Genomic DNA, 288,358 nt, shown 5'->3' on the forward strand with positions numbered 1-288,358 from the left:
GTATCTGCAATTGTGAAATTCGTAAAATCGAGTTTAAATTTATTCAACCTGTAAATGCATGAAAATGTAATACAATAGTCCGGAATATTCTTTGGTATATTTTAGTGAATACTGAGAAACAAATCATACTGTGTAATAAAAGCAGAGGAAATGTGCGGTATTATTTGAAATCCGAGTGAAATGATTTTACGAGAAATTGTTCAGTTCAAAGAAGAAGAATTTGTTTCCGTAAAACCGCCAGTAATGCACCTGCGCAGAAAGATGCGCGTGCTTCTACGTCTATAAAAACTGTTCCCATCGCATACTGCGGCAGGGCCAGAAACGAGGAAGACTCTCCGGTAATCAGCGAACCATTTTTCTGTCGTCAAACGGATCAAGCTTTTTGTGAGACTTGGATCGATCACAAAAAGCGGGATTCGCTTTTCGCATAGGAATTGGCCTGTTAAGGAGCCAGCTTAACCACGTAGAAAGTTTGAAAATTGTAAGTAAATGTAGTGATTTCTTTTTTGATTTCCCGTAGCGGACGATACTGTTGACCGGTTAGTCTTGTGCGCCTTCTTTTATCACCGTTTAAATATAACTCTGTCAATGATGAAAGTCGTCACTCCTTCTGTTCTCGTTCGAGTGATAATAAGACCTTAACCTTTATTATTTTATTTCTATCATTTCTATGCTCCACATACTAGAATTAATCAATGAATTTTATAACAATCATGGCTGCCAGCCGGTTTTCGTACCCTTTTATACTGTATACAGCTTACATTCGTCGATATAACTGTTCAACCAAAATAATAGCACAACTTTATTATTCTCGTTGAACTTTGCATAACGAATGTTATCGTAAAATTCAATTTTTCGTCATGTTGATTACAAGAACTGATGAATCTACCATTTAGCACTATAATTGTCAAATTATTCGAAATTTCGTTTCACGATGCGTGAATTGTCATTTTGTTACAAACTAGTTCACTTTAATGCCACGATTAATTTTATAGAAATTTTATATGAACTTTTATATGAAATTATGAATAGAAATTGTTTAAAAATATGCTCAAGTATTTTGAATACTTATCATTTTCGTTTCAATTAATAGTATTATCAAAGTTTTTTTTATTACGGATTATCACTTTGATCATGAGATTCGATTAAATATTTAACCACTTTATAACAACATTGTATCGTTATATGCAATTACAAATTTTACTGTAAATTATACAATATATTATTTGTATTCTTACCTGAAGGTGAAAAACGTTTTTATCTGTAGGTTACAAAAATGGAGGAAATACATCAACCACAACAAGTTGGGCCTAATGCAATGGCCGTTGTAAGCGGAGTTCTTAATCATCCAAATAATGTGAACCGGCGTAACAGAGTTCGAATGTCGTTGCACAGTTTAATGGTGGAAAAGCTTCCATTAAGCGAGGCTGCTCAATTGGAGATGAAATCGTTGTGCAGTAAAACGCCAGTTTCTATTCTTCAGGAATTGCTTTCTCGTAGGGACACAACACCAAAGTATGAGCTAATACAAGTAGAGGGTGCTATCCATGAGCCTATTTTTCGTTACCGTGTCACCGTTGCCGATATTGTTGGTTTGTATCTAATTTTGATAACACATTATTATTTTATTTTCTATTTTTAACTCTACAAACATGAAATTTTCTTGAACTGCAAAATATTCCAGAGGAATCTTTCTAAATGATTTACAAGTTTTTTTTTAAATACTTAAGTTTAATGCCATTCATGCAATGAATGATAAGTATTGATTGATTGAAGCAGATCCAATTGTTTCAGCAATGGGGACTGGAAAATCAAAAAAGGAGGCCAAACATGCAGCTGCACGAGCTGTGTTGGATAAATTATGTAGATTAAATAGCGAGTCACCAGATTCTCCACTTCCAAATAATATATCAGAGTAAGTCCTATGATTAAACGTACACACATATATATATGTATATATTAGATGATTGCAAAAGTTCATTATTATTACAATTATTTAATCTACAAGTGTAATCGACAAGTTTTCTTCAAAAAAGCTATTGAGCTCTCTGAGCTTGAGGGTAACGAACTTTTGCAATTAATAAATATCTTTATATATAAAGTAGAAAAGTACGTCTGTATGATCTGATCGATACGATTCGGTCTGACGATCGCGTGCCGATTACCGAGCAAAACCACCAGATGGCACTACGGACACAAGGGTATTATTTAAAAAAAAAACAGAAATCGCTAACATAGAGAAAATAACTCGGAAAATTACCCACTGGTACTAGACACCTCATGAGCAGCTAGTATATATATATTTTTTCATATATATTTTAATAGATCGATAATACAGTTTATTTATTTCAACAGTTCTGAGAATCTACAAGAGTTATCTGAATACGGAGAAGAAAAAATAATCACGAATCCAATTGGTGCACTGCAAGAAATGTGTATGTCACGTCACTGGCCTCCTCCGAAATATACAATGGAGAACGAAGAGGGTTTGCCGCACGAAAGACAGTTCACGATTGTTTGTTCTATTTTAAAGTATCGTGAAGTTGGTCAAGGGAAAAGTAAAAAAGTTGCGAAGAGGCATGCAGCTCATAAAATGTGGCGAGCACTGCATGATGCGAACTCTGAAAATCCTAATCTAGATGAGGATGAGGTAAGAGAATCATTTTTACTCATCTACGAAAGGGGGGATTCTCGTGTAAGTGGTCCAAAAAAGCGATCGTTTTCTTTTTTATTGTATGTTCTAGAATTATAAAAACCTTAAAAAATTCCAAAATTTACTTTTTCACCGTTTACACGAGAATCTTCCCTTGAAAATGCACTTTCATATCGACGTAAATTATTTCATACTTCAAGTAAACAAAAGTAATTGATTTTGTGCTTTTTTAATTGTGCATCTTTTTCTGTTCGGTATTTGAACATTTAAGAGAAATCTACGTACGAAAACGAATATTATTATTTATATGCTTTTGTGTACTTGTACGTGTTCAGTTTTAGTGTATGTGTGTGTATGTATATTCCAGTGAAGTGGAAGTGATTTGGCACTGCAAGCAGTACATACTAAGGTATAAGCTACCTTTCTGATCACTTTTAATCTATAACGGATAATTTTTTGATGATATATATTGTGCAATATATATATATATATATAAATATATACATGTATATGTAATTGTTTTGTATACCAAAATATACTTGTACAACACATGTTTAACAATCAACACGCTTGGATCATTTCCACTTCATTTTACTCATAATATAAGCATATGATTAAAAACTTAAATATACTAATTGTCCGTTATAGGTTTTACAAAGAAATGCAAATGTGAATGCCCGTTATGCAGATCTGAAAGTTAGCAAAATTTCAACATTAACAACTATTCATAGCCTTAAAGTTTCACAATTTCATAAAAGTCTGAAGTCATCGACCGGTGTTAAACTATTTGAACTACAGGTGTGTAATGGAATTGTACTTTATTAGAAACACCGAGTGACGGTCTTCTTTCTCACGATATTACATTCGTCTTGTTACGCTTCTCTGTTACAGAATACCTGCTTAAACGATGGCGATGTAAATTTGGTACAATTTTTGCAAGAGATAGCTTCGGAGCAGCAATTTGAAGTCACTTATGTTGATATTGAAGAGAAGTCTATCAGTGGTGAGTAATTCCCAATATTGTATTAAACAGATACACTTATTTTTCTGTAAGCACAAGATCCACAAGCACATCGTTTTCATCCGTCGGTACATCGTCCAGTATTTGTTCATTAAACGCCACTGCAATTAAGTGTGGTTTTCTGTGTTGTCTCAAATACGCATTCAAGAATGAGTCGTAATAACCCATTCCGTGTCCTAAACGTTTTCCTAGTACACATAAAAAAATACAAATTAATTTTTCAACAGAACAATCATTTATTTTTTAACTTACCATCGATGGTAAATGCAACACCAGGCAGAATTATTAAATCCAAACCACCTGTAAAGAAAATACATGTTACTTTTATGGTCCGAAAACATTATTCAATGTGTTTTAGTTTTACTCACCCCTTTCTAACGCGCTCTCTTTAGTTTCGTCAAAATTTGGTTGCTTGATATTCCACTTAGTTACTGGTAAATTTTCATACTCCTCCATTGAAAGCAGTTTGACCATCTCCATTTTTAATCCTTTGTACGTAGGCACAAATACTTCTCTTTTTGTTTCGAAAAGATATTTCACAATGGGCAATGTATTAATTTCCTGTGGCGTACTTAAGAACAACGAGACCTTTTTACTCTGTTGAAATTGGGGTGTAGCGCATAGCTGTAATATGTAGAAATATTTTTCTTAGTGTAGATTCAGTTTATTCTGGATGCAGTAATCTGTAACATAACCTTTCTCCTGCTTACTGGAACACATCAGTTATGTTTCCATATACTTACCTTCTCAAATAATTTTTTCGATTGTCTATCCTTTTCCTCGGAACTAAGTTGACCAAGAACTAGTTTCATTTGTTTACGCAAATCACTTTTGACAGATTTTACTGCAGACATGATTGCTCTGAGTCCTTCCTAGCAAAACAGTAGAATTCCGTATGTCTTATATATACTTACCATATGTAAGAGGGCACAAACATGTTTACTTTTTGGAATTGCAATAAAACAAGGCATGTGACCTGTGTTGCTGTTATCATAACTTGATACATTTTATCTCCAAGTATATGTAATCATAGATGCAAACAGCCTCCAGCCATTTTCAATAATTTCATCAACTTTTTCAATTTATCTTTATTTATAATATACACTTTTATAATATATACCGTTTTAATAACTAACAGTATTCTCTACACATTTTATTAATTAATTAGTTAGTCAATCTTTCCAATGTTTAAGGCGACTCGTTTCAATCAATCCATGTAATTGATTCATGAGTTACCCCTTATTTACAAAAATGTTTAAACTAAAATATTTTTATATCGAGGTGACATTTTTCCTGTTTTAAACAGAATTGCATTCGATGTCTGCAAATATCTTCCGTGATTTGAAATAGGTGTAGAATTGGAAAGGGAAATTCAAAAAATTTGTTAGTTCATTCTGTATAATTCTTGTATAATATCTTATATATAATATATCTTGTATAATAATCATATTGTATAATTTTCAAAGACTATTGTATTCAAGAGCTCTATTCTAGTGAGTGACTGTACACATTTACTTTCATTTGCAAAAGCCAGGTTGACCTCCGGAGGCACTTCCACTTGAACAGGAACGCGGATTGATAGAAATGAGACAGCCTGTACAAAAAGACTATATCCATTCCTTTAAACAGAAACTTAAAAGATCGCTTTATTTAATATTACAGGTAAATGCCAGTGCCTTGTGCAACTGTCTACACTACCAGTAGCAGTTTGCTATGGTTGTGGTTTTACTAGTAAAGATGCTCAAGCTAGTGCTGCTCAAAACGCTTTGGAATATCTGAAAATCATGACCAAAAAGTGAGCCAGCGCTTTGCTCCTGCCAGCTGTCACGATCAACTGCAAATCCCACAATAATATGCTGTCCAAGAATCAAAACAACAACACAGACACGAAAATTTTATCATTGACTAACCAAGTGCCGGACAAGGGTAAAAGTGGTCAGAAGCTCGATCACGTAGGGAACAAAGCTAGATTGTCCAAGCTATCTGTTCGAACAGTGAACACTGTAATAGGGAACAAAGAATCAACATTGAACACGATCGCTAGCCCACCAGGCGTTCCTGCGACTCGGATAAATCAGTCTTTAAAAAAGAACAGTGGAAACAACGAGAACATGAAATCATCCGATCAACAATTACCAAAGAACTCGTCGATCGTGACTACGAATCAATCCAGCTCGAAGTTCGGTAGTGTAAGAGGTGTGACAACGACTTGTGTCAGTGGTAACGTATCGTCTCACGAGAATCCATCGAAATCCAAAGATTACTCCACGAAGAAGTTTCCCGGCGAGATCGACTCGAAAATGAAGAATTACCAGATGCAACCGGATTACAAAGACTCGATCAACAATCAAGATTACAAATCGAGGAACAACACGGCGATGAACAATCTACCGTCATCGAGATTCGTGAATCAGGTGCCTGGATTGCACAGGGGTGAGAATCACGGTACTACCAGCAGCCATCATTCCAGGCCAACCTCTCAGAACGACAACACGGCGTTCGCCGTCGCCAGGAAAGCTTTGGAGCAGCAGAATCCAGCTTCGAAGATGGCTCCGATCAATTTTCCACCGTTGCGTGCACCGCAGAGTATCGTGAACGTTCGCCATCCGTTCGTGACGGAGGCAAGGACGAAGCACAACGAGGTGGGGCCGAACTCGAAGTCGAAATTGAACATGAGTCCTCTGCAGAGTGGGGTGAAAGACCTGGAGCATAGCCGGCAAACGTTCCACGGTTATGGCACCTCGCAGATCGCTGGAATACCGAACGTTCAGAGTTTGAGTACGGCAAACATGTCTCCTTATCCAAGACCGGACAGCTTTCCTCAGCCGACGGTTGCTAGCGTGCTGTTCCCTGACACGTCGCAGTTCCCACAATCACCGCCGTTCAGCACGACGCAGATTGGACAGCTAAATCAGTATCAAACCTACGATCCTGGAAGCTTCGCGACCACGCCGGTTAACGTGAACCCGGTGATACCACAGTTCTCCGCGGAGAACTCGATCCCTTATCCGCAGTACGACAATCCTCCTCAATTCGTTCAACCGAATCATTATCCGACCGCGGATATGGCTAATAGCCAGTACCAATATCAAGCAGCGGGCGTCGGACAACTGCAGGACTCGCCGTTGTTCATACAAAGCCTACAGAGCCCGATCGCCGTCACTGACCAGTACGCTGCTCCGAATTACGCGAGAACAGTTAGAACTGAGTTGATACCGCGATTGAGGAGGCCGCCGAGATTCAACAAGTAGAAACGATCGTTTCCGTTGCTCGGTTATTCTCTATCGTTTCTGTACACCGCCGAACAACTACGGTAACTCTGCGGTTGAACTACGGAAAGCGTGAGCGTGAGAGTATGAGATTGAGTGAACCGTTTTGACGATCGCGAAAGATTTGGTAGAAGTTATTTCAATTTTTGATCCATTTTGAAATAAATTTTAACCAATCTGTGCACGGTTCGTGGACACGTAGACACGTCGGCTACGGTTTATTGACGAAGTTGCTCGAATGTCTTGTAAGGATTATTTGCGAGAATGATTGAAGATGGTTTTATACAGTGTACACAGGCTCGCACGCACGCACACGTATATGTATGTGTACAGGCGAAGAGAAACGCGCATCGGAAACGAGAAGAATCATTCTTCGGAATGTTCAACCCCTTGTTCGATGTGACACGGCAGGGCACAGCGAGTTGAGCTCGGACACTAATTTTACGACTGTAATTTACCTACATTGTGGAAGCTTGAGGAATAAAAAAAGAGAACGATAACCGCAGAACAACAATATAACATAAAGAAGACAAACAAACAAAAAAAAGCGAAAAAAGATGAGAAAAGAGAAAGAATAAAAAAGAGGTGGGTGCATCCAGTTTGTTAGATTGTATATAAATTATGACTGCTGCTGCGAGGATAGTATCATTTCTATAAATATTGCGAAATGATTTTTTCGAATCGGTGAAGCAGAGCCCACAGTCATATTACCGTGTTGAACGAAGAAGAAAAATTTAAAAAATAGTATGAAAGAAAGAGAAAGAATTTCGCGAGATAATTAAGAGAAAAAAACAAACAAAATGAGAGAGTGAGAGAGAGAGCGAGAGAGCGAGAGAGCGAGAGGAAAGCAACTGGATTATAATTATTAATACGATAAGAAACTAGATTTAATGAATGGTATTCTACAAGCTATACTTTGCATAGAATTAGTGGAGGTTTTCCAATATTTGCATATTACTTAGCTTACCGCTATGTTTTTAATGTGCTTCGCTATCTAATATATGGACGGATAACGATGTTCATTGTAACGCGAGAAGGTGGATGATGTGTTTTGTGATATAGTAAACAAGAGAAACGAAGTCGAAGGGAGTAACCTTACCGGGGTTCATTTGAACATCGTTACTCCGCCAAGCGTGTGCACAGTGCAAGACACATAGCTTTCGGCGGTCCGAGTATAATAATAATATCGATCGCGATAAAGGTAACGATATAATCTTTCAGTGGTGTATGTTTTTCCTTTAGTATGGTAGCTCATAAACTCATAAGCATCATATTACTAATAACGAGTAAGGTTAATCGTTAAGGATTCCTCATTAAGTACACATCTCGTATAGCCAAGTGTATACTCGTGTGTATTGAATTTTGAATTGCCTAAGTGCGTCGACCTCACCGGATGAGACATTTATACTAAATGAAAAAAGATCACATCGCGTGGACGTTAGGTAGAGTTTCATAGAGTGTGCGGGCGATAATACGGAGGGAAGTGAACGCGCGTTCTCTATCGACGAGGTTCACTTCTCGCATCGTCTCGCGGAATGCGTTATCCCTTAGCACTCGATGTTAATTATTTTATATCAAGTAAATTATTGAACATTTGCATCAAATTAAACAGATCGTATAGAATGGAAATATTCTAGGACAGAAGGAATGTTTAGTTTTTTTGTTAAAATAGTTCCGAGTGTAAGGGGTTAAATATTCGCACGAGAAACGTGGATCGCCGCTGTTCTGAACGGAAACCGTGGATCATTGGAGAAGTAAGGAGCAAGATAGCGCGAACGAATCGTTGCGATACTGATCGATAGACAGCCGGTCTTTATGCAAAATAAAAATCCTCTACGTTTAATAGGTTGCAAATAATATATAACAGTATATATACATTCTTCTAATTTCTTTAAAAATGCATAAAATCCGCTGTCTGCCGATCAACGAGCGCGGTGACTCTTCAGCAATTTGTCACAGTAGTCTCCTGGATCAAATTATAGATTCGCGCGAAGAACAAAGTTAAGTTGCCGAAGCCCTGAAATATACATTATATCAGAAGATGGAACCTTCAATTTTTGGATAGTAATAAGAAAAGAAAGAAAAGAGAAAAAGAAATTAGCTACAGTTAGTAGCTAAAGTTTTATGTTTCTGCATGAAGATGATCTACAATTTAGAGATCGTTGCTTTTAATATTTGTTTAATTTTTTAAGTTTCCGATCCATTGTCGTTTAGAATTGGGGGAAGAATACCTGATGCCGAACTGGTAATAACATGTTTCGTCCAGGAACGATCTTTTCGTTATCGAAGACGGATCTCATCCGACTAGTTTACACATTTTTACAGTACCTTGTTTGCCTGTCTTGAAATCCATGTTTGACTAATGGCTAATTATACAACTGCCGTTATCTTTCATCAGGGACCACTTTAAGCTTCCAACATTCCCTTCTACAAAATCTGCCTTTCCTACACGTTTATAGCAGGTAAAATTCAGGAAAAAAAGTAAATTTTACAGTAGGCGAAACTATTTTTGCTTTACACGGAGATTTGTTCAAACTTTGTTTATATTTAGACACCAATTAAAGCAGTTAACAAAAAAAAACTATTACCCTCAAACCTTAGAAATTGAAGTACCTAAGAAAGGCGAAGGTGAAAACTCAATTTTCCTAAAAAATGGACTTAGACAGCGGTCCCTGAACTAGCTAACTTGCCAAAGGGTTTCTATTGTGACAAAAACGGATCGCGTTATTATTTGCTGCAACGTGTAGTACAGTGAGCACGTGTCGGCGAGCGATAACCGATCGTAAGATGCAAATATATTTCACGTGTGAAATGGTGTATTCATATTGCGTGAATCGCTGTGCCAGATAACGATGCAATAACGAAGAAAACCGGCGATGATACCCTGGCAAGCGTTTGACTTATGTCGATAGTACAAAAAAATTCTTTTTCTGTAAAGTAGATCGAATCGTCAGCCAAGGTATTATGGGAACGCGAACGAATGGTTAAGGCTGCGTTTATAGTTCCTGACTCGCGTGCTTTTCGTCTCGCGTGCTTTTGGTCTCGCGAGACAGCGGGTCAGAAATTTCGAGCGGGGTCGACGGGCCCACTGTGCCCCCCGCTGTGCGTGGCACAAAAAAAGGTCTCCGAAGATATCCTACCGCCTTAAAGGAAAGCTATCGGTAGTTTACCTAAACGAACCGTGAAGCCGTAGAGACCTTTTTTCGTGCCTCGCACAGTGGGCCCGTCGACCCGCTCGAAATTTATGACCCGCTTGTCTCGCGAGACCAAAAGCACGCGAGACGAAAAGCACGCGAGACAGGAACTATAAACGCAGCCTAAGGCTGCGTTTATAGTTCCTGACTCGCGTGCTTTTCGTCTCGCGTGCTTTTGGTCTCGCGAGACAGCGGGTCAGAAATTTCGAGCGGGGTCGACGGGCCCACTGTGCCCCCCGCTGTGCGTGGCACAAAAAAAGGTCTCCGAAGATATCCTACCGCCTTAAAGGAAAGCTATCGGTAGTTTACCTAAACGAACCGTGAAGCCGTAGAGACCTTTTTTCGTGCCTCGCACAGTGGGCCCGTCGACCCCGCTCGAAATTTATGACCCGCTGTCTCGCGAGACCAAAAGCACGCGAGACGAAAAGCACGCGAGTCAGGAACTATAAACGCAGCCTAATGCGGCACGATCGGCGCGCGACGCGCATGGTACTCGACAAATAATGCGAACAGATGGGAGATTTGTAGAATTTCTGGCTCGTCCTTCGAAATCTGTAAATTCTTTTGAGTCTTAAACTTCATTCAATGTGTATGTTATATAATTTAACAACATCTCTTTAAACCGAGATGTGAAATTCAATTTTGGTTTTGTTAATGTATAGTTACTGGTTTTGTTGATGTATATATATATTTATTTTCTCCTTTTTTAGGAGATTATGAGCTATAAAAAAAGTTCTAATCGCTGAAATTATTATTGAAATAATATCGATCATTTCTGACGAGTTTCTTACGCGTTGCCGATCGATCGTGCGGGTCGTACAGGATAGATCGTTGTCGGTGAGAACCATGCGCCTCGAAATTATCGAGGTGAACGAGAGAAACATAACTATAGCCGAGGCGACGCGACATCTCCGAGAGTCGCGACATGATTTTCCGGTTCGGAGCATACTTCATACATACTTTTGGAAAATAGGCATTACTTACATGCAAAGTATAGAATGTGTATGTGTGTAACAGGAGTACATTGGTAGGCTGATAAACCGCAACCCAGTTGTTTCTTTAAGAATAGAAAGCGAGCGAGAACGATAGCGAGAGAACGAGAGAGAGAGAGAAAGAAAAAAACATAATAAATTGTAAAAGAAAAAGCGAGAGAACTATAAAGATAGGAGAGAACGACGCGAGAGAACGATTCCGAGAGCGAATCGTTCGTTAAGCGAAAACCGATACGTGTTCGGTTCGAACCTAATTATTGGGTTGGCAAGAAAGTAATTTCGGTATTTTAATGCGAAATAGAACCCAATTCTTTTTATTCAAGCAATGAACTTTAACGAATAAGATATACTTTCCCTTTTGTTCGATGATCTTTTGCGTGGCAGAGTTAATAAGAAAATATTTTATTGATTTAAGTTCATCGATTGAATAAAGAAATTCGGTCTCTTATTTCACCTTAAAATACCGAAATTACTTTCTTGCCAATACAATACATGGACAAAAGTGAGACATGTTCGCTCGCTTTCGCGGGTCGAATGATCACTTTTCTCGTGTGACCAATTATTTATTTCGTTAAGGGTTTCCCCACCGTGGGATCACGAAAAGTAACGGCGTTCCTTCATCCTTCCCTTCTTGACCGTGTCCCCTTCTTTCATTCGACGTTTCTCTGTCACATTTTCTTTTCCTCGTTCGTTCGTTCTTGACTGTAGAGCGCTGCTTCGCATGGCGAGAATCCGACTAGTTCATCTTCCGAGAGACGCGAGGTGGGAGGTGATCCTTTAAATTAGAAATATAGAGGCAAGTCCTTTGGAACTAAACTGCTCCGTTAGAGGATCTACTCGACTCGTCGATCGAAAAAATTGATCGATCCAATTTCGGTTTCCTTGGGAATACAACGAAGAACGATGAACGCTTCAAAATCCACTACAGAGAGAGGGAGAGAGAAGGAAGTTAATGAATTTTTCTCGTCTATGGGAATCTTCCTTTGATTTTAGATTCGCTAGGGTTTCCTCCGCTAGTTATATAAAACACGAGCGATCTTAGAAGATGTATTGAAATCTTGAAGAAACGTTCTTCGGTCTTAGTCTTTTCAGGGGGTCGACATTTTTTCTCTGCTTGTTGTCGCGGAAAGACATAGAATAGTATTTTCAGTGGACGATCGATGTGTCTCGATTAATTACAGAAAAAAAGGGAAAGAAATTGAAATTTTTTAAGTATATAAATGTGTCTTGTAGATGGGAATACCGAAATGATTACGCGAAACGAAAGAGTCTCCCTTGATCTTTCTGATACGATCGATTTTTTAGATACGAGCGAGAACGAGGTAGAGAGAACAGCCTTAGAAGAAACGAGAAAGGAAACGTGGAATGTATAAGAGAAAAGAAAATGTAGAAAGCTCTACTGAAACAAAAAAAAAATAAGACTTAATTATCGTAGACGATACTTGTCAATTTCCCGGTTCCCTTCTCGATCTATCCCTCGAAATATTTAGATCGTCTATCGATTACTCGAGAACACCAAGCGAAACCCGAAGATTTTACAAGGAAATGTAGATAATTTGTTCGTTCCTTGCCGTAAGCGGAGAGAAGAAAAGATAAGATGATGATGATGCAGAAAAAAGAAAATAAAAATGGAGGAAACAGTTTTATAAGATGTATAAATATAAAACGGTCCCGGCAACAGGCCCGGGCCTTGTAATTTGTAATTTTTATATGTGGAGGGGGATGCATTATTATTATTACTGGTAGTATTTTTTCCGTTTCTTTTCGTTTTTCATCTCTCGTGGAGAGATACTTCGCCCCTTTTATCCTCCCCTTCCGTACCCCCACTTTTTCACCTTTTTCTGACCCCTATACCCTCTTAGCCTCCCCTTCGAAGTTTCTTTTCGTTCGTAAGTTAGAACACATTAATGCATCTTGCGTTTGTAAAGTGATATTTGGTCGGTTTGTAGAAGAATCGACAACGGTGTACTGGCACACACGACACGGACATGGCATACAGATAACGACTTAAAAAAAAAAGAAGAAAAAAGCAGTATAGCGCGTCCCGTCTCTGTAAAACGAGGGGCGTAAAATATCTATAATCAAGGTTGTTTTATGTATGATTGTGCGTGTAACATTGTTAATAAACTAACGATGCTTATGAAATTTCTTTCGACGCTTCGTTCCCCGTTACCCCGCAGAATTTTTCATTAATTCTCAGAATCAACATGAATCCTATCAAAATGTTACTATAAAGTAGTCAGGGTGCATCGTAAAGCAGCCAGCCACTCAAGAATCGAGCATTTCCGTGTCGAATCACAGTTCCGAGTGGTTTTAATGCTCGTTGCTCGATAAGGGAGGTGTAACTCTGTATATGTATGTATAGTAAGTGCCGCAGTCGGAAACTCTTGTTCACAGAACCAGTATTCATCGAATCGCATAACACCCGAAATATCAGCAGTCAATGAATCACATGAAGGCTGAGATGGTATGTAACATAATAATAAACATAATAATCTTTCTCCTTTAAAGTTCTCCATACATAAAGGCCAGCTGGCGTAAGATTCCCTAGTTTTGTTAATAACTTTTTAATAAAGCGTTAAACAACCTATGTTTAGGCTCATAGAATATACCAGTGTTGGGCATTAATCGATTAAAATTTTAATCATGATTGATTGATTAATGTATACGATTAAAAAAAGAAATCGTCGAATAATCGGCGATTGATTCAATCGATTGATGAAATTAATCGTCAATCGTTGATTAAAAAAAGGAATCATCGAAAAAAAACATAAAAGCACGTAAACAGAATTTGTATTATAGACCAAATGACAATACACCTAAACTAAAATTCAATCGATTAATGAAGTTAATCGTCAATCGTTGATTAAAAAAAGGAATCATCGAAAAAAAACATAAAAGCACGTAAACAGAATTTGTATTATAGACCAAATGACAATACACCTAAACTCAGTTTACATTTTTTTCAGTATTCATACAGTTCTGATTACGTATTTAATTTCGAAATTTCAGCAATAATCATTAATCAATTATCCGATTGACGATTAATAATCGTTAATCGCAATTAACGACTAAACTGGAAATTTAATCGTTAACCGCGATTAACGATTAATAAGTATTTAATCGTTAACCGCAATTTTTTAACGACTAAACTAGGAGATTAATTGTTAATTGCGATTAACGATTGAAGTAGAGTCGTCAATCGTTGATTAATTTTTTGCCCAACACTGGAATATACTGACAAAGTTTGGCACTTTAAAACCTTGATTACCCTGTATAAAGGTAGTTTATATTTGTTGTTATTTATCGTATTAAAAAAATGACTCGAAAATCAGATTCTACGACCCAAGAAACCCCTAAATATGTCCTGCTCATAAAAAATAACGTAAACATAACAACGCTATGAATTTTTTTCTCGCGTTTTCACGGTTTCGAACCACTGCGGCACGTGGCTCTCTCGATTATTGTTATCGGCTCGTCTCTCTCTCTCTCTCTCTCTCTCTCTCTCTCTCTCTCTCCATATAGATATAACTAACAAAACGATCCAATTTTCATGCTGTGCAAACTGAATCGGCGCCTACGTGTCGATAATCAACGTCGCCACGCGAATAATCGGGCGCGTCTTGCTAACCGATAACGAGTAAACCCGAAAATCTAATTGCATTTCGCCGTCTCGTCGACGACGCCGACGTGGAAACGTTACATCGATTCATTATAGCCGGTGAAAATGATTGCCGGTTGTTCACGTGTGTATTAGCGGCACGCCTTACGTGTTCCCATAACGACAAGCTCGGCCTGGACTTGACAGTAACGACAGTGACTCGACAATAAATTTATGCAGTTAAATTGCTACCCTCGGCTACGTGCACTCGGATGAAAAACGCCGTTAAAGGGGTTCTACTGCACGATCGCACGATAGTCTTCTTTGACCGAGGTTTAACAACTATTACCTGACCCGCTGTTATGCGAAAAATAATCACTTTCGCGGAAAATCCCGCCGCGCGCGAATCTGCACTTATTTCCGTCTCGCTTTCTACAACAACGAAAGAAAATTCGTGTTGCATACGAAATAAGTAGACTGCGGGATCTTCATGGAAAATAATGTTATTGCTTCCCTTAATGATCTTAAGATCATTAGATCTAGAGGGGAAATCGAATATTGACATCTTCCATTTTCTAAATACTTCAACAATTTTGAATTTCATCTACTCAATTCGGAGGCTAGAAATAAGTAACAAATACATCTTCAATTTTTCAAATGTTTCATCTACTCAATTCGCAGGCTAGAAATAAGTAACAAATACAGCTCTTGTGGCTCGCAATAAGATTATTGCTTTATCACAGAAACGAGCGATTGATTCGGACACTGGGAGAAAATTCGGGGAAAGATCAATGAAAACTATTTTCCTCGCGGATCGCGCGACTCGGGGACGGTGAAGGGGGAACTCGAGGGACAAAGCGGACACCGCGGGGGTTTCGGAAAATTCGCTACCCGCAAATTTTCCGGAAAAACGCGAGGGGGTAGGATCGACAGTGTCGCCGTCTTGCCGGCAACAGTTGCGCGCGCACTTCGAGTCACGTTTCTATCAGTGGAAACGCTCAGTTGCCGCCGCGCGGCCGCGTGATCCGCAGTTTTTGAAGTTCTCCTTCCGAAAAAAAGTTCGTTGCTCCCCGCAGTGGTGTTCCTACCCTGATCGTGCAAGATTAACGAGCACCCTCTAATTAAACTCGGAACAACCGAGCGTTCGAACGTTGTCCGTCGAAAACTATTCGCGGAAAGTTGGAACGAAAAATAAAAATATCTCATGCAGCACTCGTTCCGCTAAAATATCGCGTGTTCCAAGAGACAATGACTCTTGTTTCGACGCTGAATGCTGTGCTGTTTTGTTGCAATGCATCCGGGAAGAGAACGGTGATCGCGCGACAGTGGATTGACTAGTAGTATCATGCGGACTTCATTCAAGTAGGAACATTCTTCTTAATAATTTATCGCAATTACTTAGCCACCCTCGTTTCTCGCACAATCGTACGCCGTGAAATTTATGGTTCCGCTGTGAATTACTGTCGAGTATCCGAGAGACGTCTTTGCTCGTTTGTATCTTTGCAAGGGGTTGGTGTGTTTGTATTTGGAATTAGTCGGAGAGGACCGAAAATTTAGTGGTTTTCCAGTCACTGTAAAAAATACCTTTAGACTGCTTCAACCCTTAACCGAACAGGTGAAATCATTCACAATCGCTACTTTCTCTGCACTCGGAGCTATTTTAACTGGAAAATAAAACATTTCTTCAGAAATTAATATTTCTTAGAATAGTTCTATTCTATATGATTTTTTTCTGTTGGTAGATATGAAATCGATATGTTACCTCATACAATACTTAATCCTTTGCACTCGGAACTATTTGAACTCGAAAATTAAACATTTATTCCGACCCAGAATCTTTCCATCCTGTATGATTTTTCGAATTTGGTGGATATGAAATGCATACAATATCTCATACAATACTGAAATGTTCGGCAATTGATTAGATACCAACATATTCAATAACGTAAACAATACTTTGAACAATGATACAGCAACTTTCAGTGGCGCCAAAATCACCACTCGAGTGACAAGGATTAAAAAAATCTTCCGAAAAACTGTACATAAATGAAACTTCGACGCATTCAAAGAATTCTTACGAAACCTGAGGATTCAACAAAAAGATAGGTCGTGAGTTAATTCAGCATCGGTCCCACGTGATCTTTTATTCAGTGTCAGCCAGATTTCATAAAAAAAGCCTTTCGAGAAGGAGGACATCGTGATTTATTGCTTTCGTAACTTGTCCGAACGACTCTCTGCTCTTGCATAACGCGGACGTCCACGGTTGTTAATAACAAAAAAGCGGATTTGCGTGAGTGTTCAGTCGGAGTGTAGTCTCTGTTCGCGAAGACGTGTTCGAAGGGTTCCTGAAGCGGGGCACGTTTCTAAGAAGTGAAAGAAAAGAGGAGACCGGGTAATGGTCGAAGCAGGGTGACCTTTAGGCGATCGAGGCGTCGTTAATAAATTTTTCATCGTTATCGCTTGTTTGAAAGCTAGCCCTGACGCTGCAGCGAGGTTAACTCGTGTAAACACAACGATACGTTTACGATCGCCTCGAATGAGCAGCTTCCCGACCACGTTAGGTCTTCGGCAATAAACAGTGATGGGAGTCGGATGCATGTGCAACGTGTGCATCGGGAACTGCAGGGGGTTGCTTGATTTCAGACGTTGCTCTTGTTCTCGTTGTGATTCACTCGCCTCGATTTCTTCAGAACTTGAATTTGAACAGAAGTGTCGCCTGACTCTTTTTTCTATCCTACTTTAGAAGCTCCTACTGACCCTCACGATCTATCGTATGCGGACGAACGACGTAAGATGAACGTCCTGATGCAACATGTTGAATTTTCGTCTTTTCACAATTCTACGATACATATTCTGAATAAAAACGGTATTACTTAATATCTGATTCAATCAATTTTTGCTTTTTATTTATATAAATCTTTATTTTATTCACAGTGGCTCACGAAAGTATTCGAACGCCCTTTAAAACAGAATAACTTTTTTATAATTGTAACAAACGACCTGATTTTTTATAATCAATTAGAAGCACTGGTTTATGAAATGATATGCAAAAAAGATTTTCCAAAAAATTATAATTTACAAAGTTACCCATATTAGTGGGAGTCACTGTATACTGATCGATGTTCCAAATGGTTGATTCATTCGATTAGAAAACATGGAATTTTTATGTCCATTTAACGAATTGAATTGTTCGAATATTTGCCGAGTGTGTTTTCCACAAAAACCCGAGTTTTCGTGGAACGAAAATACACGGGGATCGAAAAACGGGTTTAAAAGTTTTCGGAGAAATGTACGTGAGATTGAATAGGTTAATTGATTAGCGTCAGCTGTCACATGGAAATCGAATATCGCCTCGTGAACCAGTCCCTGCTATTCAAGGGAGCAACAGTTGTCCCAGACTGTCACCAGGAGTTATCGGTTAGCGAGCGCGTTTAATTTTGCCGGGATTTTCGCGCGTGTTTTGCTCGCGACTTCAACTCGAGGGGCGAGCGGCGATTCGGACACGTTAGAGCAATTGATTTGCTACATGACATGGAAAGGAATTTTTTCAAAAATTCCAATTGGTCAAAATTGTACAGAAAATACTAAAACTTGCATTTTATTTTTTTATCAATTTATAGGCATTGCGAAAAGAAATTTTTCAAAAAACTGCAATTCCTCAAAATTTTATAGAAAATTTAAAGAATACGTTCTCAAACACGGACCCTAACTGCTATAATCAAAAAGAAGAAAGTCATGGAACAACAAGTATTTCATCGACTAAAATCGTATTGGTCACAACTCACAAATAAGAATTACAAGTAACCGAACATTTTTTCTCTTGTTAAATATGTATCGTCTTTTCAAGAGTGATCGAATATTAATGGAGAGTCCCGTAACTATCAAAGAAACTCGCATCCGAGATTTGGGGCACATTTTTCTCGAAGCTGCTACCAAAATATCTCGGGACTAATGCACCGATTTAGCTGAAAATTCATGATGGTTATTTCCAGTACGATTTAGTGCTTTCACAGAATCATTTTACGCCTGTCATAAATTTTCTTTTAGAAATAAAACTGGATTCTCATTGGAGTGCTGAAAATCGTCTGAAGCTATATTTGTTCATACAAAAAGATGTATTATACCTTCAGTCGTTTCTAGACATAATTGATTATCTATGCAGATGAGTTAATTAACAGTACATTACGTGTCGTCGGACAAGTCAAAGCGAAAAGGATGAGCGCGTAAATGTGTATTTGATAGTGATCGTTACGAAAGCGCTGGAGTGTCTGTGGCAACGTAAACTCTAATTAATGCGGACAATTTGATAGAAAATCGTGTTCATAAATCAGAAACGAAGCCGTGGCACAGCCTATTATACTTCTGCTTTGTTAGTAAAAACAAATTTCGAACGCTAAAGCTTTAATTCAGATTCTACACCATTCAGTCGGTAGGATTTCGTACGGCTTGATTGGGGAATTGTTTCTCAGTCGCGCAGTGTTCCAAACTTCCTTCTAAATGCAGATTTCTCGGCGAAGTGGAAGTCGGTTTTGTTCAAAAGACTTTGAACTTTCTCATAAAAATGGTAGTTTTAATTTCGGTCTCGTCGTGGGTCGCTAAAGAACCGGAATCGAAAAAGCAAATTCATTTTATAAGCGTTCAGATCCGAATCAAGATTTTTCTACCGATCGTTATTACAGTTTTCTTTCGAGCTTGAATTCATCTGGAAATTATACCAAAGAACAATTCGCGGACAAAGAGCAGAGCTTTTCACATCCGCGGGGTGCGAGGACAGAGCAAATTAAAAGAAGAAGAAAGTTCCGAATGAAATTGTGAACGAAAAGCAACGTGTGAAAGCAATCGGCGTGGTCGTGGTACAAAGGTTGTGAAACATCGTCTCGGTTTCTTCGTGAATGCGGGGTGCGTGTCGGTAGAGGCGAAATTGAATGACGTCGATCGGAAACTAATTGAATTCGTCCAATTAATTGGGTCACGATAAAACGTGTAAGTTATCGTTACCGTGGGTTTTCGAGCGTCTTGCATCACGCAGCTTGTCTACGGTGAGTACCAAATTCCATTATTCAAAATTTAATCCGTTGTAATTGCCGCGGATACTTTATGCAAATACCTCTTACGCGAACGAAAGGGAAAGCCGTAGTTCGGCAAACAAATTGATTTGATGCAATAATTTGCAATAATTACTTTAGTACGTCGAGCACAAACTAAACCGTGCAGCCAGTTTTATTGCGCTTCGTATTTTGCCATGTTGTCCGAAGTTTCAACAGAACAATCCGCATTGGTGGTACACCGTTTTATTATCAAACTTTTTCGCCCCTGACAACACCAGGAAAAATTCAGCTCGAGTTGCAAATATTTTTTTATGTTCTCCAATTTCCCAAAATGGTAGGATTGTCGAGCACAAATTCCGGTATACATAGAATTGATAAATTTTAGAAGGTATGTAGTTCTTTTTTATGCTGCAAAGAGGGATTATTCTTTCTGTCGACGCGGATCTAAATGTATTGGGTTGGCGAGAAAGTAATTTCGGTATTTCGAAGTGAAATAAAACCCAATTTGTTTAGACGTTTTATGAGCGCGGAATTATGAAGGTATCTGAAAGATGGCGAAAGATTATCGAACAAAATGGCAAATATTTTATTAATTAAGGTTCATTGCTTGAATAAAAAAATTTGGTTTTATTTCACCTGAAATTACCGAAATTACTTTCTTGGCAATCCAATAATTGATACTTTTTAATTACTATTCCCGAGTACTCGTTGCGAACACATGGAACAGTAGTCGCGCTCGTGTCTCACTTTTTATTAGGTTGGAGGGAAAGTTTTTATAAATTCATTCAAATGTTTTCTTTAAAATGCGACAGAACATTATGTGTTCCCGCGTCTCTCGTTTTCCATTTCCGAGAGAACGGAGAGCTCGATTTTTGCAGACGTTCCTCGCGCAGAAGATATCGGAAATCATCTGGATCTCCAATATTACTCACATCGTCTCGTTTAAAATTGTGTTCATCTATCCTGTTGCCAAGAGTGGTGCGAATATTAATAAGATTCACTGCAGGCTCGTTCAGCTCAAGTGGAAGAACCGAAACGTTTTTCCAATCGAAAACTACAGATAATAAACGTAATAAATCTTTCAAAATAGTAGTACATTAGCAGGGGCCAAAAATAACAATTATTCGTAAATTTTCTACGATAAAAATCATTAATAACAAGTTAATTATATAATTGAAAGATAATCTACACAATATTATAAAGAATAAAATTCGAAGTACAAAAAGATTAAAAAATATCGATTTTTATAATTTTTGGTTTGCAAGTAACATTTATTAGTGTCCAAAAAATTGGATCCCCTCCGATAAGTGTTATCGATGAAGAAAAACTGTTTCGATTGCTCAAAGCAGTTATCGATGAGAGGAATTTATTTCGATCGCTCATAACAGTTATCAATGAGAGAAGTTCATTTCGGTCACTCATAAGTTATTAATGAGAAAGATGTATTTCGATCGCGCTCATAACTACATAGACTGCGGATCTTTATGCATTCATAGGAAAATTGAGTAGACGAAATTGAAAATTGTAGGAATATTTTGAAAATTGAAGATGTTAATATATGATTTCTATAATCAAAAAGAACGAGCCTTTTCTGCTCTAAAAGTAACGCTAGATGATTTGCGATGTAATTTGTCAGGAGAAAATTTGAAAAAACTCATTTTTGTCACATTAAATTTTGATGTAGCAATTAATTTTATGAATAAAAAATTTATGAAGTAATCGATTGTTTACCATTGGGAAGTTGTACTAGTATATAATAACTATTACAAATTTCCTTCATCAATAACTGTTATGAGCGATCGAAATGAACTTCTCTCATCGATAACTGTTATAAGAGATCAAAATAAGATCGAAATAAAATTCTCGTATCGATAACTGTTATCAGCAATCAAAATAAAATTCTTCCATCGATAACTGTTATGAGTGATCGAAATAAATTTCTCTCATTGATAACTGTTATACGTAGACTGCGGATCTTAGTGCAAAATAAAAAATGTTCGCATTGATTGCAGGACACAGGAGCCAAATAAAAATTACGTATCCTTCTTTTAATTATCCTACTAAGCTGAAACTAATACATTGATGTCCTTAAATATTTCCAACACATCCACTGCTTTAAATTGTACGTGCCCATTTTTTTCATAAATGCGTAAAATCCGCAGTCTAGTTATAAGTGATCGAAATGAATTTCTCTCAACGATAACATTTACCAAGAATAGATAAAATGTTCTGTTACTTATAATCCTTATTTGTGACCAATACGATTTTAGTCGATGAAATACTTGTTATTCCATGGCTTTCTTTCTTTTTGGTTATAACAGTTAGGGTCCCCGATACTTAGTTCTCGAGCATTCAATCGAGGCTATCGAAAATAGTAGATTCGAGTAGACACGCGGAAGAGCAAACATAAATCGTCGGATCAAAAGCTTCGTAATAAAAAGAAAATCCGTGATATCGCCTAATGACGACTGATTTTGGAGTTCTCGGATTAATACAGTCTCAAGGCTGGTAACAACGAACATGACTTGGAAATATAGTGGCAGTGGTATCCACACTCCACACCCACATCCTCGTAAATCGACCCGTAACCATGTATTCGGTTTTATGATCGATGCCTCGCTTCCTCACCTCGGCCGCGTATGTTTACGCGTACGAGCGTCGAGGTGTTCCCTAATATGCTGAAAGGGAGTAGCCATAATGCGCACGGAGAGCTTGCAATTGCGTCGGGAAAATATGCGACATCGAATACCATAAATCCCTGTTGCATTCTTACCAGCGCGCCGCTGCGCTGTGGCCAGGCCGTTAAAAACCGCAAGCAAACATTCGCCAGCGAAGTTTTTCAATTATTCATTCACCTGTTACTGGGCTGGTCAATGCACTCTGCCACTCGTTTAATTAGTTTTCCCTTTATTTATTTCTGCTTGCTGATGTTGCAAGTTCTGCGCCCACTGGAAGAGAAAAAGGGACGAGCACAATTATTAACACGTTCCGTTTTTCCTCGACAATTGCACAAACTTGCGTGCTTTGTTCTATGCTGCATTTTTGCACGTGGATTTTCGTACGTGTTCATTTCTCTTCCGATCTGAAATATTTCTATTTTCTATGATTTTCTTAATTTGATCGATACAAAACATTAAATACAAATATTAAATACGTTTAGTAATTTATCGAAATATAAATTAAATAATGCACAAAGGGTTAAACGAATTCCGAAAATTAAATTGTATATATGTATAATAATTAGACTGCGAATGTTTATGCAATTTGAAATTTTTGTAGACGAATTTTAAGAGAAACTCGAATCAAATAACATCTTATTTTTCGTAGTGCTAGCCTTTTTAGATCCGAAATAAATTAAAATTACTAGTACCAGTATTTTTTGGAAATTTTCAAAAGCCATAGTCTCATATAGATCCGCAGTCTAGTAATAATTGACGATGTCCACCCAATATACATATTTAGTTATCGTTCCGCGGAGGAAATAGTCGAGGCATCGATTTTTCACTCGGCCGAAACAAAGAAAACATCGTGGAAAGTTTATGGTTTTTGGTCGAGGGGGGTCAATGAATTGAAAATAGGTTGTGCAGATCGCAGACAAGAGTTACGTCTATATCGTTCGCGGATCTGAACTTTGTTGCATGTGCCTTTCTTATCATCAGACTTCAGCTTTCTTTTTTGCTTATTCATGTACAAGGTATCTCGCAATAAGACTGAAATTAGTGTAGCCAATGTATGCGATAAACTCGTACAAAGTTTATCCTTAATTACCGCGAATCAAATACGCGAACAATTTCATTACATGATTGCGCAACAGCGGAGAACGAACAATTTCCGATTCCGAAAGGACTTCCGCGCGGATTTGTTAAATAAACTGACTCGTCGTGCTTTTTATTCCTTTTTCAACACCGCGCCGCACAGTGGGGTATTTGCTCGATTTCAGCGGTCAAGATTCAATTTTAAAAATTTGTCATAAATTGTAAAATTTTTGTGGCTCGAGTTAGTTGAATATGTAAGGAACAATCTCCCATCATTTGTTTTCCCATTCATGTATCCATTAAGCTCTGAAATTTGTCGGAAGTTTGAATTTCTGTTAACCCGCTTTCATTTCTCAACGAATTCACCTATCAGTAATTTTTACCTTATTTACATACACATACAGATTTTTGTTTTATAGAAGTTTTTTTAGCTAAGTATAGGGTATACTTTTAAGAGAAATTCCCTTTTGTACTATATACATTTTTGTAGTTAATAATATTTAAAGATAACCAACGATTCAGTCACCTTTTTCATGATTCTAAGACTTTGGTAATGAAATTGTTATACTTCCGGGTGAGTACCGGTGTTCATTTCTATGCCATTGTATTCTTTGAAGTTTTCTGATTAAGATGCAAGAAAAATTGGCTCTGACTACGACTGACTCCGTGTTTTATAGTTGATTTACGAAAAAATGGTCATCGTGGGCGCGCGAAAATCGCAGCATCTCTCACATCCTGCATGTTCCCATTCGCTATATATATCTTCGTATTAACTTAAGTAAATACTAAATAATAATAATAAACACACAATATACACTAAAATAAGGAAACATTATACACATGAAATTTAAATAATATACAGGGAGGGGCAATGACTATGTCCACTTTGAATATTGCCGTTATTTGTAATAATATGAAAAAATGCTATCAACAAAATTTGCACGGTATAGAGGGGAACATGTTGTGACATAAACATTTTCTGCGTGGGTAGAGGCATTGAGGAGATTTCAAGGTCACCTTGATCTTTTTTAACGGAAATACCTACTTTTTGTATCATGAATCGATACACTATCGAATTCTGAGTAAAAATTTATTGACCTCCATATGTCTTAAATCTAATAGTTAACGAGATATTATCGAAACAATTTTTTTTCTTCTTTGGATAATATATCTCGTAAACTATTCGGTTTAGGACATACGAAGGTCAACACTTTTATACTCAAAATTTGATGCTCTATCGATCTATGGTTTAAAAAAAGGACATTCTGTTTAAAAAAATCAAGGTGATCTTGAAATCTCCTCTATGCCTCCATCCACGCAGAAAATGTTTGTGCCACAACATATCCCCCTCTGAACCGTGCAAATTTTGTTCATAACATTTTTCCATACTATTATAAATAACGGAGATTATTCTCTGTAATAACTATTTTAAAAAGATATTTTAATTGTAAATGATTACACTTTTTGGTAGTGTACATAAAATAGACGAATAACGTTAAAATATTGATTATAATCCGCAGTACTTGATTGAAAAATAGCTACAAACTTTACAATCTGATACGCTCCTCTTTATGGACAAATTTTGCATTCAATACATCCGTTTCAGTAAAAACGGCATACAACAGTACAAAAAGTAGAAGTCTCAAGCTTTAAAATGGTTGTTTTTTCGTCAAATTTGGATAAATTTTAGCAATGTTACAGCAGTTTCAATATCGAGCGAATTTTGAACTAGCTGTGGCCGCTGAAATCGGGCAAATACCCCACTGTGCGCCGTTTCAATTTTGGTCGATCAAATCGACTGACATGATACGGTTTTTGTTCTCGGATCCTTTCCGCGCGTTATCAAAACCCGAATTCGCATAAACGTCCGCAGGCTGTCGCCAAACCATTCGGTAGAATGGCGCAATAATGAAAGTGATACGATACACGTGTTCCAGTCGGTGTGCTCGCAGTAAGAGCTAATGGAAATGAGGTTTGATTAAATCCTTGATTAAATTCTTGATTAAGAATTCGGTCTGAGGTTTCATCGGGATGTTACGTCGACTCGAAGACCGCGATTAACCACTGTCAAAAGAGTGAATCTGATTCTGGCGAAGAGGGAGGGCGATGACTCAACGCAAACTCGAACTCGGTTGAAATCTAATTACGAGGCTGATCAAAGATTTGAGTAGAGGTTAACCAAGATTCGACCGTACGCCACGAAGGCAATCGGGGTCTAATTGAAGTCTGACCGCGTCACGTGCCATGTACAAACAGCTTCCGGTAGATTTCCGACTTAAAAAGAACTGCGTACTATCAGGTTGTCCCAAAAGTTCGTTTCGTTCTCGATTAATGTGCTCGGTGCAAATTCAGAGTAATTTTTAAGAAAACCACACACACGCGTTTAAGAAAGGGGAAGCTTAAGGAATAATAAAACATTAACGAACAGAAGATTGTGCTGTTTGTGTATGCCGATGTTATCTAACAATATGGAATGTGCACGTAGCGAAACAAACTTTTAGGACATACTTACAAATATTCGGAAATTGCACAAGTTCCGGTTCGAGAACAAAACAAACGCGAAATTTTTCTTCTTTTCGTGCTAAATCGACATTTCCCGGTAATTGCGCCGTTCTAATTTTCCTTTTTTTCGAGGGACGTGTACTCCAGCTGACGTGCAGCCAGCGAATGGTCTGCTCGTGGTAGACAAGTCAACACTGTCTCGACTAGACATCGAGTGTTTGCATCTTGACGAAACCACATCTCGAACTCCTCCTCGGTATCGATTTCCACTATTTCTCATGCTATTTTAAGCTATCGCTGGCCGAGTGTGAGAAACACCCTTCAATTAGTTTCTAATCAAATTTCCGAGGTTGTTTCCAAATCGCAACAACGGCAAACTAATGAAACCGAGATCGTGTTCGAGTAAAAAAATGAAGTGGAAAGGAGACAAACGAACCGGAAGGAGAGCTTTCCATTTTCCCTCGACCCGCATCTTCGTATTTTCCGGCGAGAAAAGAATACCACACGGTCTCTCCACGATGAATTCCGTTGCTAGGCAGCGTATTTTCCCATAGATAAAAGTGCATCGAACCATATGGATAGTTTTAGCGTGTCCTACGTGGATTCGTGGCGCGCGGGCATCGCAGTTGCAACTTGCAACCGATGCAACCCGTACGTGCGTCACGGTGCACCGAGAAAGAGAGCGAGCGAGAGAGAGAGAGAGTCAGGTACACTAGGCACTCGCATGGTTAATGGCCATGTTGAGAGCATTATCGGGTGACTTTCGTTGACCTATGTCTTCGTTCCTTCACGTGTGTGTTCAAAATAAACGCGATTCCCGGGTATATCGACCTAATTCCCAGTTTCAAACTGGTCCCGATACGAACAATTTGCCAACAAACGATGCGTTGCGGTAGACACCGTCAGTCGATCGTCCTTTCCTAATTGGACACTCGAATCGATGAAGAATCTCAATGGCTGGCACAAGCAGAACCGCAACGCTTGCTGCGAAAGCACTGCTCCTTTACCAGGCATATTACTATTCAGATTAAACAGCTCGCTGATTAGATTTGTTAATGATTAATTGAATCAAATATCGAGCAGAGAAACTAACTTCGGTCACAATTATTTCGAATAATGTTTGTCTTGCAGAGAGATCGTCGTTGAACCAATACGAAAAATGGAAGTACAGGACAGGACCATAATTCTTGTCGATCGTTCAGGTGTTTCTTAACAAATCGGGTGCGTCTGTTAACGGCGCAGCATTTTTTATTAGATACACACTATTCAGATCAAACAGCTCGCCGATTAGATTTGTTACTGATTAATTGGGTCAGATGTCAGACTAAGAAACTGACTTTTTTTGTTCGCAATTATTTCGAAAAATGTTTGTCTTGCAGAAAGATCGTCGTTGAACCAATACGAAAAATGGAAGTACAGGACAGGACCATAATTCTTGTCGATCGTTCAGGTGTTTCTTAACAACTCGGGTGCGTCTGTTAACGGCACAGCATTTCTTGTTAGATGCACACCGGTGCGGTGCGCGTCTGGTGTCGGTTCGATCGATCTGCTTCGAGATATGCAGTTTTCCCATCGGAGTTTGAAGTTGGTGTTCGGTCGTTCTGGGAATACGCTCTTCGTAGCTGGTGTTCACTTTCGCGATAACAAATGATTACTTTATTATATCACCTGTTTCTTAAACTTCTTCTTATTTTGACCTATAAAAATTCTCTGAACGGATTGTCCGGGAATGAACAAACTTCTTGTCTCGGCGTAGTTCATTCAAGTTCCAGAGGTTCCTCCACCGCCTGGCACTTCTTCGGCCAACTAAACGAGCCGATAAATCGAACGCTTGCGAAAACAGCTTTAGGGATCGTTTAATTCGGATCGATGCCGGAGTTCATGAGGCGTTGCCGAATTTGCTTACCGAAAGTGCAGAGAGCTTTCTTCACGGTACGCTGAACGCGTAATCAATACACCACCCTGGTTGCCGATAAGATTGTGGCGTGTGCAGTCGCCATGTGTATCGAATCAGGCCGAGAAGCGAACCGAAAGCTATCGTTGTGGGCGTTCTCTTTTCGCGTTTACCTACTTGGCCGTGGCATGGCAGAATCATCCGCCTGTGTGATCTCTCGCCGAGTAAAATCGGAGCCGTGATAACACGTCGAAACGCGACGCTATACACTTCCTTTATTTGCTCTCGCCTCGGTCATCTAGACGCCTTTCAAACCCGCCGAATAAAAATAAACCGTTTTGCGAAGCAGAGCCTCTCCAGTCCCGCTTGTCGCCAACGCGTTTCTCGCTTCTCGCCGAAATGATTTATTTCCAGACTGCGGATTTTATGAATTTATTACAAAAATTAGTAGGTGTAATTTAAGAGAGCGAAAACATTCGGAAAATTTCAACACACTATTACATTATTTTCAACCTATTAACACCTTTCTTCCGACCTAGAATAATTCCCCATTCTACTATACTATTCTTTTCATTTAAATTGATGTAATAACCTCAAACAGTACCGAAATGTGTAGTCATTGTTTAGATACCAAAATATTTAATAATGTAAACAATATTTTGAATGATGGTACAGCAATTCTTAGTGGTGACTCTGACAATAAAACCTATCATTTAAGATTCTTCAGTAAACAATTCAATTTTTGATTATTAAAAACTATGTACATGTTACACAGGGGGCATAAGAATTTTAGAAAGGCTTAGGTGGGGCATGGCACAAAAGAAGGTTGGGAAACACTGCTCTAGAGAAGCAAGTCCAAAAGAAGGAATAATATTTTTCGTTTTCAAGTAAATTCAGTTTGACAATTCAGCTTCTGCTGGTGACCTACTGGATCTATTTATGTATGTAAACACCGAATCTTCAAACTCGTAGAATCACCCCCTCCACGGTGGTACTATCAATACTGGGACACTCGGTGTAAATACAGTAATCTTTCGACTTACGCGGTTAATTCGTTGCAGCGCTTTCCGCGTAAATCGGAATCAAAATAAAAATGTTCTGCCTGAATTTCAACAAACTGCAGCGAAATAGAAATGTATAACCGGCGCGTTTCTTTCGTCTCAGTGGGGCGCGTATGAGATTTTAAAGGGTAAACTTCGCGCGAACTTCGGCCGAGTTTATTAAAGTTCGCTGCGCGGACAGAACAACGCAACGGCAACAATAGGGGGGTCGGGTCGGGGACAAACGCGAATTCGAATTCTACGCCCTCAAATTTAGCCGACCGAGCAATAATCTGAAACCTTTCATCGTTCTTTGGGTTTAAGCTCTCGGTTCGCAGCTGCGGCGAATGTTTATTCCTCTGGTTTTCGCTCTTGGGAACTTATTTACGGTTTTGCTGGCTGGCTATAATACGATAGAATGTACGCGAAATTTGCCATAGGTCGCAGATCTTTGTGCGTTTTCTGCTATTACATGATTGCATAAGTTCGTGTCCGATTTGAAAATCAAATTCAATGGTTAAATTTTAAAGAGTACAGCTTTATTAATCAATTGTATAGTCACCATTCTTCTCTACAATTACAAAAGAAAGGTGACCATATATAATTTTTCTTTTTACACTCCGCGGTGCAGTACAGTTTTGCGACATCTATGAAAATCGTCTGATATTTACTTCCGCGAGAACGAATTCCCAAACGAAGATTTCATCTTCGAAAACGATTTTGAATCGAGTCCCACGTTGGAGAACCTCAATCGGTTACTACACGCACGAGCGGAATCATAAAATGTCGAGTGGCGCAGCTAAAATTCCCGACCCAATAAATAAGTTACAAGTACAAACGGAAATATGCACACTCCCTGGCAAAAGCGAGATGAAAGCATACCGGAACCATATCGGGAGCAGCGTGCACTAAAACAGAGTTTCAATATCGGGAATAGAAGTAAAGCAGCGACAGTAAAATCGCAGTAGTCGAAGCGTACCGAAAACCTCGATAAAATAGAAAAACCAACATTTCCTTCGGTGTAATGTCTACTTTGTACGTAATCCCCCAAAAAGCGTAATGGAAGGAATAAACATAGAGTTTCCGCAAATTGGCACACCACGATGCGATCTCGTTTGAACGTCCGCAGTATAACATTCGACGAACCGTGCCAGCGAGTCTCGAAAACAGTGCGGGGGTTTTCGGATCGTCCTTTTGTCCTCTTTCATTTTGCATACTGCGTTCTCGAACGTCAAAAATTTATGTAGCGTTGCGGGATTCGAACGGCTTGTTTATCGAAAGCCTGGCCGCCGATTTCGCCGGCTCGAAACGAAAGAAAACCGTTCGACGACGGTTTCACCGCGGAACGATGATTTATCTAGTACGAAAAATCGGTTACGAAGTTTCTGTAGTGGCCACTCCGGGAGATTCTGCACGACGATACGAGACATCGTAGTAAATATCTCCGTTCTCCGGAAGAATGTCGGTCGGCCCGGAAGATACAGTCGAAGAGATAGCAAGAACTCGGTTTCACTCCAGTCGAAAATGTTAGGTGTACAAATTAATTCGTGGCTTACTTTTACATTCAACATTTTCGGTGAAGATGCTGGCGTGATAATTGTAATTTAATTGCCTCTTCAAGAAGCTCCGTCGGACGACGGAAAACGCGATTTTGAATTAGCCAGGCTCTGAAGACTTGAATTAAACGAATTTCGTCCCCGTGGAACGTTTCATTCGAATATTTACGCGAATTACCTGCTTCCTAATTTCGGCTTCAGTTGGCACAAGAACTTCATGGTCGCGCGCGCGACAGCCACATGGGTAGATTTTAGGTTTCGATGCACAAAGGGATGCGCTAAGGGAATTTTGAAATGGAGCGTGTTTATTCTGAGCGAATTTTCGGAGGGTGGTGCACGTAGGATTTAGTGAGAACAGTATTCGAAGCGAATGAACCTTTAAATAATTGAATCGAGGACTTTCATCTATCTTCTATCTAGGGTAAACTGTACAATGATTGGCACCTTAAGCCAAAATCTTAGTGAAAATCTTTTTATCTTTTTTTTGTAATGTTTAAACGAACTTCACTTGCTATTATTATAAGCTAATAGACATTTTTCTACAAAATCAAACAGTTTTTAGAGTCATAAATCTTTTATTAAGATTTAAGTAAGACAAATAGTACATTCATTGGCACATTTGGTACAGTTATTGGCACAACACGATAATCTTTTTAATATTGGACTATACGATTCAAACTTTTTTCGGAAGCTAGAGCACTTAGTTCACTACAGGATGTGAAAAGAAATTTTTTCGAAAATTGCAATTGGTCGGAATTGTAGAGAAAATACTAAAAGATCCATTTTACACCTTTTTTACGTGGGCCTATATTGAAAATTTAAAAAATACGTTTTGTAGATCTGTTTCAATTAAACATATCCTGAAAATTTCGTAAAAATCGATCGACGTTGCAATGAGCTACAAGCGTTTAGAGATGGTAACAATTGCAGATTTTCGGCCTATAACAGCAGTAAATCTAAGACTTCTTACATCTTTCAATAACTGTCATTTTTCCCCGCATCAACCGATTTCGATGAAACTTTCACAATGCATATAACCCACACAGATCTACAAAAAAAAAATTTCAAAATTTCGATATAGGCCCGCATAAAAAAGTTGTAAAATGCAACATTTAGTATTTCCTCCACAATTCCGGTCAAATGCAATTTTTGAAAAAATTTCTTTTCACATCCTGTAGTAAACTAATTGCTCTAGCTTTCCAAAAAAGTTCAAATCGCATAGTCCAATATTTGAAAAGTTACGGTGTTTTTAAGAGTGTCCGAATATTAGTGGGAGTCATTGTATCTCGAAAACGAAGCGTCAAACAAAAAAATGTTATTCCTTTTTTTCGACTTATTTATACATGCAGTATCACCCCCTGCTCGGTGTACCACCCGTCCGGCCACACCCTGTATCATATAAAATAGAAAAATATGTGTGTATGTATGTATGATCCCATCGATCTAACCAAACGTTGTTTGAGCGCGGTGGTTGTAGATAATCGGCCGGTTCCAGTGCGGCCGAGTTCGTTTTACAAAATAACGATTATCTTGTTTATTCTGCATGAAAATGGAAATAGAAAACTGTGTTACATCGGTAAGAGATCGTTGGAATCTGCAGGAAATCTCCGCGCGATTTTTACACGCTCGTTCGAACGGTTTACCTCGTTTAAACGGTCTAATTTGCAACGGGGGGTTAACCTCGTACATTCGTCAGAAATGCATAATGTATAACGTACCGCTAACCAAACGGGTAACAGCTACCGAAACCGACACGAATATCCGCGACCCTTTAATTAACGTAACGATTGCCGTCGCGCAGTAAAATGCGGGAGCCGATCGTCCATGAAAATAATTTTGCACGAGCATGGACCGCGTTTAATTGAATTTTATTCTCATCGATCAACTGCACGCACGGCTCATCTTCGGAAATGAAAGTTCACTTCATCAATCCTTCCTGCGACGGCGAATAAACCGCTGATCGAGTCAAATACTGTTTTCTCTCGTTAAAACGTCGTATTTTTATCCCTCTCTCGCGGTGCGTCTTTGTCTCGGACGTCAACCAATACGCCGAACAACGGAAAATAGTGTCCACTACTCGATAATTGGGAAACCTGAGTTTACTAACCCTTATGGAGCACTAAGAGTGATTATTTTATTTTACATTGCTTCTATTTAAGACATTTACGACAAGAATGAGTAGGTGTAATTAAAAATGTCAAAATACCTGTTAAGAAAGAAAATATACTCTTGACTCCAGTTCGTTGAAAGTCAGGTAGAAAATTCGGTTTTGCATAAAGATCCGTTGTCTAGTAATCACTAGACTGCACTAATTACTGCAACTTGACTTTCGCTGGAATAAATTCTATTTGAAGCTTAGGGATAACTGCGACAACCATGATCGAAAATCCATAGAATCCTTCATGAATTCCCACCGTGTTATACCTTGCTATCTGATTCACACGACCAGAAAATATATTTTCCGAAATTCGAATCAATTTGAACGGTGTGAATGAAAACTTCGTACGAATTGAATTTCGTCGGAGCTATAATTTCACGCGTTGATCATCCCAGTGAAGAGAGGGAAGCGAGTGAAATCCATACGGTAATTCCAACAAACTGAAATTCCCGAGGCGAATCGAGAGTAGTTCAACTACTTTTCGGACGCAACAAAAACACGCTCGTTTCCATGTACATAGTTTCGTGCGGGGAAAATAAACGTCGAAACCTGAAGAAACTTTCGATTCAAATACGTCGAGTAGTGTAGGATGAAGCCGGTAATAAAATGTAATCCGGGTATTACGTCTGAGAAGCAACAACTGACAAATCGCCGGTTGTGTTACGAATTATTCGGTGGTTAAATACGTATTGTAGTGACACGTTAGGGATAGGACATCCCCACTATTTATTTTCTTTCCGCAGCAAGCTTTCTGGCTGTGACATCACACGCTCAGATTGTAATGCAAAAGGTTTCATCACATCTGCGGAATGGCCGCCGTACTCACCGGATCTCAACTCTATGAACTCCAGCGTTTGGTCGATTTTGGAGGCCAGGGCCTGTGCTCAGCCCCATAAAAGTTTCGAGTCGCTGAAAAAATCTCTGCGCCGGGTGTGGGACCGAATGACGCCAGAAGAGCTGCGGCCCACAGCCGAAAATGTCAAAACACGTTTGAGCCTCTGAATCGGCTCAAAGGGTGGCCACTTCGAAACTTCTTAAATATATGAATACTAAAGCTATGTTATGGTTATTATCATTTGGTTTTTCAAAATTCGTCGATTTAACAGAATTATAATAAGAAATGTTTAACTCCTTTATTTCTTGTCACCCTGTATATCTCCTCTATCTTTTTTTTTCTCCTGAACGCACAGTTTTTCTTTTTAATTTGTTTTTTCATATTGGACTGTTATCCAGTTCTGAGCTATGTTTAAAGTTTCAAGTCTCTAGCTCATCGGGAAGTGGTTTAAAATTCGATTCCAAGATTTAACACATACAACAACAACAACGACAACTCGGCAAGCTAATATACATATATCTGTGATTGCCAGGAAAAACGCCGCATGTCACAATTTCAAAAAATTTCAGTTTATGCATTAATTGAGGTTTATAGTATAGGATTTACGTCTTTGTCAGAAAAAAAGTCATGAAAATAAATTCGAAAGGCTTAAGAAGTGACCAAAACTTGAAACTGCCATATCTCGAAAGTGAAATTATGTGACATACGGCGTTCTTTCCGACAATCACAGATATAAACTGTGGTAAAAACTGTTTCAAATAATGAGATGGCAATTTTGGCTGGCGTCCCAGAGTCACTCGAGAGTTAATCGAGGTGCTACTGTGTTTGAAAATTCTTCTAACGTGTTTACTGTTTCACGTTACACCTGCTTATTTTTCTGATAAAACCGCTGTCGTTGCCGTAAATTGTTCCGACGGCGAATGGAGTTTCTTTACGCGGCGATTCGGAGTGACGAAAGTCGTTCGGAGCGTGTTTGCCGTTTCGGAAACACGGTATAAATTTCGCTGGACAACTGGTTGATTGGGCATTTGACTTTTCCGCAGGTGTAGCTGGCCACTCGGCACAGGTAAATTGATTTCGCCGGGGGGGGGGGGGGGTGCCGCCGCCGCGCCGGTGATGGTTTCATTGGCCGGCATGCTTACTTTTCGCCCGATTCGATTTACGACACGCGGTTCCGTTCCGGCCGGAATATACGCGGAGATTGAAAACGTCCGGGAAATGAATGAATGCTCGTATTCGGCTAACCGAAAGCAACAGTGAAATATGCCGGCGAGAGTCTCACTTCTGGCCTGATATCATGTTCGCTCGGAACAATGGGCAATCTTTCACGAAACCATTGTCCCAGCAACACGAGATCGCACATCCCCTTTAAACGGCACACGGTTTATTCAAACACGTGAAAAATTGTCGAACATCGAACGACCGGATCTTCCTCCTTTTTTTTCTTCTTTTTTTTCACGTCGGACTGTCAACGCGTTCCACGCTCGTAAATTGGAAAAAAATTCGGTGTAATCGTCGCTCGACACGAAAAATGAACACGAAATTGGCTTATTTTGTATGTATGGAAAAATTTTCACTCCTTCTCTGAATTCCACTTACAATTTTTCTCTTTGCAATGCATTATCGTTTATTCCGTAGCTGAGTCGCTGTAAGCTCCAACTGAGAAATATGTATCTCGAGCGCGAAAGGTTCAACCTGTAATAAGGGATATACATATACATATACGTATATAAGAATGTTCGTTTAGGATTTTTGAAACCATCCAACCAGTTTGTCCGTGGATACGGTGTTCAGTCTAAAAATACAGAAGAAATTTTCAGCCACCTCCGTCGCGTGTTTTTCCAACAAACACCGGCGGAAAATGCAATGGCCGAGATGCAGTTTATCGTTGGGGCATGTTTATTGAAACTAAATCCTGCATTGCGAATCACTTTTCCTGCAATATTACGCGAGGCGAGCTTTGCGCGGCACGTCAGTTATAATTTTTTTGCGCTCGCGTTTTGTAAAAAGTGTCCAACAGAATCGTATCGTTCCGTAAATTACGGTAATATTTTTAGTGCGCGTTTCTGTATTTCATTTTCATGTTCTTCACTTATTTTAAATATCGCGTACGTACGGCTAATGGAATCAACAATAGAATAAAGCTAATGAACAACGACGACGAGAATTGTGGCAGTTCTTGAGTTAATTGGATCCAGGTGAACATCCAGCAGATGACAGATCTAATAACGCACCGCATCCTTCCAAATTTACATCTCTATAATTACTCTTCGAGGTTTCCTCGTACCTGTTGCGACATTTTGCTGCGTCTACTACGGGAACGTGCAGCCTCTAAAATCATTATCACAACTGGAGTTCGGATCTTCATGCACTCATAGCGTACAAACATTTAAAAATCTATCTAATGAACAATTTTAATCTCTTCTCCTCGACACTTGCGTAAATATACATTCCGCAGTTTTAATGTCGCAGGCAAAAATTTGATTCCCCGAAGATCAGCGTGTCGCAATGAATATTCGCAGTCTACGGAACTTGAATCGAACGTAATGAATGTGCTAGCAGACGAGTCGAGTAGCTCTGGTGCTCGCGAAACATATACCGAGGTTGTTCACGATGCGATAAATCGGTGAATTACTTCGTTGACGCCGTTCCGCCGCAGCTGAAATAATAACACGACCAGGTGGCTCGTTTTATCCGACCGATTGGAAAACATTGGTTAGAGAATCGACGCTCCCTCGTGATCGACATGCCGACACGATCAATACGTATTCTCGCGAATATCAATCGTCTCGATACTCGTTTCCTCGGGTCCAATTAACATTTGTAGCACCGTCAATCGATTTCACACTGGGACATCGAAACGACGAGATTTATCGTTTTACCGATAACTGACGCGGAAACAATTATTTTTTGGAAATTGGAAGATCATGAAGAATGCAGAGATAATCGGTTCGGATGTACCAAATAAATATGATCGGAACTGCATCGTGTTGGGTCCCGTTTTACTCCGAAGAATATTACAAACACGTTGCTAAAAGTTCCGCAAAAAATCACCGAAAAAGTATTCTTAAATTTTTCACAATATCGTGCACATCTCTGTCACATACAATCGAGACATTACCGCGCTTACAGCCACAACATGGCTGAACCGCCGCCACAGTGGGCCAAACCGACGAAATCTGTGTCAAAATCAAAGAACTTTCGATAGAAATGAGAGAAAGCGATGAAATTTTTTTAAAATAAAAGCTGAAACTTTGCAGAATATGGGATAATTATGGTGATTGTGGTACGAACGTTTTTTAACCTTGAAAGAATTCGTTAAACTTGTACAATTTCAAGAAAATTGTGATTTTTCAATACCACGCGCGGAAAATTTTTTTTTTTAACATGCGACATATCATCTCCCGTAGAATTTTTCACGCTGATTTCAAATCTGATCTCAAAATTTGTCTACGACCTCAGGATATTGCAAAATCGATTTCTTGAAATTCTACATGTTTAACGAATTTTCTCAACGTTAAGAAACGTTCTTACCATAATCTCCCTATTTTTCCCATATTCTGCCAAGTTTCAGCTTTAATTTAAGAAAAATTTCATCGCTCTACTTCATTTCTATCGAAAGTTCTTTGATTTTGTCTCCGATTTGGACAAAAGGTCTCACTGTGCGCCGCTTTGAGGGAACGCCCAAGGGTCAATTAACTTTGCCCACAGACTCCTGCTTGTAAATTGACCAGGGTGTCGACGATTATGACTACAAGCGACGAAGCCTGTACGCTTTCCACAATATGGTCGTGATAGTTCGCTGATAATTACCCAGACATCGCCGGTGCCTCGTGGATGACGCGATGGGAACTGATTGGAGATGACCATTACCTGGGGACAAATATTTGTCAACGATGTAATATATGTAGTAGGTCTCGAGTGGGTCGTAGTTCACCGACGTGACACAAGCTACTTCGTAAACCCGAATCAATTTACGTTTTGGAACCGTACGGGTGTTCGTGACCGGATGGCCTTCATCCTAATCCGGATGCTGGTTTTAATTATATTCTGTCCTTTAGCAAACTCCTTGGTGACCACTTTGCTGATATGAATCTAATCCTGTAGACTGCACCCGACGCATTAATTGTTCCCTCTTTACACAAAGACTTTAATGCTTTGATTGCAAATTGCGTCAGGCGCTTCTGCAATATGAATTTTAATTGGCCAGTCGATGCCGAACTTGTTGCTGTTGTTGGACTTGTGTTTACCCATGCTTGTTAGGAGAGTTTATTATTACTAGACTAAGGATCTTTATGCAATTATCTCTCCAAATTTTCCCTTTTATAATTACTGAATTATTAGAATTGTTTAAGAAATTATTCTAGCAACGTCCAGGTCTACCTTTATCAATTAAAAACTGTATCGGTTCAAGATACCGGATGTGTCCTTGGTTCTTGCAGATGGTGACGGTGCAAGCGAACATTTGTGGTTCGCATCGTCATCATGCATATGCAAGGAACAATGTGTGGGCAGCTGCGTTCGAACAGATAGAATTGTTCACGTATTCCGAGCGTCGCGCGTCATTGTTCGACGGGTTTCGTGCCGGGCTATCTTCAATTTAGCAAGGAAAATGCACGATTGTTTCTTGCTTCGATGCTCAAGCAACGTCGGAACTATACATATTATCGATCCATTTTGACGCGGGCAACTGATTGCTCGTCGAATCCGAAGGTCGCCTGTACGAAAATATATTTTTCAAAGAAACACAGCTTTCGCTACGGGATCAAAAATGATTAAATTTATTTATACTACAGCCTCGGATTGGGCGGCATTTTCGCATTTCCGTTTTCCACGGAAGCTCGGCGACCGACGGAGCGTTTCCGGGAGATTAGGTCGGCGCATCACGCGCGTGGTTTGTTGCTTGGCGCTTGTCGATCCGCATCGTAGATCGTGTCAAAAAGATTCCCGATAATGCGATAACCGCGGTGTTCCGCGAAATACGTCACACGTAATGGCCGTCGTCATAGATGCCGAATAATCGTCGCATCGATTCATTAAACGGCTGGCACGAATGCGAAAGCGGGCAAAGAACTAGGATCGAAGCAGTGGCAGATGATGCAAGGCCGATTTAATGAATGCGTGTTGACCGTAATCGTCGGCATTTCATCTTTCAGACCATCTCTCGCCGCTGATGTCCACCAATGATTTCAATTTACGTCAAAATCAACACCGAGCCTACGGCCGCGTGCGAACTGTCGATACGACGGCGCGGCGTGTCAAACGACGCGCTCTCCGACAGCGGTTCTGTTATTGGCGAAACAAATCTGCTTATCTCGCAAAACCCACCGGCAGATGATTAACTCTCAACTACTTCCGAAAACATTACTTACATAAATCTGCTTCATAGATCGTGGATTGGACCCGTGTCTCTGAATGGTCGGAAACTTGCATACTTAAATAAAACTCCCAACTTCCGAGTACGAAGTTCTTTGTACGATGAAATGTGAGAAGTTGCGGCCGCTGATGACGTCAAAGATGCCGAAGAAACTAAAGCGTTTAAACGCGCGTGAAAAAAAAAGAACTGTGAAAAGACTGGGAATTTCAATTTTCTGGAAAAAAAGAGAATTGGCAGTTTATGAAGAACGTAAGAACCTTGAAGGAAGCGAAGTGACTAAAGTACTGAAAGAGTTGAAAGAGATGAAAAAGCTACGGGAACTGAAAAGAACCGTGACCAACTGAAGAAGCTAAAGAGACACTGGAAGAATCGAGCAAACTGTGCCAAACGAAACGGACAATGAGGTCGTAGGAAAATTAAACAACTGTGAGAGAGTTAAGACGTATCTTTGTCGAGTCGATTTCCTTTCTCGATTTAATATCACAAACAAATTGTTTCGATTGAACTGTTTCAAATGAGAAAATTTGAAGTTTCTGCTTCTGGAGTGAAACGAGCGGGTGACGCGAGAATCCGAAATTATGTACAACGAAACTTTCGAAAAAGTTCAAACAAAGTGCCGCGCAATCTTGGAATAATGCAATTTACTGCGGGTTTAAATCATGTAAAATTGCCCACTAAAATAGAGTAGATTTACCTCGCCCATTAAAAACTTCGCGAGATAACGAATGACAGGAAAGTTGTAAACTTTCGTGAATAAAATGTACAAAAATCGAGTGGCAACCTGTTGGCGACGAATCGTGAAATCGCCAACCGTGAATCGATATAGTTGCCATAAATTTGAACGGGTGGTTACTTATTTCGCAATTACATGCTCCGACGATTCTGCACGTCTTCTTGCATTGCTGAATTCACCGGAGCGTCGCGACTTTGATTACACACCGCAATAACGAATTGCAAATGCATGTTAATTGGCTTTGTGTAATTAGAAGAAAACCCCTACGGAGTTTTTCTCGGTTGATTCAGTTCGTTCGCGTCGCATGAAAACTGGAATGTCCTAGATATTCCAGTCGATCCTCGAGGACTATACATTTCAAACGGCTTGTAAACGAACGTTCGATCCTCTTTATACAACCCGAATGAATATTTAGAACTTCCGTTTACGTTTTTACCATGCGATCTTTCAAACAGCTTTATATACGTATGTATACCAAGTTTCGAATGCCGGTTTATCATTCCGATCGCTTCCTTCGAGTTGTACAAGTTTCAAACGGAAAAAACTTCATTATAAGTTCGGGAGGGATTGATAAATGAAATCACGCGTGAACCCAAGCCGAAATTTCCACTGATTTATGGAAAATTTACGCGCGAAATTTCGACCGCGAAGTAATTTATCATAGCCCCTTCCTGATGGCCGAAAACTGGAACTGACCCAGATTTTAATGGGGACCACGGAAATCGGTTTCTACAATGTTGATTCATTGTTGCAGCCGTGACCGGTCCCAGAACGCCGGCAGTAAATTTTTTCAAAATGCCTGAGAGCTTTATGACCGCCCTGTACGATTATCGCTGGGATTTACTGTTTCCACTTTGCTGTTCGAATTTACTTGCATTACAATTTTATTTCAACGATTTCAATCAAATTCTCAATAACATAGATTTAAAATTTGTATTCTTGTAATCTTTCTACTGTTTCACATCACCCCGACTAGTTTCTGTAAATACACTTTCCAGAGTCCATTGATTAATTAACGTTAGGCAGAAGGTTGCTGGAGGTTGTCAGAGAGCAGACAATAATAGTGTGCTATTTGTAGTAACTATCGACTTGACGAATTGTTTTGCTTTTACACTCAATTTTCGAATAAATATAGATTTCAGCATCCGGTTCCCGAAGATCGCGACGCCGACGAAGCTCCGCAAGCTCCCCATTGAATTAGCTTTTTGGCGCAGCTGTTGCTGTTAAATCTATTTTGGCGTTATACACTTCAGTCGTTTATCGGGGAGATTGGAGCCGCCGATTTTTTTTCGTTCACTATTTTCTTCCTCGTTGCGTTTCCCGCTGCTTGGTACAGTATGCATTTCCAATTTGCGACGAGACCTGCGCGAGCTTCGTGTTCTCGTAACGTCCTTTTCAAATCAATTTGAAAATATTATTTTAGACAAACAAGTCGAAATGAATATGGGGTAATATTTAAATCCACATTCAAATTCAACTTTCAGCAACCCAGTTTAAAGCGAAATTCTACTTTCAATCATTGTATTTAAATGTATTGCGAAATATGAACCGTTAGATAGTGCTTGTTATTTCAACATTATGTGGAATTCATTTAGTGTTAATATCCTCTTCCTTCAAATATGTCTCAAAACAAGAACTACATCACTTAGACCACTTGAATAATTATGAGCACATGTGTGATGCAGCAACAGGTCACTGGCTGAAGTGGCGCGACAAATCTATAGGTACATGTAGTGCGAATGTTAATTATATTTTCCATCTTCATATAGCAAAGTTGATAGCGCACGGATTGAGCGGTAAATCATTTGAGATCCGAAAAAAGATGTGGCGGAAAAGACGCGAGAAAAAGAACGTTTGACGCAGGTGTCGTGTCTGTTGGTCGGCCGTTGATGAATGACTCGGATTGGTATTGGAAAGTTTGTGGTGTCGTCGGTGGGTTAACTTATCCGACGATGCGCTGGCTCGGAGCCAAACGCCGGCGTGTTAAGCCGCAACTGCTTCTACAGAAACTATTTCTCGCTAAATCGAAGATCACCCGATGTTCCTGGAACCGTTGTAAGAAACGTTTGGCAATCCGTCTTCCGGATTGGCCGCGCGTGCTACCTTTACCAATAGAGAGAACGGCATTCGCGCTAATCGAACGCTAATATTTACGAGGACCATCCGTGGGGGAACGATTCCCATCTCATCTCTATCTGCGGTCCGCTTCTTCGCGAGATCATCGTTCCACTGCATCTTGCCTATTTCCGCAGGGTATACTTCAGATATAATAAAGCGACTCCCGCTAATATTCGGACACTGTTAAAAAGACGATAACTTTTTAATATTGAACAGTTGGAAAGTTAGAACAATTGGTTTGCTGCACAACGGTATTGAAATATTTGAAGGAGATTGCAAATTGTCGGAATAATCTCAAAAAAATACTCTTAAAAAAAGTCTAAATACTCTTAAGAACACTCTTAAAAATATATAAAAGAACGTTTCAAAAGCTACGCTTATATTAAAATGCACTAAAAAGGAGAAAATCATATTTTAGGCATTAGTGACTATAAATAAAAGCGTGGAGCGCTAAACTATATTGACGTAATCTTCGTGGGCGCTCCACGCTTTTATTTATAGTCACTAAAATGCCTAGAGAAAATATTTTCTCCTTTTTAGTGCATTTTAATTTAAGCGTGATTTTTAAAAAGTTTCTTTTTATATATTTTTCTATTTTCTACTTTTTAGTCTTTCTTAAATGGAACGCAAGATATGGAAATACGCGAGATAGAATGAGTGGATGACTTCGAGAGACGACGCGACGTCTCTTGATGGAGTCTGAATGGAACTGCGTGAACGGAAAACCACACTCAGCGACTCAGCTCCTTCGTTGCGAAGTGGGTCAGCGGAGTGGGAACGCGTAGTGGAGTGGGGAGCGCTGCCGCGCGAAGTGGGGATCGCTGAACGCGATGACGTACTACCAACCGCCGTACGGCGAGGTGTGACGGTTAATATTAATTTTTTTTTCTCCTAGACGCATAGTTTTTTTAAAAATTTGTTTTTAATATTGCATTGTCATCCAGTTCTGAGCTATGTTTAAAGTTTCAAGTCTCTAGCTTATCGAGAAGTGATTTAAAATTCGATTACAAGATTTGACGCATACAACGACAACGACAAACATCGACAACTCGGCAAGCTAATATAACCGTGGTAAAAAAAGGACGATGACTTTTTAATATTGGACAGTTAGAATGTTAGAACAATTGGTTTGCTGCACAACGCGATTAAAATATTTGAAGAAAATTGCAAATTGTTGGAATTGCAGAGAAAATACCAGAAGTTGTATCTCGCAACTTTGTGGGCTTATATGGGAAATTTAGATCTATATCGATTAAACATATTCTGAAAATTTCACCAAAATCGGTCGACGTTGCAATGAGTCTTGAATGTTATTCTGATAGAATAATGATGTGGAAGCACATTTGATTAATGCAGGATTTCAATCTCGGGCTCCGATGTGTTTATTTCTGTGAACGATATGATCGAACTATATAATAAATAACTTCACATTTTATGGAGCAAGCTTGTCTAATGTTGCGAATGATACGATAACGCTGATTGATCGAGTACCAAGAGGGAATCAACAGGTTAACACATTCGCTGTAAATGACGCCGTTTCGTGTTATCGATGACTTAAGGATGCATGGTCGGTGTCAATTGCAGTTGTTAGATGCTCGACGATCGACAAGTGTGTAAAATACTTTAATCTATTCATTGATCATTTATATTGCTTCTTTGAAAAATCAATTTCTTTATCTCGAGCAGCGCGTTTCGCACGTGAATGTAATCGCATGACAAACTTCTCGATAGTATAAGATTTAAGGAATTTAAGTTTACGAAAGCCACGTAGAAAAAGTTCGATAAGAGGATCCCTTCGGTAGGATGTTCTTAAAAATGAATTACGTTGCGCAAGCTCCACGTTCCGAGCGCGATTTATTTCTAGATACCCTATATATTTCTTTAAATTCTATCACCCACCACAGAAAGAAACCTCGTTCCAATTTTTCTCATCGCCGCGCCGAGAAGATATTTTTGCGCGTCCTTTTGTGTTCCATCCTTCGCTTCTGCGACAGTGGTTCGGTCGATCATTGGAATTCTTGTGTAAATAGTATGCTGATCGCACACGAACTTCTTCTTCTCCCTCTCGTTCCATTTATAATTAGCTGGACGGCGCGGCGTTCGATGAAAAATTTACGGAACAGCAAAAAGAACGTGGAAATACGTAAATAATGTTTCCTATATTGAATTTCTCTCATTTCGATCATTTTTTGTTATTATCATTATAACACATTGGACAAAGTTTTTTAGCTGTACGTCATGTAATATTCCTGTGATGAATTTCTAAAATGAAAATAACCTACTTTCGTGATTCCATGGGCAGAGATGTTTTTACCAAATAATTATTTTTCCCTGAATAAATGTCTGCCTGGCGAGTTTGTTCAATAAAAATTAGGGACGCATGATTCCGTGCAATTTTCGTTCAGCATGAAATCGGGATGTTAATTTAAATTGCATTCCTATCTTACGAGGAAAATATTGGAGAATTATGGAAAACGGCACAGTGGAGAGTAAGTATTATCGAAACGCGATATCGGTTACTTTCATGTTGTTCCCGGAGCCCTGAAAATATAATAGTCCGCGTTATCATAGCAATCTCTGCGACGGGTTCCGATAAAAAATGCAAATTCGACGATAAGCCGAATGCAAACGGTTCGTTGGGAGTCCTAAGACTGGATTAATAAATTCGCAAGCGAGTCCTCTTCGTATTTGTTATCTTGTACACGTCATTCTTCTGCTTCTGTGCTGCCAAACTGATCAAACATTCATACGTGAATAGTTAATGAATTTCATAGGATCTCGACGGAAAGAATCAAGATATTCTAGCGCGGATGCGATCCCCAGAATTAGCCTCTGATTTTTATGCAAAATTCGAAAGTCTGCTTTCGTTGCAAGATACAGGAGTTATGTATGTGCGACTTAAGGTGAAGTGCCCTATGCCTGGACAGCATGTTTTTCTATTTTAAATTTTATCACTTTAAATAAACAAAAATAATTTTTTAAGAGTTTTAACATTCAGTTCGGAGTTTGTAAAGTAATTTAAAATCAAAAAATCATTGTTTAGGTTAATATCTTAATTGTATTAACAAGAATAATTCAAACCTATAGTTGGACATATTAAATCCAATCTAAGCTAGTACCTGGACAGAAGTAAACCCTACACCGGGACAAATTGAATTTATGTATAATCTGTGCAACAGACACTATAGTGCCTCCAAGCACTATGGCCGCCACGGGGAGCGAGAGGCGCGACCGGGAAGAGTGGGGGTATTCCTTGAGAATGCCTCCGATCAAGCAAAAATTTGCCCATGCCTGATCTATAACATCGAACTTTATTAATCCTTTAATATGATGCACATATGAATATATTATTATTGTGTATTACATTCTGCCCTTAATTTGTTGTGTAATTATCTTTTCTCTTTCGTGTAAATTATTATTGATTTCTTGTTCTTGTTCTTTTTTAATTTTGTATCTCTCTTTTTCCTGCTTTTTTGACAAATGTTCTTCTTCTATAATTTTTGTTCTTGCTCCTTTTTTCAAGATCTTTCGTCTGTCTTCGACAGTACAGTTGGTGGTCCTTTGTTAGCATCCACCGAACTTAAATCTTAAACTGGCCCACTGTATTGAGAGCTTGTACTTGTACTAATATAATTATTTAATCTCTTAATTACTGATTTTACTATGAAAATTCAGTTGTCCAGATTTAGGTATCACTTTTGGACTGTCCAGACTTAGGGCACTTCACCTTACATTAATTTATGTATTTAGCTCCGACCAAAAGTATTGGAAATAGCGTATGAAAAGTGTTAACATTTATCGAGGTTGATTTTATCTCTATTGTTTGCATCTCTGCTGTTTGCTTTCTCTCCGAAATAGAAGTTTGTAGAACGTTCGGAACACTTGTGCGATATAATTATAAGTGTGTACACAAGTCTGTATGTCGTATAATAACTTAATACATACATGTAACGCCGCCGCCGTGATGTAACGGGAACATATTTTCCCAGCTGTGAACATGATTGGCGGAACGAAGCCGAAATACGTAGCGCGTACAATTAAATTTGAACGGTATAAAATTGTCAAAATGGAACGAGGTTGAAAGAACGATTCAGAAACAATTTTATAATATTTTTTTGCCTGTTGGAATGTTTAATGAAATTCCGTGTTTCAAAGGACAAATTTACCGTTTCGTTTCGACTGTAGATTTTTACGATTGTGTTTTTTCAATTGTGGAAGAACTGAACAGCTCCGGAGAAGGAATATTGTGTGAAACGAGTGTCGCTTCGAAACACAAGCACATCAATTTCACCGTGTCGATGTAATACTTGAATTATGCAGAGCAAGTCACGCAATTGGTGTTCGTGTTAAAAAAAGAAATGGCAGAACGACCATGGCTGTGACCTTGTCATGCCCACATGCGCAAGATGCGTGCACAGTGCCATTGTTTGCTCGGTTTTTTAAAACGACCTTTGCTGAATAATTCGCAAAAGGACAATAAGAGCTCGTTAAAATCGATTGTGTAAAAGGAGAGGTGGAGTTTCGGTGTTACCATGTACACCGCGTACATATTGTATAAATATTTTCGGTTACACGCATTAACACTTTTACACTTCTTTGTTGCAGATCGTGACTCGAAAGCATTAAACCCCCCACTATATTTTCAAGAATGGTTAATATGGACATGCAAATTGAGGTGAGCAAACGTTTCAAGTAAATACTTATTCATCGATTTGCATATTTTTCTGGAATCTCAATTTTACTGCTGTATTAAATCCCTTTAATGTCGGTTGTAATACTAAAAAATTAGATACAATTTCTGTTTATCTGCGAACATATTTTCTGAATTTTAATGTCGTTTATACGTACATGAAAGCCCGATAAAAAATATATTCTTACCTCCTTTTGTGAATAATAATAATCACACAGTAAAGCTTCCCCGACACGATGTAAAAGATATATTTTAAATATATAATTCCCAATCTTCTTAATTTGTTCGTAGATTACGCGAACTACAAGATGTTTATTATTAATCACTTAATTTTTCCGCCGTGAAATTTCCGTTTTAATCGATTCCCCAATGGGTGCTTTTCTCATGTACATAATTTCGCAGATGTACCAAATGTTCAAGTACTCCCAGATTGTTTAACGTTTAATCAATTAAATATGGAATTCCCGAATGCGTCGGCGTGTTCTGTTTTCGGCGCAAATATTTGCAGAATGCTTTCGCGAATCGGTACGCTCCGCGTACCGCTGTTCCGCGTGCAACGTTTCCGCTCTATTTGCGATAATTACGGAAAAACGAACCGGAAACACGCGATGATACTTTTCTCGTGCTTCGGCTCGCTTTATTTAGATCATTAATGCGGTCCCGGGCAATTACGGGCCGGTGTTAATTTCCCCTGTGCAATTCTAGCCGTTCTTTTATCTTGACGAGCTTCAGACAGCATTTTGTTGACGCTTTCTCCACCGCGAACCTATTTCATAGATTTTTTAATGACAGTGTTGTGCACGGTAGAAGATCCATTTTCTTCTAAATAAAACTTAGGAGTTAAAAATAGAAGATAGTGATGTTCTTAAAGTTGTTCAACATCGTCAACATTGTTTCGACGTACGAATAGTTTGTAGATCCACTATACTTTCTTTCTCAAAAATTCGAGCCTTGCTAAACGGTTTGTATAAATAGCGAAGTGTGAAACGTGAAATAAAAATATCTGGCGCGACATTGATGGAAATAGAAACGAACAAGACAATAATAGAGCAACGCAGTAACCATTTAACGGCAAGATGAGAATTTCCGTGTGCGACATTATTGGTCTGTTAAATCGTGCAAGCTAATTAACACAATTCGCAAAGACATTGAGTTCGGAATACATTGTTATTGTAGAAACGATTAGAGGTCGGAGTTTAGCGTTTCAGCTAAGCAGGTCGCGGTAAAAATCCGCTTTGGAAATCGTAAACGTCGTAATTCCATAACGTACGAGCGCTGATTCGCTTAATGATATTTATCAGGAAATCATTGCAGAAATGTTCGCGTCGCAGTGGCGAAATAAAAACGCTTCGTTTGGGTACGTCGAAACGCGAATGCAATGCCAAATCTGATAAAAACGCGATTTCCATTCGCGAAGTTAACAGATTGCAACTGAAATGTCGGATTCCAACAACATTGATTACTAGACAGTTGGTAAATTCGTAAATCCATTTACAGGTCCATTTGTAAATCCATTTAAAAATGAGGTCTGTGAAATTTGTATTTCCCATAAAGCGTTCACAGCGATCGTGCAAAATAATCTGGATCCCCGGATGAAGCTGGATCTTTTCCGACAGAAATTTTGATGCTCCGGCAGAAGTTTCAGACGTGAAAGGCGGCGATATGAATTAACTCAATCGTTACTCAACTCGGCTGGCTTAATCATTATTCAGAGAGACCGAGAGAAATGCCAAGCGACTAGTGGTTCGGATTTAAATACCTCAGATGGCGAATTAAAAGCTTCCGCACCGCGATGGAGGGCAATGTTAACAAGCAGATTCGTCTTCATTCATGATTCTTAGCTCGAGAGTAACATCGCAATGAATAGAGTGCTCTACTATCAATCTCGAGCTGTCGTGCCACTTATGATTCGCGGCGTATCACCGTGATTCCTCCTAGCAACCATCTTTCGTTCAAATATACATATATGTACATCGCTTCAGTGTGCCAGAAATTACAGGGTGACAAGAAATAACGGAGTTAAACATTTCTTATTATAATTCTGTCGAATCGACGAATTTTGAAAAACCAAATGATAATAACCATAACATAGCTTTAGTATTCATATATTTAAGAAGTTTCGAAGTGGCCACCCTTTGAGCCGATTCAGAGGCTCAAACGTGTTTTGACATTTTCGGCTATGGGCCGCAGCTATTCTGACGTCATTCGGTCCCACACCCGGCGCAGAGATTTTTTCAGCGACTCGAAACTTTTAGGGGGCTGAGCACAGGCCCTGGCCTCCAAAATCGACCAAACGCTGGAGTTCATAGAGTTGAGATCCGGTGAGTACGGCGGTCATTCCACAGATGTGATGAAACCTGGAAAATGGGATTTGCTACGGTTTTCGTGGATCAAGGGGTCAAGATCAACCAAGAAGTGTATCGACGGGACATTCTCGAAACCGTCGTACTTCTGTGGGCCCAACAGCACCTCGGCGATCCAGAATAGACGTTACAGCAGGATTCCGCGCCGGCCCACAGGGCGAAAACGACTCAGGAGTGGTGCAAAGCCCATTTTCCAGGTTTCATCACATCTGTGGAATGGCTGCCGTACTCACCGAATCTCAATCCGATGAACTACGGCGTATGGTCGATTTTGGAGGCCAGGGCCTGTGCTCGGCCCCATAAAAATTTGGAATCTCTGTACCAGGAGTGGGACCGAATGACGCCAGAAGAGCTGCGGCCCATTGCCGAAAATTTCAAGACACGTTTGAGCCTCTGTATCGGCGCAAAGGGTGGCCATTTCGAAACTTCTTAAATACATGAATACTAAAGGTCCATGTTATGGTTGTTATTATTTGGTTTTTCAAAATTCGTCAATTTGACAGAATTATAATATAGTTATTTCTTGTCACACTGTATTCATTGAAAATATCGTACATTTTTCAATGAAGATCCTTTAAAAAAGTTTAAAATTTTTGACATTTCATTCGAATGTTTGAACATAATCTCTACGATCACGGTCATTTAGAATCGAATCGTGGAATACGCGGTGGTCGATTAAATGAACAGGTGGATTATTTGAATTTCTCCCCGAAACGGAGCATTTAACAAATCATTTTCCTTCCCGATCATGGTCGCGTGTTGTTCGCTGGACAAAGGTCGGCCCTGGCTGCGAGATGATCCACGTTCATCATCGACGCAATTAATGAGATTCCCCGATCCTCCGTGTTGTTCCATTAATTACGGCGTGGGCAAAATATGGTCGGGCCGCGCCGTGTTCTGAATACTATCAGAAGTATCATTATGGTGGAGTGCGTGTGCGATACGAGAATAATTGCGTGTCGATCTAGAGGGCCGGATGGTCGGGAGAATTGGCCAAATCTTTGCTAATTGGAAATTGGAAACACGATGTATACTCGAATAGTCGATGATTTTCAATCTTGCCATGGCACCAATGAGGTGAGAACTCTATAAGCGAAAAGTCTAGCAGGGAGAGATGAATCCTTACAAATTAGAATTTTTATTTTCATAGAAAAGGAATAAATTCGACGTGAAAAGGACTTGAATTCACGCTTCAAGCTTTCCCCACTGCTCAACGTTTTTCAAGGGCTCTCGCTTTTCGCAAATACACAGCGAAGTATGCTAAACGAACATAACTATTTGACAACCTGCTTCGTTATGCCTGAGCTAAAACTTTTTATGAAGGTTCAATTTTTGTAGTCGGGGACCGCGCGCGAGACTGTGGCGACATGGAATTTTATTTCGTATGTTAATATCCTCGGCAGCTTAAACTTCAGGTAGATAAACGAGGTTATTCATGAATTGAATGTTTTTATTTTTGAAAAATGGTAAATTCGATTTTTCTTCGTGCCACTTTGAACTCGCGTACCGTGGAGCGTAGGGAGAGACCTGTTGAATATTCGAACGGATGATTAACTTAAGAATGCAGATGTATCGGAACGGGGCAATTGTTATTTAATTATTATTCGCGCGAATGAATAATGCCAGTTGCCACGACAGGAATCCTATATGAATTGCCAGCAGCATCTCGCCTCTGGGAAATACCGGTGTATGTGTTTTCCCTTTATTGCGCTGGCCAACCATTTTCGCGGCATTTCCTCTATTTCAAACGACTCGTAATCTAACATTAGCATCTGCAGCTTGCGTTCCGGAAGCATTGTTAACGAGCCTCACAAGATAACATTGCTCCTGTCAATACATTGTGAATTTCTTTCATCGCGTTACTTCTATTATTCATTTATTTATTTAGTTTATTTTAGCGACCGCATGGTTTACACTTGATTATAACTAGACCGCGGATCTTTTTGCAAAATAAAAATGTTCTACGTGAATTACAACAAACTGGAGTGAAATGGAAATTTATTTCTTACTTCTTTACATGGATAGGCTGAATACACTGAAAATAATGTAAGGTGGAGTGCGTTAATTGGTTATTTTTATGATAGTATGAACGAAATTTCTCCAGCTTGTATTTATAGATGTCGCCCAAGAATGAAGGTGTTTTCTTCGCTTAAATCAACCAATGCCAAACAGTCACGTGCGAGGTACACGTACAACTTTGAGGCTACCCTGAACGTGTAATAGTTTACAATAGTTTAATTTTACATACCAGACTGAATTTTGCAAGAACTAGTGCGCACTTACCCCACTCCACCTTAACAGTATTTTTAAATTCTTCGAATGGTTTTACTGTTTTAAATCACACCCACCCATCTTTGCCATTCATGCATAAAATCCGGGTTGCATTAAAGAATAATTAAAATGAGAAAATTAGAAATTGTCTGTCGTGGTTAGTTAACAACGATTCCATAGATTTTTGAGAATGTACACGTGCTGGAATTGCCAGAACGACGACGCTCACCTCGGGCGATAATAAAGTCGCCATTATCACCGATGAAACTGCCCGTTGTAATCCGGTATACTGGCAACAACGAATAAACGAAATTGGTCGTCAATAACGTTTTATTAATATCGAACGAGCGGCAACGGTAACACCGCTCGCGTCTACGTATCGCAAGGAGGATGATCGAGATCGGCCGCAACGAATAACTGCGCCCCCCATAGTCATTTATGGAAACGGCAACGACTGCTGAAAATCCAACGAACGTATACGTATATACATATATACGCGTCATCGATTTCTTTCGCGTGCTTCATTGCCGCGGAAATAAAACGTTTTATAACCTTGGCGAAACACCGTTTACGGACATATCTGGACTCGATTAGGGGTGACGAAACGAGCAGCGAAGGGAAAAAGCGGTGGAGCGCGATGAAAGTCAATTTTTGCACGTGTCGTCCACGATAAAAATATAATACAGTCTGTATGCAATATAAAAGAGAAAATATTTCAGCAGTGTTCTAGAAACACGTGGAAATCGTGAAAAATTCGCAAAACGCTACTACCGCCCATACAATTTATTAATATCCGACGGGAGAAGAAATGTCGAGAATTGCAAATTTTATGACTTGGCTGGTCAATTCTTTTAAATACACGAATTTATAGAAATGCATGAAGTTTCATGTGATATTTTCATCGAAGGAACATTGAAGAAATTGTACGAGAGTTGCTTCCGGAAATTTGAAACGTTCTCGAAGTAGAATACATGAGAACCACGGATCGCATGTGACAGAAAATCGACGTTTCCTTCCCACTAACCCAATAATAGAACAATAAAAACCTTCTCATTGATTTTTATTAGATTGTTGCACACGACGTGACCGATTTCACGATTGGTCGGTACACGGAATTTGCTCAAGCACACACATTTTATCAAATAAAGCTCGCTCGAAGCGTATTATACCATCATTTGAGAAAGGTCATTTCACTCGAAGTAAAATATTACATTTATGAATGAATCGAAGTTAATAGTAACTGGAATTGCATAATGATCGTGCTCCAAACAAGCGATGTAGCAATCAACAATACACATTTGAAACAGGGTACGTTTCGCGGGGAAATCGGCACGTTTAAATTAGTCAACGATATTAAATGTCCCGCGTAGCTTGTGTGCGACAGTGCTTGTGAAACTAGACATTACCAAGATGAACGATTCTATGGTAAATGGATAGGACGTGTAGAGCCGGCTGTTCAGCTACCAACAGAGCAATTGGGTTCGGAGAGCCATTCCGCTGTGCTATGTATACAAATCATCCAAAATTTATGATTCTGGCAATACTACTGATCTGTCAACGTGCACTTATAATTTCCTGCACATTCTGAAATCGTTCAATCTTACGCTACAACGACATCCCCAACCCTCGTAACATATTTTTACATCGACGCACTGAAACACGTTGAAAATTCTAAACTGCTCGCCCACTGGAACAATCATTTCCATGGGAAAGGCGTTGTTTCTTAAAATTTATTAATTTTACATCCTCCTACACGAATGAAGCATTTAAATTGCAAAATCCGAAAATTTTACTTACAAACACCAATTTTCAAGAAAGAAAACTAGTTAAAGGAGGTCTAACGAAACAATGATTTCCACGAGGAAGATGTCGTTTCCTAAAATTGATTAATTTTACATCCTCCTACACGAATGAAGCATTTAAATTTCAAAATCCGAAAATTTGACTTATAGGCACCAATTTTCAAGAAAGGAAATTAGTGAAAGAAGGTCTGATGAAACAACGATTTCCATAGAAAAGATGCCATTCTTTTAAATGCATTAATTTCACATCCTTCAACAGGAATGATGCATTGAAATTGCAAGATCCCAAAGTTTGACTTACAGACACCAATTTTCAAGAATGAAAATTAGTTAAAGAAGTTTAACAGACTACACGAACGCACAAACTACGAGTCTGGCAGCACGTTGTTCGCCTCACAGCAATTAGATTCGCCTGAATACTTCTTCGCACGGAGTCCGGGTGTCAGTATAATCCACATTCGAAACTCTTGATAGAGAAACTTGGAAAAAATCGTTGAATCCTGTACGTTCATAGATTCGCATCCTCCCGCTTGCTGCCGGGAACAAGAGTAGCAACATTTCCGCTGCGAATTCTCGTGAAAGGAAACTTTCTTAGGTTCCAGGTATGTAGTTCCGAACTTGTACGTGTCTACCTACTCGTAAACCTTCGTCTTCGTTCAATTCCTCTTCGTCTCGCAGCTCGCACGCGTTTCCGCGAGAGATCTGACGGGAGAGTTTATCCTTGAACTCTACTCCAATAACCGATTGCCCGACTCATACACCCGAAGAAGCGTACTGTGAAATTGGCGAGAAAGTTGGATGCGGTCCTGAAGTCCGCGTCTCTTGTTTTTCAAAAGGAAATCTGCCACTTCGTTGGCTCATAAAATTTTACACGCGCAACGAACAGGACGCCGCGCCGGTGCGCGTCGACTTCATGGCTCGGGAAATGGGAAAATTTGTTAAACAATGGGACGCACGCTGGGAAAAATTGAACACATAAATTGAGAAGTAGGTCCTCCTATAGTCGGCAATACGCTGCAATTTTTATGCGTTTATGCGAAGAGACTCTCAGCGTTTAAAGGGACCTTCGAAATGTACTTTAAAAATGTTAAAAATGAATGTTTTTAGATTTTTTCTCTTGCTGTTTGCTCAGTCATTTTTAAGGGATGAATGAAACTCTTCTATCTTTTAACCCTTAGTTTACAGTATTCAATATATTGGTATCTAATCAATAGACTACGGATTTTTATGCAAAATAAAAATGTTTTGATGATTTCATCCCTCAACGACTTCGTTACATTAAAAGCAACAATACAATATTCTTGAATGTTTCAAATCTTTCGCGATTTAATAAAGTTAATTTAATAGATTTAATAAGGTTAACAACTTCTCAAAAAATGCATTTTCCAGACACGTCGGAAGTTATAGCCAAGTTTGAAATTGTCTCGCGGAAACGAACTCCCGTCAAAGACCTCGCTGTTTCTCTTTCGCGAGGAAAGGTGTTTGTCGAGGAAAATTGATCCCGTCGTGGGAAACGACGCGGTTTGGAATCTGCCTTCCGTTTCCACGACGTCCCCGACCAATTTGCGAAACAGGCTGTCACAGGATTGTTTATATTCGTAGCGAAAACATGGTTTTGCGCAGACGGCGGCGTTCGACTTTGAAGATTGTCTCGTTGCGACACGATCTCGGATTTCCGATCGTACGTGGTAGGATTTGCGATATTCGATGTCAACAGAATTGCGTCATACTTGTTACAGCGCGGTAGATTACCCTCCGCGGTTTTTAGTAAAACGCGCGATTTGTCATTTAAACGATAATCACCTCGGGAGGATCGCGATAAAAAAGAATCGCAGCGAGCTTCCAACGAAGAAGGATGCGTTGCCATAAACTCTGATATACTTAACCGATTCTTCATGATAATATAAGTTTCTCGAAGCGGCTTGCACACCGTGGCTACGATGCGAACGCAAGAATCGTCAAATTTTTATAGGAATACGCTGAGTTTCCTCTCGCGCGAATTTGTAAATGCAAGGTATCGAATTTGGCAGTTTCGGTACTTCTACGTGCTCGTCATCGCTAACTTAAATCGCATCTCGCCGCCTTGAGGAGTGCTCAATGATTACCGGAAGTTTTTCGCGGGAAAGTTGCCGGACTGACAAAAAACTTTGGGAAGTTGAACGACGGAACTTTCAATTTCTGTTTGACGTTAACGGGATGCTGCCTCGTGGTGCGAATTTCCGGCGGAAAAAGGAACGTCGTGCGGAAAATTCTCTACATATATTGAAATAACCTAGTTCCTCGGATCCATATTGCGAATTACCAACTGCATCTTCATATTATTTCTGTTCTTAGAGATGTTCTACGGTTTGCAAGCATTTTATAGCAGACTTGTTAATCCTTGAAACAAGGTTTGAAAGCATTTTTAACTTTCAGAGACACACTTGCCCCATTTTCGGAGCAAGTGCGCAGTAGTTGACACTTTGTACAATATCCCATCAAAATGATAATTGTCAAGCAAAATTGGAAGCCTACATAACACTAATTGATCAGTAATAACTGTGGCAAGAGTTTGATACCAAGAGCGTTAAGTTCTTACATACCAGACTGAAAACACATCATCAGTTTCAAGTCCAACTTTGCAAAAACTAGGGCGCACTTACCCCACACTCCACCTTATTATTAATTATTTCTTATAGAAACAAACTGTGTCACGATTGGACTCATTTTAATCAGGAAAGTGTCCCGAGTATGCTGTGTGAAGGATCCATTAAAAATAATTAGAAACAATGAAGTTTTACTGAAAGGCAATGTCCGGCGATAACGGTAATACATTTTTCGCAGATATCGTGCGCATCCCTTTCACATACATCGAGACACTACTGTATTGGCGATGCAGTATTGAAAATGGCCGAGTTACTTCACAGAAAAGAGTCAGAGTAATCCTTGACCTCCATGCCGATCAACACAGGAACAAAAGAGTTCAAGCCGATCGGAGCAGATGAAAAATTGGAGCTTGGAAAGTTCAGTGCTATTGATGGGGGTGGGAAAAGCGAAACAGCTGAAAGGCATTTACTAGAGCAAGGCACACGAAAGGCTATGCGGGTATTGTTAGTAAATATCTCAGATGCTTCCTGTTGGATCGAGGTGGCGCGGAGCGATGGAATTTACCTTGCTCCCGCGGTAATGGAATTTTTCCGCCAAGCTATTGATAATACTTTCATTAAGCAGTAATCGGAAAAGATCGCGAGACTGTCTGAAATTCAAAGTCCACAATCTAGAACCTGTATTAATCTTTCAATTCCGACTTGAATTACTTTAAGGTGTTCTTTCATTACCTGCAGACGCTCTTTGATTTTCTTGAGAGACTTTGTTATCAGCCTGAGACGTGCAGAGTGGTCCGCCTAAATATCTTCTTCATATTTTATGACATGATAAATGTTTTTATAGTTATAGAATCAAACAAGGCTCGTCCTCGTGTAAATGACGTCATAAAATTCTGTTTTCTGACACTGCAGAAAAATCGACCTTCCCTTTCATATTATAATTAAGGATTATAATTAGGGAAAATAACGCGGCGTGTACTTTTTTCAGTACAACGAGCTAAAATACAGCGAGAACAATATCCCCTCAGCTTCATTATTTAACCGTCCACACACGAGAAGTCTGCTCAAAAGAGTTTTGTTCACCAGAAGATTAATAAGCCGCGGCGACGACACGCAAAACGTCAAAAGCACGAATTTTTCTTCCTCAGCTGCGGGTTTAATTCTCCTCCAACTTGCCGGCATTCACAGTTTTAAACAAATGAAGCGCCGTGAGATGGAACCGCTAAGAGATCGTTAAGTCGACTAAAGATTCCTTCATCCCAGAGCGGCAATCTCGAGATTAATTTTCCGATCAATGAACCGTAGGAGAATGCTCGAATCTTTCGCGAAGCGGAAAAAAAAAGATCGGAGCATTCGTTTTTGCAATAATCCATCACCGAGCGAGGATCGATGATGTAACGCCGGTCTATCGACGTGTCGCGGTACCTGGCCTCGAGTGATTTTTCACTTTTTTCCTCGATTCCTCGTTGCCTGCTCCGGTTTATCGCCTTTTGTGTAAGCTTTTTTCGATGCTCGGTAATGATCTTCCGCGAACGATGTCCGAGGACTTGATAGTTTTTAATCGGCGTCTGATATCACGACGTTCGTATCACGTTGTGGCATTGTTCGCGTGTAAACTGCGCTTTCGATCGCGCTGTCCGCCCCGACAAAGCGGAATAAACTGCTCATGATAATGCAACGAGGTCGACTAACTTTCTCGAAAGTAATTCTCGCAAGTAGACTGCGGATCTTTATGCATTTATGGCTCCTGAAAATTTTCAAAAAATGGTAGAATACCATATTCGACGGAGGTTTGTATTTTCTTTAAATTCGTCCGCAAAAAAATTCGTTTTGACATTTCTAACATGTCCTTCGATTTCTCAAACACATCTGATTCGCTGGATTTCGTTATTTCTGTCAAAGAATCTCTAAGAATACTGGCAAACTTTTCCTCTGTTAGTGGTACAACTTGAAAAATGATTTTAATATTTGTAGAACTCTCTGTGCGGTAGTTTACCCGAGACAGTAGAATTTCACGATTCAGCGGTTTAATCTTTGGAAACAAAAGAGAGTGAAGCATCAAAGTTCTTTGATCCGTCTCTTTGTGCCGCTGTGAAAATTGAGCTTCCCACATTGATAATCGCCTCGCTTGTCCGTCCAAGACCGTATGGAATTTCCTTACGAACCACCGGGAAGCTTTGTAGCGAACGCTTTGCGCGAGAGAGTTGTTTTAATTAAAAATGCTGAGACTGGTTTCGGTGCAGTGGTTTCAGAAGAAATCGCGATGCCGCCGAGCGGATGTTTAATTCGTGCACGAAAATTATAGAGATTCTGCTAACGTAAATTAAAATGTTACAGTACTGTAGACAACAAGTTTAATTATTCTGTACATGTATATTGTATATCCAGCAAGAATGTAAATACTAATCATGAATACCAATTCATACACGAAGTCGTATGTTTATGCAATTTGACATTTTTCTAAAGGAATTTTCAGAGAGAAACATGAATCAAATAGAATCTTATTTTCCGAGGGGATAGCCTGTTTAGATCCGAGATAAATTAAGATCGTACTAAATTCTGTCGTATTTTATATTCTAGCATTTATTTGAACATTTTCGAAAGCCATAATTCTGGAATGTTAGCACTAAATGGAGTGGAAATTTCTGTGTGTAAGAGGCACACAATCTATGAAAATTAATTCTCAACCCCGTTCAACTGTTAAAAGTTATAATTGATACGGCAGTTGCTATGTTTCGTGTGAAACGTCAGCAAGGAAAGCGCAGCTAGTTACCAAGGTAACAAACCTCCCTCTCTGTCTCTCTCTCTCTCTCGAAGATAACGTTGCTAGAGTTTCTCACGAGACACCATTAATTCTAATCACTCAGTGAGCCGATTGGTCGATATCGATTGGTCGGTAATCTTACTCGATAGGAGCAATGGCGGATTTACGTTAATCTCCAGGGGAGATCTTCATCCCCATAAACGACAGGAGCTCGTCTCCGCGACTTCTTCGTCAAGGTTCTTTGATCCTGCGACGGTGCATAGTTCGCGGAGGGTTGTTTGTCATGTAAATCGCTGGCGTAAATGATATTCAATTACTGTGGCGGTGGGATCTTCGTGCGAGCGCGTGCTGTTACCATCAATATTAATAAACCACGGCTGCGACAGTCGTGACCAGCATATAAAACAACCGGCGCACTTCTGAATCCTTCTCTGTTTGCTATTCACGGGGAACCTTGTCGAGAGTCAGCAACAAGCGTCGAGCCAACTGTCTGCAAGTAATAATCGAATTAGAGATTTCCATTCACTCATATTTTTCTTCGCTCGCCCGTTTTTGTCGATCGTTTCGGAGTTTTGCGCGCAATTAGGCGGATTGATCTCTGCTGCTATCTTGAGTCGAGGTCGTCCAGAGAGGACCAGCCAGTTGTCGTAAACAACGTTGCTACTTTCATTAACGTATTAACGTAGCAACGATTTTGCTAGACAATTACACAAACTCACAGTCGGGGACAATATTAAGTGGACGCTTTTAAGGATATTCTGGAGGTACATAAAAACGCAACAAAAGTTTTGAAAATTTGACAAGATATAATTCTTACTAAATTAATGCAATTACCAAAGTTTGGGTTCGATTTACTGCACCGTTTAACAATTATAGCAACTTAAAGTTTAGAAGAAGTTTAAGAATTATAGCAACTTAAAGTTAAAGAAGAATTAGTTTAGTTAATGACATCTAAAAAATATTTTGAAAAATTGTAATTTAATTGACGATGAACGTTTCGGTCGCAAAGAAGGACAGCGTGGTCTCTCTTTCCACGCGCTATCCTTCTCCACGTTCGGCTCGGCCTTTGAAGCTCAAAAAAATAGCTAAGATAAACGCATACAGACACCCCGAGGCTCATGCGTTTATGGTGACAATACTGTATATGTAGAATGGCATTATTCTAGGTCGGAAGAAATCTTTAGTTTTGTAGTTAAAATAGCTCCGAGTTTAGTAATTGATTAGTAGACAGCGGATCTTTACGCAAAATACACATTTTCTACCTGAATTGCAACAAACTGGAGTGAAATAGAAATTGATCTTCTTTCTTATAACTAGACAGCGGATCTTTATGCAAAATAAAAAAAATGTTCTTCTTTCCATTATTCTATTAACCTGAAACTAATACATTGATGTCCTTAAATAGTTTTAGCATGTTCACAGCTTTAAATTGCACGTGGCCATTTTCCTTACAAATGCATCGAATCCGCTGTCTATCGATTAGATACCAACATGTATTTAATCGTGCAAACAATGTCGGAGCATGCTGAAGTGTGTTGAAAATGTGTTAGCACGAATAACAGCGCGACAAGAGTACACTTGACTCCGACCTTTAGCGACAACCACGTGGTTGTTCTCCTCAGAAATTTTCCTCGACGTTGAACAACAAAGAGACCTGTCCTGAACTTCTCCGCCCATCAATCCAGCATCTCTTTATTCGGCATAATTGCATTAATTGTCAAAACAGGCCGCGCGTCGCGGCCACACGCGTCGAGGCGGGCTCGGTGGATTACTTAATTGGACAACAAGCAGAACGGGTAACTAGAATTTACGTGGTCCGGTGTTGTTGTAGCTCACCGCCCCAAACAATATAATTTAATACACGCCGCGTTATTATATTACTTCGCGTCAGGTGAGAACTTCCGGCGCACAAATATTTCTCATTTAAACGTTTCTTATTGCTCGACAGCCGCCGCGGCGCTGCGGCTTTACACTAATTTACGGTTGTGAGACTATTTTCTTGTAACTTGCACTGCGGAGACACGAATTCTTTTATGATGAACAACAATGAATAACTCCGGCTGTAATTTATGCGTAGAATTATGCATTCTAAATCATCCTGTTACGTCTGCGTTGCAAAAATTCTGCGACGTAATTAACCAGGCTCGCTAAAGTTGACGTTTCTTAACATTCCAAGGTTGATCGTCTCCCGTTGAAGACGTTTTCACGAAAACGTCAACGAGCAAACACTATTCATGAACGGTTCATTTCATTCAGAATTTCCCGTCGTAATAACAGCTGAAGAAAATTGTGCAACGGAGAAGTGTCAGGGCAACAGCCAACACTCTTTGTCGTTAAAAACATCGGCTAGATATAGTTTCTATTAGGCGATGGCGGGAACGATGTTGTTTCAAGTTGCCTCTTCATCTCAATCTATTTTTCATGTCTCTCGCCGGTGTCAATACCGTTAAAAGCAATCGTCCAACAGTGAGACGTAGATAATGCACTTGTATACAGGGTGTCTCGACAAAATCTATACAAAAATTGATGAAATTTATTTTGTTCAGTTAAAGCTGATTTAATCGTCTGCGGAGCAAGTCTTTCTCAGGCTTGATTAAATAACGTATCCATCACTTGCTGTTCCAGTAGCGAGCACCGCGAAACCACTTTATTAACTGTTTTCTTTCATAACAGACTATTATGGGCAAAATTGTTGCGCAGCATTATCAATATTTACTAAAACCAGCACATGTAGAAATAATCGAAAATGCTCGTATACGAGAACGAACAGTGACACACTCCTCGACTGGCCAGTTTGTTTTCATAGCACTTCTGCAGTCAAAGCAAACACTATCGAACATCAACGGCGCGTTCTTTCGGTCTTCATGTGTGATTCCAATTACTTATCAAAGCTTATCAATAAACTGCGAGTCCTTGACAAAATAATGTTTTAATTTCACGAGTTTCTTCGATATATTGTTAATTATAGGACGCACTGCGAAGAAGAACTGCGAAGCTTTGCAAACCGAAAAGCTTTCGATTTCGATGTGCGGCCGCGTGTACCGATGCAGATCTCTGTATTTGCACAAGCGCGGAAAATTGCAACAGGTTATACGTGACATCTGTTGCTCCTAGGTTCGATCATTTGATCGCCGAAATACTGCAACTGGCATGGCGTTGCGATCGAATGACGGATATTCGATTACACTGAAAAGAAGAGATAACCGATGTTTGCATCGGACTGGGAAACTGAATCTCTACGCGATTGCTATCAATGTTTACCGAAGTATTGTGCTAAGGCAGAAGCAATCCAATCTAAAAAATGTCAATTGGGTAAGAATTCTTTCGAATTCTTTAAAAAATATGAAATATCAGGTAAAAATCAAAAAAATATAAAATTCGACAGACTTTTGTACAATTTTTTTTACTTGCTTTGGATCTACAAAGGCTTAAAAGCCTTAAAGCAAGCCTCAAAGGCCTCAAAGACCTAAAAGCTTAAAAACCAATGGAATCAATGCGATTTCTACACGAAAAAACGAAATTACTTTCCGAAAGGCTTACAATCCGTCGAGTGGCTCCAAAGTTCGAGTACTGAGAGCTCCGGTAAATAATTGCAATAAGATAAGAAGGATTATTGTAGTCCTTCGAGCGTTCGGAGTACATATCGAGTAACTAGTTCAGCACTAATCCGCGTAATGAAATTTCGCAAGAACGCGTCCGTTAATTCAGTTCACGGTCCACGAGTAAATTCCTTTCGTTACAGTAACGAATTCCACTCTTTTCCGGGAGACTAGCAGAATTGCATTCGCTACCCCTCGTCTGTAGGATAAAGGAGCGGGCGTGGACCACCTTTACAAAATAACATTCGTTTTAAGGGGAATAATAACCAGCCTGCGGTTCCCTTGATGGAACGCTGCTCTGGCTCTGTCTCGAGAAATATTTTATTGTCTAACTATATGTCGGAACGAAGTGGAGGAAAAGAGAAATGGCAACTTCTCCTCGCAACAAATCGTCCTCAAGACACTCGAAATTCTTATTTAAATGTAGCACGTACACACGCGAGATTTAATTTTTTCCTACTCCTCAGCGTGTCTCTCTGGGAAAATTAAAATGAAAATTAAATTATAAATATTATTTATCAAGTCCCCTGCGAGCTTCGCGCCTCTGTGTACACGCGAGAACGTCTAAATGTTTTCACTATTTATGCACCTGCGTAAAAAGTGTTCAAGAAAAAGCCAGCCGGAGGAAGTGGAATAATAAGCTTGTTGATTGAATTGAAGTGACAGGCAAACGTGTTCTATGTTCGATTACATGATCGTTGCTCATTTTTATAGCTGACTTATTAGACAGCGGATCTTTATGCAAGATAAAAATCGTCTACCCGAATCGCAACAAATGTATCTTCTTTCTTATAATATCCAGCAGGTTGAAAATAATATAACGGCATTTTCTTATAAATTCTTCAAATGTTTTTACTGTTTGAAATTACACCTACTCAGCTTTGTCATAAATCCATAGGAGAACCGGAGTGAAACAGAATTTTATTTTCCTCCGTAATATCTGTAGTTGTCAGGAAGAACGCCGCATGTCACATACTTTCACTTTCGAGATATTGCCATTTAATGTTTTCATCACTAATGCTTCGACATAGGACATCGGTTAAATCGCATTATGTATTCGAGCCTTTCGAATTTATTTTCATGACTTTCTTCCGATAAAAACATAAATGCTATACTATAAATCTCAATTAATGCGTAAACTGAAATTTTTCGAAAATGTGACATGCGACGTTTTTCCTGGCGACCACAGAATTAATGCATAAACTCGAATTTCCTGAAATTGTGATACGCGGCGTTTTCCCTGACAACCACGGATATGTTTCTATGTTCTTATGTTTCAGTATCTCTAAATTCTTCTAATATTTTTACCGTTTTAAATTGCACCAACTCATTTTAATTCTGGATATTGATGCAAGAAGAAAAGATAGAGCAGATATTAATAGAGATTGATAAGATTCTCATTTTATTTTTACGACCAGGACTTTTTGTAGGCGACGTAATTCCAATTACAATAATTAGCATATCGTGTCCCTGTCGAAGGGTTTGAGCGATTCGGCAGGTGGCCGACGTCCGGAGCAACAAGCAACCGGTGACGTATTATGTACGTCGTGTATAAACGGTTCGATGTAGTACAGTTTCACTTGGAACGGAGAATGCAACGGTGCTGCGATGAATTTCGCATATGCACACATCGCGCCGTATGTAAATGACGTGTGTCACACAAGCCAATGCCGGTATCGATATCGTATTCCTGCTGAATGGAGCCCTCGAATCGATGTTGTCGTTCTCACGTAAAAACTTGCTAAATGGAAGTACTTCAAATTCGGACGCACAGTTGTTTCAATTCGAGTGGGCATACACTTTTGACCGATTGAACAATAATCTCGACAATTTGTTGTATGTTTAAAATCATTTTATATATGTACGACGAAATGTTCTCCGTTCAAGCACTTTCCAGTGGAAAATCCTTGCCATTAGTCGGACAAACACTCGCTGAGCGTTCAAACAAAATTGCTATTAAAAATTGAGTTACAAAATTGAACGACACTCGATAAACCATAATCCAATTACGTAATATTGTTATTTTTAAATCATCGGAATTCTGCTGAAATTATGATTCAATCTAATTAGCGAGATAATATCATTGTTAAATATAACTGGGAAAATTTGGTCGGGATTGTTATCGAACACAATTAACTTCGAATATATAATACATAAATGTTGAATGTAATCAGTAAAATGAAAATTCAATTGCTATGAATAGCCAGAGCGGATTTGATAGATATCAAAGAAAATTGAGTAATATAGTGTTAAATTTTGTAATGATTTTTTGAGGATATTTTATGAATTTTCCAGCTATCGGAACAGTTGAAACATATTGTTGGAAATTCGGCTAGGCGTGTTTCCTCGGTTCACCGTGTGCATAGTCGGCGTTCGCAACTAGTTCCATCGAGATATCAATTCCCGTCGCTCACGTGGGTGCACCAGGAGCTAGACATTTCACAATTATTCGTCACGGGATCTGCGATTCCACTTATCCGGCGATTTGCCGGCATCTAATCGCGCGTCCAATTTGTACGTGTCGGTGATTTGAATCCATCGAGGTTGCCACGACCGTCTGCAACGCATGTATCCACTGAAACTTCTGAACAGTGCTGAGAAACGTTAGGCTATCCGTCGTTCACGGAAGACATATATTTTCATTCCTTTTTGCACAGAAAGTAATCCGGAGAAATTTAAATTCCCATGAAAGATCCGCTGCTCGATATAATTAAACGTTCCGCTTTCAACGCTTCGCTTTATTCGATAAGGAACCGTCGTAAAAAGAAAATTCCCAGTCTACCAATAATGGAATCTAATGAAAATCGGAAATTCTGCTTCAGTAGAGAATCTTTAATATCTTTATAATATCTTTAATAATACGGTGCATTTAATTTCCTCTGATTTATTGGATGTTTTAAAGTACACCCCCCAGTAGCACAAAATATTGTACAAACATTTGTATGGTATTAAAAGGAGATCCAATCTGTCTTTAATATTCAAATATGAATATGTACAATATTTATTTTATATTAAATATGTATTTCATATTACGAGAAAAATAGGTTTTCCAAATGTAAAATGAATTTTTATTTAATATTGGGAATAGAATATTTTTTGCTAATGTACAGGTAATATTTATTTTATATCATGAGAAAAATATTTCTTTCTCAATATAAAAGGAATCTTTGTTTAATATTAGACACAGAATATTTTTTCCCTAATTTTCAAGAAATATTCTATATTTATCTTAAAAAAATACTTGTTCCATAATATGGGAAAAATACATTTCATATTATGAATAAAGTATTGGTTTCTTTATTTAATATTAAACGTAAAATATTTACTTTGAATGTTTACTTTGAATATTATGTTGTGCATGCCACTTATTCGATATAAATTTACATTATAAGGATATTATTTAATTATTTAGGTTTTCTTATGTATATACATATATTCAGCAATTTACAGGGCAGTCGCAAACTACCATTCATATGGTATTAAAAAGAATTACAATCTGTTTTCAATATTTAAATATCAATATATAATATCGAAGAAGAAAATGATACAGAGAAAAGTAAAATAAATGTTTAAAAAGTATGGACTAAGTATTCATAGAATATAACAGAAATATTTATTATACATTTCTTAAATATTGATTGTATATTTTCTGAATATTATATTTTAAATATTTCTCTCATATTTTTGATGAATATTTAGTTTACATTTCTTTAACATTTATTTCATGTTTCCTGTATCTGAAAATAATATCTCATCTAATATTTTTTCATATTAATAAGTGTGACTGAAAAAATATTATTTTAATATCTGAAAAAAATGTTTAAACAATATTTTGTGCTACTACGGACCTACTCATTTTTGTCGTAAACGCATCAAATCCGTTGTCTAGACATAATAAACGCTAACGGAGCAATTTGTCTTGAAAATTGGTACTTCTTCTCACTATTTGGTACACGTTCCCAATACTTTCGTATTTCCCGAACCTATTGGTGCGACATACTCAGTACAATAAACACATCTGGAGCACATATGGCGGGCAAGTGTGACAATAATTCCGGAGACGGTCTCAAGGTAAAACGCGAAGCTTGTGCAATTTTCTACAGTGCCTCGCAACGAGTGTCACGTCCGATACGCCCTATAAACGCGTCTCCAATTTTTAAATAATAAATGTTATCCTTGTAAAGCTAACTCGTTTAAATCTGTCAATGAAAAAGCAAGTTTTCTATGATTTTCAGCTTGGAGAAATTTCAGGACTGAAAAGCAAATGAATTTTCACATCGACGACTACTTTCGCAATTTGTATGAATTCATTTCATGCCAGGCTCATTGGCAATGGACATGAGAACCATAACCACAGTAGACTAGGTTAGTCTCCTACTGGATAACGTTATTAGGTGATTATATTGTTAGAAGAAATCAGCTCCAATGGAATTTAAGTGCGCATCAATGCCGTAGTATATTTGCAGGGAAACCCGGAAACCGATTAATTACTGCATCGGCAACGCAACGATAAATTAATTAACCTTTCACGAGTTTCGCCTAATTACTAGATAACAATTTGGCTGTTCGGTTACTATTTCCAGGTGATGATTACCGAACGCGGGTTTATACCGTAACGATACACTACGGTATTACTCTCAATAAAGAATTTTAAAAGATTTCGTCGTTTATAATTTGTTTCTTTATTTTGACTATTATTTGGTTGGCGACGTTTCTAATATTTTTGTTTCCCTTCTGCTTTTATTTTCAGTTCTTTGCGCGCGCCTTAGGTTCGCGGAACATTTAAGTGACGTGTCCATAAGCCGAGGGATTATTTATGTGACGGTAATTTATTGATACTACTCTATTTGTACCATAAAAAACTACTTGCATATTTCCATCTTTTAAAATATTCGATATCTCGCGAAAACTCTCGCATCCGTTTACATCACTCACTCGAACGAAATAATAAAAAACGTGGTAAAATCAATAGAGAGCGATGTAAATCGATACGGAAAATCGGATATCTAACATTACGTTTATCCACGTTAAACATAATCGTTCGAGGGACATTCGACCCGTCGATATATTTCCGTTTGCGCAATCATAAATGTTTGATCTCTCCTGTGTATGCATACTATTGCATACGCTCAGTAAAAAAGTGGAACCTCTGACATCTGTGCTGACAGTCATTGCTGCAACTCATTGATCAAAACATTTCGATCATCTCTCTCGCCGTTTATAATATTCAACGAAGCTGCTGTTGTGAATAAAAATACAGTAGATCATTTGTCACTATTGTCATTTGCACAATTATCTGTTTTTGTTTATTCGTATTCGTTTTCTTGCGGGACTTCCATTACGCAAACCGGTATGTAACACAAATATATTGTTAGTTTTAGTATCGCCGCAAGTAAAAAGTTCGATCTATTTCGCGTTGCGAGATATAACGGTTGTAACGATTGCAATTTATTCGATTTTATTTGCCACTGTTGGAATTGTCTTCGATCAGAACGAACTCTTTGTTCAACTTGATAAGAAGCAGGGAATTTTAACGAGTTTCGAGATTAATCCCGATCATGACGTTTTCAATTCAATGTAAGCAATTGTTTTATAAGAAACTTCATTGATCATTTTTTTCTCATAGATGCCGTCGAATACGACAGTAGGCAGCACCCTTTTCGACGAGGACTATCGTCGAATAGTGATCGGCAGGGAGCAGGAGTGCCTAGAGTTGCAGATCAACTCAACTGCTCCACCAGGTAGGATTTATCTTCTGTACTAATCTAACCATTTGCACTCGGAACTATATTTTCACTCAAAAATTAAACATTTTTTCCGACCTAGAATATTTTCATTCTGTATGATTTTTTAAATATGGTGGATATGAAAAATTGACATACTACGAGTACTACGAATACTTGAATTTCGAAATAATTTACTGCTAGAAAAATATTCCATTTTGTCGATCGTAACGAATTAATAGAAATTAGTTTATGTTATTGGCGCACAGGTTCGATCCAAAATTAAGACAAAGCAATTTTGCAATTTAAAAAATTTGGATTGATCAGACGCAAAATTCTCTTGAAGATGATCCATACTTGGATTGAAACGTCGAGAAAAATTTTTTTAATTGCAAAATTGCTTTGTCTTAATTATGAATCGAACTTGTACGCCAATAACATAAACTTTATCTTTAATCTGATAAATAATAATATAGATTGTCCATCACTCATGAGGCAAATAAATTCCGATGTACCTGAACAAGTTTTGAGAAATCGAAGCTTAGAAATTCGAAGTTTCTGAAATCGAAGCTTTGAAATTCGAAGCTCCGGAACTTCGATTCTCATCACCTTCGAAGTTCCTAAAATTGAAGCTTCGAAATTCGAAGTTCCTGAAATCGAAGCTTCAAAATTCGGAGTTCCTGAAATCGAAGCTTTGAAATTCGGAATTCCTGAAATCGAAGCTTTGAAATTCGTGAAATCGAAGCTTCGAAATTAGAAGCTTCAAAATCCTCCACCTTCGGAGGAAAGTAACAGCTCTAATTTAAGGAGCAAGATGAATGACATCGTCGCATTAAAGCGCGTCGTTCACTAACGAATAATTACGCGGACTTCATGCATTTATTACAAAAATGTCTTCCGACCATATTTCCGTCTTACCTAACTTATTAAAAGGGGAGATTCATTTCCATAAAACTGCGCAGTCCTACAACCATAATAAGATCGCGATAAATCGCAATTCATCGGAGGTGTCAGCTACAAAATGCCGGTGCTCCATTAACTTATAAAATTTATTATGCTCATTGAAACCGCTCTACATGCTGCTGCTAGGGATTGCAATCCCGCGATGCGGGATTCCGCGTCATTAGTCCAGTCAACGAAAAATCGTAGAGGAAAATGGAAGGAACACAATTTTCAACTTTCGGAATTTTTTGGACTAGTTAGGAGGTAAACATACTAAAAGTCCCCACTCCTAGGAGGTGAGCGGGTGCAGGGGGCACGTAGAAGATCCCTTTTTCGGTTTTCCGCTTATATCTCGGAAACTATGTGTCCCCTGCACCCCGTTCACCTCCTAGGAGTGGGGACTTTTAGTATGTTTACCTCCTAACTAGTCCAAACAAAGTCCCAAAATAAAAAATTGTGTTCCTTCCATTTTCCTCTACGATTTTTCGTCGACTGGACTAATGACGCGGGATTGCAATCCCTAGCTGCTGTATATAAAAACTATACACTTTTATGTACAAACATAGATGTAGTTGAAAATTGGCACGGGATAGGATCGCAGATGGTCCAACCATCGAAACACATAAATTCTCATTCTATTATCCGGTTCTGCGTTATCGCCGTGTATATTCGACGAGAATCGCGTCGATTTGGTGCCGGTTCCGTTTTTTCGGTGATTCTTTTCGTTCGGTCTGTTATCGACGTGTTTGGGTTTTACCACGACATCTTCATTTCCGTTTCTTCGACTCGGATGTTTTGGTGTCCTTCTTCGAACAGGATTTACAGCCCGGTAGCAGTCTCGTTAACTTTCGGAGAACGAAAACAACGACGCCGAGCACCGCCGCAACGCAGACGAAGAGAAACGCGTAAACATCGAGGAGGTTTTGTTGCCACCAGGTGAGATGAATGGCAGGCGATTGCAGGACGTTCCCGTGTCTGGCAACGTACTCGATCCAATAAACCGCCTCGTCCAATGGTTTCATCGGACGGTCCTTGAACAGCGTCGAGATCCTCTTCATGTTCGTTCTGGAACATCAAGATATCAATCATCAGATTTTTCAAACATGTTTCCCTATTTCTTTTCGAAGGGAAATACATCCAGCACAGAGTGCTATTCCACGCCTATAATTCAAACACGTTGCAGTGATCGGGACATGTGTTTGCTAGGTCATCCCCCAAATAAACTATCCATGCCGATGCCCAGTGCCAAAGTCACAGAGCAAACAAGATTTAAGAGAACCGAATGCAAATGCATCTGGCGCTTGATCAATTGAAAGCATTGTTAAAGGATAGAAAGCTCGACTTGTTTCTGACTAAGATTAACAGTCCGGAATAAGGAGGTCAGAAGCGACCACAAAATGTATAATTTCTATGTGATACAATATATTCTTGCGAGAACATGCCAAAAATTTTAATCCTCGGAGATCAGTCGTTCGAAAATTGTGAGTGTTCAAACTTGAGCGATTTCGGCGATTTTGACAGGTAAGGGCGCTGCCATATCGACTACGTTTGCGAATCTACGTTATCGACATCGAGTCGCTACATATCAACACAGCAACACTCTTACCTATCGAAAACACTAAAAATCGCTCGACTTTAAACACTCGTAACTTTTGAACCACCGATCTCCCAGGGTCGAAACTTCGAAGCAAAAATTTCTGGTTGCAGAACAGCTTAACCCTTCATTTGGTTGGTTCCTCACGTACCGATACTCATCGTCGTTCAACACTTTGTCGATCGCATAAGACAGTGTCTCGACAGTAACGTTGCTCGGCGATCCAAGAGACACTGCGATTTTCATAGAGGCAGCGCTCTTCAGATTAGTGTGTTGATCGCCGAAAATTGGAACACCGATCAATGGAACGCCGAAGTAGACTGCTTCTTGGAAACCCATGAGACCACCGTGCGTTATGAATGCCTTCACGTTCTTGTGTTCTGAAATTCAAACAATTGTTTTTCCTTCAAACTGTTCTTCGATTACGTACTTTGCGTTTTTACATTTCGCCAAACTGTTGTTCGATTACGTACTCAAGACGGTCACTTGAGAGAACCAAGGCTGAACCATCACGTTCGCAGGTAATCCTGGCGGCAGTTCTTCTTTCTTCGCGATCTTCATCAACACGCGCACTGGCGCGATCTTCTTGAAAACGGTGTAGAAAGCGTCGAGGAGAGGTTTCGGGAAAGTCTCGATCCTCACCATCGATCCGAACGTGACGTATATGCAACCGTGCGTGCTTTCGTCCAGCCATTTCTTCACTTCCTAGAAGGTCGCAACGAGAACGATTGGTTAGCAGCGAATTATGAACAATTATGAAAGTGGTCCGAATCAAAAGGGCCTAGCAGTCTAAGATTGGTCCAGCAGCCCCAACCACAATTTTTATTGATATTGTGCGGAAAACAATGGTTTTAGGTTGAAAGATAACCCCCTGAAATTTTAAGTCGCTAACCCTTCGTATAAGGATGATATATGAGGGTAAACAAGAAACAACAATGCGTTGACGATTCAGACCGCGATGAAAACAATGGTTAAATTGGACGAATTACACTTTGTGTGTATGTGTGTGTGAATTGCTTCCCCATCCACCGTACTCTCCAGATTTGGCCCCCAGCGACTACTGGCTTTTTGCAGACATGATAAAGATGCTTCAGGGAAAGAAATTAGGCTCAAATGAAGAAGTGATTGCCGAAACTGAGGCTTACTTTGAGAGCAAAGACAAATCGTTTTACATAAAGGGCATCGAAAAGTTAGAGGAGCGTTGGAATGGATGCATCACTCTTGAAGGACAGTATGTTGATGAATAAAGTGGGATTTCTAAAAAAAAATTTGTTTTTCTTAGTTAGACCGGAGACTTTATGAGTGATGTGTTATAGATTAATGTTAAAAATGTTATAATTTTTCTTTGAGAGCGTCCGAATATTGATGAGAGTTGTTTTACCGATGAGCGTCCGACAATCTTGGGAAGTGCGGTGTTTGAACTTTCTCGACGAGATGAGCATCTACTTACCGGGGAAAGGGGATTTCCATTCTCGGTAACGTGTAGACCACCGACTTCAACAATGTTAGGGTTGGTCGGTTTAATCCCGTTCAAGCTGTGATGCGAGTTGACAAGATAGAGGGCTATATCCTTGTGAAGCTCACGGACGGGAATATCGATGCCGAAGTAGTCCTTCACGTGTTTCGACATTATATCCATACGGGAGTTTAATTGGTACGCGAAGAACTTCGACAACAGGGTATTCAACAGCCTATCCGAGAAGCTCATCGGTTGGGCGAAGGCGCTGAACATGTTCGGCATAAAAGCGGTGTTTTGCGGATTTCCGGTGACATCCTCGAGCCAGTCCAAGAAAGACGAGGTCATTATGACGGCCATAGGAACCTTAAGATGGCGGCTGAAGGCTAGGTAGCAGGGCGATATGAACACCTGGAAAAACACATGTAAATGTACATCGACATACAAAATCATTTGTTCTATACATTGTGAAGAAATGTGTGGATGTAACGTTGAACAAGTCGAGTGTCATTACTAGACTGCGGATGTTCATACAATTTTCAATTTTTGTAGGCATGTTTTAAGCAGGGACCAAAAATAACAGTTATTCTAAAATTTTTTACGATAAAAATCATTCATAAAAAGTTAATTATTATTGAAATTTAAGATAATCTACACAATCTACATATAAAGAAGAAAATTCGAAGAACAGAATGATTAAAAAATATCGATTTTTATACTTTTTGGTTACAAGTAACATTTATTAATGTCCAAAAAATTGGATCCTCTTGGATAACTGTCATCGATGAAGAAAAAAACTGTTTCGATTGTTCAAAGCAGTTCTCGATAAGAGAAGTTTAAAATTTCGGTTACTTATAATCCTTATTTGTAACCAATACGATTTTAGTCGATGAAATACTTGTTATTCCATGACTTTCTTTCTTTTTGACTATAACAGTTTCAAGCCTTTGTAGATCTGAATTATATCAAAATCGTACTAAATTCTGTAAAATTTTATTTTCTAGAATTATCTGAAAATTTTTGGAAGCCATAAATGCATGAAGATCCGCAGTCAAGTCGTTAGAATAAGCTACAACTATGTCAGCAGATAAACGCCGCGGAAAAATGATCTACATAATATCCGCGGAGATAAATATTTATGCAGTATCACGCCGCTGATAGTGTATTGAGTGTTTGAATTCGAGAAATCACTCATTGTCACGCCGATTCTGTGCAGAAGGAATCATATTGTGTACATACATAGTTGGAATAACAAATATTCCTACGCGACAGAAATACCTATTATCGCACGATGCAAAATATTAATGTTAGTAATAGAAAGAAAGAAATATTTGAATGTTCCAATGTTTCATGTCGGTAAAATTGTTCGACCCAAGATATTTTAATTTTTAATGAAAGAGATTAGTAGTAATAGCGTCTTGCAGATATTGTCATAATTCTAAGAAGCGAACTCTATTCACACCAGAGTTACATAAAAATGATTCACTTAACGCGGGTAAAGACGTTCAAGTCATTTTCCTCGGTTTGTTTTGCGGCTGTCGTATGTAGACGTGTAATCAATTGCACGTTCAATTGGCATTATCTCTTGTGCGACGTTCTTGGGATTCAGAGCAAAGTTATCGTTCCATACAGTCAGTGTTGGGCAATAAATAAATTTATTTAAATAACAAGTTATTTATTAGTTGAGCAAGTCTAAATGAATTATTTGAAATTATAACGTTTGTTGTTATGTACAAATACAATTTCAATTATTATTTGTATTGACAAATAATAAATTAAATTGTATTTTTTTAGAGGCAGCTGGGTCTCTGATGGGCCTGACCACTGGCAGTATTCCTGAAAAGGTTGCTGTAGCAGACAAAAAACGCGGAAGTGTTCATTGAACATACAAAATACAAGAAATAAGAGAAGACCAAAAATTATTTATTTGATTACCACCTCAATCCAAATAATAAATAATCTTTTATTTGCAAATAAGAAATAATAATTTATTTAAATAAAAAGTTTAGTTATTATTTGCAATTAAGATCACACGTTTATTTATTACTTAAAATAAAATGTGCCCAACACTGCATACAGTCCACTGAAACATGGAAGCATGTAGTTTTTAAAATCATTTCTGTTCTCCGTATTTTGATCAAAAAGATTTAATTTCACTCTTTAAAATTAGTTTCTAAAGGAAATGATTGTTCTACGATCCAATGAAATTCTACAGTCCATGTAACTCCGCTAACAGCAGAATTTTCAGTGTCTGCTGTCAGAGTACTTCAATCTTATCGGTATTTACACTATCCTTAAACTATCGGCTAAAAGTGTCTACTGTTTGCTTTCCCAATGACAATCAAGAGTTGTACATCATACAGTAATAAATCACCTGTTACAAATGAAAAACTCCAAGCTTCGTTTATCTCGTTCTGATGCAATAATCCTTACGGAAACATCGATTCGCTAATTGAATCACCGTCCAAATAACAGAGACGATAAGCTATCGTTAAATTGATAATAAAAATTTGATTAACCGATGACACGACTGTATAATTACTTGTCTGATTATATTAATCTTAAGAGTAGCAAGCAAATAATCCTGTAATTACACTTTCGTAATTACAAATTTCAGGTCAAACATCAAATTCGAAGAACCCACTTTGGTAGATTCATGACATAAAATTATGCATGCACTGTACACATTACACGATGCTGTGCAATGTTACAAATGAAAAGATACTGTCCGAAGTTTCGTTCCATTCGTATTGTATATTTGAAAACCGGTGTGCGTGCCACCGTATAAATAATCACTGCAAGAGTTTTAGCTTATGAAGATTTACAACAAGGAACACGAGATTCAATACGAAAGACAAAATTTCATTGTGCTTCATGGCTTTTTAGATTGTTCACCATAAAATAAATTCAATATGTTTATCGATCGTAATTTCGATAATCGAAGTGCGACGATATCGGCGCACAGGTTCGATCAATGATAAAACACAAGCAATTTTGTAAATTAATAAAACACTGAACGTTTCGATCCTGATGTGGATCATTTTCAAGAGTATAGTACGTTAGAACCTATGCGTCGATATCATCACACACTTTGGCTCACCATAAAGGTGGATGTTCCACAAAATCTGCAGCCTAATAAAACGGCAAAGCAAGTTTCCCACGAAAGCAGATCAAAATAGAGATACGTAATTCTTAAATTACCTCGGTAATGACGAGGTCGTACGGCGGGTCATTAGGAGGATTCTTGATGACGCGCTGTATGTTCTCGTGGGCGAGAAGATCGCAAACTTTCACGCCAGCCTTGTCAACCATCACGTCGAAATTCATCTGGTTGAACTGATTGGCAGTTTTCGCGTCCAGATTGTTCTGCACCGCTTCTAGCGAGCCTTCTAAGCTAATTTCCTTGTAATTCGGCGGCGGTGTCTTCATGGGGAAGTGCGTGATCACGTCCACTTGGTGACCTCGCTCGGCCAAGGCCACCATGAGACGTTCGGCCATCATCCAGTGGCTGCGTCCATTCAGCGGGAACACGCCAAGTATTCTCAGACCGCTGCCAAGGTGACAGCATGTCAACGCGACCAGTACAGTTAGCAAACAGAGTCTCATCTTGAAGATGACTGACGACTGGAAATCACGCAAGATCGAGTTGTCACTTCTTTCAGTCTTTCCAGCAGAATTGTCGTATTGTGACGACTCCTCAGCCGGTGATCACTGCTGGCACTGACTACGTTGACTTCGCTAACTATGGTCGTGGCTCACACGCGCCTACAAATCGACAATTAGATGTCACTACTGATAGCCGCTCCGCATGGATCGCCTGCGAATAGAAAGACTCTGTATTGCGTGGTGGGTGACTGGCCCACGTGGATCCGAAATCTATAAATATTCTTTTTTAATGTGCTCGCTGCGAACCAGCGGCAGAAATCGCAAATGCTATGTTCTGTTATAAGGCAGTTTCGTTTTCGATCAATTCGAACATCGATTCTGTTGAAAAATAGTTTTAACGCAGCTATTTTTATCGATTGGAAGAAACTGTTTACCTGAAGCGAAGAATAATCGGTGAATCCACTTTTTATGAAATGATGGAGTGCACATACTACAAGAGCGGCGCGTTTCACAACGTAGAGCCTATCGAAGACACGGGACGACTGATCTCCAGTGAACCAGACTGTGACTGTGCAGTCCGGTTGCCTGGTAGTAGGAACCGTCAAACAAAACGATCGCGAATTCAGATCTCCAAACGTTCGGCTGAATCACCAATGAAATGGTATACCGAATCTGATCGACGAATCAAGATTGTAAAAGATCGATCACATGTTTCATTTCCGAATCTTGGGCAGTAAGATAAATCGTATTTTCTTCGAAAACCACGGTATCTGTCTGCATTTTTTGATGAACAATTATAGTCAAAATTTTTGTTATATATTTTTGAAAGTTTGTAAGGCGATACAAATTTTTTTGTGGGGCACGTGGAATTTTGAACTGAAGTTCTGAGACAATTTACGAATTGTGATTAATCAATTTCGCAAGATCCCAAAATGTGTATGAGAGAGGAGAAGAATCGGTGAACAAAATATATAGATAAAACAATAATTTTGGGAACAGAATGTCTGATAACAATAAAAATTAATCAATCATTTGTTTTCAATACACAAATGAAAGAAGAAAGTATATACAAGTTTTAGACTGTGCAGAAAAGTAGAAGCAGGTGCTATTAGGTGAGGGATATCCTCGTGATTATCTAGAACCGGTTTCTTTTACCTGATCTACGATGGTCTGGAAGTTTCATCATAGTTGTTTTCGGCACCTCAAGTATTCCTCTTCCATAGCTCGACATAACACATACAACGACATTGTTCATTCATTCTATTTTAGACGAATAAGTTCCAATTGATTTTGTAGCTTCAAAATGTTCATATACTATTAAATTTTGTCGTAATAATATCAAATCTGCAGTCTGATCACTAGATTGCGCGGATCTTTATGCATTTATAGGAAAATTGAGAAGATGAAATTGAAAATTGTCGAAAAATTTAAAAAATTGACGATGTCAATATATTATTTCTGCTTTATTAAAATCATTAAGGGAAGGGATAACATTGAATTTAGTTTCTATTTCTTTCAATCGATGCAGACAATTTTTACTTTGCATAAAGACCCGCAGTTTTCTGATCACAATTAATAAAATGACATTCAGGGAATATGAGTTTCATCGACACCATTTTTCACTCTAGATTCTAGATGATAGAGATACTTAATAAAATATTATAGTAACTATCACGATGTCTCTTCCGTCACGTAATTCAAAATTGCCGCCCAATTGGATTGCGATCCACCATTGATCGATATCGACCACCAATCAGTCGACTAGTTGTCCTATAGGACACAGTCTTTCTTTTGTTTGTCCAACACATGGTTCAGTTACAATTTTGCCACCATGGAACAAAGTCCGGTTATCCGTATAACTCACTAATATTCGTCTAAATGTTCTTTTTGTCACAGCAAGTATGTGGTTTTATATTTTTCTTGTTTCCTGAATGGAATTACACGGCTGCGTTACAAGTTTGTTCAAAATATATTATACATATATTATTATTTTTCAGACGCAAAAAAAATGTCTCTTTGAGAATGATCCACATAAGGATTGAAATGTTGAGAAACATGTTTAAATAATTTCAAATTTGCTAGTTTCTATAAATGATCGAACCTTGCGTCGAAATCATAAAATTTATTATATTCTATAGATCGTTTCGTTGACGGAACAACACTGTTTGCCGTCTTCTGGAATTTGAAGTTTACTTGCGAATCATTAACATCGCGTTGTCATGTTGACACTGCTATTCAGATTTCTCGCTAAAAGGAAGAAAATCGCGCGTCGAGGATAAAATGCGCACCTCTGATCGTCCACTGATGAAATTGAGTGACTCCGCATATTTTACCTGCTGACAGCATGTCGTCAGCGTGTGCGTAATTAAGTTGCTTGAAGAAACGATTATTTGGTGATTGCCATCGGGCGCATGATGCTCTAATGATTTGCGGAATTCCAGGTCGCTAATCAATAATATCAGTGCTGCTCGATGCAACGTTTTTCACTCCGAGATTTATTCATCGACCCCTTTCCTTTATAGGAAAATTGAGAAGATGAAATTCAAAATTGTCGAAAAATTAAAAAAATTGACGACGTCGATATATGATTTCTCCACTATGAAAATCATTTAGGAAAGGAATAACATTGAATTTAATTTCTATTTCTTCCAATCGATGCAGACAATTTTTATTTTTTTTTTTTTGCATAAAGATCTACAGTCTGATCACTATACTGTGCGTCTCTTCATGCATTTATTACAAAAATTTCTTCCAACCATATTTCCGTCTTACCTAACTTATTAAAAGAGGAGATTCATTTCCATAAAACTGCGCAGTCCTACAACCATAATAAGATCGTGATAGGTCGCAATTCATTGGAGGTGTCAGCTGCAAAATGCCATTGCTCCATTAACTTATAAAATTTATTATGCGCATTGAAACCGCTCTACATGCTGCTGTATAAAAAAACTATACACTTTTATGTACAAACATAGATGTAGTTGAAAATTGGCACGGGATAGGATCGCAGATGGTCCAACCATCGAAACACATAAATTCTCATTCTATTATCCGGTTCTGCGTTATCGCCGTGTATATTCGACGAGAATCGCGTCGATCTGGTGCCGGTTCCGTTTTTTTCGGTGATTCTTTACGTTCGGTCTGTTATCGACGTGTTTGGGTTGTACCACGATATCTTCATTTCCGTTTCTTCGACTCGGATGTTTTGGTGTCCTTCTTCGAACAGGATTTACAGCCCGGTAGCAGTCTCGTTAACTTTCGGAGAACGAAAACAACGACGCCGAGCACCGCCGCAACGCAGACGAAGAGAAACGCGTAAACATCGAGGAGGTTTTGTTGCCACCAGGTGAGATGAATGGCAGGCGATTGCAGGACGTTTCCGTGTCTGGCAACGTACTCGATCCAATAAACCGCCTCGTCCAATGGTTTCATCGGACGGTCCTTGAACAGCGTCGAGATCCTCTTCATGTTCGTTCTGGAACATCAAGATATCAATCATCAGATTTTTCAAACATGTTTCCCTATTTCTTTTCGGAGGGAAATACATCCAGCACAGAGTGCTATTCCACGCCTATAATTCAAACACGTTGCAGTGATCGGGACATGTGTTTGCTAGGTCATCCCCCAAATAAACTATCCATGCCGATGCCCAGTGCCAAAGTCACAGAGAAAACAAAATTTTAGAGAACCGAATGCAAATGCATCTGGCGCTTGATCAATTGAAAGCATTGTTAAAGGAAAGAAAGCTCGACTTGTTTCTGACTAAGATTAACGGGTACAGTCCGGAATAAGGAGGTCAGATGCGACCTACAAATTTATGCATAATTTCTATGTGATACAATATGTACTTGCGAGAACATGCCAAAAATTTTAATCCTAGGAGATCAGTCGTTCGAAAATTGTGAGTGTTTAAACTTGAGCGATTTCGGCGATTTTGACAGGTAAGGGCGCTGCCATATCGACTACGTTTGCGAATCTACGTTATCGACATCAAGTCGCTACATATCAACACAGCGACACTCTTTTCTGTCGAAAACACTGAAAGTCGCTCGACTTTAAACGCTCGAAACTTTTGAACCACCGATCTCCTAGGGTCGAAACTTCGAAGCAAAAATTTCTGGTTGCAGAACAGCTTAACCCTTCATTTGGTTGGTTCCTCACGTACCGATACTCATCGTCGTTCAACACTTTGTCGATCGCATAAGACAGTGTCTCGACAGTAACGTTGCTCGACGATCCAAGAGACACTGCGATTTTCATAGAGGCAGCGCTCTTCAGATTAGTGTGTTGATCGGCGAAAATTGGGATACCGATCAATGGAACGCCGAAGTAGACTGCTTCTTGGAAACCCATGAGACCACCGTGCGTTATGAATGCCTTCACGTTCTTGTGTTCTGAAATTCAAACAATTGTTTTTCCTTCAAACTGTTCTTCGATTACGTACTTTGCGTTTTTACATTTTGCCAAACTGTTGTTCGATTACGTACTCAAGACGGTCACTTGAGAGAACCAAGGCTGAACCATCACGTTCGCCGGCAATCCTGGCGGCAGTTCTTCTTTCTTCGCGATCTTCATCAACACGCGCACTGGCGCGATCTTCTTGAAAACGGTGTAGAAAGCGTCCAGGAGAGGTTTCGGGAAAGTCTCGATCCTCACCATCGATCCGAACGTGACGTATATGCAACCGTGCGTGCTTTCGTCCAGCCACTTCTTCACTTCCTAGAAAGTCGCAACGAGAACGATTAGTTAGCAGCGAATTATGAACAATTATGAAAGTGGTCCGAATCAAAAGGGCCTAGCAGTCTAAGATTGGTCCAGCAGCCCCAACCACAATTTTTATTGATATTGTGCGGAAAACAATGGTTTTAGGTTGAAAGATAACCCCCTGAAATTTTAAGTCGCTAACCCTTCGTATAAGGATGATATATGAGGGTAAACAAGAAACAACAATGCGTTGACGATTCAGACCGCGATGAAAACAATGGTTAAATTGGACGAATTACACTTTGTGTATGTGTGTGTGAATTGCTTCCCCATCCACCGTACTCTCCAGATTTGGCCCCCAGCGACTACTGGCTTTTTGCAGACATGATAAAGATGCTTCAGGGAAAGAAATTAGGCTCAAATGAAGAAGTGATTGCCGAAACTGAGGCTTACTTTGAGAGCAAAGACAAATCGTTTTACATAAAGGGCATCGAAAAGTTAGAGGAGCGTTGGAATGGATGCATCACTCTTGAAGGACAGTATGTTGATGAATAAAGTGGAATTTCTAAAAAAAATTTCTTTTTCTTAGTTAGACCGGAGACTTTATGAGTGATGTGTTATAGACCAATGTTAAAAATGTTATAATTTTTCTTTGAGAGCGTCCGAATATTGATGAGAGTTGTTTTACCGATGAGCGTCCGACAATCTTAGGAAGTGCGGTGTTTGAACTTTCTGGACGAGATGAGCATCTACTTACCGGGGAAAGGGGATTTCCATTCTCGGTAACGTGTAGACCACCGACTTCAACAATGTTAGGGTTGGTCGGTTTAATCCCGTTCAAGCTGTGATGCGAGTTGACAAGATAGAGGGCTATATCCTTGTGAAGCTCACGGACGGGAATATCGATGCCGAAGTTGTCCTTCACGTGTTTCGACATTATATCCATACGGGAGTTTAAATGGTACGCGAAGAACTTCGACAACAGGGTATTCAACAGCCTATCCGAGAAGCTCATCGGTTGGGCGAAGGCGCTGAACATGTTCGGTATAAAAGCGGTGTTTTGCGGATTTCCGGTGACATCCTCGAGCCAGTCCAAGAAAGACGAGGTCATTATGACGGCCATAGGAACCTTAAGATGGCGGCTGAAGGCTAGGTAGCAGGGCGATAAGAACACCTGGAAAAACACATGTAAATGTACATCGATGTACAAAATTGTTATTCCATGACTTTCTTTCTTTTTGACTATAACAGTTTCAAGCCTTTGTAGATCTGAATTATATCAAAATCGTACTAAATTCTGTAAAATTTTATTTTCTAGCATTTTCTGAAAATTTTTGGAAGCCATAAATGCATGAAGATCCGCAGTCTAGTCGTTAGAATAAGCTACAACTATGTCAGCAGATAAACGCCGCGGAAAAATGATCTACATAATATCCGCGGAGATAAATATTTATGCAGTGTCACGCCGCTGATTGTGTATTGAGTGTTTGGATTCGAGAAATCACTCATTGTCACACCGATTCTGTGCAGAAGGAATCATATTGTGTACATACATAGTTGGAATAACAAATATTCCTACGCGACAGAAATACCTATTATCGCACGATGCAAAATATTAATGTTAGTAATAGAAAGAAAGAAATATTTCAATGTTCCAATGTTTCATGTCGGTAAAATTGTTCGACCCAAGATATTTTAATTTTTAATGAAAGAGATTAGTAGTAATAGCGTCTTGCAGATATTGTCATAATTCTAAGAAGCGAACTGTATTCACACCAGAGTTACATAGAAATGATTCACTCGGTTTGTTTTGCGGCTGTCGTATGTGGACGTGTAATCAATTGCACGTTCAATTGGCATTATCTCTTGTGCGAAGTTCTTGGGATTCAGAGCAAAGTTATCGTTCCATACAGTCAGTGTTGGGCAATAAATAAATTTATTTAAATAACAAGTTATTTATTAGTTGAGCAAGTCTAAATGAATTATTTGAAATAATAACGTTTGTTGTTATGTACAAATACAATTTCAATTATTATTTGTATTGACAAATAATCAATTAAATTGTACTTTTTTAGAGGCAGCTAGGCCTGATGGGCCTGAGCACTGGCGGTATACCTGAAAAGGTTGTTATATCAGACAAAAAATGCGCAAGTGTTCATTGTACATACAAAACACAAGAAATAAGAGAAGACCAAAAATTATTTATTTGATTACCACCTCAATCCAAATAATAAATAATCTTTTATTTGCAAATAAGAAATAATAATTTATTTAAATAAAAAGTTTAGTTATTATTTGCAATTAAGATTACACGTTTATTTATTATTTAAAATAAAATGTGCCCAACACTGCATACAGTCCACTGAAACATGGAAGCATGTAGTTTTTAAAATCATTTCTGTTCTCCGTATTTTGATCAAAAAGATTTAATTTCACCCTTTAAAATTAGTTTCTGAAGGAAATGATTGTTCTACGATCCAATGAAATTCTACAGTCCATGTAACTCCGCTAACAGCAGAATTTTTAGTGTCTGGTGTCAGAGTACTTTAATCTTATCGGTACTTACACTAACCTTATGCTATCGGCTAAAAGTTTCTGCTGTTTGCTTTCCCAATGCCAATCAAAAGTTATACATCATAAAGTATTAAATAACTTGTTACAAATGAAAAACTCCAAGCTTCGTTTATCTCATTCTGATGCAATAATCCTTACGGAAACATCGATTCGCTAATTGCATCACCGTCCAAATAACAGAGACGATAAGCTATAGTTAAATTGATAATAAAAATTGGATAAACCGATCACACGACTGTATAGGTACTTGTCTGATTATGTTAATCTTAAGAGTAACAAGCAAATAATCCTGTAATTACACTTTCGTAATTACAAATTTCAGATCAAATTCGAAGAACCCACTTTGGTAGATTCATGACATAAAATTATGCATGCATTGTACACATTACACGCGATGTCATACGATGCTGTGCAATGTTACAAATGAAAAGATGCTGTCCGAAGTTTCGTTTCATTCGTATTGTATATTTGAAAACCGGTGTGCGTGCGACCGCATAAATAATCACTGGAAAGCAGATTTGGCTTATGAAGATTTTCAACAAGGAACACGAGATTCAATACAAAAGACAAAATTTCATTGTGCTTCATGGCTTTTTAGATTGTTCACCATAAAATAAATTCAATATGTTTATCGATCGTAATTTTGATAATCGAAGTGCGATGATATCGGCGCACAGGTTCGATCAATGATAAAACATAAGCAATTTTGCAAATTAATTAAACACTCAACATTTCGATCCTGATGTGAATCATTTTCAAGAGTATAGTACGCTAGGACCTATGCGCCGATATCATCACACACTTTGGTTCACCATAAAGGTGGATGTTCTACAAAATCTGCAGCCTAACAAAATGGCAACGCAAGTTTCCCACGAAAGCAGATCAAAATAGAGATACGTAATTCTTAAATTACCTCGGTAATGACGAGGTCGTACGGCGGGTCATTAGGAGGATTCTTGATGACGCGCTGTATGTTCTCGTGGGCGAGAAGATTGCAAACTTTCACGCCAGTGAGGTTGACCATAAAGTCGAAATTCATCTCGTTGAGTTGATTGGCAGTTTTCGCGTCCAGATTGTTCTGCACCGCTTCTAGCGAGCCTTCTAAGCTAATTTCCTTGTAATTCGGCGGCGGTGTCTTCATGGGGAAGTGCGTGATCACGTCCACTTGGTGACCTCGCTCGGCCAAGGCCACCATGAGACGTTCGGCCATCATCCAGTGGCTGCGTCCATTCATCGGGAACACGCCAAGTATTCTCAGACCGCTGCCAAGGTGACAGTATGTCAACGCGACTAGTACAGTCAGAAAACAGAGTCTCATCTTGAAGAAGACTGACGACTGGGAATCACGCAAGATCGAGTTGTCGCTTCTTTCAGTCTTTCCAGCAGAATTGTCGTCTTGCGACGACTCTTCAGCCGGTGATCACTGCTGGCACTGACTACGTTGACTTCGCTAACTATGCTCGTGGCCCACACGCGCCTACAAATCGACAATTAGATGTCACTACTGTTAGCCGCTCCGCATGGATCGCCTGCGAATAGAAAGACTCTGTATTGCGTGGTGGGTGACTGACCCACGTGGATCCGAAATCTATAAATATTCTTTTTAAATGTGCTCGCTGCGAACCAGCGGCAGAAATCGCAAATGCTATGTTCTGTTATAAGGCAGTTTCGTTTTCGATCAATTCGAACATCGATTCTGTCGAAAAATAGTTTTAACGCAGCTATTTTTATCGATTGGAAGAAACTGTTTACCTGAAGCGAAGAATAATCGATGAATCCACTTTTTATGAAATGATGGAGTGCACATACTACAAGAGCGGCGCGTTTCACAACGTAGAGCCTATCGAAGACACAGGACGACTGATCTCCAGTGAACCAGACTGTGACTGTGCTGTCCGGTTGCCTGGTAGTAGGAACCGTCAAACAAAACGATCGCGAAATCAGATCTCCAAACGTTCGGCTGAATCACCAATGAAATGGTATACCGAATCTGATCGACGAATCAAAATTGTAAAAGATCGATCACATGTTTCATTTCCGAATCTCGGGCAGTAAGATAAATCGTATTTTCTTCGAAATGTATGTAACACGAAAACCACGGTAGCTGTCTGCATTTTCTGATGAACAATATATTATAGTCAAAATTTTCGTTAAATATTTTTGAAAGATTGTAAGGCGATACAAATTTTTTTGAGGAGCACGTGGAAGTTTGAATTGAAGTTCCGAGACAATTTACGAATTGTGATTAATCAATTTTGCAAGATCCCAAAATGTGTATGAGAGAGGAGTAGAATCGGTGAACATAATATATAGATAAAACAATAATTTTGGGAACAGAATGTCTGATAACAATAAAAATTAATCAAACATTTGTTTTCAATACATAATTGAAAGAAGAAAGTTTATACAAGTTTTAGACTGCAGAAAAGTAGAAGCAGGTGCTATTAGGTGAGGGATATCCTCGTAACCATCTAGAACCGGTTTCTTTTACCTGATCTACGATGGTCTGGAAGTTTCGTCATAGTTGTTTTCGGCACCTCAAGTATTCCCGTTTGATAGCTCGACATAACTCATACACCCACATTGTTCATTCATTCTATATTAGACGCATAAGTTCCAATTGATTTTGTAGCATCGATCTTCATGCATTGATAGGAAAATTGAGAAGATGAAATTCAAAATTGTCGTAAAATTAAAAAAATTGACGACGTCGATATATAATTTCTCCTTTATTAAAATCATTAAGAGAAGGTCTAACATTGAATTTAGTTTCTATTTCTTCCAATCGATGCAGACAATTTTTAGTTTGCATAAAGACCCGCAGTTTTCTGATCACAATTAATAAAGTGACATTCAGGGAATATGAGTTTCATTGACACCATTATTCACTCTAGATTCTAGATGATAGAGATACTTAATAAAATATTATAGTTACTATCACGACTGATAGCAGAGCATGATACGATGCTAATCGTGTAAAGTACCAGCGTAATACAGGGGTGAAAAATGAAGATCTTCTCGATCATGCCAGTCATCCAAGTACTACAGTCAAATAAAATGTTGTCGTTCGGGGACCACCTATCACATATCGATTATAAAACGCTGATAATAAACACGTGATTCTATAGATCATTTCGTTGACGGAACAACACTGTTTGCCGTCTTCTGGAATTCGAGGTTTAATTGCGAATCATTAACATCGCGTTGTCATGTTGACAGTGCTATTCAAACTTCTGGCAAAAAGGAACAAAATCGCGCGTAGGGGATGATATTTTACCTGCGTAAAATGTGCGTAATTAAGTTGCTTGAAGAAACGATTACCTGGTGATTGCCATCGGGCGCATGATGCTCTAATGATTTGCGGAATTCCAGGTCGCTAATCAATAATATCAGTGCTGCTCGATGACACGTTTTTCACTCCGAGATTTATTCATCGACCCCTTTCCATTTCTATCGAATGGTACGAATTCGGTCAAAACATTCCGTTGATTGCATTTTGAAGAGGGGTCATTCTATGCCGAATCGATCACTTTTTGACGTCACCATCGACGATTTGTTACTGAATAAAATATGTTGCAGTCCATGTGAAATTGGGGGGCTTTCTGAAATTGCTAATTAGACCTGACAGTTTCATGAAACTATGGCTGACATCTGACGTTCACTTTGGTTGCCTTTTCATCGAATTATCGAGATTGAAAAAATTATTTTATAATAGCCCGATTCTTTCTGAATGAAACGAAAGTAAATATAGCTCAATCGGACCAGCAATTCCCGAGATAAAAATTCGTAAGTGTGGCCCGTTTTCACCAAAAATTGGAAACTTCGAAGGCCTGTGATTTTAAACAAATTTAAAACAAATTCTAAACCGCCAAAGTGATTACTTAAACCCCTCCTAATTTTACGTGGATCACAACATATTTCACTCGGAACAAAATGGTCGATGATGACGTGAAAAAGTGATCGATTTGGCATGGAATATGACCCAGAGGCTATTTTTCTTTTTGATCGGGGACCAATTTATTCGTGATCGCTGTCATTTTAAATAGAACTCCGCAGCCAGCTAATCAGAAGCAAACATAAACGGTTCAATTCCCCGTACTTCGCCAGTTTAATTGGACTTTTACGTCTCTTGACGGCTGTTACCTTCGGAATCGTACGAGGAGCATTTCACGATGCCTGCGATCGGCCAATCAAGAACGTATCCGAATGGCTCGTTTTACAAGCGAATGGGAGGCAACAAACCGACAGTGTCCGGCGGGTCTCCCTTTCTTTTTATTCTGCTTCTCTACGATTCCGTAGTTTGCCAGCTGAGAAACGGCGCCGTTTCATTCGTCGACGTCTCGTAAATCAGAAAAACAGCGAAGTCCGTATCGCCGCGGTTTTTTTATCCGGTGGAAATGAATTTTTCCGAAGTCTCGCGTCGACGTTGATTTTCACGTGACCCTCATCCATGTTCGGCGAAAACCATGGCGGTGACAGACTCGACTCGCCGCGACACGTGTCAGCCAAATATCAAACACGATTCAATGATCTGTCGGATCCAGAAGACTCGGAATTTTCATTCGAAAGTATTCCTGCGAGTTTGTTGATATTAAGCCCGACTGAGTATCTGATAATGGAGATATATGTATACAACTATCTGTTAAGTCTTTATGATTTGAGTAAATTTGCACCTGTCCGTAATGACACTTTCGATAAAATGTTCCTGTCTTACTTCTTCATGTACGATCCTTCTTTCTATATGATGTTCCACAGTTCCACCTAACTTTAGCACTAGAAAAATTATTTCAATAATTTAAAATATATCTATTTCCATCTTTTTATAGTATTCGGTGCCACATGAAGGTCATAATATCATAGTATTTTGGATTCACCTTCACATATTGGCTATTACATCACGGCAATAAAAAAATACCTCGATTGCATCGACATTTCGCAAAATATTATCTTTAGAAAAATTGTTTGCTCATCACGGTGTTTAGGCGGGTCGGTGGCTCAGGTGGTAGAGTGTCTGATTCGTAGCAGAAAGGCCAGGGTTCGTCGATTCCCGGGTGTGTGGCATAAATTTCCAAGGTGTTTTTTTCTCCTGCTACGGGCTCGGTACCTACTGTCGGGGTCATAGGGCAACCAATGGTAACAATTTCCCCTTTATCCAGGGAATCGGTGAACTGTTGGAAGCCTAAAGTTGGCCATCCCGCCTCATAAAGGGTACCCGCCGCTGCTCTATCTCCCCTGTTTGGGGGATTGATCTTTTATCTAGCGATTTTGACTAATAAAAAACCCCGACTTTGCGTTATCAAGAAATCAGAAGTGGAATCTCGGACCCTTGCAATTCTCGCGTACGTATACTTGGTCTAGCGCAGATTTGGGCAAAATGTAATTTCAATTACAATTACAATTACTTACCAATTACTGTAATTTGTAATTGCAGAAATACATGTAATTGTAATTTGAATTGCAATTACTTTCGCTCAACCAGTAATCGTAATTGCGGACCACAATTACAATTACAGTGATTCGTCAAGCAATTGCAATTACCAATTACAAATTACGTGTAATTGTAATTGCATTTCTGCAATTTCAAATTACAGTAATTGGTACGTAATTGTAATTGTAATTGGAATTACATTTTGCCCAACTCTGCGGCACGGGCACCGTGGTGCTGGAATGGAATAGTGGAAGGGGGAAAAGGATGAGAGTAATTGAGGCTCGATTCAGCCTCAACTGGCGACACTGTCTATTTCTAGAAAAAACGAATCAGTTTATGAAACTTTCTTCTGGTGGTACACTTCTTGTGGTGGTACGCTTATCGCGCCGATCGCAAATCGCACGATGCGTATCACGATATAGATCGCCAGGCCAACAACAGTTAAGACAAACAGGTAAACGTCCAACAACTGCACTTGATACCACGTCAGGTTCATCGCAGGTGATTTGAGTGCATCTCCGCCGTTCCTGGCGATGTATTCGACCCAGTAGATTGCGGTGTCCAACGCGCTTAGGGGACGGTCTAGAAATCTCGCGGACACCTTCTTCATAGTTTCACTGAAAAGTAAAAGGTCTAACTTGATCATACAGTTCAATTATTTTAATAAACGAGAAGAAGAAAATTTAGATCGAAGATATTCTGTGATAAACAACGTCTTGGTAAATTTAAGTCGGGGAGAAACCAGCGAATAGGAAGTCAGACATTACCGATATTTCGGATCATGCAAGACAGCGTTCAAAGCGTCGTCCATTTTCTTCTCCGTAAGGGTATTAAGGTCTAATCCTATCGCAATATTACACCGGACGTAGGTGTTGATATTGATAAATTGATCAGCGAACAATGGTATACCGATCAGAGGTACACCATAGTGAATCGACTCCTGGGTGCCCATAAGTCCTCCGTGAGTGATGAATGCCTTTACGTTCGGGTGCTCTATAACAATAGAATTCCACGTTATTTCACAGCTTCCTGGTATGGCTTGATTATATATTTTTGCATTTCCTTCGGTTAAATTGATGAACAATATTTTACACGACTATCCTCCAGATGGTTTCCACGCGAGAGAAATTCACATCAGAATGGTTTCTTTGTGTCGGAGTAAGGAAAGTAAGCTATTTCCATATGCATAGAATGTGTCAAAGGTGCTTGTATCGAATATATGGAAAAACTTCTAAAATGGCCCCGTGGAAACGTGACGGGGACAAGGATCTGTCGTCATACTTTATATTGTACAATTTTCTGTCAAAGGATGGTATACATTGACTCCCACTAATATTCGCAACTTTTCGGACAAATGGTTTGCTGCACAACGCGAAGAAAATTTTTGAAAGCATCGCAAGTTATCGGAATTGCAGAGAAAATACTAAAAGTAGTATTTTGCAAAAAAGTTGAAATCGTATAGTCGAATATTAAAAGATGACAAGAAATAACGGAGTTAATCATTTCTTATCATAATTCTGTCAAATTGACGAATTTTGAAAAACCAAATAATAACAACCATAACATGGACCTTTAGTATTCATGTATTTAAGAAGTTTCGAAATGGCCACCCTTTGCGCCGATACAGAGGCTCAAACGTGTCTTGAAATTTTCGGCAATGGGCAATGGGCCGTTATGGTTGTTATCATTTGGTTTTTCAAAATTCGTCGCGATTTGACAGAATTATAATAAGAAATGTTTAACTCCGTTATTTCTTGTCACCCTGTATTATTAAATATCATCGCTAACAAGAACTCACTCAGGACTTTGACTTGCGGAATCCACGGCGACGTGTGAACGTTCTTTGGCAGTCCAGGTGGCAGTTCGCTGGGATTTGCTATTTTCATTAAGACCCGGACAGGTGCAATCTTTCCCAGAGACTTGTAAAATATGTCGAGATAGTTCATGGGGAATGACTCGATTTTCACCATCGAACCGAACGAGAAGTAGATGAATCCTTCTGTGCTCTCGTTCATCCATTTCTCCAGGCTCTGGAAAGAGTCGCTCTCTTTAGTACCGAGATCAAAAGGTTGCGTTAATAACGATATTACACCGTGCTGTTCCTTTCGTATAATTTCGTTTGGTTCACTCGATTTTATACACGATACTACATTTCCAGATCCCTTCTTTGTATCAACTCGCCATTAGTTCTTCAAGAATAAAAGAACTTCGAAACTAAAAAGAAGGTTCAGAGCATGTTAATAATAATATTAAATATCATCTAAATCTAAATTCAGAGTCAACTTTCAATCACTATACAGGGTGTTTCGTCTAAAACAGGACACCTAAATATCTCCTCTATCTCTGAAAATGCAACAAATGTTTCTAACGTAATCTAAATGGTTTCAAAACACGAATCAGATGGAAGAATCGTTTTTTATAAATTTTAATTTTTTAATCGTTTTTTCAAGGTCTTAAGCACTGGGTGGGTGTGTGTGGTGTCAGGCTGGCCCTTTCCGCCCCCCCTGTTTTCTCTCTTATCTCTACAGCGTCAAAATGTCAACAAACGCTGCACCTAAACAGGTCTACGTTGCAGCGGAGTGTCCAGGAATGCGAAAAATTCAATACAGTATTCGCGATAGTTTTTTGCAAATATCTCGAAAATTAAAAGCTACCCCCCTATATTGGAAAAGGAAAAAGTTGTTCAAAATGTCCATATCTATAACATATACAAATTTGATCAAAATCGGAGAGGATGGTACTTTTGTAAATAATTACCATCTAAATTCTCAAATTCAATGAAATGAAAATAAAATAGTTACTTCAGGCAATTCGACACCCTCTTCCTGGACGTGTAATCCTCCAACTTCGACGAGTGCGGGGTTCATGTCCTTAACTCCGTTCATGCCTATGAAAGAGTTGACGAGGATCATCGAGATGTTCCTTTCGAGGGATCTAACGTCTGGGATGTTGTCGCCGAGGTATTTCCTCGCGATCTCGGTTTGCTCGGATGAGTGGTGCAGGAAGTTCCACTTATGGTAGATGGTGTGCAAGACATTATATGTTCGTTGCCAGAAGTCCATTTGCGGGGGGAAGGAGATCAGATTGTTGGCTGAGTATGCCAGGTTCTCCGGGGCGCTGATCATGCCGTAGTGCCATGGATAGAGGATCGCAGAGGCTACACCTATCATTGGTTTCTTCAACAGGTGACCGATTGCGAAGTAACAATGGGCGCCGAACACCTGGAACAGATTGTAAATGTATCGTTAACTTTGAAAATAAAATATTTTATTTGATGCAGTAATTTTTGAAAATAAAATAATTTATTTGAGGCAGTAATTTTGTTGAACATAATATTTTATATGAAGAATATTGAACATATTTGTATTTCGTTCTTTATTTTCAATTTCAATTTTAAATATTATTGCTGAAAATAATACGGCTTGAATTCGATACATTTAACGATAAGATAGATTATAACAATGCAAAATTTCATTTCGTGTTTCAGATTGTTAAAATAGAAATATTAGGTTGGGGAAAAAGAAATCCGTCATTTCTCCGCTTGACATAACGTAAAAATAATGGATTTCTTTTTCCCCAACCTGATATTTTATTTTCAGGATCAATTTGTTGAAATAGAAATATTTTATTTTGAGGTTCAGATTGTTAAAATAGAGATATTTTATTTTCGAAATTGTATATCTTATTTAAAATACTAGTTTCTTCAAGCAAAACAAAATCTAAAATATTAAATAGTATTCGAAATACATATTTGCTTCGCCAAATACTGCCAAATACAGCATACAGTAGCGGACAAAAGTTTAAGACCGCTATAAAGAAGACGATAACCTTTTTAATATTGTACTATACGATTTGAACTTTTGTGGAAAGCTAGAGCAATTAGTTTACTAAAGGATGCGAAAAGATTTTTTTTCAAAAATTGCAATTGATCGGAATTGTTGAAAAAATATTAAAAGTTGAATTTGTAGATCTGTGTCAATTAAATATATTCTGAAAATTTTGTCAAAAATCGGTCGATGTTGCAATGAGCTACAAATGTTTAATGATGGTAAAGATGCAGATTTTCACGATTTATTGCCGAAAATAGTGAAAATCTGCAATTTTTACCATCTTTAAACGTTTGTAGTTCGATGGAATAAATATGCACATTGTCCGAGAAATTAAACAATGCTGTTACGTGAAGTTTCGACGAAAGAATTCAGAAAACGAAACACGGAATTAATACGAAAAGTCATCTCCGTTGCATGTCAATACGAATCGCGTCTTTGAATTTCGAGGAGATCGAACGTGACTCATCGCTAACAGCGATGTCATAACAGATGATTAATTTCCACTCTGAATTTTCATGTTCGTACGTTGTATGTATCCACGCAAGCTTCGCATTGACGCGATCACGTAATACGTTCACGATTATCAGCTGCGGACAGCCAGACATGGGTGAGAAACAAACTCTTTTAATCGCACGATCTCGCCGAGTGATTTAAAGTGAAAATATTTTAAACACGGAGGATGAGATTTATTGCAATTGTAATGGACAGCGTGTTATGTTTAATCTCTCACTTAATCGATCAGGAACATGCGAACGTTGTAACCACGAGAAGAAACTCGTGCTGTGCTTGTTGTGCATCGTTTTCCGCGCTTCTGGCGCAATTTCTCGCCTCGTACGCAAACTGGCTTTCAGCCATGTCTGTACAGCACTATGCGACGGAACAGATTAAGAAAATTGCATTTAATGGCGCGAAAACGTTAAACGACGTTCAAGTTTCTTGGCTTTACCGACGTCATTTACAAGTCGGTAAGTTCTTTACGGCAGTCGGCGAACTCCTTTGGCAGATGCACGTGGAATACCAGAAACAGTTGGCAACTGCGTCTACACGTCTCTTCCGCCAGTCGGAAGAGAGCGTCTTTGAACAATTACATCTGTGGTTACAAGGAAAACCGCAAGGAAAATCACAATCTAAAAAAAGAGATTACGCTTATATTGAGCTTTATAGTACAGGCTTTACTGTACTTTACTACAGGGTCTGTCCGGAAAGTAATGCAACCACATTTTTAAAAAAAATCTATTAAACATATGGGTACAAACCTTTAAATTTCTTCAAAGTAGGATCCTTGGGCGTCGATACATTTTTTTCCAGCGCGATTTCCATGCTTCGTATGCTCCCTGGAAGGCGTTTTTTGGAACCTCTCGTAGTACCCTCGTCACAGCCTCTTTGACGCGTTCCACGCTTTCAAAATGGCATCCTTTTAGCACATTTTTAATTTTTAAGTGTTGTGATCCAACTAAGAAGTACCGTTTACTGTTTTCCCCGTAATCTACGGAAAAGTTTTGGTTGGAAGTGCTCGACGAGGCTGCGACGAGGATACTACGAGAGGCTCCAGATAACGCCTTCCAGGGAGCATACGAAGCATGGAAATCGCGCTGGAAAAAGTGTCGACGCCCAAGGATCCTACTTTGAAGAAATTTAAAGGTTTGTACCCATATGTTCAATAGATTTAAAAACAAAAATGTGGTCGCATTAGTTTCCGGACAGACCCTGTATATTCACGAAAGGCTCAATAACGGATAGACTCGTTTCCAGGATGGCAATTCTCATTTCTCGATAATGCAGGCGATGGGGGTTTTCAGTAGTGAAAAGCGCTAGATAAAAAGATCAATCTAGGCCGCAGTCGCCCCCAAAAATTTCCTATTTTTACGTTTAAGAGACGTTTATGCTTCCGAATACTGCAAATCGGACTACCGAATAATGCAAAATACGCCTAAATAGGACATTTGGGAACGACTGAGGCCTAGATTGATACTTTATCTACCGCGTTTCACTACTGAAAACCCCCATCATTATCGATAAATGAGAATTGCAATCCTGGAAACGAGTCTACCCCCTTAAAGTTTATCCGTTAAATTACATTACGTTTTTGAGTCTTTCGAAAACATAGTAAAGCTTAGCTACCGAATAATTACTCTGCCGAATAATACAAATTATGCCTCATGAACGGAAGCTTGCGCGCTAAATTGATCCAGTGCTTTTAACTACTGAAAACCCCCATCGCTTGCATTGTCGAGAAATGAGAATTGCAATCCTGGAAACGAGTCTACCCCCTTAAAGTTTTAATCACTAATGCTTTAACATAAGGACATCGGTGAGAAGGCGCATCTCGCAGCCTTGCAATCCTGGAAACGAGACTACTACCCCTTAAACCCGATTACCAAAACACAACGAACCGTTTCCCTATCAAAACCACGTGTAAACATTGCCGTTCATTCATACTCGGAACTTCGGTTACCATTTCGACGTGTAAGAATTCAATCATCTACTTCGTCGCAATCCTTACCTCCACCAGAATCACGTCGTAAGGAGGATCATTCGGCGGGTTTTTCACGAGTTCCTGTATCCTGGGATCGCTCAAGGAGACGCAAACCTCGTTCCCTGCGAGGGTAGCGATAGCATGGCTCGCGGATGAAGACAGCATCGACTTCATGTCAGCGAAGGTTAGGTTGTTCATGAACTGCCTGGGTGCCGGCAGCACAATCATATCCTTATAATTCGGATACGGTTTCTTCAAGGGGAACGTGCTGATCACATCCACCTGATGTCCTTTCTTCGCGAGACCCTTCATCAGTTGCTCGAACATTATGAAGTGACTTTTCCCGTTGAAAGGGAACAAGCCAAGGATCCTGTACCCGTGGCAGGTAGACAGGATCGTCCATAGACAGATCAACGATAGCAGCTTCATCTTCAACTTCTATGTTCTACCAGTGAACGATTGGGCCCGAAGCTAATCGATTGGAAAAGGGTCTATCGACTGTCGAAGACGAACTGATCGTCGCGGGGAATGACAGTGACCTAGACACCGTGTAATCAGCTGATCATGATAAACTGGCGGAACAGAGGGAGGAAACTCGATGACTCTGTTACTTCCGCACGTCACGGTAGAGTTGCGTGCACTATTTATTGGCGGTCAGATAGATCGGCGTTGGCAACGAGTTTCGCTGGCACACTAAGCCCTGTGTTGTCTGTACATAGAGTGTCGCAGATAAATTCGACCTTCCAATGCTCGGTTTCAGTTCAGATATAAAAGCTGCCACTTCTTCTCCCTTCGTCAAACGATCCCGATCTTATTCACTGATCGATCCCAGCAAATTCCGTCTGTATGTCTCGCGAGACTAGATGACGAGTTGTCGAAGATCCACGCTGAAGTAACCCGCTCCGTTTCAATGACCGAGATGAACTATCAGGGCGCCTCGAGCCGACCTCGGGTTTGGATCACTGTCGGACGATTACTCGCAGATTTTAACGGTTACGTGACACACGAACACAGATTCGAGACGTTTAAATCGTCTGACTAGTATGAAACGCGGTTTCGTAAATATTGTTTACGCTACCACGTGTCTCCCATGCGTTCCGCTCGCGATCGCTCCGAGGATCGTCTCGATCATTTCGGGGAAATCGTTTTTGAAGGTTTTTGAATGCTTTCTGTGGAACAGAATTGATTACGCTGTTTTGATAAAGAATTGAACAGTCATGGCAATAAATAGACTGCGTTCCGCATTGATTGCGGGAAGCAGGAGTAAAATAAAAATTGATTTCATCCCTTAACCCTAGCAAGCTCTGATCCTTCACGCGGACTCCCAACGGGGGGCTCCCCGAGCCTATAATCTTCTTCACTCATTTCTCCTAAGAAAAAATTATTTAAAACAAAAGGTTGGTAATATTTAAGCGTGTTATACTTAATGAACATTCTATATATTGTATTTAGATGTATTTGTATATACAATAGAATAATACAAGATAATATGTTACGGTAAATGTGATTAATCCGGTGATTATGCATAATAACCGGTTATTATATATAATCATCAATTTATTACATTTCCGTAACATATACATGACTCCCACTAATATTCGGACAGTCTTAAAAACACCATAACTTTTCTGATATTGGAATATACGACTTGAAATTTTTGGAGAAGTTAGAACAATTGGTTTGCTACACAAAGTGACAAAAATTTTTGAAAAAAACTGCAAGTTATCGGAATTGCAGAGAAAATACTAAAAGTTATGTTTTCCAACTTTTTTATGTGGGCTTATATTCTGAAAATTTCATCAAAATCGGTCGACGTTGTAATGAGCATTTAAAGATGGGAAAAATTGCAGTTTTTCACGATTTTCGGCCTCCAACAACTGCAGTAATTCTAAGGATTCTTACATCTTTCAATGCCTGTCGTTTTTCCTCGCATCAACCAATTTCTATAAAACTTTCACAGTGCATATAATTGACACAGATCTGCAAAACGTATTTTTTAAAATTTCAATATAGGCCCGCATAAAAAAGTTGTAAAATGTAACTTTCAGTATTTTCTCTAAAATTCCGACCAAATGCAATTTTCGAAAAAATTTCTTTTCACATCCTGTAGTAAACTAATTGTTCCAGCTTCCAAAAAAAGTTCAAATCGCATAGTCCAATATCAAAGAAGTTATGGTGATTTTAAGAGTGTCCGAATATTAGTGGGAGTCACTGTACATCAATACTACTCTGAATACGATTCTTCAGATGAGAAAACACGAATGATTTTTTGCATATATGATTTTTACATTTATAGCATTTTTGTTTGGGTTTCGATATATTATTATATTTGATCCTTAGTTCTGGGATTATTTGTTATATGTTGGAGATAAGAGGAGCGTTAGGGTCCGCTAGCGTCAGTGTTTTTCTTTTCTATGCAGTGTAATTTTTTTTCTATAGCAGCAGAACCTTCTGGATATTAAACTATAATGTATAAACGACAATAAATAATTCTTTCATAATTTTTCACCCAGAGGAAACATAGTCCTAATTTCAATTTTTCCAACCACTCCCATAAGAGTGCTAGGGTTAAGGGAGTAGACTTGTTTCCAGGATTTCAAGGGTGCAGGATTCGCTTTCTCATTTCTCGATAATGCAGACGATGGGATTTTTCAGTAGTCAAAGGCGCTAGATAAAAGATCAGTCTAGGCCGCGGTCGCTCTTTCCTATTTTTACGTTTACATAAAATAGTAAAAAATAGGGCTTTCGAGGGCGATCGCAGCCCCATCTTTGTATTATCGAGAAATGAGAACGCATTCCGCACCCTTGCAATCCTGGAAAAACGAGTCTACCCCCTTAATGACGTTATTGCATTCGAAAGAATGCTGGGTGATTCAGGAAGGAAGATCAAGGAAATGCTGGAAGAAATAAGAAATGTTGAGAAGAAAGAGAAGAAACTATACTGATCGACCATAGGTACGAGCGAGAGAAGTTCAACGGGCGATTAATGAGTTTTATGATCCTGCTTAGCTCGACTCGATTAATTCGAGCGTAACGCGGATATCGCGCGACGCCATTTTGCAATAATAAGATAAGTAATAATTTATATACTAACAGAAATATGACTAGTCATTGTCTCCATTGATTACGTTGTGCAATGATCCGCAGATTTTCCACTGACATTGTGTATCTAGATACGAGAGACCACTTTCTTTTGCGCATGCTCGACGATTATATTTTTTTTTTATCGGCTTCATATCAGCCCGCGAAGTGCCTGTTGTATTTTGAAATGTCATACAGGGGAACATAAATATAAATTTGGACAGCTACTGGAACAGATTTGGGGCCACTATCGAACCATTTCCGAACAAGTGTTGTCACGAAAGATAAATTACGAAACTGTTTCGATAACCGTTCAGATTACCGGAAGATTATCTGAAAGACAAATTACATTAAAATGTGTATGTAGTTCTTCCCTCGTCTCTGGAAGACGAAATCAAATAAGGAAATACAATACAGTGACTCGGATTAATATTCGGACGCTCTAAAAAAGACGATAACTTTTTCAATATTGTATTATACGATTTGAACTTTCTTGGGAAGATAGAACAATTAGTTTACTACAGGACGTAAAAAAAGAATTTTTTTATTTAAAGATAGCAATTGATCGGAATTGTAGAAAAAATACTAAAAGTTGCATTTTACAACTTTTTTGTGTGGGCCTACATTGAAAATTCAAAGGACACGTTTTGAAGGGCTGTGTGAATTAAACATATTCTGAAATTTTCGTCAAACTCGGTCGACCTTGCAATGAGCTACAAACGTTTATAGATGGTAAAAATTGCTGATTTTCGGCCTCCAAGGATTCTTACATCTTTCAATGCCTGTCGTTTTATCCCGCATCAACCGATTTCGATGAAAAGTTGTAAAACGCAACTTTTAGTATTTTTTTTCTACAATTCCGATCAATTGAAATTTTTGAAAAAATTTCATTTCACATCCTGTAGTAAACAAATTGCTCTAGCTTCCGAAAAAAGTTGAAATCTTCTTTAGAGCATCCGAATATTAAATCCGACTCCACTGTATTTAAAGAACACATTTGAAGAAACAAACCGTCACTACCGCTAATAATATGAACTAACGAAACGTAACTGTTAATTTACTTAACACCGGAATCGTAGGGAGCCAAGGTTCCGTTCACACGTTCCTAGGAAGATCAGGCGGCACTTTCGTAGCACCAGCGCATCTCATTAAAGTCTTGACTGGCGAAATTTTGCCAAACGACGCCAGCGACGTGTTCCAGGGCCGCGCCGTTTCGATGTTCGCCAAGGAACCTAATGCAAAATAAACCACACCATCATTTGCAGAAGCCACGCCTTTAGACCCTAACCCTCAACAAAGTTTGTTTTACATTTCAAAGTTCTACTATTCAAAATCACCGATACTGACAAGAACAGAGTAGAGAAGAATGTAACAAAAATCATTTTTAAGCGACCTCGATTATTTGAAGTAAATAATTTCACCAGTCACAATTCTCTACTATTCATAAGCATTAGACAGCGGATTTTTATGCAAAATAAAAATTGTCTACGCGAATTGCAACAATCGGGAGTGAAATAGAAATTTGTTTTCTTTCTTAATATGTTTAGTTCTGTAATATGTAGTTTTAAATTTCATAAATACATAAAATTCCACCAGCAACAATTCCCTGTGGTTGAACTCTAACGAGCAAACTGATGAACAAAGTCTGTTCTACATTTCAAAGTTCTACTATTCGGAATCATTAGACAGTGCATCTTTATGCAAAATAAAATTTTTCTACGTGAATTTCAATAATCGGGAGTGAAATAGAAGTGTGTTTTCTTTCTTAATATGTTTAATTAATTTACACCTATTCATTTTTGCCACAAATGCACAACATTCGCTGTCCAATAATAATCAATACCGAGAAGAATTTTTAAGCGACTTGAATTATTTTAAATACATAATTTCACCAGCAACAATTTCCTGTGGTCGAACTCTAACTAGCAAACTGACGAACAAAGTCTGTTTTACATTTCAACGTTCTACTATTTATAATCATTAGGCAGCGGATCTTTATGCAAAATAAAAATTTTCTACGTGAATTTCAATAATCGGGAGTGAAATAGAAATGTGTTTTCATTCTTAGTTTCTTTTTTGCCACAAATGCGCAACATTCGCTGTCCAATAATAATTAATCAATACCGAGAAGAATTTTTAAGCGACTTGAATTATTTTAAATACATAATTTCACTAGTGAAAATTCCCCGTGGTCGAACGCGACGCTTTCCTCTGAAATGCGCAATGACACCTGCGATGGCTCCGATTCCATTGAAGCTATGGTGGTCGTTCGCCAATGCGAAAGCCACAGTCCGCTGCAATTCCCGGTCGTCGTGGGTACATCACGACCCAAATACTTTCTCATTACTTCGGTTTTGGTCGGACGTCTACCGATAAAACATCAGCAACAGCCAGTAATTCTCCAGGACGTTCCACAGTCGATCGATAAGAGTGAACACCATAGTTGTCCACGAAATCATCGATAGCCTCCGCTCGCATGAACGATATAGCGATCGCTATTAGGGGCGGTTTCACCAGATGACCGAATCCCAAATGGCACATCTCGCCCAAATATATAAAATGATTAATGACCCATCTGCATATTTCCTTGACGCGCTTCGGTAAGTACACTGCGGATTTTCTGCACTCGTCGCGGTTTTTTTCGCGGTTCGATGCAGTATTCGAAAATTTTCAAACTTGATCTTCTTTCAAATGTAGTAGATCCCTTCACATAGCAAAGAATACATTATTTTTATAAAATCATAAGCATACTGCACAGAAAATTCATTTCTGTTTCGTAGAATCGATCTCAAAAATTTCGAAAAATAAAAGTCGATTCTACGAAATTATAAATTTCCGGCCTGGCGTGCATATCATGTTTAATCCGTCTTTAACGAACCATGAATCATTACATGAATTGGGTAATTGTGTACATCCCGCATAGAGAAATTCACCTAATTTTGATTTGGTATCAGAGCGGCAGCGGATCAATGATTAAATGATTAGTACAACAGCTTCATAGGAAAGCTGCGGCGGGAGTAATGATGTTCAAGGCTTTTACGTAGCTGCCTTATTGTCGCTTCCATTTGACGGGAGGGTGAGTAATCTCTTAATCGATGCATATATGTACAATATGTTATACAGGGTGCACGAGTTGATATTGAAAGTTGAAGTTGAAATGGAAAAATTGATGTTGAAATTGAAATTGAAGAGTTGAAATTAACGAAATAAAACTGAAAAATTGAAGTTGAAGGGTTGATATTGAAATTGAAAATGTAGTTGAAGAGTTGATATTGAAAGTTGAAGTTGAAATGGAAAAATTGATGTTAAAATTGAAGAGTTGAAATTAACGTATTGAAATTGAAAAATTGAAGTTGAAATTGAAAAATTGACATTGCAATTGAAATTCGTTTACTTACTTGTGTAACGTCATAGTACACGACAGTAATGGTATTTTACAGTTATTTAAATTGAAATATCTCCTGAACCACTAACTTTTTGACATGCATAGGTTAGTACCTTTTTATAACGAATGTCCAGCTGCATCGCTTGATGTATTAAAAAATTCCTCATTCCATTTAAAAAAATGAAGTTGACCTTCATATGTCCATTACGCGTCCACCTGTAAAGAAAAATAAATACACTACACAATGTATCCCTTCAGATCATGCAACTTCTGTATACAAAACTTTTTCGTCCAACGCATACTTTGGAAGTTATTATAGGTGTGCAAGTTGCGTGGACCACCCTGTATATATGTATACGGACTTCGAGAATTAGCGTATGATGCATAGAATTAATTAATGATCCGTGTACAGTCAGTATCGATATATTATTTTGATGTGTTAAATATCCAATTCACAGCATGTTGAAATATAAGATAAAGCATGTTGAAATATAAAGAGAACTGCGTAGAACAACGAATGGAATTCTTTATGCGGAGCATCAAAGAGAAAAGAGAATTGAAGCTGCTGTCGCCTATACCGTAATTGTGAATTGCGTTTATTAAAGCGTGGCGTCATTAATTACCCGCGAACACAACAAAGCTTTCCATTGGACATTCTTGTGCAAGAAAATCTTTCCAACGAAGACGCGCGAGTCATTAGAAACATCTCTTGTAAAGTTCGATATTTTCTGAAAACATGTACGACAAAGAATCTTTACAATTATGCTGGATGAAAATGTTATCGTAAAAATATTTCTTTGAAAGAAGAAGCTTCTATTAAAAGAATGAGAACGGTAATTGCAACAAAAACTTCAGCACGAGTATTTTCGAGTGGAGGCGCTGTTTCGCAATATACAGCTGCTGTAACGTTCGTTATCTTAAGATTAAAGCTTCCAGGTACACGATAAGTGCAGTGATTTAAAAGTTGAACAGCGTCCGTGGGTCTCGTCAAGTGTTTACGTATTTTTAAAATGATTAAATACGGTCTGCTTGACGTTCAATTATACTTCGATGAAGTTCCAGAAGGTCGTTAATCTAGTTAAAAGTGTTCGCCCGGGTAAGATAGTGTCGGTGGCAGCCATTCTGACCGTTTTTCTTGTCATCTTCACTCGCAAATTGCCATCGGAATCTCATACATTCCGCGACGATGGCCTGCAAAAAATTGTTTAATATAGATTTCCGATAGTTCCAGGGAATGCTTCGATTATTTCATTTAGAAGCCGAAGCCGAAATAATCGGTAATTAATTGTCGTGCAGAGTGAGAAATAATTACTCAATATATCCAATAATAATTGAAGGCTACAGCAATTTATTCGTTTCTTAACCGACTTCGAAAAAGGAGAAGGTTACTCAATTCGATCTGCATGTGCCTTTTTTTCGCTTTTTTTCTATGTATGTTCACCGATTACGCATTGTGAAAGTTTCATCGAAATCGGTTGATGCGGGGAAAAATGACAGTCATTGAAAGATGTAAGAATTCTTAGATTTACTGCTGTTATAGTCCGGAAATCGTGAAAATCTGCAATTTTTACCATCTTTAAACGCTCGTAGCTCATTGCAACGTCGACCGATTTTGACGAAATTTTCAGGATATGTTTAATTGAAACAGATCTACAAAACGTATTTTTTAAATTTTCAATATAGGCCCACATAAAAAAGTTGTAAAATGGATCTTTTAGTAATTTCTCTACAATTCCGACCAATTGCAATTTTCGAAAAAATTTCTTTTCACCTCCTGTAGTGAACTAGGTGCTCTAGCTTCCGAAAAAAGTTTGAATCGTATAGTCTAATATTAAAAAGATTATCGCGTTTTTAGAGCGTCCGAATATTAATGGGAGTCACTGTACCTAATCTTTAGCGAGTTCCATATATGTACATAGTATGTTTGCATTATCGGTGAGAATAAAATTTAATAGGAACAAACTGTTTCTAACTATACACAATTGACCAGCTCGACGATTTGTTGGACGCGTCGAGCTCTGAACGTGTTTAACATTATGCAATATACGATATACACCATACCAGATGCACTACAGCAGATCTGCACGTGCTTCGATTGAGCGCAATCTATCTTTGTGAATTGAGTTGGAACAGAACCAAATAGTTCCTCAAGGTCAATGTAGAATGGTAGATGATCATATACAGTGAGCTACAATCTCCAAAGAACGGCCATTATCAAGGGCAGAAAATTAATTGAAAACACAAGAGGAATATATAAGTATAAACGTCACACTTGTTTTTCTGAATTCGTGACGTTTGGAATGTTTTAACTGTTCGAAAAATAAACTGACGGCGACATAAATAGCTCGGTGGAAAGCCCGAACTTTCGGTACTGAATGTTTTATACATTTTCCGTGTCGGTTTTGCGCAAAATGTCACGTCCTCTCAGACTACTCATACATTATTACTCGCTTTCTGCATTAAGAACATTCCCACGCGGTTTAATTAAGAATTACAAATTGAATAATCGTAATATATTACACGGTGTCTCTTAATACCAAGCATTTACGGTTAAGCGAGAGAGTGAGAGAGAGAGAAAGAGAGAGAGAGAAAGAGAGAGAGAGAGGAAAGATCTCTACGACGTTCCAGAACCTAACTGCACCGATGCGCCCATGAAAATTCATTAAACCGTATGCGAATTATGCAAAATATGCACAGTATGCAGACACTGAAAGAAATGCGGCCGACTATTAAAAGAGACATTTCTGAAGAGAATAATTAAATGAGAAGAACTTTCGTCTAGCCATTACACTGTCCAACACGATCCACAATTACTGTTGACTGGTTCTTATAGAGTTTTTCGCGCCGATTCCGAATCTGTCCTTAATTTTTCTCCTACAGGCACAGTTTTTGACTTTGAAAAAAAACATATTTTTCAACTTTAAACAAATATTGTGGTATTATTATAAAAGATATTGAATTGTTCTTTACAGCAAAAGATTCTACACACTTTCCCGAATCCAGTGATACCCAATACTAATACATTATGATTGTTTAAACATGTTTAAACAAGCATTAAAGACGGAGAGACACCACTTTTACACCAATTTTTGAGGATATTTTTCAATTTATCTCAAAAAATAAGGGTCCAGCGGAAAATCGAACTATACCACGCGATAGAGCAGACTTTTATCCTGAGAAAGCACCATTTCAAGTTTGCATGGTCGACGTTTTTTTCGAACCAGAATATGAGCCACCACTACAACGGGCGTTGTAAAAAAAACAACAATTTTCTCGAAATTGTGCAAGTTTAACTAATTTTCTCAACGTTAAAAAACGTTCGTACTATAATCTCCCCATTTTTCCCATATTCTGCAAATTTTCAGATTTAATTTTAAAAAATTTCATCGCTCTACCTCATTTCTATCGAAAGTTCTTTGATTTTGTCTCCGATCTGGACGAAAGGTCCCACTGTGCGCCGTATCCCGTGGAACGCCTGTTCTAGCGGTAAGCTTGTTTAAACATGTTTAAACAATCAGAATGTATTAGTATTGGGTATCACTGGATTCGGGAAAGTCTGTAGAATCTTTTGCTGTAAAGAACAATTCAACATCTTTTATAATAATACCACAATATTTGTTTAAAGTTGAAAAATATGTTTTTTTTTTCAAAGTCAAAAACTGTGCCTGTAGGAGAAAAATTAAGGACAGATTCGGAATCAGCGCAAAAAACTCTACAAGAACCACCCAACGGTAATTGTGGAACATAAAAAAAGTTGAAATTTGTTGGACAGTGTTATTTCATTGAATTGCTGAAATAGTTTACTGTACATCTTTTTGATGCATCAACAAGATACAGTGGTATCTTTTTCTCTTTATTATTTTCAGATAATTTATTTGAACAATGTCTGAGCTTAAACTGTTCGCGTTTCGGGACGTGCATTGTCACCGTAGACGAATAGCAATTCGGACCACCTTGCGTAATTGTCAATTTGCACGATTCCGTAGTCCCTTTACAGAGACATTCCGTAGCCAACAGATTTAATCAAAGTATTCTATAGGTAAGTGTTCTAGGACGTCTATTTTCCAAGAGGGACCTTCATTTGTCCCAGCGCAGCGCGGCGGTCCAAATTCTACCAGATTCACACGGACTGGGAATCGCTTTGAACGACCGCCGGCCGTTGTAGTCACGGGATCTCGTGACTAGCTGCCATAGTCAGCAGTTCAGCAGTTCGGCCACTTTGCGATTGCCATTCGGATCAGAGTAGTACGAACACCCTCAGGCGATCCTCAGGAATCGGGGTTAGTCTACAGTCTAGGTCTCATGGGGTGGTAAACGTTCCTGGGTATCGACTCGTTCGCTCATACGCTGCGATAATTCATACTCGAGAAAGGCGACTACGTAAGTGGGCTATGAGTTTCGACTGCAAACAGTACCCTAATGCGTATTTGATGGAGTAAACAGTTGCAGATGAGCCGATTAAATTTCCAAGCGCTCTCTCTCTCTCTTTCTCTCGCTCGCTCGCTCCTCTCTCCAACATCGTACAAGGGTCCATTAAGATCGGTTGAGATTCCGAGGTCCTTGGGATCTTTATGCAAATTTGCGTTTTTAAACGGGTGATTGATGGAGAACAGGAACCAGATAACAGCTCCATGCCTCGATAAATGTTTTAGATAGCTGATGATCATGATATCTCTGATGAACTTTGCTCGAACTTTCGTTTTGCTCGACCTTTAATTGGCAGTGGCTTCTGCAAATGCTTGTAGCCGAGAAAGTTTGTTTCGAACGATTGTGTTAGATCGTTTGCAAAGCAATTTCGTTTCTCGTGTATAGGTGGCATTACTTCCATTTGTTATTACTGGACTGCGGATGTTTATGCAATTCTGAATGTTCTTTTAGACAGACTTGAAGAAAGTTGTACCAAACAAACACTTGAAAATGATTTCGTACGTTGACTGTTGCACGAAAAAAACGTTCGAAATTTCGTTTCGTTCGACCTTTAATTGGCAGTGGCTTCTGCAAATACTTATAGCCGAGAAAGTTTGTTTCCAACGATTGTGTTAGGTCGTTTGCAATGTAGTTTCGTTTTTCGTGTGCGGATTTCGTCTGCGAATGTTTATGCAATTTTCAATTTCTGTCGACAGATTTGAAGAAAGTTGTACCAAACAAAATACACTCGAAAATTTTGTACGTTGGCTGTCGCACGAGGAAAAAGCTCGATGTATTTTGCGCTGACAACAGCAAATACGTAATTAACCATCCGGTAAATACCACGCGCTTTTTATCATCTCGGTGAAAAGCGATTTTCGTTCTGCATTTCATCTGTTAATTAGCGGTTTTCCTCGAAACTCCTCGGTGTGGAGTGAAAAGTGTGACCGCCCAGCAGCGTCCCGACGCTCGATGAGAGAATCGATAGAGCAGCTAATGCACGCAGCTGCACCGAGAGCGTTGCAAATAAAGTGCATCTCATACCTTTGGCCTTGTACATCAAAGCAATGCTTTTGTGTCAGAGCAGGGAAATACGAATCGGTTGTCTATCTCTCGACCAGTTTCGCTCTCAGCATTGATTTTAACATTATAAATGCGATGGAGAAGCACTTCTGCGTATCGATCAATTTTTAATACTTTCAAATCGATTTATCGTCGATAAAATTTCGTCTGTTATACATTGTCTCTCGTTAATAATAATTGCGCTTTATAAATGCATTCGGGATTCATTATGGTAATGCATGGCAACGTGGATGGGTTGTGTGATTATATTTTTATCAGAATGCTAGCAACGTATATACGTAGTCACTGTAATTCTGCATAAAATATGCAATGCGCTCCACCTCAGATGAAACTCATGAAACATTGCATTCGTAAATGCATTTAGATAATGAAGTGAACAGACTAAGAAACATGTTATGTAGAATAAAGTGACAAACAATTCAAAATATGAATCTGTCTTAACCAGTTCACTGGTTTCATTTTAACAATTATATTACCAGGTTCGTTACAAAATTATTCCCGGTTTCGTCGAGAAGTATTTGAATAATTCATTCAAATACCAAATACGAAGTTATTTCATTTGACAGTCGAATAATGAAATAATCCAGAGAGGAATCATTTTCATATGCAAATAAACCAGCGCAGTTATTTCGAAATAACATCTAGCCGAACGATGTAGTAAATTATTCAAATTTTCATTCTCCAAATGCACTAGTTGAATAATGCCGAAGGCTGATTCATGAATGCATTAAAAAAGACAGTATGCACGAAGTACTACTGTGTATCGTTAACAATCTCAACGAAAGAAAAATTAGATACATATATACTTTCATGTTTGCTTCATCTCCCAAGTAGACATCACTCTCCGACATAATTACCTTCCAGCTGCGGTTTCCTTTCTTCGGAATCCCGTTTATTCTTCGACGACGCCTGCAGCCGAAGCGTGTTTCTGAAATATTGTTTCGTTTCTCAGACGCGATTTAAATCGTCGTATTCGTGCGCCTGTTCGCGGAAGATAAATCGCCAGGCAATCGAGACCTGATTACGCGTGAAATTACTTTCGAATTAATCCTGTCCGGAGGAAAATCGCACCGGGACGCTGGAAAAAAGAGGAAACTAACATAAGACAGTCCGCTTGCGAATTACATAGTTCTCGGTGGCCAATAAATTCAAACTCGCGCGCTGAGAAGATTTATTATTCCAACCGTGAACCGTCCCCATTGTCCGTGGAAATCCGTCGTCTTCGCCTTTCACGCAAACCGACACTTGTTTCAAACAATCGGAGGATATCTGACTAAGTCATTCCACCGTCGTCGTGTGACAGAACAATATTGTTGCCTGGAGAAAATTCAGAATTGTTCTTTAACCTAATTACCGACCGGTGATTATTGCATAATTTTGAAAAATCTATAGTTCATGGCTAAACACTTTTTCATGGAACCTCGTACAGTGACAGGAATTTTCATTGTGAACTAACAAGTTACCCTCAATAACGTCATCTAATACTTTCATTTAAGATTACAATGTATAAGAAAATTTTGTAATGTATAAGAAAACAAGGTTACATTCAAAAATAAAAAAGGCATTTTTTAAACTTTTTTATTAGGGCGCTTAATGAATATTTAAAATATATGTTTTGTAGATCTATGTTAGTTACACACATGCTGAAAATTTCATCGAAATCGGTTGACGCAGAAAAACACTACGCGCATCGAAAGATGTACGATTTTGTGGATTTTAAGCAGAAACTGATCAAAAATCGTGTAAAACTATGATTTTCAACATTTTTAATCGCTTGTAGCTCGCGTGTACGTTAATCGATTTTGACGAAATTTTCAGCATGTGTATAACTAACATAGATCTACAAAACGTATATTTTAAATTTTCTTTAAGGTGCCTAATAAAAAAAGTTAAAAAAATGACTTTTTTATTTTTCCATGTAACTTTGTAAATTATAATTATTTGGAAAATCATTCTGCATACTATTTTGTAAGCCAATGCTTCTAATTGATTATAAAAAATCAGGTCGTTTGTTACAATTATAAAAAAGTGGTTCTGTTTTAAAGGGCGTTCGAATACGTGAGCTTTCGTGAGCCACTGTACATACGTGATTCCTCGAGGTTAACAATTCCAAAGGTCGGCAAACTGGTGGATCACGTAGAAATAGTAATACTTTTAGTGTACCGGCAATTACGAGTTCCATTGGTAGCGTTTAACGAAACTCCGAATGTCTTAATTGTCGGAAAATGGTGGACTAAAGCCCGTCGTATCAAACGGAAACGGATAATCGCAGTCTAGAAGCGGAAAATATCTTCGGGTCGTTTCTTAATTTTATTATTTCATTCCACCGTTCGTTTCAACGTCAATTATCCTTCCCCGGGGAGGCTGATGCATATGCAGGCGTTCCACTTTTAATTACTTGGCCAGTTAACTTGCAAGTTAAATATCTACCGATTGAAGATTTCGTCGGTCTGCGCGCGTTGGAAATTCCGGCGGTCAAACTGGGAAACTTTCGTGGGATCGATGGGAATTTCGGTCGTGTTGCTTGTAGCAGCAGTAAAGTTACCGCCGCGCCGGGAAAACGAAGTGCTGAGATCTGTGATTGTGGAGGAACTCCGTGCTACTTGTGGTCGTAAGTCGCGAAGCTTTCCTTTGGATTTTCCTTTGTGCAGACGCGGAAGACTGGCTCGCGGAATGCCGGTAGCCAATTCGAAATTGTCTTCTGTCTAAATAGAAAGATTGCCTGTACTCTTGTTTCTTATAATAAATTAGACAGCAAGTTTAAAACGAGTACATAGATGTACATTCCAAACAGTGAACACATTTGTAGAATTTAGAAATGCTGCTATATTATTTTCAACCTATTCAACATATTAAGAAAGAAAACGAATTTCTATTTCACTAAAGTTTGTTACAGTTGAAGTAGAACATTCGCTGTTTACTTATAATTGAATCGGACAATTTTTATTTAACACTTGTAACACATATCTGACGATGGATTCTTATTTCTCTTTCCAGAGCCGTATTGTAGAATAACATTCGACGGATGGTCCTGTTGGCCTAACACCCCTGCCGGACAAACCGTGTACGCGCCATGTCCAAATTTCATCACTGGTTTCGACACCTCATGTAAGTCTTGTAATTCTATACAGTCCATAATTATAAAAATGGTCTAAGTGAAAATTTAGAAAAAAGCATTTCATGTAATTTGTTAGACAGTGCTTGTTATTTCAACATTATATGGAATTTATCTTTTTCCTTGAAATATCTCGAAGCAAGAAATACACTCCTTAAAGGAATTAAGGGATGACTTCTGCGAACCCGAAAAATTGCTCCCACTTTACGTGATCATAACTCCGTGAAAAATTGCTGTATCGATATCGTTAAACAATGGTTCGAAAGCCTGAAACCTGTAGTTTCAGGATGCTCTGTTTCAAATTGTTGCTATGTTGGTTTTTTACAAAGTTATAGCGAGATGAAAACAACATTGGCTGTTAACAAAAATTTTGTGCAACTTTGGAACATCGCACAGGGAGAAACAAATTTTTTTGATAAATCGCGTTAATATCATTTGGAAGGGCTATCTTTCCTGTGTAAATTGTTGGTTGTTGAATATTGTGCGATTTTTTTTATTCGAGTCATTCAACATTGAAGTAAACATGGGCTTTTTAACCTTAACTGGCTCCAGAAAGCGAAAAAATTATTGTAGAACTTTGTGCTAAAAAGCAATAGAAAGAGCGTTTCTTTCTCTTCAAGGCACTCCTTTTGTTTTTTCAATTTCATTAACATTTCGATATACCAGGTGTTTCTGAAAATATGCTTAAAAAATGCATAATTTCCATTTTTCCTTTAACTCGCTGTATCTCGGCGAGAAATGATCGTAATACCATGATCCAAACGTCAGATTGAAGCAGGGATTCTGCCGATTCGATTGAGTACCCCATGAACTCGCTGCGACAATTTTTTACCTATGGCAGCTGTGTTTGAAGTTAGTGCTTCGCAGAAATTAGCGCGCCACGTACTGCGGTTGCCTGACATCACTGAAGGAAAATTTGGACCAAACTCGATTCAATATCAAAGAACTTTCGATAGAAATGAGGTAGAGCGATGAAATTTTTTTTAAATGAAAGCTGAAACTTCGCAGATTATGGGAATATAGAAAGATTATGGTACGAACGTTTTTCAACGTTGAGAAAATTCGTTACACTTGCACAATTTCAAGAAAATTGTGGTTTTTCCAGTACCACGCTTGGAAAAATTTTTTTTAACATGCTATATATCATTTCCCGTAGATTTTATCACGCAGATTTCAAAGCTTGTCTCAAACTTTGTCCACGACCTCAGGATATTGCAAGAAATCGTTTTTGCAATTCCATTATCCTTTTGAAATCTGTTTGTTGAACACATCGGTTGTCGAATTCATAAAACTTTCACAAAATTCAAGTAACTCGCTCAATGAAATAAGAATTGAAAAATTAAGATTCGAAAACATTGAAAGAATTCGTATTTTTAAGAATAGAAAGAAATGAAGGGGGTACATAGGGCTGCGTGCAATCAGAAAATACAACTCAGTCTTTACATATCTTTAATAGTACAGATATAAACGTGTATATGTCTAAACAAAGTACATAGGAATGTGTAGAGAAGTACAATATCTTATCCAAGTATACAGAAAGTGTGTCTAGCTCCGCGATCTGTCTTATAAATTATCAAATATTCAAACGCGCGGGAAGATATAACATTCCATATAGAAAAATACGTTTCGGTTGCATCGATTTTTAATACAGATTCGTTTGAAATGTACTTTCCGAAAAGAAAAAAAAAAAAGAAGAGAAAACAAATAAAATATGGCAGCCATATCCGAAAACGTTGCTTCCGTCTCTTAATCCTATACATCAGTTCGTTATCACAAAATATCGGCAAACGGTATCAACAATAAATAAAACAAGTGACCCATTCCTCCATTGGAAATATATCCCGGAAGTGCATCGATTCGAAAATTTACTCATTCTCAAAATAGAAATTGCTGTTGTTCGCTTTGTTAACGTTATCACAGGCGATGCTTTTCACCGCTGGATGATTGTGTTCTAAAAACTTGCTCATCAAATCGTCGTATCTATGTACGTATTGCTTTTCCACAACCGGAGTCATTAGGCCAACTGCGATTAGAGTAGCTTCTACGGTCCCGATCTCCACTAATCCCTCGATGACGCTTAATCTAGAGTAGTCCCTATCGTGTTGTGCAAACTCTCTCTTAGACAATAGATTATTCAAGATATTAGTCATGAAGCCGATAAACAGAGGAGAGAAGATTCTCATCAGTTCTTGCAGTTTCCGGCCCAGATTCAGTCCGAAATCCTTGGGCGTGTTCGCTGCAACCTGTTCCCTCCTGAAGACCAGTAACAAATACGTGGTTGGGTCCATCTGCGGAGTCAACGCTTTGAGGAAGGCGTTCAAAATCCCATCCAACACCCGCAGTTGACCACTGCCAGTCAAATTGAACACCAAAAGATCCGTGAACAAACGTAGACCGTAATTGGCGGTGCGGAAGTGCGGTTTCTTCGGATGCGGCATGTTCCACCTGGTTCTCACCGCCTCCACGAACACTTCGGTGAATGTATTCATCCTAGCCTCGAATTTATCACCAGCTGCCATTAGATAAGAGTTCTGCGCGAAGCTGGAAGCAACGCTGGCGCATGTCATCGATTGGACGAGCAAAAACCTGCGGAGGATTTGCTCGTTCAGTTCCTCGGGTAGAAGATTGCAGACGCTGGGGCTGATGGCGGAGATCAGGCTGGTCCTGACCCAGCCTTCGGACTCTGGTAACTTGTCTACGGCGCCCAGTACCAGCTTCACGAAATCTGCAACGTACATATCGGAGACGGATGGGATCATCCTGATCGCGTCTGAAATGGCGCTGGCGTTGTTCTCGTTCAACGCGGAGATCATTTGACTGATCAGGGACCAGGTCGTTGGTCCGGGTTCTTCGGAGAACAGCTTTCTAGCGGTGGAGAACAGGACATCTCGGATCGAGTAGTGCTCCTCGGTCTTCCATTCGGAGAGGAGGAACCTGTGGAGCTGATCCCGCGATGCTACCAAGTGCATCATTCTCACTCCGTGCTTCCGGACGGACACTCTTTGAGTGGCCAGTGTCCGGGCGAAAGAGAGGACGTAGGACAGCAAGCTTCTTCTGCAGAGATTCACCATGGCTATCAGAGCCAAAGGCAAGTAATCTCCTTCGCAGTATCGGCACAGCAGAGAGAAGGGGATCGGTGGATTAGAGGATTTGGTGCAGCTGATGGTGTGAAGTGTCAGCCTGTAGTTGTCCTTCGCTTGTTCGTGGTGGATGTCCAGCATCTGGTCCGTAGGCATCAGCGGCTCCAGGATCTTCACCAATGTTTCACCGTGGACCAGCAACGCTATTGTCTGCAGGCAGACGCCGTCTTTCTTCGATCTCAAGTCCGCGAGACTCTGCTGCAAGAACTTCACCGGGATCTCGTTGTACCATCGAGCAGTTCTCATGAACGTTCTCGCGGATCTCTTGCCGAAGTTGTTCTGAAAAGCGTTCAAACATTCCTTCCACATGGATAGAACGACCTTCGGGTTTCTCTTCAACAACGAGAAAAGTTCACGATCCTCCAGCGCTTCTTTCCCGAACAGACGTTCCGCGAGGTCTCTCTCGTTCTTCCGTAGAATGCTCTTCAAGCTCTCGATTATATAGTAGTTGGCCTCCGCGTTCGTCTGGATTATCCTCTCGATTTCCTTCAGCAGCCAAGGGTAGTTCTTGATAGACATCGGCTCCACTCGAGTGTTCTTCGAATGAGTCGCGTTGAACGCGTAGATGGACCTGGTCAGATCGTGCAAGATCCCATCCCTGTCCTCCTCGCAAGCATTCGGGTCAGAGCTGAAGCGTTGAGAAACTATAGCTATGCAGGCTTCCAAACATCTTCGCTCGTGCTCAGGGTACTTTTTAAGTATGTTCCAATTCTCGGACTTCTGGCACTTCAGGTCGACCAGTATGTCGATCTCCTTATCGATCGGCTGCTCGTTTATGATCCTGAAGTGAATGGCAGCTTCGACGATCTTGATGCTGGTGTAGCTCGAAGCTGTCAGCTCGTTTTTCACGTGCGCCCGCAGTATGATGTCCATCAGCACTGCCCACACGTCCTTGTTGAGGCGAGGTAAGTTATACAGTTCCATCAGATCCTCCAGAACCTTCAACAAGAACAGAGAACTCTCGTTCTTGTGTCTGTCCCTGACGTACGTCAGCACTTCTAGCAAAGCCTGATCGTCGCAGTTCACTCTGCAATTACAAATCATCTGAGAGACCAGTGCTGCTCTCGTTTCCAACTCCGGACTCTTCGCGATCTCTTCCTTGATCTTTGGTATCGTCTCTTTGGTGGGCAGGTAACATCTCCATATGTGTCTGTAGTCCTCGATCCCGTACTTCATCGTGTCACTCTCCCTCTCTATCTTGATTCTGGCTTGCCTTATCCTTTCCTCGACCGGCAACAGCCACATCAAACTGGCCGTCACCGAACTACTCTCGTCCAGGATGTTCTTCCCGTAGACGTCGCGGTAAGACTTGATCAGCAGATCGGCTTTCTTCTCCTCTGGATAATGGGCCAAGTAATCCAACATCGTATCCGTGCCGAAGTTCGCTAACTTCTCTGGGAACAACTTCGGGAACATCACCTCCATGCGCGAAACGCTGATCATCTGCAGCGGTACGAGGTTTATGAACAATTTCGGCTTCTTCAGGAGATGATCCTTCCCGTTCTTCAGGAAACACACGGCCCGCTTTCTGCTCAGCTTCAGTGTTAGCGGCACGTCTTCGTGCATCTCGAATAGCTCGACGAAAGAGCTCAGTCTTTTCTTGATCAAGGCTGCCAGGAAATCTCCCATACAGTTGATGTCCACTTTGTGAAGGTTCCTATCGCTGCGGTCGTTGCTAGGCTTGCTCAGTCTGAGATAACGCACCACGAAGTCGGGATACTTGCGGAAGATCGTCTTCACCAGCTTCCGACTCAACACGATCCTCTTATTCACGACTGTGTCGAACATGAAACCCTCGCTGCACGCAGGCAGCAAAGGCAACGCCTGGTCCAGGCCGTAAGTCGCTGCAATGGCGGTGAAGAACTCTTCGGCGAGTGCTGTCTCTTTCAAACGAATCGACAGATTCTTAATTATGCGTGTCCGGGTGTTCAGAGAGACTAATGGGAACAGTTCGTTGAGGAAGTAGTCGACGTTAGTGAACATCTTGTTGCTACCGTCGAAGAAGCTTTTCACCTGTAGCGCTTTCGTTACCACTTCCACGTTGTCGGACTTTAGAGCCTCCGCGATGGCTTTGTAGTTGTCCTGGTTCTTCGGATCCCGTTTGTTCAACAGCTGTGCCGCGTGCACCTGTATCAGAGGCGCTAATAACCGTGGAACCTTCTGATCTTCGACTATTTCTTCTAGACTGTTGCATTCCGAGATACGGTCCTTTATCAACTTCGCTATCCATTTATACTTCTCGCCGATTGTCTCGCCGGGAATCAACTGGATCGCGTCCAGATACGGCGTCTGGATCTCCATTTTTCTTTGGTCGGGGGCAGCCTGCTTGAAAATAAATTCTTGGTTAAGTTAAACACGAACACCGACCACGAAGAATTTTTCAGTGTACGGAACTGTTCGGTCGTTCGAAAAGTAATTTCGTTTTTCGTGTAGAGAAATCTTTATTTTATGGCTTGAAAAAATGTCTGAATTTAGTACGGTTTTCATTTATTTCAGATCTACAAAGACTACCGACACTGAAAATAAGATTTCAAATGATTTCTCTTCCTTCAAATTTGCCTACGAAAATTGGAAATTGCATAAACATCGAAGTACGCATTCCCGTCACCTTGGCTAGCATTTTCCCTTAAGAAAACGAAATGACTTACCGAAGAACCTAACGCGAGTTCGATTGGTTCTCCTGCGAATCGAACATTGTTAAGAAAGATTGGAAGTTTCCTGCAACTACAATCAATTATTCAACATAATACGAAACTAAATATTAAATTTATCGGTTGTCCACTGAGAAAGAAGTTCGAACAACGAGTTATTGATGACGCCATAAATTTTCCGAGTTAGTGCCGCCATCTTGTCCAAGTTTGCGTCTCGTCGAGGACGCGATCGTAATTTTGCCCGTGCACTGAATGGACAAATGCTTCTTTCGAAGAGATTACGCGATACTTGCATACGGAAAATGATTTATCGCGTGCCCTTTAAACTTGGTTAATCGAATACGGAAAGAAAATTTTGTCGCAGCCTTTTTGCTGCGGATTTGTCTCCGCAGCTAAAGTACACAATGTCTAACACCGACGGGATTATTCCACTTTCCGAGCGTGTCTTTATACTTTGAGAGTTTTTTTTCCGGCTAAAATATGCAACAATTTTTTCCGAGAACTTTGCACACTTATACATTTAAATTATACCATCAAGATTATCCTAATTATTCACCGAGGAACAGAGGGGCGGAAAGAACTCCTTCAAAATGGCTTCCACCGTGACTTCCGGTTCAGTTTTTGAAACGAACAACTCGAAACAAATTTCGATTAGTTCTTTATTAAAATATACATTGCTCAACTTGTTTAAAAAGATTACTTTGACATTGTAAATATTTAAAATATATGCTTTTAATAGTTCGGCAATTGACTACATATGCGGTGTGGTAGATTCGAATGTGATTGGTTAAGCCATTTACGAAAAATGGTGGGAACGATGTGGGAGGATGGACAAAAGGTTAGGTGAATAATTCTTTATTAAATAGTGACGTTAATTTTAACAATTAGAGCGTACTGCAAAGTTTCGCTGACATATCTTATTTTATTTATCATAGAAAAATTTGCGAAGTACATCGACGAATGAAGCCGAGAAAAATGATAATGCTCCCTTAACCTTCAATTATTGAATTGATATATAAGAATTCAATGAAATTATACTGCAGAAAATTTAATTTGGAGAATTAAATTAGTATAATACCTCACAGAACAATGTAAACAGTATTTTGAATAATAGCACAGTGCCGCAGAGTCACCGTTCGAGTGCTAAAGGTTAACGCGAAAGAAATATTTCCATTAACACCTTTGTTTATGCTTGAAACACTAAACCGAAATATTCCAGATTGTGAATATTCTACGCGAGTAATGAAAAGTTAACGAGGTCTGTTGAGGACAGCTGGTGAAACGACGTAACAATAAATTAACGAGGCTATAGTGTACACAGACTATACAGCAAGATGTCCCGATACCTTTATCTACTTCACCCACGTAGAAGCCGCAAGGGAGAAACTGTGAAACTGTTGCACGTTCGACTTATTTTCGATTTAGCTTAGACCAGCCGAGGGAAATTGTAGTTTCTTCTGACGTTTCACGACGAATTTTATTCCTCCATGGTTCGAGATATCGCAACGGCACACGACAAAACACAGGCGAATCTGTTCTGGTCGCACAACAAAGTTTGCCGTTCACTGTGTGTAATCTTTAAATGCCTACGTGTTTTTCCGGCCGGGTTATGGTTAGGTTAGGTCCACGTCAAAAACATCCAACGAACCAGCGGCGATTCTTTCGCCCGAGGTTCCGTTTTATCGTTCTGTTCAGGGTTTAATTGCTCGATAACACTTTCCCTCCCCGTGTATATTAATACTTTCTTCCTCGGAAATATCGCGCGAATTACCGCGGCCAGTTTGTCACGCAGCACTGATCGCAATACAGACCGCGAAGCGCCTGCGCGCGATACACTCGTGATGCGCGACACTGATGCGCGCCTAAATATAACACGTTTCATTGTACTCGCTGTTGCGCTCCCTGCACCGATGACTAATCCACATATCTGATACCTGACGCAACTGGATTTGCCCACACTCTCTACTTCTAAATTTATCATTTTCCTCCTGCAGCCGCCCCGTTCACCGCCAAATTATAGTTATTCCACTTGTTTGATATCGATGCAGATCTTTCCGCAAAATTCAGATTCTCTGCAGCAGTTGTGTGAATCATTTACGAAATACAATTGGCATTGTTTCGTCGATCGTTTCAACAAGATCAAAATAACAGAATGATATTATTCACTTCGTTTAACAGTTCTCTTGTTTTAATTTCTTCAACGAGATTCTATGGCGGACAAAAGATGGACCAGTCAATGACTTGACCAGGTCAAGATTGATCTTTTATGCCGAAAGAATTATTTGTTCAATTGCCCAGTGTTGGGCAATAAATAAATTTATTTAAGCAACAAGTTATTTGGTATTTGGATATTTAAATAGAAGAAAAAAAATAATTATTCATTATTTGAGCAAGTCTAAATGAATTTATTTAAAATAATAAAGTTAATTGTTATTTTCAAGTACAATTTGCAATTATTATTTGTATTAACGAATAATAAATTAAATTGTATTTTCATTCATTAATCCGCCCTCCGGACGAGCCCGACCACTGGCGGTATACCTGGAAAGGTTGCTGTAGCAGAGAAAAAAACGCGCACGGATCAGCTCCGAATCGGCCGACTATTTACAATCACCGCGCTCCGACAACTTCAACTCCGACAGATAGACAACACGTGCGGCAGACCCAAGCAAATTGGTACAAAAAATAGTTGTATTTACGTAAACATTATACTTACATACGGGTAAACAGGATATTAATTTCGCCACGTGTTCATTGTATGCATATACAAAATATAAGAAATAAGAGAAGACCCAAAACTATTTAATTGATTTCCACCTCAATCCAAATAATAAATAATCTCTTATTTGCAAATAAGAAATAATAAATACATCATTTTTGGAATTATTTAAATAATTTTTAATTAAATAGTTTAGTTATTATTTGCAATTAAAATCACACGTTTATTTATTATTTAAAATAAAATTTGCCCAACACTGATACTTCAAACGATGGTTAAACACGAAGTAGTTTCTGAAAACATATTTATTATAGGGACAAGATCAAGAAGAAGCATAGGATACCGTTACTTGAAAAACATTGAGAAACTTTATTAATTATATAAAATTATTCGTTTCATTACCAATGTATATTTTTATTGTTCTCGAGGCCACAAATAAAGCGTTATTATACGATTTTTCTGTTCGATCAAGAAAATAGTAGCCCTTCTACAAATTTTCTTTTCGATCAAGAAAATAGTAGCTCTTCTACAAATTTTCTTTTCAATCAAGAAAATAGTAGCTCTTTTACAAATATTCTTTTACACCGAAGCTCGTAACACGTATGTACAAACAACAATTGATAGCGATCTATCATTACAATTTATTCTTCATGAACCTCCAATAGCACGTATGTTCCTCCAGTTTTGTACTCTCCATACGAAGTTTCTCGCCGATGTTCAAGTAGTTCACGGTATCTCCCTTTTCGATCGGTTTCCAGAGCGTGGAGATGAGATTAGTGGTCATCGGTGTTGGGTTTCTTGAACAAGAAACGGAATCAGTCAGCCCATAATTGTTTTGCTAATTATTTGAAAGACCTACCCAGTTTTCGCGAAGTCGGTCCACATCTGCGTGAGATATTCCATAACATTATAGTCCTTGGTTCCGGGTTCTGGTGGAGACAGGCCCATTAACTTCATCACATAGGGATAAAACAGATACACCAATTCCTCCGAGTGCGTCGCTCCTGCAAAACAGACGTACACCAGAATCAAGAAATTGAGCAATCACTGTCAAGATAAACTGTCAACTTTTTCCTTTGCAGCTACAATTTTCAATAATTACATTGCTGTTTCATCATAAACCACTGCTCGAATTCGTACACGTCTTTTTTTTACCGGAAACCCGGATATTTTTGTTGCTGATTTCGCGTAATTATATTGTACCATTAACTCTGCAAAGACTACTCGGACGTAGAGTTCTGCGCTCGTTCGAAAGTATTCGCGAAACAATATGAATTGAGACACACTTAAGTTATTTTTTAATTAATTCTGCATATCACAGAAACATTCGAATGCGTTTAAGTAGATGGGAAATATTGTACCTTTACACTCGATGTTAAATCTCTGTTTGGTCAGCGAGATCTCAGGATCATAAGTGAATCTATAAAAGTACGTGGGTACGTTCTTCTCGGCTTGAAGTTCCACGGTATCGTAAATTCCCCTGAGGAACATCATGTCGCTGAAATAGGACGCATAGTCAACTCGAGAATCAAAGTCGATCGTCTTCTTGCCGAAGTATAAACGTTTTATCTCCTCAAGAGTGATCTCGTCCATCTTCATCATCCCGTCCATTTCTGGGTGCACGATCTTCTCAAAATTAGTATTCAGCGATTCCATGGCTTTCTTCACGTCTGCACAGACAAAACCTATAAATATAACAAAATAGAACTGTGAATTATACGCAAACTTATTAACTTCATTATTACGTGTACATCATTCATTCTGTAATTACTGTGAAGCTTCATAATCTAAATAGATGCGCAAAGAGCGTCCAATAATTCTTTTTAGTCTCCCTTAGATCCCTTTCAGTATTTTCTAAAGGGGGATTCTCAATGCAGTCTTACAAAATGTTGGCTCGATATTGCATTATCAATGGTTTTATTAAAATGTAATTCGGCTTACTGCTTACGAACAGGCTCCCTTCGTTGTCGGTGTTGCCTAATAACAAGGGTACTTTCACTCCGGCTTTCGCCAGGATCGATGGATGCTGCGGCAAGAATGGATTCGAAGATTTGCTGTCGACAGTTGGCCTGAATAATCCGATCATGACATATGAACCCTGAAAAATGTGCAGAATCCACGTAAAGAGTATTCCCGATTGGTAATCATTAGACAGAGAGAGAGAGAGAGTGAGAGCGGATCTTTATGCAAAATAAAAAATTTGTATCTGAATAGCAACAAACTGGAATGAAGTTTATTTTCATTTTTAACCATTGCCTTGTCAACCAGGTACACCCATTTACTGTATCTCTTTCAGCAATTTGTTAATCCTCCTCTATAAAATATTACAAAATTTCTCTGAATGTCTATTCTTTACTCGCTGATATATGAATTTATAGTCTGGTAATGAGAATTTCTGGAAACATGTTAAATACAGGAAGGATTTAAATAATCTATACATTTTGGTTGACTACACAAGAGTTAATATTAGCTCAATCGGAAAGTTCCGTCCGTTTAGCGTCGAGTAGCCGTAGCCCGAACTGTCGTTAATTATAACGTCTGAAGTAAGGTTAACTTTTTAGTTTGGACATCTTTCAATAAAATTCAATACATAACAATATACGCTTGCATCGATAACATTGTTTTTTTCTACATTGAAAATGTCGGAATTTGAGCCGAACAAGCGTCATTTGCGCGAAGTGTTAATCTTCTGCTTCAATTGGAAGAAAACTGCATCTGAAGCTCATTGAATGATTGTAGACGTTTATGGCGATAATGCTGTTTCCGATAAAACATGTAGAGAGTGGTTTCGACGCTTTAAAAATGGTGATTTTACTGTAGAGGACAAAGAGCGTTCTGGACGTCCACGAGTATTCGAAGACGAAGAATTGCAGGCATTGGTGGATGAAGATCCATGTCAAACATAAAAAACAAATTGCAGAAGCGTTAAATTGTGTTTAATCTGTCATTTCCGATCGTTTAAAAGTCTTGGGGAAGGTCTACAAGGAAGGAAAGTGGGCTCCATATGAACTCAAGCCAAGAGACATTGAAAAGCGAAAAACCATCTGCAAAATTCTGCTTGCGAAACGTCACAAAAGTTGTCAAAAAAACGTTAGGAGCACTTCGCTGGGAAGTGCTACCCTATGCGGCTTATTCGCCAGACTGTGCCCCTTCTGACTATCGCTTGTTTCGGTCGATGGCACGCGCACTTGCCGAGGAACGATTTAATTGTTACAAAGATGTCGAAAAATGAATCTCTGACTGGATGACCTCCGAAGATGACTCATTCTTTCGTTGCGGAATTCGCTTGCTGCCCGAAAGATGGGGAAAAGTCATCGCTAACGATGAACAATATTTTGATTGATGTACTTTTTCATTTTGTTTCTTAAATAGAGAACTCTACCTTTTGTAAAAAAAAAACGGACGGAACTTTCCGATTGACCTAATATGTTCAATAGACTGAAAATAATGTAACAGTATTTCGAAATTCTTCTAATGTTCTTACTGTTTTAAATTACACCTATTCGTTTTTGCCGGAAATTGCATAAAATCCGCTGTTTAGTAGTAATCATTACTTTTGCGACAAATTTCGAATACCGTTTTGACGAGGAGCTTTTGATGCATTTCGGCGATTTTCGCAGGTTCTATCGTCCTGAGGAACTCGACCAGTTCCTGAGGATCGGTGGTCTCTTTACCGAGAGCGGCAGCCAGCTGTTCGGCATTCTTCTTGACGTCCTTGGTTATGATAGCCCAAGGATTCGTCGAGACCCCGCTTTGTGCGATCGCCTTCTGGAACAAACCTGCAAGCAAAAGCGATGCGCGAGTAAAGCTCGGCAATCTTCTGTATTCGGTGCCAGGCCGAAGGAAAATTCGAGGGATCGAGGTGGAAAGATAAGACGCGAGACGAGCTCACGGTTCAACACAATGGAGTAGAAGTAAACAGGAGGATGGCCTGTTCATCCAGAAGCGGAATAACGAAAGTAGAATGCGCCTAAACGATGGCTGATTCTGAAATGTAATTTTCGTAACAGTCTGGAACAAAATCGTGACCCGTTTTCACTGATCTGTGCAAGCTGTCTTCAAATTAACCGGTACAACGTGTTCCGGAGACGGGAATAACTTATTCAGCAGTACCGATCTTTACAGGGTGACAAGAAATAACGGAGTTAATCATTTCTTATAATAATTCTGTCAAATTGACGAATTTTGAAAAACCAAATAATAACAACCATAACACGCGGACCTTTAGTATTCATATATTTAAGAAGTTTCGAAATGGCCACCCTTTGCGCCGATACAGAGGCTCAAACGTGTCTTGAAATTTTCGGCAATGGACCGCAGCTCTTCTGGCGTCATTCGGTCCCACTCCTGGTACAGAGATTTTTTCAATGACTCCAAATTCTTATGGGACCGAGCACAGACCCTGGTCTTCAAAATCGACCACACGCTGTAGTCCATCGGGTTGAGATTCAGTGAGTACGGCGGCCATTCCACAGATGTGATGAAACCTGGAAAATGGGCTTTGCACCACTCCTGAGTCGTTTTCGCCCTGTGGGCCGGCGCGGAATCCTGCTGTAACGTCCATTCCGGATCGCCGAGGTGCTGTTGGGTCCACAGAAGTACGACGGCTTCGAGAATGTCCCGTCGCTACACTTCTTGGTTGATTTTGACCCCTTGATCCTCGAAAACCGTAGCAAATCCCATTTTCCAGGTTTCATCGCATCTGCGGAATGGCCGCCGTACTCGCCGGATCTCAACTCTATAAACTCCAGCGTTTGGTCGATGTTGGAGGCCATGGCCTGTGCTCAGCCCCATAAAAGTTTCGAGTCGCTGAAAAAATCTCTGCGCCGGGTGTGGGTCCGAATGACGTCAGAAGAGCTGCGGCCCATAGCCGAAAATTTCAAAACACGTTTGAGCCTCTGAATCGGCTCAGAGGGTGGCCACTTCGAAACTTCTTAAATATATGAATACTAAAGGTCTATGTTATGGTTGTTATCATTTGGTTTTTCAAAATTCGTCGCGATTTGACAGAATTATAATAAGAAATGTTTAACTCCGTTATTTCTTGTCACCCTGTAAATAAAAATATGCCTATAGCAGGATTTTCCTCGCTGTTCCACATTCGAAGAGAATCGTGTTGGACGTTCCAAGGAAAATCATTACCCGAGACGCATTCCAAATTCTGCAGCTCGTCGAAAATTCGAAAATGTACCTTGAGACATTGGAGATATGCATAAGTAATGCACGGATGCACCGCCAGCGCTTTCTCCGAATATTGTTACGTTGTTGGGATCCCCGCCGAAACTCGAGATATTTTCCTGCACCCATTTCAACGCCATTACCTGGTCCTTCAAGCCTTGGTTACCGGGAGCTTCTTCCGTTTCTAAATTGAGGAAGCCTGAAAAACGATCAACAAATAATTGATTAAATGCATTAAAGAAAAATAGCGTGCGGGAACGGGTGGAAATTCAGTGCGGATGACACCGAATATCGAATACCCACCGAAGACTCCGACCCTGTAATTAATCGTGACCAGAACGACGTCCTTCCGGAGGATATAATCAGGCCCGTAAATTGTGCTGTCGCTGGATCCACAGACAAACCCACCCCCATGGATCCACACCATCACGGCGTGTTTCGAGGACACGTCAATCGTCGGCGTGTAAACGTTTAGATAAAGACAATCGTCGGAGCCGATCACTTGATTCGAGAATAAGTCGAATTGACCGCAGCTGCTGCCAAACTCCTTGGCATCCCTTATCCCGATCCATGGTTCGACGGGTTGGGGGTCCTGGAAGAACCAAACGGAAGTTATAATTTTTTTCAGAAAAGAGTATAAGAGAATATAAGCGAACACATATAACTACATTGGAAGAAAAATAATCTTTATGATTGAGAATTAAATAATGAAAATATTTGGTTGACCGTGTACACTCCAGGACAAAAAGAGAAACAGAAAGAGAAACACTTATGAGATGTAAGAATTGCTGCAAATAAACAGATCTTACAACAAGATAATGTTGCGAAAGCGGTCAAGAAATACTTCTCTTCAAAGATAATTCGAGTTCTGGAGAAGATCTTCAACCTCAACATTATAGAAAATTGTTGGGGACATCTTGCCAGACCTGTGTGCCAAAATGGCAGACAATTCCAAAGTATTAACGATTTAAAGGAGAGCATTTTCGACGAATGGGAGAATATTAGTCGAAACAGTATTAAAAAATTGTATAAATATTTACCAAACCGAATGATAAATTCGTTAGCTGTAAATCAGGTCCTACAAAATCTTGAGCATTTATTTTTATCGATTAATTCTGTTATATTTTAAGTTTTTCGTCAAGTGTGCTATCATTTCGTACCTCTATATTTCGTTAATGATTCTACTTGATTCAATAAAAATAGATAAGTCAATGAAGCTTCGTTTCATTTCATTCATATACATTAAGAAAGACACACTAAAACTATGTGTATACAAAAAATTGAAATTACATTAATTTCAAAATTGTGCTACCTTTTCGTCCCGGAGTGTATGTTGTCATTATATCGTGTAATAATAATTTTCAGAATGCTCATTTCGAATACGGATATCTTATTCAAACAGCCGATCCTTAGCAGAGTTGACATAGACTGCGCGTACAGGTTCTGAAAGCAACGATCATAATGCGGTCCATTACGATTCACCGGTACACTCGACCAATTAACCGCACATTAACATCCTCTTTCACAATATAGACATTTGAATGTCGCGCGAAATTTACGCGACCAGTAGTGTGCCAGATTTCTCGACCGCTTAATAGTTAATCGGTCAACTGACAGCTTACTGGTCACCACGATCCATATATTCAATCATCTTGTAATAATACGAGCCAGTCTAGGTGCACGGTAGTGCATCAGCCAAGTTCTCGCATGTACCTTCTTTTACACGAAACAACTTAGCCGTTTTTTAGAGAGTTATAACTCGGCACTGGAGGCAGATGGAGAGATGTAATTTCGTACACTTGTTAAATGCTATCATGTCTCAACATTGAAAAAACATTCATCTTCCAACATTAATAGGTTCCGAGATATAGGACGTCAAAAATCGCTAAATTTGTCACTGACTGACTGACTAACAGATCATCAAAATCTTTTGGGTACTTCGATGATTGGGAATCGATGAAAAACTGAGTTGTCGGCAGATTTTTGTCCAAAAAGATCGGTTTATTAACAGCAAATACGATCGATAAAAATAACGATCACCTTGAAAAAACGATTAAAAAATAACCGGTCAAAAAGAATGGTTCTTCCTATGATATTCCTCCTTCGATACCATTTGAATTATGCAATAAATATTTTTTTGGTGCCATTAAAAATAAAGGAGATATTTAGGTGGCCTCCTTCAGCTGAGACACCCAGTATAATAAATTACTTTGTTTATCGAGGTACGTATTCTGTGTTTTTCGAATACGCACGATATTGCTGCAACCGAGATACCGCTAACTATTAGATACAGTATTATAATATAAAAAGCTCTTAGATAAGACAGGCTTTATCATCAATATACCATCGCAGCGAAACGATTCCGATTTTATTCATTCCCGGGGCATCCTTGTGCGCGCCAGCGCGTAACGCAATTCAATGTTCACCGGTAATTAATTTATTACAACTGCTCGATGAATTTGCGTGATATTATTGTACGTTCCGCGTGTTATGGTTGCGAATAAATCTCGCCTTGTTTTTCCGAATTGATGTCACTCTGGGAAACTTTGCAATTAACGCGGATCTAATGTATTCGTTTGTAAATCATCGTTTACACACGATAATTGTTTTACGATCGAAATATATATCCATTATTGTTTTCTAATTGCTGCGCATGCTAACAACTCGACGTCGTTAACGAGATTTATTCGTAGTATAACACCGCGAATGTTTAATGTTCGTTACGCGAAGTATAATTGTGGCGAGTGACCTTTTTTCGAAAATGCTGGAATGATGTTGGTGGTTATATCTGAAATTCAGTTTCCAACGAATAATTCTTATGATCGCTATTACGCAAACCGACTACTCAGCGAATTCAAGGTTCGAGACGAGATCGCTTATAAACGTCGTTCGCTATACACATTTACTGTCGCTGTCAAACCATAGTGATCTCTCGACGGCTGTTACGTGAACAAATATACTCTGCGAGCGGATATTAGAGTGAAATAAAAGAGATAAGTGGTTTTATCATTTTTACACGGCCGATATGACGATAATGAACAGTTCAAAGTGATTTGTCACGTCAAACGAATGCGACATGAAATTTAATTAACCATTATTGCTGTATAACAATCATGAGACTTTCTCTAGCATTTTAGTAATCACTAGACAGCGGATGTTTATGCAAATGCATATTTTTATAGAAAGCAGGTAAAGTTATGGGACCTGGACAGAAATTTACGTTGTCTGTAGAGGATTTTGAAAATATTGTAATATTTTGCATATTAATTTTGCAGAAAGATCCGCTGTCGACTAATCACTCATGTAATCTAAGCGTTCCAGTTCCTCTTTCTATCTTCAGTTCGTCTCATTCTATCTACTATTACTCATCCTTGAACTTCATTCCCAATGATTCATCCCTTACTGACCATTAGACGAAAACAACCCCCAGCTTACAGGACCAGAAATTTTCTTCTGCTGAATTCGGTTCCTCGCCAGCGTTATTCTTATTCTCATTTTTTCTTTTCTTTTCTTATTCTCAGACTTTTTTTCCACACGATAAAATCCATTGCAGGCGGTAACTATTCGAAACACATTATTCAAAGAACACACCTTGCAATCATTTCACACGTAGTTTTAAATGTTTCTTCACATTCCGACAGTAATGATTTCTCTTTCGGAGGGCGTGCGACCTCGAAGAGACCATCGCGAGTGAATGATGCAGAGAGATTGAATCAAATTGAAGTAAAAACACGAGTGGTGGTAGTCTTTCTCGGACGAAGTTGTGTTCCCAAAGATGTGAAAGACAGCTCGCATGAGAAAGTATCACATGTAGCTAGAGAGGAGAAAGCAGTCGAACGATCAACTTTTAATTACTCGCATTTACAATCTGAAAACTTTAACGTGTGGACCATACTGGCAAATATTTCTTTTGCATTAAAGTGGTTATTTTATTGAATAAAAGTATATTTCTGTTGGAGTGATCAGGGCCCGCTCTAGCGGTTACGACGCCCCGGGCAAAAAAACGAACTGCCGCCCCTTTTTAAGCACTAAGCACCGCGCTGAAGAAAATGACCTTTTTTTTTAGCAAAATTGTCTGGCAAGGGTAGTCTGAAATTTTCTATTAATTGAATATTTAAAACATCAATATTTTTCTCACACTTACAGCCAAAGCCAAAATGGCGCCCCAAAATTTTAGCGCCCCGGGCAAATGCCCGGGTTGTCCCCCCCCCCTAGAGCGGGCCCTGGAGTGATGTAAAGTTCCATGTGACAGGGCACCCTCGGACATTTGTCCGGGGCGCCATTTTGGCTGCAAGTGTGAGAAAAATATTGATGTGTTAAATACCCAATTAATAGAAAATTTGCTTTCATTAAAATAAATGCTTTTATTAAAATTTAAATAAAATGATTTGATTTTTATTGGGAATAAAAAATATGTACTTTTATTTAATAAAATATATATGTATATATATACATTCTTAAGGGGCGGCAATTTGTCTTTTTGTCCGGGGCGACGTAACCGCTAGAGCGGGCGCTGCATGTGACCAGTTATGTGGAAAGTGAAGTGCGAATAATTAAAAGTTGAGATAAAACGTAGCTCAAGGAAACTTGCAGAAGTCAAGAGTGTTCAGAAAAACGATGATAAAGACGCAATAACAAATTAGTCGATGTAAACCCTCAGTTCCTTTGAATCAGTAATAAGCACGCACAAATAAAAACTTATTTATGTCGGGGGGAGTTTCGTAAAGTTCACCATGCGACGAGTTATGTAGATTTGTAGATTATAAAGAAACCTATGGAGACAGGAATGTTCAGAGAAAGATGATGGATGCAATAACAAATTATTCAATGTAAATCCTGAACATCTTCGAATTGTTAATAAGCAGTATAAGCACACATGATATTCTGTTAGACCAGTGTTTCCCAAAGTGTGGTACGCGTACTCCTGGGGGTACAGGAAGAGTTTGGAGGGGATATGCACTGATTCTAGCGCAACAATCCTGGTCGAGGAATCTACTGTTGTGTACACGAAAGATGTACACACCTGTTACTTAACACTTTACCTACCGGAAGCTTTACTTTACTTTATTAATAGGATTTTCAACAATTTTGCTGTACCAAAAGAAAGCATAGAAATTTTCTTTCACATTGCAATCTTAAGTGAAACTATATGTATAGATGACGTTATTGAGGGTGTCTTGATAGTTCACAATGAAAATTGCTGTTACTATTGATGGCTCCATTAAAAAGTGTTTAGCCATGAACCATAGATTTTTCACAATTAAGCAATAATCACCGGTCGGTAATGAGTTAATACCGATTGTTCTAAACAGGGAATACTCATTGTCAGTGTTACGACAGTTATAGAAGGGGTACACAGATGAGACGATACTTTGGGGAACACTGTGTTAGACGAACGAAATAGGCCAGGCTCGTTTAACAAATTAACAGTCGACGTGTTAAGCAAAGTGGCGAGAAACTCTGCAGCGTTGGAGTGGCAGCTGACAATTGAGTCGCGATTGACAAAGGAAGCGAGAGTACGAGCGAGGAAGTATGAAAATGAGAGTTCACCTTGAACCTGAGTGGACCGATTGGCGGTTTCGCGAACGGGACTCCACGGAACGCGAGGAATTTTCCGCCGTAGACATTCTCGTCGACAGCGCCACATAGCTGGCCTTGTTTCACGGTCACCACAGGTTCTTCGCGCGCCATTGACAGTATGAACACTACTAGTCGGAGCAGCAATGCCAACTGACATGTAGACACGACACGCTCCGTGAAGAAGAGTTCCGCGGTCCCGAGCCAATGAACCGCGTAGTGGGGAGTTAGTGAAACGGTCAGTCTACCATCGAGATCCTAACTGATAGCGATGGGATCAAGCATGTTCACAGCCAAGTTTAACACTAGAACTACCAGACCAGTCAGAATGACTGGTTTTACAATTTCATTTTAAAATTCCTACACTGAGAAAAAAATCTTGTCGAAACAAAAAAAATATATGTTGATTCAATAAGATGTACTATTGAATAGTGCCAATATCATATGAACTTATTTGAATATTTAATACTATTGAATGTCAATAGTAAAACCCATTTCCGCCAATCATATAAGCGAATAGCTTGACATCAATGTTTTCAAAAAACTAAGGTATGGCCTCAAACCAATTCCAGTATAAATCAATTCATTTCTCAAATTTTTTTAACAACATATCTGATTGAAGGAAAAAGAGAAATATTACGAATAATAATGTACGGTATTGAATCGAATAATATTTTCAATCATTTCATGATAGACAATTCAAATACATCACGATTTGCTTCTAAATTTCATACTATTGAAAAGAATACATTGATATTCATCGAAGTAAAAAAATTACAATAACACGCGTGTTATTGAAGCAACTAACTTTTTTTTCTCAGTATACTTCATGGTACATTTTTTCTCCGCAATGATGTAATAACTTTTACAGCGATAACTAAAGGAGTAATATCATGAATTTTATTTTTCTTTCATTTATTCAAAATCAAAATAATTTTGTATCATGGCCAGGGCCGGTGCGAGGCAGGTTCAACGCGTTCCCCGGAACCCGGCCTCGCGTTTTGAAAGGCCCCGCGGTCTACGAAAACTCGTCAGACATTTTGCAGGACCCCCTGTATAGTAGATTGAATATTCGGGTGTGTGTGGAAAATGCAATCGCATAATCCACTAATCGATGACAACTTGCTGCACACTGACATGAGTGCAAGATTTTCTCTCCCGTCTTTGCATTGAAATATTTCTATATTTATTGACCGATATGTTCGATCACTACCGCGACCCATCGCTACGTCTCGGCGACATATTTCTTGGGAGAACAAAATTTCGATCGAATAATCGATGTAAATAATTATCGTTAATTAACCTCGTCATGTGTGTTTTAACGCGGAACGTATTGGAAATTAACGGCGAGGACTCGACGAGTTTTGCAGTGTCATTGAAGAAATGAATATCGAGTATCGTGACAAGTCGCTATTACTGATAATTCGTAAGCTTTGGACGACATTCGCGATTTGCGATCTGTGCTGATAGTGGTATAGAATTTTCAAGATATTTTTCAATTGATATTTTAGAGTTTTAATTTTATTCAGAAATCGAGATTGTTGAATAATATAATTTTCAGAACTCTCTTTAAATAACTTGTGCATTTTACCTATTAAAATGAATCGTTATTCGGTAAACTCACAGATTCGAAGACATGTTTATAACGATGATGTAAGAAAACGAATGATAAAATCACTATCAATTGATTAATCAGTCGTTGTAGATAACCGTGTTTATCCGAAAAAAGTCCAATATTCTGAAAAGTACAGTTCATTTGATTCTTCTAGCTTGTTCCTCGATCAGCGTTAGCCTGCAGAACTTTTGAGTGAACATTTCTGTTGCTTAGAAAGGGAAACGAATTTATTGCAACCGGCTAGCGCTATTTCGCCTCGTTTTTCAGCGAAATGTACAGCAACTAGCTTTCCCACATAAAGACGATGCCACGTAACTTTATCATCCAAAATGCTTCCTTTATTCGTACCGTGAAGATAAACTGCGCTACTTGTAGGCAGTGTTCTTCCGAGAACCTGGAAAATAGATCTTACTGTGGGTCATTCCATGCCAAATCGATCACTTTCTGCAAGCACCATCGTCGATTTTGTTCTAAATGATATATGTTGTAGTCCATGCGAAATTAGGGGGGGTTTAAGTCATCATTTTGCCGGTTTCGAAATTTTTTAGAAATGGCAGGCCTTCAAAACTTTCAATTTTTGCGCATTTCGGCGAAAGCAGGCCTCGCTTACGAATTTTTATCTCGGGAACTGTTTGTCAGATTGAGCTACATCTTTTTTTGTTTTACTCGGAAAGGATTGGGCTATTACAAAATAATTTTTTCAACCTCTAAAATAAACTTTACAACAAATTCTTGTTTTACGTTTTTTTTTCGATGAGGAGCCGGAGTGATTTAAATTTTGAAAAAAAATATTGTTATATTCCTTGAAGTTTCCCCTTTAAAATGAGCTCTTGAAAAAGATGGTGTCATTAATATTGGCGTCACAATGAGCTGGTGAAGTTAACTTTTTTATTTCTCTGTAAGGTTAAAAGAATTAGTTTAGTAAATGACGTCTAATAAATATGTTGAAAAAATGCATTTGATCGTTATTGTGAAAAATAATAGTAAAAATTGATTGTTACGACTTTTTCTAGATGGACCAGTAACGAAAATTTAATAGATTGTAATTATGTAATTATGTAATTATGTAATTAATTGTGAAAAATAATAGTAAAAATTGATTGTTACGACTTTTTTTAGATGGACCAGTAACGAAAATTTAATAGATGTGTTATTTGGTCAACTCGTATTAATTATTTACGCTCCAAAAATTTCATCGAAATTGGTTTAAGAGTTATAAACGATCGAAAGCGGTAATAATTGCACATTTTTCAAGATTTTCGGCCTTTTTACTACTTTTGATCGTTCATAACTCGTAAACCAATTAACCAGTTTCAATGAAATTTTCGGAGCGTAAATAATTTATACGAGTTGACCAAACACATCTTTTAAATTTTCGTACGACCCAGCTAAAAATGTCGTAAAAATCTATTTTCACTATTATTTTTCGCAATAACGACCAAATGCATTTTTTCAACATATCTTTTATATGTCATTTACTAAACTAATTCTTCTAACCTTACAGAGAAATTGAAGTCGTTTAATCCATTCGTAAAAAAGTTATTCTGATTTAATGTATGTGCGATCAGTTTTGTTCCTAACTGTACATATGTATATATGACTCCAACATAAATAATTAATTAAAGTTTTCAGATTGTAAATACTATATGCGAGTAATTAAAAGTTGACTGCATCAGAAAATAAACGAACCTTCGGGAATCTCATTTCAACATCCGCGAAAACAGGGAAACAGCGATTACCGTGCACGCGATAATAAAATTCTGCATTCCCTATGAAACCGTTGACCAGAGATCCCGCACCGAAATAAAAAAAAAAATAGCGGGTTGCAAACTTCGAAGCCCGGATTGATTTATCACGGGATCACCCTAACCGGATTATTTAAATTCCTCGCCGTTTGTTTCGTGCTAGTTTTCTTGACGTCAAAATATTTCCCAACTCCGTGCGAACGTGGCTTTCTCGAAAATTAGTTCGCCGTTAAAAAGAAACTACGTCGAGGTTAATAAAGAAACTTCCAAAATAAGGAGAAAACCGCAAAGTTGTTATTCGCGGAATAAAACATTTTAATGTTCTTCGTTTCTGCTACCGCGATTGTATTCGGTATCGCGTTACGTATTAATATTCGTTAAATATTCACTCTTAAATTGGGTCAGGAAAAAATAAAAAAGATACTGCTGAATATTCTCTATATCAAATCGCAACCAAAGAATAATAGGTTAGCGCGTTATTGCTTCTAATACCTAAAGCAAGATAATCCTATTTGTGGAAATATATGAACTGATAAGTTACATATTGCGGAAGTTTCGTTCTAAGCAAATCGCGCAGTAATTTCATCTCAGCGACCACGTCAAATCGCATACTATGCGTACACCGCTTCTGACATTAATCGAATGCAATTTCCCGTGAAGTATGCCGGCAACAATGACACGACTAATGCGAGTTACTATGAACAAATAAGTGGGAAAACTCAAAGCAAAATTTAGTCTCCAAAAGAGGTATTATCAGTAGACCTACCAAGTACCATTTTGATAACAAAGATCATCCTCGAGGTTCTACCGAACAAGTGAATAACAAGAAAAACGAATTTAAAGGATCTAGATATGAATAAAAATCGTACTTCGATTTATAGACGTTTCTCTCTGCAGAATGCAAAATGGAGGCTCTGTCGGCAGTAAACACCGACCTTTCTCGCATCTAGACGAGATCTTAGAGTCCGGGGGGAGAGGAAAGTAAAAATTTTCCTTATCGTCCTGTCAGACGCAGTCATATCCATTCCCGGGTTTAAACTGATCTTATCTTCGACTTCTGGTTCACGAATAAGCTATGTCCTGGAAATGTTCCATCGTAGAGCAAACACGAGATAAGAATCTATGGAAACCGCGCCGTTAGTTTCGGGAAAATCAATAACACGGAAAATACGAGCCGGATAAAGGTGTCCGTTTCCGTTCCCGTCGTCGATCGCGATATCCGGTTTTCCCCTCATCTCGGGTACCACTTTTGCCGAGCCCGGATGATCCTTATCCGCCATCGTGATTCTAGTCTTCGAATATCTCGTTATCCAGCAAGAAATTCATTTAATTCCCAACCGAACATGTTCCGGATAAAAACGTCTTTCGAACATGATCGAACGTGAACAAACATTTTTTTAATATCCCGATTAAAAATATCGTCGTTCCGTTAATAAACTCTTTTCGTACACTGGAATTCCAATTAAAAGAAGCGAGGAGGCGCCAGAAGCAAAGGACCCACGTCACTTTAGAGGACGCGCTCGATGTCACAGTTGCCAGACAAGGGACTAAGTAAATACAGGGTGACAAGAAATAACGGAGTTAATCATTTCTTATTATAATTCTGTCAAATTGACGAATTTTGAAAAACCAAATAATAACAACCATAACGTGGACCTTTAGTATTCATATATTTAAGAAGTTTCGAAATGGCCACCCTTTGCGCCGATACAGAGGCTCAAACGTGTCTTGAAATTTTCGGCAATGGGCCGCAGCTCTTCTGGCGTCATTCGGTCCCACTCCTGGTACAGAGATTTTTTCAATGACTCCAAATTTTTATGGCGCGGAGCACAGGAGCTGGCCTCCAAAATCGACCACACGCTGTAGTCCATCGAGTTGAGATTCGGTGAGTACGGCGGCCATTCCACAGATGTAATGAAACCTGGAAAATGGGCTTTGCACCACTCCTGAGTCGTTCTCGCCCTGTGGGCCGGCGCGGAATCCTGCTGTAACGTCCATTCCGGATCGCCGAGGTGCTGTTGGGCCCACAGAAGTACAACGGCTTCGAGAATGTCCCGTCGATACACTTCTTGGTTGAGTTTGACCGCTTGATCCACGAAAACCGTAGCAAATCCCGTTTTCCAGGTTTCATCACATCTGCGGAATAGCCGCCGTACTCACCGGATCTCAACTCTATGAACTCCAGCGTTTGGTTGATTTTGGAGGCCAGGGCCTGTGCTCAGCCCCCTAAAAGTTTCGAGTCGCTGAAAAAATCTCTGCGCCGGGTGTGGGACCGAATGACGCCAGAAGAGCTGCGGCCCATAGCCGAAAATTTCAAAACACGTTTGAGCCTCTGAATCGGCTCAGAGGATGGCCACTTCGAAACTTCTTAAATATGTGAATACCAAAGGTCTATGTTATGGTTGTTATCATTTGGTTTTTCAAAATTCGTCGATTTGACAGAATTATAAATACCAGCAGCAACCTAGCACTTGCTCCTTTTTCCGGCTAAGCAAAGACTGAAGCAATCGTGCGATTTCGATGCCGTTCGTCCGGCCGCGTTCCGAACTAGGAAACCAATTTGCAACGACGCGGCGCAGGGCGGCGCTTATAAAGGCTAAATATTTGCCGATCACTCAATCACACACACGCTTGACTCGATCTGGGTCTCTTCGTGCTCGATACGATCAATAAGCAGATGCAGTGAATTTTTACGATCGGCCGACTCGTCGTCTCGCTTTTACGACGGCGACGGAGTCAGCGAAACGTTGACGGAAGTATCAAACTGCTCTTTGCTCCGCTTTCCTTTGTCGGAACTGCATAAAATTCTCTTTTAATTGCCGTGGTATGTGGAAGTATGCTTTCTTTGATGCTACGTTACCCGACGCCTCTCCTTTCGTTCGGCTCTCGCTCTTAATTGGATTAAATTCTTACACTTCAGAATAAAAACCTTTCCTCGCAAACGGGTTCGAACTCGGATTGATTGAATTCGAACTCTCTATAAGTACTTCGAAAAACAAAAATAGTACTCTTAAGTATGTACAATAGCGGACAAAAGTTTAAGACCGCTCTAAAGAAGACGATAACTTTTTTAATATCGTACTATACGATTTGAACTTTTTTGGGAAGCTAGAGCAAATAGTTTACTAAATGATGTGAAAAGAAATTTTTTCAAAAATTGCAATTGATCGGAATTGTTGGAAAAATACTAAAAGTAGAATTTTTAACTTTTTTATGAGGGCCTATATTGAAAATTTTAAAAATTCGTTTTGTAGATCTGTGTCAATTAAACATATTCTGAAAATTTCGTCAAATTCGGTCGACGTTGCAATGAGCTACAAACGTTTAAAGATGGTAAAAATTACAGATTTTAAAGATTTTCGGCAATAAATCGTGACCACGGAGTCCGTAGGCGCGCGCTCTACCCATTGAGCCACTGCGTGCCCCGAAAAGTATCTTTTCGAAACTTGTAAATACTGATTCCGAGGTTCGATATCAGTTTGTATAAGACGAATACTTTTCAAATATAATCACTGGAACATTATTGCTTTTAGGTAGTAATCGAAACCCATGAAATGCAACTTGGTTATTGAAATTGACTCGGATTCGTGAGTACATATTGAACTTGACATCAGCCGAATGTTTGATAATTTCGGGAATATATCGCGATTTTGGAGAATATCAAAATCGAAGGATATGACACAGCAGATTCATCTCTTTAGATCAACAGACGTTCAACTCTGTCAACTGTCGTGCCAGTAACAGGTCTCAGTGTACATTCATGGATGTTTTGCTAGCCACTCGTTGGCATTGGCATCCGAATGGCAAATTGCTGTTGCACAACCACAGCTTTTCTACCGCTTACTCGAATCTCTGTTGCGTATTTCCGGAGGTGCGACCAGAATTCCATTAAATCTTGCAAACACTCATACGTTTCGAATTCGTACGCGTGACAAATCATAACGATCGACAAACACTTGAACAAATCTTGGAAGATAATTTATTCGTGCATTATCGACCCCCTACATGCACAGTGACTCCCATTAATATTCGGACGCTCTGAAAAACGCGATAATCTTTTTAATATTGGTCTATACGATTCAAACTTTTTTCGGAAGCTAGAGCACTTAGTTCACTACAGGATATGAAAAGCAATTTTTTCGAAAATTGCAATTGGTCGGAATTGTAGAGAAAATACTAGAAGATCCATTTTACAACTTTTTTATGTGGGCCTATATTGAAAATTAAAAACATACGTTTTGTAGATCTGTTTCAATTAAACATATCCGGAAAATTTCGACAAAATCGGTCGACGTTGCAATGAGCCACGAGCGTTTAAAGATGGTAAAAATTGCAGATTTTCACGATTTTCGGACTATAACAGCAGTAAATCTAACAATTCTTACATCTTTCAAATGACTGTCATTTTTCCCCGGATCGACCGATTTCGATGAAACTTTCACAATGCATATAACCCACACAGATCTACAAAACATATTTTTCAAAATTTCAATATAGGCCCGCATAAAAAAGTTGTAAAATGCAACATTTAGTATTTCCTCTACAATTCCGGTCAAATGCAATTTTCGAAAAAATTTCTTTTCCACATCCTTCAGTAAACTAATTGCTCTAGCTTTCCAAAAAAGTTCAAATCACATAGTCCAATATTTGAAAAGTTACGGTGTTTTTAAGAGTGTCCGAATATTAGTGGGAGTTACTGTATCTATTACCCAAAGTCGAACGATACCAAATTTTTCGTTTCTACAAAATGTACTTCCTGAATAATAAATTACGCGATACACAACCGTTTCGAGAGAGACATTTGTTTTATGAAACAAGGAAATACTTTCGAATGAAGTTTCATTTACTAGTGAAATTACATACTTTTTCCATGCGTCCTTACAGTTTCTATTAAATGCACGCTCATGCCTCTCTCGCAGGGAACTGTTGCTGTTTATCGAACCGCGTTTAAATATTGCACAACAATTTACGGGTCGCCTTTTGAAATTTGCGATCAACCGCGTCCGAAATCATTTCCAGCGCGACGCGCGACACGCTCAGCTTGAATTGCATTAAAATACGTGGCGTTTCAATGAACAAAAAAAAAACTGGTGTGCAATTGAAACGGAGGATATATTTTATATGCGGGACGCGTCGCTGGCTCTTAATAAAAAGCCTTTATGCGCGTTGAAAAATCTGTTTTGTTCGGAACTAATTCCTCGGCTCGTTTCCATTGTCCGTCGGTCGCGTTCGATCGAATCTTGTTCAATTCCGAGAAAGTTATCGCAGATTTAACATCGTGCTCGCTAAATAGTTAACAAAGAAATGCACTGTGAGAAAAATAGAACTAAGGAGAAACATTTAAAAAACATTGTCGTATTGTTTTCAACTTGTAGTCGTTAGGAATTAATGAGGCAAGTAGTTGTTTTATTTATGAATCTATATCTAGGTATCAATAGGGTCGTAAAATAGTAATTATTGTGCGATACAACATTCAAATTACACCTAAATTACAGTCGTTTAAGTCCATATTCAAGAGATAAATGTCATCATATTTCAGAGATAAACTATGCATAGATAAACTGGTAATTAAATGACTATTAAGAAATTCCGAAAGGAAGTCCGTCTTGGCTAATATTAGAATGTTACATAGAATATTAAAAGTACAGATACCTATTCGACTGGATAAGAGACACCTGAGTTATTCTAAATTATTACTGGAAGTAGATAGCGTATAATGTGATAGGACACGTTCTCATTCACTTGAGCCCTCTGCCATCCCTTAAAATATTCCGCTGTCTATCTGTGTCTACCGGTATGAATTTAAACGAACCTGCGACTGCATTACTCATTTGTCCTGGTAAAATCTCTAAACCGAATGTACACACTAAAATGATGCTTATCGTGAATAATTTACTAGACGAGAAACGAAGTCCCTTCCTACTGCAAGTTTACGTTTATTTGATAAAATAAGCTTCAGCCGTCCGTCGCCTTAAATTGACACATTTCTCATCTTTCCCCGTTCGCTGTTTTAATCCTTGTCGGACCATCGCGTCAATTTTCCAGATTTTTCATCAATTCTGAATAAAGATTGGACGCTGTACATCGTTTTATTGATTGATAAAAACGTTGGGAAAATTTCAACATGGTACTTTCTGCAGCCTAATGAAAAATTAAATAGAACTGATGTTTAATGAATTCGAACGAATAGAATTAGAAAATCGAAGACGGCCGAGGGCTCCGGCGCGGCCCACGAATCGGTCCCTTTGATTTTATGTGTTTCTGACATAGACATATAGAGATAGACTGCGCCGTCTTATGGGCGAGTTGAAGCCCACAATGGCGGCGCGCGGTACAAAGAGTGAGAGAGAGAGCATTAGCCGGGGTCCATAGCGCTCTCTTTCCAATTGATGTATTTATTGATGTTTTATTTTTGTTTTTTGCCGCCATTGTGGACTTCAGCGCTTCGTACAGGCCGCGCAGTCTATCTCTATATGTCTATGGTTTCTGACAAACATGAGTAGCGGAAACTCGAAGTGATAAAAACATTAGAAAAATTTAACTTGCTACTTTCTTCAGCCTACCGATAAAGTGAATAGATCTGACGTTTAACGAATTCGATTTAACATGCGGTAGACTCGAAATGACGAGCGAACGAATAGAATTAGATTGTCGAAGGCGATCGAGGGTTGCGGGGCACAATGCAGTCCCTTAATTGCGCCGCGGCCGCAATTAATCGGCGTCTGGAAGTGCCAGTGCTAGTTGCAGTCGGTCCCACGTGCACGGACGGTTTTTCGAAGCAACGAGGGCGATAAAATTCGCGGGCTGTGCTATTCTTGAGGGGGTTGAGCCTGGTGAAATACGAGCCGCGGGGGTGTAGAACGAGTCAACTGTGTAGAACGGTCAAATCGCGGCCAAGAAAGTTCATCGTAACCGGAATGTTTCGATGATTTATCGGCGGACGTGCACGCGAACCGCTGCAGAAAATCTTTGGACGTCCAGGGTTTCCGGCCGGTCGCCGTTGGGCGAGAGAGTAAAAAAAAATATGGAAGAGGGAAAGAACGGGTTGTTTGTTCGTAAGTTAATCAGGAAACTTGCAGAGAACTTTCGGATACTGCGAAGTAAACGAGTTCTCGCCGTAGAGGAACCGTGGAATATCTTTGCCGGGGTCGAAGATAAGATCCGAGCGAAAGAATGTTTTCCTGAAAATGGTTTCCCTGGCTTGTGAGGAGAAATTGTGGGACATTCGAAATTCTGGAACCGGGATTATTACGTCCACTCTTCTTCCCTGACCCGAATCGCATTCATACTTCTCGAGTTAGGCTCCTGTTTTATTTACTCGTCGGTAGCTTTATGGTTCGACGCTTTCTCTCTCTAAAAAAAAAAAACGATAACAACTTTTAGCATTTTCTTTGCGAGTGCGACAACTTGCAATTTTTTCTCAACATTTTTTTTTTCACGTTGCACAGGAAACCAACTGTTCCAACTTCTCAAAAAAGTTCAAATCGTATGGTCTAAGATTTAAAAAGTTCTCGTCTTTTTAACAGTGTCCGGACATTCGTGGAAGTCACTGTATAATGAACACGAAATCACCGTGTCCATCAATATGCTACAACCGGAGGATTAGGTAGACTTCCGATGGGAAATGAGGTTAGGTTGCGGCGCAAAGCGTTGCATAATTGAATGCCGCAGATGAGCAAATAATGTTAGCTTTTTATGCGATAATAGATTTAAAAAAGTAATCGCATACATTCATCACGCGAATACATCCGATAAAATAATATATCAAGGTTACGTAATATGTTTGCTCGCTCGAATATGTAAATGCATTAATTGAAATCTGCTGGCGAACCGACAAATGATATTTTTTTCTTCCGTTTGACTTTTGCGTCTCGATATGGTAAACCAGTCGCCCAACCGATATTGATATTGCATTCGTATTCAAATTCCGTGCGGCGGAATTGAATTTATATTTGAGAATGCGGGAAAGTAAATTCGAATTTCAATATCGGGATAACGAGATCACGGAGGGAACGGTTTCGACGAGGATTTAGCCTGCGGAAGTCAAGACACTCCCTCTCGCCAGAGACTTGGGAAGTGTCGTGTTTATCCAAGGGACACACGGTCGAAAAATTCCCGGAACGCTTTCCGAAGATCTTGTTTAGCCGAGTGAAATCTTGATCGTACACCATCGGACTGTTGCGTCTGTTGTTAGTCGCGTGCTTAGGTGCGCGATAAATAGATAAACAGTCCCGGTCTACTTCCAGACAACGGTGTACGCGTACACAAGGGATTTATGGTGTCCGGAAATACGCTCGTAGAACCACTGAGAAATGCATCGTCCGCGGAATGACGGGAAAAGGAGCGCGGTTTGAATAATCCTCCATGGCGTGCCGTAATTTCGGCCATAAAAGTGATTTACCGGCCGGCGGAATGCACGCGACATGTGCGCCGGCGATTCTTCGGCTTTTAACATTTCTGCGTTCTGCAAATGGTTCCACGCCACCCCCAATGCGGTCGGTTAGGATCGCGAATGAGCAACGAGTTACAGATAAAGCAGATGTCGGCGAGGGTGATAAAGAATCGCCGCGGAATCGTTGTTGCCATTCGATCCGACGATAAAGTCAGTTTACTATGCTGCTCGCTGTGTATCTCCTTTTCAATTGCACAACCGTTCGTAAACCGTGCCATTTTGTTTTGCGAACATCCGCGCGCTTCAGCGAAGATCGAATGGCAAATTTGCATGCGTCGTTGGCGATTTTATTTATCTTGGTGATAGAAAATGGCCGGTGAAATCATCATATCGATCATTATAGAATGAGATGTTATTACCGCAATATTTTTGGTTGGCAAGAAAGTAATTTCGGTATTTTAAGGGGGCAGTGTCTCGTTTCCAAAGTTTTTCAGTAGCCAAAAGCGGTAGATAAAAGACCAATCTAGGCTGCAGTCGCCCACCAAGGTCCTATTTTTACGTTTACAAGGCGTTATGTGCATTATTCGGAAGCAATTACTTTCTTCTGATAGTTTGATTTGAATAAAACTACGGCAGCCTGCATCTGGTAGATCGCCGTTCTACACCAAAACTATAACGAGCAAACACACTGGTCTCGTTACAAGGGCGATAAAGGGGGTGGGTCTATTCAACGCGAAGCGGCGGCAATCGAGCCGATGCAGAAATACGTTATCGAGTGTTCATCTCGGGTAGTTAACCGTCTGAGATCGATAGTCTTCGGGGAAACTATCGAAGGCACAATAACGCCTCGGTTAATTCACCGGAGTGAGATGTTTCTGAGAGAGGGGGGATGCTGATATCGCGATCGTGTCTTTGCGGCCGGATACGAGAACCGATATCAACAGATCGTCCGGTAACCGGAGTTAGCCCTTGCGCTAATAAAATGGAGGGTTTATCGTGACGGGCATTATCCCCGGCTAAGAAACTCATCATTTACGAGTGGAGGAAATGACTCCGTGCACGTAATCTCGAAAGTGGTCTCTTCGTTCGAGCGCTGATGGGAACGAACGCTGGATTGCAAGATTGTTCCCTTACGTCTTGCATTAGGCGCGCCATCAAATAATTCTTCACCTGTCCCAGCAATTTTCGAATTTATTCGCCTTTGCTCCTGCTTCCGCGACTCTTTTTTCCCCATAATTTTTAACATATAGGTTGGCAAGAAATAACGGTGTTAAACATTTCTTATTATAATTCTGTCAAATCGACGAATTTTGAAAAACCAAATGATAACAACCATAACATAGACCTTTAGTATTCATATATTGAAGAAGATTCGAAGTGGCCACCCTCTGAGCCGATTCAGAGGCTCAAACGTGTTTTGAAATTTTCGGCTATGGGCCGCAGCTCTTCTGGCGTCATTCGGTCCCACACCCGGCGCAGAGATTTTTTCAGCGACTCGAAACTTTTAGGGGGCTGAGCACAGGCCCTGGCCTCCAAAATCGACCAAACGCTGGAGTTCATAGAGTTGAGATATGGTGAGTACGGCGGCCATTCCACAGATGTAATGAAACCTGGAAAATGGGATTTGCTACGGTTTTCGTGGATCAAGCGGTCAAACTCAACCAAGAAGTGTATCGACGGGACATTCTCGAAACCGTCGTACTTCTGTGGGCCCAACAGCACCTCGGCGATCCGGAATGGACGTTACAGCAGGATTCAGCGCCGGCCCACAGGGCGAAAACGACTCAGGAGTGGTGCAAAGCCCATTTTCCAGGTTTCACCACATCTGTGGAATGGCCGTCGTACTCACCGAATCTCAACCCGATGGACTACAGCGTATGGTCGATTTTGGAGGCCAGGGCCTGTGCTCGGCCCCATAAAAATTTGGAATCTCTGTACCAGGAGTGGGACCGAATGACGCCAGAAGAGCTGCGGCCCATTGCCGAAAATTTCAAGACACGTTTGAGCCTCTGTATCGGCGCAAAGGGTGGCCATTTCGAAACTTCTTAAATGTATGAATACTAAAGGTCCATGTTATGGTTGTTATTATTTGGTTTTTCAAAATTCGTCAATTTGACAGAATTATAATAAGGAATGGTGAACTCCGTTATTTCTCGTAACCCTGTATTTTGAAAACTTTCAATTTATTCGCAACGAGACGAAAACGTCTAGCTGCCAACGTACTTTATTTGCTGGCAATCGTTATTCTCTTTCGCATCGTTCTGTTAAATATTTATCACGTTATTGTATTATTTATGTATAAAACGAGACGGACAGTAATTCGTCGCTAAAACCATCAGCCTCTGATATTTGCATGGTTTTTCCAGGCTCCAGTCCAACAGTCCGCTTGAATATTTTCCTGCTATTGAGTATAAACTGCAACAGCAGCGCGGGTCAGCTTTTTTAGGAAATTTGTGACGATGGAACATTAAAATTACATAACACCATGGTCAAACTGTTCGAATCCAATATCCAGACGTTCCAGTAGGCGTTAAATCTGATGGAAAACTAATTTCGCGATGCAAATCGAAACGTACCCGTTTCTCAATCACGTTTTAACCAACCCGTTCTGTTTCCCCTACAAAATTTCACCCGTCGAATTCTACTTTCGTTTCATTCAAAGAGACAATCATTCCGATCGTATAAAGTTGCGACACCAAAAAATTGAGCAAGGGAGAAAAAGTTACACTGTTCATCGTTTCAGCCTGGTTGCAATTCAGAATTTCTACCAGGATTGTTCAAATTCCGATAGAGGTGATTATCTGAGATTGATGCCGACATTATTTCCCTATTAAATTCCATCGTGCCGATATAATATGAATATCCGCTAATAACAAAGTAGATCATCAATTTGTTTAATTTTCCCCGGCCGGACCAGTTGGATTAATTCGCGAGATCAAATTACGGGATCGCCACGGTTTCAAATGAAATCGAGAATTTAAAGTAGAAAGGTAGGGAAATCATCGCATGGATTGAAACAGAGTCCTCGTGCTCGTCAAATTGAAGAATGAAATATAAAACCTGATAGAATTATGTAAATTATCATCCTTTTATTCATTTTACTATCTAACGTTTATAAATAAATCCGCTTTCTCGTGGATATTTCTTCGAACGAGCCGCGCATCTGGAAAATACTTCTGTTGGGCCAACTTTTCCCGGCTGTGCGGTTTTAATCGATGAGAGAGCAATCGTGAATGGCGATTGTAAAACCCTTTCCTCCATTCTCCGCTTTTCGTCGAGTCCGACTGTGATGGTAAGCGATCCAGAATCTCGAAGTAGATCGTAAATTGAACAGTAATGTGCCGGTGATGTAAGTGAATCGACATTGAACGCTTAACACAGCGAGAAGAGCGTCGATTCCTAAAGGATCATCAGCTTTTCGACAATGGTCAAAATCAACTTCGATTTTCGAATCGCCAGTAAAACGAATTATGGCGGAGTGGGGTAAGTCCGCTCTAGTTTTTGCAGAGTTGGACTTTAAACTGATGTATTTTCAGTCTGGTATGTGAAAACTTAATGTTGTTGGTATCAAACTCTTGCCACAGTTATTACTAGACTGCGGATTTTATGCATTTATGACAAAAATGGGTACGTACAATTTAAAACAGTGGACATATTAAAAATATTTAAGGCCACTAGTGTATTAGTTTCACCTTAATAAGATAATTAAAAGAAGAAAGAAATTTTTATTTGGCTCCTGTGCCTTGCAATCAATGCAAACATTTTTTATTTTGCACGAAGATCCGCAGTCTAGTTATTACTGATGAATAACTCTTTATTTGATCCCCTCGGGGTTACAAATTCTTACATTTCTCCTAATTTTCCCTTTTCCATCCTTCTCTCTTAGTCTACTCGTTATTCTAAATTCCTTAAATCTATCGCTTAACCTAAGTTCTTAATTATTACTACCTCACAACTACTTAAATCTACTTCTTAACACTATATTTACACAAGTTTTATAATATTTACATTTATTTTTTCAAACTTTTCGAGAAGTCGAGAGAGAGATCCTCATACAGTCCATACATACATGCGTACTTCTACACTCTTCGATCCTCTCCCCCTTCCCTACTTTCGGACCTCTTATCCATCTCCATCATCTTTACACTCTTTCTCTCTTTCATTCCCTTTCTTTTCTCCCCTTCCATTTTCCCTTTCTCTCCATTCTTCTATTTTCCTCAACCATTCCTCCCCTCCCCCCTCATCATCCAAAACTCTCCTCTCTCTCTCTCTCTTTCTCTCTCTTCCCACATTCTCTCCTGCCATCCTTTATCCGCATCCATTCTCATATACATATGCTCCCAAGTTTCATTCTCCCATACTGATGAATTAGTATTATGTAGGATTCCAATTTTGCTTGAAAATTATCATCTTGATAAGATATTGTACAAAGTGTCAACTAGGACGCACTTGCCCCGAAAATGGGGCAGGTCCGTCTCTGAGAGTTAAAAATGCTTTCGAATCTTGTTTCAAGTGTTACGGGGCAAGAAAAGAATGATTAACGAGCCTGCTATAAAATGCTTCTTATTGCATTAAATTATATTGCGTAGTTTCATAGTTATCCATTTTTAAAGAAACATGTACCTTTTATGCTGAAATATGAAAGGGAATAGAGACAAAGTTTTACTTTTTTCTTACGTAGTTGCGAATCATGTTATTCGTAATACTTACCCTTCATTAAGAGAATTATAGTACAAAAAATAGTCTGACATAGTGAACATGAACTGCCTAGTACGCACTTACCCCACCGTGATAGTACGCGCTTGCCCCGTGTACTAATATTTACAGAATCAAGATCAGCTTAGTGTTTTTCTCAATAAATTAAAAAAAAAATACAATAAAAACGGTTTTATTTAATGTAAACCTACATCAATATTTGTTGTACTTATCTAAAATAACAACACAGAATATATTAATTACTTGTAAAGTATTGCACGTTCAGGGTAACCTCAAAGTTGTACGTGTACCTCGCACGTGACTGTTTGGCATTGGTTATGATTTAAGCGAGGGAAACGCCTTCATTCTTGGGCGACATCTATGAAGAATAGTTCATACTAACAAATACTACATTAATTAATACAAGCTAGAGAAATTTCGTTCGTATTATAATTTAAATAACCAATTAACGGACTTGCCCCGCTCCATCTTAGTAGAAAACTATAAGTTGATACATTCTGTCAGTAGGAACGTTTCTGTCATAGGAACGATGACACGTTTTGCAATTCCTTGTCGGCGAAATAAATTTGACCCTCGACCCAATTCTCCCGAAGCAACTCACGAAAACAGAAGTTCGCAGGAAGGTCCGCGAGTCTGGTAATCGCCATGATGAATCTCAGCTGTCCAGTTTCCGTTCCATAAAACAAATTCCTCGAATTTTCCAGAAGTTATACGACTATTCGGCGATCAACGTGTTAAAGCGTTCCGCGTCAAGTTAAGCGTCCAAAGAAAAGAAATTGGCCGGGATTAGGTACGAAAAAGTTAATCCAGCCGGGCTAGGGATATTTTCAAATGAAAAACCCAGTAAAATGACTGGGTAGTATGTGCATTTAACGATTCAGGACGCAAAATCCCCGGCGGGACTGATTTCGGAGAGCAATCCGGAATGAAAGGAATCCTCGTAAAGGGATAGTCCTCGATGACAATCGAGATTCGACCCTGAACAGTTTGTTCGACACTTAAGCGACGTTGTACGACCCGGAGAACTGGCACTTCGGTATTTGTTTCGGGGTTGTGTGCACTCGCTGCGGTGATACACGTCGACACCCTATCGATTTCGGGGCACGAGAGAGTTGCTTGATGCTTTGCGACAACGTACCCTAAAGTGCCTCGCGAACTTCATACACCCACAAACTTAAACTTCGAATTTCCGCCGCTGACCAACCGGGGCAACTTCATTTGTCGATCGGTCCAGGCTCGCTTTAACTCCCCTAACTGGTTAAGAACACGGTTTCTTCGTTAAATCGATTCAATCGCTCTTTCTGGATCGCTGTTGCGCAACTCGATACTTCATCGCCAGACAGCGGACCTTTGTGCAAAATAAAAATGTTCTACCTCATCTGCAACAAACCAGATAAATTTTTCTCTCTTAACATGTTCAATGAGTTGAAAACAGTATGGCAGTATTTTTAAATTCGTCTGAATTTTCGTCACAAATGCATCAAATCCGCTGTCCATCGATTATGCTTTGCAGACATTCCTCCGTTACAAACTCTTTACCTAACCTTTGAATTTATTTAAGCAATCTTAACATTTTAGAACATTATATTCAAATAGGAACATGGAAGCCGTCGAGTGGCCGTAAGTGCTCCCGGCAGCTGCTTTTCAAACGCTCTATGATCGAGTCTCCAACAATTTTTTCGTGGCTCCCTCTGAATCGTGACACTGATTGATGCCGTGCATTCTCCGTTTCAAAGGTGAATGTAAGCTTTGTAACTGGAATTCAATCGACATACATTTCGCAGGGATGCAATGCAATATTGCGTAACTTTGCTGGATGTGATACACGTAATCTCTAGGATCAAATAAAAGACAGGTGTACGAAACGTTTCTGAATAGCAAGAATATCTGTAGCAATAAAATTCATACATTCGTAGTTGACTGTGAAAGTTAGCGCTCGAGCACTTTTCAGATCCACTGTACGTTGTCACGTCCGGTGGTTCAGCCGTTCATAATAATTGATCAAATCAATCATGCATAATTCATGATATACATTTTCTGAATTTCTTTTCATACTTGCTTTAATAATGTTGTACGAGAAATAAAATATCAAATATTATAATTAATGTCGAACTATCGTATATTATACCACATTGCGTGCGATGGAATGAAGAAAACTCATTTTGAATTTAAATCTTCATTGAACAAATTAAGAATACAGCGAAATCTATTTTATTAAATAACTGAGACAATTTGAAATATAAATTGCGAGCGAATATTCGTGGAAACCTGTTCATCACTGAAGACTGTGAAGATTTTTCAGAGGAATCGATGAGCAATGGATTGTTCCTGGATCTATGAGATGCGCAGAGTAAAATGATCCAACCAAGAGGATAATAAAAGATGAAATGTAAACGATTAAGAAAGAAAGCGATTAGGAAGAATTGGTGATGATGCAGCCACCTCATGAAGATTAAGAACAATGGATTGGCTAATCTATAAAAGGGATGGCTCGTCATCAGGACCAGTTTAGTCTACAGCAAAATTTCATCAAATATTCAGCTTACAGTCAAAAGTTATCGAATCAGTCAGTTTCTTTTTTTTTGTGTGTGTTGTTGTTCTTCAAAGTGAAATTGATGTGTAAAAGGATACTTTTACATAAAAGGAAAGAGGCGTGTACACCCGTCGGATTGTTTATCATCATACAACATCCTTGAAGCGAACATCAATGCAATTGTATTCAACAGCTCCGAAGCGAAAACTACGTATCAGTAAATACTAACAATTCATAATAGGATCATTACAACTCTATGTATCCGAAATTTCATACTTGGAATATACTCTTGTTCATTTTTAAAGAGTTTACCCAACTTCGATTTTAACTATCCAAATCCTCAAACGAGGTCACTTAGTTTGAGAAAATCCTCAAAGTTTTATCTTCAATTCAAATCTTTAAATTAAACTATTTATCTTTGAAACGTCCACCTTAGGACGTGACAACGTATTGTTAGCGTTGTATTATATGGTAGATAGCCTGACACTTTCCAACGCGTAGACACAAATTTATTATTTCCATCCAGGTTTTAATTAGACTGAAAACAAAGTGGAGCACATTAGTAAAGCGATTTCTCACGGTCGCGAAGTTTATGGAGCTCAAATTCTGTAACCTGCTCGTTGCAAGATTCTTTATTTCTGGACATTTGTTGTAGGTGGCAATTGCACGATCCACGGTGCATTTTCGCGCGATCCTAATTCTTGAAATCTGTGAAAGAAGTCGGGAAAGTTAGCCAATTTAACGAGACCGATCCCGTGCTATCTGTGAGGAGCAAAACTGATCACACACACTTTAAATCAGAATAACTTTTTTCCCTCGCCGCCGCGCCGCGTCACACAGTGGTCTGAGAGCGGCAAAAACCCCATATTTTCAAGTTTTTTATATTTCTGACTAGTAGGAGAGTAAATCAAAACATTTCAAGGATGAATCAGTTCAAAATCCAAATTCACTTCGTTGTAGAACGTCTTAAAGTCGGACATGCTAAGCATACCTAGTTTTCAGCATAAATTCAGGCGTATGTTCGAAGAAACCGTATGCGTCTGTAAATATAGTAATGTAAATAATGTTTTCTTTTCTGACTTCCTTCAAATACGAAGACCCGGAATAAATCGCGAAAAATGTTTATTTTTAATTTTTTCGAGTAGTTTTACAGATAATTCTATTAAACGGGGAAAAGAGCAACGTTAATGAAGTTTGAAAGACGATATCTCTGTTGCGCCAAACTGCGCCAACGTGCCAATGGAAAAATAACGTTTGTAGATATCTAAGTAAACAATAAATGCAAGATTCAACTGCGGTAACCTGCGGCTTTTGGTTTTATATCATGAAATGTCGGTGAGAAACGCGTCAAAGAACGCTCCGCTTTCTGGAGCATTTGACGTCCGCGTCGTGCGTTATTCATTTTAAATCTATTTTTTTTTATATTTAATTTAAGTGTAAAATGTATTATTTATTATTAATTGATTATTTATTTTTTAATTAATTTATTATTTTTCGTGCCCAACTGTAAATAAACGTTACCTGCATACATAATAAACAATCAAAAGTGGTAAACATTGCAATATTTCAAGATTTTCGGCCTTTTGACCACTTTTGATCGTTTGTAACTCGTAAACCAATTAACCAATTTCGATGAAATTTTTGGAGCGTAGATAATTGATACGAGTTGACCAAATAACACATCTATTAAATTTTCGTTACTGGTCCATCTAAAAAAGTCGTAAAAATCAATGTTGACTATTATTTTTCACAATTACGACCAAATGCATTTTTTCAACATATTTCGTAAACGTCATTTACTAAACTAATTCTTCTAGCCTTACAGAAAAATTCTAGTCGCTTAGTCCATGCATAAAAAAGTTATTCTGATTTAAAGTGTGTGTGATCAGTTTTGCTCCTAGGTGTATGTCCGAATACTATACTAGTTCGGAGAACTAGTATAAGATGAAATCACGTTCCGCGTATTTATATCCGTTTCCGTTTATATCGTCCCGAATCGGAGTTGAAACGACCGTTTTATAGCAAATCGCTGAACTACATATAAATTATAATAACTCGACTAAAAATTCATCCGCTTCCTACTTGAAATGCTGCAACGCTTTTTTACTTCTTCGCCACTGTGAAATCTGATGCACTCGTTTCAAGAATAAAGCACAATTGGTCGGATTAAAATGTAGAAATGTAACTCCGGCAGAGATACGAGAGAAAAGAAGGAAAAGAGGGAGGATTAAGCTCGGTGAATATATACAATTCACAATAAAATGTCGGCCGTTGCCCGAAGCAGCGGAGCTTACACAGAAAACGCATAAGCGTTCAAGGAAAAAGAGAAAACGAAAATGAAACCCTGTGAATCGCGAGAGCGTCTTCAAATGGCGTTTAACGCGTCCGATCGATATTTCCCGCCGGTTTTCCTCCGGAGACATGCACGAGCCTTCGAACTGACAGAAGACTGTCGTTCGAGAATATACTTATCCACGATTGTCGCGAAAATTTTCCATCTTTCCCGCAACACCGGGTCACGAGAAAACACGTAGCTGCGTATGCATGTTGCCATCGAACGTGATTCGCAAAGGTAATTTAATAGAATCGCGTACGGCGAGAAATGTAAGCGCATGTCGCACGATTCTCGTTGCCTGGTGAATTATTTGAATATGCCGTGAGACGAAGAGACACGAACACAATTGTCGCGTTGCATTTTCCTGGCACCAGCTTCAATATTTCTTGCATTGTTTGTAAACGAACGACAAATTTATCAAGACGTCAAAACGTCTTAGACAGAGAATTTAGAAATTCTCCGATCTGGTTGCGACTCGTTGCATCGCGGATCTTTATGCATTTATGGATTAGGAAAAGTTCCAAGAAATGCTGGAATATAGGATTCGATAGAATTTAGCACGATTTTGATTCCACTTGGATCTACAGAGGCTGTTCCCGTTAAAAATAAGATTTTCTTCATTCCACTATCGTCAAGTTCGTCTACAAAAATTGGAAATTGCATAAACATCTGCAGTGTAATAATTAGACTGCGGAGTGAAATATAAAACAGTACAAGTGATTTGAAAAATTCAAGAATCTAGTAGTGTTGCTTTTAATGTAACAAAATCGTCAAGGGATGAAATCAATTCTTACCACGCTTATGTTAGCTTGCCGAGTTGTAATCGAATTTTAAATCACTTCCCGATGAGCTAGAGACTTGAAACTTTAAACATAGCTCAGAACTGGATGACAATGCAATATTAAAAAACAAATTTTAAAAAAAAACTGTGCGTCTAGGAGAAAAAGATTTTAATATTAACTGTCACACCTCGTCGCGCAATGCTCAGTCGTACGTCATCACGTTCAGCGATCCCCACTCCGCGCGACAGCGCTCCCTACTCCACTACGCGTTCCCACTCCGACTCATCCCCACTCTACTGACCCACTTCGCACCGAAGGAGCTTAGTTAGTGTGGTGTTCGTTCAGTTCCATTCCGGACTCCATCAAGAGACGTCGTCTTTCGGAGTAATCCCCTCATTCTATGTCGCGTATTTCCATATCTTACTATTTCATCCAGTATTACTATATCTTGCGTTCCATTTAAAGAAGACTAAAAAGTAGACGATAAAAAAAACTTTTTAAAAACCACGCTTATATTAAAATGCACTGAAAAGGAGAAAATAATTTTTTTAGGCATTAGTGACTATAAATAAAAGCCTGGAGCGCCCACGAAAATTACGTCAATATAGTTTAGCGCTCCACGCTTAGATATTTATAGTCACTAATGCCTAAAAAAAGTCTCCTTTTTAGTGCATTTTAATATAAGCGTGGTTTTTAAAAAGTTTTTTTTATATAAATATTTTTTTACGTTGTTCCTACTTCTTACTTCCCACAATCAATGCAAAACATTTTTATCTTGCATAAAAGTCCGCAGTCTAGTAATAATTATGATTGAAATTATTCAAGTGGTTCTCAAACCACTTGAGAAGAACGAATTCAACCTTTACAGAGGATCTTATCGGAGAGCAGTTCTCAACATGGAAAATAGATGTACATGTGAAGCTTCTCGGCTCGCAACAGTTCCTCGCAGATCTGCTCGAGTCAGAGCATCAAATTATTACGCGAACGCTGTTTGAATTACCGTTGTCATGAATAGGAAGTACTGCGGTTTATCATTCCATCGGGCGATGCAGCTTGTTGCACGCACGAAATACAAAACCGAGCAAGAATACTTCCAAAACATTGCTTGAACAAACTTGGGAAGAAGATTCGTTTAAGTAAGAACATGTAAATGTTTTTATGGCGGAGGTCTCCATTTAATAGACAGCTAAAAAGTTTTCCGACTCGGACTCCATGGTGTGACATTTATTGCGAAAGCGAACGTGATCTACGGTGGTCCGTGTTCTTCGTACACCTCGATACCACCCCCATTTGCCCGCGTTGCTCTCCCAACCCCTTATTTGAGAATGCAAGATGGGTAACGACGACTCACGGTGCTCCGTTGGTCCGTTTTACCATTTCTTTCAGTTTTATACGAAAACAAGTGGCTCCAAACAAGAAAAATACAGGCGAGTCGGCAGCCATCTTTGCCTGAAGTTACTTTGTAATTTTACTTCGAATTTTTACTCCATTTTCATTGTCTGTATGAATGTACGTGATCACTTTGCCGTTCAAAAGATATCGCATCTTTGTTTCACTGTATTTTCAAATGTCCAATTTCCACAGTTTCGAACGAGAAAGTAAGCCGCCGATCAAAATGATCGGCAGCCATATTTCATTCAATTAACCGCGTAGACGACGATGTAAAAACATTGTCTTTGGAAACATTGTACGGCTTATAACTTCTCCCGGGGAGCAAGATCCCCATCGTGTTGTCTCCGATTAGTTTTCCCGAACTCCTGAACGACCGCAATAGTTTCGCTTTGTTGGCCACGGCAAAGAAACTGTTAAACAAAGTACAAGCAATATCGCCCTGCACGTTACAAGACTGCGAACCGAAAACCGTGACGAATTTAATCCATTTTTCTTCGCCGGCTTCCACTTTCGGAGCTTTTACGTTACTCGAACTTTTTCATACTGAAATCGCGTTAGCTCTTCCACTCTCGAGCGTTTTAATATCCTCAATCTATTTATTAGACTTTTATCGTGATACAAGAACCACTGAATCGATACGTGTGAAAACGTTGTCGCCGATATACAGGGTGAACCACGAATAGTAGAGATCAGTAGAGATTACTTGTAAATTTGATTGTTTCAGTAATGGCACACAAATATTGCGACGTGAACGGTACCTGGTTTCGTCATCCTGCGTCCAATCAAGTCTGGAGCAATTACACGACATGCGTCAACCTGAAAGACCTCAGTGTGAGTATAATTGATTTGGACAGTTTTTATTTTGCGCACTATACACTAGGAATGGGAACAAGTTCAATTGTATATTCACGAATCCGAGAGTCGATTTCAATAACCGAGTTTGATTTCGTGGGTTTTGATTACTATTTGAAGGGCTAGTATACCCACGGATTGTAACTAGAAAGTAACTAGAATCTTACTAGAAAAATGGGTCGAAACATGGGTTTGCGCGGTTTCGCTTAATGTCCTTATACGAGCAAATTTTGGGCTGAGTGAGGGCTCATTCGAAAGAGGAAGGTTCACCGCATGGTGATAAAGGGAAGAAATAACATTCGATTTGGTATCTTTCGCATAAAGATCGTCAGTCTATTTATAACAGTAAAACGAGATAAAAGAAGCTCGGGCATAGCAAATTCTACTTTGTGCGAGTATTTTCACCGTTGTTCGGAATAAAATACAGGCTGGGTATGTCGGTAAAACGAGAAACGATACGACAAAAAATGCTGACGCTTTTCGGCCAGGAAGGTACTAGAAATTCAGCAGCGACGTCGACGTCGCGACGAGCCGTGCAGATTCATCGTTTTATTTTCGTCGGAGTTATAATTTCCCGTTTCCGACTTTCCTGCTGGCCGATCATAAATTCTACGTTTGTATCGGGGTACAATTCGAATTCCTTCGGAAGCGACGGAATCGAAGGTCCTCGGAGCGAGATGAACAGATTTTTAATCCGCGTTGATTGTTCCCGGATTGCCGCCCCTAAATAACGGCCTAGTCGCGAAATGGAAAATTCTGCATCGATGAGCTTTTACGTTTGCCGTGGAATCTGTGAGTGGATCCCCTATCGATATTATTACACGGCTAAACGAAATGTCATTAATATTATTGCGGATATAATTAGCGTGGAATAGGGTTTCGTTTAAGGATTGCAATCCCGCAAAGTGGGATCTCGCGTAATTTTTTGGTCCCGCATTTCTTGAATAGGTGATTCGGAATCCCGCAAATTTTGGCCGAACGAGCTTTTTCCGCTGCAGGATATCTTTGTAATGACTTGAGAAGCTAACCAGAAGATACAACATATAATAGACTCTGCTTTTTACGATCATATTTTCGAAGTTCCACAAATTAAAATTTTGTTTGTAATTTTAACATTTTTCAGATTTTAATTTAATTAAAATTATATTCACAGGCAGGTCGATTATATATAGTTCGTTCGAAACAATTTTTATAGTTACTTTTAAGTCTTGACCAACATTTTGGTAAAGGAAAAAATTTTTCCTCAATTCACCTCAGCAATTAATATACATATAATATCGTAGCTTCGTTATTGATATAATAATTTTTTATTTACATACCTTCTTTTAATAATTATTAGATATAACGATGTATCATATTATATATTTTATACTATTACACACATGTATACGTATATGTATATATTTCAATTATAGTTTGTTTTCCAAAAAGAGATCTATCTTAATTTAAATTTATATAGATTTAGATTGTGTATGTATTCTGTTAATAGATTTTGACTAATATGATTAAAGATTTTTAAGGTGGAGTGGGGTAAGTCCGCCCTAGTTTTTGCAAAGTTAGTCTTTAAACTGATGTATTTTCAGTCTGGTATGTAAAAGCTTAACGTTCTTGGTATCAAACTCTTACCATAGTTATTAATAATGAATTAGTATCATGTAGGATTCTAATTTTGCTTGAACATTATCATTTTGATAGGATATTGCACAAAGTGTCAACTAGGACGCACTTGCCCCGAAAATGGGGCAAGTCCGTCTCTGAGAGTTAAAAATGCTTTCGAACTTTATTTCAAGTGCTACGAGGCAAGAAAAATGCTTCTTATTGCATTAAATTATATTGTTTAGTTTATAGTTATCCATTTTTAAACAAACGTGTACTTTCATGCTGATATATGAAAGGGGATACAGTGATATTAAACCAAAGTTTAAAAATGCTTTCGAACCTTGTTTCAAGTGCTACGCGGCAAGAAAAGAATTATTATCAAGCCTGCTACAAAATGCTTTCTATTCTGTTCAGTTTTCTAGTTACCCATACAGTATGCACTTACCCCACCGTGATAGTACGGACTTGCCCCGTGTAGTAATATTTACGGGGCAAGATCATCTTAGTGTTTTTCTGAATAAATTTAAAGAAATACAATAAAAACGGTTTATTTAATGTAAACCTACATCAATATTTATTGTACTTGCCTAAAATAACAACACAGAATACATTGATAACTTGCAAACTATTGCACGTTCAGGGTAACCTCAAAGTTGAACGTGTATCTCGCACGTGACTGTTTGGCATTGGTTGATTTAAGCGAGGAAAACACCTTTATTCTTGGGCGACATCTATGAAGAATAGTTCATACTAACAAATACTACATTAATTAATACAAGCTAGAGAAATTTCGTTCATATTATATTAAAAATAACCAATTAACGGACTTGCCCTCTCCACCTTATCTCATTAAGTAAAATTTGTTTCTTTATTAAATGTATATTAGATTGAAGACCTAAGTCCTTAGCCCCATGGGACCTCGCGGGGTTGAAATAAATCCCACATCAATCCTGCGGGATTGCAATCCCTAGTTTCGTTCAACTAGAAACAACCCTAATCTTATGAAAATCTGATTATTCTTAGCTTGTTAACTCTTTGCAGTCGAAGTTATTCTAACTTGAATAATTAAACATTTCTTACGACCTGGAATAGATCCATTCTATATCATTTTCTTCATTTTAGGGATATGAAATTGATGTAACATCTCATACAATATTTCAGTGTTTAGTAATTGAGTAGTTTTACTAGTTAGTATGAGTCGCCATTCGAGCGCTGAGGGTTAACAGGAATCGAGAGAAGAATAGACACGTCGTTTAAATTGACATGTCGCGAATTTTTACGTCACACGTTCATAATACTCTAGGTCACTGCGTTCGTGAACGATGACATCCTTTTCCTTATAACATAAAAGGGACATACCGTGCACCATTATAGGGTTTTATACTCCTCCCATTTAATCGAGTGACGAACAAGCTCGCATATGCGTTTTTCCACGGTGCATAATAAAAGGCCGATTGTGTGCTTGAATGTATATGTGCACTGTATTATCAAGATACCAAAGGAAGAAAAATAAGTTAAAATAGACTGCAGAGGAGTACAAAACATGAGAATGTAGATAGGAAAATCAGAAGAGTTGTTCAATATACATTTTATGGATTTATGGCAGAAATGGGTACGCACTGTCTAAAATGTCAGCATCCTTCGAAACGAAATATTGAAGTGCATAAACGGACACGAAGAAAAGAACGGGATAAAGTGGGAAATGACTTTTTCATGTTCTACGAGCGCAAGAATTTAATTAGTAACGTTTCAGTTTATGGCGTCAAGCTTCCTCTCATTTTCTGAAGTTACTAATTTTACAGTTTTGTTATTACTACCTTTTAAACCCGTTCAGAAAGTTAACAAGCAGCTGCGGAATAATGTAGTTATCATTACTGCTGTTCTTTCTACCGTCCAAGAAAAATTGTTCCTCGCCACAACACTCTGAGACCTACATTATGGCGCTTATGAGAGAAAATGGACGGGAATAGTTTAATACTTGAAAATCATTTAATGTTTTTGTAAAAAGAAGTCATCTGCAAAATCAAACTGGTACAAACAGACCTTCGCGAAAAAAAAGGCAATATATTATAGAAATACCAATATTTTTCAAAGTGAACATGCGAATACGGGGATACGCAGACCAATTTACTCGAGAACACGTTCGTTATACATATAACTTCCGTACGAGTTCCGCCATCGATGCCATGCAAATCAACATCGTTAAAAGTTACCATTTCAATGGAAAAAAATACGGAAAAAGAAGATGAATATTCAGGAAAAAATATCTGGTAACTTCATTTGAGCTATGACAACCGCAGAAGAGGAAGAACGATAGAATATTGTACTTGGATCAAGTAAAATGCAACGTAGCACAGTGGGGTATTTCGCTGAAAAACTGGAATAAAATATTGTAGCGTATTTATGAGCTCAGGGTCATAGATAAGTATAGCCAGCTATAACATTATGAAATAAAAAATTGTATTTTAACATTAAAAAATCAAAATATTTTTTATTTTTCGTAGAAAAAAATTTTTTCTTCGGAATTTTAAATATAGAATTTTGTACATGTTTAAGTACTGTTCAACTTTTATTCGATACATTTTGTCGCCAGTTTATCCGAAACTCTTGAAAAGTCGTGATAATGAAATGCTTTGAGTACGATGTACAGAGTTTAGGTAGGGCACTCACAGATTTTATTCTGTTATCATCTAAATTAATATTGTTATTCATATTTGGACATTACCAATCATTCTGTAAGTTTTTTTTCGATTTCGAAACGAAAGTCGCCACTTTCGACGCTCATTTCTACTTAAATTAGTTATAACTCTCCAATCCGGACAAATCCGGAAGAAATTTTTGTTGGACTATGATCGCAAAGCTTTATAGAATGTAATGGTACAAGAAGGAGTGCTCAATTCAGTTCAATAGTATACCAGAATCGTCGATAAAGTTTTGAAATCAAAAAAACACTTACAGAATGATTAGTAATGTTGAAATATTAATAACAATACTAATTAGTTAGATGATAACAGAATGAAATCTGTGAAGAGTTTGTACACCTATCTCAACTCTGTACATCATCGTCATCAAAGTATCATCGTAATCATTATCACTACTTTTCAAGAGTTCGGATAATCTGACGATAAAATGGTTCCAATAAAAGTTGAACAGTATTGAAACATGTACAAAATTATATATTTAAAATTTCAAAAGAATTTTGTTTTCGACAAAAAATAAAAATTATTTTGATTTTTTAAATGTTAAAGTACATTTTTTATTTCATAATCTCATAGCTGGCGTCAAGACGAATCCAACGATCTACTTATTTATGACCCTGAGCCCATAAATAACGCTGCAATATTTTATTCCCGTTCTTCGGGCAAATACCCCACTGTGCGTAGGTGTATTTAGTGAAATCTGAACATTTAGTACTCTAATGTGCACGCGAAATTGAATTGATTTGCACTGCGATGAATGATCGAGAACCGGAAGAAACATGAATGAGAAGTGTCATTGATTCTCATGGAGATCAATGAAATTTCTATGGGGACAAAGGGGCCGGCGAATGTAATTAGACGCCGCGGAAGTTGACGCGAAGTTCATCTAACTAGTGGTCGCCGCTGCGGTATAACTTCCGGTTGGTATTAATGCGATTGTCCGCGCGTGGCAGCCTCCTCTCTCGCGTTCTATTACACGATAATCGAAGTTCACCATTGTACGGTCGATTGTTCCCCGTCGTTTTTGACGGCGCTAATACGCGAATTGAAACCCGGAACAAGCCGGAATTGCAACATTGTTCCGGGCACGGCGAATAGTTCGACGAACATTTTCATTTTCTGCATCGTGCGCAGCCCACCCCACTCCGACGCGGATTATGTTTAACCCTAACATGGCCCTCGTAAATTCACCGAAAAGCCGTGCTACTGTAACCGCCTCGATAATTTTACCATGGAAGTCATAAGCAAATCCCAAGACTTTGTGCCCGCAACGCCGCGCTATGGGCCAAACCGACGAAATCTGTGTCAAAATCGAAGAACTTTCGATAGAAATGAGATAGAGCGATGAAATTTTTTTTTAAATGAAAGCTGAAACTTTGCAGAATATGGGATAATTATGGAGATTGTGGTACGAACGGTTTTTAACCTTGAAAGAATTCGTCAAACTTGCACAATTTCAAGAAAATTGTGGTTTTTCAAATACCCCGCGCGGGAAAAATTTTTTTTAACGTGCGACACATCATTTCCCGTATATTTTTTCACGCTGATTTTAAGTAAACGTTCAAATAATTCGTTATGATTATTTTTAATGCGTTTTATATATGAGAATACAATATTCCTTCGAACTAGTGGTTTACCAAATCATTTCAACGAAACAATGATTTCATGAGTTGTGTTCACAAAAATCGATTTCTTGCAAAATCCTGAGGTCGTAGACAAATTTTGAAAGCAGGTTTGCAATCAGCGTGAAAAAATTTACGCGAAATGATGTGTCGCACGTTAAAAAAAAGTTTTTTCCGCGCGTGGTATTGTAAAAACCACAATTTTCTTGAAATTGTGCAAGTTTAACGAATTCTTTCAAGGTTAAAAAACGTTCGTGCCACAATCTCCATAATTATCCCATATTCTGCAAAGTTTCAGCTTTCATTTTAAAAAAATTTCATCGCTCTATCACATTTCTATCGAAAGTTCTTTGATTTTGACACAGATTTCGTCGATTTGGCCCATAGTAACAATAGAAAAATTTGCGACAATTTTATGTAAAGTGAAACTCTGCATCTTAACAATGTGGAGTGAATTAGAAATCGATTGTCCTTCAAGATATTGGGTTGGGTTTATTTATAGTCACTAATGTCATGATTTTCTTGAAATTTATATTACATTTTTCTATCTATTCCGACACTCATTTTATAACAGAAGAAATTTTGATATAATTGCTTAAAATTTTGGGAAAAATATTATTAATCATTTAACTGGATTCTCGGTATTTTATGGAGAACAGCGAAAAAAATTATTTTCTCCTTTTTCGTGCATTTTAATAGAAGCGTGGTTTTTAAAAAGTTTTTTTGATCCATTCTATTAATTTACAAATATTACGAACTTTCCTTCCAACCCAATATGTTCGACAGATTGAAAATACTGTAATAGTATTTCCAAATTCTTCTAATGTTTTTACTGCTTTAAATCACACCTACTCATTTTGCTTCTGGATTTGGAAAATCAAAGTGCAAAAGAAGAAAAACCGATATTCCCAAAAAGCTAGAGTATTACCGCAAACAGATCCGTAGAACGCGATTGATTTCGCTGGGTGCTCACTCTCGTGAGCTTCTATAATCCTATAATGTAGCAATTAATTTTGATTCCAGTGGCAGCAGGGGATTAATGGAATTTACGAAGCCGGATACGCGATATCGCTCCTAGCTCTGCTGCTCTCACTGGGTATTCTCACGTATTTCCGGTGAGTCGATCGTAATTTCTGACGTTTCCACGAAAACCCTCATACTTGCTCCCAGAGAAAGGACAGCCTTTTATTTAATTTAATTATTGAATTTGATCTTTTCTCTTGCGAAGCTCTTTATCCGAATAAATGCAATCGCAACAAACAGATACATAGATCTCTCAATCCCAGAGAAAGGATTCCCCATTGTTTTATCTTTTTATTGTTCCCTGATGAATGCAGGTCTCTGAGGTGCGCGAGGATCACTCTCCATATGAACCTGTTCGCCTCGTTCGCTGTGAACAACGCTCTCTGGTTGGTGTGGTACAGGTGCATCGTCGCAAACACGGATTTACTGTTAAACAATGGGGTACGTGCAACGACATTGTCATGTTAAATGGATCCCCTTGACTTACCGAGTAATTCCTCGTTGAGATATCGCCAGACCGTCGCGCCGATTATATTATGCATTCGTTTCGTCCAATGAAATCAACTTCTTTCGGACCGTTTCGGTATATTCCAGTCTAGTCGATAAATTTTATATTCCCACGAGCGTTCGCTATTTTTCGCCATTGATCCCCTTCATGGTTTTTCCGAGCCCTTTTACAATGAACGTCCACGAACTATATTCAATTTATTAGCTTTGTTTATAGGCTTTGCGAGCGACTAAATTGGATATTCTGCTCGTCCGTCTGCCTGTTTATTAGATTAAATAGAAAATCAATGAACTGCATTGTTCACCGTTAACAGTTCAATGCGTTTGTAATGCATTCGTATTCTATGAAAACTATAGTTCAAATAAAATATTAGAAATTCTATTTTCTCCTGTTATAAAAGGGAATTCATTTTCAACAAGTTTTTGTAATACAGACCATTTCTCCCGAGTTCATTCTGCATAATTATACATACATTTGAAGATCTTTCTACGGGTATAGGATATATGTAAATTTTTCTAAAATACTAGGAAACGTACGTATTAATATAAGTAATCGTACTTTTATCCCAGGAGATCATTTAGTCGTCGAAAGAGATTTTCCCGGCTTTTAGCTTTCTGCGGGGCCGACTGCGAAAAAGTAGGGGAATTTGCATAAAGCCATTCGGTGGTGAACGCGGCAGTTTCGAAGTGGACAAAACTGGCCTGCTAAAGCCGAATTTAATATTTACGTTTACAGGTAACGTGCCGGCTCTTGCACATTATCCTCCACTACTTTTTGCTCACTAATTACGCGTGGATGTTGTGCGAGGGTTTTTACCTTCACACGCTGCTCGTCAGTGCTTTCACCAGCGAGCACAAGCTGGTAAAGTGGTTGATAGCGCTGGGATGGCCGGTCCCCGCGGTCTTCGTCACAATTTATGCTTCTTTGAGGGCGCTAAGCGACGATCCTGCGGACACTGAACAGTAAGTAGCCTAAAAACGCAAATTCGAACCATTACCCGCAGCAGAAACACTGTACCACTCATTTGCCCTTTACACAGCAATATTAATCATAAACCAACAACTCACGCTCGATAGCAAAATTCAATAAATTCCTTCGGGATAAGAAGGAGAATTGTGTAAAAGAAGATATTTAAGGGGGTAGTACAGGCTCGGATTGTAACTAGAAAATAACTGGAATCTTACTAGAAAAATGGGTCGAAACATGGGTTTGCGCGGTTTCGCTTAATGTCTTTATACGAGCAAATTTTGGGCTGGGTTAGGGCTCATTAGTGCTCTGGTCATGATTTTAACGAGATTATGTTTATATCTAATAATACGAGGGCCCAAAGTAGAGTAAAAATCTAGGAAGAAAACCAGCTGATTTCAATGCATTTTTCTGTCTCCAAAAGACTTTTTGACTTATATGATGACCAGAGCGTGGTGTGATGAACCTTCCTCTTTAGAATGAGCCCTCACCCAGCCCAAAATCTGCTGAAATAAGGACAAAAACCGTCAGCGCGCAGACCCACCTTTTCGATCGAAAATCTAGTAGATTCTATTATAGTAAATAGCAAATATCTAGCAAAGCTTCCATTTTTGGTGCAGCACAATTATTGAAAAGCCTACAGTAAATCCTCTATAAACGCAGAAGCCGCGGGGCGATTCGTTTGCATTTATCGTAGACGAGACACTATTATTTTTTTAGATTCAAAGGCCGAGCTGAACGTAGAGAAGGACAGCGCGTGTAAAGAGAGACCGCGCTCGGCCGAAGCGACTGCGACTCTCCGCGTCTCTTTCTTTCCCATACGGTGTCCTTCCCTGCGCCCGAAACGTTCATCGTCAATTAAACCACTAAATACAGTTGAAATTATGTATATCGTGTTTGGTCTTATTTTAATCAGAAAAATGCCACAAATATATTGGTGAAAGTCTCGTAAAAAAATAAGTAATAATAAAAAAGATTTAATATTGGTGTTACATTGTGAGGACGCTCCGCGTCGCATTAGTAGTGGTTCACACCGATATACCCGAGCCGAGATATCAGATTACTACAGTGGAGGAGATATTTTTTTGCGTTTATCGTGTACAGCCTTTTTGCGTTTATAGAGGACTATTTACTGTAATAGGCTACCGGTAGATTAAGTGTTAACTGGAAAGTTAAACATTTCTTCCGACCTAGAATAAGTCCATTCTATATAATTTTTTCATTTTATAGATATAAAATTGATACAACACCTCATACAATACCTAAATGTTCAGTAACTGATTAGATACCGATGTAAACGAAATTTTGAATAATGATAGAGCAATTATTAGTGGCGCCTCAGAGCAAATGGTTGAAAGATTATTCTTGAAATTTGAAATTTTAATTTTGGCCCGCAAAACGATTTTCAATTGCGTCAATCCTTCGGTCTTGTTTTTGAATTTCAAGTTTTGATCGTTTAGCAGCGGAAGGCATTTAAATTCCTGCGGGATCTGAGCACACCGGAGAACTCGAGACGGGCACGCATGTGTTTGCATTCGTTCTTAAAAATTCACCATCGACCTCTCCAGCCGAGATCGAGGTATTTGTTCATCGGGGAACCTCGATCGATTTGCAAATAACATTAAGCTTCGCGGTTACCGTTGCCAGTTCGATCAACGTCCCCTGGAACGTTCTCCATTTCCAAACGAATTCGCTGGAATTTAGTGGAATCGACGCGAAGATCAAAATTATTTAGCAACGGAATTTCGAGAGTTATGGAGCGCTCGATTGAAATACGTGAAAAAGGAAAAACAGAAATACGCTTTTCAACAAGGACAGGAACACGATAAGATTGATCGCACCGGGAACGCTCTATATATACTGACAAGGGAAACAGATGGAAACGAAAACAATGTGCGAACACTCGATCCTATATTCGGGCAGATTTAATGAAAAAATAATAAACAACGCTGGCCAATACACATTTTTTCCTCCCGAAAAAAAAGGGACAAGAAATATTCCCGGTGCAACTGAAACAACTATGAAGCGGAAATATGAAACAAAATAATTATTTAAATAAAAATAAACTTTAAAAGATACCACGTTTTTAAAACGGACTAATCGATCAATCTTGGTTAAAATGTTAATTGATTAATGCCTAACTTTGGTTGAGAATAATGTAACAGTATTTCTAAATTCTTCTAATGTTTTTACTGTTTCGAATCGCGCCTGCTCATTCCTGTCACAAATGCATCAAATCCGCTGTCCAATCATATCATTTTCAGGTATTCTATTTCTCTTACGTCTATTTGTTTACGCGATTATGGAAATACCACCGTTTATCTAATGATACGCTATCCCGTCACTCTGGTACACGGCACGTGACCGAGAGGAAGTTTATCCGGGCAACTTTCGGCGGAAGTGTCGGTACGTGGGTGCATCGTTGTTAGGAAAATCGGCGTCACGGTGCATTAATCGCGAAGCAGCTCACGAAATCCCGAGGGAACCGCAACACCATGACCGTCATCGTAGTGCGGAGTATCGAGCGACCGTGTCCCCCGTTGACTTCCTATTGCGCGGGGGATGGTTGAAAAGGGTTCTCCGAGGCAGACACGACAATGACACCCGGTGCATCTCGTACAGCTCGTACCCGAGGGTGCAGCACGTGCGACGAACTAGAGCTAGAGGATCAAAACCGAGGCAATTGGTTTATCGTCGCCTAGCCCGATGACAGCTCCGTAATCCGTGACGAACAAAGGAGACACGCCGCGCTGAAATAAATTGACCCGCAGACACTGTCGCCAAAATCATCCTGCTTTTTTCAGGAATTACGGTATTCCGCCGCGTTTCGGTCGAATTGAAAATCTGCTTCCCACTAAGTAATTCCCACGAATCTGCTTTCGTCGTGTTGACATTTCCTTTATAAATGGTCAGGGTCATGCGGTAGATTTTCAAAAGCCGCGAATTTTGTGTCAAAATCAAAGAACTTTCGATAGAAACGAGATAGAGCAATTTTCTTTTACTTGAAGCTGAAATATTGCAGAATATGGGGAAAATACGTTTGTAGCTCATTGCAATGTTGACCGATTTCGATGAAATTTTCAGTATCCATATAAGTTACCGAAATCTAGAAAACCCCTTCTTTAAATTATCGTTACAGACCCAGAATGACGCCAGAAGAGCTGCGGCCCATAGCCGAAAATTTCAAAACACGTTTGAGCCTCTGAATCGGCTCAAAGGGTGGCCACTTCGAAACTTCTTACATTAAATATATGAATACTAAAGTTCTATATGTTATGGTTGTTATCATCATTTGGTTTTTCAAAATTCGTCGATTTGACAGAATTATAATAAGAAATGTTTAACTCCGTTATTTCTTGTCACCCTGTATAGATATTTGTTTACTTTGAAAATTTGTGTTAATCTTGCAGAATCATATGATAAAACATGTTTGACATTTTTATGGAATATCGAACTTTGGCTATACAGTAGGAACTTTCTTTCGCAAAGAGTTACGGTCTCTTTTAAGTGGCGGCTGAAAGTTCCGCGTTCTAACGAGGCAGTTTCTGTTCTAACTTGTCCTATGCATCGATAATGATCGCAGGTGTTGGATCAGCGAGGGCAACTACATGAATGCACTGGTCTATCCAGTCTGCGTGTCTACCGTTCTGAATATGCTGTTCCTCATCAACATTGTGAGGGTTCTGGTGATGAAGCTGAGGGCAGGGCCTGCTGTCCGTTCACAGCCATCGAGGTCCATACGACAGGCGTTTAGGTGACTACAATTCTATTGACTTCATTGAATATATATATATATATATATATATTCGTATATCTAAATGATATAAATATTCTCGAGATGAGTATATATTTTTGACATTGAATATATTCGTATGTAGGGTGAGTCGCCTAACGTTGCCACCTCATATATCTTTGTCGTTTTTCAAGATACGTCAAATATCTGAAGGACAAAGTTGAATGGTTCAGTGGGGCTCACACGATACCAAAAATATTTTTGTTTTTATGTGATTTTTTTTAAAGATATCAAGGTCACCTTCATTTTATTTTTTAAATGCAATGAGGTATTTTTTAATATACATCAATCGATGCAGCTGGACATTTTTAGAATCAGTTAGACACATTTACAATTAGTAGTTCTGGAGATATTTCAATTTAAATCATTCTAAAACACCATTACTCTGTCGTACTAACATAAGACGTTACACTAGCAAATAAACGCTAATGTCTTAGAATTATTTAAATTGAAATATCTCTTGAACTACTAACTTTTGTACGTCCAGCTGCATCGATTAATGTATTAAAAAATACCTCATTGCATTTAAAAAATAAAATGAAGGTGACCTTCATAACTATAACAAAAATTACATAAAAACAAAAATGTTTTTGGTATCGTATGAGCCCCATTTTACCATTCAACTTTGTCCTTCAGACATTTGACGTATCTTTAAAAACAACAAAGATATTTGTGGTGGCAACGTGAGGCGACCCACCCTGTATATTTCAATGATATAAATATTCTCAATGATGTTTGCTGTTCGAGAAATTCTATTAAACTGTTTCGGTTGAATGGTTTCGCTCTTTCGCAGAGCGACGATGCTGCTGGTACCTCTTCTAGGCTTACACTATTTGGTCATCCCCTTCAGACCGCCGAAGAATCATCCGTGGGAGCAGTTTTATGAGGTTCTTTCGGCAATCACGGCCTCTTTCCAGGTGAGCTGAACACTTTGCGAACTAGCCGAACGAGCCGCGGTAAAATGTGAAACGAGTTCCAGTCATTTGAAAATCAAATTCCGACGATCAAATTGGCCGGAATATAACGAGAAACGAAGTTAAACATTATTAGAGCTAGTTAGCGTTTATGGTTCTAAATTAGTTTGCTTCCACAGGGTCTCTGTGTCGCCATTTTATTCTGTTTCTGCAACGGCGAGGTGAGTCAACGAATTCTAGTCGGTCGTGAGATTGCCAATTAACCAAAACGCGTGCTACAGATATTTTCATTAACAAAACGATGCTCATGCTGCAGGTAATAGCGCAGTTCAAGAGGAAATGGGAAGGCAATATTCTTCTGCGAAATCGGACCAATTCTTGCACGGCGGCGTCCGTGTTGTAATGAATCGAACACTATGTTTCTTAACGTAACTTTCATATAAATACTGTATAATAAACGAACGAAAGATCTGAAGAATGATACTATACAATACTTTGCAGGACTATGTCTGGCACTCTGCACACGCTCTACAATCTACAGAAACGGTGGTCCACGCAAATGTTCCCAGATAGCGACATCTTAAGGGGGTAGTTCTCATTTTTCGATAATACAAAGATGGGGTTTTTCGCCCCCAAAAGTCCTATTTTTACGTTTACGAGGCGTAATTTGCATTATTCGGCAGCGCAATTTGCATTACTTGGAAACATACAGCTCTTTTCATAAAGCAGCGACAGCTACATGCAGGGCCGGCCTTCTCTATGAAGGGGCCTGGGTGCAAGAAACCATTTGGGGTACTGTAGTATAAAGCTCGAGTCTTCGAAGCTCCTGAGCTCAGTCTTCAAGACTAAGTTGCTATAGAAGAACTCTTTAGTGAGCTTTGGAGCTTCGAAGACTCGAGCTTTATACAACACTAGTTTTGGGGCCCTAAATTTTTTGTAAAGTAAAAAAAATTACAAACACGACCATATACATTAATTACTTCACCTAATACATTACATTTCACCTAATACACCTAATACATCTACCTAATACATTAATTACTTCAGAAAAATTACATTACTTTAGTTCTTGATCACGTTGGGGCCCTCTCAATCGCGGGGCCCCGGTGCATAGCATCCGCCGCACCCCCCAGATGGCCAGCCCTGGCTACATGCTGCGGAATAATGCAATTTACACCTCGTAAACGTAAAAATAGAACTTTCCAGGGCGATTGCGGCCTAGATTGATCTTTTATCGAGCGCTTTTCACTACTGAAAAACCCCATCGCATGCATTATCGAGAAATGAGACTGTGCATCCCGCACTCTTGCAATCCTAGAAACGAGTCTACCACCGTTCGCTGCCGAGCGACATTTTCAAAAACGGTTCCACCACGCCAACAAATTTTAATTAATTGTAAAATAAAAATACAAAACATGTATTTATCGGAAAGATATTGAATTTAGATAATTTTTAATTGCTTTATTGATTATACGAGTTATATCGTAGTCGGTTTTTGCGATAAAATGTTTTATGACAGCCTAAACATAAACTTCGACCTACGAGATGACTCGTTGTTGGCAGCGAACGTGTTAAAGACGTCGTTTTAACACTGAAATAACACGTCTTTGAGACGGATGTTTATGCAAGATAAAAATTTTGCACCGAAAGTGCAACAAACTGTAGCGACATGCAAACGTATTTTCTTTCTCAATAATGTTTAACAGGTTGAAAATAATACAACAGTATCTTTAAATTCTACTAATGTTGTTGCTGTTTGAAATTACATGTTCCCATTTTTATCATAAATGCATCAAAGCTGGAACAATTGCGTGAATTACTTATCTTTCTCGCATACGCACACACACCAGCAGGCGCGCGCATTTATTCTCACACGCCCTGTCTCGGTATGGAAAATTCACAAACGTGGCTCCACAGAAATGAAAATGTCTTAATGAAAGTGATCTGCACGTTGCATGTGTTCCTCCATTCGTTTCGCAATTGTATCTCTCGTCTGTGGTTCTACCACCGATCCGTGCTCATAAATATTCATATTGCTTCAACACAGCTCTAACTCGTCATCGATGTCACGTATGGCATCGATCTATGCTTCGAAAATGACGAAAACGTGTTCCACGTTCACCGTACACTCGAACCTTTCCATTTCAGTTTTTATTTTCGATTTTTAATAGAAAGTATACCTATATGCACACGTTATTCGAAAGTATAGATCGTTATTTGTTAAGGTTCCAAATTCTATCTTAACTTATATTTTAGCCGTAAGTGTTGACATCGTGAGATTTTATTAGAGAATGTTAATTGTAAATTTTCTAACCAGCAACGTTACAATATCGCCGAAATATTTCCCGTAGCGCTCACGGAATTATTAGAAAACGGGCGATCTGGACTCTGTAAATCATGAACGAAATATGAAAAACGACTGCGACCTATAACGTTGATAAATCATAGAGATTGCTTTGTACATAGCGCTTCGTTTTAATTATACTTTCGCTCTGTCGATGGCACGTTACAGATACATACCTCCCCGTATTGTATAATATTTTCAAAATCCATGGATTTGTGTCGGCGAAATCGAAACCCAGGAGACAATCCGGCCGTTATAAATGTCCGCATGAGTGATTTCATCTAGCTACGATGATTGCGTTCAACGTTTCTATACTATATATCGCGAATTCGTCATTATTGAAAATAGTCGGTCAGTGAAATTCAGTGGATGTCGCAAAACCACCGAGAATTTCGCCGTTCCATTTCGCTATCTATCACAGCAGACGGGGAAGTGACTTTGGGCGGTTACTGTAATGTGAACGAATCATCGTACTCTCATCATTTTCACCACATCACTTCCCATCTCTTCACTTTTCCCCCCTTATCTTTTAGTCCTTTCTACGCAAAGCGTGACTGTAATTGGGTCGACGAACAAATTGGTAAAAGAAATCAAATTGTTTAATTCAGAGGACTCTCCGTTCTTCTGCTTGGGTTGTCAATGTTGGAAGAGGATAAAATGCTTTTATGAAAAAAACAGGGTTGATAAGAAAAAATGTCTGATCGAACCGCTAGCAACTAAGCTTATCACTAGACTGCGGATCTTTGTGCAAAGTAAAAATTGTCTGCATCGATTGCAAGAAATAGAAACCAAATTGAATGTTATTTCTTCCCTTAATGATTTTAATAGAAGAGAAATCATATATTGACATCTTGGTCAAACTATAAAAATAATAAAAATTGCAGTCGAAATTGAAAGATTGAAGTTGAAATGGAAATTGAAGTTGAAATGCAAATTGAAGATAAAATTTGAAAAATTCAAGAGTTGAAATTGATGTTGAAATTGAAATTTGAAAAATTGAAGAGTTGTAATTGAAAAATTGAAGAGTTGGAATTGGAAAATTGAAATTGAAGCAAAAACACTAACTCGAACAAATAATACTAATGCCAATACTGCTAGATTATGGGTATATAAAAACCACACTGTTTATGGTCTGAATGACGTAAACGTTAAAGAGTCTTCTTAGGACACAAGACTTTCAGACTTGAAATAGACGTAAAATGAACGTGTTTAAGATGTCGTATGCTATCTGGTGTATTTGGGAGGGTAAATCTTCTTTTAAAATAGCGACTCTTATACACAAAAGAATGCTGCGAGCCGCGCGAAACAAACAACAGGTTTGTAAATCCCATAATCAGCTGCTATTTGAGGAGGGAGCGGTGCGAGGAATATTGAATCGCTTAATCAGAGTTGAAAACAGCCTCGACGACAACCTCTCTCGAAGGTTCCTAATAAGGGTGTGAATAGAGGGTAGAGTCTCTCTTGTCGATTTTACCTTCGACCCAATTACGGTATCCACGGCTCTAGGTCAGTCCCGACTTAGTAGAAGCCAGCGAATAGTCACTCGTTGCACGCGAAACGAACCGGACCACACTCGCAAACCGATTATACGTTTGTACATATGCTTGTCATTCAACGGTGGTTTCACCCGAAGAGCCGAAGAAACATATGTAGCACAGTCAAGAGCCGAGGTAGCAGGAGGTGCTATGCGGATTGAACAAGTTCGACGAAACCGATGCTAACAAGTCCTAGCACGTTCCAAAATCGACGACTGAACAACTAACAATTTAGCTAGTGCCCGAGTCAATCCATTGTGGGGCGTTCATTGTTTAAAGGGGCATTTAAGGGATAAACTAATCTATGTACATTTGGCCAAACTATAAATAATGTAAAAATCGAGTAAAATACTTCGTTTGAAAAACGCTTGTCACCTACAATGTATAAAATAAGAATTGATATTCCTGTTATTTGTAAGTGCGCATTGTGAATCAGAAGTATTGTGTTACAATATTCAAATTACATGAATAAATATTTCAAACTAATCATTTGTTTAGTACGAATAACAGTCACAGAAGAAAACCAGAGAGAGGAAATCAAAATTAGAGAATAAGAAAATACATTCACCGGTATATCATCTTATATACGCTTAATTTTCTGTTCGTTTTCTTGATTTTTGAAAAACGAATAATGCAGTTTGTCATATGAAATGCGTCATGTAATTTTGATACAAAACGATTCTGTAAAAAACATGTCGAAAATGTATTTAAGTTTGTTCATATGGGTAAACAAACAAGAAAATGTGTATATATATATATATATAAAGGTTTTTGATTCATACTAATAACTAAATTCATTTCACCATCCTCGGATTAACATTCGAAAGAAAGTAGTTGTACCGCATTAAATATATATTTGTAATTTGATTTTAAAGAACAGGAGATTCTTTAGTAATATATCACATATTAATAACAAATATTTTAACAATGTCCTTACTAAAATTATTCGAGTCTTCTTCATTAATACATATTTTAAAATGTAAATTAAAATTTCATTCTTTTTAACAATATGAATCCCCATTTTAAGTCACGGTCATAAATTACAATATGTAAAAAAATGTAAAACAAATGAGATAGCTTTAAGGCCAAAATAAATTTGCCAGTTTTGGTAAGGTAAACGCTACGATGACGCTTGACAGAAGATTGACACTGTGATTGTCCAGAATTTGTCTACCGCAAATGTATCTCACTCGTTTCCCAGGACGTTCTACCACTAATCCATTCTCATTAATTCCTACGACAAAGAAACAAGATTTTTAATGCTATTTTCCAGCATAGTACATTATTCGATAATGGTAAAAGATAATTTACCAGAATATTGTAAAGTAGCTCCTAAAATAGAGTCTACGACACTCCCAAGGAGACCTCCGAAACATCCAGCAAGAATAACTGGCCATTGCGGCGCTGCTAATTGAAGTACAGCCGAGTCTACAGTATACAGTACGGTAAAGTAATAAAACAAACCCACTGTCAAACCGCCGAGCGCGGAAACCAAAAGACCTACCCAGGAAACACCACCATTGGTTCCTGTTAACGAAAAAGAGATATTAATAATTTACTCGAATCTTAAGAACTATATACTTTTATCATTTAACAGAGAATTTACCTCTTGGTACTCTTTTTCCTGTAGTAATTAAGAAAGGATCGCTACTACCGATAACTGTTGCAATTTCCGAAGCCCAAGTATCTCCATTGCAACACGCAAAAGCTCCTACATCACGATGAGTTAAAACAACACGACAATAGTTAAAAATTCAATTCGAGCTACGATTTCTCTTTTTCTGTACACACACCTAGAATACCGATCGACAACCATGAACTCCTGTAATACTTATCAAAATCTACAGGGTGTTCTCCACAGCCAACATCCAATAGGTACAAAAGTGCCAACTGTGTTGCCATACCGCCATTGCACAAGACTTGAATCCAATTTCTTTGACCACCTTCCTTATAGTCTGCTTCAAGTTTTCTTTTTTTGTGGGCACGGAACTTTGTCGCCTTGGAAGATGTAACAAAGAATGTGAAAAGACAAGCCAGATGAACATAACTTGTGAGTGTCAGAATAAAACCCACGAAAAATCCTGCAATATAATATTCCGTTACTACGGGTAGCACGTACAAAACTTCTCGAAGTGAAACTTTCACAGACAAACCACTGCATCTTGTCTGAATAATAAAGTGTATTTTAAAACGCTTTTGTGTGTGTTCGTTATTTTTTTCTTTTTAAATTGACAGAGCATCACGACTCATAAATTCTTTCGCTTGACAATCTAAAGAGCATTTTCTTACCGAAAATAGCGCCAGTGATGTCCAGACTTTTTTTTCTGAAGCCCCAGAGCGCCATAAAAGTGGGGACTGCAACGACAGCCAACCACCTCCATGGTGATATTACTAGATGCTCTAAAAATATACAAGGTTATAGAAATCTAAACAATCAAATAGAGAAGCAAGATAGTAAGACGAAGTAAGTAAGCTTTGCTCGTACCTTCGAAGTGATTATCGGAGTCTGGATGAAACGTAGAGTAAACAACGTTTACGATCCAGAAAAGCATTGAAATTGGAATGGCACAGGCACTTATAAGAACCGGAACCAACACGCGAGATTGTTCCTTCTCCATTTTCGTCATCGAAAATATGTTTGACTTAATACGTTGTCATAAATATCCGTAAATATCAAATTTCATTCAATTGACTTGATAATTGAATTATGTTTCGTAATATAAAAGATGTACGAAAGAGTTCATCCACGAGAAGAGGGCACAAAGAAAATTACCCTACATACGTAGGTACTATCTATGCCCCACTACCTGATATTTCTAATCCCTACTTCGCGCAAGATCTACGAAAAGATATACAAATTTCTTTTTGCATATCTTTATACGTATTAATGATACCTGTTTACATTTACGCGAATCATTCACTGTCAGCTATACGATACATGATAGTGGTCTATCAGTGATTATTAACAAAAAGTTAATGCATGTTTGTTTTTACTATTTCTTTTTAGATAAGATTATAGTCGTGAAAGGATTACAAAATTTCATTATAACTGTAAATACAGAGACCTGCTGTCACCGGCTCGACCGGCTTGTTCCTAACTGTTCCTAACCCTAACAGCGATAAGAACTATCGAGGTACTATCGATGGCTATCGATAGTTCTCACTATCGAAAACTATCGATATATCATTGTCATCTCCAATTCAAATTCAAACTTTATTGTAAATATTTCAAATTCAAAACTACAAATTGTTTTATATTGTATTACACAAATCGTATAGAATTAAAGAAGACAATGTTAAATTTCAATTTTCTCAACAAAAACTCGTGGTTACTAGATTCTGATGTACAATATATAAAATTGAAATACATATGTTTTCGTCAAATTACAAATCTATTTTACTTCTAGTAATACCAAAATGACAGAATATAATTGCTTGTATATATTGTACAAAATATACTGCGCACACCATCGCTATCGATAGTTATCGATACCTGTCGATAGTTCTCCACCACCTTAGACCATAGAGAGGATATGAGAGTGCTCACTCCCGGGGTCTGAGTTGCCTCCAGTATAGTGCTGCCCCCACAAAAATCTTAGCCTGGAGTGGTATGTATGGTCGCTGTTTCGTGCTAGAAACAGTGCTAGAAACCACTGGTATCAACAACAGGCGAGATATTCTACTACATATATTAATTCTCTCGTAATAAATAAAATATTGTAGTTATTTTAGATATATTCTAAAAACAACAAATGATCAATAATGAATATTTGCAATGTAACGTAATTAATTGATCCTTGTCCGACATTGTCCGTAGATATCCACTTTCGACTTCTATAAGTTCGTAACAGACTATCGCACGCGCAGTAGCGCTGATGCAGTCATGAAGGAAGGATCGAAGCAAGTGTATCACACTATCACACACTAATTCACTGACAGTTATCCAGTTTGTAATGTAAGAATAGTGAAACAAGATAGCACTGACATGTAATCATAATAAGTATGGTGTAACCGAAATTAATCGTACAATTTATATAATTATATTTTTCAAACAATGGGAAACTAAAAAAGTGATTTTCCACTGAATATTCATTCGAAGGATCCTAAATTATGTAGGTGATAGCGTGCGTCTTACTGATATACTCGTAAGCGCATACTTTATAAACAGTTGTTCGAAACGATGGGTATATCGATGACATGGATAAATATAAGTGCATGCGAATGACAGTATTTGACGATTTATCAATCGCGCTCTATACATGCCTCGCAAACGAAAAAAACAGCGAGATACGTGAAAATATAATGGTTGAAATGTGCGAGTTGAAGCGATAAGCGATCAATTTATCGAACTTCTAGTTTTATAGTTTAATTATACAAACGATGGCACCCACGAGAGACAAATGGATGAGGCGTTTTATTATTCCTGAAACAACGCGACACAAGAAAGGCTTTACCATCTACAAAGTTACTTCTGTGGTACGGCGTACACTGAACATTATCTTTTTCATTATTTTTTAATATTCAATGAAGCTAATCAGAAAGTTAATTTAATTCTGTATTAAATGTTACGGGAACTTGTTTCTAGGATTGCAAGGGTGCGGGATGCACCTTCTCATTTCTCGATAATGCAGAGATGGGGTTTTTCAGTAGTCAAAACTGCTAGAGATAAGAGATAAGCTAGCACGCAAGCTTCCCAAAGTGACCTACTTTTGCGTTTTCAAAAGTATAAGCAAATTACGCCTCTTAAACGTAAGCATAGGAAATTTGGGGGCAACTGCGGCTTCGATTGATCTTTTGTATACACTTTTCGATACTGAAAAAATCCGTCTTTGCTTTATCGAGAAATATGAAGGCGCATCCTGTACCATTGCAATGCTGGAAAAACGAGACTATCCTGTTAAGTGATCCTCATTTCATACATTAAAAATACTAATAGATATATGTAGAATACATGTATATAAATATGTATTAGATTGTCCCAAAAGTTTCTTCTGGAATGTGTTCCTTTAATATTGCTAAATGAATATTAGGTTGTTGCAAAAGTTGGTTTTCGATTCATGCACATAATGCAAATTCATGTTAGGAAGTACTAAAACATTGACATAATAAAGGTTTTCGCATTGTTTGTATTTATTTAGCAACATTAAAGGAACACATTCCGAAAGAAACTTTTGGGACAACCTAATATATATACATGATTGAGACAACGTAGAAATTAATAATTGAAGATATCTGTCTCTTATTCATTCGATTACTCACAGTAATCATTATGTTTCAGGTATTTCTGAAATCTTCCCACGAAGAAATATCCAAAGTATCCGTATGGAAGCGTTACAATGACTTCAAGAAGCTTCACTCGGAGTTAAGCATTCTCTGCGTGAGATCTCAAATCAAGGAGAGTTACCCGACATTCCCAAAGCCAAAATTCTTTGGCAGGTTCGAGGCTGAAGTTATAGAAGAAAGAAGGGAATGTGCATTAAAGTTTTTAGAGTTTGTAGGCAGGCACTCGTATTTATACTCTAGCGATATTTTCATAAAATTTTTTGAAACTAGTCACGCAGATTATTCTGTGCACGATTGTTCGCAATCTCTTAGCTCCGATACATCGGTGGAAGATGATCGTCATGCTTATATAAATCATTCACCGCCTAACGATATCATTTCTCAGAATATTTTCGAAGCTAAAGTTACTCACAGTTCTATATTACCTATTTCCGTAACTGAAAATGAAACAAAGCAATCTCAAGAAGCTTCTAAATCTAAGGAACTACAATATGCACAGTTGAATGATGCAAATTCTAAGATCGAGGATAAAAAAGCATACATGACAAGAAACACAGACATAGACAAGATTATATCTAGTTTAGAAGATAATCAATTAATTTGTAATAGAAATAACAATTGCTATGAAGATTCGAATCATAATCTTCAAAATGACAATGATCGTGTAATTATACAGACATCGAGCAGCAACGTGAACACCGATGTATTTACTGCTGATGCGAATTCTTCTCCGACTATGCACGACGGTTCTGATTTACCGCAAGCATGGACAGACACTTCCCAATACATATTAGTCGCAGCTGCACATATGAACGCAGCCTTTAAACATGAAGATCTTACAGAGTACGAGGAAGCGTTTACCCAGTACAAAATGGGAATCTCTAGTTTGCGATCTGGCGTTGAATCTGATTCTAATAAAATAAGAGCAGAGATAATTAAGGAAAAAATATCGAAATATTTGGAACGGGCCGAAAAACTTTACAATAGATACCTGAATTGTAATATCTCTTTGTTGAGTAAGCCCATCTCAGAACTTCAACATTATAAAGTATTAAAGATTTTGGAAACAGTGATGCTTGTAAAAGACGTCCGCAAGAACTGCCTGAATATTGTAAAAGTATGAACAGAAATGATATTATACTACAATATACATCAAGTAAAACATATGTGCTCGAGTAATTCAATCGATAAATTTGTTGTTTCAGACTGTAGAGAAGTCAGCCACCAATAAAGAAAACGTAAGCGATTATATACTACGTGGACAGGTGCCGTACATGGTACAGTTACATGCATGCATCGATACGGAAACAACAGTATTCTTAATTTTACAACATCTCAGGTAAATGTTTGCTAGTACATACTACTATTTTGTATAATCAACTGGAAATGTGATTTTGTAATTTTATTTCAGCCGTGGAAAGTTGTGGGACTTTATACTATCGCACTATATCTCTAACAACAACCGATCATGTGATAAAAGAATTGCAGAGAACAATATTGGAAAATCAGTGAACGATAGTAATATTTTGGAGAAAGATAGTATTGAAAATGAAAATAAAGGAACTGCGTCGCTAGATAATGTGAAATTACCTAGTACAAATTCCAAAGTACAAATAAAGATAGATCAAACGGCAGTAGATAAAACAAATGAGATATATAGGAATCTATCTACTACGCAATTATTAGAGAAGGCACAGATACTGCTACAATCGGTTAATGCAACATTGAAAGAAAGTAATACTGTAGTGAATCGAGTACACGAATCTGATTACTTGTTCGACCATGAACAAAACACTAATTTATTGAATTTAAAAAACAGTATAAATCAGTCGAAAAATTGGACCGATACTCCGGTGGACATTAATAAGATATCGATAGAAATTGACAGTATAGATAAGAATACTACAATCGAAAAAATACCTGAGAACAATGTGATAATTCCTAATTACTTATTGGTAAATAATCATAAAAAAGAAAGGAGCCAATGTAGTACTGGCAATTCATCGTTAAGCGATAGTTTCAAAGATCTTAGTTTCGATGACAAGGAGTCGACGAGTTCGTCAATGGACAGCTTAAAAACCATTGATGCTCTTGACATAATAGATCACAAGAGTAACAAGGCAGATAACACTATAAATAACTCGGAGTTTAAAAAATCAGCAAAATCTCATGGGAAAACTGGAAGGAAAAGTTGTTACACGCCAATCGGTCAACAGATACAGTATATCGACATTACGCAAAAAAACAACATTGCAGATATTGAACAAGTACTATGGATGATACCAGAAAATGTTATTCGTCTTTGGGCTGCTGAAATACTTTTAGCATTAGAAGCATTGCACCAACAAGAAGTTACAGTGTTTGATTTAAGACCAGAGAACATATTACTGGATGATAATGGACACGTTCAACTAACGTACATTGTGCCGACTCATAATATAGATTTACTGAAGTATAAACACCCTTATGCGTCTCCTGAATTATGTATGTTCTCGCCGATGATTCCCCTTACTCCAGCCACAGATATCTGGAGCTTTGGTGTTATCTTATATGAATTAATAGTAGGCAATGTAAGTTCAAATAAAAATTACCTACAATTATGTTTCAAGTCAAATAACCTACATTAATGTTTCAGAAATTTCAAGTGAAACATCCAAGTGTATTTCACTCGCATTCCCTGCTTAGTATTCCTTGCAAATTATCGGAGAATGCCAAGTCCTTGTTGGTTAATGTAAGTTTCTAAATAGTATGTTAAATAATCAATTTTAAAAAAAATAGATTCTAAACAAATTATGCAAATTTTCAGATACTGAAATATCAACCGAATGAAAGGTTGACAATACCAGAGATAAAGCAGCATCCCTTCTTTAAAGAAATTAATTGGTCAAGTTTGGTAGATACATTTTAGGATGTATCTACCTAAAATATAATAGGACAAATCCCAAAAGAAAAACTTAAAATGTCAAAGTTTTGTAGTATATTTACGTACTTAAAAGCAGAAAATATTTCGCGGCAATTTCTCCATGTTTCATTTTATTTCGTAGCTTCGTAAGAACTGTTAACGATTGCAACATATTATGAAAATATCTGAAAAACAAAACCCGTCAGTCGTAACTACCACGACCACGATTCTGTTCTTCTAATTTTTTAATTGTATAGAGACTGTTACTTACAAAACACTTATTACTAGACAGCGGATTTTATGCATTTATGACAAAAATGAGAAGGTGTAACTTAAAACAGTGAAAACATTAGGAGAATTAAACAATACGATTTTCAACGTATTAAACATATTGGAAAACAAAATATATCTACATTGTGCATTCTAGTTTGTTGCAATTCAGGTACAACGTTTTTATTTCGCATAAAAATCCGCTGTCTACTTATTACATAATTTATTGCATTGCAAATGATTCAATTATGTCTGACCACTAAACTTACCGAGCCTTAAAAACTAAAGATATCTATACAATAATTTCTTATAATTATTTTTATCGTGTCAAAAATCTTAAAATAAAAAATCTGGAACTGGTCATTTGCGACGGTAGGTTTAGTGTTAATCTTTAGTTTCTAATTATTGTTGACATTCCATCAATAAACCTAGTCGTAAATATTACGTTGGCATTGTTGAACATTCCGTCTTTCAATGATACAACAATAAACTGTGAATGTTTAAAATGTCTTTTCAACATGACACCAATATTCTCCGTATGAGAGAGATCTAAAGCAGCATCAACTTCATCCAGAATATACAGAGGCGCGGGATTGAATAAAAGCATGGCTAAAATTAATGACAATGCTACTAAAGATCTCTGCCCTCCGGATAATTCACCAAGCGATTCTTTCCAAATGCCGGAAAATGCGATTTTCACTTCTAAACCATCCGTGACTGTTTGATTTTCAGGAGCTTGTAATTTTGCATCTGCTCCTGGCAACAAACTACTGAATATCGATCCAAAATCTTTGTTTACCTAGAGATTAATGTTAATTAAATATTTTGTGTAACTCCAGCATTGTTATTTATTCTTCTAAAAATTCTTAATCGACGTTACCTGTTTCCAAGCTTTAAGCAATGTTAATCTCTTCTTCTCATCCAAGTGTTTAATTGTTTCCAATATTTTCTTTTTATCATTTTCAACGATTTTCCTTTTCTTCATCATTTCATTATATTGTTCTTCTTCTTTGTCAAATAAACTGACAGCGCGTGTATTAATATTCCGACTTAGTCTTTCGTGGTGTGTTTGTAATCTATGTACCTTCTGTTTCATTTCATCGGGTTTATTAACTTCGAAATCATAAATACCACCTGTGGAGACAAAGAAAAATAATTGAAATTAGATATTCATGTGTAAAAATAATATACTGTTTCTCTGTGAATCGTTAGTTACCGGCTTTTCCAAAATAGATCTTGTCTTGTTCGATCCATTCGTACTTTCGTAGAAGTTCTGAAACTTTTTGTTTACAGTCAGTGGCGTAAAGTTGAATCGAACCGATCTCATGGTTTAACTTTTTAATGTCTAATTCTACATCTTTGCTGCGTTTTATAATCTCATCTTTTCTTGCTGCAAGCTTTCGCATCTGAACGTTTTGCTGATTAATAACGTCTTTGTGTTCTTTTATTTTGGATTGTAATCCTTTCACATTACTTTTTACTTCTTTTAATTCGTCTTCCAACTTATTCTCTATTTCTTGCGCAGACTTCAACTTTTCTTCAGATGCTTGCAACTGTTCTTTCCCACTCTCGATGCTTTCCTGCAATTCTTTTATTTCTAGTTCAAGTGTCTCTGCCTCCTGTTCTCGTTTCTGCCACTCTTTACGACTATTCTCTGCCTTCTTCTTCAGTCTTTCTAGTTCCTTCTCAGCTCCTTTCAATTGTTTCTCGCGAATATTAGCCGAGTCTTTCATTAGGTGTTCCAATTCTCCAGCACGTTTCAGATTCGCTTTCTCATTTGTTTCTGCTGTTGCCATTTTCTGCGTAAGCTCTTCGATACTTTTCTCCAACTGATCAATCTGAAATCCAAACATATATGTTGAATTAAAAAATACTCATTTCTTTTATTTCACTACCTGAAACCGTTCAAGCATACCTCTTCTTTTATTTTATAATAGACTGTCTGTTCTAATCTTTGTTTTAACACGCCGATTTCATAATTCCGTAAATCAAACGTTTGTTTTAACGACATGTACTGATCAGCAATACCAGTCAAACTTGCCAAATCGGCCTCAACATTTTGCAAATTGTGTTGTTTAATGTCCAATTCATTCTGTATAGCTTTCAACTCTTCTAGCTTTAATAAAACAGAGCCAGCCTTCGATGCTGCACCACCAGATAGTGTACCGGAAGGATCAACGACGTCGCCTTCTAAAGTAACGCATTTTCTCATAATCCTCTCATGAAACGCAATCTTCTTAGCAACATCTATATCTTTGCAAATGAAAATTTGTCCGAAAATCCAAGTCATGGCTGATCGAGTTTCTTCTGAATACTCTATAAGCGACAACGCTGGTTGCACATTCTCTGCTCCACCTATCTTTTGCGCCAAATGAACCATTCCATTATCCATCGTTCTTCCATTCATTTTGTTCAACGGAATAATGGTAACGCGTTGTTGCAACTGACCACGTTGAAGTAATTTTTTACTTGTAGTTTCAGTATCGACTATTACATTGTACAACTGAAATATAACAACTCCTATGTAATTTTAATTTCCCAATAGTATAAATATTTACGTACCTTTCCTCCCGCAGCAATATCTAAAGCGTACGCGGCTCTCTTATCCTTAACTGTAATTAATTTGCACACCACTCCTTTCACAGAATTGGGATTGAAATTAGGTTCAGGTTTTTGATATTCAAATCTAGTTTGTGGATGTCTGGATTCGAAGTAATCCACTTTTTCTTCCAACGCTCTTATCTCGTTTCTCAGCGTATGCCTTTGTTGTTTTAACGCTTCTATGGTTCCGTCTTGATAATTTAATCGTTTCAGTTGATTCTCCATATTCTTTAGCTCCTTTTCCTTATCTTCAAGATCTTTAGTATATTTCTTATACTCGTCTCCAGTACTTTTCAAATCCGTCTTCTTCCTTTTTAGTTGTTCTCTATTATGATTTAATGTCATGTCACATTGTTTACGCTCTGTCTGTGCTTCGGAAGCTGCTTGCTTCGCCGTTATTAATTGCTGCTCCAACGTTGCATTTTCACCATCTTGACTCTCCAATAAACCGGAACTAATCTTCTGATATTTTTCTTGCGCAGCCTCCACAGCTTTACAATCTTGTTGATCCGTCTCTTTCAATTGTTTGAAAAGCCCTTCAACTTTAGCATATTCTTTCTGCCTGGATGCGCAAGTAATTTCGTCGTCTTTTATGTTAATCTTCAATTGTTCTACAGCCTTTACAGCAGCTTTCATGCTTTCTTTGCTGCTGTTCACTTCAGCCGTTAGTTTACATTGCTTCTTTTCTACCTCTTGTAATTCTTGCTCCAGAGATTGTAGCTGACCCCCTGTTTCCTGAAAGAATAAAATACTTAGGAAAACAATTATATAATAATTTGCATTTTTAATCAAAACACATACTGTATCTCTCGTTTTGGCAACTACATCGTACTCTTTCTCTATTTCTTTAAGTTCTTCCTCGCCGGCTGCAATACCTTTAGTTATTTCATTGATTTTATCCCTAACTACTTGTACATTTTCCTCCGCTTTCTGACTCTCATTTATAGCGTTCACGTATTTCCAAGCGAGGCAAATTCTTTTACAATGTTCTAATTCTCTTTCTATACGTTGAAATTCCACGTATTGCGATTTTTCTTCCTTGAGTTTTTCCAATTTTGGGCCTAGCTCTTCTTTCAAAATCTAAAACAAATTACGTTTATGAATACGTACTTAAATTAAATTTATGTAGAAACATAGAAATTATTTTTTACATTGTTTATTTCATTCAATTTACTGTCTTTCTTTTCTATAGTCTTTAACGCAGCCTCTTTCTTGTTCTCGTACATTCTTGTACCCGCAGCCTCTTCTATCATAGATAAAATTTCTGCGGGTTTCATGTTAAGAACTTTCGTTATTCTCCCTTGCATAATCAAGAAGTGTGGATTATTCACGTTCAATTGAACGGAACAAAACATATCTTGTACACGCTTGTTTGGAACATTGGAACCGTTGATCAAATACTTATTTTTCCCACCGATTACAACCTCTCGTGTGATTGTTATCTCTTCGTAATGTTCGTATCCCATCGGAGACGAATTTCTATCACGATTGTCGAACGTTATTGTAACGCTAGCTTTTTTAATACCTGCTTGACCAGATTTATAAACTAAATCTTGTAACGACGCTGCACGGACCTGTAATCAAGAAATTATTATAGGATGATGTCCACTTCTGTGAAAGCAATTATAGAGTTTATGAAGAATAAAATTTTATATTATAATACATTGCTGATTTTGATAGATTCATGAAGAAATTCACTGGGTGAAATATAAAACAATAAAAGAACATAAAATTCTATAGCACACCTGGCCAAGATTTGAAATACCCAAAACAAAACATATCGCATCCAAAATATTTGACTTCCCGCTACCATTAAATCCTGTGATCGCGTTGAACTCTTTATCAAAACCAAGGATTTCAATTCTTTTTCCGTACGACTTGAATCCGTCTAATACCATACTCTTGATATGCATCTTGAAATATGAAAAATACAAATTAAGCAAAAGTACAAATTCAAATCGTCATAGTGACCGGTATAATGCGCGTATTTTACGTAAATAGAACATAGAATGGAAACAAGCTACGAGTCATACGAACTCATATTTATATATATACACTTTGTTTCCGTTTTCAATTTCTTTGTAACCATTATAATGTTTTCGGTTATTTTCCTAAAGTCTTTCACTTTTAATCAAATGTATATTATAAACGAAGAACATGTGTTTAAATATTTATATGTAGTTCACTTTTTCACATCGACGAAGTTTTTAAGTTGATCTAAGTAGCACCCTCATCCTATTGGATGATCTTTTTAGAGTTTTTAGAGTTCTGCTATCTATTTGTAGTGTATAAATTCATTCATAGTATTCGGCAGTGATCAGTGATCACAGCATGATCACAGGCAATGATAATCATTTGGAAAAACGGTGCAAACTTTGCATAAAGAATTGTAACCCAGTCTATCCCTATAATAAGTCTATGGTTGAGAGCCAACCTCTGATTCGTTATTATATAAAATGGCTAGCGCGTTGCGATTGGTCGACAGATCAGCCAAACACGTCAAGCGTCATTTGTTTGGAGTTTGGAGTAGTTTGGACGCTGAATTGTCGGTCAGTTCAGTTTGGTTCAGTTCAGTTCAGTTGTATTCGGAAAGTGCGGCGATAAGGATACTGGTTTCCGCAGAGGAAGGGACGCCAGTATTTGATTTGCGAAAAGGACGCAGGTGTTACTATGTGAAAGAATAAACTGGAAGAAAGAGAACGTGTGGATCACGATGCGTGGAAATACGTGTGCGGTTAATTATTATCCTAGCCCGAATAATAGTCTATTGTGCACGTAAGACTCGCGTTTGTTTGCGGTGTTGCGAAACAGAAGGGAATCGATTGTTAATTTACAAAGAAAAAGAAAGTCCTGACGAACACAATGTCTTTAAGTGCTAGCGCGGAAAACTTATCAACCGAGGGGCAAGTAAGTGAAACCATTGTATATAATTGCATTTCCTTATATGACTCACGCGAATCTTGTCATCGCATTGCTGCGTCTACTAATTATACGTGAATCGTTTCAATCTCTTTCTCTATTTGTTTTACGCTTTCTCTATCGAGGCTTTGGCAAATAGTCCGAAATCTGTTTCGATGGAAATAAAACCTGTTCAAACACATTACATGTTTTTCCCTCCCTGTCACACCGTCTATGCGCTCAATGCACGTTTACCTATTAATATATTAATATTTCCCACGAACATGATGTTCGCTGTGTGTTATGTTTGTCCAGCAGAAAGGGATTTTTTAAATATCAACGCAAATTCCTTGTCTGCAGTTAATTTATTGAAGTTGCATACTCAGCCACTCCCATGACCATTCCAATACCCTTTCCACACACGTTTTTTTTCTCATGTTAAGCATACTGCAATCATTCGTAGGACGTTTTATGGTTGCTACTCTTATTATCTCTTATTATTTTATTTATAAACTTGACTCATAGCTAAAGTTTAAAACAGATTCCTTTTCTCTTCTGTTTAATAGAACAATGAAAGGTGGAATATGTGCCTTGAGCTGGCGCTCGAGGGCGAGCGTCTATGCAAGGCTGGGGATTGCAAGTCCGGAGTGGCATTCTTCCAAGCTGCGATTCAAGCCGGCACCAACGACTTAAAGATATTAAGTGCAATTTACAGTCAACTTGGGAACGCGTACTTTTACCTAGGAGATTATGTGAAAGCAATGCAATATCATAGACTGGACTTGACACTGGCACGTAACATGGGAGACAAACTAGGGGAAGCTAAGTCGAGCGGTAACTTGGGGAACACATTGAAAGTGATGGGAAAGTTTGACGAGGCTATGATCTGCTGTAAAAGACACTTGGAGATTTCTAGAGAAATCGGGGATAAATTGAGCGAAGGAAGAGCTCTATACAATTTGGGGAATGTTTATCATGCTAAGGGGAAGCAAGCCGGTAGGATAGGTCATCAGGATCCTGGGGAATTCTCCGAGGAAGTTAGACAGTGTCTAGAGCAAGCTGTTCAGTATTACGAAGAGAATTTAGAGCTGATGAAGGAGCTGGAAGATTCTGCTGCTCAGGGTAGAGCCTGTGGGAATCTAGGGAACACCTTCTATCTGTTAGGTGATTTTAAACAAGCAATTTATTATCACAATGAAAGACTAAAGATAGCCAAGGAATTCGGAGACAAAGCTGCCGAGAGGAGGGCCAACAGTAATTTAGGAAATTCGCATATATTCCTCGGTGAATTCGAGAAGGCTGCGCAACATTATAAAAGGACTCTGGACCTTGCACAAGATTTACGGGACAGAGAAGTGGAAGCACAGGCTTGCTACTCATTAGGAAACACATACACTCTTCTTAAGGACTACTCGACCGCGATAGAGTACCATTTGTGGCATCTTGAAATAGCCAGGCAGCTTAAAGACAGAGTGGGCGAAGGTCGTGCCTGTTGGTCTTTGGGTAATGCTTACGCGGCAATGGGAAATCATGAGAAAGCATTGCATTATGCTAATCTCCATCTAAACATCTCTAAAGAACTGGAAGATCCAATGGGCCAGGCCACAGCACAAATGAATGTCGATGATTTACAAAAGATCCTGGGTATAGAGAAAAGCCAACACGAAAATAACAAAGAGAACATCGCACAAAAACTCTCAACCAATACTGGGTCAAATAATATATCTTCACCTTGTAGATATAGACTTAGAAGGCAAAGTATGGATAATTTAGATCTCATTAAGGTAATTTGTGATTGCTTATGTATTTACGCCAGCAATGACGAGTTCGTAATATAATTGGAAATTGATTTTAGCTTACGCCCGATGCAAAGCTGAAAGAACAAGCAGAGTCTCAAATAGATAAAAGCAACAACGCGACTCCACAATTTACTCAAAAGGAAGACGATAGCTTCTTCGATCTTCTGTCTCGTTTCCAATCTGGCAGAATGGACGATCAGCGTTGTGCTTTGAACACGAACCGAAGTCAGAAGTTCAGACCGATCACGCCTGAAGTGTCTGATTCGGATGACAAGTGCGTATTTGTTGAAGGTAAACGTTATTCTGCGTACTTCGGTATTAAAATGTACTAATTTCGCTTTTAGGGACGGAGAGGATTTGTTTGAGCTGATTGCGGGTATGCAGAGTAAAAGAATGGATGAGCAACGGGTGACGCTGCCTTATTTGCCCGGTCTAAACACTAACCAGGATGCGGACGATTCCTTCATTGAAATGCTTGTTAGGTGCCAGGTATGTATTCGGATATATATAATCATTTTATTTTCTGATTGTAATGATTGTATGATCATTTGTTTGAACAGAGTTCGCGTTTAGAGGATCAACGAAGTCCTCTACCTGCGTCGTCGACAGTACAAGATGCTGAAGAAGAAAACGGCCAAAGAGCCAATGGGACCCAAGCAGGTTCGACAGTTCCCGAGGAAGACCTTTTCGCTATGATTCAAAGACTCCAAGCAGGACGGATGGAAGATCAAAGGGCCTCAGGGCCTCGCAAACTGTGCTAAAAACGCTTGCGTATAACGGCAGAAAGCTACTTAAATGAAAGGAAGTCTCAAACTTGATCTATATCGGACTTTATAGCTGTACGCAATAGTTATTTGATTTCATGGTTTATATGAGACCTTCAGTGCTTAATTATACAGCGTCTCTAACTACGCAATCACGTGGATGGCAGCTACAGTAACGGGCCTAGAGTCGAACAAATCTATATCCATACGAATCAATGTCTTAAACCGTACATTCTATAAATATCACTAGTATGCTAAGGAGAGATTATTCGAGGAATTATTTTCACTTGGAATTGAAGGTTCTTTTTCATTGCCTTAGTAACATAGTGCCAAAAACTTGTACATACGAGCCTAAGTTATGTACGCGATTGATCAGAAAATTATTTTTATCTTTTTTTAAGCAGTCGTAAAGTATATATACATGTATACGTTGACTAGAAAATTATTTTCTTCTCTTTTTAATTAAGTGATCGTGAAGTACAATATTATCAGTTCGTAGTGGGAACTAGGATGGGGTTAAGTAGTCGACGACACAAAAAGAAAGATATTCATTCTCGACCAGAGTTAACGTTTTGAACACTGCCAGGCTTAGAGCACGAATCGCATAAGAGTCTTGTTAAAATATAGAGTATCGTATTTCGAAGATCTATTGATCCCGGCGTAATTTGTTGCATATCTGGTATTAGAACAGTTGATTTCGGTTAACGATTATTTTTGTAAATGGCGGGGATGTAGGTGAATCTGGTGCCAAACGTTTCTTCGTTGGTTGCTGTTTATTGAAAGCAAAGAACGGAATTGTTGGTCGTTGTATATTCTCTGCACTTTTTTGTAAAGTAAACCGTTCTCTCTCTCTCTATCTCTCTTCGTCTATTGTACGTCGTAGGACGTACTACGTTTACAATCAAAATGAGTAACACGTACAGTTATAATAATTTATAACGAACGTTACCATTTTTCTCTTACGTCGTTCATGTACTTCGTCCATTCGAGAGGACGCTGACCCGAGTACTTGAGGAGGGGGTTGACATTAATCTCAATAGTACCTAATTAACACAACCCATATAGTAATCTTCCAAAGCGCTGAAACTTAACTAACGAACTTAACTGTACGCGAGGGAATTCGATTTATGTGAATTCTCTGATCTACACATCGATACAGTGTAAATGTATCACCTGATCTCCTTGTGTTCCGAAAGAAAAAAAAAGAAGAAGCTATAACGCGAGATATACGTTCATTGAAGAAGCGTATTTTCAACATTCCATTGTATTTATATCCTTTAAAGATATCTATCGGATAAGTAACTTAAATTATTGTAAATTCTCGACGTTATTTATCTCTGACTACGCGATATGAACCATTATCGGACAAACAAAAATAAACGCTTCGGTAACAATTTTTAATATAACTTAATGAAAAAAAAGGAAAAAGAGAACTGTGAAAGAATGGAACAATGCCTTAATAAGTTATGCAATTCTATCGACCTAACAAGTTTGTGTGTCTGTACGTGTGCGGTCAGAGGTCAAACACGGCCTCTTACGCCTACCTATGTGTATAAAAATAAAAATGATGTGTAACTAATTATAAAAACCGACTATAAAAAAAAAACTAACTAAAACCGAGCCTGATCGAAGGACTATAAAATTATATCTTAAATATTGTTGAAAGAAACAAATATATATATATATATTATAGTTTACGTCGTACGAAACGGTGGACGTGGGCTAATCGTAATTCCTGAATGTAGTGTTATTTTTCTTGTTGTTGAGAAAGATAAACTTTAACTGTGAACTTGCGAGTTAAACTTCGTTCCAATGGTGTACGTGTACAAGCTTATTCGTCATCGTGGTCATCGATAGAATTGACATTGATTGATTCGTTATTCAGTTTGATATAATGAGAGATGGATAACAATTATTTTTTGTAGAAATTATATTTGTACTGAATTATATATACATATATATAATTATATATACATTTAGGTTTTCGATAAACGCGACGCCGCCATCGTAGTTTAACTACTAACGAGATAGAGTTTTCTTTAAATTGTAATTTTTTACAAAGTCTGTTTTCGACGTAAACTCGCATTTCATCTTCGTATAGTTATGTATAATACAGAGATCTAATAAATATATATACTTTTTTCAAACTTTTGTATTATTGGTTTCACGTCACCGTCGTTCGTCGAATATTTACAGTGGATGTAAATTACACAGCTAATGTGTAAATATAATGTGTTCGGACTGTTTGTAGCCGTCTATTTGTTAACATTCATTTTGCGATGTAAAAAGTGACAGTCGTGTTTAATCATCGGAAGGGAGTTTCAGATATGTCTCTGACATTGAAAAAAGTTGCGGAGTCTGAATTCAGCTTGTCCTCCACAGAAGATTTTACATTATGGCCGGAATGGTCCGACGCGGCGTTAAATAAAGAAAACTGGGCTAATCCTAAAAGTACATAATACCGAATTAACTAAATTTAGTCGGAAGTTCATTTGTAATATTAATTATCAGATGGCTCGGATGGATTATTCATGGACATGCGGCCCGTCGATTTGCCTCCGTCTTTGGATTCCTCCGAATGGATAAGGGCAAAGAATTTAAAGAATCTAACCGTGGGTTCACATAATAAATTTTTTACTTTATATTTGTAGAATCCATTTCCACTAAGAATCCATGGAATAACATTTATAATAAATCTAGGAATCGGTGACAGTGTTCGCAGCTAGTTCAAAGCACCCAGACTTCATCGCAAACAATGAACATATATTGCACAGCGAAGTACGTCCAATGTATACAAATTTATCACTAATTAATAAATATTTGTTCTAGTTTTATTCGAATAAAAGACGAGGACCAGTTCGTTATATCTAATTAGAATTAATTGTTAATTATCAAATTAATTATTAAATATTCTCCATTCATTATTCCATTTATTCGATTAACAATTGATACAGAACAATCGCTCGAAATATAATGATTAAAACAGACCGATTGGACCGTGGTCTCAATTAAAAACAACTTTCAGTTCGCACGATGGGTTATTTCCGCGCTAATAAACCTTCAGTATTGCGGCCGAGATGGATTGGAAATAAGTGGCGAGAACAGCAATTTCATTTGGAATGGGCGGTACCAATCTTGGCGTGGCTGGATGCATGTGTATTCAATGAACAAAGCGGGCAAAGGGGCGAATCATCGTCCTACAGTGAATCCAAACGGTATATGCATCATTCCTCTCCTTTCTTCATTAAGTATATCATCATCGTTAGTTAGAATGTCGACAATCAACAGTTAGTGGAATTTAGAATGTTTCTATGTACGAAAGGGAAATACGTTGTGCGACTATACTTTTTGGGATCATGGCGTTACATCGTGGTGGACGACATGATACCAGTGAATTCTAATGGGGTGCCCGTTCTACCCCGTACATCAAACGACCATGAATTGTGGCCGATGTTGCTCTCGAAGGCTTTATTGAAACTTTGTTCTCTGACGTGGTCCGACGGTCGCGAAATTGTGGACTTCCATCCGGTTCATTGTCTAACGGGTAAAGTAAGCCATAATTAGTAACAATATCTGAATACATATATTAATACGGCCACAACCCTGCAGGTTGGGTCTGCCTGCGATTAGAAATCGGCTACCTGTCTCCGCAGGACAAATGGGACTTTCTGAGGAAATACGCGGGTCACTTCGAATGGAACGCGGACGTGGTAGAGCAGGGTGGGTATCGTGTGTAGTTATCCTTGCTACACTCTGTTTATAGTTTGAACCCTTTGGGAACAGGAACCTTGGAGCTGGAGAAAACCAGCGAGAAGTTGAAAGGTACGTTGAAATCGAACAAATCGAAGGATACGGAGGACACGAAGAAGTCGAAGTACACTGATCGAACGAAGAGATCGAAGGGTAGCGATCGATCGAAATCATCGAAACGCGAACAGAAGCATGTAGCGTTGAAAAAGCCTGAACCGGTTACTTTGTTCCTCGGATTGGAAGACATGCAGAAGCTTTCTTCGCAGACTGTGCCTGGATTGTCTCCTTGCTGGAGCCATTTTATTTATATCGCTCAGTCCCGCGATGTTCCCTTGGATCCAAAAGATGTACGGAAAGTTTTAACACTTTACGCTTAATTACTTTTTCAGTAAACGTTTCGATAAATGTCGCAGGTGAAGCCGCCTCTGGCAAAATGGAAGCTGTTTCGCTGGGCGAAGTGGGCGATCGAACAGGGAATAATCGATCCAGTCGAGTACTTCGTCCCGATTCGTTCCCTGAAGGTTGTCAGTCCCTTGAAGCACTTCGACGAAAGCGTAGTCAACAAATACAGCCTCGCGGGTGTTGAAGAAAATGCTGAAAAAGGTGCACCTACGTCAGAGAAATCGAAGAAGGGATCTTCGAAGAAGGGATCTTCGAAGAAGGGATCTTCTAAGAAGTCGCCGAAGGAAGTGGAAGAAGCTGGAAAGGATGTACCGGACGTGAGTTTCTGGGCAGACTTCAATAAGCTGGAACCGTACATCCGAGACGTCCATTTTTTCTACAAGTTAGAGTACTTCGAGTACACCGCGAAAGTGTCGGATTGTTTCAAAGGCAAAGATCTCGGAGATCAGAGAGCAGAGTCGAAGAAGGATAGCAAGAAAGGGAGTAGAGGAAATTCGCCCGTCCGAGAGACATCCGAGGAGTTCAAATTCACGGATGTCTATTGCTGGCCCCGGGAGATGTTGAGGAGTAGAAACGAGCCGTTGTACATCTTCGTTGATTCCGTGGGGGAGAAATTCTTCTTGATCAACTTCTCCACGTTCCAGATCCCTGTCAGCTCCGAGACTCTTGTTTCCGGCTCGAAGCTCACCAATGTCACGAGTGAAAGCTCGGAAGAGCAGCTCAGAGATTCTCCGAGTGTCTCGAGCTTCACTCGATCGGTAGCTAAGAGGAATTATTTAATTATCGAGAGACACAGCTGGTTTAACAGACAGAAGTACGGCAACGAATTGGTTCACTTGCCAACGGCAGGAACCAAGTCAACGGTGCTGGAACTGGAATCGGGAAGACACTTGCTGCGAGTGTACTGCGGCTCCGAGAGTAATTGCTTCACCAGCATTTCCTCTGACACGATCTTCCACTTGGGTGACCGCAGGAGGATCTACGAATTGATGTGCACAGAATCCGACACGATCGGTTTAAAAGTGAAGCACATCAGCAACTGCGCGAGCAACGCCTACCAGAAGTTCGGTACGAACGAATACTCAGACGCGATGAAACTGTACTACCAAAGCTACATGCCACCCGGTAACATCGAGAGAAAGAGGATTAAGACCTTCTACTATTATATACACGTGTGCTTGCTCAGCGAGAAGGTCAAATTGATTCGGGACCTTGTGCCGCAGGATCAGGTGCAAGGTATCGTCAGAGCACTGAGGATATTCTACCTGAACCCTCTGATCGGCTTGGACTGGTTCAATCCGTTCGCTCAAGCGTTGAAAGCCATCAGGGAGACTAGCACGCCTAGAACCTCGAATGAGAAGAACAAATTATTCCTGGAAGCCGTCCTCGAGAATAACCTCCTGAACAAGAACTACGCTGCGTCTGTTATTCAGTCATTCTTTAAGATGCTGTTGATCAGGAAGTACAAGATGATCCACAATCCCGCGCACAAAGAGCATCAAGGTGTCCTGGAGAACCTGCTGAAGGTCGTGGAGCTGTTTAACTATAATAAGAGGGAGTCTTTAGCTAGCTCTCTGTTCAGGTACATACTGAAGCACTTCGACAGGCTTCGGGACATATATCCTTGCTCGTTGGACTTCGAGCACACGATCCAGACGCAAGAGTTGACCGGGACGTTGAAGATGCTGAAACCAGAACAGTGGACGCCGATCGCCAGGCTCCTGATAAACACTCGCGCTACGGAGATTGTTTTCGCGAACATCGATCTGTTCGTGAATTTGCCCAGGTACTGCGTGCGCGTTTTCAACAATGATACGAAGCAGGAAATGCTGCGGGTGGTGAACAATGTGGTTCCGACCCGATACGAGCACGCCAAGTTAGGGTACACGGTATTCGCCTACGGCTGGAACGGTGATCAGCTAGCGAAAGAGGTGACTTGGACCATGCTGATGATCACGAAGAAAGCGCAGCCTGTGTTCTACACCATGGACCAGCTGAATACTCCTTCCACCAAACTGTTGGCTCCTCTCCTGGTCACCGAGGAACTAGCCAACAATTATATACCCAACAATAGCAAGTGCATCGCGAAGTGGATCACGAAGATCAGCAAACCCACTCTGGTGTCCTTCCGACTGTCCGCGTCCTACGATAAAGCGAAACTCCAGCTTAGAGTGATAGACACCGAAGACAATGTACTGACTGAAATCTCGGGAACCTCCACAGTCATTCTGCCTCATGTTTATTTGGCTCAGCCATCGAGTAACAGTCTAATGGAGGTCACAGTCAACGCTAAAGCTAGTACTGTTGTCAACGATGTTACCGAAAACGAAATTATGAATGGAAATCGTGCGAAGGAAGATTCCAACGAACAGATCGAAGTCGATGGAAGCAACGCCAGCAGGGAGAGCTTGTTCCAGGAGATTTATTACGTCGAGGCTTTTGTTCTCGACGACAGCTGGCCTCTCAATAAATCAGAGTGGGCTGTGGTCACAGAGATCAAATCGCTACGCGCCGGCTCTACCATTCGATCGAAGACATCTGTTCTGAGTTTGGGTAAGCTCTCCAAGGCTGAATCCGCCAGGATCAAAAGAGCTTCGAAAGCTTCCGGCGATGCTAATCATGGTCTTGACAAACCTTACTGGGTCCTACAGGTGGTCACCGATTCCGAAAGCGGTCTCGAGGTGCCATTTTCTTCACGTTTAGCTCGGTTTTAGATATTCTTGCAAGGGAGCTTACGCAACCGTAACGCGTCGATTTCAATGAAAAAGATGTTCGACACGTATTGTTTTTTTATAGCTGCCTGCCGACATTCATGTTAAGGAGGTGAAAAATCCATTTTATCGAATATTTCGAATGACGAGAATGAAAAATCCATTTTATCGAATGACGAATCGTTTAGCGTAAACTGATTAAAAAAATAATAATCTGTTTAAAAAATATACTTATTAATAAGTACCTTTCTTCTGAGGGGGAAATTTTTGTATTTTGTATTTCACCCCAACTTTCAGGGCTATTATCACTACCGTAACATGAATGTCAGCAGCTATAAAATAAATACATGTGAAAAAAATTTCATTAAAATCGGCGTGCTACGATTGGCTAACCTCCCTTGTTAGATATTCGAAGGTTACACAAATAGATCTTGATGACGTGAATGCGCAGATAACAGAAGACAAGTCAAAGGAGGAGAAGATCGCGAAGATGAAAGAAACTTGGGCGAAGGAGAATCCAGACAGTTTGGCGCGTGGCAAGAAGCTTCGAGAGGAATTCCGTGCGAAATACGAAATTCAGCCGGAAGCCATCGATCCGAGTACCAAGATGTTCCTCAAGGCATGTTGTCCGGGCGTTCCACTATCGCAGCTAGAGACTAGAACATTGGAACCGCCTCAATCGCTCCGTAAACTTCCGCCGTTGAGTTTGTCCGCTTATAAAATCAAAGAAGACGAAGAGGACACTCCATGGTTGAAGACGGTCTACGACGAGGAAACACTGAGGAACGCTCGTCTAGCGAATATCATTTACGCTCGGGAGGACTATAATGGCTCGGTCGAGGAATTGAGTGGGCTGATGAGGCACAGAATGGAAAGATATCACATGCTTTTCGGTGAACACTATGATTCGTTCTCCCAGAGGAGGACTCTCGTGGAGAATATTTACGAGGCGAGGAAATCTTACCTGACCAACAAGTCTTCGAGTCCTAAGGGCAGTGCGAAAGAGAAGAGTGCGAAAAACAAGAGTACGAAATTTAAATTAAATCCTTAGATTGTTATTAATTTATGCTATTCATGAAGGTATCTACTGAGAGATTAGATGTAGCTACTTATCTTCAACAAACTGGTAATTAAACAATACAAGCTTCCAGCTTGACTTTATTGTTTTATTTTGATTAGATGTAGCTGTAGCTATTATACGATGATATTTGAGCGCAAAATTAAACATGTAAATATATTGGTAAAATAAATATGTTGGTGAAAAGAGATTGAGAAATTGTGGGCTGATTATGGACAGCTCTGGAAGCCAAACTGGAAAAAATTACAAAATATAAGGATAATAATATTAAAAATTAGTAAGTACCATTTTTATATCATAACTAGAGGGGAGTTGTTGCTCGCTCGCGAGTAGGGTGTCAAACGACATTTGCGTACGTAACGAAATAAATTGTAATCGAAATTAACTAATACATGCATATGCGATAATGCAAACAGACGTCGATAATGTAAATTTCTATTGAAATATTGATTGAAAGCTGCGACGTTCTATTGAAATATTGATTAAAAGCTACGACGTTCGTTTTTTTGTTGTATTGAAATATGATTCTAGAAGCACTTTTAGTTTTCCCGAATTTTCCATTTTTCCGTGATACTTTTCCAATTTTTCTTATCCTATAACCTAGTTCGGACTAATACGAACATTTTAAAAAAAGGAATTAGCCAAATCGGTCCAGCCGTTCTCAAGTGATGCGCTTACCAACGAACAGCATTTGATTTTTATTTATATACATAGAATATAGGTCCTTTAATAGAAAAAAAATCGTCTGCATCCAAATTTGAATAAGCGTCCGGTGACTTATGGACGGGAACGTATGTTTGCGCAGATTTCTCTATCCGGCTCATTAATCCGTGCTTTAGCAACCAGCGGGTCCAGCGACGTGACAAATGTCCACGTGCCGCGATATTGATTACGTGGATCCTAAAAAATCCTCGGGACCTCGGTGTTTTCTAAATTGCTCCACATCCACGGTCGCTAATCGAGGTCCGGAACTCGAACAGGAGCGGTTCTTTTGCATACTCTCGACTGGTAGTTATGGTCCTCGACGACGACGGGACACCTTTTTAACGATTGCCTTCCCCTACGCGCTCGCCATGGGAAAGAAAAGCACGCCGATCCGTTCCGTTCATTTTTCATCCGGGACCAGTCCTCGTCCTCTGGCGAGATTATTACTAAACTACGGAGGATGCTGGGGAAGAGGTCTAGGTTAAGCGCAAGAACAGGTACTCTGCTCAGGAGCCACCGAACAACGTGATATTTTACCCTTGATGAAGCTGATGTGCCATTTAATAATCCTGCGCTTCGCTGCCGCGCGATTTCTAATTAAATCGGAAATTTCAATCTGTTACGCAACGTTCGAGGATAAACGAACGACCCCCTCATTTATCTTTCGGGATAGTGTTCAGCGTTATTTCTTCGTTGCTGCTTTCGACATTTTATGTGCGTTGGTTGCCAAATGAATTAATAAGTTGTCGCTGGACTGTCTCAACTTATTAAAAACAAAAGATTGTGTGCTGTTTAAGGAGAAGATGTAAATGTTTTTCTAATAAAGAAACAGAAATTCTACGACCATGGGATCTTTATGTTGCCTGAAGAGATCAAGATCGTACTTTCCGAACGGCCTAGTGAAAGGAAAATTTTGGACAAACTACAAACGCACTGGAAAACCGTTTGCAACCGGATCAGCGTAACGTGGCATGATAATGTTAACAATATAATAACCGAATATTACGATAATGATGATTCTGTACCGGTTGAAATGTTACAAGAGCAGAGTCTCGAGGAATCTCATCGAGTCGTTTTCTTTTCCAGCATGCGGGTACGAAGGTGGCACGGTGCATCCCGGTGTGCGTGCGTTGATTGCAGGTGCATTCGCGTTTGCAGCACGGCAGCAGCCCCGCTTCGTTCGCTTCGTTCGCTTCGTTGGTAGCCGACTGGTAATCACTGTCGATCGTGTTTGTTAGCCGGTCTCGTCCTTCACGGGACGAATTACGATCAGGGTGGCATGGCGGCCTTTACAGACTACCGATGGCAATTTACCTAGTAAATATCTGCTACCGTCGAGACTCCTCGTGTATGTACACGCGCGGAAACGTGTCTAACGATACACTCGAACGGGCACGAGCTTGTACCGGCAAGCAAGTGTCGGATAAGATTAGGATTTATCCGGGGAGAACTGGAATTGATTGAGATTTCTCTACGTTCTGATCGTCGATCTTCCGCGGACGTTGATTATTTCGAGGATGCACGAGAAACGAGACGGTAATTTCGCTCGTGCACGCTCGGAGAATCGAGAAACGATACAAAATATTCGTTTTGTCCGATCGTTGTTGCTTGTTTTCGACAATTAGATTGTTCGTCGATGTGTCTGTTGGCAAATGTCGGAAGAAATAAATGGATTGAATGAATCCATGTTCATATTTACACCTTGAGCCTTCTTACTCGTCTGTTCCACGGAATTTTTCGACAGTTTACAATTGTGGGAAGTGAATTGCGGGATTGACGACTTTATCAATGAACCCTCTCCGGGTTTAGGGGGCAGCCATAAACGCGCGCCGCAGACACGCTACCGAGGGATAAAATGCAACGCGAGAGGACGTTAGTTTAACGCTTCCGCAATAAATGGAAGCCGCCACGGTAAAACTTGCTCGCGGTCGTTCCATCGCTCGTTTCCCGTTTTATTGGCAGTAAACGGGCCCCGTCCGGCAAAAAAAAAACAAGCGGCATGGTCGCCGTTAATCATTCACCGATTTCCCATGCGGAGCTCGCGTATATTAGAGTCGACCCGCGATTTTCATCGTCGTCGCGAATCGGAAAATCGCGCTTTACGAGCCGTTCCTCGACGGTATCGCGGCCCACCGGCACAAAGGAACAAAGGCCCCGACCGCGATTTATGAGTCCCCGTTAGCTTCGTACCATCCTTCGACGTTTCGCCGCGCGTCCACCGTGCGAATTCGCGCTTCACGCTTGTTACCAGCTTCGCGACTCAAGTCTCTTCAAATAGTTTCGCTTTTCCGAGCTGTTTGTAAAGCGAACGATGTTCCACTTGCAAAAATCACTTTCAAGAATTTCAAGTTGGAAGAAACGCTATGTCGCGATAAACACGTTCAGAAGAAACAATTTATGTGCCGTTGTGATGGTCACCAGTGGCGCGTTACCCTATGGGCAAATGCCCGGGGCCCCGAACACAAAGCAAGATCTAAATTCTACGTTTTTCTCATAAAGTTATTTCCTTGGGGTCAGGGGCCCCGAAATTCTACTTTGCCCAAGGTCCCAACTAGTTAATATAATAATAATAATAATAATTTGCTTTATTTCAGCCTTACAGCTAAGAAATGTGACTTGGTTTACGATAACCTATCTGTACAAAACTATCTTATTTCACACATACGGTCCATACCTTCGCTCATTCATTTCTATGTCTCACACATTCCTACCCTATCCTACTCTTTTAGTATCCTAATTATTACTAATCCACTTAATTCCTTACTTATTGCTTCCCTCCCCATTCCCTGAGTTTTGCATTTTTGGTTTGTTATTCTCTTTGGTTTATTTATGCTTTCTTTTCTCTTTTTTTTCCTCAACTTCTCCAACCACTCTTCAACCTTTCTATCTTTTTTCCCCCTCACTACATCCTCGAGCTTGATCATTTCCCCCATTATCCTGCAATCCCTTGTAACTAGTTAATATATAACGCGCTACTGATGGTCACCACCCGCATGAGACTTCCATGATCACCAACAGGGCGACTCATTGGGGATAACCGATACACAATAAAAAGAATTTTCCTCTTCCTATGTCTTTCCTCGCTTTTTAAAAATAGTTATAGGTTCCTCAGCTTTATTCTAAGACAGGCCTGGCCAGCACGCGGCCCGCGGGCCGCATACGGTCTGCCACGTTGAATTGTGCGGCCCATCGGGCGCTTTCATATTTCTATTGAATCTTTTGTTTCTCGTTGTATGTATACAAAAAATATTAAATAAATGAAAATTTGCTTGTGGCTATATTTGATATCTTTGATATAATTCAGTGTAACAATGAAATAAAACAAATTTTTGCGTCCACATCAAAAATTAAGTTTTACAATACTAAGTAAGATATTTTGCACAACGAGTTGTAAGTGCTTTTGGATCCACATATGCTTATGAAACATTTTTTTCGAGGATGAAATTTACAAAGAGTTCATCAGGTGCTTCATTAACTGATACCAATTTAAAAAACCAGGTAAGATGTGGAACGTCGAACATAAATACAGATTTACAAAAATTAAGTGAAAGAAAGGACAAACAAATATCTCAATAATTAAGACTCGAGAGTTAATTATATTGAATGATAGTATAACAACAAAGTTTTATTCATTTTGTGTTTGTATTACATTTTTTTTTTAAAGCATGTTTACCCAAAGTGGCCCGTGAAACCATTTGGGTTGGCCAGGCCTGTTCTAAGAGAACATTACGACTACAAAGATAGAATGTGCATGTTTTATTATACTCCAAGGTGTCGCCTCGCGAGAACAATATCACAGTTCCTTGACAGAGTCATCGGCTGACAATAGATGTTTCTAATCGCACGAAGCGGAAGCGATTACTTCTTAACACGATTATTGGTCCAGAACAGCAGAGGCCAATGCCGTAAGCGTTTCCCAATCGAAGTTTCCGTCTCGTCTGATAAAGCTCGGCTTGCGAAGGCTTTCTTCGTTCAAGCACTTTGATGCAGCTCGGACCAAGGAATAAATGTGTAGCACATTAGAGAGAAAGTTCTGTCGTATTTTAATTCATTGGGAAGTCATTAGGTGACAGGTTACCTGAAAGATGGCAACAAGTTGTTGCCATAAGACATAATGGAAATGATATCATTGAATGATATTAGATCTAATAGAAGCATACTGAAATTAGTCCTGGTGATTTTTATTTCGCATACAATTCTGCTGCTCGCGATCTGTTAGGTCAGTGGAAAAGTTGATCAATAAAAAGATTAAGTTTTCAGAGTAGATCGCTGCCGCCAGGCGTTACGAGGCTGATCTCGTTGACAGCGAGGAAGAAAAAGAAGGGTTGGGGACTGTTGGTGGCTGCTCTTCGTGTTCTCGGTCGTCAGCTGGATGCTGCCGGCGAGAAAACGGGCAGGGAAAGGAGGGAAAGGGCGCGTGGGGGGAAGGAGAGACGCGAGAAGACGAGGGAAGAGAGCAAGAGAGCCTCTTCTCTCCAGATGAGCCCTCTCTCGGAACCGCTCGTCCACAATTTGCCGCTCCAGTCTCGCGTCGAGTCCCGTCGGCGCATCTTTTCGGGGCTCGTTCCCTCGTTGCTCCTCCGTTTCTCATCGCAACAGCGTGTCCCACCGAAAACGCCGCGCACAAGTGTCCCTAGAAACTCATTAATCGCTCGGACTGATCAACCTCTGCGCGATCGTCTCCTTTTTCTTTATCGATCGGAAGATTTATCAAATTTTTTGATCACTTGGGTGGTCTGTTCGCGTGAACCCTCTTCCAAGGGGTGCACCACGCTCCCGTGATCGAGGATCGAGGTGAACGAGGAAAGGGTACACGTGGCTGGATCGGGATTTTAAGTGCTACTGGTGATACTGTGGATTATTGGTAGCTCGTGGTGGAGTTATGTTGATGGTTCCGTTGACAGGTATGATATCCGGTTAAGGCGATGGAGGTGTCGAGTTTTTTATTTCGATTTTGAAGAGCTTAGAGTGGGCCGATACCGTGCATGCGTTAACACTCTTGTAAAAGTTGTATCCCTTAGGAAAGAATTTTTAAACTAATTGTCAAAGTGAAACGCGCTGAGGAAAGTCTACAAATATAAAATCATCCGTAACAAAAATATCGCTAGCATAAGATAGGAGGAGTTTTGATTTTGTAGCAAGATAATGTTTATTACTGTCCATACTCGAAGAGGGAGCAGAAAAATTTAACAGAGCAACAGTATTTCGAGTGCTTAGTGAAGTATAATGGCTATTACAATGAACGTACAGTGCGGAAAAGTCGAAATGGCCGTAGCGAATCATTGACTGCCCGGCGGCGATTAGATGCGAACGTAATAAACGTTTTAGAATCGCGTTTGTCGCTGCGATATTTCTCGTCCTCGACACACCGCTCGTGATAGAACGTGCGAACAAGTCCGATCTCTTTTTGCGCGAGTTTTGCACGAGCATACCAAGCTTTATGGAACTATAATGATAGCCTCTGCTCAGTCCGCTTTTACGTTATGATAACGAGGGAAAGCGGAGAATGGTTAACCGTATCTCTGGCGAAATCGTCGCGCGAGTCCTTTTTTCCAATACATAGTCCTTTCGGCGTTTTCGCCTTCTCAATGAGAAATTTCCATGCGAGAGGAATTCCTCCGTTTCGATTAGAATTATTGAATACGATAAGTGCTAAGTTCGATAAATGTGTCAGGGACTGATGATAAGTTCCTCGCGATTAGATTGTTTTACATTCATTGCTGTTAATGAATTAGCAAAGATACTTGTTGAGGTGTACGTTTTTAAAATGTTTTCGGTGTCTTTAAAAATTATACCGTCTTGCTAAACGCTGCTGCTCCTTTAATCGTTTCTAGTTTCTATCTTCCACCTAAATTTATCGGAAAATCAATGAAACTTCTATTTTGCTTTTGTTTTGTTAAACATACCAAGAGAGAATATATACATTTTTATTTCGCTCCAGTAGATTGTAAATCAAGTAGAAGATTTTTATTTTGCATGAAGATCGACACGTAGTCGACGAAGAAGTAGAAAGCAGAGAAATCAGATAACTATAGTTGCGTTCTTGTTAGAGTCGAAAAAGAATAGAGAAGAAACTGTAGAGAATTCGAAGCAGCTAAAAAGTGATTTTTACGAATTTGTTGGCGACAGACATTATCGGGAGAGATTCAAGAGGAGATGAGACGATAATTTTTTCATTCGAGTCGTACATTAGAGATGGATACAGCATACGTTTCTAAAATGTTGATCAAACTGGAAGGCAGGCTTCCTCGCGATTCCTCGCTGGTTTTCGTCGTGCCGGGGAAACAGCTATTGTGGATATTTATATCAGAAGATAGTTCCATCTATCTCATCGTACTAATTTGGTGCTTCCGGAAAGGCGTCATAGTCAGCGTGGAATCGCGACAATTATCGCCTGTTGTCACTCCGCTTGGTTTACGTGGCGAAATTCTCGATTCTCTTGCGAAATGAATGCTAAAGTGCTTCCGACAGAGATCGAAATAATCATTTCAAGAGAAGCATCTTGAACATTTTTACTCCGGCAAAAATTTTATTCCTACTATCACGGTCCACGAGGAAATCCGCGGGACATAATTGCTGATGATGCATTGTTTGTATCGGCCTTCTAACTCTTTGAACTCGAGTCATCAACTCGTTATCAGTACCAGTATTACTTTCTGTTAATCGTCATGTTTCAAACGCGATTCTTAAGTAAAGGTCATCGACGAACGTCTATTTATAATGCGTAATTATGACATTTTTACTGTGTCGTAAAAAAATACGCAAGAATCAAACTGCTAGATATAACACAGCGGTGACGCAATCGATGATAATCTTTCTTCTTTCGACAGTCTATTTTGCACTGAAATGACATGCCGACAAACAGGAGACCTCTTCATTTGATGATTAAATATTATAAAAATGATTAACTAGTTTTTCCAAAGTTAGACTTTAAACTGATATATTTTCAGTCTGGTATGTAAAAACTTGACGCTCTTGGTATCAAACTCTTGCCACAGTTATTACTGATGAATTAGTATTATGTAGGATTCTAGTTTTGCTTGAGAATTATCATTTTGATAGGATATGGGCTAATAATAGGATATTGCCCCGAAAATGGGGCAAGTGCGTCTCCGAGAGTTAAAAATGCTTTCAAACCTTGTTTCAAGTACTACGGAGTAAGAAAGGATTAATTAAAGCATTAAATATATTGTTTAGTTTTATAGTTATCCATACAGTACGGACTTACCCCACCGTGATAGTACGGACTTGCCCCGTGTAGTATATTTACGGGGCAAGATCATCTTAGTGTTTTTCTCAATAAATTTTAAAAAATACAATAAGAACGGTTTATTTAATATAAACCTACATCAATATTTGTTGTACTTACCTGAAGTAACAACACAGAATACATTAATAACTTGTAAACTATTGCACGTTCAGGGTAACCTCACAGTTGTACGTGTACCTCGCTCGTGACTGTTTGGCATTGGTTAATTTAAGCGAGGGAAACACCTTTATTCTTGAATAGTTCATACTAACTTATACTACATTAATAAATACAAGCTAGAGAAAAATTTCGTTCGTATTATAATCAAAATAACCAATTAACGCACTTGCTCCGTAGACGGACTTACCTCACTCCACCTTATCTCCATTTTCAAACATTATCGGGTGATCTGACCTGCTTATACCGACTTCTTTTTTACTATTGATGTTAGCATTGAAGTTTGGGTGAAGAAATGGGTTGTACTCGTTTCAGGATACCGCGAGCGCGAAATTACCGAGCGAGGACCATGATCGAGCCTGCGATCGTGGTGGCGATCGCGGAGCAGCGTTGTTGAATCTCGAGGCTTGAAGAAAGCTCGCGTTCCGAGATCGATCGGGGATCATGCGCGTGATACGAGCCGTCATCGATCGCGCGACGAACTAACGAATATCGGGGCTCGTGATTCCGCTAGCTAGGACGAACAGGTTTGTCGTTCGATCGGATCCGAAGGGAAAAATCGTTTACCGGTTCAAAAATGCCGAACGGGGGCTTGTCGTTCTGCTGTTTGTGGCTGTTGCTGCTCGCCGTTCTCCGAGGAGCTTTGACCACGGGACAACGACACACCACCAGCCCCGGCCAGGATCTGGATAACACGCTGCAATCGGTACCACCTCACGGGTGAGTAGATCCAAGATCGAGTTATATCGAGCCGTCCCCATGAAAACGCTGACGGGCAATCGATGCTCGCCCTTAGATCGCGATAACCGAGCATCGGGACAGTAATTTCCGAGCTGTGTGATCACTAAGGCTGCGAGCCGACAACGTTTTCTTGCTCGGCGTTTGTTGGTAATCGGGATGATCGCGTTTTTATTTTCGGCTCGTTGAGAATCTACGGGTTGGGAAAAGGTTCCAGGGGATGATCCATCAACGGGCACCATATGTGGGTCAAACAGCTTCGATAAAAAGCTGATAACGATCACTTGGAAACTTAGGGTGAACCGTACGCGGGAACACCTGATCTTCGAGACTTGACAGAGACAAGGGAATTTGTCTTTTTTACGAATGAAACTTTCGTGAAAGGTCGACGAATCTAATTATTAGACTGGACTTTTACAATTCACTCAAACTTACCGTTCTGCAAATCAATTTTACGCACATTAAGGATATGTTATACATTGAATTCTTTAAATGTTTCCGCTGTCTCGCATTTGAGCTAGTCAGTATTTCCTGTTATAGGGGCTTTATTCAAACGGATCTTTATCTCCTTTCGCAGTATATTTCAATCTGATTCCAAATATAAAAAATTTCAAACGAACGAACAAATCGATCGTCGGCTCATAACGACGACCAGCGAGATGAGCAGACGATCGCCAGATTGATCCAGATGGTCGCCGACGATCGATCGGCATCAACACTGTACATAAATGCATAAAATTCGCAGTCTGCTGATTATAGTTGCATGGTCGAACCGTCGAGGATTGAACTGGAAGTTTCTAGTGGAACCCATGGAACGCAGTTCCATGGCGTGTACCCGGAGCGAATAGAGCGAAACGGTGGACACGTGACAAACATTACGCCGGACCAAGGCGTACACTATTACGTCATTCGTATGAAAAAAAGAAACTAGAGTAGAAAGTTCCTTGTTGAAGAGCGATTTCACTACACCCCCGGCCTTCCCGGCCAAGTAAAAATAGAAACGAGCTGAAAACAGCTTTATCACTGGCATTCCCACGTCTGGAAGTTGGGGACTTGTCAAACGGCTGCCACTTGCTGCGTGAGAATCCGACCGCGTGAATCTGCTCGATCGATCCCTGCCACTTAATTACTTTAACCATCGTTAAAGATCGTGCTGCCCGTTCACACGCGAGGAACTTAACATCCTATTAGTATGATCGTTGGACATTTTATGCGTTTATGAGAAAAATCTGTAGATATAATCTCAAACAGCAAAGAATTTTCCTATAAATCTTTAATAATCTAAGTAATTTCCAATAAAATCTTCAATACTCAACAATCATCATAGTACATTAATAACAAACAATTCTGAATCCTTCATTCGCAGCCACACGAAAGTACGTCTGAGATCTCGATAAGAGCTAGATCACGATCAAGGAAACGATTCCGCAGCGTTCGAGTTCGTATAATGAGCGACTGCATGGCTGACGCGGATTATCGGATGATAATTCAGGACATAAATTATTCCGGCGTGTAATTGATGGCTGTACCGATGGTTTTAGAGTTTAATTCGGACAGCCGTGGATCGGTCGGGCTTTCCTCCCGGATGATCTCGCGGATCGTGGCTAATTAAACGCGGCGGAATGCGCGAAGATTAGGCGAGGCTTCCTCGAAGGTCACCGGGGGCCGAGTAAATCGCGATGACGGAACGTTTTCAACGTTCCCAGGCGATCGCGGAAAACGTTTCCGCCTTGAAATCGTCTGCCACGGTCAATTCGACCGAATCAACGGATAATAATAGTTCATCATCCATTTGGATCCGCGTTGGTTCTCGAAATTGTTTCTGGAAATAGCGGTGAAGCACGAAACCTCGCGCCTTTTGCCGCGCGAGAAACCAAGGAGAAAATGAATAGCGGCAATAGAAACGCGACGGCGTGACGTAACGCAACACGCGAGATAACCCAATTAGGTGTTATCGTGGCTTTTCGACGCGACGCGACGGCACGACTTGCCTTGGATTATGGCAATCAACGATCTCGCGAAACCTTTTTCTTCCGCGAGCCTCGAGTTTCGTCGATTTTTCTCGACGCGACGGTTCGCTAAGAAAATACAGAAATTTGTCTTTCCGTTTAAATGCCAACAACCTCCGAGCGTACTCCGTAACTGGATCGACGTTATCGCCTCGCCTAATACTCCTGTATTAAGTGAAATCACGAGATCGTCGGCACTCCGATTTTACTTATTTCCCGCGTATCGAGATTCACCGGCTGCGAAGCCGGGAGGAGAGATCCGCTCGCGGACGCGCGGTCCCACTATCCACTATCGCGTGCAATGAGCTGCCAAGAATCTTTTACCGTAACAAACTAGTTCCTCTGGTCCCAGTTATACGATACCCTCAGTAATGTCGAATACTTTTCCGCGAGAGTGGCTAATACTGTCAGTTGGTGGCTTTGTATAATAAAGCGCCACCGGCTTCCACTTACGCCGACATTCCACGTTCGCCTCCTCGCCGGCTTCCTTTTTTTTTCCCAAAACGATAAAAGAATTCGTAAAAACGAGCAGCTTCCCTTTCAACCACGCCAACCGTATTTATCATTCGCCGTGATATCGTCTCGCAGTCTACGTCGCACTGGAGAAAAGTGAAAATTAAGGGGGTAGTCTCGTTTCCAGAACCTAAACAGTTGTTCGGTCGCCTTCGGAAGTCCTATTTTTACGTTTATAACATTCGAATAGAAATTTAACCCCTCGCTCTACGATTTATTTTACGGTTTCAGTGATTAGAACTTTTCTGTTTGCCTGTATCTTCTCTAATAGCTGTGGATTAACAAAATCAAAAGGAATTTTATTTCGGTCTAAAGGAAATTAATAAAATGCATATATTTATGATACTCTGTTCTGAATCTTCATCACGAATCTGACACGATATTATAGGGCAACGGGTTGAATACGTAAATGTATTATTCGGATAATTATCGGAGAAAAGAGATTCAGAAATTGTGGGATCCTGAATGAATGAATGAACGTGATTTGTGCCGATGCGAAGAAGGATAGAGAGGTCCAATTCGTTCAGAAGGACAGCCTCGCAAACTTCTATCGCGCGTCATGAAGTAAATGAAGTAAATCGACCCTGAGCGAGGATGAAGGCCAACGAAAATCGAGCAAATCGTCAGGACGTGTCGGCGGCGATCGCAGCAACTTTTTCATTAATAAAGCCGTATTAGCTGGTGTCTTGTCACGGCCAATTGGAGGCCGGTTTGGCACGGTACCATTGAACCGGCGCGGCGGTGATGTGCCATTAACGCCTTCGCATCGATTATGGTTGTACTTGTCCACGATCGTAGAAAATCGGTGGCGGACGTTCGGTGGTCAACTAGGAGGCGTGTAATCGGCCCCCGGACAGATAACGCGTGCCCTACAATCGATGAACTTTGTCATTTATCGGCGGTACACGCTCGAACGCGACGATAACAAATGTTCTGGTCGGAATTAATAAAGCTGGACGAGTTAGGCGCGCGCGACGCGGTTCGGCAAACTGTTTATACGCTGTCTCCCGGGGCGTTTAATCTGCGTTTAATAGATTCGGACGCAGCCGGAGTTAATGGGCCGTCTATGTGAACGGACTCGTCGATTCGCGTTCGCTTGAATTCGGCAGACGACAGCTCCGTTTATGATTGAAACACCGCATTTAAAGTTTCGAGTTTCTAAGTATACTGTACAGGGTGAGTCACCTAACGTTGCCATCTCAAATATCTTTGTTGTTTTTAAAGATACGTCAAATGTCTGAAAGACAAAGTTGAATGGTAAAATGGGGCTCATACGATACCAAAAATATTTTTGTTTTTATGTGATTTTTTTTAGAGATATGAAGGTCGCCTTCATTTTTTTAAAAATGGAATAAGGTATTTTTCAATACATCAATCGATGCAGCTGGACATCCGTTATAAAAAAGTACTAACCTATGTATGTCGAAAAGTTAGTATAGTTCAGGAGATATTTCAATTTAAATAACTCTAGAATCAGAGTTGTGCAGAATTATAATTACAAAGTAATTGAATTACATTCATTTACATTCAATTACATCAATTATATTGTAATTTATAATTCAGATCTGCATTCAATTAAATTACAATGTAATTCGTAATTACAATGGAGTACAATTATAAAATACTTCGTAATTAAATTACATAGAATAGCGTTACGTATTATGAACGAGGACGAGGAATAGTAACTACGCCGCACAGACACTAAACAAGTATATGAAAGAAAAACATAAAAATATATCGCACTTCTTCAAAGTTCTGGACTATAATTGGGAGAGTTGTATTTTAATTATGTTGTATTTCAATTGTATTGTATTTCAATTTATATTGTATTTCAATTATATTGTATTTCAATTACACATCTGATTAAAATACTTAGTAATTGAATTACAATGTAATTGAATTAGCACAACATTAGCGTTTATTTGCTAGTGTAACGTCTTAGTACGACAGTAGGTTAGTACTTTTTTATAACAAATGTCCAGCTGCATCGATTGATGTATTAAAAAATACCTCATTCCATTTAAAGAAATGAAGGTGACCTGTATATCTCTATCAAAAATTACGTAAAAACAAAAATATTTTTGGTATCGTATGACAACTTTCAGACATTTGACGTATCTGTAAAAACAACAAAGATATTTGGGGTGGCAACGTTAGGTGACTCAGCCTGTACACGCGAGTAATTAAAAGTTAAGAATGATTATCAGAAAGAATAGAGTTTCCAGTCACGAGTGTCGCTAATAAGCGTGATAATTTCTGTCAGCGATAAAATGACTAGGCAGAAAGAAAAAGTAGACTAACGACAAAACTAACCGGAAAGATGAGCAATTTAACAAGTGGCTCACTTTCTTATCATCTCTCTGCCCACCGGTCGATCTAACCTTCACCACTGACTGCTCCATTACTTCAACTTCACTTCCGCTACACTAGGCGCGGAATATTCACTCCAACAGCTTCGCTTCTCGCCTGAAATCACGCCTAAACGACTCCGTAAAATACTCTCCGAATGATCCGCTGATCAACTAGAAATCAAACTACCTCTAATTAAATGTCTTCGTTGAAAAATTTTCTAGTTCTCAATTTATTCATTGGTGCCTCTCTTGCCTTCCCGATATAAGCGGAGAACAGCTGTCGGAGAACCACCCTTGTGCGACTAGCTAGAAAATAGGATAGGACCTATTTCACGCCTAATGCGGGATCACCACTTACATAATTATTCACGGTTAGTCCGCCACTTAGATTAGTTGAAACTAAGTGGGGGTTTACGTAACCCACGCGGGAGGAAGTGAAAGAGGAACTGGAGGGAGGAAAAGTGGCATCTTTATTGCATAGTGGCACGTTTCAGCTGGAATCGCGCAACTCGGATTGTTCGCCAATTAGGATCGATTCGCGGAATGGGGTCAGACGCTAACTCGGTTTCGGCGAAATCTCAATTCGGCCAGATAAAGAGCCAGGCCCGATAAAAATGATGTCACTGGACGTTCAGGAGTTATTCAACCTTCCGCGAGCCGCGGGAGAGAAGAAATTCAGTCCCGATCAAACATAGAATCCATTGATGACTCTCCCTTCCTCGATTGTTTATTGTTCGCGGTGAGATCCGAGCCGGAACTTGCTCGTTCGTTCATCCTTTACGTTTTAGAATATTCAATTAGTTCTTTATTCTTCTAAGACTGAGATGTACACCTCGTGAGATAGTTCATATATGTAATACTAAACTGTTCAATGAATACGGACATAATACAGGGTGACAAGAAATAACGGAGTTAATCATTTCTTATTATAATTCTGTCAAATTGACGAGTTTTGAAAAACCAAATAATAACAACCATAACATGGACCTTTAGTATTCATATATTTAAGAAGTTTCGAAATGGCCACCCTTTGCGCCGATTCAGAGGCTCAAACGTGTCTTGAAATTGTCGGCAATGGGCCGCAGCTCTCCTGGCGTCATTCGGTCCCATTCCCGGCACAGAGATTTTTTCAATGACTCCAAATTTTTATGGGGCCGAGCACAGGCCCTGGCCTCCAAAATCGACCACACGCTGTAGTCCATCGGGTTGAGATTCGGTGAGTACGGCGGCCATTCCACAAATGTGGTGAAACCTGGAAAATGGGCTTTGCACCACTCCTGAGTCGTTTTCGCCCTGTGGACCGGCGCGGAATCCTGCTGTAACGTCCATTCCGGATCGCCGAGGTGCTGTTGGGCCCACAGAAGTACGACGGCTTCGAGAATGTCCCGTCGATACACTTCTTGGTTGATTTTGACCCCTTGATCCACGAAAACCGTAGCAAATCCCGTTTTCCAGGTTTCATCACATCTGCGGAATGGCCGCCGTACTCACCGGATCTCAACTCTATGAACTCCAGCGTTTGGTCGATTTTGGAGGCCAGGGCCTGTGCTCAGCCCCCTAAAAGTTTCGAGTCGCTGAAAAAATCTCTGCGCCGGGTGTGGGACCGAATGACGGCAGAAGAGCTACGGCCCATAGCCGAAAATTTCAAAACACGTTTGAGCCTCTGAATCGGCTCAAAGGGTGGCCACTTCGAAACTTCTTAAATATATGAATACTAAAGGTCTATGTTATGGTTGTTATCATTTGTTTAATGAATTAAAAATGTTTAACTCCGTTATGTCTTGTCACCCTGTAAAATGAAAAGATCTCGTCTGTTAACGCTATGGACTCCAATGGAAAAGGGCAAAAGGGGTTAAAGACTGGAACCTTCTGTTTCCTGTTTACAGAACCGCTATCCCCGTTTCAGACTTTCGTCTCATTGATTCGATGATTCCCGAGTAATTCACGTTACGCGGTGAATTAGCCTAGGTCTGCCGCGAACAGTGTACACTAGGTGAACAATGAGCAATTGTCGCAATTACGTTCGCAACTGGTGTCAACCGATTCCTAGCCGAACGCAGCCGTTGATCTCCTAATTATCAGTGGCGGGGGGACATAATAAGCGGCACAATAAATTTCCATCATAATCGTTGACATAATGCTGACGGTTTCGTAACAGTGGCTGGCCTCAATAGCCTCCCTTAATCTTTCCCGATGGTGTTTTAAACAACCGTAAATAATGCTCCGTGTTTGTTCTACCTAATTCCGCGTCTCCTAGCGCGACGGACGTTTTTCCCTCTTCCTCTTTCCTTGTTTCTTGTTCCACGTTTCTCGTTCTCTTCGTCGTCGCCGGCCGACGCCAACCGAGAAGGAGGGAGGCTGTTTGCACAACCTTTAAGCGCAACGCAGTCGCCTTTTGATCGGTTTAATTTTAATGGACCGTAATCCGCCATCACGAGAGCCATTCCAACAGTCGTTTCAGATCCATTAAGTGCACTTTCCAATTGAACTTTTAAACCCACACCCGCAGAGCTAAGGCTGTTTAGACACGCATCGGGGTTTGTGCAGCCCGTTTATTCGATTATTGCGCGCGCCCGCGACGACAGCGCAAATACCGCGAAACAGTTTGCGAATTACGACGAAGGAACGCGTCGGGTCGCCGCAGCCTGACTCCCTTAGAAAAATTCAATTGCCTCGGCTCCTTCTCCCTAATAAAATCTCACGTGATGATTCATTTAACCAACGGACAAAGTACCATTTCAAATACCGAAATAGTTCGCTTCATTCTAAATTGCCGACGTTAAAAGTATCGTACAGGTTTCCTGCACAAATTGGAGCGCACTCGTTATTTAAAGGATACACGAACGCTACCAGCATCCATTCACCGAGATCACGGAAACGTTTCAGATTGAGACACGAGACTGGTATCATTGATATCAGCTGGCAGCTCGTTAAGAAAGTGTATCATTACCGCGGGTGTGAAAATTACACCCCGAGGATCGTGTAACGCGTCGCTCGCCAGTATAATAAGCCGATTTCCAATTTGGTAATGAACCAATCGGCAGAATAGCCGCTGATCTGCATACATATTGCCTGGGAGAATTCTCAGAGAGCAGCGACTTTCACATAATAACCCTTGTCGATCTTTCGAACGGTGGCGAAGCCCACAATTATCCAATTAGCTGCGATGATAAAAATCAATCTCTGTCGGGCCCTGTCGGTCGTTTGTCACAGCGACACCTTACCATTCCGCGAACAATTTTTCTCCTTAATCCGGCTTTCACAACTTCTCGCCCACTCGATTATCATATTTATTTGTTGATCTTCCGTTAATTGGATACGAGAAGCGATTCAAGTTCTCCGTGATGTAATATTTTATCGAATTTATACGTAATACTTGTCGTTCATTCCGAACGGAGTGTAGCCGCAGGTACATACATTGGTTCCGGTTTCATCAACATGAAAGGGGTTAAACATAGCTGCTGAACGACACGATAATCGTGTGTGTTTTGATATCCCCTTAGAAACTGCGTTCGTTATCGTTGTGTTACGTTCCTTGGCAAGTTACCCGTCTGATAACGCCGTGAATCCGGTGATATACGATTTATGCAACTGCAACAAATACCTGCCGCCTGATACTGGTTGTAAAGATCGTTCGCAATAATACAATTAGGGTAACTGGACCAGTGAATAAACGGGCACCAGTAAATGAACGCTTTTGTATATTTCAACAAATTTTAAGCCGCACGGCATACTAGCGATAATGACTCTTGGGCCAATGGAATGTATGACTCTTTTTCGTAGCTGTATTCCTATTGGTTTATATTGGTCAATTGACCATTAGTTTTTAAGATGGCCTATTTTCACCAAGTGCGTTGAGTGTGTGCAACAGAGCTAAAACTAGTAAGGTATGTATACACGACCCTTTCTTTTACACGTGAGTTTTTATACTTTTCTTTTACACATGAGATAAAAGTTACTAACAATATAGATGTACGATGGTTTAAATATTGAATATAAATCACAAAAATTGCTACAAAATGAATATTTCGTTAAAAATTCGTTGTGTCTATTCACTGGTCCACGATATTACTCATAGCCCAGTAAATGAACAGAGTGTTCATGAAGTGACAACAATGGTAGAATGTGAAAAAGGAAAGGTATGGAAATGGCCAGAAATTCCAGATACGGTTTGGTGCAAGAGACAGGATCTTTTAACAAAGATAACGGAGCCAAAGAAAATTAATTCCAGGGGATTTTTTGTGATTAAAGAGTTAAATAAATAGGAGAATATTGTTTAGTAATTTTGTTCATTCATTGGACCATCATTGTTCAATTACTAGAGTGTAGTGTTCATTGACTGGTATTTTGTTATATTTTTTATTTAACGTTTAATAAAGAAAAATAATAATAATTTCATTTTATTTGTGTTCATTTATTTTTGACAAATGAAGTATAGGGAGCCATTTGGCATGTATATGAGATTCCTTTAATCCACATATTTTTTTTAAAAATAAAATATCTTCCTGAACAATTTCTTAAATGTTCATTCACTGGTGCAGTTACCCTACGGCCATTACATCACACATGCGTTCCAATTATACTTCCCCCTTAACTAGAAGTATACATTTTCACCTAAATTTCTAAATTTCTCTCTTTCGCTTAAATGTTATGCTCCCCAATTGCGTCAGAGTGACCGCAACCCCCGTAAGGATGGTTTCAGGGGCTGGTATCGGCCACTTCGGCAAGTGTTGGCGTAAATGAACGTAAATGTGGTAGCGTGGCGTCGTTCGCGGCGCCGAGGCGCGTAAGTGGAGATACTTAGAGGCTGCCTATAGCAGCTGACGTTAATTACGGGCGGCTCAGTGTGAATGGCCGCCTTGTTCCGAGGTGGCGCACCACCATACCCTTCTTCCCGTTCTTTCTTCTCTCGCGAGCTGCGCGCGTGGCATGACACCGCGCGGAAAAAAATCGCGTTTCCGCCTTCTGATAAGGCGCTGCTACGACCTCGTTTGAAATGCGCCCTGCTATCAGCAGGGATCGCGGATTTCCAGGCGAGAGAACCGTCTCTGGTTCCCGGGCCGCTCGTGGCTCGCCTCAGAAACAACTTATCTGTCGATGTTAATTAATTAGAATTAGAGGATATGTGTCGGACGAGATAATTCTCACCGACACGATATTATTTCGTTGTTTCTCGTTAATTATCGATAGACTGAATGCGTAAAGATCCGCAATCAAAGTAAAAGTGAGTAGACGAAATTCAAAATTGATGAAGCATTTAAAAAATCCAAGATGTCAATGTATGATTTCTCTTCTCTTAAAGTCATGAAGGGGTTCTTCAATTTCTATAAAGATCCAATTTTTATTTTGTACTAGCTGTACCCGGCTACGCGTTGCTGTTGCTCAGTCTGTAGAAAAATCGGTAAACCAAAAAGTTGAAGAAAAACGCACGCTTCTTGTGTTATAACTCCTAAACTATGCAACCTGCAGAATTGGATCAGTGGCCATTTGAAAGAACTCGGCGAGCTGAACCCAGCGAATACCTCAAATTGAATATTGGTGCTACCAGCCAAAAGTTAGAAGCAGAAACGCGGCCAAATGAGGGCGAAAAAGTCGTCTCTGGAATGGACTTTTTCAAATGCGCATTGTCCTAAAACCTTCCCGAAGAAACGCTGCGTCTAATGGCTCAAACCCCAGCTTTCTACGTTCAGCCGTTTCGGAGATCTTGGATTATGAACAAACACATTTACATTTTTATTTATATAGATAGATGGATAGATAGATAGATAAAGATCCGCAGTCTACTAATCAAGTATCAGTATGAAGAAGGCTCTACCGTGGAAGGGACACAGTCCCACCTTTTAATTGATCAGTTGACCATTGTGTTGATGATCAATGATCCGTGTCGCAGGCCATACGTAACCTAAATAGATTAAAATCGCAACACGCTCGACAGCATCAAACAGAGTTAGAGTAGAAACAAAGTTAATGGACGGTTCAAGGTCGCCTAGAGATTCCATCGATCATGCTAGCGTATTTCGATTATCGAACTCTGTCATCTTCTGATGGAAGACCATTAAACGATGGAGAATAAATCCACACACACACAGCTCAACGTTTCAATTAAACTAATCTGAAAGAAGGGAAGAAAGTACATGTTCTCCTAATTTTTCAGGCCGAACGTATGCAGGTCAAGGTACAAGAATTACTGTTGCCCCGGCTGGTCGAAGAAACCGGAGACCGGGCTCTGCATGATTCGTAAGTACAATGAGCTGCGCCCATCGAAATCATTAAACCCTAATTATCTCATAAACGCCTGTGCGTCTCTGGATCGCTCACGGGTCTTGCATTGATCGTCGGGAAAAGAGGATCGGCGATCGATCTGGCATTTACACGATGATAATAATTGCGCAATCGACCGGGTAACCAACGAACAAACACAGGGCGTTCACGCGACATGACCGATCCGCTCCTCGAGCGAAATTGCTCTAATAGGCTGTTGCATGCTCTTCCTGTTGATTGCATCGTCTCGCGCGGATCGGTTGCCTATCGACATGACACTCGAGCTCGATACCTGTTCCATGTAACATCTTGTCATGTTTCGTCGAGGGCCTGACTCCTCGGGCTAATTCCGAGCTCGATTTATCGCGATGTACCCCTGATTTATTGCAACCGCACTGTTCCAGTCTTCGTACCGGGCGTATAAAAAGTAATAGTCATCCGACGTAGGGGTGAATATCTACACCTCTGGACCGGTGGACATTTGCAAAAGAAACTTGCCGCAAAATTGTTTATAACAAAGAAAGTTGTTGTTAAAGTTTGTTTCTACATCAACACCTTCTGTTCATCGAGAAGAGAAACAGTTTGATAGGAGCCACATGTCGCAAACAAATAGTTATACTACTAGTATTATCATTTTATAATAACACTAATTTTATAACAGAAGAAATTTTGAACCGATTGCTGAAAATGTTGGGAAAAACTATTATTAATCGTTTAACTGGATTCGGTATTTTGTGGAGAACCAGGAAAAAAATTATTTTCTCCTTTTTAGTGTATTTTAATATAAGCGTGTTTTTTAAAAAGTTTCCATATATATTTTATTTTCTACTTTTATTGTCGTCGGAAGCATTTTAGCCAGTTTTCTCATGCAACAGTTGAGCTTTTCGCAATTTATAGAAAACAGATGAATTTAATAATATTGAAACGGTTTTCCATAATTGTGTGGCCATTTTTACTGGCGCCTTACAGTCGCCATTCGAGTGCAAAGGGTTAGTTATTTAATAATTTATAGAAGCTTGCATGAATATATTTTGCAGAAGGAATTTTCTTCAGATTCTTTCGAATTAGCGAGTTAGTGTTGCACGATGAAGAATATTGGTTAAACGGGTGGCATACGTTTCGTGAAATGTGGAAATTCATTTGACCTTTTCAGCTGTATGCTCAAGACGATGCGGCCCGTCGGGCAGATGCATCAGGCCAAATATTTGCTTGTGCGAGGGTGGAAACGTGGCTTCGTCTTGCACCAGTAGTCAAACCAAAGGTGAACAAATACACACATTTTTATTCACGAAACTCTAACGCGATCCTGGTTTAGGAAGATATTCGATCCTTTCGACAATATGTATTACAGTTTCCACACACGAAAATGGTAACGCGATAGACATCGGAGGAGAGTCTGGCAGATGCAGAGTGCACTGTATAAATGGCAATTGCGTGGATGGAAGATGTCAGTGTCGTCCTGGGTATCAGGGAGAGTTCTGCAACGAACGTGAGTCGACAAAAAACGTTTCGATTTACTCAGACAAGTCCTACAATTAGATTGACAGTGCGTAATAAAATTGAATCGCTTATCGTTTAATCAATTCTCACAATGAAACAGCGATCTGTCGAGAGCCGTGCTTGAACCAAGGAAGATGCATCGGTGTCGATCGCTGCGCTTGCATTTATGGTTACACCGGAAGACGATGCGAGACAGACTACAGGTAATTCACGATAAGAATGCTAGACCACATCCAAAGAGTGTTACTTAATTCTTAAAAAATTTCTGTTTATTCAATTGTTTCATAGAACTGGTCCATGTTACACCAAAGTGAAGAATGGACAGTGTCTGGCGAATCTTCAGGGTGTCGTTTGCACGAGACAACTGTGCTGCGCGACTGTTGGCAAAGGTTGGGGCCACCCTTGCGAAAGATGTCCCGCCAGACTCGACTGCGAGTTGGGTCACTTGAAGACCAACCAAGGCCAGTGCGTTGGTGAGTCGTTCGATAGCACATTCCTCCCCTACAATTATGCTATCAGGTCGTTTAGGTATGAAACTTGACAAATAAAACACAAATCTCAAACACATTTGTCGAGTTTCATGCTGAACGACCTGATATTTAATACGGACAGGGCCCGCTCTAGCGGTTACGTCGCCCCGGACAAAAAGACAAATTGCCGCCCCTTAAGAATATATATTTTTTTAAAATAACGGTACATATTTTTTATTGTAAATAAAAAACAAATCATTTTATTTAAATTTTAATAAAAGAGAGCATATATTTAGAAAGAAACATATAACATGACATAACACAAATTGTTAACCATATAATTCTTTACATTTTTAAATACTATTAAAAATGTGTATTATTGCACAAACAATTAAAATTCTATTATTTTGAAAATAAAAGAAGGTAACATTAACTACGTTAAAATCACAAAAAACATTTTTTCCTTACTTTCAGTTCTGAAAACTATTTTATTACATTTTTTTAATTTAAAAGAGGAAATAAGCAAGTCTATGCATGTGCAAAAGCTCGCGTGCTAATGCTATTCTGTTCAGAGAAGTATATGCATGTTCAAAAGTGTTCAAGCAGCGTCCTTTACAAATTCTGCGTTAATTTTTCAATAATAGTGTAAATATTTTTAGCTTTTAGACATAAACAATATAAATACGCTACGCACTGTAAATTGTTAGCGAACGAAAAAATCGATATGTGAAATTTTCTTTTAATTGGGTATTTAACACATCAATATTTTTCTCACACAGCCAAAATGGCGCCCCTAAATCTTGGCGCCCCGGGCAAATGCCCGGGTTGTCCCCCCCCCCCTAGAGCGGGCCCTGATACGGACGACGCGACATGATTATAAGGGAAGCTCCGCGATATCTTCATTCGTTTAGTGTCCATTCGCTCGTTAGACCGTTCCTTTTCATGATCAATAGAAAGGTAGATGAAATCGAAAATAATTGTATAAAAAAAATGGAATTTCTTTCGAACGAACCGTGCAGACATCAACGAGTGCGAAGCGATACCAGGATTATGCGAGGGTGGAAAGTGCGTGAACACGCCTGGTTCGTTCACCTGCGAATGTCCTGACGGACAAGCTAGAGATCCTGAAACAAATGCGTGCAAGGACAGAGACGAATGCCAGGAGGAAGGAATCTGTGCCGACGGGAAATGCATAAACACGAACGGTGGCTACTATTGCATGTGCAACCCTGGTTTCATTCAGAGTCAGGATCGAAGATTCTGTATCGGTAATGACTTGCGAATGCTCTATCGCGGATTCATTTAATTATACATAACTGTTTATTACCAATTTGTTTGGCGATTAATCAACAGACGGGAGACAAGGACTGTGCTACACGTCGGTGAACAGAAACGGACAATGCAAGAATCGTTTATCGATGCGTCTGAGCAAGAAAGATTGTTGCTGCGGCAAGAATATGGGAAGAGGCTGGGGCGACGAGTGTTATATCTGTCCTAATCCTGGAAGTGGTACGTAACGAAAAGATAATTCGCGTCGAGTAATTCTCGAAAGCGAGATTGAATGTTATCTGCGTCTGACCAGCGATTGTAACGGGATTCCTGTGTTGTTACTTAATTATAGACGATTACAACAGGCTCTGTTTGCAACAACTGTCGCCGATCACAGCGATAAACGAGTGCGCGCTGCGTCCGGACATTTGCGGGAACGGGAAGTGCATCGACACGAAGGACGGATACGAGTGTGACTGTTATTCAGGATTCACCAAGAAGGCTGGCAGATGCGAGGACATCGACGAATGTCTGTTGGGCTACTGTGAGGGTGGCACTTGTCAAAATTACGAGGGTAGCTTCGCTTGCCAGTGCCCGCCGGGTTTCGTTGTGTCTGGCGAAGGCAGATACTGCACTGGTAACTCGTCTTTTTAATTAGCTCTCGACGAGCACGGAATTCTCGCTTCGTACATCGAATTATTAATTTTTTCACTAAATAAATGTTAAATGCTTTCGGCGCAACGGTTCGATCGTTTACTACTAATTATGAAGCAATTTTGCTAATTACCAAACAAAATCAACGTTTCGATCCTAGTTTGGATCCTTTACAAGATTTATTTGAATATAATTAGTAGTAAACGATCGAACCGTGTTGCGCCGAAAGTATTTAACATTTATTAACGGCAAATACGATCGATAGAAGAAACATATTTTTGACTAAACATTGCATTTGAATATTTTCATTTAGTAAATGAGAAATTCTTGTCGATCGAAATTGTTTGAATAAACTTGGAATAATGTTATCGGCGCCAGGTTCGATCAAATTCTACACTAAATAGTTATTTTGTAGGAAACCTCAAACGTTTCATTTTGTCTCGTGCATTTCATCAAATATTTCAAACCCTATTCTAAATATTCTCTTGATAGACCACGACGAATGCCAAGACACAGGCATGTGCAACAACGGTCACTGCATCAACATGAACGGATCGTTCAAGTGCCAGTGCAACGACGGCTACGTGTTGTCGCCTACAAAAAATACTTGCATCGGTAGTACTACGCATGATTTATTCTAACAACCGTGTTAATACTATCCGTAACAACAAATTACTTGATTGTAGATATCAACGAATGCGCCGACAATCCAAGGATATGCCTAAACGGCAGATGCGAGAATACACCTGGCTCCTATCACTGTATTTGTCAGTCAGGATTCACTGCCTCGCGAGACAATACCTTCTGCGTGGACATGGACGAGTGTTCGACGAATGGGATGTGCGAAAATGGAAAGTGCGTGAACATGGAAGGTTCCTTCAAGTGTGTCTGCGATTCTGGATTCAGGATTGGGCCGGACCAGAGTCACTGCATTGGTAGATTTGCGAAAATACAATAAGACCCAGTTCAGACACGGCGCGGCGCACGGTGGGACCTTTCGTCCTAATCGGAGACAAAATCAAAGAACTTTCGATAGAAATGAGGTAGAGCAATGAAATTTTTTTTAAATTAAAGCTGAAACTTTGCGGAATATGGGAAAAATCGGGAGATTATGGTACGAACGTTTTTTAACCTTGAGAAAATTCGTTAAACATGTAGAATTTCAAGAAATCGATTTTGCAATATTCTGAGGTCGTAGAAAAATTTTGAGACCAGATTTGAAATCAGCGTGAAAAAATCTACGGGAAATGAAGTACAGCATGTTCAAAAAACATTTTTTCCTCGCGTGGTATAAGTTTAACGAATTTTCTCAACGTTAAAAAACGTTCTTACCATAATCTCCCTATTTTTCCCATATTCTGCAATGTTTCAGCTTTAATTTTTAAAAAATTTCGTCGCTCTACCTCATTTCTATCGAAAGTTCTTTGATTTTGTCTCCGATTAGGACGAAAGGTCCCACTGTGCGGCGGAATCAAAAACGAATAGTAACGAGGAACAAAGAAAATACATATGCACTTTTTCTTTAGTATGTGTCGAAATGTTGTCACGAATGTTGGTTTGTTTTCGCCGCGCCGCTATCATCGATGCTCGCCGCTCCACTATAACCGCACCCTTAGCGTATGTGGATTCATTCGCACGCATCCGCGCGGTCGAACAATCAAAAACAAAAATCCTGCGGTTTCCGCCGTGTCTGAACGGGCTCTAACAGTTTTTCTAAATAAATTTACGTACTTCCTTCGTTGTTATTTTTATTGAATAGATATCGATGAGTGTCTGAGCGGACCGTGCCAAAATGGCCGCTGCATCAACACCCCCGGCAGCTTCCGGTGCGAGTGTCATCCTGGATTCAATTTGGGACCTGATGGAAGGTCCTGTTTAGGTGGGTCCTTGTATAACTAATTTTATAAATACTCTTAGGACCTGTGTTATGCTCAGCACTTTATCATTAGACACGAGACGGGATTTGTGCTACTCGCAGTACAGAGACGGACAATGTTCAAACCCCACGTCAACAGCAGTAACGAAGTCGAGCTGTTGCTGTTGCACCGTGATATTAGGACAACCCATGGGATGGGGTAGCACTTGTCAACCATGTCCATTGCCGAATACGAGCGAATTCGATGCTCTGTGTCCTCATGGCGCAGGAATGACTTACAACGGAGATGGTGAACATTTCTATAGTTTCTCATTTGTAACTCTAGAAGCAATCGATTAAGTTTTTTCTTTTGTCAAAATAGATATCAACGAGTGCGCGCAGAATCCTAATATCTGTGTGAACGGTGGCTGCGAGAATCTGATGGGAACCTACAGATGTATCTGCGATAGTGGTTACGAGGTGGATGCTACGGGGAAGATCTGCACCGATATAAACGAATGCGAACTCGAGGAATCACTGTGCAGCAGGGGACAGTGTCGAAACACACCTGGTAGCTTCCAGGTAAGCATTTTTCAGAAGTTGTTTTACAGCAGGCATGTCAAACTCTTTCACCATCAAGGGCCTCATTATGTATTGTAAATTAATTCGAGGGACGCAATATAAAAAGCAGACTCAAAATAAGAAGGAGAGACATTCTTTTTATTATCGTTGCTGTTACACATATAAAATAACATACGTACAAAAGTTGTTTCTTTTTCAAGTTAATTTATTTGAATAAAGCTATTTCATTTTTGTTTCGAAGAAACTTGGGAATGTTCTTTCTTCAGTTCATCTTGACTTTTCCGCAGTTTTTCTGCTACCGAACATAGCTGAAATACACCTAATTGCACATATCATATCGGGAAATCAGTCGACAGATAAATAATTGTAAAAATGTGGAATCACAACAGCCATATATGTTTGGTTCAATACGGAATCACCTACCGAATTCACCCTTTTGCAAATCAATTTCACCCTTCTGCAAATCATTTTCACCCTTTTGTAAATCAAATTCTTTTACGAATAAAGTATTTCTAGGTAAGTTTTTGTAAAAAAAAATCAGATCTTTATGCAAATTTATTTATTGCAAAGATGTACATACGTCAAATACTTATTTAAAAGTAATTACCAATTCATTAACTTTGTAATGTGCAAAAACTGTATGTAGAATAGTGTAGATACGTATATTCAGTGTAGCCATTTTCTGATCAATAAATTGTAGAAATGAAAATACATATTTGTTGAAGCGTATTGAGTATTGAGTCTCCCGCAGTAATAACACCGTTCACGTGTGCCTAAATAAATATATAATTTAATCGAAATAAATACATCATTATTTTTGAATATGGTTAATGGGTGAAATTGATTTGCAAAAGGGTGAAATTTATCTACAGGAAGGTGAGATTGACTTGAAAAAGGGTGAATTTGGAGGTAAAACCTATAAAGGGTTTTAAAGGTACATCAACAGTTTCAAAGTTTTTGTACAGGATAAATTTCCTGCTTTACAGGATAAATTCTAATTAATTCACGAATTTTTGTTGTCCAGTGCATTTGTCCAAGTGGCACGAGATACAACAACGGGAACCACATGTGCGAGGACATCGACGAATGCGAAGAACTTGGTCCCGATGTCTGTTTGAATGGGATCTGTGTGAACACTCCGGGCTCGTACGAGTGCGAATGCACTTCTGGATACGTTCTCGACCACACCGGCCACATTTGCATGGGTATGCATTTTGTTCACGCTGCGTAGGATAGAGCAATATAATCTATTCTATTATTGAATCGTTTTTTCAGACAATAGGAGAGGTACCTGTTGGACGAAGATGATAGATGGCCGTTGCGAAAACAATTTACCTCGACTCGCGCTGAAAACAGAGTGCTGCTGTTCGGTGGGAGTTGCTTGGGGAAGTCCGTGTGAAATTTGCGATTACTCGCTGTGCGAGTGCAAAAAGGGTTACGCGAAATTCGGTGGGAAAGATTGCGTCGATGTGAACGAGTGCGAATTGAACAGTGGCATATGCAAAGGTGGTGGCACTTGCGTTAACACCGATGGATCTTATCGTTGCGAGTGTCCTCCTGGACTGACTTTAGACGCAACACGTAAGTGCCGTGCATTCGCGATTAGATTTTCTATTTATTAGTTGTACAACTTTGTTGGAATGATTTTTCCAGACACCACGTGCGTGGACACAAGGCAAGAGACCTGCTACATGGAATACCGTCATGGTCAATGCACCAATTCCATTGAAGGTCAATTCTCGAAAAGTCTTTGCTGCTGTTCAGTGGGTCGTGCATGGGGTAGCGAAAGATGCGAGTCCTGTCCGAAACCAGGCACCCATGCTCACAACGAACTATGTCCAAGAGGGGACGGTTTCACTGACAAACATGACATCAACGAATGCATCGAGTTTCCGGGAATGTGTTTGAACGGAAGGTGCAAGAACACTGTCGGTAGTTACAGCTGCAAGTGTAACCAAGGCTTTGCGCTGGACGAGCACGGTATCAAGTGCAATGGTGAGTTGACAATTTTATTTAATTAATCACAAGCGTGTGGCTGATCAAAATTGTCTGGTTTTCTTACGTAGATATCGACGAGTGCGAGATCATGCACGGAGTCTGCGGAAATGGCACTTGCAGGAATACTCCCGGCCATTTCCAGTGCGACTGCAATCCTGGATATCGGAGCAGTGACATAATGAAGATATGCATGGGTAAGCATCTTCCTAAAACAAATCTTTCTTCGAATATAACTATTTGAATAACAAAATTTCAGATATCGACGAATGCGAAGAGACGCCAGGACTATGTCGAGGTGGCACCTGCGTCAACGCCGAAGGTAGTTTCAAGTGTCTGTGTCCTCCTGGCCACGAGCTGGGTCCTGACAAACAATCTTGCAAGGATATCGACGAGTGCTCGAGAACGAGCGGAATTTGTTCGAACGGTGTCTGCGAGAATATGATGGGAACATATCAGTGTATTTGCGACGATGGTTACCAACAGACTGGACTCAAGTCCCACTGCGAAGATATAAACGAATGCGCGGTGAAAAATGGCGGCTGCGAGGACATTTGCTTGAACACGCCCGGCAGCTTCTCTTGCACCTGCGGGTGAATATTTTCATAATACATATATATTTCTATTTAGATAATATACAGGGTGTGTCAAAATGCCTTCAACATCCGGAGATGGGAGGTTCCTGAGATCATTTGAAGCAAGAGTTTCCTTAGAAAAAATGGCGTCCGCGGCTTTTGTTAAGAAGTTATTAACGAAAAACACCGACCGAAGGTCGCGCTTTGACCGGTCCCTGTTTTTCGTTAATAACTCCTTAACAAAGCCGCGGACGCCATTTTTGCTAAGGAAAATCTTGCTTCAAATGATCTCAGGAACCTCCCATTTCCGTTAAATAATCGTTATACCGATTTTCATCGCCAGCACCGGTTTCGCACTGAATCTCGATGGCCGCTCCTGCGTGGACGTCGACGAGTGCAAAGAGAATCCTCGAATTTGCAATGGAGGCAAATGCAGCAACATTCCTGGAGGTTACATATGCAGCTGCACCAACGGACTGCTGCCTGGCAAGGATGGTGCGTCCTGTGTAGGTAAGAGAAAGTCTGAATCATATCCTGAAGACAGTGGCAAAGGATACGATAATTATTTACTTTCAGCAGATTATTATCATAAATATATATTTTCTTTATCACATTCTCAAATCATTACAAAATATTTTGTGCAATCTTCAAAAAAGGAACTAAAATATATGTTTTCTGATCAGACGTTGACGAATGCACCACGCAGCCGTCCATATGCGGTTACGGGGAATGTTACAATACTATCGGTTCGTTCAACTGTCGCTGCGAAGAAGGATACTCCGTGAAACCGGAAGCGGGCCCCGGATGCACCGATGACGACGAATGTCTACTGAACGCGTACTCCTGCAGTGAGTTCGCCGAGTGCCAGAACACTCAAGGTTCTTACGAATGCACCTGTCACGAGGGCTTCGTAGGAAATGGCGTTGAGTGCAGAGACATCAACGAGTGTCTGACGAATAATGGCGGCTGCGATTCGAACGCGCAATGCATCAACACCGAGGGATCTTTCAAAGTAAATTTTGTCTACGGTCACAATCACGTTTTTCCTTTAAAACGCGGTCCCAGTAAGCAAAAATGCTAGATTCCGGCCATGGCACATAAGCTCCGTGTGGGCTCGTATTCTTGATTCGGCACCATCCCGGCACAAGCTGCCCTCGGCACAATCCTGGCCGCTCGGTCCATTTTAAGAGGGCAGCACGGTCCCTAGTTTTAGCAAATTTTTTTGCATAAAGACATTGTAATCAATGCAACTGTAAAGAAAATTGTACGGCAAGGGATTAAGAGGAAAGAAGTAACATTCCATTTAGTTCCTATCTCTTGCGATCGATGCAAAACGTAAAACGGTCCCTCTTTAAATGGACCGAGCGGCGGATTGTGCCGATGTGGCAGAGTTGAGCAGGAATTAATCACATGAGTAATTAATTACATCTTCAATTACATGTGCAAAAGTGGACTATAATTACAATAAGAAAACGGTGAAATGGTCCAAAACATAAAAATTAGTGGTTTAAAAGAACAATTACACTGAAGCAATTGTTAGACTCAATTACAATTACTGTAATTGTGTTAAGTAATTGCGATTACTTCTTTCACAATTACTAATTGAGCGAAAGTAATTGCAATTTCAATTCCAATTACATGTAATTGTAATTGTATTTCTGCAATTCCAAATTACAGTAATTGGTAAGTAACAGTAATTGTAATTGAAATTACATTTTGCCCAACTCTGCGATGTGGCATGGCCAGAATCTAGCCATCGTGTGTTTCGAGCAGCTTTGAGCGACATTCGGCCAGTATAATGCTCGTTAGTTGGCCTCCGCACGCTGGGCTCGATTTCTGCCTCGACAGGTCTGGTTGACTGGGGTTGTTCATCGATCAACATCAATGGAAAATATAAATATGCATTACAGAAATGTAGAACAACAAATTCTGAAATGTTTCAGTGCGTGTGCGACGCAGGATTCCGAGGCGACGGCTACGATTGCAAAGACATCGACGAGTGTGCGAACGACAACACCCTCTGCGAAAATGGCCACTGTTTAAACTACCCCGGTTCCTTCCGTTGCGAGTGTGAGATGGGCTTTATGCACCCCGACGAGAACAACGAGCAAACCTGCGTGGACATAAACGAGTGCGAGATGTTCAGCAATTTGTGCGTGTTCGGTCGATGCGAGAACATCTTCGGCATGTTCCGTTGCGAGTGCACCGAGGGTTACAAGTTGGACGGATCCGGCGGGAACTGCACCGACATCGACGAGTGTGAAAATCCACAGTCCTGTCAGTATGGAACTTGCATCAACACGCAGGGGAAATACACCTGCCAGTGTCCGCCTAATTACGATCTGGTGGAAGCTGGAAACGCTTGCGTCGGTGAGTATTCTTGGGAAGATCCGTTTCGTTTCTTTTCTATGTACGATTATGTCTTTATGTCTCAGACAGGCGAGAATCGTTCTGTTTCACCGGTTTCGAGCGCGGCACCGGAAAGCCGCAATGCATCTTCGACATGTCCTCCTCCGTGACCAAAGCAACCTGTTGCTGCAGCATTGGCAACGCTTGGGGAAACCACTGCGAGGAATGTCCGCAGAGCGGCACGAGGGAATTCGAAGAGTTATGTCCTGGAGGGCTTGGATACAGACCTAATCAGGCCACCGTCATCCTGGAGGACATTAACGAGTGCGAGGAGCACGAGAACATCTGTCAAAATGGCCACTGCACGAACACGTTCGGTAGCTTCATGTGTTCTTGCAACGAGGGATTCATCTTGGACGACACGAAGACCAACTGCATCGGTAATGCCAATTTCTTTGCGAGAACCGTAATCAACTTCGAATTATACATTCGTTCAGTAGATTGTGCAAGTCAGACGAGAACTTTTTGCAGACCTGAACGAATGCGCGTTACACCCGCACATCTGCGGCGTGGGATACTGCATCAACGATCAAGGAAAGTACCATTGCGAGTGCCCGGAGGGATACATGGCAATGCCAGGAGGAAGTACGTGCATGTAACTTCGATTTTGCATCGTCAATTATTCCGTTCGCGGTAAACTGAATGATCATTGAATTGCTCGTGTCGCCAGAGGAATGCGTGGACATGCGAAAGGAGTCATGTTACCTGAATTACGAGAGCGGGCAATGCGTCAATCCGATGATGCATCCGCAGACGAAAATGCTGTGCTGTTGTTCGATGGGTGCTGCTTGGGGGAGTCCTTGCGAAAGGTGTCCTGCCGAGAGGACACGTAAGATCAAGCTCCTCTTTATTTAACCTCTTGCCGGACTTGCCGTACTTTGACGAGTCCGACTCGTGATGAGAATTTCGGGCCAAACATAAATATCACGAGTCCGACTCGTATGCGAGTCATTCCATGCCAAATCAATCACTTTTTGCTGGCACCATCGTCGATTTTGTTCTAAATGAAATATGTTGTAGTCCATGTGAAATTAGGGGGGGTTTAAGTCTTCATTCTGCCGGTTTCGAATTTTTTTAGAAATGGCAGGCCTTCGAAGTTTTCAATTTTTGTCCATTTTGGCGAAAACGGGCCTCACTTACGAATTTTTATCTCGGGATCTGTTTGTCCGATTGAGCTACATTTTTTTTTTGTTTTATTCGGAAAGGATTGGGCTATTGGAACATAATTTTCTCAACCTCGAAAAATTGAAACAAATCCTTTTTTTACGTTTTTGGCAACGGGTTAAGGACCGTTCAACGTAACAAGGCGTTCAGCGTTTTTCTAACAGAATTGAGCTATTTTTAAAGGCGAGCATGAGATCTTGTGCGGCATGGTGCCTGGCCAATTCAAGAATCCGATCACCAACAACACCGAAGAGATCGACGAATGCCAATTAATGCCGACGATGTGCACTCATGGCCGCTGCATGAACACTCCTGGCAGCTTCGAGTGCCAGTGCGATCGAGGATACGTCTACGATCAGGACTCGCATCAGTGTATCGACGATAACGAGTGTCTGCAAGTAGGAAGCTCTATCTCGAAATTCTTGCCACGATAAATTATACATTTTCTCTCTATAATCTTAATGTTTTTCAATTCTTTCCTTGCGGTTCTTCGAAGGTGCCAAACCCTTGCAGCGGCAACGCGCAGTGCATAAACAAGCAGGGCTACTTCGAATGCGTCTGTCCAGCCGGGTACAAGCTCGGCCTGAGTCAAAGGGATTGCGTCGACATCGACGAGTGCTACGAGAGAGCTGGCATCTGCAACAACGGCGCTTGCAACAATTTGCAAGGTAGCTTCCAGTGCGTCTGTCATTCCGGCTTCGCTTTGACCAGGGACAGGGACAACTGCGTGGACATCGACGAGTGTCAACGTAATCCGAACATCTGCAACAACGGTACTTGCGTCAACACTCTCGGATTGTACAAGTGCATCTGCTACCAGGGATTCAAGCTCAGTCCTAATAACGATTGCGCCGGTGAGTAGTCGAACAGTTTCACCGAACACGATTACACTTGTTCAATATATGTTCTTACATTTTCGGACAGATATCGACGAGTGTCGAATCATGCCATTCCTGTGCCGAAACGGAAGATGCAGGAACACAATCGGCGCTTTCAATTGCGAATGCGCTGATGGTTATGTGTTAGCACAGGATCGTCAGCATTGCAGAGACATCGACGAGTGTCATGAAGTGAGTTGGTGACTTTTAACCTTTCGTCGGGCGCAACCGATCTGGGAGGCACAGCGCGAACATTTAGGTACCTCTCCCCCCCCCCCCAGGCAACGTTTGCACTTGGATCTCCCAGTAGCTGCTTGTTTTGACGTGCTCTAAGGATCCTTCCCACTTAGATTGTCTTTGACCGTCAATACGGGAAGTTATTCAAGTTTTGTTCAGATAAGCTATATATTTCTTAGCATCGACCCATTGTCATTTCTTTAATAGACCGGTCTGCAGCCAGCATGTGGCACATTTTAGCACAATTAGAAGGTTTCTCAACCAATGCATTCAACTTAGCCTCCCAGGTCCAACAGATCGTATCGTAAAGTCGCAGTGCCGAAGGTTCGGGTTGCAAGTAAGCATCTGGAAAACACAAGAGACTCACCCCCACCCTTGGGAAGGGCCCAAAAGGGCGGCCCTACGAGTATAGACGGCACCAAGGCAGTATTTCCCTAACAGCAGTTGTATAAATGAACTTAATTACGGTGTTTATCATGTTTTTTGAATGTGTGCCCGTCAAGCACATTGCGCCCGAACTCGGCGGCCCAGATATTGCGCCTGACGGAAGGTTAATGAACGCACCAATTTAATATCACCCAGGTTATTCAACCTTCAAACAATTTTCGCAGATACCTGGACTATGTCCAGCGCCAGGAAAGTGTCAGAACCTGATGGGTTCGTACATCTGCACGTGTCCTCCGGGTTACGAGCTGGATCACACTAGAAAAGCATGCGTCGGTAAGTAAAACGATTCTCCTTGAACGATTCAAAATGCTGAAATTAAAATGAACATTGAAATTGATGTCAGACGTCGACGAGTGTGTGGAGACTCCCGGGATTTGCGAGAACGGTCGCTGCCTGAACACAGAAGGAGGCGTGATTTGCGAATGTCCGGTTGGATACAAGCTAAGCGACAAACCTAACTCGATGCGATGCATCGACGTGAGGGAGGAATCGTGTTACGATAATTATGTGCGTGGCCGATGTTCTCACCCTCGAACGGGCGGCATGACGAAGAAACATTGCTGCTGCACCATGGGAAAGGCTTGGGGAAGATACTGCGAGCAGTGTCCGCCTGAAAACAGCGGTGAGCGCATCATCTACCTGAATTGTGCGACGAACTGGAGTAAACAAATAGAGGGGTGTTGTGACTCTCCAAGAGTCATACAAAGAACTTCCCGATTAGTTAGTTGTAGTATATCATTATCATTATTAAGTGCACGTTTTAAGAAGATTATACGTTTTCAGGGAAATTCAATAGTTTTCTGCTTATCAAAATGTTTGCTATATGGCGTCGCATTAAACCAACATCGTAGGCTCGTTGCTCGCTATAATTCGTTTTGAACTGATTGTTTTTTCAAAGATTGTAATATAAATTTTTTTTGTACTTTCATCGATATTCTTTGAAAATGTATTCTCGGGAGTAGAGATGATTAACTCACTCTTGCATTGGGATAATTTTCTATATAAAATCTGTATAAAAAAATTTAAAAAAAATTTTTTTTTATTTTTTATGTAATCACGTTTGTTTCTTCGGTGGAAAAAATTTCCGTCCTCTCGTATAAATTGCATTGTTGAATCAACTCCTTTCGAAAAAAACTGAAAAACTAAGAAACTACTTGACCAAAATTGGCCAAAATCTAATCAGCTCTAAGTTACAGCGGGGCACATCGATTGCATAATTCATCATTCTGATCGCGTTGTTACTTTTTCAGAAAACGTTAACGAAAAATTTGATACCATACAAACATACATACGCATACACACACATACAAACATTTTGCTAAAAATAGTCTAAAATGACTCCAATGACCATGAAACGTGAAGATCTGCTAAAAACTCGATTTTCGATTTTCGGGGTAATTACGGTAACTTCCCTATGAATCGGGAAGTTAATAATGATAACAATGATTTACTCCCATCTAGATGAGTTCAGAAGACTGTGTCCGGAAGGCCCAGGCAGAGACGACACGGGAATCGATCTAAACGAGTGTCTATTCATGCCTGATGCCTGTTCCGGCGGTGAATGCATAAACACGGATGGCTCGTTCCGGTGTGAATGTCCCTCGGGATTCGTCTTGGATGCTACTGGTCGACGGTGCATCGACAACAACGAATGCTTAGCTGTTCAGAACATATGTGGAAACGGAACTTGCATCAACATCGACGGTGGATTCGAATGTTCCTGCAACGAAGGATTCACTCCTGGAGTGAACCAAGTCTGCGAGGATGTGAACGAGTGCCTGGAACTTGGCAACCAGTGTGCATTCAGGTGCCACAATGCACCGGGCTCCTTCAGATGCATCTGCCCTTACGGATACACCCTTGCTCCTGATGGGCGACATTGCATAGGTATGTTTTATATGTTTAAATCAGGCTCGGATTGTTAAATGTCGTGAAGAGTTTCAATTGTTTCATTGTTTGCAGACGTGGACGAGTGCGCAACACCGGCGAACAACTGCAAGTACCAATGCAAAAATTTGATCGGCACGTTCATGTGCATCTGTCCGCCTGGTTACCAGCAGATAGGCATGACAGACGAGTGCAAGGACATCAACGAATGCGCGATCAACTCCGGTCTGTGTCGAAACGGTCGATGCTTGAACACGGAAGGCAGTTATCAGTGTCTGTGCTACGATGGCTTCCAGCAAAGTTCGGATGGAAAATCTTGCATAGGTGCGATTCATAGAAAATATTACTATTATAAGTACTGAGAAGAATTGCAATGTTTATCTACGTATTCTTTGATAGACCGCCGAGTTGGCTATTGTTTCTTGCAAACGATCGGCGGAAGATGCACCGCGAGGACTTCCGATTTGAAGACCGTGACGAAAGCAGATTGTTGTTGCACTATGGGCGCTGCTTGGGGACCACACTGTGAAATTTGCCCCTCGAAGGACTCCGACAATTATAACGAACTGTGTTTGGACAAGGGTTTCTCCGTGGATGGTCAAGGTATCGTCATAACTTGAAACTGGCGATCAGACTAAATTACAATAGATTAAATTTCTATTCGTTTGTTGTTTTTTGTTGAAGACATCGACGAATGCAGAACGATCCCCGATTTGTGCAGGAACGGATTGTGCATCAACACACTGGGCTCTTACAGATGTGTGTGTAACAAGGGCTACAAGGCTGACAAGTCTGGAACCCAATGTGTCGGTAAGTATCCCATAACAATTGTTCTTTAACGCAGAGGATAAACTAATTTTGCTTATTGCAATTGCAGATATAAACGAGTGCGAGTTGACGCCGAAGCCGTGCAAGTATAATTGCCAGAACACAGAGGGAGGCTTCACTTGTTCTTGTCCTGCCGGCTTCATCCTGAATCCCGATGGCATAAGCTGCAGGGATCTGGACGAGTGTACCGCAGGAAATCACCTGTGTCAACAGAACTGCATCAACACTCAGGGAAGCTATACTTGTGGGTGTCAGGAGGGTTACAATCAAGATGGCGACGCTTGTCATGGTTCGTAATTCTTTTCAGGTGTACCAAATTACATAGAAAATCGTCCAAGTTTCTGTCTTCCAACGTTTCAAATTATAATTTCATATTATTGCAGACATAAACGAGTGCGAACAGCCAGGAACATGTCCGAAACCAGGTACTTGCATCAACACCCTCGGCAGTTTCCGCTGCATATGTCCGAGAGGGTTCAAGTTGGATCCAAGTGGAAGATTCTGCATCGATCAGAACGAGTGTGCTGACGACACGACCTGTGAACATGGCTGCCAGGTAAAGTATTTCTGGCTACGTAGTAGTAGTATTTATTTATTTCAGCCTCGTGGCCAAGAAATTAGACTTGTATTACAGTTCTCTAAGTCATTCATCCCTCTATTCATCCATCCATCCGTTCCTCCACCCATCCATCCATATCCCATGCCACATCAAATGCCTTATTGTCTACATACATATAGTCTATGTTGACCTATCCCAATGTCTCCCCGCTAGTCTTGCCTTTCCCTCTCTCCTTTTGATTATTTCTTTCCTTTTTTCTCTATACTCCTAAGTTCTGGCTACGTAGTAAATTAAGAACATTTAGCTATTTCGTTTAATTTATAGAACTATATGGGAAGCTATCGATGCGGATGTCCCGACGGTTTCGTTCAGCATCTATATTATAATCAGTGCATCGACGAGAATGAGTGCAGTGGATCGCCTTGCGGAGATAATACTTGCATCAACACAATCGGTAGTTTCAAGTGTGGCTGCCCTGATGGTTACCAGTTCGACAACAAGCTACAAATTTGCGTACAGGTAAAACTTCAACCTCTCTTTTATGTTCTTTAATGTTACGAATTCTATGTAACATGAATCAATCGAATGATTTTAGGTGAGCGCCGGATGCATGGGCAGCCCCTGTGCATTCGGATGCACCCCCAACGGTGCGAGTGGTTTCATCTGCGGATGTCCGACGGGTTATCAACGAATTGGACAGGTTCGTAGTTACAAACAAATGTTCAAAAATACATTTACCAATTTTTACCACGCTTATATTAGCTTGCCGAGTTGTCGTTTTATGCGTCAAATCTTGTAATCAAATTTTAAATCTCTTCCTGATGTGCTGGAGACTTGAACTTTAAACATAGCTCAGATCTGGATGACAGTGAAATATTAAACAACAAATTAAAAGAAAAAAACTGTGAATCTAGGAGAAAAAAAATTTTAATATTATCCGTCACAGCTCACCGCGCGACGCTCGGTAATACGCCATCGCGTTCAGCGATCCCCACTCCGCGCGCCAGCGCTCCCTACTCCACTGACCCACTTCGCACCGAAGGAGCTTAGTGTGGTGTTCCGTTCATTCAATTCCATTTGGTTCCATGTCGGACAAGAGTCTCTCGGACTCATCCCCTTATTTTTTCTCGCGTATTTCTATATCTTGCGTTTGTATATATCTTACTATTTCATACCAGTATTTATATATCTTGCGTTCCATTTAAAAAAGACTAAAAAGTAGAAAATAAAAAAATATATATAAAAAACCTTTTAAAAACCACGCTTATATTAAAATGCTCTAAAGAGGAGAAAATAATTTTTTTAGGCATCAGTGACTATAAATAAAAGCGTGGAGCGGTCACAAAGATTACGTCAATATAGTTTAGCGCTCCACGCTTTTATTTATAGTCACTAATGCCTAAAAAAATTTGTTTCCTCCTTTTTAGTGCGTTTTAAAAAGTTGGTTTTCAAAAAGTTTTTTTTTTATATATTTTTCATCGTAATTTGAGAACTACATCTTGTTAATTTTTAGGGCCACTGCTTGTCAACTATAAATCCACTGTCGCAAGGACACGGATACGGCGAAGACATTGGCAATGCCCCAACTTTCGTCATCAATCCCGATCCTTATCACATACCACCGGCGGATGATAAGACGATATCCACAGAAGGTTGCTTCTCTTGCAAGGTAGCATTTCACACTTCTTCAATAAAATAGCTAATGCGAGAATGTGAAAGAATATTGTTTGAATAGATCAACGGCAAGGGAAGACACAGAAGAGGGGCTCGAATGAACAGAGAATTGTCTGTACGACGAAGCGAGATCATGAAGAGGCGAGTCACGAGGACAGCGAAGAGACATCATCATGGCGAAGAATACGTTCTCAAGATCAGCTTGCGGCAGACCAGGCACCGAATGAGAATCGTGAAACTGCAACCGGCTGTCAAGGTTCTCAGCTACAAATCATTTAATTTGATTGGGTATGGGAATAAGTTTCCACCCTTTTCACAGATGTCGTTGTACTTAAGTACCGATCGCGTATTTGATGGAACGTAGTACATGTTTTTGAAAGGTCTATGTCTAAGCTTCAAAACGCAGTTAGTGGCAATTGTTTCGAGCGTGAACAGCAGTCAATTTTTCGCGTGAAAAATGTCGACTTTTGTTCCAAGTAAGCAGCATTCGCGGGAAGTCATGTTGCATTATTTTGTTTTAAAGAAAGGTGTTAGATATTTACTATATTACATTTATTATATATTTACGGGGACGATGCTCCTTTAAGAAAGGAGCAGAAAATTCCAGCTTCTCCAGAAAATTCGAAGATACAGATTTCCCAGCATTACTTGATGGAAATCCACTTCAAACACTTGCAGAACTGTCGATTGAATGAAACGTCGATCGATCTACTGTTAGAAAACGTTTTCACGCTATGGGAATTGTTTATACGCTTCTTTTCAACACAAAGGGGCGGAAACTTATTCCCATACCCAATATATTCTTTCGAAATTGTTCATGGAATACAGGTGATGTATTTCAGTTATTCTTATTAATCGTTGTCTTTCTACAGAATGAAAACGTGGAGTACACGATAGCCCACGGCGACAAGGACAACCACTTCGAGATCGTAAAGGAGCACGGTGTCTGGGCACTCCATTTCCGTAGTCGATTGAAGAAACCTGGCCACTTCCGGTTGGTGATCCACGGCCGCTCGAGAAACGATACCACCGAAGAGAACGAAGTCTGGGAAAGGCCTCTCACGTTCAGGATTCAGTTGATAGTGACGGAGTAACGCTTAGGATAGGATGTTTCGGTTCGAATTAGTCAATTTCCTCGTTTCCACGCGAGACCACCGAAACGACAGAGATCAAAACGGAGAAAACGAGAGTACGCCGGGCCGAGTATTACGGACGAGAATATATTTCAGAAAATTAGGGTAAATCCTGCGGGGTAGCAGGACGCTTTAAATTTGTGTTCATCTATCGCCAGACTTGTGTCGTTCCACTGCCAAATAATCGTGTTTCTTCTTTTGTTTTATATAGATAACGTAGCTGTGCACGGTCGCAATTCATTGTCTAACACTGCCTTTGCCTTTGTTTTATATTTTTCTGGTTTCTAGATACTTTAGATCAAGCGTAGCATTAATCGCTCTTGGTATGTCCGAGTATTCACGATGCGCAAGTGTCGAGATTTTATAAAATGATCCTTACGAGAAATTGTTTAAAAGCGACACTTTCATCGATCGAAAACTCGGCAAACGCGAGAGAAAGTTTAAACAATCTCTGCCATAAGATACTGCCACTCGGAACATAATACGTAGAGTTAACACGCTAAGGATGTACAAAAAGAAACGAATTTTCTCTATTATACGCCTAAGTGAATGTGCACACGGACACACAGACGTAGCTTTACATGTATATTTATAAACGTTTATGGATAGCTATGGATAACGAAATAAATTTTATAAACAAGCCGGTGTAGAAAATCTGGACCACGTTAAACGTTGGATCGTGGTTCGAACTATCGTCGCACCATCGAGAGATGTGCCTTCACGTGGATCGAAAGAGAATTACATAAGGATAGTTAATCGACTCGATAGCATGTACAATTTAATTAGTAGAAATCGCTGTGCGGCGTTAATCGTCTCGATCAATAGCAAACGCAAGGTGTAGCGTGCGACTGTTGTCCTGATAAATATGTATGTGAATAAGGAATTACTGTGCCTAGTTTTGTACAATTACACCGGATGCGAAGATTATTCCAACCGAGATCGTTCACAAATATATGTATTATAAATCAACCAGTCTAAATGTTCTTCAAAATTCTTTCCCGATTTTATATTCTGAACTTCTCTTAGCAACAAAATTTCTACAATCACTGAAATGTTAGACGACACAACAAGCTCTATCGACTAGATCAAATTTTTGAAAGCAGACCAAATTTGAACGTTATATCGTGCGAGTAAACTTTACCAGGATAGACTACGCAACAAGGAAAATCGGTTATGTTAACGGCGTTAGGATAATTCTGCGGTGATAAAACGAATCCTCCGTGTCTGTGGTAGCGGACGCCATCTTTCCCCCAAATTTCCGTTTCCTCCTCTCCGCAACAGTCCGACACCTAAAAATATTTATTTGAGAAATGCCGAAATTTTGCAAGAGTTTCAATTGTCTAACATAATCCAGGTCTTCGCTGAAGTTGTCCTCGAAATCGGGTGGATAGTCGGATTCTGGGTCTGGTAGGTCGTTTCCGGTGGCAAATTGCAGACCTGGTTGATTCGAATACACTTCTAAAGTTCTTCCCGAGTTAGGGTGCAGAATCCTTAAAATTGGATAGGTTTACACTCCTGCCTGGTTAGGTATTCGACGTTTACGCGACTTACCTAGCGTGGAATCGATAAGACCAACAGCTGGGGCTGGTGATGCAGAGATTCTGGTTGTAACCACCCCCTGGTACGTTGTAAAGCCGGTTCTTGGTCAGCTGTGTCGGTAAACGCAAATCGTAGACTGTCCGATCGACAGGAAGTATAGCTCCTGTCGGCAAATTCTTGTTAACATCAGCGTAGGTCCAACTATCAGCGTTGATCGAGACCACGTGCTTTTTTAATTCGGACGAGCCTGTCGCCTACGGCAATTTTAACATAGTTTTTCGATTCATTCAACTTACCCCCTTAATCTATTATTTCATATAGTTTAAATGAGCAGGCAATTTTGCCTGTAAATAAAAAACGCATGTTGCTGGTGAGTCATTGAGTTGAATAAAAAAATCGAAATTATATCATCGAATAATGTTAGGTTGTAAAGAAAGAAGTGCAGGATTTTTGTTCCTTTGTTTTAATTGCAATTTTATACCAATAAATATAATATTTTATACCAATAAATTTTTATTAAATTATTTGGCTTTTATTTCCGGATGTCAAAACGCGATTTTCGCATCATTTTTTTCTACGAGCACTTTCTTCATTCTTCGTTGATATTCCGAGTCGCTTGAGCGGCATTTCGGCTTAGTTTGAACTCGTAGAAAAAAATAATGTGGAAATCACGTTTTGACATTCTGAAATAAAAGCCAAATAATTCGATAAAAATTTGAACAAAATGAAATATCAAAAGCACAATTCAAATAGAGCGTGAAACAAACTTTAAAATGACATATAACTCATTAAATTAAGGTAAATATTTATCGGTATAAAATTGCAATTAAAACGAAGGAACAAAAATCCTGTATTTCTTTCTTTACAACCTAATACAGTGAATCCTCTATCGACGCAAAAGCCTCGGTGAGGTTCGTTTGCGTCGATCGTAGAGAGATACTATTTTTAACCGACTTCGATAAAGTAGGAGGTTACTCAATTCGATCTGTATGTGCCTTTTTTTTTAATTTATGTGAATACACACGAACTTAAATACAATACAATCTTTTCGGAGGCGGCGCAAAAATTAAAAATTTTCCAAATGACAGACGCTGCTAATTATGATTTTATTGGAATATGGTGGGCTTGGAAATCAGTAGGTGGGAAGAGAAGATACATTAATATGTGAAAGCATGTAGAAGAATTTAAGGATTTTCGTAATTTCCAGTGTCGAAAATTTTCAATTTTGCGCCGCCTCCGAGAAGATTGTATTGTATTTAAGTTCGTGTGTATATTCACATAAATTAAATGGAAATTATTTTATACTTTTTAGTGCGTTTTTTCGAAGTCGGTTTAACTTTTTTTGAGCTTCAAAGGCCCAGCCGAACGTAGAGGACAGCAATATACCCGAGCCGAGATCATATTACTACAGTGGAGGGGATATTTTTTTTGCGTCCATCGTGTGGCACCTTTCCGATTCACTGTATTGAACATATATTTCTAAATATTTTGAAATACGACAGAGAGAACTTTCCCTCTAACCTAACAGTTAGTGAAAAAATAGTTAAACATTCCTGATAGGACCTTACATGCCCAGCGAGATTCATCAGACAATTAGTAGTGATGTTAGCAGGCGTAGGCTGAGTCGCTGTTGCACGAATGTTAATATGCAGCTGATTATCGTCAGTCCAAGAGAATTTGATCTGGACCAACATGTCACCTGGGTATCCTTCGCTATTCGCTGGACTATAGTGTGTCATTACCTACGCAATCAAAATATTACGATTAATAGTAACCAGCGGTTACTACCGCCAAAAATATAGATCGATCCAAAGTGACTAAACTCAGTCAATCAATTAATAATTAAACATTTGTACCACGTGTTTGCCCATTATGTAAGAGTGCCAGTTCACATTATCGAAACCAAGAAATCCTCCATTGTAATGACTGCCACCATCCTTGTAGTTTACTGACAACGCGTACTCTCTATTATTCACCGTCATTCTACCAGAAGAGATTTTACCCACAACTCGCCCGATCATGCTTCCTATGTACCTGTTCTTCAAATATCCTAATTAGATTTTCATATCATTGTTACTCTCAAAATTAATTCGAGCACGATGCCTGTGCAAATCAAATTCAACTTCGATTCTTGCATCTTTAACATTGTTTACACGCAAAGTCTGATTTGGATTAAGTAGTATAATTTACACAAACAATTTACACATAGCAAACGCAAAATACTCTTGAAGATGATCCATACTTGGATCGAAACGTTGAGAAAAATTTTTTAAATTGCAAAATTGCTTTGTTTTGATTTTGGATCGAACCTGTGTGCGCCGATAACATAAACTAATTTCTATTAAGTAGTATAATATTGTGATTTGTATAGTATGCTGGATCCCTTTACCTTCAATATCGTCGAATCCGAGAACTACGTCGCCCAAGATGCCGGAATTGTTTGGGATTTTAATGGATTGGATTCTGGCGCCCCATGATATCAATTGCACCGATGCTCTGCGTTTATTGGTCAAAGTATATCTAGCAAAATGAAAATTATAATTCGATCGAAACTTTTCCGAGCAGATTCGAAATAACTGTTCAACATTCACCTTCTAACAATATCAAATTGCGTTTTATGTTTACGATGGTTAGGTCTAGGCACCATACCAAATCCATCTTCTTCTATAAATGTGTCGCGTATAGACATTCTAAAAGGGGAATCCAAGCTTTTCCCAACTTTTACGCGTAATTTTGTCCACCGCGGTAAATTTAGATTCGCCGAAATTACATAATTTTTACGACTTTTTAATTGCTATTACTGAAATTTAGACTGTCACAAAACATGTCGCTCGAACAGCTTACCGATCGAAGACACGTGTTCCAGAAACGAGCAACTTCAGGCTAGAAAAACAATTTAAATCTGAGGATATTTGCATTTAAATTCAAATCTATCTTTCAATCATTATATTTAAATCAAAATTCGAATTCTTGTGAATTCCTTTAAATATCTTGAAACAAGAAATATATCGCTTAGACCACTTTTCAACTGATGGGCACACATAACGAATGGTGTCTTTGCTCGCATCGAGTTCCATTTAGTTCGCACGCGAAAGGATACAATTACAAAAGAAGCTCACCGTCGTTGATCCAGGATTCCCACGGAAGCGCAGGATCCGCGAAGAAAGGCGAGAAAGCTCTGCGGCGAATCGCGAAAAGCCGACGTTCCATGGCGAGGGCTAAGAAAAAGCAGAGAAGTTCGCGGTTTCCGGGGACATTGGGACAAAGTAGTATCGCAAAGCGACAAACCGCGTGCGAAATTCATTACGCGAAATCAGACTATTATCGCGGCGGCAAGCGAGCGACACAAATCCGACAAGCGAGGCTCGTTTTAACGGTTCGTCGGGATCGTGACGGGTCCCCAGTCCCCAGCCCCCGGTGTCAACCGAGGGAGAAAACGATCTCGCGTGTGTGGAACACGTTGGAGAAGGAAACGCTAGCAGAAAGGAAACAAAATCCGGACTGCTCGTCGTGTTCCTCGCCGTCGGACAAGGACGGAAGAAACGTGAAGGGGATAGGAGACAAAACGGAGGAAAAAAGAAAATGGAAGAAAGCGCGAGGCGAAAAAGAGGAAGAGGAAGAGCTGTAAGGCCGTGGCATCGGCGAGCGTCCCCGCGGATTCGTTTTCTTTCGTTTTCTTTCGTTCTCGGTGCCTGGCAGAGTCGGGCTGATCAGTCTCAATTCCCGCGAAGCGTTCCTCGGCTGCTGGAAACACTCGCTGGAAATAATTACATTAATGGCGTCGCCGGTAGAAAAGCCCGTTGGATACATCGGGTAGATGCCCACCCTCTCCGGCAGTCTTCCTCGAGGAACGGAAAGCAACCCCCGCTAGTTTCAATGGCGAAACATGGAACTGACGGAATAATGCTCCACCCACAGGCTAAGGTATACCGAGGCGGGGGTGTGCTGGCCCCCCTCGCCAACCCCCCTTTTCGCCAGCACCACCCCCTCTAGTCGCCCACCCCTCTCCTCCTAGCCGCGCGCTCCCTCACTTTCTTCCTGACAATACATAATGCCATTCTGCCGCGGTACCGGCAACAATGAGTGCGCACGTCCTGCTGGAAAGTAATTATCTTAATGTCGACGAGCCGAGCGCCGACGAATGGAGAACACTCGCGCGACGGCTGCCTTCTATGCGACAGAGATCTCTCTCTCTCTCTCTCTCTCTTCCTCTCTCCCTTTCTCTTTTAGCTTGGTTACTGCGCGCGCTTTACCTTCCTCTTCTTCCTTCTTCCTTCCTCAACGCCTACATCAACGTCCTCTCCTTTTGCTTTCCTTCCTTCCTTCCTTCCTTCCTTCCTTCCGACCACCCGCTAACACACCCCTCTTACCTAGCCTGTCTCGGCAGCTTGCTTGAATCGTTGTTTCGCTCTTGGATGCGGATTGTACCCGCAACAATATCAATGCCGCGAACCGTTCCCGCGATATCGTGACAAATCGTGTCACAACACGCGCCCGCGATTGTCTAACTGCTGATGGATGCGCCGAGGAAGTTGACTTGGACCCGCCTTGGTCGTGCCGGTTCCTGGGGGATATCGGTGGGATCAGATTGCGGAAGCATAACTACTCATAGCTACTCGGTCGTTTAGGTTTCTCAGGATTCTTTGGCATCGTAAACATTGTAGAATATCGCGGAGACAGTAAATCGGCTGAATTCCATCAAAATTCTGTATCTCGTCCTCCGTGAATCGAATCGCTTAATCGGAGGAGTCACGAATGATCCGGCGAGTTCCCGTCCGAAAAAATGCATGGAAGAAGATAGAAGATAGATCCGTGGAGAGGTTTCGGTGTAGAGGAAGAAGGAGGCTGGTTCTCGGGATCGCGTCCCGATAAATCGATCGTATTAAAATCGAGAGCCGGGGGCCGTCGATCCGGCCGTCTGCCGGCGCGACAACGTAGTCCCCGTAATTCCATTGGTGTGCCTGCAGGCGAGAGATCCTTTGTAATCGACACGGTCGGAGGAATGATGGCAGCGGGAAGAGAGAGAGAGAGAGAGAGAGGGAGGGAAACAGTGGAGGGAACGGAAGGATGAAGAGGAGAAAAGAAAAAGTGCGTTTTACCGTGACCACCCGGATCGCATTATTCCCTCCTCTTTTCCAATCTCAATTAGTCATTACGTCTCACGGCGCGGCGGTAGAAACGATGCCCGCTCCCTCTCCCTCTCTCTTTCTCCCACTCCTCTGCCCGTGAAACAGCCCCGGTTTCTGCATTAATTGCGTCTACGTCGGGGCTACGGATGTCCCCTCGCACCCCTATCCACCTCCGATTCAGGGGGGGGGGGGTGTTTCGACAGGGATTAGTGTCGACGCCACGAACCGCATAATTCGACCCCCGCCCCCTGGCTGCCACTCGAGAAAATCGGATCCGCGGCCGACTCTCGCGCGAGAATCGCGCCCTCCAAGACGTTGTTTACGCAGTAAAATCCGCTGCCGCTTTTGTAATGATTGCCAGCCGAGCGTTATGCTCGATAATTGATCGTTACGCGCCGTTTGTGCGAGAGAGGCTTCCTCCGCAGGCAATTCCCAGACCCCGAGACGATGCCGGAGCCTGGACTGCTACGGAAATCATTTATGATACGACAGAAACGTGTGAGTACAATTCCACGATTATGTCCGGACGATTTCGAACAGTTTTTCAAATCCACGTATTTTACTTGGGAATAAACGAGTCACCGTCAACAATCGTTGACAGAAAGTTTACCGATCAACCCTTAAACGGTTTCCAATTCGAAATGGTTCGAAATCCCCCTTAATTCTGATGATTTGCTTAGACGCATGGTGGCATTCAGTCCGCAAATCGGCTCCATCGAATAGTGTAGGAAGCTGAGCGGCCATGTCGGACGACCCGGGGCGTCTCTCAGCCAGTTGGCAGAATCCCTGGCTAATTAGTAATCGTCCTCGTGCGCCGTGAAATCTGCAGGTGCCTCGGGTGTATCCAGACAGCACGCCGAGCGTGTGATTCGGATGCGCTGGATTATCCGCACGACGTTCCGCCGTTGATTCTGCAAATTAAGTCGACTGCTCGACGAGCGGCCAGATTCGAGTCTGGGGGGTGGCGGTGTCGTAGGGAAACTCCTGTGTGTGTGGGAGGGGGGGGAGTTACAGGGGTTGTCGGTTGGTCCTGGAAACAGGTGGGGCAGAACGGAACGCAATCGCAGCGTACTTTGGGTGATTATAGGCAATCGTAAAAGTACCAGAAAGCGACGGGTAAGAGGGAACAAGACGGGGGTGCGTCGAGCGGGGGTGAAGAAGGAACGACGAGGTGCTCGGATGAGGGATACACACGGGCCCATGACGGCGCTACCTATGCCACCCCAACGTGCACGCTCGAACGCGTTGCGTAATTAGCGACTGCCTCTCCGGTTTTGTGGGTGGGCGAGGGGGTTGCTGGGCGGCCTGGATGGCGAGGGTGAAGTGGGCGCAGTGTTACCCCGCGTTAGGATTGGGCCACCATCCCCGAGAAACGTGCAAGCTACACCGACGACCGGTTCGAGCCCATCGTGAACCTGAACACATGTGTACGCCGATCTACGGGGTGGTTCTCGATGTAAGATGCTGCTGCTCCTTATTTTTCAATTTTCGAATTTTTATTTTACTATTCGGTAGCAGCTCGAGTGACACCTTCACTTCCTGTAGGAAAGACTGACTACATCAGTATATTTAATTATATGGTTCAATAAGAATTACTCCGAGCTATATTATTAACACGTGTGCTCTCTTCTATTCTCTGATCACTACGGCTTTCGGAATTGCTTAGTCATACACATCATCGGCTCACTTATTAGTAGACTCCGGATCTTTATGCGAAATAGAAATGTTCAGCAGCGATTGTGGTCAGCAGGAGTTGAATAAAAATTTATTTCATTCCCTAATAGTCTTTTACACCTGAAAACAACGTAACATTATTTTTAGATTTTTCCAATCTTTCACTGTTTTATATTTCACCCAGCCAATTTCTTCATACATGCATAAAGTTCCGCTGTCTACTCATTACAATATATGTTCTAGAGATGCCGACATCCATCCCCTCTTATAATACATATGTATAATATAAATTTATTACATTCCTAACACTACCGTAGTGGTTACCAATGACCGTTCGATTTTCCACCGCTTAGATTTCCCGTTCCTCAGCCTCGAATGTCATGACACGTTTTAATTTTTGAAAGCCGTGGTGTATCAGACGTTCAAGGGTCTTCTTTAGGGCAAAGCGCGTCGTTAAAATTCATACCGTTCTATTGAAAACAATTAGAGCATAATCTCGTCTGTGGTTGTAATTGCAGAGCGTCGAGTGCTTTTTAAAAATTCTGAAATTTCTGTCCACCGGATAATTTACATCCCCATTAATTTTAGTCCACTATGCCCACGGATACACCCATTCCAACGTAACCCATATGTATGTACTTATGTAATACATGATCAGACCATCGCCCAACGTCTCCATCGTCTTCAGCACAAAGTTCCTCAAAGTTTGCCAGTCGCATAGAACATTCTCGCCCGGAGCAGCAACAATTCATTTCCCACATTTGACTAATTGTCGGGTATTCGATTAATAGTTCGCTGTCGGTTCAATACCCACCCGTTGTTGCGAACGTCATCGTCGCTGGAACCGTCAGAATTGGCCTAGCTGATCCGTCTATTCAGCTTCTTCTTCGGGTGCTCCAATAAAACACAATATCGCGGGCCAAAGGGTTCGAAAACCGGGCGAACAAAAACGTAGGGAAAAGGAGTATCAGCCGCGAGCTAGCCGAAGCCGAAGCGGAGCGGAGCAGAGCCGAGCTGAAGCGGAGACTTGCATTCGCAAGCTAGCACTCTCGGAATCGTAATCTCCGGCGAGACAAAGCCGGCCATTGTACCGTGCCCCCGCGATTCTCACGGCACTTCCATAGAGATCGACCTTGGCAATAGCTCGATAGGGACGCGAAAACATCAACGGAGAGTTCTCCCCAGGCGGATCTGGGGCTCATTCGAAATTCACCGGGAACGGTTCGACCGAAGGGGGAGGGGGTGGGAGCTGCGAAAAGATTTCGTCGCTGAGGGCAATCATTAAACGAGGACAACGGGGTTTTCATACGTGCACGGCCGAAGATATGCGGCTTCCTCGAATGGCCGAAGGTGCGGATGGCAAGGTGATGAAAAGAGAGTGGTTAGGGGATGGGAGGGGGTGGGGGCGCCGTTAGCGGCGGCGTCGGCTATACTTAAATTACCTAGGAAGCATCGCCGGCATTCATACGTGGGATAAGCATTGTCATCCCGTGGGGATTGTCTCACAGACACCTCGCTGGCACATGCTTTATGTCAGCGGAGGGTGAGCGGAGTAGAGCCCCGGTGCGAAAGGGGTGGGCATTCGGGGGTGAGCGGAGGTGGCAGTCGAACCTTTATTAGGTAGATAACCGAGATGCGAGGCTGCGTTATATAGATGCCCATCCACGCTGAGCTGCCTCGTTTTACTCACTTCAATGCTTAATGGAATTGAGTTCTTGTAAGCGCCCGCTCCCCGACACCCCCGCGTCTCCCCCCGCCTATTTTCGCCACCCTTCGAGGCCAGGCGGAGGCCGGGGGTGTCGAAGGGACGGCATAGACGGAGGACATGAGATAATTGGTATTTTGTCTCGCCAAATCCTTTGTATCTCGAGTTTTAATTGACTTCGAGATTTTTCAATACCAATTTGCACCCAACTGCATGCAGTCCGGTACAGGGGTGTGCGAGGGCAGAGGCGGACTGTGTGCGTCTGTGCTCGGACCCTGCACAACGATACCCAGAACCAGGACCGACGGAATGGCGACCGTCGAACAGAGTTTTTCCTCCACGAGCCGGAAGAGTCCGGCTCCTATCCTCTTTTCCCCTATTTCTCGCGCCTCGAATCGCTTCCTCCCTCTGTTTACCGTTCTCTTATTGGCGTCGACGAACCCCCGGCTTCCAACCCCCTCGATCTGCCTCCAACGCCATCGACGCGACTTCAAATGCGATTTTGGTAGTAATTGGTTCAAAGGGGGAGGATTTTATACCGCCTCGCGAAACGCTTCCTAATGAAAACGTAGCTTCACACTTCGCGAGCGCTACCTCTCCCAGAAATTCGAGACAGCATTCGATTCTAACATTTAATAATACTTATTTAATAGTGCAACAATGGAGTGGTCTATTACAAGAAGAATCTAACAGGACTTGGTTACCCAGATCACAATGAAAATCGTTTTTGGTTCTTGAGGATGTGTCAATAGAGTGTCATTGTCGAATCACTATAAGAATGCGGTTCTTATGCGTTTAGAAACACTTAATTCTTAACGTACAAACGAGGGTCACTCGGGTACCCCATTAATAAGGGACGGGATAATTAGAAGCGTCCAGAAAAGAGGACTTCTGCCAGGCTGGGTCCGTGAAGACCGCTCCTCCGGGGAGGGGATAAACCGCGTTTTAACTGTTGAAATATTTTAGAAAAACTCTTTTTCATATTATGAATAATGGTATGTACTTTAAAATATTAGATTAGACTATTACTCCCGTAGATTCCGTTGTTCCGCCTCGTCCGCTGCGAGGGTCGTCCTTTTATTGACACTCCGATGATCAACGTTCAAGGTCTATTTCGAATTTGTCTGCTTTCGTGTAATCGCGGTGCCTAGCGCTCGTCGATCGTTCCACGGCCGCTATAGTTTTCTCGGGCATGCCGCGATCACAATATTGTCGCTCACGCACACACACTCCTTCTCGCCAGAGCTACATACGTACCTAGGAGAGGCCGCGAACGTTTGTCGGCTGTTATTGTCATCGGTGTACTTTTCTTTTCGCGTTTTTTTCTCGAGGCTGCCGCGTTCGCGGATCCTCCTGTCCGTTGGCACCTGCCTCCTACAGTATTTATTAATCCGAAGAAATGAATGTCTAACAATAAGTACCTCGAGTATCTTGTAATTAACGCAGGTAATTGTTGTGTCCTGCGATTAGAAATAAATATCGGGGAGGGTTAAAATGGTTCGAATCGCGGTCGTTAGAGGTTCCCCCCCATTCGAAACGGTTTCGAAGTACAAAACGTTGCAAGGACGCCGGCCCGGACCGAGGCTCCCGCTCGAAAATGCAGGAAGCTTAATCGATTATTTGAAAATCGAAGTAAGGAGACACCAGCGCCGAGGCGTACGCGCCTCCGCGACAACAAAAGCACAAACGACTAATGCAGTTCACCGACAGAGAGAGAAAGAGAGAGAGAGAGAGAGAGAGCGAGAGAGAGAGCTTTTATTCGTTCGCATTGCTGAATGTCCTTTGGGAGTCGAGGGCGCGGTGAGTCGAGATTGGGAAAGGGGCACAAGCCGCCTCGCTCCTTTCGCCGCTGTTGCTTTCCATTCTAATCCAAGTGCCAGTCGTCGAGAGATTTTTTTGCATTGTTCCCCAGATTTCCCACAGGAAAGGAACCGGCAGAATTTCAACCCCTCATTGTTTCGACGACGGGGAGAAGAAAACGAAGAAGGACCCGGGCACCGACATGCGAATTCTGATTAATTACTCGACGGAAACGAGCCGCGGATTAGTCGTCTGCCAAGGAAACGGTGTCAATCAGCAACCCCACCCTTGTTGCTTCGTTGTCCTCCGCTCGTTTTGATATTTCTGCAGAATTCCTCGTGTTTCAACGCTAAAAACCGTAAAACCAAAGAATACATAGTACATACAATAATAGTTTCTTATCTTTTCGAGAAACTAATTTACGACTGAATTCAATTTTTAAAAAGCAACTTACTTAACCCTGATCCGTCCCTCATTTCACGAACCGAGTTATTTTTCTGTTTCGCATTACAGAAATAAAAGTTTCGGACAAATTTATCTACAAACGACAAAACAGTATAACTTGTGTGAAACAAAACTGTGTTAAATTGACACGAGGGACGGACGAGGGTGAAATGAGAATGTATAATTCTCCACAAATGAATAGAACAAATAAAATGTTCGCTCGTTCCCTGAACGAACTCCAGTTCCGTTTACCTTTGAAGCAATTGCAAGGGGTGTTCGAGTAAAGTCGTATCTGGCAAGCCTGCGAACCTCGTTGGCTGAGTTCGTAGGAAAGGATTGTACGGGAAAGATCCTTGACCAAGAGTCTTCCCCATCCTCGTTGGCGAAGTGGGTGCAGAACAGGGGTGTCGGAGAGAGCGTAACCAATTATCGCTTGATATCGCGCCGTCGGCGGTGGTTGTGCGTGGCAGAGTACGGGAACACAGAGAGCTAGTCAATAACGGGTTGCCTATACGCTATTTGTACTTCATCGTATCGAGGTAATCGATAATAATAATTGCAGCAGCTTTCGCGGTCTCGGAGGTAGCAGTAGTAGCAGCAGCAGCCAGCAGCATCAGCGACAGCAGCCCTCCTCAGTATGGCACATAGGGGTTGCTGTTTCTAGTCGGTGTGCAGGCGTCACTTAGTGGGGAGAAAGGGTAGAAAAGGTAAGCGAGCTCGCTGGTAGCCTCGACGAATAGCGTGAAGAGGGTCGGTTTGTGGGCGCGGCGTTCGACGCTCTGCGTCGGTTCCGCCCTCGAAATTCCGTTGGAGAGAGACTGCCAACGGTGGAAAGAGCGGGATAGACTGCCAGCTGGAGAAAGAGAGAAAGAGAGAGAGAGAGAGAGGACGAATGGCAATTCCTCGAGCAGGTCGTGGACCGGTCCTACGGATAGTCCACGCTCAGTCTACACCGGCACTCCATACGAGCACGTTCCGCATTGACACCGCGCGCACGATAATTGACGCCTTCGTTCCGTCGGTTCCTTCCATGTGACTCCCCCTCGGTCTTCTGACACGGTGTCCAACACGCTCCTTTTTTCGGTAAAAACGGATTGTATGATTAGTGGATGTACAGATCGACAAGGACTATTATCAACCGCGACATACATAAGTCCGCTCGCGAGTGCGTGAAGTTTCGATTGACGTCCGAAAGGTGCGAAAGTTGGATTCGAGGGAAGAGTCGGCGAGCTACTGGGGCCCCGATCATTTCACAATGAACAACGCGGTGGCCATGATGAGTTCGCATCAACAACACCCGGGTTACGGGTTTCTGCCCGGCATGGACATGCACTCTGTACACCACGTGGGCCAGGATATGAACGTGGGAAACCAGCAACCACCACCAATATTGCAGGAGCAGCACATCAAGCGACCGATGAACGCGTTCATGGTGTGGTCACGGATCCAAAGGAAAAAGATCTCGTTGGATAACCCGAAGATGCACAATTCGGAGATCTCGAAACGACTCGGCGCGGAATGGAAACTGTTGTCGGAGTCGGATAAACGGCCGTTCATCGACGAAGCGAAGAGGTTAAGGGCGATGCACATGAAGGAACACCCGGACTACAAATACCGTCCACGAAGGAAACCGAAAATGTCAGCTGGTTCCGGAAAGGGTGGTTCGATGGGCGCTGGTGGTTTTCCAAGCTTCCCGTTACCGCCATACTTTGCCGCACCGGGTGCCCCAGTGTCTCATCATCATCATCATCACCCGCACCCTCTCGATTACCCACCCCTGCCGCCATACTTCGGCTCCGCCTTCGACGCGGTTCATCTGAGCAAGTTGGTAGCTGGCGGCAGCGGATCAACATCCTCGTCGTCCAACGCCGCTGCGGTTGCGGCTGCGGCTGCGGCGGACGCTGCCAACAACAACGCGGCCGCAGTTGTCAGCAGTTTCTATTCCGGGTTCTACTCGCCACCAAGCACACCAGGTAACAGGTATTCTAAACTGACTTCTACTTTTACTTTACTTTTAACCCGTCGTGACCCGCAGCGACCACGGCCGAACGATTCTTACACTAACAGCTCGAACAACTTTTTCTTATACACATGTGCTCGCTTAGTTTCTCCGAGATACTCGCGAAAATCTCACGACACCACTACAGTGAATTCTGCCCGTCCGTGTACTCTTCTGTTTATGAGCAAGGGTCGTGTCAGTTTCGTCAGGCTCGATATCAGTTTCAAACGGCTGTTTTTCAAAGAATGTTGTAACTGCATTTTACTGTATACTGCGTCAGTGAAGCAAACAGTTATTCTTCACAATTATTCATTGTATGTACTCGTATTAGTTGGAATTGATTCGCAGATAAACTGAACCGATTGTGGCGCCGGAGCGTAATTATTAATCGGAAAAGAAGTCCGAACTTCCTAAGAGTTTCACCGGTTACAAAGAACGATTTCCGTTTGAAAGCTTCTCGCATATAGTAACCGGTTACCGAAGCTACGTGGGTCACAGTGTCTTACCGAGAACCGAGTCTGATTCGTGTTATGTTTTCGACCTCTACCAGGTAAGCCGTACCACAACACGGCCTCGCATCTGGGACAATTGTTTCCCACCGGACACCACACGGTAAACGCAACCGCGCCTCATCCGCCCCTCATGTTCTCACCCTCGTCGACCACCGGATCTGGAAGTATCGTCACCACCACCACCAGCAGCCCCGGAAGCAGTCGAGGAACCACTCCGATACCATCGTCCCATCAGCAGGTCGCCACCCCAAACACCACGCTAGACCTAGAACAACTACGCAGACCTGTCTCCGTGATATTTTAGACACGCTCAGTGAAATAGCTACCGATGGCAATCGAATCCTGACACGATTTAGGTGAGTCTTGCTAGGGGGTTGATGATAGTGTTGGTTGTTGACTTAGCGGTGGAGATGATGAGGAGTTTCGTTTACGGTCGCTTCGATGTTGCTTTTCATAGACTCCGTACAGGTTTATTGGCTTTGTATCGACTGATTGACAATGCGACATCAATGGTCGCTTTTGTTACGATTTTAAAATAGCGGCAACCGTCGTTGTTCCGTTCGGGATACGAAATTAGATGCTTACTTCTTCCTCGGGAGAACATTTTATTACAGTTGTAATCGTTAAAGTTTTTCGTATATATAATTTTAGTATAATTGCATTTTTGTTATTCGTTTGTGTTTGTGTTCATCGGAACGTAAATGTTTCTCCGATTAGATTTAATTGAACGGCATACCGGAAGAACCGACTTGTCGACAGAACGAAATATTTCACGTATATTTTTTAGCTTTGATAACTTTCGAACAAAAAAAAAAAAATAAGTTAAGGGTATAATCTTTCCAATTATTTTTCGTTGAAACATTAGGGTTTCTCGTTGATCGGTACTTCTAGAGTCAATTTGTCTCGGAACCGCTTCAGCTCCTAACAATCAACCCTCGATGTCAAGTCTCGTGTCAATCGTTACAGTATAATAAGAGGGAGAACAACCAGGATGTCGCGAAATCGGTATCATGCCCAAGTTTAGCTGATAATTCGTGTAGTCTAATGCGACCTATGCATACATGTATGTTCTGTCCGTGCTCGATGCATGGTGACTCGACAGCGTTGAACAATATTTATAATTCGGGAGGTGTCTCGAGAGCCTCGGGAGGAGATCGACGTCGATTTTAACGCAGGATAATTATCAATCTTTCTAACATTTTACCGACCCGAAAGCTTATTAATAGAACTTTCAATAATTCTGCTGTAGCAAAAGAAACCATAGAAATTTTCTTTTACATTACAATCTTAACCCTTAAGTGGTAAGGGGTTTAGTCAGATTATAAAGTATCATCGTTCCGAAAATTTTGTACAAATTTTTTCAGATATTTTTCAGTGTATCATTTCAGACTAAATAATCCAAATGTTCTAAAGAAGTTAAAAAATGTTGATATTTGCAATTTTCGTACAATACAATAGCAAAAAGTGTACAAAAGTTTCGTCAGACTTGTTAGGTCACGATGAAAATTACTGTTGCCATTGAAGATTCCATTAAAAAGTGTTCAGCCATGCAGCATAGATTTTTCAAAACTATGCGATGAAATCGCCGGTCGGTAACGCGTTGAGGATCTTTTTTTTTCGCAGTCGATTCATTTGTGATATTCGGTGGAGAGGTGAGACCCGAAGGACGAGAGCCCCGACCGATTGCGAATCGACCGGCGTTTCGCGGAATGCTTGCCGGCAACCACGCGGATAATTGAATTAGCATATTAATGCGCTGGAACAAAAGAGCCGTTTAGGCCCCGGATTCGTTTTGCTTTATTCAATGGGCTTCATTGTGCGTCACGATAGCCCCTGAATAGAAGCACCCTGTCCGGCCCCTCCGGTCTCTGTCCAGCCACCCGAGGTGGAGAGCATTGTTTTCAAATAATGTTTTCTAATTGTGGATGTGCTTTTTACCTGTCACAGAACCATCGAGACCCGCGACGCGGATTTTCAAGCTCGCGGACGACACGACGATTTCCTTCGAATCACTCGTCACTAGGGGTGAAAGGGGTGGAAGTCGAAGTTGTGGGTCGGGTCGAGCCGGGAACCTGAAAATCTAAGACGTCCCATCTCTGAAAAATATAAATTTTCGGTTTCCTGTAGGGGTGGGCCGAAATTTTCGGGCACCCGAGCCTCGGGTTGGTTCCGATAACTCGGGCCCCAAAAATTAGTAACACGGGGGTATCGGAAATTTCTCGATACCCGCCGAATTTACATTGTTCGGAGATCCGAATGTGTGTCATAGATTTTCGGGTACCTTCGAGTACCCGCCTACCCCTCGTACTCTCCCCTCTTTCTCGCTCTCATCTTTCTGCTTTTATATTCGTCGCCGCGTTACGATCTATTGTTCCTTTGATTTCGACTGCACCTACGATCGGCTGTCCCGACCTCGCTCGTCGGCTCTCGAGCATCGTTGCCGTTCGGTTTAATATACCGTTTCTACGGGTGTAAATAGTTCCGTAATATACATACCGCGTAGGTTAAGCACCGAACCAGTCAGTCCGTTCGGTTCTGACTGTTCTTCGTGGGACGGCGAGACCGGTCTCTGGCAGATCTTGTCTCTAGAAAGATGTTCGATTCAATCCCATTTTTTTTTTTTAATTTTCTTTTCTTGAGAATCGGTCTCGAAACAATGGTCTTTTTTAATTTCTTTTTTTTTATCCGGCAAGAACAGATTGTCCCATACGAGAACCGTTTCTCCGGAGAAAATCGGACATTTCCACGATGTACATACTGTCCGTCTGCCAGATGATGACTAGATGAAGTTTTTACGTTCTCACTCTGTCCAAACTCGTCCATCATCGCACGCATTGTTGCTATTAGCCAAAGACGACGAAGAACAACGACAGCGGTCGTGTCGTAACCCAGACTAGAATGACGAACGATGCTACAAAACTAGAACGCGGAGAATAGAGTAACAGCGTTCATTTAAGCAATAAGTACAATTGAACGATACGTTTGAAATTGTTATGTATTCGTACAATAAAGAGATATTTGTTACATGTTCATCCAAGTATTCTCTGTTCCGCTTTAATCTTTTTACAAGTTTCTTCTTCTATCTTCATCGACCATCACAAAATGCTCAAACTGAATATTGAACGTCTAAAAGATATTCATCTGACGGGTGAACAGTATGTTGTCCGGCACAGATCGACTTCTGCTAGCCTTCAGACGGAGGCTGCCGAGTTTTAGGATCGAATAGTAGAGTTTAAAGGTGGATCACACGAGCGAGATCTACGGAGAACTCCGTCCTCAACGATTTGTCCAGGACGCAGAGTCTCGAGCACGCATTCGCCAGCGAGAAACTATGTGATATTCCGTCTTTGATCCGCGTACAGCGCAGATGCTCGTGCAAATCGGTTGTTTGTAGATAGACTGCAGATCTCCGTGTTGGTAGACCCGGAAACTCGGGAATGATCGGTAAATATAATGCGAATTCACGTAAACGCATGGAAATCAGCAGTCTAGAAGCATATATCGTGTTCTCGAGGTGGTTTCCGGCCGTCCCGGAAGTAGAGTTTCCGCCGGAAAATGGGAAATAGTTTGAGGAATTTATTTGCCGCAGTTGCACAGGACCTGAACCGGCGATAGGCAAAACTTTTCACCGAAGAAATCGTAGGAGTTTACGATATATGTAAAATCGATGACTCTCTCGATCGATGAAAAAAGATTTTGCTGATCTCCGACATGCCACGCCAACGATTTCTAACGAACGAAACGATATTTCTTGAATTAAGATACAAATATAAATATATATATTATATATAGATATATAAATAAATGTATATGTACGTGTGTATATAAGGCGATAATATGTGCAATCGAATAAAGTAAATTTCTCGAAGTATTTTCTATTTGTTGTCCGCGCGCAGCGCTATTTTATTAAGCTCTTCTCGAAAAGCATTTTCGTCGCCGTGGTCCGGATGTAAGTGGACCAGTCGTTAACTGTGATTTCGTTATGTCGTAAGCGTGTTCTTCTTGAGAACAACCCCTAACGAGAAATATTCAATTAGAACCAGCGGATAATCCTATGTTGGTGTTCCAAAAATTTTGTTTTGAAATATTGTTGTTTTTACAGCTCGATATACTTCGTTCGAGCTTCAATTCTATTTGTCTTCTCTGAAATTCCATTCGATTTAAAGAAATGTTTAAGCTGAATGAAGTATTCTCTGTTAGGGGTTGTTCCGTAGGTTTAAAACACTCGTACCTCTTGTTGTAAGTAACGTCTGGAGCACACATGCTAAATAGTTGCACCGTGTATAGTTATTTATGGTGGACGATCGCGTCCGACGAATCTCTTTCGTTGTTCTCGATCTTCTCTCGAAGAAACATTCTCTTCTTCTCGCGAGAATCGTATGTCCTCTCTTCGAACACGGTATAAATTGTATACTAGTCCGTAAGGGATCAAACGAGGATGCAATGTACATTCAGCGTGATCCAAAAAAAAAAAAGAAGAACAATCGTTGTTTGTTTGTTAATATGAAATTGTTATCCTTTAGTTGATAGTGTAAACTCGACACAACGCTCTGTCGAGTATTCGATCATTCTACAAATATTTGTCGCGAGATCATCAGGCCCAGAGAATTGATCATCAGAGGGATGAAAAGGAACAATGTCTCTAATCGTATCTGTGCATATATTTATTATTATCAACGAATCGAAGTAATAAATGACTCTATGAATTTCATTAACCTGACTGTGTTCGTCATTTCCCGAAGTACCTAACATTTAACAAATCTATTTCACTTTCTTTATACGTCAGACGTGTTGAATCGCGGCTGGAATTTCTATGTGCAATCAATTTCTGGATTCTAAATTTAGAATAGCTTCGAGAGCAAAGGGTTGAGGACCGAAAAAACTCCCCGGAACAATATTAATCCCTTTTTAACCGAGTCACCCTTATCGAGATCACCTCGATTGTTCCTCGCCAGCTCATTGCAACCCCAACTGTCAACGTAAGATGGATTCCGTGGTCCAACCTGGCGGAGTTCGACAGATCGATCGGTTTCGCCAGGTATCCCGGATCCGTGTCGAGATCCGGATCCATCGAACAACGTTTTCGCACGGCGAACAGCCGGCTGTTGGACACAATGCCATTCTCCCGGTGGCAAAATTCGTAACCTCGAATTTCCTCGCGACACTAGAGGAGAGCCGGCGGCCATTCAATACAGAAGGAGAATGAAAACGAAAGGAGAAGGCAGGCTCGGAGACGTCAGGTTCTCGTCAAACGACACCTCTCCTGCACCCTTCGTGCATTTTTTCCTGCCTCTTTCTAAAATACCGGGGGTACCGCCTAATTTCGTCGCCTGAAGTGCCTTTGTTAATCGGGCCGATCGAAAAATAATTCGATTCCGTCGGAAAATTCAAACTTTACAAGAATCGTTTCGGAAAGAAGCCAAGATCCGACGTTCAAATGATTTGAAAGCAAAGATTTCACCTTAAATAAAATGACTGCGGCTGTATAGCTTGTCTAAACGAATGCAATTTTCGCAGGGTTCGTTTTCGAGAAGGGTTTGGGGCTGTGGAAGTAAGGCGGCACACCCAGTATAAGTGGTTTTGGTCGGTGCATTGAAAACTTTCACCCCGAATCGCTGGAAGGTGACCACCCTTTGCTTTTATGGGGCACAACACGACCACGAAGGAGAGCGAGGGAGAGGAGAGGATCGTGTCACCCCAGTGGGCATTGCGTTTCGCTATAACTACCCTCTGTTTAGAGGGCAATTGTATTGGCGCGGGGCCCTTTTTTACTCTTTTCACCCTAAGAAACCCCGCTGGCTCTGTTGGCCTGTCTCCTCGGTAGGGTGCGCGCTCTCCTTTCTCTCTCCTCTATTTCTATCTTTCTTTCTGGTGTGTATGTACATTATGAGCGGTCCTATGCGTTCTCGCGTACCGATAACGGGGCGCGAACTCTCCTTTCTGCATGCCGCTTCCGGTCGGACTTCTTGACCGCCCTTTAGTCACGGCTCGCCTTTCAAATGGCTTCCCGTTCGATGCTGTTTTCTCGGGGCCATGGGAAATTTCAATGAAACCTTCCACCGGCCGCCGAGCTATCATTAGAGATCGTTGGTCGAGTAACCGACTCGTGTATTCTTCTCGCAACAATGAATCCGCCGATAATACCACCGCTTAGGCGGTTGATGAAGTTATGGGAATCTGGACTACGGTGTACACGGGCTACCACTTGATCGAGGATCTGTATGAAACAAACAAAATTTCGAAATTTCTGTCTCAAAATGAATCGATTAATTGATATTTTCCGTAAGCGCAGAGCAGCACAATGAAGAAAAACGTTTAATTCACAGACCGACCCTGTTCCGCTAATTTGAACCTCTACGTGAGAATATCGACGTTACGTCAAACGGGTGACACAGCAATAATAATTGATTCAGCCACAAAGCTACAAAGTACTCGTTTCTAAAACAATCTCTACAACAAATTGTGGGGGTAACCGTTCGCGGTTAATAATTCAGGTAAATGGAAAGGCATCGGTATTCGGAATACCTTGAAAAAGGGGTGGCGGATCACGTGGCGTCGCCTACTCCCTATTTTTCAATCTCACCCGCATCTTGCTGGCTTCCGGTTTTCCGTGACGCGAGCAGCTCAAAGCGAGCCTTCTCAAAGAAACTTAATTAACTAATGATCCGGGAGGCGGAAATCCCGGGTGGTTCGTTGCGAATCGTCGACGAGGGACAAATGATTTCGCCGCCATGATGGATCCGGGCATATGTTGCGATCAGGATGGCAAGTTTTTTGGTTCCCGGGACATTTGGGAACGCAATGTCGAGTGGGTTTCAAGATGGAGTAGCGACAAGGTGGCACAAAGAACGAGACTTTAATAATGCGAGCGAGTCAAGAGGAAACGAATTCTCTTCTATCCCCCCGCCCCCCATCGATGTATTCTCGGGGGCTCCGATCGGTGCGCGGTGATGCCACTTTTCCATTTACGGCCGCGACGTCGAGCACCGGCCCGGCGAAAACAGTTAAGTGCATTACATCATCCCGGACGAGTGCACTGCTGGCCCGAAAGTGGACATTGTTTCAACCCGCTCGACGAAAACAATGCCGAAACGGGAACCCGAGTGGCCCCGGTACCTGGCTACGTAGTACGTTGAAACACTTTTGCGTGCCAGTCACCGGCCGGCAATGATCTCGTTAAAGAGGCCTGACCGCCCCACTTTGACTCGATAATGCTTTTCTTTTTCAGGCCTCTTCGTTTCCATTGTGCCAGCCGACGATTGTTTCGCGCCAGCCGGCGCTTCGGTGTGTCAGTTTCGACTTTTCCACTCTTTCTTCTATGACTTTTCGACTATCGAGTGCTGGGTAACGGATACCGGTTGAGAGGGTTGTCGTCGGCAGCAACTGTCACATTTCAGACCGTGAATGTTTCCGGGCTCGTTGGGGTCGTCTGTTCGGGGGTGGATCTGTAAATGTGGACGATGATTGTATTGCTGGTTACTAATTATGTGGCTCCGGTTATTTTTTCGCAATCAATACGTTCAGCTCTTTCTTTATGACGTGAGTTATACAATAGGAGTTAGTACGTTGCAAGATGTGGCTGCTTCGATTTTTCACTGTCGTATTTGTGCCCGTAATTATAAAAGTGGTCCGAGTGAAAATTGAAAAAAATGAGTTTATAAATTAATTCAATGTATCTTTTTTGATATTGCGAAAAATGAATCGTTAGATAGTTAACACATTACCGACCGGTGATTATTGTATAATTTTGAAAAATCTATGGTACATAGCTAAACACTTTTTGATGGAACCTTTAATAGCAACAGCATTTTTTATTGTGAACTAACATATCACCCTCAATAACGTCATCTGATAGTTTCGTTATAGAATGCAATGTAAAAGAAAATTTCTATGCATTCTTTTGGTACAGCACAATTATTGGAAATTCTATTAATAGGCTTCCGGTAGGTAAAGTGTTAATATACTTTCCATTTAAAAATCTCGAAACAAGAAAGATGCACGTTAAGGAGCTTAACTGTTTCCACACACTTTAAATCAGAATAATTTTTTTATGAATGGACGACTTGTGAATTTCTCTGTAAGGCTAGAAGAATTAGTTTAGTAAATGACGTCTAATAAATAAATTTTGAAAAAATGCATTTGGTCGGAATTCTGATAAACAATAGTAAAAATTGATTTGTACAACTTTTTTAGCTGGGCCAATAACGAAAATGTAAAAGATGTGTTTCGTAAACTCGTATGAATTATATATAATACGAAAATTTAATTGATTTGCGCATGATAAACGGCCAAAAGTGGTGAAAAGGCCGGAAATCATGAAAAATTGCAATTTTTACCACGCTTTTGATCGTTTATAATTTGCAAAGCTATTAACCAATTTCAATGAAATTTTCAGAACGTATATAATTCATACGAGTTTACAAAAATTACATTTTCGTTAGCTAAAAAAGTTGTAAAAATCAATTTTTATTATTATTTATTTATTAGACGTAATTTACTAAACTAATTTTTCTAGCCTTACAGAGAAATTCAAGTCGCTTGGTCCATTCATAAAAAAATTATACTGATTTAAAGTGAGTGGAAACAGTTATGCTCCTTACTGTATATCACGTAGATTTTCCCCCTGGAAATAATCCTATTTATCGTAGTATGCGCGCAACTTTCGATTTGTGTCGCGTATCTCTAACGGGCGTGTGTGTTTGTATTTATATATGAATGCCAAGGGAGACACCGGCAAACCCACCGACAATAACATTAAAGTACACATCGGTCACGTCTTCGGTATCCGACCGCTAATCTCGAAAGATGAACGCATCATTCTGTCCAACGTGTGTCCTATAATTCCGCAGCACGTGAATATACAGGGTGTCCCGTAACTGATGGTACAAGCGAGTAGGGGGTGATTCTCCGTGAAAAATTGAATCGAAAATGTAGAATAAAATTTTTTCAAATGACGCTTTATTTTCGAAAAAAATAAGTTTGAAAATTTCTCGAATTCGCGGGCACTTGGACCAGCTTCTCAGCTCGACGGATTTCATTGTAAATCACCTCCATTCTTGTTCGTAAACGTTGTCAATGAATCGATGGACAGATTTCCAGAATTCTTATAATTTATGAACTGTTGGAAGTAGACTGCGGATTTTATGCATTTATGACAAAAAACGGATAGACTTTAAAAAAAATTTTTTTTTTAATAATGCATTGTCATCCAGTTCTGAGCCATGTAACCGATTTCAAGTCTCTAGCTCATCCGGAAGTTAGTTTAAAATCAATATAAAGCTAAATCAAATCGAAACTGACAAATAGTATTTGAAATAATTCTGTCGGCAAACATTGCCCGGTGGTTTGCACCCCGTCGCATCCGCGGTGCATCTGAATGCATAGCCGTGCACGCCGGCGCGGCGCGGCGTCTTCAGTCGCAGTCATTCATCCGGAAACCGTATTGCTCGAAAGGGTCCCGGCCCATTAAAACGTTTACATTCGCGAGCGTTTATTTTTTCCTCTCCCTTTCGGCGGGTAAGGGTCGAGGGTCAAGGGACGTGTTTCCCGAAAGAGGAGAGCCGCGCGAGTGTCCACAGAGTGCCATTCCGGCGGTCTCTCCCCTATTCCTTTTCTACTCGCCCACGCAACCCCCTTTAATCCACCCCCATACACCGAAGAGAAGCTTCTTTTCTTTCTACCCCGGCAGAGTTCCCTCTCTCTTTTTCTCTTTCGGGCGCAAAATTATATCCTGCGTCGGATTGTCAACCGGGCAGGACCGGTCGGTGCATTCATCGCGTTGCACTTGATGCGGCCGTCGCGTATCGCCCGAGTTTCGTCGTCGTCGTTGCGACATGCCGGTTCTGAAAGGTCTCTCCTTGATACGCGGCGGATATTTTCCCCGTTGAATGGCGGCACGAGAGCCCTCTCGTTGAAAAAGCGGATCTCCGTGGCAGAGCCGTGCCACGCCGGAGGACGATTAATCCGACGGGGAAGAAATTAGTGAGGAAGGAAAAGGCATCGCGCTCGGCTTTGTACCGCGCAAAACGCTCGCGGAACGTTCGCGGAATCTTTCACAGGCCGCGGCACACGGCCGACGGAATATTATTATCCCGGGGGGCCGGGGCTCATTGTGCGAGAGGCCTCTCTCGCACGAGGAACGTCGAACGTTTTTTAATTGTGCCCGTCCTCTCTCGAGGACCTCGTTCGCCGGGGTTCCGAAGGCATTCGACTTGTTCGCGAGAAATGCTGTCCGCACAATACGCCTTTTCCGCCCCCTTAATCGTAACATTAGAAGAAATCCCCCAGGTTCACCCATTCCACGGTGGAACCGCCGCCGGAACAATTGGCACGCGAGAAATTATTGAAACGGCCGATAATATTCATTATTTCTGAATGCGCCGACACGACGATTCGATTGTCCGATGGTTGAATGACAGAGAAACTGGGGTGGAAATGTATACATATTTACGCGATCAGGTATAAATCCCTTTTTATCGGGCCACCGGGAACCCTGTTCGTTACTCTGTGTCCCGGGAAAAGACCACGGGAAGAATGGCCGCTTTGCATTCAGCCGCGATGAATATATCGTTTACCCGGACGCTTGTTGCCGCGATTATTTCACGCATAATTCGCGAGCGAGCTGTGCTTTGCGAAGGAGCCGGGCGCGCTGCGAGAGAAAAACTGAAAGAAAAGGAGAAAGCCTGTCCTTCGTTCTCGGGGCGATCATTGTTTTCCCCGAGCTCCGCGGAGGGAAAAAGTTGTTGGCCGCCCGGAACAAATTCGCCAGCCCCGCGATTCCGTCTTTTCATCGGGTCGAAAATAATTGTCGTTCATCGCCGCTGGAACACCGCGGAGGTGGCGCGCCGAGGGAAACTCGCGCGAGAATAAGGCGGGCCCCGGCATTGTGCGAAATGGGAAAGGCTTGTTTTTCGCGAAGGCGCGGACGAGGGCCGAAAGCCGTCGACGACGACGACTTCGCCCGTTTTCGACGACTCCGGCTCGAATGCGGCCAGAAACAATCGCCGCCACCAGATGCCAATGAGACTTATCCCTTGATAAATGTTGAGCCCTTTGTGGCCCGGCGAAGGGTAACTAAGTGGATTTCTTAATTATTTAGTTCGCGAGTTCCCGATCCCGGGAAAAGGGGTTGGAAAGTTCCGGCGTGTGTCCAATGGGACGCGCTCTCATTTTCTCCGCGGACTTCGCAGTCAGGAACTTCGGGAAATAGTTGCGTGAAAAAGATTCCACGTTAAACCAGCAAGTTGTGCTTCGGTTGTGACGTCAGAAACGTATGAGGGTCAAGACTGTCGATCTCTCAAACCGAATATCCGTCGACTCGTTCAATAAATTTCACAGCAACTTTTTAACGGAACGCGCATCATCGCGACACAATTTGCACCGACACTGTTACAATCAAATTCGAAGGCAACATTAGCGGTGGTACACATTATCGGCCGAACACGCTCGCAATCCGTCGCGTCGGCGCAATTAATCCGGGACGAGTTACGGGAAACGAGCGTTTAGCTTTTGTAAAGCGGCACCGCGTTGTCGACAACAACTGTGCTGCACCGTGGCAGGATCGCCCTTTAGCAGCATAAAGCTTTGGAAAAACATTCGAGGGTTCGCGCATAAATGTTTCTTTCAGTATTATCGGTGCTCGGTGAAGGAAGGAAGGGATCTGGCGAGGAGGCGAGGGGGGTGGCGACAGGGGGTTGAAGGTTGGTTTCTCGGCACTTGAAAAATATCGTCGCGAGTCAAGAATCTGCCGGGCTTTGGCATAATATGACCGGGGTTTTTCGAGTGGGCCGTGGGTTCTTGCCCTCTTTCTCGCTCCTCTTTCAGTCCCCTCTTCCCCTCTTCACCCCGCGACTCCCTCGCTTCGCCATCCCTTCGTTCGGTCTCCTTTTCTGATTCCTTCCTCCTCCTATATGTATATATATATTTTTTTCTTTTTTTTCCGAACGCCATTATGCCCGGTTCTTACGTTTCGCGATGTCGAGTGCGTGCAGGCATTGACCTTTGCCCCCCCCTTCCCCCGCCCCGACGAATTGAAAACGCGAGGGGGTCCTTCTTTTTTTCGCCCCTCGAGTGGGTCATACTCTATGAAGAGGCCACCGTTCCATCGTTGTTGATACCACGCTTTTGTCAGGGTACTGGCTTTTTTCCTTTTCTCCGTTTGTGACAAGAGGGGGGAATCGACGGGGAACGTTTTCGTTAGTTTGTTGCTCCAATCGGTCCGATTATATGGCGATCGCTACCTTGTAGTGTCTGGGGAACGACTTTTCGGTCAGGTACCACACACACATTCACTAAACTCGGCCTCTTTCCGGGGGGCCATTATTGCCGCAGTTAATTCGATTCAGACGCGACTTGATAATTCGAGTAACCCTTTGCACCCGGTTTAATACAATCGGCGATGTTTAACACCGTTCGCTGCTTTATTCGTGAATTTTTTGAAACATATTTCCGCAGATTCAGGAAAATGAATATTTACATAGAATTTTCAACTATTTTGATACTTCTACCATTTATGAAGAAATTGGATGAGTGAAGTATAAAACGGTACACGATTAGAATCAGACATTAAACAGACATGTCAAACTCGCGGCCAATCGACAAGTAGTCTGCGGCTCGACCAAAAACTTTGAAACTGTTGCTGACAATTTATAGGTTTTACACTCGAAATTCACCCTTTTGCATTTGAATTTCACCTTTCTGTAAATTAATTTCACCCTTCTGCAAATCAACTTTACCCTTTTGCAAATAAAATTCAACCTTTTGAAAGTCAATTTCACACCCACTAAGAATATTTAAAATTAATTATTTATTTCGATTAAATTATATATTTATTTAGACACACGTGAACGGTGTCATTACTGCGAGGGAAGACTCAATACTCGATATGCTTCAATAAATATGTGTGTGTGTACATATTTCCATTCCTAAAATTTATTAATCAGAAAATGGCTACAATGAATACACATATCCACACACAATTTTCGCACATTACAAACTTAATGAATTGGTAATTACTTTAAAATAAGTATTTGGTGTACATGTTTGCAATAAATAAAATTCTGAATTTCGTAATAATTAATTTACATTTGATCTGATTTTTTTAACGAAAACTCACTTAAAAATACTTTATTTGTAAAAGGTTGAATTTGATTTGCAAAAAGGTGAAACTAATTTGCAGAAGGGTGAAATTGAGTTGCAAAAGAGTGATGTTGATTTACAGAAAGGTGAAATTGACTTGCAGAAGGGTGAATTTGAAATACATACCTGTACAATTGGAATTAACCGAAATCCAGTGTGATTCCGTATTGAAACAAAAATATATGGATGTTATAATTCCACATTTTTACAATTATTTATTTGTCGACCGATTTCCCGATATGTTATGTGCAATTAGGCCTATTTCAGCTATGTTTGGTAACAGTGGTAGCAAATATATATCTGCGAACCACTACTTTCAACGTTAAAAAATAATAAAACTGCGGAAAGGTCAAGATTAACAGACCAGCGCGTGTACAATCAATTCCAAAGATAATTACAGTTCGACAAATTCAACCAAATTTTGAAAAACATTGCCAAGTTTTTTCAAAATAAAAATGACATAGTTTTACTCAAATAAAGTAAACTTGAGAAAACAAACAATTATTGTACGTATGTTATTTTGTATGTGCAGCATCAATGTTAATAAAAAACCGTGTCTCCGTTTTATTTCGAATCTGCTTTTTCCATTGCGGCCCTCGAATTAATTTATAATACTTAATGAGGCCCTTGGTGGTAAACGAGTTTGGCATGCCTGCATTAAAGTCATTAAGGGAAGAAATCACAGATTTTTATTTTACTCTAGCTTCTCCCGCAATCTCAATGCAGAACATTATTATATTTATTCTATTTATCGTGTGTCTGCGTAGTCTCCAGTTCAAAGGGAATTAATCATATTTTCTAGATAGTGTTTTAAATCTTCCTCGGCGACTGAATGGCACAGTGCAATTAATTTGAATAATTGAAAGGGCACAGTATTTTCTATGAAATTTTAGGCGATCGGCTGTGCTCGCTCGCAATTTCTATTGCGCGATTATTTAGACAGGTTAATACACGTTTTAGCGTAAAGCCGAGTTATTGTGCGTGCACACAATTATTCCAGCTGTAACGCGTCCCAATTCTACCGTGATAAAGCGGGTCCCCTGTAATTTACACGGAATCAAAACGCGTGATTCGATACATTCGGCTGTTAACAATGATTCAATCAGCTTGTGATACCAAAAACGACCACATTTAATGCGACGGCTGTCATAATGAGCGTGCGCAAACGCGTAAGCGAATCGAGCAGTCAAAAATAATGAATTCGATTTTGATAAAATGCCCGCGTTCCTTAAAACTGTAGATGAAAGCGCGAGACAATAATTACACGGCAAAATTTTCATATGAAATTATTCAAAAGAAGTATAAGCGATCGCAAACATTTTTGCTCGTTGTTCATAGTTAGAGCAAATATTCAGAACCAGTTCTAAAAAAGAATAGACATTACTTCCACTTTATGACATTTTCGAAAATGATCATTACTGGACGGACAGCCGAAGCAGGATAAATAATTTCGACTTTTATCGCACGCTGTTTGTACGGTAAAGATTGAGTACTTCGATACCGAAAAGCCGACCGTTGCGTCACCTAAATCCCACACAATTAGAACTCGTTCCATAATTCTTTAAAGTCGTAAAGCGCTCTAATGAAACGAGTGATTAGTTTTCAGTGCACCTCTGTCGACGATTTGTGGTGTACCCTAATCGTTAATCCTAATAGATTAACGACCCTAAGATTAATGAAATCGTTGTGTCGGGATATCAGTGTGAAACCTGTAAATGGCTTTCGTCACACCGCACATTCGACTTTCCTATAATTTATTTAATAACTACATATCGCTCGAATGCTTATGCAAATTTGTAGTTTTCTTTTGGTAACGCAATCTGCGAGAGTTGTAAAATAGAAATATATTTTCTGCTGGTTGCATAGCCCGGAGGAATGTTAAAATTACCTCGGATTGTGCGCTTTCTACTCATAATGTACCAGTGTTATGTTACAAGTAATCTAGGCTGCGGATTTTATGCATTTATGACAAAAATCGGTACATGTAATTTAAAGCAGTGGACATGTTAAAAATATTTAAGGACAGCAATATATTAGTTTCAGCTTCATAGAATAATTAAAACAAACATACAATTTTTATTTGGCTCCTGTGTCCTGCGATCAATGCAAACATTTTTTATTTTACATAAAGATCCGCAGTCCAGTTATAACATATCGGAAAGACGTCTGAAACACCTACGCGTTTTCATCACAAATGCATACAATAATCCGCAGCGCAGCGATGAATTGCCAGTGATCGGTAATTAACTGGTTATTTCGTTCAAACGAGAAATGAGACGTATTAGCAGTAAATGATCGGAGAGGCAAACGATGTCGTGCAACGTCGGCAGCGTCTGAAATCACGATTGTTCGTCTCCCCCGATCAATTCGTTAACGAGAGGAAGCGGCGTTCGCAGATCGCTCGGAGCGATCCCGCGAAAGTCATTAGTACCGTGAAAGCAAGTCGAAAGAGTGTTGCTTCTGGGACGTGAGTGCGGGTGACAATAATGATTAGAAGTGGCTCTCGCGCAGCGGACCCCGCGAACAATGACGACGGGACGTCATTGAACAAAAGGGGGAGGTCCCCCCTCGCACCCCCCACCGACACCGATTTATCCATTGCGGTTAAAATCATGCTCCGCCTCCGTGGTTGCGGGAGGGCATACGCAGCAACGGACACATACGGATAAGTGCATTGCACGCGTGTTCTTTCGCACCCGACGGGCATTGTTCCGCAGCGCTGCCACCGACGGCAACGTAAACCTGCATTTATTTAGCAGCTGCTGCCCAAAACGCGTTTCAACGACAATATCGACGCGGTGAGAACGCACCAACACTGCTCCACGAATTTTTCGAACGTCTATATATCCGCGTTTGAATTTCGCGCCATTTTCGGCCGGTTTCCGGCAGAGACGCAGACTTATTTTTATTTCAAAATCATTTTCGAACGTTCCCCACAAATATACATAGATATAAATCGACTGTGTTAAGGGTAATATAGAACTGACAGAAACAAAATGATTTTTCTCGACGATACCGCAAGCATTTCGCGATTTCGAGGCAGCCATTATTAATCGCGGGAGGCATTAATAAAGCGCGTGGAAAAATATTCGGCCGGAAAGCTGCGGGGAAAAAATACCCGGTGTATTTGGCGACTCGTTGTCCATAAGCCTGCACAATTTACAATGGGATTGGCCGAGGAGCGGAGGTCGGTGTTCCGGGGGATGATTTATCGAAAATCGTCATTCCGTTCGGCGAAAATTTCGCGAGGCCGTCGGTTGGGGTGGGGATGTACAACAATGGACCGCTTGTCAACGCCGGACAAATTAATCGAATCAGTGCGCGGATTTACTGCCGTCGAACCCCTTACCCTCCCTCGTCCCTTTTCTCTGCTTTAAAAAAAAAATGTATATGACACAGTGTGTCTCCTCGCTCGTTTGAATGCGAATAAACGGCGCCGTATGATGACGACGACGATGTGGTTACGGTGAATGGGTATTAAGCTGGAGCGAGATGACGCGTTACACCATAAACGAGGGTGCAACGAAGAGGGAACCATGTGGCATGGGGGGCAGGAGGCAGGCGGAACCGTAAAAGCGTATGTTTTGTCTCCGATTGTGCGGCGATGATTGATGATGCGGTTAGTGGTATTTTATTAGAGACGCTTTCGAGGGTCAATAGACAACGGGTCCGGATGAATAATAACTCTGTTACGACGTTACTTATTAGGATTACTCCGTCACGTTGTTTCGGACGGCGTGCCGCACGATCATTAGGGTTTGCTCGTTCGAGTCTCTCTCTCTCTCTTTCTCCCTGTCCTTCTCACTGCGATTGCGTCTATATTTGCAGTCGGATGGGATGAATAATTAATGCGTTAATGCGTTCTGCGTTACGGGCACGAGGCTCGCGAAAGGCGACGGGAATCAGCATGCTCCGACAAACTCTATATGTGTTTCCTAGCGTTGTAAAGATGTAGATGTTTGCCAAAAAAAGGACGGAAACAGAGGAATTATGGGGTTGAGAAAAGAGAAATGATAGTTAACACCAGAGGTGGGCATTATTTGGCGAAACAAATATTTCAAATACTATTTCATATTTTAGATTTTATTTTGCATAACGTAAATAGTATTTTAAATAAGATATACAACTTCGAAAATAAAACATTTCTATGTAAACAATTTGATGCAGAAAATGAAATATTTCTATTTGAACAATCTGAAACAGGAAATGAAATATTTTACTTTTTGCATTGTTATAATTATAGACTGCGGATTTTATGCATTTATGACAAAATTGAGTAGGTGTAATTTAAAATAGCAAAATTATTATTTAAACATACTATTATATTATTTTCAATCTACTAAATATAATAGGGAAGAAAATAAATTTCTATTTCACTCTAGTTTGTTGCAATTCAGGTAAGAAATGTTTATTTTGCATAAAGATCCGAAGTCTTGTTACAATACTTTGCGAATCCGCGTAAGCATACGGTATATCTGATCGTTAAGAAACGATTAACACTCATAAATGTATTAAAGTCGAACCATTATTTCCAGTAATAACATTTAAAATTGAAATTCAAACTAAAAAAAGACAAAATACAATTATTTCCAATATTCCTAAAATAAAAACAGTTTTCAAAAATTACTGACTCAAAGAAATTTTATTTTCAAAAATGACTGCGTCAAATAAAATAATGTATTTTCAAAGTTGTACACATACTTTAAAATGAATAGGATTATTTATTATATTTAGTATTTAAAATACTATTGTCCCCAGCTCTGTTTGAGACAGCGTTCGTCTCGGATTCGAAATATGAATTATCGGAACGGTGGTTCCCGTGACAAGTACGATGCGATTTGTAAACATTCGGTGGCAAGCAGTTTAACTGTGGTTCCAATGTCGAGCTGGAACAGCTGAGCTCGCGGCGGTGTACAAAAACTATCGACGCAATCGTTCTTATAATCGTTCTTACAGCACACAGTTGCCGGTGGCTCGAGCAAGAAATTCAGTTGTAAACACTCGAAAGATTTAGAACACTTGCAATTATTGAATGTATTCTTCTTCCAAGAAATGTCAGATTTTAATATATAACTATGGATACACACACACACACACACAATAATAAATAACAATAGATACAGTATATAAAGCAGGAAGTTCTGGACATACGAGGGTTAATTGTATGTGGGAAAGCAATTTTTGGATTGCAAGCCATAATCATATAGGACCGGGGAAAAGTCAACTGTCTCCTCGTAAACTTACAGATATGATTATAGCCTGCAGTCGTTTAATATAATGTTCATTTATAGCTGTTTGGCTATTTACAAGCATGGACGTTTTATTGGCCGTTTCTCCCGGAACGACCGGATTAGTCGAGTCTCTCGTTCTATTCTTGCGATCTTGTTTCCGATTAATTATATATTTTCATTCTGTATGATTTTTATGCGATACTCGGATATCTAGTAAATTATTGATTCATAATTCATAATTAGACTGCGGATATTTATGCAAAATAAAAGTTGTCTGCATCGATTGCAAGAGATAGAAACTAAATTGAACGTTACATCTTCCCTTAATAATTTTAATAGAGCAGAAATCATATCGCTGCTCCGGAAGTATAATGACACAACTGCGAAAATTGAAGATTCGGTTTAATTCTTCTATGAGAGTAGTTTATAGACATTGTGGGTTATTATTGCAACTTTTAAGTTATTTCAATTTATAAAATAATAAATACCAGCCTCGATTTACATTATCTCGATTTACAAACATTTAGTAAATGCATTTTTGAGCTCGCCAACAGTAAAGTCAATTTCACAAAATTTTACAGTTGCGTCATTATACTTCCGGAGCAGCGATATATTGACATGTTCAATTTTAAAAATCTTCTACAATTTTCGGTTTCATCTGCTCAATTTTGCTATGAATGCATAAAGATCCGTAGTCTATTCATAATTAATGGCGCGAGAAATCATACCCCTCCGATCTCTGTCGTTATTGTTTAATTTACAATGCAAACACTATAGATAGTCCCTAAGTTTGTTTCTTCTACCACTCTGCCACGTGTACTCTAGAAACGACTGGCCAGGTAGTAAGGGTAGTAAAACTGTTCTCGGGAACCAACTTTCTCCGGTGTTTGCGCTTCGTCGTATAACAATTTTCTGCGAATAATCTCATTTCTTCCGAGGGTCGTTATACGACGTGGCAATCCATTGCTGTGCAGCGTCGAGACTATACCCTCAACAGCTCATGAGGTTAAGGGATCGCAAACAAACGTCGCCGTCCCTTCTTCACCGTCTTTCTTCCGTCCCTTTTTTCGGTACCTTCGAGGAACCAACCTAAATGCCGACAAGAACAGAAGAGGGATTGTCGAAGGTTAAAGGTAATGACCCACCGGTTAATAAACTGACCTTAGTTTTCGGCTTTACGACTACCGAGATGGCCGTTAAAGGGTGAGTTGTCCTTAAAAACATATTCCGATGGTGGAGGAGGCTTCGTCTTGTTTATGACGAGCGTACGCGACAATAGAAAGTCAGATGGGAGATTTTCACTGGGTTTTGTACCTGGACTGTTGGATTGAAAATGTCGCAAATCACTTGCCAGTGTACTCGAAGGAGTCGACTATCCAGGGAATAATGATAATCGAACGTGTTTTTGTACCTTTTGTAAATTAAAAGAATTCTCCTCGATGAACCGCAAATTAGCCGCGCGGCTCGCCAATGAAACGGCGGCGAACGCGAAACGAGTGGGAAAAGGAGGCGTGACAGAGTGTAAAAACACACAGCGGCAACGACCGCGTAAGCTTGATAAATATTCGCGGGTCGGGAAATCGTAATCAGAATCGGCTAATTAAATTAATTCGCGCGTCAAAGAGGGGTCGGAGGCGGTCGCCGGAAAGAGCCGATTTCCCGGGTGTGCGGGAAGTCGAGCCTCGGCGGCCATATTAGCCGAACGATACCGTTTCATTATTTTCGTCGCTTTTTTTCCCTCGGCGCCGCGTTGCCACCGTTCTCTGTTTCTCGGCTGGCAACCCTTTGAACCCACGGATCAAACGCGAACTTTGTCGCGGAGGAGAAATCGCGCGGCCTCTCGACCGGTTTGCGTGAAAAATAAAACGCGGAAGCCGTTGCCGACGCGCGACGCCCGACGCGCGACGGCAGACGAGCCCGGTGCCGCACAATCCGCAGATAATTACGACGTCCAATTAGCATTAATTACTGACCTCTTTCTAATTAGTGGCGCCCGACTGAAATATATCGCTCGCGCGCCTCGCGTATCGTTCCCTCGGCTCCGCTCCGCTCAGCTTCGCTTCGGCTCGAGCGAGACTCGCTCGCATCCGCGCGATTCGAGTGTCCTCTTGACAACCTTCGGAAGCCCCTGATGCTTAACTATCTGTTACCCTACCACCCCATATGCCGGATACTTTGAAACATCCGATTTCCGCCTTTTTTCCCACCCCGAAACCACCCCACGTCGTTCGTAAGCGCCGCGATTTATCTTCGTGCGATTTAGCGCCGTTCGATCGCGAGCAAGGGCGTTAATAATTTGATCCCAGGCAGCCGGCCATTGTGAGAGACGCAGACGCATTTTGATCGGTCGCCACCCCCCGACGATCGCACGTTGATTAAAATCCGCGATACCACGAAGATCCGGGGGGTAATTACGAAAAATGAAGTCTGCGCGGCTAATGACGCCGCTTTTACGGATTCGCCGACCATGATCATAAGGAACGGCAGCTCGACACCTCCAAAGTGCTCCCTCTTGATGCGCATGCATCGAGGCGCGAGCCTAATCCACCTATCGAACGATTTTGTTAGTGGGTTTTCAGTAAATTGACTTATCTTTAATAAATCATAATTGACAGTTGAATGTAGTTCACTAATTTGCTAGCAAGTCTTTTTAAAGTTGCAACCGCGCGAGCGATAAATTCGTTTAATCAAACATTTAAACTCGTTCGGTGTGAAAGGTCTCCTCTCCTCGGCTTCAAAACAACAATGATCCATATAAATTAGTGTTTTTTCCCCCCGGAGTTTTTGTCCCGACGAGAATTTCCAACATTTGTCGCTTTTCTCTCGTGTCGAGCATTCTCCAGGACTGTTTAGCGTGCACACTTATGGCGCAACATGTCGAGAGCGAGAGAGAGAGGAGAGGAAAAAACACGGACTCCAATTTGGAACACAAAGGCGAGGTTTGTCACGGGTCATCAAAATTCTTTCGAACTGTCCCATTGACTGCGAGCCAAGTGTAAATGCAGGTTTCTGGCTGTATTTGTTTATCAAGGTACGTTCGCCGGGTTCGAAGCGGGGCATTGTTTGCTTATGCACACCTATCCTCTATGGAAAAGCTGTTCACATAGCCGGTGTTTGCTCTTCTATTAAAACCGGCACCTAAACTTTTTTCTCTCTCTCTCTCTCTCTCTCTCTCTCTCTCTCGGACAGACGACAAATGTTATCCCCTGCTACCGTTTTCCTCGAAGAACTTGCACTTTCCAACGGGGAATCCTCGCCGCTCGTTGCGTTAACAAGATTCAAGTGCTTGGTAATCGACGTTAAGTAATAAAGTGTGCGCTTTCAATTCGTGACGTTTCGCGATTCGTCGGCTTGGGCGGTCTTCTGCATCTTTGAAAGATATTTGGTCGTTCGGAAAGTAACTTCGTTTTTCCTGTAGGGCTTATGCTAAATGGTAAAAGATGGCTTTCATTTTTCCTTGAGAAAACGAGAAGACTTTCCGAATGGTCTAATAATTTTAATACAGAATGTGCATGTTTGAAAATGTACGCCTTTAAAGAAATTACTTCGAACTAGACACTAGATTGGGACACAACAAATTACTTTCCTCATACAATCTTCTAATATCCGAAACATTCAACGCATGGAGAAAGGGTATGCTCGATGTGTATATTGGCCAGAAATGCGTTGTAGATGTTATCGAAAAGGGTGCACGTTGTCCAACAATCCGTGAGATTAATTCGTTCGACTACATTAAGAATTCACTAGAATTGAAAAAGAAATCGACTAGATTGAGACACAACAAATTACTTTCTTCATACAATTTTCTAATATCCGGAACATTCAACGCATGGAGAAAGGGTATTGTGATGCCGTGAAGAAGGAAAGGGTGGGGTTCCCTCGAGAAATAATCCTTTTTCTTCTTTATAACTTGAAGTTTATTGAGTAGGCCACACCAACAGATTGTTCACAAGAAATCGCGCTTACAGAGAGTATACGTCCTTACAAAATCACTGACGGCTTGGGAGTGAGTCCCGCTCAATGAGAGGGTTCCTTATATGGATTTTCTATGAGGACCATTGGCCTACACTAAAATGTGTCACCGGACATGTAACTCTGCCGTTCTTAGTCCAGCCAAACATTTGAGTCAGCTTTGGGCAAAAGGGCGAAGATAATGTTAGTTTGGAATCTTATCGGGAAGGTGATACCGCATAACAGTATGCTCGATGTGTTTATTTGCCAGAAATGCGTTGTAGATGTTATCGAAAGGGGTGCACGTTGTCGAACAATCCGTGAGATTAATTCGTTCGACTATATTAAGAAAAGCGTATTTGCCCATTGTGTGACGGGAACACAGTGTCTCCGGAGGGAGATCGCGGAGCGTATCGTCGGCAGATTACGGAAACAAACGTTCCAGGGTATTATCCGTATATAATGGACCGTATGACATGTGTACGACCGGTACAGCTGCTTATGACTTTGGGACTCCGTGCCACGGGATTTATAAATCTAAATACAGTGCGGGGCCCTGGATTACTGCGAAACGATCGGGTCTTATGTCTCGTATTCGACGAGGGTGAGTTTCGTTTCTCACAATCGAATATATCTTACGAATCACAAAATTGAAGATTTACTTCTCTTCTTCGGAAACGTTCCTCCACGTGTGCCACTCAATTTCAATACAAATCCAGATTACTCAAAACGTTGCACAGTGATTTCAGCGATTTAGCTGGCCAAAAGTCGATTTCAAAAATTTTACCTAAAGTGCGAAATTTTTTGTGCTTGCTATAGTTTAATACATATATGGGGGATAATGTACTAATATTTTTTTTATCATTCAGGCACCCATGAAGTGCTGTACTTCATCGAAAGTTAAAGATTTTCGTAGTACGTGTCTTGCTGCTAAAATTCGATGAGACAGTTTTTATATGTTTCCAGTAAGTTGCACACATTTCTTTCCAGTATGAAAGTTTTGCAAGTAAGAGTATGGACTATACTTTCAACAATTTTGTATCTTTTTATTGCATATCTTTTGGTAATTATTTACATTTCAACACGACTAGTATGTAAATAAGATTTGTTACGATTGTAACACTTTATGAGTAATTATGTTGTACATCAGGGTGCGTCCGGGAATTTTTTTATGCGCGGTTGTAATTGTCAAAGGTTTGGGCTTACAGCAAAACAAAAATGTTTTCGCTTTCCAGACGTAAACATTTGAGATGAAATGATGTTTTTAAAATACTTAAACAAATACAAAATGATACTATATGTGATTTGAAAACGTTGCGGGATCGTTAAACATTATAAATAATTTTGGCCAGCTAAATTCAATGAAAAGGTTCGGTTCGGAAGCTTTTCGGTGCAAATGTCCAATTGTCACCACGATGTTTCGAACATTTCGGATAATCTGGCAAGAAAATGTTTCCAACAAAAGTTAATCGATACTCGGTCATCTATAAATTCCAATAAAAAAATTTGATAAAATTTTTTTTTTAAATAAAAAATATGATCATGTTAATTTTTTAAATGCTACTAAGTATTTTGTATTTCATATTGTTGTAGCTGATGTCAAGACGAATCCAATGATCTACTTAACTACGGCTTTAAGTCTTAAAATAATGCTAGAATAATTTTGTCCAGCTAAATGGCCCGTTTAGACCACTGTGCGTTGGGAATAAAAGAAATCAATGTTTTTCAGTCCGTTTGCACATTAATTCCGCTCGCATCAGCACGGAAACAGTCGAAAAGCAAACAATAATCTCTGGAGTACACGCACCCCTAATTGTCCGAGTACAACGGCGCATTGATCTCCGATTATTAGTCGATTATTCCGACTCATCCTCTATCATGCATACTGATCCCAGTAAAAAAACAGTACCGATCATAGTCATCAATATCGCGATGAATATAAACCGAACTCAAACAGTCGAGGCGGGTCGTCGGAAACGGTACAATATTCATAATCCGGTATTTTATTATGCGACCGTTCGATAGACAGCGATGTCGGTATGCGGCTTATCCGGTAATGATCGATACTTGGCTACGTAGATCTGATCGCCGGACTTGTCGGTCCAGAGGAAATATTATGGCGTCGTTTCGCGAAATGGTACCTTCAGAATCTAGGGATCCAAGGGCCTAATGGGACCTATGTAATTCCGTGCTTCCCGGTCTTGTCAAGGCGATAAACCCTGGCCGATGAGGACGCAACTGGGAATGGATAAGCAATCTTCTTAGCTGTCGTTTTGAGCAGCCATGACTGTCAGTCCGGGGCCCACGCTCGACTGCATCGTAAAGTATTAACGGACAATGCGTGACTGATTTCCATGCCGCACTCTTTGTCAGAGACACAGGCCTCATTAACTCTTTAACAAACCGGCCTGGCGAACTTCTGCAAACCCTGGACTTGCTGTTCCTGCTAGGAAAGCAATAGTAACTGCCAGGGGTGTGCGAAAACCCGAAATATCGGGTCGGGTCGGGAACACGAAATTTTTCGGGATCGGGACGGGTACCCGAAAATTTCGAGATTCTCAAACTTATCGGGATTCCCGGAAACGTAGAGATTTTCGAATTTATCGGTATTCTCGAAAGAATCGGGGTTCTCGAATTATAATCGGGATTCTCTCTCCCTCTCTCGAAATAATTTTATATTTACAAATATATTATATACATATATTTAATATAATATAAATATTTAATTACTGCACAGAATTCTTTTCATTGAAAGAATGTTGTCAATCACGAATTCTTTTTAAGAGTGTCATGTGTCATGTTCTCGAAATTTTCGCTCACGAAACAATGGCGTTTCCATCGTTCTGATTTTTTACACGGGTGCTGAATTTTTTCACGGAAACAAGATAGCAATAATAATTATCCGCACGCATTTAGACGCCGTACTTATTAACCCTTTGCACTCGATTGTCCCCTCTAAGGCACCACTAAAGATTGTTGTGTCATTATTCGAAATATTGTTTACATTATTAAATATATCGGTATCTAATCAATTACTAAACATTTAGGTATTGCATGAGGTATCATACCAATTTCATATCCTTAAAATTTCAAAAGTCATAGAGATTGGACATATTCTAGATCGGAAGAAATGTTTAAATTTCCAGTTAAAACAGCTCCGAGTGCAAAGGGTTGATATTTTACCCGACAGAAGTTTAAATAATAATAAGAGACGCTAACATTTGTACCCTAACAAGGTTCCTCGGTTTTTTTTCGTAGTGGACAGAGAGGGGATCAACTAATTGGCGGTGTCTCGGTGAAGGGAGAGGGAGAGAAAAGTGGAAAGCTCGGTGTATAGACGCAACACGCGAGTACGTGTCGCATTAACGAAGGAACAGTCGCTGGGTACACACTGGTTTAGTTAGCCAGGATAGGTTTACAAAGCACTAGCCACTGGAGGAGCCTCTATGCGAACACTTGCAACCTATGCAAACACGTGGCACATATCTTGCGCCTTTGGTGCCGGCCAGGCCGGTGATGTTTGGAAATGATAATGACCATTAGAACGTCGTAGCCGGTTTCGTTCTGCCGCGATGATTCTTCCACTTAGCGATCGGCGGACGTGAAGAGCTCCCGTCTTGTGTTTGCACAAGGACAAAGAGGAGACCTTCGATCCTCGGGGAGGACTTATTCTGGGAGGGGATGCACGAGCCTGCTCGAATTTTTATTGATGCATTTTTCAGGCAGCCAAACGCTGCGAATCATCATTTTTTAATCGATTGGTTTTTGGTTTGATCTTGTTCGCAATTGTAATGACACAACAAACGTTTTGAACGCAATGTAATGGTACCGCAAGGTGAATGCTTTGGAAATGTTATTTATTTTCTCAAGGCCATTTTTTCTGGAGTTTTCAAGGTGATCGATATTATTTTCTTGTAAATGTATATCTCTTTTTCCTTGCATATTCTATAGTTGACATTGAAACGTACTCGGAGATATTAATAATACGAGCTTGAAAATATTTAGGTGGCTATGTTTAGGTGGACCACCTACGACTAAAAATATTAGTCAAATCTGACAATGGTGAAAACATATTCAATGTCCAGCTACACAAACTTGATGAACAGTAGAGCCTTCGCTCGGACATTAAACGGTGTGCTCATTATGATGAAAAGACAGGTTCCACGTGAGATTCGAGTAGACTTCCCACAGGTTTGCCTAGCCAGAGGATTTCGTCGAGAGCGAGGGGACGAAATTCCTTGAATCGCTCGATCTGTCCTCCTCAGAAAGAAGAGGATCCGGTGTTTGGTAGCTGAGATCTCGTGGCGACAGTCTCCTCTGATCATCGGTATGTGACGAATGTTACACGTTGGTGTGAATTACATTAGAACGGGCGACTTTGTGGCCTCCCTTTTCGTGGCCATTAAGGGACATTTTTCGGGTAGCCGTGCAGCCGCGAGATATTTACAGGGACAAATAAAAATCCACCGTGGACCAGCATGCTCTTAACGACGTGGATCGGTTTCGATCTAAGAGCCAGACCGTACAGAATGGACCGAGACATTAAACCGAAACGATGTACCTGTTTGAAAGTGTTGTACCTCTGAAGAATTTATAATAATTTCGAAACACCTCCTACCGTTGTCACAGGCGTTTATCCTTCTTTAAAACTCCCCAGATACTTTCTAGCATCCATCTGTCCAATTATCACATAACTAAAAAGTACATATAACCTGAGCAAACAACGGTCCGCAAGCCTCTCTCCTATTAAGTGAATAAGAAAATATAAATAATAACGATAATTCCCACTCTCCCATTATAAAAACCACACAGCCAAGCCCTTTCTCCAAGCCGAGAATTCCAAACAAAATTCCACGAACACCTTTCGCAGGGTTCGATCGTTTAAAAATCGCTTAATCCTGGTTTGCTGGTTACAAAATCGAAGGATCAATTTTTCCCCGCGTGTTCAAGTGCATTAAAGTCCTCCGATGGGGGTATAGGGTTCACAATTAGATGATCATTGTCAGTTCGAGGGTAAATCAGAGAGCAAACATAGGTGGGCCGATCGAGAGGCGAGTTTCGAGTCTCTTTTCCTCGCAAAGACGGACCGTGTCCATGGGACCCCATGGACACGCGTGTGCTCGCGCATTCTCTGGGCATGGGAGGGCAACCTTGCCCCGTCTGTGCATAAACAAAATGGCCCATAAAACCTGGAGGCGCTAATCCGCGCAGAATGCCGCCGCGAGGATATTGTCAAACCGTCCTGCGGACCCGTTCACTCCGCAGGAAGACCAGCTGATTCATGCGGCCATATTTCACGTCTTTATGCATTCGCGAATATTTCAGGCCTCTCCGCGCTGCGCCGCTTCTTCGGCCACGGACCAGAGACAAAGAAAAAAATCAAACTAACCGGTGACCAGCCGATGCTCGGACCGTGGGGGACCATGGGGAGACCAGGGGACGCCATCGCGCGAAATTTCGTATTAACGGTCTATTGATCCGCCCATGGCGAAGAAGACGTTCGTGGTTTACGTCCGAATCCACGCTTTTTCATCCTTTTCGAGGACCTTCCTCGGACCCCTAGCGCAACTGCATTAGTTTATGCTACGCTCGTCTGGGTTTCTGGCGATTGCCCTCAAATATGGTGAACGTAAATAGCGTTCACTAATTCTGAACACAGAGACATGATCAACCCCTTGCAGTGTTGAAAAATAAACATTTCCTCCGACCTAGAATAATTCCATTCTATAGAATTTTCTTTATTTTATGGATATGGACTCGCTTTTGTAATTATAATTAAGAACTAGACTGCGGCTCTTTATGGATTTATGTCTTGTAAAAATTTTATAAATATGCTGGAGTATGAAATTTAACAGAATTTAATACGCTTTTATTTATTGCGGATCTGCAATGCTATTAGTAATGAAAATAGAATTTTATTTAGTACCACTTTCCTAAAATTTGTCTACAAGAATTGAAAATTGCATGAACATCTAGTAATAACTAGACTGCGCACCTTTATGCATTCATGTCTTGTAACAATTTTGTAAAAATGCTGGATTATGAAATTTAACAGAATTTCATACGATTTTTATTTATTGCGGATCTTCAATGCTGTTAATAATGAAAATAGAATTTTATTTAGTACCACTTTCTTACAATTTGTCTACAAAAATTGAAAATTGCATGAACATTATTCATAAATGCGGATCTTTATGCATTTATGAAGAAATTAGTTGTGGGTGAAATGTAAAATAGATCAGAAAAAATTCAAGAATACTCTAATGTTGTTTTTAACATAACAATGTAATTAAGGGATGAAATCAATTTTTAATTTAATCCTGCTTCCCACAATATCAATGCAGAATATTTTTATTTTGCATAAATATCCGCAGTCTAGTAATAACTCCTGTGGTAGCTGATGACCTAGATGTTCATGCGACCCGTATAAACAAATAAATTAAAGAATAAAGCTAATACCAAAGAATACGACCAGAAATCAGCGAACAAGAAATGGACGAACGCGAGAGGTTCAAAGGCTTCGTTCACGACAATAAAAGTCGCGGAGGATATTCGGTGGCAGCCGGGCTCCTTCAGGCTCCGCCAAACAATGGGCTAATCTATTGGTCGATCTATTCATTTGATAGACCGTCTAGCCGGGTTCTCTTTCATTTATCCATTGCGTCCGCGCTTCGTGGGATTAGGCATAGGTGTTCCTAAACGAGCTGTCTCGAGCTGAGTGGATCAGCTTCGGGGACTGTTTAGTGGCTCCTAATCGTCCCGAATTGGGCACAATGGACGGATGCACCGCGCGACACATGCCCCCCTTTTGTGAACGCACGATAGCGCAACAGCATCAGCATCAGCATCGACAACCCCCCGTCTCGCCCTTGCGCGAATCTCCCGCTGATTCCCGGCGACGGGATAAGACAGCGCGATTCAATCGACTGGAAGTCCAACAGAGGGGGATTCGGTTAACGATAGTTCTTTCCTATGAACGGCACCAAGTACTCTGTTCAACGAGCTGACACGAGATCGTTTGTAATTATTTCGGATAACCCCCGCTAGGAAACACTTTGTTCCCTCGAGGGGTGGTTGGATCGTCGCTTGGTGTTTGGATATGTTTGACGATCGCTGTTGGGTCGGGCATAGTGAATCGAATTGACACATCTGGGCAGCACAATATTTCCTACTATTCTTTTTATTTTTGGTAAAAATATTCGTATATCAAATTCTGATACGGTGACTCCCATTAATATTCGGACGCTCTAATAAACGCGATGATCTTTTTAATATTGGTCTATACGATTCAAACTTTTTTCGGAAGCTAGAGCACTTAGTTCGCAACAGGATGTGAAAAGAAATTTTTTCGAAAATTGCAATTGGTCGGAATTGTAGAGAAAATACTAAAAGATCCATTGTACAACTTTTTTATGTGGGCCTATATTGAAAATTTAAAAAATACGTTTTGTAGATCTGTTTCAATTAAACATATCCTGAAAATTTCGTTAAAATCGGTCGACGTTGCAATGAGCTGCAAGCGTTTAAAGATGGTAAAAATTGCAGATTTTCACGATTTCCGGCCTATAACAGCAGTAAATCGAAGAATTCTTACATCTTCCAATGACTGTCATTTTTCCCCGCATCAACCGATTCCGATGAAACTTTCACAATGCATGTGACCCAAGCAGATCTACAAAACATATTTTTCAAAATTTAGTATTTCCTCTACAATTCCGGTCAAATGCAATTTTTGAAAAATTTCTTTTCACATTCTGTAGTAAACTAATTGCTCTAGCTTTCCGAAAAAGTTCAAATCGCATAGCTCAATATTTGAAAAGTTACGGTGTTTTTAAGAGTGTCCGAATATTAGTGGGAGTCACTGTAGGTGGTCGGACAAGAGAAGTTTCGATCTCCAAATCTTGCATAGGTAGGTTCAGCTTAAGTGTCCGTTCACAGACGTGAACAGAATCACGGTTCGCAGACGTCGTATTTCATAAAAAATTAATGGAAAATCGTGGAGGGGGCAGCAGAGGGTGAAAGGTGGAAGGGAAAATGAGTGATTCGTAGCCGGACAGGAGTAGAAGAGAGCGGGACGCGTGTGTACGCGCGTAAATGCGTGGCCCGGCGCGATGGCGTGGGACTTTAGTGTTGGTAGGTGTACACAATCTGCGAACAATGGACGCCGAATGCGGAACAATGAAGTATACAAGCGACGTCACAATGCAGGGATCAGCGAAACAACGAGCGGTCTCACTACGGATTACAGGCAGATGCGCTTCAGTCCGCGCCAAATCCGCGCTCTGCCTACTGCGCGCGATCATCCTCGCTGCTTTCTCCTTTCTCCTCTCTGCTCCTCTCCTCTCTCATACTACTTTACCTTCGTGAACCGATCTGTGGTTTGTACCGTCGCGTCGCCGATTTCCGGTCTCGTTCGCTGGAAATTCGCGGAATCGCTCTTGTGCACTTACGCCGGAACAACAATAACCGTCCTCTTCGGGATCGATTTTCATCAAAACGCAAAATTAGAATTATTACTTATTACTGGACTGCGGATCTGTATGCATTTATAGGAAAATTGAGTAGATGAGATTGAAAATTGTTGGACAATTTTAAAAATTGAACACGCCAATATATGATTTCTCCTCTATTCAAATTATTAAGGGAAGAAATAACATTCAATTCAGTTTCTATTTCTTGCAATCGACGCAGACAATTTTTATTTTGCATAAAGTTCCGCAGTCTACTTATTACCGTGATCATTGAATTTAACATTAACAACAGAGCAGGTACGAATCAGGAATAGAGAAGAATAGTCGAAAATTCCATCAGCTAGAAAACAGCCCTTATACCAGGTGGAACGGGCTGCATATTTCAAGGATTTACCAGAAACACAGCAAACATCAGGTGATCCGTTGGCGAAATAGAAGACCATCTATCTCCCCGAGAGAGAAACAGGGATATTTCGTTACTCCGTTTTCGACCCCCTCTTACCGACAATAAAGGAGGTCGCAATAATTCCCGGATCCGTGTTTTCTCTATGGAACAGAGTTTTTTTTCCTCTCCTCTCCTGTGCGAAGCTCCGATGCACCGATCGCGTTACCGATCGTCCGATCGTTACAATGCCGAGGACAATGGGCATCCTTCAAATCGGATATAATGTCGAGTAAGACGGACCGACGGCAAACAGCAACCGGACGAAACCGTGCCGAATACTGCAAATACAGCGGGTGGGCGTTATTCCCACTGTATCGAGAGGCGACAATGGGGGACAAACTGCATGCTTGTTCGGTCGGTAATACCTCGTTGGGTCGCCGAACAGACCCACTACCATTGTCGATGCATCACGAGCGTATATATACCCATAGACCTGCGCGCCCGTACATTTCGAGTAGATACGCGCGAACAATGGCATTAATCCGTGATTGTTGCTGGTGTGGATATTACCGGGTGGAGACCGAGGGCTGGCTCGTTCGCGGTGGCGATCGTGGTAGCACTAGCTATCCCGCCGCTCCGTGTGTTGTTACTGTGTTCGACGCCGATCATTCCGCTGGGGAACCTGGACATCCGCGATCACGAGCCACCCCCTAACGAATTTCAAGTTTTATCTTCGACGCTCCAGCCATTGTCTTTCGTCGGTCCGCCCGATCCTTCCCATTTTTGCGCTCTGATCGAAGAGTTTCGTTCAGCTGTTCCATATAAGCATATAGTAAGAGAGAGAAAACACGTCGGACTGCAAAGGGTTAAACATTTAAAAAGAATCGAGAAATTTCGAGTACCGTAACTGAGCGGTTTCGAACCTGACAAAGAGAGTGCAAGACCGATGAGTCTCAGATTTTATTGAAACTTTCTATCGTTATAGATCTCGTTCTCCACAGTTATACCACATTATAGCCGTAGTTACTCAATAGTTTTTAAGATACTTATAATTAACGGTGTTCATTACTATGAATATACAGGGTGAACATTACAAAGCGTTACAGACGAATATCTCCAAAAATATTGATTGTGCGCAAAAATATTTCACATGAAAGTTGTTCAGTACCGAAGGCGCCTATAATGGGGTATACACGTTAACAGGAGAACGAGATCTACAGGGTCTGTCCGGAAAGTAATGCAACCACATTTAAAAAGAAAATCTATTAAACATATGGGTACAAACCTTTATTTCTTCAAAGTGGGACCCTTGGGCGTCGACACATTTTTTCCAGCGCGATTTCCATGCTTTGTATGCTCCCTGGAAGACGTTTTTTGGAACCTCTCGTAGTACCCTCGTCACAGCCATTTGACGCGTTCCACGCTTCGGGCCGGCGCGGAATCCTGCAGTAACGTCCATTCCGGATCGCCGAGGTGCTGTTGGGCCCACAGAAGTACGACGGCTTCGAGAATGTCCCGTCGATACACTTCTTGGTTGATTTCGACCCCTTGATCCGCGAAAACCGTAGCAAATCCCATTTGCCAGGTTTCATCACATCTGCGGAATGGCCGCCGTACTCACCGGATCTCAACTCTATGAACTCCAGCGTTTGGTCGATTTTGGAGGCCATGGCCTGTGCTCAGTCCCATAAAAGTTTCGAGTCGCTGAAAAAATCTCTGCGCTGGGTGTGGGACCGAATGCCGCTAGAAGAGCTGCGGCCCATAGCCGAAAATTTCAAAACACGTTTGAGCCTCTGAATCGGCTCAAACTTCTTAAACATATGAATACTAAAGGTCTATGTTATGGTTGTTATCATTTGGTTTTTCAAAATTCGTCGCGATTTGACAGAATTATAATAAGAAATGTTTAACTCCGTTATTTCTTGTCACCCTGTAAATCAAACTTAACAGTTTTAACATAATTTTTTTCGGGCAGTCGTGGTAGCATAAAGGTTGGAAACCGTTGTCGTAACCTGAACATAGGACAAATGTCGGAGCAAGGAAAGCGAGAATAGGTTGGCGAAACGCGTGTTTCGCGGTCGAATTAAAACGGCGCGGCGCGGCGTGGCGTTTGGCCGTTGCGTAAAAGCGAACGGGGTGGCTGGCGTTCGTGGCCGCGGCATAATGACGAGCGTCGGGGATGTCGATTTCAGGCTTGCGGATCGAATGACTGTTCCGTGCAATTTCCCTCGTCGCGTCGCGGCGTTGGCTGGTCGCGGGGTATACCGATTGGCAATGGTAGGTAGTGGTCGGGCAATACTAGTGGTAGTAGGCAGTAGCAGTTGGCAGGGTGGTGGAAAAAAGCGGAGCCCGTAGATAGGATCGTCGAGAGCGATATCGTGTGGTGTGGTTCTCGCATAGGAACACCGAAAGAGGAGATAGCATCGTTTCCATAAAAATCCCCAGACGTAGCGGTGACACGTAGGAAATTAAGAGATAGGATTTTAAATTGGAAAAATACAGTGGCCGGAGAATGGGGGTGGTGCTCGGGGGACGAGGAGAAGAGATAGTACCGAAGGGAGAATGGCGGACGAGGGGGGGGGGTGGGTTTTGTGGGTGGTCGGACACAAGAGGGTGGACGAGGAAGCGAATGCGGTGAAAAGTGGGGGGAAGGGGCGTTCGTGGGGGCTCTGTGGTAATTAACGGTTTAAATTGGATCTCAGTTGGGCGGCTTATTGCCGATTGTCGGGGCCGAAGACGACGTAGAACAAAATTGAGAACAAAATTGCGCCGGGAGTCGAGAGGACTCGATTGTACGCGAGAACGATAGAGACGGGATAAGTGGACGGAGTACGTTATATGTCGAAAATAGAGAACTGGACCGGGGGAACGAGAGGGAGCGAGAGAGCAAGAATACCGATGGAGAAGGAGAGCGTTGCACTGTGTGTCCAGGGAGGGCTCATTGTTAAACTGTCTTGAGGGCTGTCCTTGCGGACGTTGCCAACAAAGAACTTCATTTAGAGAGAAAAAGACCGGCCAATGCGGACCGTCAACGGCGCGGAATATCGATCCTATCGATCGACCTCTCGGGGATTTCGAAAAACGCTTTTTACACCCGTGCGTTGTTCGGATTGTTTCGATGGCCCTTCGCTTCCTTGAATGGATTTCAAAAATCGGGATCAAGATAATAAATGTTTCTGTATCCTCAAACTCAGAAATTCCATTTTAAAAAATACATTGAACAAATATCCGCAATACGATAAATATTGTACAGTCGCGGGCAGAGTCTACGAAACGGTGGTCAAGCGAGAGAATGGCGAGAATCCATTTGCAAAAGAGGATGCAAACAGTCGGTTAATCAGACCGGTTCGTTTGGTCGTGATCCGTTGAAAGAGCCGAAGCATAAAACTTCCGTAGCGGGGGCGGAAGATGACCAAGCCCCGCGTTAAATGTCCGAAAGCCGATGAATGGCCGCGCTCCTTAGAGCGACGAGACAACGGTTGTTGTAATTACCAGTTTATCGGCAGCAGTTTTCGATAGGGCCACCCCGTTCCTTCCATTTTCCTATTCCCCCAGCCCGCCGTTCCATTTTCCCCGGTCCTTTTTCTCGGGCCGGGTCGACAGTCGAGTCGGTTCCATCCGTTTCGCTAGCTTCCGCCAACTCTCTGGTTTTGCGACGATGACGGTGGCGAATACCCAGCCCCGGTAACGGTCGGTGGTCGGCCAGTACCGTCGAAGAAGAAGGGGGTCGGGTGTTGCGGGGGAGAGAAGGGGGCCAGGGGAGGAGGTACACGGTCCTGGGTTCTATAGGGTGGATGGCTCACAATTAAACTCAATCCTATACAAGTTGTTTTTCTTTTGATTCGCCTCGCTCTCCCTCACATGACAATTCCAATTTAACCCGGGGGCAGGGCAGAGAGCTGCCTATCCTCTGCCGAACCTCGATCTCTATGTCCCGCCAATGGTCCTCCCTTTCTCTCTTACCGACGAGAAACACAACAAACGGCAACAACAACAAACGGGCAGAACAACGGCGGCCCGAGGGCCGACCGAAGAGCAAGAGAAACGGACTTTTCGACATTTCAATCAGACATGACCGTCGTCCAACCGGACCTGATACCACCCCCGCGTTCTCCAGAGAGGGAGAGAGAGAGAGAGAGAGAGAGAGAGAGGATTCTCTGGAAACGGAGAGAGTTTTCGGGGATGAGTAGGTCCAACCCGATGCGCGGCCGCTCTCTCGGTTTCAGCCAATTCGTCGGCTCTCTCGAATTCAATGCATGTTTTAATGAAACACTGCTGGCCCGCTGCCCATTGTCAGTCCCATTGTTGCCTAGATGACTGGTCGATCGAAGGCCTCCAAGCTTTTGTCGTACCACCACCCCCGTTCCGACTACCAAACCCCCTTTTCCTCTCTCGAACCTACACACCCCTACAGTTACACCAGGACGTATATCAAGCTAGCCGGGTTTCGTTTCGAATCTACCACGGCATCGTCATCCACGTGCATCCGATGCGATGCGATGCGAACGCCGACAGCCAGCCTATATATCGGCATTTTTGGAGAACGTCCAAAACAACGTCCAAGAACCTAACCGTTCGCTTCTTTCTGTCGGTGCACGAACGGGGGGATCGGTACCCTGTTACGTACCTCTCCGCAGAGGATCGACGACAATGAACCAGCTTGGTTATGCTCGTTTTGCTCGTCGGTGTTTCGGCTGATAGATTCCGGCTTGAATCTGTCGCGAGACGCTTCTTGTTGCTCTCGGAGTCGGGATTGTCCTGGCCCCTGATTTATCCTAGTCGCAAATTTATCTGGCGAACGTCCGCTGTGTTCGCGTGGTCGAAGGATTTTCGATGCTTCATTTTAACCTCTATTACTCGCATTCCACTTTCTACATAATTGCTTACACAGAGCTTGACATCTTTGTTCATGCTTCGAAGATTGAATTTCAAGTCTCGAGATTGCAAATACTCAGGGGCCCGCACTAGGGGCGGGCAATCCGGACATTTGTCCGGGGCGCCAAAATTTAGGGGCGCCATTTTGGGTGTATAAGTGCGAGAAAAATATTGATGTGTTAAATATCCAATTAATAGAAAATTTCACATTACGTAGAATTAGCAAAGGAAATTTCAGCGCTTTTGGGCAAAAAGGAAAGCCTAAGCAATGTAACGAGGTTAATCACAAAGTTAAATTTTGCCCAAAATTTTACTATTGTTTTAAGAATATTGCTAACGATACCAATAACTGTAGCAAGTGGCTAAAGGAGTTTCTCTAAATTAAAATTAATTAAGAATTTTTTACGTTCGACTACTACACAAAATCGTCTTAACGTTCGGCCATTTTGGCAATTGAGCATGAAATTGCTGATCAAGTAAATTTAAAAAAAAGTTTTTTGTGACTTTAGCGTAGTTGATGTTACCTTGTTTTATTTTCAAAATAATGGCATTTTGATTGTTTGTGCAACAATACACATTTTTAATAACATTTAAAAATGTAAATAATTATATGGTTAAAGATTTGTGGCTAGGTAGAGATACATATTTCTTAATTCATTTCTACTGTTTTGTACTGCTTGACTATTATCAATGTTATGTTATGTTATATGTTTCTTTCTAAATATATGCTTTTATTAAAATTTAAATAAAATGATTTGATCTTTATTGAAAACAAAAAATATGTGTACCTTTATTTAAAAAATATATATATATTCTTAAGGGGTGGCAATTTGTCTTTTTGTCCGGGGCGACGTAACCGTTAGAGCGGGCGCTGCAAATACTATATGCGAGGGATTAAAAGTTAAGGATATTCTGGAGATATATATAAAAACGCAACAAAATTTTTGAAAATTTGACAAGATCTAGTACTTACAAAATTAACGGAATTACCAAAGTTTGGGTTCGTCTTCTTATGGAGAATTCATAAAATTCCACTTCAAACCCTATTTAAACCTTGAAAAAACGCAACTAGAAACTCCAATTTGTTTATATGTAGTAAAAATTATGTAATTAATTATGTTCAAAATTTATTAGGATTCACTAAACAGTTACAGAGCAAATAATTATAAACTGTTACAAAACGTCAAATTTATCGTGTTGTTTCTCACCAGCATTGAAACGCGACAAGTGTAGACCACTAAATATAGGTACAGAGGGTACAAGTATTCGCAAAAGTTTATTGCAAAATATACTAATGAATGGCTTTCATTGCCAATATTCTTGTACTTTTGTCTCCCATTGTACCTTCAGAACATCCTTAAACAAGCCTAAAACAGCATTATAAAAATAGCGATTCGAAGAAGCCAGCAAGGTCAGATCGGAAAGAGAGTCGGCGGAACCGCTCGGTACGCAGAGATTCATCGCTCTACCATTCTCCTGAGGGCGCAAGACAGTGGAGAGCGGCGTAACGAAATCAGGGTGCCAATCAGGTTGCTCGATTCATCGGTTCGTGGTGTGTAACACGAGTCCTTGAACGAAGCGCGTCGGTCCATTCTAATTGCTCGGCGAATATCGCGGCGGTGGTTGAACGGCTCTCACTCCATACAATCAGTCAAGTCTTTTCAGGATTATGGGAAATTTCGATCCTCGCTCTCTCGGCTACGTCCCTTCAGCGACGTATTCACCGGCGTCGAACAGAAAAATCTCGAATATATCCCCAGCAACCAGGGTACATTTAATTACAGTGCTCGCGTGTCGGGATGTATCCAGCTGACGCAGCGCGGTGTCGGTGGCGGTGGCCGCCGGATTGTCCGGCATTTTTCCCCGGGGCTGCAACGATAGAATAGCCCCCGGCGGCCGTTGAATGGCTCAGCGCGCGGATCGACGACGATAAGATACGTGGCTTTTCACAGAGCCACGGTTAGCAGCATTGACAGTGCACGCGACTTTTTCCCCGTTTATGAACGCCGTCACCGTCGCCGACGCCGCGCAACGTGCCTCTGTACGGGGGTGGTCCGAAAGGGGGTGGGCAACGTCATTGTACGGCATTATCGGCCAACCCTCTACTTTGCCGTGCACAGGACAGGAACAGGGGATGGACGCGACAACCAGGGGAACACCGGCGCTTGTTCCACCGACGCAACAAGCTCTGACGTTGACTCCTGCGCCAACGTTCCTTTCCGCGAACAGAATTTGTATTCATTGTCCATCGGACACCCGCGCCACTCGAATAATAAAAATCTGCATCGGCTCGTTCGCCGGAGGAACTGCATTTTTTTTTTTTGCGGATTCGCGATCTCTTGCTGTACGATTCTTTTTTAGAACATTCCACGGACGTTTATGCAATTTTTCCAGGCAAACGGGAACGAATAAAATATTATTTTCTGTGGAAGCAGCCTTCATAGATCTGAAATAAATAAAAATCTCTAGAATTTCCTGGGATAATATTCGTGTATGTCACGATACGAAATGCATTTCTTTTGCCAAAAATGCGTATTAGGATGGGAAATACATTTTCTTTTATCTATATAAATAAAAATCAAATGCTGTTCGTTGGTAAGCGCATCACTTGAGAACGGCTGGACCGATTTGGCTAATTGTTTTTTTAAAATGTTCGTATTAGTCCGAGGATAAGAAAAATTGGAGAAGTATCACGGAAAAACGGAAAATTCGGGAAAAAATAAAAGTGCTTTTAGAATCATATTTCAATACAACAACAAAAAACGAACGTCGTAGCTTTTAATCAATATTTCAATAGAACGTCGCAGCTTTTAATCAATATTTCAAAAGAAATTTACATTATCGACGTCTGTTTGATTGTGGAGCATTTGCAATTTATTTTGCAACATTACTCTGCTATAACTAGGAACCAAGCGATCAACGAGCATACGATATTGGTTTAATGCGACGCCATATAGCAAACATTTTGATAAGTAGAAAACTATTGAATATCCCTGAAAACGTATAATCTTCTTAAAACGTACACTTAATAATGATAATAATATACTGCAACTAACGAATCGAGAAGTTGTGTAT

At 40.4% G+C, this 288,358-nt stretch overlaps 16 protein-coding genes across 36 annotated transcripts; 7 read left to right on the top strand and 9 right to left on the bottom strand.

Annotated features, from left to right (window-relative positions):
* The first annotated feature begins 277 nt into the window (after nt 1-277).
* On the top strand, nt 278-5,479 carry LOC143214247 (protein Loquacious-like). 4 transcript variants are annotated; one of them, XM_076435014.1, is made up of 7 exons: nt 278-481; nt 1,268-1,592; nt 1,780-1,915; nt 2,356-2,650; nt 3,302-3,451; nt 3,545-3,656; nt 5,337-5,479. In XM_076435014.1, the coding sequence occupies exons 2-7, from the start codon at nt 1,277-1,279 to the stop codon at nt 5,471-5,473; spliced, it is 1,146 nt and encodes a 381-aa protein (XP_076291129.1). In that variant the 5' UTR covers nt 278-481; nt 1,268-1,276; the 3' UTR covers nt 5,474-5,479. The 4 variants fall into 4 exon arrangements, with proteins under 4 accessions (XP_076291129.1, XP_076291130.1, XP_076291131.1 ...); XM_076435015.1 differs by having other exon boundaries at nt 1,795-1,915; XM_076435016.1 differs by lacking the exon at nt 3,302-3,451.
* Mthfs (methenyltetrahydrofolate synthetase) lies at nt 3,455-4,574 on the bottom strand. The gene is made up of 4 exons (XM_076435019.1): nt 4,418-4,574; nt 4,043-4,298; nt 3,927-3,974; nt 3,455-3,862 (listed from the first exon to the last, which is right to left on the bottom strand). Exons 1-4 carry the CDS (start codon nt 4,526-4,528, stop codon nt 3,693-3,695), a joined length of 585 nt encoding a protein of 194 aa, XP_076291134.1. The 5' UTR covers nt 4,529-4,574; the 3' UTR covers nt 3,455-3,692.
* Nucleotides 5,480-5,527: 48 nt separating the features above from the next.
* Dh31-r (Diuretic hormone 31 Receptor) lies at nt 5,528-171,937 on the top strand. 14 transcript variants are annotated; one of them, XM_076435009.1, is made up of 14 exons: nt 6,922-9,926; nt 10,593-19,769; nt 46,352-46,421; nt 66,571-67,170; nt 67,447-67,561; nt 109,107-109,217; nt 152,724-152,830; nt 159,795-159,886; nt 160,109-160,235; nt 161,038-161,264; nt 164,852-165,022; nt 165,855-165,978; nt 166,155-166,196; nt 166,292-171,937. In XM_076435009.1, exons 5-14 carry the CDS (start codon nt 67,447-67,449, stop codon nt 166,376-166,378), a joined length of 1,203 nt encoding a protein of 400 aa, XP_076291124.1. In that variant the 5' UTR covers nt 6,922-9,926; nt 10,593-19,769; nt 46,352-46,421; nt 66,571-67,170; the 3' UTR covers nt 166,379-171,937. The 14 variants fall into 14 exon arrangements, 13 of the variants coding, with proteins under 13 accessions (XP_076291124.1, XP_076291122.1, XP_076291119.1 ...); XM_076435007.1 differs by having other exon boundaries at nt 66,571-66,644; XM_076435002.1 differs by lacking the exons at nt 6,922-9,926; nt 10,593-19,769; nt 46,352-46,421 and adding exons at nt 49,204-58,717; nt 61,190-61,533; nt 66,056-66,185 and having other exon boundaries at nt 66,571-66,644.
* Nucleotides 67,296-75,726, bottom strand: LOC143214243 (UDP-glucosyltransferase 2-like). Its single transcript, XM_076434997.1, has 6 exons — nt 75,576-75,726; nt 74,737-75,352; nt 71,530-71,946; nt 70,553-70,784; nt 70,231-70,459; nt 67,296-69,550 (listed from the first exon to the last, which is right to left on the bottom strand). Exons 2-6 carry the CDS (start codon nt 75,139-75,141, stop codon nt 69,253-69,255), a joined length of 1,581 nt encoding a protein of 526 aa, XP_076291112.1. The 5' UTR covers nt 75,142-75,352; nt 75,576-75,726; the 3' UTR covers nt 67,296-69,252.
* On the bottom strand, nt 77,874-84,312 carry LOC143214242 (UDP-glucosyltransferase 2-like). Its single transcript, XM_076434996.1, has 6 exons — nt 84,172-84,312; nt 83,333-83,948; nt 80,603-81,019; nt 79,629-79,860; nt 79,307-79,535; nt 77,874-78,616 (listed from the first exon to the last, which is right to left on the bottom strand). Exons 2-6 carry the CDS (start codon nt 83,735-83,737, stop codon nt 78,319-78,321), a joined length of 1,581 nt encoding a protein of 526 aa, XP_076291111.1. The 5' UTR covers nt 83,738-83,948; nt 84,172-84,312; the 3' UTR covers nt 77,874-78,318.
* On the bottom strand, nt 88,003-95,125 carry LOC143214244 (UDP-glucosyltransferase 2). Its single transcript, XM_076434998.1, has 5 exons — nt 94,181-95,125; nt 90,649-91,068; nt 89,646-89,877; nt 88,615-88,840; nt 88,003-88,464 (listed from the first exon to the last, which is right to left on the bottom strand). The coding sequence occupies exons 1-5, from the start codon at nt 94,580-94,582 to the stop codon at nt 88,182-88,184; spliced, it is 1,563 nt and encodes a 520-aa protein (XP_076291113.1). The 5' UTR covers nt 94,583-95,125; the 3' UTR covers nt 88,003-88,181.
* On the bottom strand, nt 110,662-116,811 carry LOC143214234 (uncharacterized). Of its 2 annotated transcripts, none has more exons than XM_076434986.1 (2): nt 116,362-116,811; nt 110,662-114,686 (listed from the first exon to the last, which is right to left on the bottom strand). In XM_076434986.1, exon 2 carries the CDS (start codon nt 114,663-114,665, stop codon nt 111,090-111,092), a length of 3,576 nt encoding a protein of 1,191 aa, XP_076291101.1. In that variant the 5' UTR covers nt 114,666-114,686; nt 116,362-116,811; the 3' UTR covers nt 110,662-111,089. The 2 variants fall into 2 exon arrangements, with proteins under 2 accessions (XP_076291101.1, XP_076291100.1); XM_076434985.1 differs by having other exon boundaries at nt 110,662-114,689.
* On the bottom strand, nt 118,075-128,660 carry LOC143214240 (juvenile hormone esterase). Of its 2 annotated transcripts, none has more exons than XM_076434995.1 (8): nt 128,463-128,660; nt 123,216-123,504; nt 122,926-123,111; nt 121,311-121,513; nt 119,676-119,832; nt 119,096-119,404; nt 118,594-118,738; nt 118,075-118,531 (listed from the first exon to the last, which is right to left on the bottom strand). In XM_076434995.1, exons 1-8 carry the CDS (start codon nt 128,601-128,603, stop codon nt 118,369-118,371), a joined length of 1,593 nt encoding a protein of 530 aa, XP_076291110.1. In that variant the 5' UTR covers nt 128,604-128,660; the 3' UTR covers nt 118,075-118,368. The 2 variants fall into 2 exon arrangements, with proteins under 2 accessions (XP_076291110.1, XP_076291109.1); XM_076434994.1 differs by having other exon boundaries at nt 119,096-119,419; nt 128,463-128,659.
* On the bottom strand, nt 170,689-172,990 carry LOC143214248 (transmembrane protein 19). Its single transcript, XM_076435018.1, has 6 exons — nt 172,340-172,990; nt 172,144-172,254; nt 171,648-171,935; nt 171,461-171,565; nt 171,166-171,381; nt 170,689-171,088 (listed from the first exon to the last, which is right to left on the bottom strand). Exons 1-6 carry the CDS (start codon nt 172,479-172,481, stop codon nt 170,934-170,936), a joined length of 1,017 nt encoding a protein of 338 aa, XP_076291133.1. The 5' UTR covers nt 172,482-172,990; the 3' UTR covers nt 170,689-170,933.
* Nucleotides 172,991-173,699: 709 nt separating this feature from the next.
* LOC143214238 (ribosomal protein S6 kinase delta-1) lies at nt 173,700-179,147 on the top strand. Its single transcript, XM_076434992.1, has 6 exons — nt 173,700-174,330; nt 175,133-176,254; nt 176,343-176,476; nt 176,549-177,707; nt 177,773-177,868; nt 177,944-179,147. Exons 1-6 carry the CDS (start codon nt 174,235-174,237, stop codon nt 178,043-178,045), a joined length of 2,709 nt encoding a protein of 902 aa, XP_076291107.1. The 5' UTR covers nt 173,700-174,234; the 3' UTR covers nt 178,046-179,147.
* On the bottom strand, nt 178,344-182,923 carry Smc2 (structural maintenance of chromosomes 2). Of its 2 annotated transcripts, none has more exons than XM_076434988.1 (8): nt 182,656-182,923; nt 182,062-182,484; nt 181,712-181,990; nt 180,872-181,645; nt 180,225-180,812; nt 179,526-180,147; nt 179,190-179,443; nt 178,344-179,108 (listed from the first exon to the last, which is right to left on the bottom strand). In XM_076434988.1, exons 1-8 carry the CDS (start codon nt 182,821-182,823, stop codon nt 178,701-178,703), a joined length of 3,516 nt encoding a protein of 1,171 aa, XP_076291103.1. In that variant the 5' UTR covers nt 182,824-182,923; the 3' UTR covers nt 178,344-178,700. The 2 variants fall into 2 exon arrangements, with proteins under 2 accessions (XP_076291103.1, XP_076291104.1); XM_076434989.1 differs by having other exon boundaries at nt 182,721-182,835.
* Nucleotides 182,924-183,423: 500 nt separating this feature from the next.
* Pins (G-protein-signaling modulator pins) lies at nt 183,424-188,514 on the top strand. The gene is made up of 5 exons (XM_076434993.1): nt 183,424-183,817; nt 184,375-185,592; nt 185,664-185,881; nt 185,952-186,096; nt 186,168-188,514. The coding sequence occupies exons 1-5, from the start codon at nt 183,773-183,775 to the stop codon at nt 186,366-186,368; spliced, it is 1,827 nt and encodes a 608-aa protein (XP_076291108.1). The 5' UTR covers nt 183,424-183,772; the 3' UTR covers nt 186,369-188,514.
* Nucleotides 188,515-188,657: 143 nt separating this feature from the next.
* LOC143214237 (androglobin) lies at nt 188,658-196,315 on the top strand. Of its 2 annotated transcripts, none has more exons than XM_076434991.1 (2): nt 188,658-193,204; nt 193,686-196,315. In XM_076434991.1, the coding sequence occupies exons 1-2, from the start codon at nt 190,526-190,528 to the stop codon at nt 194,283-194,285; spliced, it is 3,279 nt and encodes a 1,092-aa protein (XP_076291106.1). In that variant the 5' UTR covers nt 188,658-190,525; the 3' UTR covers nt 194,286-196,315. The 2 variants fall into 2 exon arrangements, with proteins under 2 accessions (XP_076291106.1, XP_076291105.1); XM_076434990.1 differs by having other exon boundaries at nt 188,658-189,915; nt 189,981-193,721.
* Nucleotides 196,316-199,509: 3,194 nt separating this feature from the next.
* LOC143214233 (fibrillin-3) lies at nt 199,510-235,400 on the top strand. The gene is made up of 42 exons (XM_076434984.1): nt 199,510-199,921; nt 202,759-203,163; nt 214,209-214,291; nt 215,469-215,576; nt 215,667-215,804; nt 215,916-216,018; nt 216,104-216,288; nt 217,305-217,553; nt 217,639-217,794; nt 217,907-218,191; nt 218,701-218,823; nt 218,895-219,143; nt 219,968-220,087; nt 220,158-220,373; nt 220,446-220,645; nt 221,670-221,850; nt 221,921-222,226; nt 222,299-222,640; nt 222,712-222,837; nt 222,900-223,233; nt 223,559-223,725; nt 223,899-224,227; nt 225,159-225,585; nt 225,651-226,004; nt 226,096-226,209; nt 226,295-226,453; nt 226,972-227,186; nt 227,285-227,642; nt 227,713-227,858; nt 228,515-228,623; nt 228,694-228,972; nt 229,812-230,237; nt 230,313-230,561; nt 230,637-230,840; nt 230,922-231,047; nt 231,115-231,354; nt 231,449-231,621; nt 231,949-232,143; nt 232,220-232,324; nt 233,138-233,293; nt 233,360-233,554; nt 234,171-235,400. The coding sequence occupies exons 2-42, from the start codon at nt 203,021-203,023 to the stop codon at nt 234,390-234,392; spliced, it is 8,595 nt and encodes a 2,864-aa protein (XP_076291099.1). The 5' UTR covers nt 199,510-199,921; nt 202,759-203,020; the 3' UTR covers nt 234,393-235,400.
* On the bottom strand, nt 235,372-238,020 carry LOC143214250 (galactose mutarotase). Its single transcript, XM_076435020.1, has 5 exons — nt 237,827-238,020; nt 237,539-237,712; nt 235,983-236,224; nt 235,777-235,921; nt 235,372-235,720 (listed from the first exon to the last, which is right to left on the bottom strand). Exons 1-5 carry the CDS (start codon nt 237,989-237,991, stop codon nt 235,517-235,519), a joined length of 930 nt encoding a protein of 309 aa, XP_076291135.1. The 5' UTR covers nt 237,992-238,020; the 3' UTR covers nt 235,372-235,516.
* A 9,622-nt stretch (nt 238,021-247,642) lies between these two features.
* LOC143213994 (uncharacterized) lies at nt 247,643-256,855 on the top strand. Its single transcript, XM_076434449.1, has 2 exons — nt 247,643-248,695; nt 249,272-256,855. The coding sequence occupies exons 1-2, from the start codon at nt 247,978-247,980 to the stop codon at nt 249,535-249,537; spliced, it is 984 nt and encodes a 327-aa protein (XP_076290564.1). The 5' UTR covers nt 247,643-247,977; the 3' UTR covers nt 249,538-256,855.
* The last annotated feature ends 31,503 nt before the right edge of the window (nt 256,856-288,358 follow it).

The sequence above is a fragment of the Lasioglossum baleicum genome, chromosome 12 (genome assembly GCF_051020765.1).
Source record: "Lasioglossum baleicum chromosome 12, iyLasBale1, whole genome shotgun sequence".
Classification (NCBI taxonomy): Eukaryota; Metazoa; Arthropoda; class Insecta; order Hymenoptera; family Halictidae; genus Lasioglossum; species Lasioglossum baleicum.

Excerpts from the sequence above, each read along its gene's own strand:
- LOC143214247 (XM_076435014.1), top strand. The coding sequence starts at position 1,277 with ATGGAGGAAATACATCAACCACAACAAGTTGGGCCTAATGCAATGGCC. Across the intron at positions 2,651-3,301 it reads CTAATCTAGATGAGGATGAG|GTTTTACAAAGAAATGCAAA; the intron begins GTAAGAGAATCA and ends TGTCCGTTATAG. Across the intron at positions 3,657-5,336 it reads TGAAGAGAAGTCTATCAGTG|GTAAATGCCAGTGCCTTGTG; the intron begins GTGAGTAATTCC and ends TTAATATTACAG.
- Mthfs (XM_076435019.1), bottom strand. The coding sequence starts at position 4,528 with ATGTCTGCAGTAAAATCTGTCAAAAGTGATTTGCGTAAACAAATGAAA. Across the intron at positions 3,975-4,042 it reads AGAGAGCGCGTTAGAAAGGG|GTGGTTTGGATTTAATAATT; the intron begins GTGAGTAAAACT and ends TTTTCTTTACAG. Across the intron at positions 3,863-3,926 it reads TGTTGCATTTACCATCGATG|GAAAACGTTTAGGACACGGA; the intron begins GTAAGTTAAAAA and ends TATGTGTACTAG.
- Dh31-r (XM_076435002.1), top strand. The coding sequence starts at position 66,122 with ATGAATTCATTTCATGCCAGGCTCATTGGCAATGGACATGAGAACCAT. Across the intron at positions 109,218-152,723 it reads CACTGGTTTCGACACCTCAT|TAATGGCACACAAATATTGC; the intron begins GTAAGTCTTGTA and ends TGATTGTTTCAG. Across the intron at positions 159,887-160,108 it reads GGTATTCTCACGTATTTCCG|GTCTCTGAGGTGCGCGAGGA; the intron begins GTGAGTCGATCG and ends TGATGAATGCAG.
- LOC143214243 (XM_076434997.1), bottom strand. The coding sequence starts at position 75,141 with ATGAGACTCTGTTTGCTAACTGTACTGGTCGCGTTGACATGCTGTCAC. Across the intron at positions 71,947-74,736 it reads ACGACCTCGTCATTACCGAG|GTGTTCATATCGCCCTGCTA; the intron begins GTAATTTAAGAA and ends GTGTTTTTCCAG. Across the intron at positions 69,551-70,230 it reads TTGAACGACGATGAGTATCG|AACGAACATGAAGAGGATCT; the intron begins GTACGTGAGGAA and ends TTGATGTTCCAG.
- LOC143214242 (XM_076434996.1), bottom strand. The coding sequence starts at position 83,737 with ATGAGACTCTGTTTTCTGACTGTACTAGTCGCGTTGACATACTGTCAC. Across the intron at positions 79,536-79,628 it reads CTCTCAAGTGACCGTCTTGA|AACACAAGAACGTGAAGGCA; the intron begins GTACGTAATCGA and ends TTTGAATTTCAG. Across the intron at positions 78,617-79,306 it reads TTGAACGACGATGAGTATCG|AACGAACATGAAGAGGATCT; the intron begins GTACGTGAGGAA and ends TTGATGTTCCAG.
- LOC143214244 (XM_076434998.1), bottom strand. The coding sequence starts at position 94,582 with ATGAAGCTGCTATCGTTGATCTGTCTATGGACGATCCTGTCTACCTGC. Across the intron at positions 91,069-94,180 it reads ACGACGTGATTCTGGTGGAG|GTGTTCGGCGCCCATTGTTA; the intron begins GTAAGGATTGCG and ends AATCTGTTCCAG. Across the intron at positions 89,878-90,648 it reads AGGGTGTCGAATTGCCTGAA|AGCCTGGAGAAATGGATGAA; the intron begins GTAACTATTTTA and ends GACTCTTTCCAG.
- LOC143214234 (XM_076434986.1), bottom strand. The coding sequence starts at position 114,665 with ATGGAGATCCAGACGCCGTATCTGGACGCGATCCAGTTGATTCCCGGC.
- LOC143214240 (XM_076434994.1), bottom strand. The coding sequence starts at position 128,603 with ATGGCGCGCGAAGAACCTGTGGTGACCGTGAAACAAGGCCAGCTATGT. Across the intron at positions 123,112-123,215 it reads TTACAGGGTCGGAGTCTTCG|GCTTCCTCAATTTAGAAACG; the intron begins GTGGGTATTCGA and ends ATCGTTTTTCAG. Across the intron at positions 119,420-119,675 it reads AGGGAGCCTGTTCGTAAGCA|GTTTTGTCTGTGCAGACGTG; the intron begins GTAAGCCGAATT and ends TTATATTTATAG.
- LOC143214248 (XM_076435018.1), bottom strand. The coding sequence starts at position 172,481 with ATGACGAAAATGGAGAAGGAACAATCTCGCGTGTTGGTTCCGGTTCTT. Across the intron at positions 171,382-171,460 it reads AGGAAAAAGAGTACCAAGAG|GAACCAATGGTGGTGTTTCC; the intron begins GTAAATTCTCTG and ends TTTCGTTAACAG. Across the intron at positions 171,089-171,165 it reads AGCTACTTTACAATATTCTG|GAATTAATGAGAATGGATTA; the intron begins GTAAATTATCTT and ends TCTTTGTCGTAG.
- LOC143214238 (XM_076434992.1), top strand. The coding sequence starts at position 174,235 with ATGGCACCCACGAGAGACAAATGGATGAGGCGTTTTATTATTCCTGAA. Across the intron at positions 176,477-176,548 it reads TTAATTTTACAACATCTCAG|CCGTGGAAAGTTGTGGGACT; the intron begins GTAAATGTTTGC and ends ATTTTATTTCAG. Across the intron at positions 177,708-177,772 it reads ATGAATTAATAGTAGGCAAT|AAATTTCAAGTGAAACATCC; the intron begins GTAAGTTCAAAT and ends TTAATGTTTCAG.
- Smc2 (XM_076434988.1), bottom strand. The coding sequence starts at position 182,823 with ATGCATATCAAGAGTATGGTATTAGACGGATTCAAGTCGTACGGAAAA. Across the intron at positions 181,991-182,061 it reads AATTGAATGAAATAAACAAT|ATTTTGAAAGAAGAGCTAGG; the intron begins GTAAAAAATAAT and ends AATTTGTTTTAG. Across the intron at positions 180,813-180,871 it reads ATATTGCTGCGGGAGGAAAG|TTGTACAATGTAATAGTCGA; the intron begins GTACGTAAATAT and ends GTTATATTTCAG.
- Pins (XM_076434993.1), top strand. The coding sequence starts at position 183,773 with ATGTCTTTAAGTGCTAGCGCGGAAAACTTATCAACCGAGGGGCAA. Across the intron at positions 185,593-185,663 it reads ATAATTTAGATCTCATTAAG|CTTACGCCCGATGCAAAGCT; the intron begins GTAATTTGTGAT and ends AATTGATTTTAG. Across the intron at positions 186,097-186,167 it reads AAATGCTTGTTAGGTGCCAG|AGTTCGCGTTTAGAGGATCA; the intron begins GTATGTATTCGG and ends TTGTTTGAACAG.
- LOC143214237 (XM_076434991.1), top strand. The coding sequence starts at position 190,526 with ATGTCGCAGGTGAAGCCGCCTCTGGCAAAATGGAAGCTGTTTCGCTGG. Across the intron at positions 193,205-193,685 it reads ATTCCGAAAGCGGTCTCGAG|ATAACAGAAGACAAGTCAAA; the intron begins GTGCCATTTTCT and ends GTGAATGCGCAG.
- LOC143214233 (XM_076434984.1), top strand. The coding sequence starts at position 203,021 with ATGCCGAACGGGGGCTTGTCGTTCTGCTGTTTGTGGCTGTTGCTGCTC. Across the intron at positions 223,726-223,898 it reads GGATGGTGCGTCCTGTGTAG|ACGTTGACGAATGCACCACG; the intron begins GTAAGAGAAAGT and ends TTTTCTGATCAG. Across the intron at positions 231,048-231,114 it reads GTCTGGAACCCAATGTGTCG|ATATAAACGAGTGCGAGTTG; the intron begins GTAAGTATCCCA and ends TTGCAATTGCAG.
- LOC143214250 (XM_076435020.1), bottom strand. The coding sequence starts at position 237,991 with ATGATCGGGCGAGTTGTGGGTAAAATCTCTTCTGGTAGAATGACGGTG. Across the intron at positions 236,225-237,538 it reads TGATGAATCTCGCTGGGCAT|GCGACAGGCTCGTCCGAATT; the intron begins GTAAGGTCCTAT and ends AAATTGCCGTAG. Across the intron at positions 235,721-235,776 it reads TCAGCGAAGACCTGGATTAT|GTGTCGGACTGTTGCGGAGA; the intron begins GTTAGACAATTG and ends AAATATTTTTAG.
- LOC143213994 (XM_076434449.1), top strand. The coding sequence starts at position 247,978 with ATGAACAACGCGGTGGCCATGATGAGTTCGCATCAACAACACCCGGGT. Across the intron at positions 248,696-249,271 it reads CTCGCCACCAAGCACACCAG|GTAAGCCGTACCACAACACG; the intron begins GTAACAGGTATT and ends GACCTCTACCAG.